At 42.4% G+C, this 288,358-nt stretch overlaps 1 protein-coding gene across 3 annotated transcripts; it reads left to right on the top strand.

The window, feature by feature from the left end:
- Nucleotides 1-45,753: 45,753 nt before the first annotated feature.
- On the top strand, nt 45,754-233,562 carry ATP10A (ATPase phospholipid transporting 10A (putative)). Of its 3 annotated transcripts, XM_087856734.1 has the most exons (22): nt 45,755-46,423; nt 126,284-126,488; nt 173,894-173,979; nt 185,977-186,083; nt 186,496-186,627; nt 187,727-187,857; nt 189,423-189,675; nt 194,310-194,527; nt 196,962-197,156; nt 199,623-200,211; nt 207,592-207,695; nt 207,789-207,915; nt 213,515-213,699; nt 218,943-219,029; nt 219,174-219,270; nt 221,827-221,903; nt 225,268-225,393; nt 229,133-229,333; nt 231,204-231,284; nt 231,363-231,467; nt 231,944-232,131; nt 232,271-233,562. In XM_087856734.1, exons 1-22 carry the CDS (start codon nt 45,960-45,962, stop codon nt 232,887-232,889), a joined length of 4,377 nt encoding a protein of 1,458 aa, XP_087712860.1. In that variant the 5' UTR covers nt 45,755-45,959; the 3' UTR covers nt 232,890-233,562. The 3 variants fall into 3 exon arrangements, with proteins under 3 accessions (XP_045651284.2, XP_087712860.1, XP_045651283.2); XM_045795328.2 differs by having other exon boundaries at nt 45,754-46,423; nt 218,943-219,270; nt 229,247-229,333; XM_045795327.2 differs by having other exon boundaries at nt 45,756-46,423; nt 218,943-219,270.
- The last annotated feature ends 54,796 nt before the right edge of the window (nt 233,563-288,358 follow it).

Raw genomic sequence — 288,358 nt, 5'->3', positions numbered from 1 at the left:
TCTGATTCTCTTAACAATTAAAACCAGGTTATATTAGGGGTGCCTTGCTGGCTCAGATAGTTAAGCTCTTGATTTTAGCTCAGGTCATGATCTCAGGCTCTAAGCTCAGTGGGGTGTCTGCTTCTCTCCGTCTCTCTCTCCCTCTCCCTCTGTCCCTACCCCCACTCTCCCATCCACTCTCTCTTTCTCAAATAAATAAATAAATCTTAAAAAAGAAAACAGGTTATATTACAACCAGATTGTGTTGTAGCAAAGCTATATTTAGCAAGTCTGATTTTAAATACAATGTGCTCTTCGTAGTCATGCTTCCATTATTGAGAGATGTTTTAAAAATTATATATACATATATGGCACGTATGTATGTATCAGGCACACGCACACACATAATCACCTACCTTTTTCTTTTGTTTTTAAAGACTTTATTGTTAGGGTGCCTGGCTGGCTCAGTCAGTGGAGCATGAGACTCTAAATCTTGGGGTTGTAAGTTTGAGTCCCACATTGAGTGTAGAGATTACTTAAAAATGAAGTCTTCAAAAAAAAGTTGTAAAGATTTTATTTTTAGCCATCTCTACACCCAACGTGGGGCTCAAACCTACAACCCTGAGATTAAGAGTTGCATGTTTTACTGACTAGGTCGGCCAGGCACCCCTATACCTACCTTTTTCTTTAAAAAAATGATTTTTAAAAGTTTTTGGCCTAGCGGCACCTAGGTAACTCAATTGGTTAAGCGTCCAACTCTTCATTTTGGCTCAGGTCATGAGCTTGGGTTGTAAGATCCAGCCCCGTGTTGGGCTCCATGCTGGGCGTGGAGCCTGCTTAAGATTCTCTCTCTGCCCCTCCCCACCTACCCCCTCTAAAAGGAAGGAAGAAAGAAAAAAAAAAGGAAGGAAGGAAGGAAGAGAAAGAAAGAAAGAAAAAAAGAGAGAAAGAAAGAAAGAAGAAAGAAAGAAAGAAAGAAAGAAAGAAAGAAAGAAAGAAAGAAAGAGAGAAAGAAAGAAAGAAAAAGAAAAAATGTTTTTGGCCTAAGGATCAATTGATTTTTCTGGCAGGAACATCTCAGTGTCATAATGGAGTTAGTGAGTGAATAAAATACACTTGGGTAAAGTCACTGAATATCTGCACTAGCATGCCAGCCTGTCATTCCTGGTCCCGGGGGAGAGCTGTGGCCTGCAGCCCAGAAGATGTGAGGGTGGGGCTGAGCAGAGCAGGGCCCAGCAGGAATGCTTCCAATGGGACAGGACCACACTGAAGGACAGTCAGTGGGTGCCATTCCTTGTGGTTATAAGGAAGACCATTGAGGCCAAGAGCTGGAATGGCTTGAAAAAGGGCTTGATGCCATGCTAACATTAAAACACCTGTCTCATCATCATGGTGTCACAAAGCTGTTCCTCAGAACACGCAGTACGACAGTCACCCTCACTCCTCGAGGCTGGCATCTCAGGCTCTCTGGTGGGAGGCACAGAGGCCCACTGAGGGGAGTCAGTGCAGGGAGCCCATGGGGAATGGCGGCAGGCCTGGGCTGCGTAGGTGCTCTGACAAAGGCTGTCTTCTTCACCAAATTCTAGCTAGGTTCATTCCTTGAGCCCTCTTCTCAACAAGGCCCCCAACCTTGACCTATAAAAGACCCGAAAAAACACTAACATGGTTTCTAACAGCTCAAGGCTATATCCCTAGATTGATCTTAGCTCCCCTGAAAGTGCCTACCTGAGAAAATTCAAGCAAAAGAATTGGCTGTTTGTTACAGGCAACATCTAAAGATAGGGCTCTGTCTCCCGGTCTCTGGGAAGGTAGGATCCTAACTGTTAAGTGCTAGTTAACAAACCCAGCCAGGTTTGATCCATACGGATCAATCCTCCTTCCCACTTCTTGTAATTTTTCACTTTCCTGACTCTACTGAAGCCCTAGCTCACCTCCTCCCTACTCCCTCATTCTCCTTTAAAAGGACCAGTCACCTCTGAGCAAATCGAAGTTGAGTTCAGATGCCACTGGACTCTTTTCCCTGTTGCAGTAGTATATTTGTGATTAAAATGTGTCCTTACACGTTAACCTGGGTCGGCCTTTGTTTACCTCTAACACTCGATTCAGGTGTGACAGTGTGTTCCCACCATAACCCCACCTGGTGACTCTGGGCCTGCTCCTTTCCACCTCTGAGGTTTCGGAGTAGCAAGTTTGTTCTACTTTGTTTTTATGAATTTCAGTCCCTCCTAACACACCATAGTCACTGTAGTCTGCATAGGTCAGCAACTGACCCTGTCTTGGAGGTCCACACTGCAGAGCCCACCTCATGGGTATACGGGAGTCCCTGGCCCCCAACAAATGGCCAAAGCATCCTAACCCCTTATTGGGTCTCCTTTAACTAACTTAGCCCTCATCATAAACCCCTGTTATTTGTACCTATTCTCTCCAGACATATAGAAGTGTCCTCAAATGGGTCTTACATGTCTGTTTACCCTTTCCTTAGCAACTGGGCTTAATGTTAAAATCAAGTGTTATTTTGCTTTCCGCAGTGACTGCCAGTCCCCATAGGCCCCTGCATCAGCCCCATGCTGGCTCTGGTGTCAGACACCCCTAGTTTCACCCCTGTTCAGAACCCAGGTCCCTATGAGACCAGTGGTGGGCACATTTGGAGACCCCCCCCCCCCAGACACCCAGGGTGCTCCAGTGACCCTTTGAGATAGAATAATCATGCACTAGAGTTTACCGAGCCCTTTCTAGGCACCAGCTCTGTGACTAGAGCTTTCCAAGAATCATCTCACTCAATCCCCTAACAGTTCCAGGGTGTGGAGCTATGCTTACCCACATTTTACAGGTAGTGAAAGAGTCTTACAGAGGTGAAGGTATTTCCTGAAGATCCCAGAACCCAGAATCAAGGAAGAACACTAGCACCTCTCTGGCTCCAGATCCAGGCACCACCCTACAGCACATTCCCAAGGAATTCCTCACTGAGGTGTTTCCCTCAGAAACCCACCCCTCTGCATATATGGCCACTGTAATTAATCAGCCACAGTGCCCAATTCCTCCCAGCTGAAGGAACCGACTCTTGATCCTAGCTTGATGCGCTGGAGTGTCTCACCTAGAGCTGCCTTCCATTGTGGTATAACAAACTACAGCCACTTACCTATTTATTATCTCACAATTCTGTTAGGTCAGGATTCTGGACATGGTTTAGCTGGGTATTCTGCTCAGGGTCTTACCAGGCTGAGATGAAAGTGTCAGCATGGACTGTAGTCTCATCTGGGGTTGGAGCTTCTCTTCCAAGCTCACTGGTTCTTGGCAGAATTCAGTTCCTCGTGGTTGTAAGACAGATCTGCATGTGCTTTCTGCTATCAGGCAGGGGTCACTCTCAGCTACGAGAGGCCACTCTCAGGTCTGGGCCACATGGCCCCTCCAATCAAAACATGGCGCCCTACTTCTTTACGACCAGCAGGAGGAGAATGTCTATTGGTGCTTCCTGTCTCTTTTATGGACTCCCCTGATTAGGTCATTCTCACACCCAGTAATCTCCCTTTTGATTAACTCAAAGTGAACTAAGGGTCTTGATTACATTTACAAAGCCCCTTTTTGCAATGCCAATGTAAGCTATCTCATTCACGGGTGCAGGGTGAAATCCTCTTATTTCCAGGTGTGGCCTCACTCAAAGGGAGGGGATTATGCAGAGCTCCTACACCAGGGGCCCAGATCTTGGGAACCATTTTAGAACCCTGCCCACCACATACCTCATTATTGGATTCTGCCAGCCTCTTGCCAGGCCAATGTTGACTCTGCAATCCTTCATCCCCTCTGAGGACTCTGAGAACAGTCACTTCACTCCCGTTTGAAAACAGGGACAACAAATTGTGTGTTCAGGTGTTGCAGGAATTCAGGAGGCTGTGTGGTCATCAAGTACCAACTGGTGACAGAGGAATGACCAAGGCTGCAAGTCAGAGAGATACACTCCACTAAGACCATAAGGGACAGATGCCTCTCCCTGTCCCACTTTTCCTGTCCCACCATTGGTGCATAGAAGGGAACCAGCGGCTAAGGCAGCCATCAGCCTTACCTCTGCCCCATTCAGAGATGTATGCAGCCTGGCATGAATCACTTGCCTGTGAGGGCTGATGTTTGTCCAAACAGATGAAGTCTTTGCTCAATACCTTGGCACCTACCACATGGATTCTCTTCCACATTCAACATCAAATAGTGGATGAATTCCAAATGCCTATCAAGCCACACACTAATTAGGGCAAAGAAAAGACGAATTTTCTGAGACAAAAGAGAGAGGAGGTACACTGGGCAATTCATGTCATAGATATGGAAATGCTGACCCTAGATGACAGAAATAACTATTAAATAAGATTTTACTCCTATCTTTTGTTGTTCAACAAAAATCCAGAAGAACTTGTGCCAAGTTTGATTCAATATACCTATTCAGAGCCTCCCTGGCTGCCACCAGGACAACATGCAAGTTTAATTCATCATTTCTTTTGGTGGCTGATATGGTAAAGAAAGAGGTTCCTGTGGTTCAGAAGGGCCTCCAGTGAAAAGTTGAAGTCTTTCTCTTTCTCTGAGGCCACACTCTACCAGGGTACCCTCTGGTCATGTTTTCTGGCTTCAGGTCTCCTGAGGGATTTCCCTGTCTTTTTGCTCTAATCCTGGGAGATTTCCTCAATTTCAGCTTCCAGATCTGCAACTTGGTATTCAGCCATTCCCAATTGATGATCCTACCTTCCCCTCTCACTTAAGAGTTCTTTATAATGTTTCAAAACCCCAAGAACACATTCAGGTTGTCCAAGTTTCCTTTTCATACCAGCCCATTGTCCTGTTAAAGCTATGTCTTCCTATAGCTTGTATGTACACATTCCACATGTGTGTGTATGTAACATGTATTTAATACATGTATATGTAGTAATGTGTACTTTATTTATTAATTTTATGTGTTAACATGTGTTATCTATGAATCAATATATAACATTTGTGTAATTATGTTATATATGTATATTATGTTCTATATACGCATATATACATATATGATATGTACACATAATATTTATACAATTACATATACACAATTAATATTTATATCCAACAAAGTATCCTCCTGCTCCCTGGATTCTCTCTCCCCTGGCATCAGTTTTTTCATATTGCTCTTCTGCTGTTGAAAGTTTTCCTCACATCTCGAGTTTTCCTTTGAAAGGAGGGCTGCTGCAAGGATTAGTACAGGTGGTGAGGAAGAGGGTGGGACTCGTGGGCAGTCAGGCCACCCGAAGGTCCTGGGGTGCACAGGCTGTTAGAGGCTTGTTCCTTCAGGGAGAGCTCTGCCCTTGCAGAGAGTTCCCACCCCGTCCAATCCAAGGCTTCAGCTGAGGGGCTTGCATGTTTTTGTTCGTGGACAAAGGGTAGAAAGTAATGGCCAATGCAGCCAGAGTCCCCGTGCAGCAATTACTGGATCTTGCCACTGCCCCTGTCCAAGTACTGACAGATGCACCCTTGTTTCTCCAGGGGATAACCCCTGCTGACCTTCAGACATCCAGATTACAATCGACCCAAACAATCAGACCTCATCTGAATTATAACTCTTAAGATTTCCTCAAAATTCATGGCGCTTTGATGGCCCCTTTCCTCTGTTCCTGTATTCATGTATTTTCTTGCTTTTCAAAAGAATATTTTCTGTCATTTCATTGGAACTCTTAGAGGAAGCAATAGAGGTGCTTGGTCCATATCCACCATTGCTATCATCATTGTGTCCTGCCTTGGACAAAATCATCTCCTGCCATCCACCACCATCTGTGCCCACCTTGCCTCCTGAGACCTGGGGCTTAGGGGTTGGCTGTGGACTGGACAGCCTCTTGTACTCAGTGTACAGGAAGGCCATGCTTTCCCCAGAGAAGCAGAACCCTGGGCCCACTTTCAGATATTCTGATCCAGTAGGTTAAGATGGAGCTCAGGATTTTAACAAGGGGACCTGGTAATTCGATCACAAGACTCTGACCACCCTCTGGAAACCATTCTGGAGCCAGGTAACTTAGGCTTGACCCTCCTGCACCATCTGCTGGCTGTGTGGCCTTGGGAAATTTAGTCCCACTCTCCCAGCTATAACAAGGAGAGTATACTGGTCCCTTCCTTATGGGTTTTACTGGATGACTGAATGGTAAGATGCAGCAGAGGACAGAGGACAGTGTGTAGGAAGCACTTGAGTGTCCAGGAAGTGTACCTAGTTCCCGCTCTATGTGTGTATGGTGGGTTTCAGCTGGTTACCCTGAGTTGGGGCCTCTCAAGCCATGGAGTTCAAATTGTATCATTTATGTGATATCTTCATGAGCCAGTGGTGTGTGGAAGACAGTCAATTTCATCATAGAGGGACTCCAGCTCAATGTTACTTGAATCTTTCTGAAAGCTTTTTCAGGTTGTCCTGACCCCTTCTTGGACAAGACTTGTAACCATCAATCCTTTCAGCAAGCAGATTGTCTACCTCTAACTTCTTTGGATAATTTGCAATTGCAAATCTACTACTCTGAGGAAAACCAACCAAGCATTTTAGAACTATGCCCAATTTAAAGTAAAGAGTTTTTTTTTTATCTCATTGGCTCGAGTGGATGCTACATTTGGTGTGCCTCACCCTTCACTCACATCTGTGTGTTTCTAAATGCCTTAGCAAGATGGTGTGCTCTGGAAGGTACGTAACTTCTACTCAGCATCACATAATTTTTGTTAAATACCTGTTCTTGGTAATAAGTACCTTCATCTTCTTTAAAGAAAAAATGAAATTCTACAGTTCTCTTAACACTCATCTACAGCTAGAGACATATTATGTTTATATATACCTTCATCTTGAGGTCAAGTTGGGTAATAATTTCAAAGGTTTTGAAGAAATCCCTGAGCTGGATACAAAATTGAGTCCATATAGAGAACAGAAATCTGAGACCAGAGCTCTAGCTGCTGCCAAAATAAATGATGGGATTTTATTCTACTTTGAAAAGATGAGAAGACATCAACTAGTGATAAATTAAGTGATTAAGATGAAATGGAAAAAAATCTCCCTCTCTGATCTAACACGAATGTCAGCAGTTGGAAAAGAAAGCTGATTTGGAATATCAGAGTAGGTGGGTCAGAGTTCATCTTGATAAATTTCAAAGAAAAAGAATGACCTTGATTTAAATTGTTGATGCCTAGCTCTTCAAAAGAGAATGGAGGTTGTTTCAAAATACACCCTTTTTTCTTTGATGTTGCCAGGAGCTGAAAGATGAAAATACATCATTAAAAATGGATGTCAATTCAAAGAATATCTACTCTGGAAAACATGATCTTATCAGAGAAATAAAAGGAGGGAGAGAGGGAGGGAAAAGGAAGCTCATTTTAAGGTGATTCTGAAAATCAAGATTTTTTCCTTTTGGCACAAATGTAAAATCATGGGATTATGGGAAAAAACAGAGTAGTATAGAACTCTTTGTTTCCAATTTATGTTTCCCTTTAGCGCATTTCATACTTCAATGAAATTTCAGGGAAAATCGAGCTTTGCTTTTCTCTTTTTCAAATCCTTTCAAATCCCCTGCCCCTGCCCTGAGCAAGTCCATACTGTGAATGAAACAAAGAAACACAAGGGCACCCTCTTCACACCAAAGAACCTAGGTCTGCCAGCACAACTCAGTCCCCTATCCGATACATGATGGTCACCAGGGGTTGGCTCTAGTTTTGCAGGTCGTGGGTTCCCTGCCAGCTTCCTCAACCTCTGAGTTTTCAGGCCCCATCAGCCCTAAGGTTGGGAGTGAGAGTGGGGGCAGCCCCCACAGGAGAGTTTTGGAGTAATCTGAATTTAGATACTGAAGGCTTTCCAAAACTCTTTTCTGATAGAAACTATTTTTTTTCAGTATTTCTCTTTATCATTCTTATATATACGCTTGTAGTTATCGATTTAGAGTGAAGCTTCCCAACTGTGTTATATTGTTTTCTACTCTTCACCACCACACATTGATTTCAGTCTCCCAGAGCTACTGGCTCTCCTATCTTAGGTTGTTCACTTGAGCTACTGGTGCAATGTTTATTACACACAATAACAATTACAGTAGGGGCACTTTTGTGACTCAATCAGTTAAGCATTTGGCTCTTGATTTTGGCTCAGGTCATGATCTCAGGGTCTTGAGATGGAGCCCCACGTCAGTCTCTGTGCTGGACATGGGGCCTGCTTAGGATTCCCTATCTCCCTCTCCCTTTGCCCCTCTCCTGCTGCTTGCCTTCTCTTGAAAAAAAATTTTTTTAATTAAAAAAATAACAATTACAACAATAATAATAATATTCCTTAAAATACAACAACGTAAAAATCAGTGTAATCCGTCACATCGATAGGTGAAAGATGAAAAATCACATGATCATATTAATAGATGCAGAAAAAGCATTCGACAAAGTCTACCCATTTATGATTAGTCTCTGTAAACTAGGTATAGAGAGAAACTTCCTCAATTGGATAAAGTACCTCTACAAGAACGCTATAACTAACATCATACTTAATGGTGAGAAGCTGGAAACCTTCCCACTAAGAACAGGAGCAAGGCAAGCTTACCCCTTCTCACCATGCTTTCAACATTGTACTGGAAGCCCTAGCGAAAGCAACGATACAAGAAGAGGAAATGAAAGATTAGGAAAGAATAAATAAAACTGTCTTTATTTGCAGATGACACGATTATCTACATGGAAATTCTGATAAAACTTCAAACAAAAATGAATTTATGAAAACATTTCTGCAACTAATAAATGATTACAGCAAGGTTCTAGGACACGAGGTTAACGTACACAATTCAATTGCTTTCTATATACTAGCAATGGAATTTGAAATAATAATACTGTTTTGTGATTATTTTGATTTGAATTCCTAATGCTTAAATCAAATTGAACTCTTCTTCTTTTTTTTCCCCTCTTTTTAATTGTGGAGTTTCATCTTTTAGTTTTCTTTAACTCTTCTCTGCCCCATTTTGTCTTCCAGTTCGAGCTCAGGGGAAGAAGTCACAGTGAGTAAGTGGATCTCTCCTCCATCCCCCATCCCACTCTCAGGGAGAGCAGCACATCAGTCAGCAGCAACCACACACAGTGCTCATTCAGTCATAGCTGTCCTGGGAAAGAGTTACGAGTAAGGCAATAATGTACCTACAGTTTTTAATGTATGCTTTTATGATCAATAAATACAAAATTTGAAGGTTAAATGCAATAAACACTTCTGGTTTGGAACACCATATTTTCTCCTAGGAGACCAAGGGACTAAAAAGGACTTTTGTTCCTTTAACTATATGGGAGTAAAAAAAAAAAAAAAAGAATTCTCTTTGGGAACAAAAGACCTTGAGACTTTTAAAGTATAAAAGATGACATTTCTTTTTTTTTTTTTTTTTTAAGATTCATTTCTTTCTTTCTTTGGTGTGGGGAGGAGCAGAGTGAGAGGAAGAGAGAATCTCAAGGACGGTCTCAGTCCTATGACCCTGAGATCACCACCTGAGCCGAAACCAAGAGCCAGACACTTAACCAACTGCGCCACTTGGGCACCCCTAACAGATGACATTTCTGTAAAAGAATGCCACCATTTATCATATTATAACAGAGAATTAGGATTTAATGTGGTAACAAAACTACTTTCTTTGCACCTGGATCAGCTCACAACTTCTGATAATATTAGGGCCCAATTCTCTAGAATTGGTACATTATTGTAAAGAACTCAAGTCAGATATAAATTTACTCGTCTAACTTTCTTTTAAAGAGGCCCAGACTAAGGTTTTCTACTTTGAGTATGTATCTTGTTGACTTTGATTATGGGGCTCAGAGGATCCTGAGTTGATGACATTTTTAATATTATATTTAACTGAAGGATTGCTTACTGTATCTGAAATTAACCACATCCAAATCTTAACTCTTCCCATCACATTAACCATGTCATTGATGTCTCCTCTCTGTCTCCGAATTTTAAAAAGGTTCATAATGACCGTAGGTGGGAACATTCCAACATCTCATATTCACCCATCTTCTGAGTCTAGCCTGCATTTCCAAACTCACTTGCTGCTATCGCATGATACCCTTGCTCCTTATTCTCCTATCTCAACCCCAGGATCATTTGTTCCAACATCAAGGATTCATAACCATTTCCTAAAAACACCACAAGCCCCTTGCCTTCTGGCCTTTACATACTTTGTTCCCCATCTAGGCATCTTTCCTCCCACACAGCCATTTACAGCTACTAAGTTCAATAATTCTTTAAGGCCAGTCATAGATGCCATCATCTTATCAAAGATTTCCAATTCCAAATGACTATCTTCTTCTGTTCCCCCCTTAGAACATGGGATTTTAGTCTAGCCTTCATCACATCCATTCATTCAGTTTAATTGAGCATTTCATTAGGCTTTGGCAGATTATCAGGCTCTAGCATATATGTTTGACAACTTTCTATTAAGTGGTCCCAGCCTTCTAGTAGCTTAGGGCTTTTCTTGATATTGTAGTACTTGTGTTTATTCTTCTTCATTAGATTGTAAGCTCACCAAGGACAGAAACTCTTCTACTTAGTTTAGTGGTGGGTTATTGACAAATGTTAAAGGAAGCCAATGCAACTACAAATCAGCTCATGACAGGAAGACGACTCTTGGCACCTATGGGGTCACAGATACCCTGCCTTCAGATAACAATCCAATGAAAGCAGCAATAAAAGAAGACCTAAATGTACAATTTGATTACAATGTTCATGTGGAAAGATAAACAAAAGTAGTCAGAAAAAACTTGGAAGAGGAGCGCCTGGGTGGCTCAGTTTGTTAAGCGTCCAACTCTTGATTTTGGATCAGGTCGTGATCTTAGGGTTGTGAGATCAAGTTCTTCTTTGTGTTCCATGCTGGGTGTGGAGGCTGCTTACCATTCTCTCTTTCCCTCTCTCTCTGTGCCTCCTCTGCTCCCTCTCTAAAAAAAATTAAAAATAAAAATAAATAAAACAAGAGCTGAAATAATCCTAGAAAAATTAAAACAATCAATCAATTGACCAATCAATCAAACCTTGGAAGAAAATAACAGGGGAGGGAACTATCCCTACCAGATAATAAAACATATTATAAACTTCCATTCATTAAAATAGTGTGGTGCTGGCAAATGAAAGAATAACAGGTCAGTGAAACAAATATGAAGTCCTGAAAAAGAACCACGTACATATGGAGATAGATTATATCATAAAGACGCCTTCTTAAATCAGCCAGGAAAGGGGTTCCCGGATGGCTCAGCTGGTTGGGCGTCTCCCTTTGGCTCGGGTCATGATCCTAGGGTCCCGGGATCAAGCCCTCCATCAGGGTCCCTGCTCAGTGGGGAGCCTGCTTCTCCCTCTCCCTCTGCCACTCTCTCAGTCTCCCTCTTTCTCTCTCAGATAAATAAATAAAATCTTTTTAAAAAATCAGCCAATAAAAAACAGAATTCTGAAATGAATGTTGGCACAACTGGATAGTTACCTAGAAAAAGTAAAATTGTATCCATAACGGCACTCCACACCAGAAAGTGTTATAAACATAATAGAAATGTAAATGTAGAATTTCGAAATTATCTAAGTTCTAGAAGAAAATAAGAGTAAACTTCTTTATCACCAGGGAAAAGAAAACCTCCCTTATTATGATTCAAACTTCAAAATTTAGAAGCATTGAAAGAAACAACCTTAAAGAAAATGAGGCAAGATACATTGAGAGTGAGTTTATAGCAAGAAAAACAGTGTAAATAGCCCTTAACCGTATGAAAAGATGATCTACCTCATTCAATATGAGGGAAATGCTGGGGGTGGGGGGGTGGGTAAAATGGGTGAAGGTGGTCAATAGGCATGAACTTCCAGTTACAAAATAAATAAATCCTGAAGATGTAATGTACAACATAGTGACTGTGGCCAATATTATACTGTATATTTGAAAGTTGCCAAGAGAGTAGATCTTAAAATTTCTCATCATTGGGGTGCCTGGGTGACTCAGTTCATTGAGGGTCCAACTCTTGATCTCGGCTTGGGTCTTGATCTCAGAGTCTTGATCTCAGGGTCGTGAGTTCAGGCCCCACATTGGGCTCTATGCTGGGTGTGGAGCCTACTTAAAAAGAAAAAGTTCTCATCACAAGAAAAATAAACCTATAACTATGCTTGGTAATGGATGTTAACTAGACATACTGTGGTGATCATTTCACAAGATATACAAATATCAAATCATTATATCATATACCTGAAACTAAAGTAAACTTTTATGTCAATTATATGTCAATTAAAAAAAAAAGAATTTGGGGGGCAACTGGGTGGCTCAGTCATTAAGTGTCTGCCTTTGGCTCAGGGCCTGATCCCAGAGTCCTGGGATCGAGCCCCACATTGGGCTCCTCCACTGGGAGACTGCTTCTTCCTCTCCCACTCCCCCTGCTTGTGTTCCCTCTCTTGCTGGATTTCTCTCTCTCTCTGTCAAATAAATAAATAAAATATTAAAAAAAAAAAGAATTTGGGAATGACTTTAACAAATTACAAATTCTAAGATACATGCTGTTAATAGGGTTTGAACTCTAGGTAGTTAAATTAAAATAACTAATGTAAATTTTATTTATATAGAAATAAATATTGATAGTCAAGTTCAATTTTTCACTTATATAACAGTTCCACTTATATAACAATTTGTAGTCCTCTACAAGAGATATCATGTTCAACATGTAAAAATGATTGATTTCAATGAATTTGGACAACTGAAAAATACAACTTTAAAATTATACTGAATACATAAACTTTCTTCAAAGAGATTTACTTTCAAATAGAGGGGGAAATGTTTTTGTAGGCTTTTCTGATTGTTCTGATTCTGACTTAAGTGGGAGTTGGTTCTAACAGGAGTGGCTAAGATTAGACATGCACACCACAGGTATCTTTATAAGACCAAAAGCAGACATCGTAATTGATCATGGACTATTTAATCCTATAAGCCTGGATTCAGCCACATAACTTTTTTCAAACCAGCACACAAGTCAATCCCAACAACTGATTCCTTAGTACCCGTTGCTATTCCTTGCCTTTGAAAAAACAATCTTCCTTTTTTTATTATCTTATTTTATTTAAATTCAAATAATTAACATAAAGTGTATCATTAGTTTCAGAGGTAGAGTTCAGTGATTCATCAGTTGCATATTACACCCAGGGCTCATTACATTATGTGTCCTCCGTTTTTTTAAATGAATTTATTACTTTTTTAAAGATTTTATTTATTTGATAGAGAGAGAGAGTGCACAAGTAGGGAGAGTGGCAGGCAAAGGGAGGAGCAGGCTCCCTGCCATGCAGGGAGCCCGAGGAGGGGCCCAATTCCAGGGTCCTGGGATCATGACCTGAGCGGAAGGCAGACACTTAACCTACTGAGCCACCCAGGTACCCCAAATCACCGGCCATCCTTAATGCCCATCACCAGTTACCCCATCCCCCCACCCTCAAAAACAACTTTTAAATAGGAGTGGAGGAAAACGTAAATGGTCACTATAACAATGCATAAGTCTTCATAATTCTGAACAATGGGAAAATAGAAGAAATACAAATTAAAACTAAACTGGGATACCATTTCTCACCTACTGGGTTGTCATAAGTACAAAAGGTTGACAGCAAATTGCTGGAGAGACAATGAGGGAGCAGGCATTCTCAAACACTGGGGGCGTTAATGTAACAGAGGGAAATTTGGCAATACGGAACAAAACTGCATATGTATTCACTCTTTGGCCCTACAATCACACTTCTAGGAATCTAGCTCAAAAATGCCCTTGCAAAAATGTAAAAAAGATGTAAGCTAAAGGGCATTCATTGCAGCAAAAGAACAGAAACAGTCCATGTGTCAAAATAGCAGGAAGCTGAATGCACTATATGTGCCATGAAATGGTAAATATGAAGGAGGATTCTGGGCAGTGGTTATGTTAGGGCTGTTGTGTTATTCCCTTCACTTTTGTGTTTGCTTAAACTATTTTTATCATAAAATGTTAACTACCCCTCCCTCCCCCTGGAAGATTGGCCCTGGAGGAATGTTGGTAATTTTTTTTTCTAATTTACTCCAAGGGTGTCTCATTAAAGCAAAGATCTGAGGGTGGTCTGTGCCTCTCCAGGAGCTTGCAACAGTTTTCTGTTCAGGAAATATCGAGTGTTTCTAAAGTTTGAAAGCCATTACTGTATCAGACCTATGCCTGGCTACTTTACAGAGAAATATTTTGTTGCCTTCGCAATTCTTTTCCACTCTTCAAATTTACGAGTCTGGCTGCCCTTCAGGCTTTCACTGGCTGCGTCAGTTTCAGTTGGTACTGTCCCTGTCTGCTGGCCTGTAACTGCAGTGAAATGTTGCTATAATTTGAGGCGTCTCTTGACTTTTCAATACCCACAGCCCCCGAAGTGTCTGTTTCTCTTCCCTAGGCAGCACTGTTCATGGGATGAGGACATTACAAAGTTCAACAGGATGTTAGATACCTTTTCACAGCCAAAACACACCACCCGCCCCACCCCGTACCTCCCCCCCCCACCTCAAACTAGAAAGCAACCTTGCAAATAAGTATTAAAATGAAATGAGATTGTGTTGATAAACAGAAAGTGCAAGGGAAATTAAGTGCTAATTAAATGGGAGGTATGTTATATAAAAATGCCAGCCACATAGTTTCACCATCCCAAAGGCGGACTTGGCTCACAGCTTGCTCCACCCAACTGGAACTAGTATGTATAAATATTTCCACTCTCACCTAAATATCTTCCGTTTATATTTCCTAATCCTTTATTTCCTTCCCCAACTCAAGAGAAATAAATCGAAAGTAGCAATTTTAACATTCTATAGGAATTTCTGATCTAACTCACTTTAAAAAAAAAATCTTTCAGCACCTTATGAATCTGCACACATTTCTCTGCACTGAAGATATGAGAAAGATTCTGGAGACATGATAAAATCTGTTTTATTCCACCCAAGATCAAAGCTCTTCCAATCAGTGTCCAGGACTGTGGGGTAAGCAGGTCACCTTGGTGGTCACCTGGTCCAACCTCCTGGCTGATCCGAACATCTTGGAGGTTGGCTGCCTGAGCCTCAGGTTTTCTACTGCATGCACACCACTTCTGCAGCTGTCTCTCAGGACAGAATCTGTTTTTATATGAAAGGGTCACTATGGGCATGGAGAGAGAAGGGCATGGGCAAGGAGGCAGCTTTGGAGTATATGACAGATACCTTTCTAGTCTTCCCTGCTGTAAGTTTCTCACACCTGTCCCATTTTTCCAGGCCCGCAGCTATCCTACCTTCCTTTCCTTTCACCTGGATAATTGTTTTCTGTCTTCACCCTCTCTGATGTATATTCTACCCTCAATACCTTCCCTTTAATCTACTTTCCACATTGTCACCAGAAGAGCTCTTTAAATGCAGCTTCAAAGTCAAAATCCCTCTGCTTTCAAAATTGTCTAAACACGAAATACCAATTTCCCCCATCAGCTGAGCAAAAGTAGATAGGTGGATAGCGTCTCATCTGTTTAGATGTGATAAAATCAGCTCACTCACTCCATGCGGTAGTACAGCATTTTGGAAAGACTGTGTCCATCTAAATTCAAATGCACTTTTCCTTTGAAGAATCCAGTTCTAGGAATCCAACCTTTATCAGTTCTTTACCCTGTGCATCAAGGTGCATGTGTGATATGTTTATGTCTCCCTGTTTGCAATAGGAAATTGTTAAAGATATCCAAATACTTATCAATATGTAAATGATCAAGCTTATTTTGGAAACACTTTGGAGAGCACACAGCAGACCTACCACAATAGTTAAGATAGATCTGTATGTCCTGCAGGGAAAGATAGCCCATATCACCTTCCCACTGTCACAAGTTAAGCAAAGATACGGGATAAGTCACATGACTCCCACTTCTCTAAGAAAAAACTATATCCTTATGGAGAAGGCCAGACTGTATGAAGTCTTTTCATTGGCACCAAGCACCAAATCATTAAGGTGCCTCCTCCTTTTATATAATAATGGTTTTCAAAACTATAAAATAGATATAAGACCAACAAAGTTCTGATTTTTCTCCTCACCCCAAAAGTCTCATTTTGTGCTGGTGCACTGACCATAACCTTAGCCTTTTTATTGTTAACTCACTTCAGAGATCGGGTGACATTTCTGTAGAGGATGGGTAAAGGGCTTATAACCATATGCTTTTGTGTGTGTGTGTAGTTTAGCTATATATACTTTTTCCGAGAGTGCCAGGTCTTACTAATATCTCAACCCTCCCCTCGACTCCCCACCTTGGTGTCATCACATCAGATTTCTCACCAGCCTCAGAAACGGTCTTCAGAGTACTGGCTGGGCTTCATCTCACCCTGTCGCCCCTCCCATCGTCTTTCTCCCTGCAGGCTCGTACCCTGACTCAGCTGACTCAGGGTTCCTTCCCATTCCAAAAGACCAGGAAGAGTCATGATTCTATCTTAGAAAATAAAAGTTATACACTAAGGCCAAAAAAAGAGAACAGATCTGGACCTATATCTATATCATCTATCTATACCTGTATTTATATAGATAGATAGATTGCCATTGCAATTCTGTATAGCTATATATAGCTATATAGATATTATATATTAAAGATTTTATTTGAAAGAGAGTGCACGTGCTTAAGTATGAGCCAGGGGGAGGGGCAGAGGGAGAGGGACAAGCAGACTCCCTGCTGAGCAGGGAGCCCGACATGGGGCTCTATCCCAAAACTATGGTGGACTCAGGTTCAAAATGACCAAACCCTGGAATTACCAAACAGGCACAATGGTTAGGTGGGAAATCAAAAGAGTGAATTCACAGGAGAATTCAGGTTATTAAAACCAGAAGTAGTAACCATTAGGAAGTGTCAGGTGCAAACTAGGAATTAGGTTATTTAAGAGAATCTGAGCAATGCATTAAAAAATGTACAAAAGCCAATTTCAGAGCATCAAAAGAAAGAAGTCCGCTGAGAAATCAATAGTGGGCGAAGCATGAAAACAGCCAGTACATTCAAGAACAACAGCGACTGGGGGAACCCGGCTGGCTCAGTTGGTGGAGCTTGTGATTCTTGATGTCGGGGTTGTGAGTTCAAGCCCCACGTTGTGTTTACAGATTACTTAAAAAAATAAAAATCTTAAAAGAATAAGAGCAACAGTCATTTGAAAAAAACGGCTGCAAGTGGTAAAAAATGAATATTAAGGCAACAAAACACAATTTTATAACTAGTAAGTTAACTAGTATATAATGAAAGTCCTGGGCTGGCAAGCTCTATGCAAGTTGGTGCCCTGGCATGTACACATATAACCTCCATACCCTTTCCCCTATAGCAGAAACACTTCCCCAAGCAAGGCATGAGCTCCAGAACTGGTGGCATGGAAGAGGATAATTGCACAAGACTTTGAGTGGGAGGGAAACAGAGACAGGGCCAGGGAGAAGAGGTGTGGGTGAATGTGACTGGAGGCATTGAACTTCCCATTTCACTGGGACACCAACCTTATTGCCCCATGTCTCTCTGTTCTACCCCACCATGTTCTCTGCCTTTCCTATGGGATGAAGAAGAGAAAACATGTATATCCTAACAAACACCTGCATGGTGAGATAATATGCTGATATTAACCTGGTGAGATAATAAGCTGATATTAACCAAGGTGTCTTTCCCTACGTCCCTCCTCCCATTTCAGCAGCAACCTGGAAATTCTTGTCTTACCGGCTAGGGAATGGCTAGAAGGGCTGCAGAGATCTAGCACTTGGGTTCTCAAAACAGACTTTTGAAACTTCGTGGCAAAGAAAAACAGCTGAGAGAGACCTCAGGGAAGCTCACGAGGAGAGTCATTCCTCTCTCTCACTCCCACCCAACTTGACAATGATGCCGGAGTCCAGTGGAAGAAAAGGAGGGCCCATGGGCACAGGGGCAGAGAGAAACTCTTTGCAGTCTTTCTCTCACTGGCTTCTTCCTACCATGGACTTTTTCTTTTTTATTCAGTCTTCTGTCACATCTGTGTTTGTTCTACTATTTTCAGTTCTATCTACTATACCCCAAGATCTCCGTTGCTCTTTTTTTCAAATTCATGTACTATTATTATTATTATTATTATTATTATCATTATCATTATTTTATGTGTGTATTGGCTCTCTGCTTCTTATTCCCCTTTCCCCACTGTCTCACTTATTCTTTCTTCAAATATTTATTAACAACATACTATGTGCCAGACATTGTTTTGGGCACTAGAGGCGTAGGAGCAATGCAAACATTTCATCCTCCTGTTTTCACAGACTGTATATCCAAATAGGTGAGGGGCAGCACAGAAAAGGCATACAATAAACAAAATCAGCATGTAGAGCACAATATCAGGTAGTGATGGGGGCTTTGAAGTAAATCAGGGAGAGGGACCAAAGAGGCCGAGGAAGATGGGATTTCACATATGAACAGGCAGGCAGCGATCTGGGAGAAGGGACGTCCAGACTAGGGGACCAGCATACCTGGGGGCTGAGGTGGGAGCAGACTCAGCAAGTTCAAGGAGGAATCAGGAGGTCAGTGTTGCCTATACAGGTGTGAGCAAGGGGAGAGGAACAGCATGGGGTCATAGAGACAACTGAAGGCAAGCATGCTGGGCTTTACTATGGAAGGGACTTTGTAAAGTCAACAGACGGTTTTGAACAGAAGAGCAACCTCATCTGATAACACACTTTTTAAAAGATCACCCAGGCTGCTATGTAAGAAATACACCAGAGTGGTGGAGTCGAAGCTGGAGGCAGGAGTCTATTGTAGTACTTTAAGGGAAAGATTGCAGCTTGGATGAAGACGGTAGCCATCAAGGTGGTTACACTGAGGAGAAATGAGTTAAGGTACGCTATGAGTGCAGACGTGTAGGATTTGTTTACATAGTGGATGTGAGCAGTTTCTTCCTCTCTCTGAGCTCTTACTTTTTTTTTTTTTTTTTTTTTTTTAATGTAGGCTCCACACCCAGCATGGAGACCAATGTGGAGCTTGAACTTGCAACTCTGAGATCAAGATCTGAGCTGAGATCCAAGTCTGATACTTAGTCGGTTAAGACTAAGCCACCCCGGCACCTCTGAGCCCTTACATCTGTTTCCCTTTCTGGAAGTTTCTCTTTTCTCCCTTTCTTCTTCTTCTTTTTTTTTTTTTTTTAACTTTTTGTAGTTTTTAAAAAAATTTTTAAAGTAGGCTCCACACCCAGCATGGGACTTGAACTCACCACCCCAAGATGAAGAGTCACATGCCCCACCAAGTGAGCCAGCCAGGAGCCTCTTTTCTTTTTAACTTTTGACACTAAAGATCTGAACTAAATGTATATTTATTAGTCTTTCTGGAAAAATCTTCATGTCTTAATTTAAATGTGTCTTTTGAATTTCAAGATTTTCTCCTTATCTTTTATTTTTAATAATTTTATTCTAATGGCTTAGTTCTGTTTTTCTTTTATTCATCCTGCCCAGAATTTTCTAAGACTCTTATAAACTCATGGAAGCTTATGTTATCTCCAAATTTGAGAAATGTTTGTCCATTATTTTTCTCAAACACTTTTCCTGCCCTGTCTTTCTCATTGCCTACCGAAGCTCCAATTATACATATGTTAGGTCACTGAACATTGATCCTACAGATCAATGACTCTGTACTCAATTTTTTCTTTTTTTTTTTTAATATTTTATTTATTAGAGAGAAAGAACACATGTGAGAGAGAAAGTATGAGGGGGGAGGGTCAGAGGGAGAAACAGACTCCCTGCTGAGCAGGGAACCCAACACAGGACTCGATCCTGGGACTCCGGGATCATGGCCTGAGACAAAGGCAGATGTTTAACTGGCTGGCACCTAGGCATCCCTCAGTTTTTTCAATAATTTTTTTTCTCTTTCTTTTTCAGATTGGTTAATTTATATTTACCTATCTCGGTGTGTACTGAATATACTCTGTTATCTTCAATCTATTGTTAAGCCCATCCAGTAAAATTTTCATTTCATACATTGTACTTCTCAGTTTTAGAATTTCCATTTGGTTCTTTTAATAGTTTTAAGTTTTCTGCTGATATCCCCTATTTTTTTAAATTCATCATGACCATATTTTTATTTGCATTTAAACATATGTACAATAGCTAATTTAATGTCCTTGTCTTCTCATTTTAAATCTAGATCATAAAGGTTTGTTTCTATTTTTTTATTTGGTTTTGATTTTGGTTTTTGCCAGTTATGTATCACATTTTTCTGTTTCATCTCACATTTTGCATGACATTGTGTATGTTGGGTTGTTAAAAGTTTTGTTTTGTTTTGTTTTGTTTTGTTTTTATCTTCCTTTAGGACTGTGTGTGTGTGTGTGTGTGTGTGTGTGTGTGTGTTTCTGATAGGCAGTTAATTCATTGGTGTTCAATTTGATCCACTTGAAACTTTCTAGACTTTGATATCATAGGTCTAGAGTAGCCCTTACTCTTGGACTGATGTAGTCTTTCCTTAAGGCATGGCCTTCCTGAGGCCACTTAAATGAATATTCAGGGTATCAGCACTGTGTCTTTGAAGACAGAAACTTCTGGTGAATGAGAATTCCTATATTCCCCAGCCCCTCCAGCACTGTGCAATCTCTGTAATTTCTGTTTAACTCAACAGCCAGATCTTGCAGAGTATTGACTTATACTTTCATAGCTTAATAGTTAACCAAAGACTTAAGTAGACACTATACAAATTTCTAAAACTCCTTTCTTGCACTATTCTTTGCTCTTTCTGATAGTCTACCACCCAAATCAGCTACTTAAACAACTCTGAACTTTAGGCAAGGCCCCTACCACTCAGTGAAGTTATGTGCTCTGTGTGGGCTCTACTTCCATCCACCTTCAGCAGCAGTTTGGAAAATACCCTCAGATAACAATTGAGACAATACTTGGTGTTCATCCTATGTTTTCCCCTTCGTTCAGGGGTCACAGTCCAATGTCTGAAAACAACTGCTTTATGTATTTTGTCCATATGTGTAGTTGATTATGATGGGAAGTCTTTTTGTATCAGTTACTCCATCATGGCTAGATGTAGAAATTGACAAGAGGCTTCTTCTTTCCTTTCTTTTTTTTTTCTTTAGTTAAAGTTTGTACTTCAATAATTTACAAACAGCATCACATATAGATTATACTTTACATAATTTTCTACAAACTTTAAAATAAGAAATAAATATTTAAATGAATGTAAAGTATGAAACAGAGTTTTGAAATAGCTTAATTTAAAAAAAAATATTTTGAGGAAATCAGAGTAACACAGCCCTTCTGCTGACTCTGCTTCAAACGCTACCTCCTACCATGTCAGCACATGATTCTCTGGTACTGGATTTAAAATGCATTTGCAAAATCAGATGAGAAATAGATGTGTACATGTAGTATAAGAAGAAATATGTTTGGTCATTATCTCTGGCTCCTGAAACAGAGTTCCTATAACCCTTGGAATTTCCTGTGTATTAGCAGTCTTTTGTCATTCATAGAGCCCCTCTTGAGCCCATTTGAGTTTATGCTAATGAGGTGACATAGGGTCATCAGGATGGGACTGGTCACTAGAAAATCTAAGTGATTGGAAGGTTGGAACTTTCAACCCCACCAAGAAACCCCTGGGAAGGGGAGGAGAAGCACTGCAGATTAAGCCCCATAGTAACTGTAGAATAGGGAGATTCAATAAGTTTTCACATTGGTGACCACATCCACATGTTGGGAGGGTGGTAAACTCCAGATCCACTGGAACAGAAGCTCCTCCACTTGGGACCCTTTCTTCTAGACCTCACCCTCTGTACCTCTTCATTTGATTATTCATGTGCATCCTTTATAATAGCTTTTATAGCGGTGCCTGGGTGGCCCAGTCGGTTGAATGCCCCTGCTCGGTTTCAGCTCAGGTCATGATCTCTCAGTTGTGGAATCAAACTCCCCATTAGGCTCTGTGATCAGTGAGGAGTCTGCTCCAGATTCTTTGTCCCTCTTCCTCACACACTTACTCATGTGCTCATGTTCTCCCCCTGCTCATGTGCTCTCTCTAAAATGAATAAATAAAATCTTTAAAAAATAGCTTTTATAATAAGCTGTAAACCTAAGTTGATATTTTTGTTAAAGAACAAAAATTCACCTGAGTAGGGGTGCCTCAGTAGTTTAATCGGTTTGTCATCTGACTCTTGATCTCAGCTTGGGTCTTGATGTCAGGGTTGTGAATTTCAGCCCCACATTGGGCTCCATACTGGTTGTGGAGCCTACTTGGAAAAAGAATAAAAAGTCAGCTGAGTAAATTGGAAGATTTAATTGGTTTTATTAACTGATTCTCAAATCAGGCAGCATCCCATCTGGCAAGTAGAGGGGAGCTCTGAGATATTGTACAAAATGGAGTGTTTTCATAGGAAGGAGGGCGAAGCAAGGAAATTATTAACAAAAGAAAAGAAAAGATTGTTTCAGGCAAGGTCATCCTCCCTCTAGGGGAAGGACAGAGGTTCTTACTAGGTGGATTACCTCACCTTCCTTTGAGGAATGGAGAGAGGGCTCCTGTGACAGATTACCTCAGTGGTGCTGACCAGAAAGTTCTTGACCAACCATTTAAAACCACATTTCAGTGAGAGATTGAAACTGCAATGAGGTTATATATTAAGCCCTAGTTTGGTGACTTCTAAGTGGCTCCATTTTGGGCCTGTGATTTTCTTTTTAACATAGCTGAGTTCTGTGAGTCACCCTCGCAAATTAATAGAACCCGAGGAAGAGGTTGTGAGAACCTCCATTTTGTAGCCAGTTGGTCAGAAGCACAGTTGACAATTGGCAACTGGACTTACAATTGGCTTCTGACGTAGGGGCAGTCATGTAACCAAACTCAAGGGGTTGAGGGCAAAAACAACAGTCCCTAGTTGAATTATATGCATTATTGCTTGTTCAGTCTCAGCACCGGGGCAGGTTTAGATTTCTGAGATGCCTGGAAAAGGCCTGCTATACATCAATTAAAATGGGCTTAGCACAAGCTTTTTCTTCAGGTCTGCCCTAACTCTAGTTAAGGCTACTGGTAGTTAAGGCAACCAATTTTCCTAGGTTTCTTGACAAAGCTTAGCTAGAGTTGTCTTTGAAGTTCTGTTACATCTTTCAAACTTTCTGGATGACTGTGTATTCTCCAGGCAGCATGTAGCTCCATTTTATTGCTAGAGCACGGGCCACACCAATGGTTATTTTAGAGGCAAATGCTGGTCCAATACCATTTTGTATTGCGTGGGGAAGACCAAACCTAGGATTCACCCCCTTCAGCAAACCCTTGACCACCTCATTTGCTTTTTCAGTTTTACAAGGAAAAGCTTCCATCCAGTGAAAATATCTATGAAAATTAGAAGTTAGTTATATCCTCCAGTGGCAGTCCGCATAACTACAAAATCTACCTGCCTATCTTTCCCATGTAAAGCTCCTCTAGCTTGTATAGCTTTGGCTAGGGGGAGAGCTAGTGGGGTTAATTTGTATATCTTTTTTTTTTTTTTTTAAACACAGTACATACATTTTTGTGCAGTTTCCTTTTGATGTCTGTTGGGATCTTTCTGAGTGGCCCACAGGCATGAAGATTGTGTAAATGGGGGCTGTTGTGGCAAACTTCTCTGAATTTTACCTTATCTGGTTTCAGATTGCAGGGCTTCAGGAAAAAAGGTGGGTCTAGTCTCAGTCAAAGAATGGGAGAAAATTGGAAACCTCAGTTTGGAGAGTCATAGCCAGATATTCAGTGAAACCAGAAAAATTCAAGATCCAGCCCAGTTTTATAGGCAAACAACGAACACTCAAATAACAATTAATCAGAACTAGAATCTAACATCCACAGAAGTGTGTTACTGAAATGTAATTTTTCTCTCTAAAACCACCCTCATTTCCACCAAAGATAGCCAAATTAAGACTACTTTGTTTGTAAAACAAATACAGTTTTAATGAACTTGGCCTAAATATTTAGTTAAGTGCAGCAAGGATAGTGATTGGTAATATAGGTTCTTTTAAATCTGCTTTGCTGGAACTTTTCAAAAGGAATTTCAGATTGAACACTTAACAGCTTCTCAAGGCTAAGAAAGCAAGCCAAATACTTGCCATCAGATTTGCCTGCTATACTGCAGATTTTGGTTACTTCCTCTCTTCTTGAGGTCCCCAAAGTATCTTGATGTTCTTGAGTATGTCAGGAAATGACTCCTTCTTTACTTGGTAAGGCTCCCAGGAACCTTGTAAGCAAGGTTCCAGGTCAATTTTTCCAAGGGGCTCATTGGCTCCACAAAGTCAACCTTAGTTCCTTAAAGCTGTCTGGTCATATCTGAGTCTATGCATGACTCTCTCAAATATGATATTCTAGTCAAAGCCTTAGTAATATGACCAATGTGTCCAATGGTATTCTGTTACAAGGACAATAGATTTTTATTGAACTTATGCAGATAACTATAATTGCCATGAAAGTAAGCATACTTATTGAGTTTCCAAATTCTGGAACAATCAGGTAGGGAGAAAAAGATAAATGTTTTATATTTGTTCACAAAGGAATATTTTACCACATTTTGTAAGTCATAGATAGCTTCAGAGAATAAGTCTCCTTAAATCTGGAAGAGCAGACATTAGAGAGCCAGCAATGTTTCAACCAGGAGTCAAAAAAATTATAATCATTCTCAGTTCACTCAGTCCCAATTACTAATGAGAGAGTGAGAGAGAGTGTGCACAAGCCAGGGGGAGGGGCAGAGGGAGAAGCAGACTCCCCACTGAGCAGGGACAGCTACACTGGCTTGATCCCAGGACCCCAAGATCATGACCTGAGCCAAAGGCAGATACTTAACCGACTGAGCCACCCAGGTGCCCCAAGAGTTGTGTTTCTCTTTGATAAGTAACTTTATGGAAACTGTGGGCTAGATTTTGAGCAAGGGTGATTTTCTAGTCTGTATTTTATTTTAATTATTTATTTTTAAAGATTTTATTCATTTATTTGTCAGAGAGAGAAAGAGAGCGTGCACAAGCAGAGGGAGCATCAGGCAGAGGGAGAAGCAGGCTTCCCACTGAGCAGGCAGCCCGATGCAGGACTTGATCCCAGGACCCGGGGATCATGACCTGAGCTGAAGGCAGATGCTCGACTGACTAAGCCACCCCGGCATTTTTCTTTTTCTTTCTTTCTTTCTTTCTTTCTTTCTTTCTTTCTTTCTTTCTTTCTTTCTTTCTTTCTTTCTTTTCTTTTCTTTCTTTTCTTTCTTTCTTCTTTCTTTCTTCTTTCTGTCTTCCTTTCTTTCTTTCTTCCTTCCTTTCTTTCTTTCCTTCTTCTTTCTTTCTCTTTCTTTCTTTCTTTCTTTCTTTCTTTCTTTCTTTCTTTCTTTCTTTCTTTCTTTCTTTCTCTTTCCTAGTCTGTATTTTAAAAGGTCTCTTTTTCCCTTCAGTCTTAGGAATGGGGAATGATCTAGATAAAAGTTCCCAGAGAGGTTGAAGGACTTTGAATTGTTTCTGAGACCATATTTCTAGTTTTTGCAATGATTTGTAAGATAAGGACAGTTGCTTTCAATCCCTCAAGGAATTGGGTTGCAATTTAAATGACATCATAAGTTGACCTACACATCTGATTACATTTTCTTCAATTTGCTTCAACCCCTCTGGGTATATGGCTCTAATCTGGACTTAAGAGAAAAGGTCTTAAAAGAAATTCCTATCAGATTCTGATTATCTGCTTCCAATCTGGCGAACTTTTGACAAAGAGTTATCATTGCCTTAGCATGGTGAGAATGATTTTGATTTTAACACCTCGCTCCCCCATTTCATTTCAAGGATATGAAGAAGGTAGAAGTACTTCAGGCATCAATATTATTGAGCTCAGTTTTGTCAGTATTTCAGAAAGTTTCTTATTAGTTTCTTGCATGGAGAGTATCCTGTCAATGTTTTTTTATACAAGCTTCCAAATACCAATCAAAATGTGTATCCCACTCAAATTTCTTTCTTGACTTGGGTGCACAAATACACTTGTATTAAATATAATGATTAGGTATTCCAAAGGATTCTCATTTGGGACAGTTGAGTGTTATAATCATCCTTAGTATAATCCTAATTTTTTTTTTTTAATCCCAGTAACCTGTACCTCGTGCATGCTTCTAGTGACCCAGGATGCTCTTGCTTCTTTCACTTGGGAATTTCTAAACTCCCCTTGAATGAGCATTTAATCCCTCAGAGCATTCCCCTAAGGGGGCCTCTTAAAAAAATAAATAAAAATAAACAAAAAACAACTTTCCTTCTGACTTGGATCTCTCTGTTAAGGATTTCTCCCCAGCTGCTAAGGTCTGTAATAAGGGTTAGTGGAGACACAGATTCAGCTATTCTTAGCCTACTGAAAATTATCTTCTCTAGCGAGTTGATAAATAAGCTCTTAAAAGCTCTAAAAACATACACTCAGGTTGTTCAGGTCTACCAATCTGACACCTCTCTTACAGATAAGTTTCAGAACATGAGATTTATCTTATCGAGGCCTTCAGTGATCAGGCATCTCTAATCAGCCTCCAGGACTCTCAATCCCTCACCCAGACCAGATAGCTGTGCAGACCCTGAACCTTCCCCCTCCCACCCATAGGGGCATAGCCTTAAAGCAGATCTGTGCCAATTAATTGCCAGTCACTTCTCCAAATGGCTCTCCCATTAAAATGTCCAGAGAAGCTACTGAACCCATTCAGTAGGTCAAGGTGCATGAACCTGACAAATCAGGCACCAAGAAGAATTCTCCTATGCCCTTCCCCACGGGTTCCCCAGCAACATAGATGAGTTCCCCATCCCCACCCCAGTCCCACCCCAGATGAGCTGCCACAGTTCACTATGTAGCCAGCTGGGAGTTAGGGGAACTCAAAGAGGTTAGGCAAGAGGTCCCATCTGGGTTGCCAAAATTTGTAACCAAACTCAAGGGGTTTGCTGCTTGGGTGCATTAAATAGAACACAACCCAACAAAATGTTGAAAGCAAAACACTTTTTATTACTTGTTACAAGTAAGGAGACAGGGAGATAGCTCTCAAAGCACAGTCCCTCCGTGGGATAAGTACAGGAAGCTTTTATTCAGTATATTAGGGGGCAGAGGGAGGGAGTTTGCATATACATTAAGGAACATATGCATATTCTGTTACTTACGCACTTTGGTTCAATCGTGCATGCCTAGCATGTCAACATGCTTGTGCATACTTTGATGTTAAAAAAAAGGCAGAAAACCCTGACCAAAGGCAGAGGAGATCTTAGTATTATTATGAGCTAAAAGAAACTTCAGGACAACTCAGGGGGCTTCTGTGCAGTCCTCAGCTCCAAACCAGCTAGAACTGACTCCAGCAAGGGGCTATCATGTAAAACACCTGGTTGGGCATCTCCTTAGGAGGAACTGCTGGTTCTACAATACAAAACACATTCTCTTCCTGCTTTTGTAATCATCTTCCCCCACTCTCCACTGCTCCACTGATAGCTTTCAGCCCTCAGATTTTACTACCTCTCTGTTGCATCCTAGCTAACAGCCACATGGGACTAAGCCCTTAACCTGTGGGATTTGATACTATCTCCAGGTAGTGCCCGAATTGAGTTAATTGCTTGATGGTGTTGGATTATCACACATCGGAGTAGTATTAATGAAATGAGCCACCCAATGTGATGTCAGAAATGGTTTAAAAGCAGTACATGCTTTTCTCCATTCTATACATATATTTTTGATTCCTTCAACCCCCTTGCCCCATTTCCATTTCCTTTGAAATATAACCTATGGCATTTCCCACAGCTATAATTCTGATACTAATAACACCAGTGAGATCTTCTAGAAATATGACCTGAATTGTATTCTTTCTTTCCTTCCTTCTTTCTTTCTTCTTTCTTTCTTTCTTTCTTTCTTTCTTTCTTTCTTTCTTTCTTTCTTTCTTTCTTTCTTTCTTTCTTCTTTCTTTCCTTTTTTTTTCCTTTTTTTAGAGAGAAAGCACACACAGCCTGTGCAAGCAAGGAGAGAGGCAGAGGGGGAAGGAGCGGGAGAGGGAGAGAAGATCTCCATCAGACTCACCACTGAGCACAGAGCCCAACCTAGGGCTCGATCTCAGGACCCTGAGATCATGACTCCTGAGCCAAAATCAAGAGGTGGACGCTAACAGACTGAGCCACCCAGGCACCCCATCCTGAATTTTATTTCAAAAAAAGTGACATTTCCACCAAGTCAGAAGACAATGACCACAGACAAAAGAAAAAGAAGACGAAATGTTCATTTTTCCACACACGTACCTGAATTATACACGAGGATGTGTGTATGTTGTTTTTAGTCAAAGTTGCTTCTGTTCTATGGAAAACATTTCCCTTTATTTATCTGTCCTTAATGAGGCAAGTTTTTGTTATATCTGGATTGTCTGCAGCAAGATGGAGAGAGCATTTAGGATTCAAATCCAGTCAGAGAGAAAAAGTGTAAATTTATGATTGGTAGCTGAAGTACAGAGGAGGTTGGTGGAATCACACTGCTGATCAAAATGTACAAGATACAGAACGACCATGCTGACATAACTTGAAGGACACCCTCTTTTGCTTGCCCCATCACCTTTGTCCTTCCTCACCTCACACCCTAAGTTCTACATGTTAAAGAACAAAAATCCAACAGAGTACATTTGAAAATCTAATTAGTTTTATTAAGTGATTCTTGAATAGAGAAGCATTCCATTTGGCAAGTAGAAGGGAGTTCTGAGGAGTTGCACAAAATGGAAGGTTTTTATAGGAATGAGGGTGAGTTGAGGAAGTTATTAGCAAAAGAAGGGATTGTCTCAGGCATGGTCACCTTCCCTTAAGGGGAAAAGAAGGGACCATATCATGGAGATTATCTCATTTTCTTTTGGGGGATGGAGAGGGCCCATGTGACAGATTAATCTCATTGGTGCCATCAGAAAATTTGGGCAAGTATTGCATGGTGCACTGGGTGTTATACACAAGTAATGAATCATGGAACTTTACATCAAAAACTGGGGATGTACTGTATGGTGACTAACATAATATAATAAAAAAAATATTATTATAAAAAAAAAAAAAAGAAAGAAAATTTCCTGACTAAAAAGAAGAAAATAGAAAAAAAAGAAAAGAAAATTTCCTGCCTGACTAGGTAAGACTACATTTCTGGGGGAGGTTGAAACTGCAATTAGGTTAGATATGAAGACCAGGTTTGGTGACTTGTCCTAAGTGATGCCATTTTTGGCCTGTGGTTTTCTTTGTAATATAGACATACTTAAGTTCTTCCAGAAGGCCTCTAAATACTTGGCTATTTTACCCTTTGCTTATAATTCCATGATTTCTACTGTGTCCCATTTTCCTTTTTGTTGGCAGACTCCTAGTCTCCTTTCAAGACCCTGTTCAAGAATGATGTCCAGTTTGAAGCCTTTCTCAACTACCTCTGTCCAGATAGCATTAACTTTTCTCTGACAGAACTCTGCAGAGGTTTCTATCACAGCAGTGGAATCATGTTGGGGCACTTACGTGTTTACGAGTGAAAGGAGGTACTATCTAGAGATGTTGACCTTGGAAACTTGTTTTGCCTGCTCTTCCAAGTTTGGAAATTCCTCTTGATCATTTGGGAGTAGAATAGATATAGGAGACATTAAATGAGGAAGAGTATATTTTTAGAGATTTGGGTTTTGTTTTTACTTCCAAAATATGCTTTTGAGAATCAAAAAGGAAGGTCTGAGGTGGTATATTATAGCAGAAATGGAAACAGTGAAGGAAGAGCAGAACAACTTTATGGCTGGAGGACTGTAGGAGGCTGCTTGGATAGGGGCCCAAGGGGCAAGACCTGACCTGGTAGGATGTTGTAGAGACACTGAAGCACTGCCTGGCTTCACCCTCCACAGGTCCTGGAAGGCAGTAGAAGCAGAGTTAGTGCATGCAGACAGACGACATTGCAGTCAGAAGCCTCAAACTATGCCCTGATGCTTTTCTCCTTGCTTTAATGTATAGGCTGGTCATCCACAGTTGCCATCAGGAATTTTCCAGCAGAGTTTTCTCCCCATGCCTTGTTACTATTTTGAGCCTGCTCAGAACTGTCCCGGTAGACATCCTTTTCTGTTCAATGACAGAGGGCACATCTGTGTTCTTCCAAAACAGAGGTAGGGTCCTTTACACCTAGAGGGGCAATGGTGGTGTGGAAGGGAAAACTTCAGCCTTGGCATGTAAATGTAACTGGACAGAGATAATAAACTGTCCTAATACATGTTTGTACCCACTGAACATGGGCTTCTGAGGGCAGAGAATAAGCCCTATTCTAGTGCTATTCAATTAGCATATCCACCACTGTTGTTGTCTGCGACAAGATGAGGAACTTGCATCAGAATGTAATGTCAATGTACTGCTTCCTTCACTGAGAATGTTTTCTCTAATAAGTAGAGCACCAACTGTCCACAGGCCACACTTTCAGAAACACTAACTATGCATCCTCATAATCTTGGTGGTTATTACAGTATGCAATGCATAGTAGGTGCTTAATCATTATTTATTCACTTTGTGAAACAGTTTTCTGCATGGATTGATTCATCTTTAAATCAATCATAAGAGGACCTAGGCCTTCTTGGAAAAGCTGTACTTCTTTCACCAGATAATCACTTTCCTATCTTAACAATTCCTTCATCAGTAAAGTGGTACACAATATATCTATTATATATTATCAATATATCTTTATCTACCTATCGATCAATCTATTATTTATTGTAAAAGATAATATACATTATTGAGCCAAACATAAATTTGGTTATTCTATAAGATAAAATTGGATGTTCTTGCTTCCTTGCTTACCATCTTCCTATAGCCTGGTCATAGCAAGTGTTTACTCGATAAATCATTAATTAATCTCTCAACATAGGGATTGCTATGAGTTGAATTGTGTTCCCCCAAACCATGTGTTGAAGTCCTAACCCCCAGGACCTCGGGGTGTGACCTTATTTGGAAATAGAGTTTATTGCAGATATAACTCATAAAGGGAAGTTGAGGTCATACTGGAGCAGGGTGGCCCTAATCCAATATAACTCATGTCCTGATAAAAGGGGAAATTTGGAGACAAACACACACAGGGAGAATGCCCTGTGAACATGAGGGCAGAGATCTATAAGTCAAGGAGTGCCAAACATTGCCAGCAAACCACCAGAAGCTAAGGAAGAGGCCAGGAACATATTCTCCCTCAGCGCCCTCAGATGGAACCAACCTTCCTGACATCTTGAGGTTGGATTCCAGCCTTTGAAATTATGAGACAATACATTTCTCTTGTTTAAGGCACCCAGTTTGTGGAACTTTGTGACGGCAGCCCTAGAAAATCAATACAGAGTTACGTTGCTAGATACTTTGTTCATATTCCATAAATGAGATATTACACATATTCTTACACATAGCATTTTCTCACTTCCTTTTTTCACTCATCAGTGTATGGATGTCTTTCTGTCCTTCTTCACACTTGATTCTACCTCATTTTTAAAAAATGGCTCCATAGTCTGCATCATGTGGACTTACCTTTTTTCTGTTAAAATGTTGTTTACCAAAAAAAAATATTGTTTACCTTTTACATGTTAATATGTTAGGCCTTAATAATAAAGAGGGATTAAATTATACAGTTGATCTTGTCCTTTATGGCTTCCGGTTTTTGTTCTTGTTTAGAAAAATCTTCCCAGGGGCGCCTGGGTAGCTCAGTCGTTAAGCGTCTGCCTTTGGCCCGGGGATGATCCCAGGGTCCTGGGATCGAGCCCCACATCAGGCTCCCTTCTCCACTGGGAGTCTGCTTCTTCCTCTCCCACTCCTCCTGCTTGTGTTCCCTCTCTTGCTGGCTGTCTCTCTCTCTGTCAAATAAATAAATAAAACTTAAAAAAAAAAAAAGAAAAGAAAAATCTCCCCACTCCAACATTATAAAGATAGCATACGTTTCTATTATATTTTTTCCTTTTTTAAAAAATCAAATAATTAATCCACCTAGAATTTATCTTATTTATTTTTTTGACAGAAGAGGAATAGTCTTTACTAGTTTTACAAAGACTTATGAACAGGACTCCTGGCTGGCTCAGTAGATGGAGCGTGTGACTCTTGATCTCTGTGTATTAAGTTTGAGCCCCATGTTGGGTAAAGCGATTACTTTAAAATAATAAAAAAACGGCAAGGGCTAGGAGGCTGGAAATCAGGAAGGGCTCCCCTGGGCGCCTAGGTGGCTCAGTAGGGTAAGCATTTGCCTTCTGCTCAGGTCATGGTCCTAGGCTCCCTGCTCAGCAAGGAGTCTGATTCTCCTGCTCCCTCTGCCCCTCCCCTCTGCTCATGCTCTCTCTCTCTCATTCAAATAAATAAAATTTCAAAAAAAAAAAAAAAAAGAAAAGAAAAAAGAAAATCTCTCCTAATGAGGCCCCAAATGAGCTGAATCTTAAAAGATGAATCTTGCCAAGGCAGCCATCAGGGATGCCTGTCCACCCAGCACAGGACAATCCACCTAGAATTTATTTTAGTTAATGGTGTGAGATCAGGATTTGAATTTTTTCCCTAAATACTCACTTTTTCCAATATGCTATACTGAAAAGTTCTTCCTTTCCTCTATTGATTTAAAACTCCACATTTATCACAGACCAAACTTCCATAAATACAGAAATTTGTTACTTTTGTCCTGGATATATAGTCCTTCATGAAAACCATCAGGAATAATAGCTTTAATTGACATACAGTAAGCTATATCCTTTTTTTTTTTTTAAGTGGAAATTATAGTGGGTTTTTTTTTTTTGCCTACCTTTTAAATAAGTCATTTGATAATTTAACATTCTATGTTACATATGTTAGCTATAAAGCATAATAATATACTTGAATAATAGTTATCTATTACTAAAAAACAAATTACCCAAACAACAGTCACTTAAAACAATAACAGTTATTTATTATCTCTCAGTTTCTGTAGTTGAGGAATTCAGGAGTAGCTTAGCTGGTGGTTCTGGCTTGGGGTCTTGCACAACCCCAAGGTACATTAGGATGTTGGCTGAGGCTACAAACATCTAAATGCTTGATTAGAGCTGGAGGAGTCACTTCCAGGATGGCTGGCAGTTGGCAGGAGATCTCAGCCACATGGATCTCATATAGGGCTGCTTGGGTGCCCTTCACCATGGTAGCTGGCTTTCCCTGGGACAAGTGATCCAAGAAGGGAGGCAGAAACCGCAATGTCTTATGACCACGACTTGGAGGTCACACACTGTCATTTCCTCGGTATCCCATTATTTATATGTATCATCTCTGTTCAGTGTGGGAGGGGACTACACAAGGACATTGATACCAGGAGATGGGGATCACTGGGGGCCACAACACAGAATACCCACAAACTCACCACCAAGACCAAGAAATTGTACACTACCCATAATTTGCATCTACCCATGTGTCCTTTCCTTACCACAGCCCCCAGCCTTCCTTTGGTATTTATCATTCCACCCTGTTTTTTATTTTAATGTCTGCATTTTCAAAAAAACTTTATTTTGAAATAATTGTAGATTCATATGCAATTGTGGGAAATAACACAGGGAGATCCAGTATACTCTTCACTAAGTTTTCTTCGATGCTAACACCTTACAGAGCTATAACACAGTATTACAAACAGAAAATTAGCATTAATATGATTTATTGACTTTATTCGAATGTCACCATGCACTCATGTTTTACATGCATTCATGTGTGTGAATCTGTGTGTGTGGATTTAGTTCTTTTTTAAAAAATATTTTGTTTTTAAGTAATCTACAACCAATGTGGGGCTTGAACTCACAACCTCAAGATCAAGAGTTGCATGCTCCACCAACTGTGCCCCATTGTGTATGGATTCAGTTCTATACAATTTTGTTGCATGTGTAGACTTAAGTGATCACCACTATAGTCAAGATACGGAATGCTTCCATCACAAGGACCCCTAGCAATACCTTTATATCTCCCTCCCAAGCCACAGTTGTTTTCCATCTCTATTAACTTGTCGTCTCAAAACTGGAATGGAATCATACAGTGTGTAACCTTTTGTGATTACTGTACATAGTCAAAGTTTGAACAAGTCGTTCCCTTTATGAACAAGCATAGCATCTACAAAGGAAATGTTCATGTGCAAGATTGCCTTGACATATTCTTAGGGATGGGCTGCTGAGATTTAAGGGCTTCGTTCAAATTTCAGATGGAATACCAAATTGCTAACCAAAGAGGCTGCATCCATTCATACATCCAATGCCAATGTTTATTTTATTTTTTGTTTTATTTTTGCTTATTTTATTTTATTTTTTTATTATATGTTAGTCACCATACAGGACTTCATTAGTTTTTGATATGGTGTTCCATGATTGATTGTGTGCATATAACACCCAGGGCTCATTGCAATACATGCCATCCTTAATACCCATCACCAGTTGCAATGTTTAAAAGTTCCTTCTAATCCACATCTTCAAAGGCCTTAAGTATTTGACTTCTTAATTTTTGTTGTCAATGTAGTGGGTTATTAATTTCCTATATCCAAAATGGCTTTTTAACTTACTTGTCTTCATTTATTCTTCAATTACTTATATTCAAGCTGTCAAGTTGAAAAAAAAAATAAATCCAGTTGGAATTAGTTTGGAAAATACACAAAATCCACAGATTAGTTTAAGAAGCAAGCCCCCTCAGAAAAATGGCATGTTTCTATATTTACTCAGAGATATCTTCCTTTACCACCTTCAGCAAAATGTTAAGTCGTGATCACATATTCCTCATCTGTGATATTGGGATGAAAATTCTCCCACCTCATGGGATGGCCAGGAAGATGAAGGTAATCACTCTAAAAAGAGAAGCACGTGCTAGCAGGCATTACATTCTCTACAAAGGTTAAATATTATTGCTTCTATTGTTGGTTTTTGTACGATTGTTGCATACATCTTAAACTGATATTTTTTGCTTTTCTTTAGGTATTTTATATAACTCTAAAAATGAGATCCTTCTGTTGATCCATTACATTTTCTAATTGGTTTTTGCTTATACATGAGAAACTTAGGATTGTACATCTTAATCTTATAGTTAGCTATATTATTAACAACTTTCCTAAATAAAAACCATGATGCTGTGGGGCACCTGGGTGGCTCAGTCAATTAAGTGTCGGCTCTTGGTTTTGGCTCAGGTCATGATCTCAGGGTCATGGAATTGAGCCCAGTGTTGGGCTCCGTGTTCAGCAAGGAGTCTGCTTGGGATTCTATCCCTCTTCCTCTCCCTCCTCCTCTGCCCTCCCTGCCCCTCTCCCTCCACCACTTGTGCACGCTCATGCACAGGTCTCTCTCTCAAATAAATAAAATCTTTAAAAAAAACCCATAATGTTGCAAACAGTGATAAATTGTGCCTTTTTCTTTCCTGGTATTTACACCTATAAATATTACTATATGGTAATAAACTATAAATAAACTATATGTGGTTCCTTTGCAATTCCACTTTCCAATTTTTAATAGGAGGCTTTGCTGCTTTGTGGAGCAAACTGAGAAGGTCTCTTATACTATATTATAAATAAAATGAAACGAACTGTTTTGAAGTTTCAACAGAATTTATCTGTCAAAAGTTCTCCACTGGGTGCTTTTGAAGAATGAATTTCTGAGGACCCTTTCAAGACCTCCTGCAGCTTAATGTATTAATCTATTCAAATGTTTTTTTCTTTTCTCTGAGTCACTTATATTAATATGTTAACTTATATTTTGCTAGTTATAGAAAGTATATTGCCACGGATAGTAAGGTAATATTTCTTCTTTCAGAAAACAAGCACGGATGGTTTTCTCTCTGGATGCTTGCTTGTCTACAAATGTATTTAAATTGCAGGATAGTTGGATATCAAGTTGACTAATAGACACTTATATTCAAACTATGCTTCTTGCAGAATGGTGCTGATGTCTTTCCATCACATAATGAAAGTAAATATTTATTTGTTGAGTACTTACAAGAGGCAGCCCTGTGTGTCACTGAAGGTGCGTGCCCTCGGTGAATGGCTAGACCCTGAGCCCTGCCCTGTGGAGCTGAGGTCTCCCAGTGCAGGAGAAGGCACAGCTCACAAATGAGGACATGGGACATCAGACATGGGAAATCAGAGAGAGCTGGTTGGGGACAGGATGGGCTGCATGGGAAGAGGAGTCTGGAGAGTCCTGTCCCAAATGCTGGACTCTGCTCTCTGGTGTCTTCCTCCTTCTGGGTCTTGGCCTTATTACCTTTGCTCTCTGTTAGTTCTCTGATGCTTCCAAATAGGTTTTTTGTTAATGTTTTGCCCATCTTTTCTACATGCCCTCTGAAGCCTTTGTCCAATTTACCTTGCCTACCAGTAGCATGGGCAGACGGGCAGGCGATTGTCTGGATCTACCCTCCAGATTTGTAGCCTCTTCCCTCCTATTTTCCTTTCTTCATCTTTATGGCCTGCATTCAGAAAGAATTCCCCAATTTATTCATCAAGACCACCAATTTTGCCCCTCCATTATGTTTTTTAAATTATGATAAAATACACACAATATAAAATTTATCATCTTAACCAATTTCGGGATGTACAGTTCAGTGATAGCAAGTACATTCACACTGTTGTGGACTGGGTTTTTTAAAAAATATGTAAACTGTGCTGTCTTTACTCTCAAGAATTCTTTACTCTTCCTCATTTGCTTCTTTTCCATGGTAATTTTATGGATGGGCTGGTCTTCTAGATCTAAGGATAATTACGACGCTTAGTAGTATTTTCCATGTTCTGTTAGATCTGTATTCTGAGAGAGGAAACATTCACCTCTGTGGAGTTTGCTTTCCTTCATGCTAGTAGTTCTTCTCAAATATAGCAATGACAGCAGCTAGTCAAATAGCCAGCATGAGGCCTGGAGTCGCACACTTATCTGGACACAGTGAATTATTGACCTTTTTATCTCCTCAAATGCCCCACAATGGCTTGTGCTCCCAGGCCTACCTTACTCACATTTTGGGCTTTCTTAGGAGATCTGTTTGGAACCCCCCAAACCACTTTTTTTTTAAATATTTTTTTATTATGTTAGTCACCATAGAGTACATCCCTGGTTTTTGATGTAAAGTTCGATGATTCATTAGTTGCATATAACACCCAGTGCACCATGCAATACGTGCCCTCCCCACCACCCATCACCAGCCTATTCCATTCCCCCAAACCCCTCCCCTCTGAAGCCCTCAGTTTCTCAGAGTCCATAGTCTCTCATTCTTCATTCCCCCTTCTGATTACCCCCCTTTCTTTATCCCTTTCTTCCCCTACCAATCTTCCTAGTTCTTATGTTCCATAGATGAGAGAAACCATATGATAATTGTTTCTCTGCTTGACTTATTTCACTTAGCATTATCTCCTCCAGTGCCATCCATGTTGCAGCAAATGTTGAGAAATCGTTCTGATAGCTGAGTAATATTCCATTGTATATATGGACCACAACTTCTTAATCCAGTCATCTGTTGAAGGGCATCTCGGTTCCTTCCACGATTTGGCTATTGTGGACAATGCTGCTATGAACATAGGGGTGCATATGGCCCTTCTCTTCACTATGTCTGTATCTTTGGGGTAAATACCCAGTAGTGCAATGGCTGGGTCATAGGGTAGCTCAATTTTTAACTTTTTAAGGGACCTCCACACTGTTTTCCAGAGTGGCTGTACCAACTTGCATTCCCACCAACAATGTAGGAGGGATCCCCTTTCTCCACATCCTCTCCAGCAATTGTTGTTTCTTGCCTTGTCAATTTTTGCCATTCTAACTGGCGTAAGGTGGTATCTTAGTGTGGTTTTGATTTGAATTTCCCTGATGGCTAATGATTTTGAACATTTTTTCATGTGTCTATTAGCCATTTGTATGTCTTCATTGGAAAAGTGTCTGTTCATATCTTCTGCCCATTTTATAATTTGTTTATTTGTTTCTTGTGTATTGAGTTTGAGAAGTTCTTTGTAGATCTTGGATACCAGTCTTTTATCTGTAGTGTCATTTGCAAATATATTCTCCCATTCCGTGGGCTGCCTCTTAGTTTTTTTGATTGTTTCCTTGGCTGTGCAGAAGCTTTTTATCTTGATGAAGTCCCATAAATTCATTTTATCTTTTGTTTCTCTTGCCTTTGGAGATGTGTCATGAAAAAGGTTGCTGTGGCCAATGTCGTAGAGGTTGCTGCCTATGTTCTCCTCTAGAATTTTGATGGATTCCTGTCTCACATCGAGGTCTTTCATCCATTTGGAGTTTATTTTTGTGTGTGGTGTGAGAGAGTGGTCAAGTTTCATTCTTTTGCATGTAGCTGTCCAATTTGATTGAAGAGACTTTTTTCCACCGGATATTTTTTCCTGCTTTATCAAAGATTAGTTGTCCAGAGAGCCGAGGGTCCATTTCTGGGTTCTCTATTCTGTTCCATTGGTCTATGTGTCTGTTTTTGTGCCAGTACCATGCTGTCTTTGTGATCACAGCTTTGTAGTACAGCTCAAAATCCAGCATCGTGATGCCCCCAGCTTTGTTTTTCCTTTTCAACAGTTTCTTGGCGATTCGGGGCCTTTTATGGTTCCACACAAATTTAAGGGCTGTTTGTTCCAGTTCTTTGAAAAATGTCATTGGTATTTTGATTGGGATAGCATTGAAAGTGTAGATTGCTCTGGGTAGCATGGACATTTTAACTATGTTAATTCTTCCGATCCATGAGCATGGAATATTTTTCCATCTTTTTGTGTCTTCTTCAATGTCTTTCAAGAGTGATTTGTAGTTTCTAGAATATAGGTCCTTTACGTCTCTGGTTAAGTTAATTCCAAGGTAACGTATGATTTTTGGTGCCATTGTAAATGGGATGGATTCCCTAATTTCTCTTTCTTCAGTCTCGTTATTCGTGTATAGGAATGCAAATGATTTCTGAGCATTGATTTTGTATCCTGCCACATTACTGAATTACTCTATAATTTCTAGTAGTTTTGGGGTGGAGTATTTTTGGTTTTCCATATACGGTATCATGTCATCTGTGAAGAGAGACAGTTCGACTTCTTCTTTGCCAATTTGGATACTTTTATCCCTTGTTGTTGTCTGATTGCTGTTGCAAGGACTTCTAGTACTATGTTGAATAATAATGGCGAGAGTGGGCATCCTTGTCGTGTTCCTGATCTTAAGGGAAAGGTTTCCCGCTTTTCCCCATTGAGAATCATATTTGCTGTAGGCTTTTCATAGATGGTTTTTATGAAATGGAGGAATGTACCCTCTATCCCTACACTCTGAAGTGTTTTAATCAGGAAAGGATGCCGTATTTTGTCAAAATGCTTTTTCTGCATCTATTGAGAGAATCATATGATTTTTGGTTTTTTTCTTGTTGATAAAATCTGTGACACTGATCGATTTGCGAATGTTGAACCACGCTTGCATCCCAGGGATGAATCCCACTTGGTCATGATGGATAATCCTTTTAATGTACTGTTGGATTCTATTAGCCAGGATCTTGTTGAGGATTTTGGCATCCATATTCATTAGGGAAATCGGTCTGTAATTCTCCTTTTTGATGGGGTCTTTGCCTGTTTTGGGGATCAAGGTAATATTGGCCTCATAGAATGACCAAACCACTTTTTTTAAAGTAGCATTGTTTACTTGATTATATAATGTATTTTCTTACATTTATTAGACTTTCTCACCAATTCACTTTTATCTGCTTTTTATCTCTGATATTCCTCATTATTATCTTCCGGAGAATATTCTTTTGTTTCTGAAGATACTTTCCCGTTTCCCAGCACTACTATATATTTCTTTTTTCAAGTATTATCATCTGTCTTTTTAATAGGAATTTTGTTTGAAGAAAAGGAGATCAATTGTGCTCAGGCAGGTACCCTAAAATAGAAATCTTTACTTAAGTCTCTGGACTTTGGCATTTCTGGGATATGAAACATTATCATGGATTCAGCTTGTTGGATCATTACCCAGGTAATATAACCTAATTTTTCCACAGCTCTATACTTTGGTAATTTAATTTAAATGAATGTTAAGTCCTTGTTAATTAATGGGCAACATCTGTGCCTAACTTTACACATTACAAATTTTAGAATCTCTTATGACTTTTTTCTTAAATTAGGGACACTCATGAGAGTAAATATTAAACCAATGCTGTCAGGTTAAAATGTTGTAGAATGTGATTTTTACTTATTCCATAGGCATTTATCAAGCAAGTATCACACCACCAAAGTAGTACATGAAAGCTGGAAGCTATCTTCATGACTGCTTCATCCGACTCCCTACATTTTTCAGTAACAAGGTATCATCCAGTCTCTTCTATTTACATTCTATCTGTAGTTACAATCTTCTCATCACACGGCTCTAAATCACATGTATCTTCTGACATGGCCCAGGTCTGTACCTCCAGTGCTGGCTTTTCCTGTCACTTGAGACTTCACTATCCCACTGCCTACTTGACATATGTTAGATGTCAAACAGGCACCTCAAGCTTAACATGGCATATGTTAGCTTTGTATTTTCTTCTCCAAACCTGTTCTTTGTGGGAGTAGGAAAAATTTTCCTTCTTCCGTCCCAGGTTCTTGGCTGACCTAATTAAATTCAGAGGAGAAAAATTTAATTTCTTACTTACAAGGGCCCCCTAAAAATATGAGACTCAAATAAATGCCCACAGCAGAAAGCTTTTGTACCTTTTAGACAAAGAAATGGTAAGAAATTGGAGAAGTGACAAGGTCTGTTTATATAGCCTTCTTGGTCTTAAATTCCCTCTCTGGTAATAAGGTCGCCTTCTACCCTTGTGGTGCAATGAGGATACCTTTCCCATCAGAGATTTGTTTCCTGCTTTTGGAGAGACAAAAGAGGGTCAGTGTTTACCTCTTCCACTCACTGGTTCTCAAGTCGTTTTATTTATTTTTTAAAAGATTTTATTTATTTATTTATTTGACAAAGAGTGCATGAGAGAGCACAAGCAGGAGAAGCAGCAGAGGGAGAGGGTGGGGAAGAAGCAGACTCCCCTGCTGAGCAGGTAGCCTGAAGTGGGGCTTGATCCCAGGACCCTGAGATCATGACCTGAGCCGAAGACAGACACTTAACTGACTGAGCCACCCAGAGCTCCAAGTCACTTTAATTCAAAATAATCCACTTGCCAAAGTGGCATATTTGGGAGCTGCAATATTCTACAGTCCTTCATCCCCAAGTCATTAATTAGACTCTTGAGTGTTACTCTTGATTCTCTTCTTTTCCTCATCTAAATATCCAACCTGTTGGCCTATCATGTTGGCTCTACCTGGAGTCAACTCTCTTTATCCACTTCCTGGAGCCTAAGCCACCTTCTCCTTTATTGCCTTGCCTGTTCCCACTGCGCTCCAAATCTATCTTCCACCTTTTATTATTATTATTTTTTATTTATTTATATTTTTTTAAAAAGATTTTTATTATTTATTTGACAGAGAGAGAGACAGCCAGCGAGAGAGGGAACACAAGCAGGGGGAGTGGGAGAGGAAGAAGCAGGCTCCCATCAGAGCAGGGAGCCCGATGCGGGGCTGGACCCCAGGACTCTGGGATCATGCCCTGAGCTGAAGGCAGACACCCAACGACTGAGACATCCAGGCGCCCCTATCTTCCACTTTTTAAAAGGGAAAATAAGATCCTCTTACCTTACGCCTCTGCTGGGGGCAGTCCACAGCTTCCCCTTGACTTGGAGCCAATTCAGAGGCCTATCCCATCCAAAGGCAGGCCTGGCCCTGCAAGCTGGCCCCTCTGCCTCCCTCCCACTCCTGGTCACACTCTCCTCCACCCAGACTCACTCTTTGACTCCCGACTGACATCTCCAGCTGGGCCTCCCAGCTGACCTTGGCTGTGTGCTCCCTGTCAGACCTCTGCTCCTGGGGCCTGGTGACCATCTCAGGCCTGACTTTCGCATTGTCTTCAGGCCTCAGCAACTCAAGTTATCCATTGCTTGGGCCCTTCTCAATTTTGTTCCTTCTTTCATACCTCACACCCAGTTCAACAGCAGATCATGCTTACTTTAATATGGCCATGTCGCACCCTGCACCATGACCACTCCCACAGGGACCACCAATCTTTCTTTCCAGGATTATTGCAATGGCCTCTTACTGTCTCCTTCCTAGTGACCCAGCTCCTCTGCATTCTATTCACACAGCAACTGCTGATCTTTGAAAACCTGAGTTCAGTCACATGACTCCTACGCTCAAAGCCCTCCAAGGCTTCCCTTCTCACTTAGCTAAAAGCCAAAATTCTTACTGTGATTCTTCAGGCCCTACATGAACCCACTCTGGGCTATATCTCTGCTTGCCTACTTGGCTCGAGACACCTGGACCATCTCTCTGGGCCTGGAACCCCACTTTCTCCTACACTTGCTTGTTCTTCCCCAAGACATTTCTCAATTTGTTTCCTTAACCTTTGCTGAGGGTTGCCCCGGGAGGTCCCCTCTAAAAGCCCTAGCTACAGTAATCCAGGCACACCCCTCCCTGCTGGGTTCCCTGTGCTCCTCCATTTTCTGTGTCCTTCTTGTTGGAATATCCTTCAGAGAACATAGCATTTCTGAGAGCAGGGACTTAGAGGTGTTCCGGGAGTGTCTTGTTTAGTTGCTGCAATGCTAAGGGATGCTGATTCCAACGTGTGTCTGTGGGGTTTTCCCACACACCACCAAGCAATTCTTTGACACCAGCTGGGTGTCCTATAATTCAACCCAATTCTGACACTACTTGGAGACAGTGTCAGATGTCACAGGTTAAGGGCTGTCCTGCAAGACTGCCCACAAAACACACACACACACACTTCAGACACTGGTCACAAGTTCAGGTTATCAACTGTGCTTCTGACCAGTTGGCTATAGACCAGATGTTCCAACAACCCTCTCCTTGGGTTTAACTAATTTGTTAGAGCAGCTCACAGAACTCAGAGAACTTACCAGATTACCAGTTTATTATAAATGATATAACTCAGGAATAGTCAGATGGAAGAGATCCATAGGGCGCATATGGGGAAAGGGCATGGAGCTTCCACACCCTGTCTTGGAGTGCCACTCTCTCTGAATCTCCAGTGTTCACAAACCTGGAAATTTTCCAAACCCCATCCTTTTGGTTTTTATGGAGGCTTCATTACATAGACACATTAAAACATTGGCCATTGGCAACTGATTCGGCCTCCAGCTCCTCTTCCCTCCCTGGAGGTCAGTGGAGTGGGGCTGAAAGTTCCAACTCTTTAATCACATGGTTGATTCCCCTGGCAACCAGCCCCCATCTAAAGTGCTTTCTAAAAGTCACCTCATAAACTCAGGTGTGGCTGAAAAGGATTTATTGTGAATATCAGGACAATTTTAGCACTCATCACTCAGTAAATTCCAAGGGTTTAGGAGCTCTATGCCACAAATGGGGACGGAGACCAAATATATATTTATTACTACAAATCACAATATCACAGTCTCGTCCTACTGGAATGTTAGATCCATGAGAATTATCTGTTGTCATCGACAATTCTTCTGAGTCAGTCCCCAGTGCCTAGAACAGTGCCAGGCACACAGTAGGTGAAGAATAAGTATTTACTGAAGGAGGACAATTAAAGTGACTTGCCCAGGGCCCAGCAGCAGGGCCTGGTCAGAGCTCAGTGGTCCAGACCACCAGCCCGGAGTTCATCCAAGCCTGGCCCTGGCCCAGGCGGTCGAGTCTGAGAGTGTAACTGGCAGAAGACATCCAAGCTTAAAACCCCAGCAGAGCAATCTAAGGGAGGTTTACATACCACTGCATATACATCAGAACAGAAGTAATTTCTCAAGGTTCAATGGATCATACAGTGTGGAAACCTCCTGGGAGGCCAGGTGAGTGAGGCCTTAGTGGAAATACTGAATTTGGATTGGTGAAGAGCAGGTGGGGAAAGATTCTAAGCTTAAGGAGCAGTGTGACTCATGGAATCTTGGAACCTTAAAGCGGAATGTAGATGGGAATGAACAAGGCCTGTTCTGAGAAGGGTAAGGAGACCTCTTGCCCTGGGGTTGGGCCAGGAGTAGGGAGGGGTGGAGTTAAATCAGTAAGTTGGTGCCAGTTCCCCGGAGGGCCTCAAGGGACCTCTGCCTGAGGAGTCAGCATTTGACCCTGTAAGCAACAGGGGACTCCGGTAAGCTCGAGGGTAAAGAGATGAAGTGAAGGTGTCCAGTAGGTCGAGGAACCATTTTAGCAACATGTGGACTCGTTGAAGCAAGGAGACTGGCAGGCAGTGAGACCCACCCAGAGGCTCTGGGGCCACACTGGGGATACCTCTAGGGATGGAGGCATCTATGGAAATGGAGGGAGCCAGTAGGCCCTGGGGCCTCACAGGGTTAGATGGTGGGGGAATAGGAGGGTCTGTGAGATCTTAGTCTTTGGAAACCAGGGAAGTTGTGGTCCTTCATTTGCTGTTAATACTCAATTTGGGAAGCCATTAGCTCATCATGATATCTGATTTCTTTCCCTGAAAACGCAGGTACTTTAGCCAAATCTTTCTCTGACCCAGGCCTCTACACATTAATATTCTACCCTTAGATATGGCGTGGGGGAGAGGCTTGATATATGGCATACAATATTTTCTTAGTATCTGTCACTCTACTTTCCTTATGCTGGATTCCAACAAATATTGTGGTCTGTGGCAAGGCTCCCTGTAGAGACGTGAAACCTTGGCCTGGCTGGATGGGGTGTGAGGCCCAGGGTACAGGAGGTGAGAGAGTGTCATGGGGGGAAGACCTAAGTGATTTGAGCAAAGCTAGGGAAGTGACTTGTAGCAGGCACAGAAGGGACAACCCAGTGCCAGCAGAGGCTGCTAAGGTGGTCTCTTGGGAGATGACAGAGTGTCCCAGTGCAAGAGGAGAAAGGAGGGGCTGGTCTGGAGGAGGCCAACAGCTCCCAGAATCAAGATAGGCCATATCCATAAGGGCTCTTCTCACCCAAATTCCCAGCCAGAGTCTCCTTGCCAAGAAATCTCTGCTTCTTATCTCTGTACTTCCGAAGCAAAAGGCCAAACTGTCACAGCTGTGGCTGGGGGAGAGTGTTACTGCAAAAGTGGGGACTCCCCAATACCTTCTGCCATATCCCGCATATTCTTCCACCCCCATGGTTCACATGCTCCCCTCTCTGATTCCCCACAAATACTGAGGGGAGCCCTTTGCCCCAAAAGACACTTCTGCAATTCTGGTCCTCTCCTCCTCTCCCAACAACCACTTTCAATTTCCTGTCACAGCTTCTCCGAGGCCCCCTCAGAACTGCAGCGCACAGGGATATTTTGGCTCTGAGGGTTTACCAGAGAGGAAAAGAAAAATACCTCAAACCAAAGCCTGCCCTTGCCCCTGCGAAATATTCCTCCTTTCAATTAAAAAAAAAAAAAAAAGCCTATTTAGGGAAGTAAGGAAAGGCAGCAAAGATCAGGGAAAGGGAAAAGTCTAGTTACCCAAGAAGTGAACCTGAAAGTAGGTGGAGGTTGAGCAGGGATGGGGAAGGTGTAGAGGCAACAGAATCCCAACTTCTCGGGCTCTCCCCAAAAGCAGACATCCTCGGTAAATGAGATCTAAAAATCGTAGCATTTGGTATGCCATGGCTCATTAGGATTTTGATTCTAGCTGATTCCGGGAGGAGGCTCCTAACCCGCCCAGGACCTGGGAAGCAGAGCTGGCCCAGGAAGAGCCTGACAGCTGCCAGGGGACTGCGGTGCCTTTTCTCTCACACTCTGCAGCTTCCTCTCTCCTACTGGTGGCAGGGCGCCTTTGTACAGTTCTAGGACTGACTTATGGATCTGGAAACGAAACTAAACTGCTCTAAAGTTTCCAGCTCCGGTCTTTCTGTTTCCCGCTATCCGCGGTATCCCAGTCTGGGCGCGGCACGGGGCGGGGCCAGGAGCTGCGGCGGCGGAAGCGGCCAGGCAGGCGGGAGTACAAGGGGGTTCTGTGCGGCGCGCGCCCCGCCCCGCCCCGCCTGCGCCCTGCCCAGACAGCGGACCAGCGGGCGGGGCGGGGCGGGCGCTGACCGCCGTCTCCTTGCGTCCCGCAGGCGGGGAGCCCGCGCCACCGCGCCCGGGCGGCCGGCGATGATCACCTAGGAGGCTGGCGCGGGCGGGCGCGAGCGGCGGAGGAGCCGGGCGCGGCGACACGCGGCCATGGAGCGGGAGCCGGCGGCGGCCGAGGAGCCCGGGTCCCCGGGTCGTCGTCGTCGGCGGCGGCGGCGGCGCGGAGACGGCAGGACGCGCGTGGTGCGCTCCAACCTGCTGCCGCCCCCGGGCGTCGAGGACCCAGCGGCCAGCGCGACCAAGGGTACGCGGCGGCGGCGGCGCGGGGGCGCCCAGCACCTGGCCGACAACCGGCTCAAGACCACCAAGTACACTCTTCTGTCCTTCCTGCCCAAGAACCTGTTCGAGCAGTTCCACCGCCTGGCCAATGTGTACTTTGTCTTCATCGCGCTGCTCAACTTCGTGCCGGCGGTGAACGCCTTCCAGCCCGGCCTGGCGCTGGCTCCCGTGCTCTTCATCCTGGCCGTCACGGCCTTCAAGGACCTGTGGGAGGACTACAGCCGCCACCGCTCGGACCACGAGATCAACCACCTGGGCTGCCTCGTCTTCAGCAGGTGAGCCGGGCGCTCCAGCCTGTGGAGCGCGGGGTCAGCTCAGGGCCACCGCGCTCAGGCGCTCCGGGAACCGGGCGGGGTGGCCCAGGAGCAGCTGGACGGGGGGCGAAGGGCCTGGCCTCTTTTGCGCTGGGGGACGCAGAAAGCAGGAAACCTAAATGCTGGGCGCGCGAGAGTACCTTGCCCGCGATTGGCACTCAGACGCCGCGTCCAAACCGGAATGATCCCAGGGCTGGAGTCCAGCAGTCTCTGGGCGTCCGCATCCTCACCGCTCCCGCCTTTTAAGTAAAAAGGAGGGAAATCCATGCCCTGCACTCTGGTTTGAAGTCCTAGTTTCAGTTTTCGGCCAGGCTCTCTAAATAACCTCTCGTCTTGGGACAACAGTGAAACTGCCACCAAGTTTTGGTGTAACCAGCACAGACATATGAAAAAGCAGGGGTAATAATAGCAGTGTCCATCCATTGATGTGAGCTGTAAGCAGGCCACCCAGCTGGGCACCATCCCATAGTTGACTGTTTAATGTTAACTTTCTAAAAATTAACCCCAGTTTCCAAATGGAAAGACTGAGGCTTTGAGGGGTTTTTGAGCTTTGCCCATGGTTGGTACCAGGAAATGTCACTACATTGGACACTTTCTCTCTCCCTGCGCCTCCCCAGAGTTTCGGACCCTCAGGCTGGGGGTGACTGCTGTCTCTTCTCCCTTTAGACTCCCCAACCCAAAAGAGCCACTGGGCTGCAGAGCAGTCTTGGAGCTGTGTCCAGTAGCTGAGCCCACCTCAAAGTACAACCCTTCAGGAAGACAGATGGGCTTGGTTTCCAGACAGAGCTCAGCCCATCTTTCTCTCCTGTTCACCTTGCTTGACTCCTGGTGTAGGGAGCTGATGTGGGCCTCTGAGTTAAGTCTTGTCAGGCTTCCATCATGTGAGAGGCTTCTAGGAAACCCCTTGTGCTCACAGGGGCAGATTGTCCCCCTAAAAGATGACAGTCATGGTTATTCCTACCTCTTAGGAAAACATAGATTCAGAGTATTATTTCTGACTGTCCTAGCAACACTGGTTGTGCTTCATACTTATTTTACAAATGGGTAAACTGAGGTTCAGAGTGGTTAAGTAACTTGCCCATGGCCACACAGCTGCTATGTAGTGGTATTGGAATTTGACCCAGGTCTTTTCAGTTCTACAGCTTTTCCAACATTCTGGTGCTTGAGTTTCTTAAATTTATATAAAACTCACTTGAGGAGCTTGTTAAAAATAACAACTCTCAGGCTCCATTGCCAGTGTTTCTGACCAAGCTCATCTGGGATTGAACCCAGGAATCTGAGTATTTAGTTAGCACAGAAGTGATGCTTATATAATGGCTCACACTTTGAGTAATGCTGCCCTCTTGCTCTCAAGGGATGCCCACTGGCCAGTCAGCAAGCATGATGTCGGTGGACAGGGCTGTGGGATTTCCTGGCTCCTGTTTGCAAAAAGCTGAGGCCAAGAAGGGAGGAGGCACCTATCTCACAAATGTCCTCTGTCCCTAGTGTGAGGACTCTGGGAAGCCGTGCCTCTGGCTTCTGTATGACGTAACTCCGGTGGGACTCTGGCAGGTTTAAGTCCACACACATACCACTTCCTGTTATTACTGAGCCAGTAGCTCCCGTAGCCTCCTTTTCAGAAATACTTGGGCCTCAGGAAATATAGTGTATTTTCAATTGACAAAGTGTTTTTAACCCATTAAGTCAATTGATCCTTAAAACAACCATCACCTCCAACATGCAGATGAGAAAATAGGGTGGGACCCAAAAGTAGTTCCCTTTACTCGACCTCAGAAGGCTTCACAGGATTTTGAAACATTCATCTTCCGCTTGGACCACACCTATCCATGTTCTCACCTTCTATCCTGACCAGACTGGGATTCTTAAATAATCAGTACAGCCCTAGGGGGCAGGTGCTCGGGATAGTGGTGCTTTCAGGAGACTTTCCTAAATATCTCCTAGCTCCCAAGTTGAATTCCTTGAATGCTTTCCTGGGAAAAGAAGGGGCCTTCTCCTTAGGAAGGCCCCAGGTGCTTATGTGTAGATATGAGAGGGGTGGTAGCTGTTTGTGGAGAGGACTGTCCAGTCATCCTTGCTCAGGAGCCAGGTAAAACTCTTTGAGGCCCAGAAAGTCTGAGATTGATGTTTTCAGGATTGAGCTGTGAGTGATGTGGATTTCTGACCCCCGCCCCCCGCCCCTCCTCTGAGAATGGTGAGTGACATATGCACCTGTTGCATTCCAGGCTGTGTGTAGCTGCCTTGAAACTCCTGTCCATCAACTCAAACCAATGCCCTGATTTGCTCCTCACCGTGCCAGGCTCTAGCCAGACCCTGGGATAGAAAAGGAGGAGGCTGGGTCTCACCTGGAGCTTACTGTGGGGACTGATTGTACTGTAGGATGTGTCCATGGGCAGGGGACCTGGTAGGGCTCCTAGCCTAGGGATGCAGGATACAGGTCAGGAGAGGCCTCCCAGAGGAGGGCATGAGTGAGGACCAGGGAGGATGTGACCAGACAGGGAGCAGATGCTACTGTTGAAGGAACATGGTGGTGGTGATAGGGCACAACAGGGTCACAGGGCAGCCTGAGACTGCAAGCAGGCCATAACCTGTTTGTGAGGACAAGGTGTCCAGGATCTCAGGGGACTGGCATCAGGACTGGCCAGAGAAACCCAGGAGAGGACTTATTTTATGTCTGGCCACTTTGTTGAGTGCCTTTGGTTACTACAGAGATGATGGGAAACATAGTTGTGAACAATCAAGGTCTGTTCCCTTCTGTGTCATTGTTCTGGTTGATACACAGAGGGGTATAAATGCAGTCAAAGCGTATGTAAATGCAGAGCGAGAGCAAACTTTAGTTGAGGAAGGCTTACCTGCTGACACTGTCTCTGGATGGTGGCTTCTCTTGGTCATCTCTGTGTTCTGACTGCAGCTAGAAGTGCACCAATCATTTACACCATTATTTATGTGGTGTTTCCCTCAGTAACATAGTCCTTGGGTCCCTTCTTTATGAGAATCCCCATCAGACTTGTTAGAAATGCAGCTTCCCAGCCCCCACCCCCCTGAACTGTTGAGCCTGTGGAGGTGGGAGAGCTGGCATCTACATCATAACTTTGTTTACATATGGAAGTTTGAGAAGCAGTCCTCTGCTTCCATGTCCTGAGCCCATTGTATCCTCTCACGGATTTCAGACTGTTGGTATTTAGGAAAATCCTCCTGAGCCATGCCCAGTGGGATGAGAGAGAGGTGGGTGATCCCAGGAGGTCAGGTCCAGTCTGTGGCCTCCCAGCTGGTGGGAACGGTCAGATTGAGCATCACTCAGCTGTGGACTAGTAGGTTGGGGTGGGTGTGGGAAGCCCTTCATGGTCACACAGACCTCCTTGGTACTGGCAAAGGCTGTCCAGAGAAGTCCTCTCCCTTGGGGCCACAAGTCCTCTCCCTTGGGGCCACAAGTCCTCTCCCTTGGGGCCAGCTGGGACAAGGCTGGTGTCACCAGGGGCTTGGACAGAGAGGGGAGCAAATGGTTGCAGGGTGCAAGGCTGGCAGGGCTGGAAGGGGAGAGGGGACAGGAATACAGAGTCAACTTGGAGATTGGTGATTCTGGTGGCAGGAAAGCAGAGAATAGTTAGCAGAGAAGGAGTTGATGAGGAAGTTGAAGAAGGAACATTCCTAGAAGGGGCTGTTGCCCAGGAGAGGCAAGGGGAAGAAGCAGGGACCCTGCATGGAAGAAAGCGCTCTCATCCTCCTCTGCAACCATTAAGAGCAGTGGGTAACACTTGTTACAATAAGCAAACCTCGGGGCGCCTGGGTGGCTCAGTCGGTTAAACAGCTGCTCTGAGGGTTAAGTGTCTGCCTTCGGCTCGGGTAATGGTCCCAGGGTCCTGGGATCGAGCCCTGCGCCTAGCTCCCTGCTCAGCGGGGAGCCTGCTTCTCCCTCTCCCTCTGCCACTCCCCCTGCTTGAGCTCTCTGATCTCTCTCTGTCAAATAAATAAATAATCTTAAAAAAAAAAAAAAAAAAAAAACAGAAAAAACCAAGCAGACCTCACCCCTGCCTCCTGTTCTCAGAGCAGGCCTTAGAAGGGCTCAGCTTGAGGTGGGGGTGCTGCACAAGGCCCCCTGCCTCGCCTGCACCCTCTTTCCTAACTTGTGAGGTGGGGTGTTGGCCCCAGGTCCACATACCCCTTCTTGTACTCTTGTCCTATGGCTCTCCTGCCCTCTGCCCCAAACCCTGCCTGGGTCAATGTGTAATTTTGTTTCCCTTTTGCCTCTATTCCCTTTGTAATGACTCAAATATAGTCTTACTGACATCTTCCAATGTCTGTCTCCCAGGTGGTGGAAACAGTAGCATTTCTGCATGAAATAACCCGAGGGGACTTTTCACAGAATCATTTGGGCTTTGTACTTGGATCTGAGTTCCATCCTCTTTTGGGAAAACAGGTAGTCAGGGGGTGCTCTAACGCTTATCTTGGAATTGCTCTAACTTTGTTCCCTTTCCTTTGATTCTCACTTCATTTCCCCAGCTCACAGGCATTATCTGTCCAACCGGCTTACCCTGGCCTTCATGATTTGTTTTTTCAGAAGAGCCTGAAATGACACCCAGTAAAGTTCTCCTTTTGTTTTCTGGTCATTTATCTTGCCTTTCCTCTCTTTCCTTCCCTTTCCTGGGGAGCTATGTCTCTTCCTTGTCAGCAGCAGAAACATCTTTTCCCTGGAAGCATAGCAACTTTGTCTTATTCAGAGTAAAATATTTGCAAAAGCAGACACCAGGACGAGATCCAGGAGACAGGAGCATGCCCAGATAATGCATGTCCTCTTTACGCAGGGATATCTCTCAGATACACTAGGCAGGGGGACACTTGAGGAATAATATTTGGATGTTGCCATTCACATGGTTTTTAGAAGTTATTTTTCTTTTGATACCTGTCATGTGTCACATGTGACTAGGCTCATGGTTGTCAAGTTGTAGAAAAAGAACCTTTCTTTTCCTAAAACCTTGGTTGCCCTCGGAAGGTAGGCATGGGGCAGGGTTTTTTTTGTTTGTTTTTTTGGGGGGGGTTTGCTTGTTGATAGGAGGCAAGTATTTTATATGTATAATTCCATCTTAACCTAACAACAGTCATATTTTCACATCTCCATTTTTCACAGGTGGGGAGACTGAGGCCATAATTCCATCTTGTCCTCCCAACAGTCTCATTACTTTTTACATCCCCATTTCTCAGGTGGGGGAGACAGGCGTCAAGACTTGATAGCTTGCCTAAGGTCTCCCTATTAGGAGGCAGCAGTACCATAGCTGGAGTCCACAGTCCTTCTGCTCTGACTCTACTTTTGTAGATATTTTTGTACTTGAGACCCCTCCCCCCAGAAGACAGGCCTCATTTAAAAAAAAAAAATTGAAAGTTGTATTCATCTCAAAGTACTTCCTAACTTCCCATATGATTTCTTCTTTGACCCATTAGATATTTAGGAAGGTCTTATTTAATTTCCACATATTTGTGCATTTCCCAAATTTCTTTCTGTTACATCTGTGTAAACTGTTAAATCTGTGTTACAGATTTCTAATTTCATGCTATTCACACATATAGAGAAGTGCACGTATAACATACCATCATGCAGTTTCAACAGTTAGCAGCTCATGGCCAGTGCTGTTTTATCCTACCCCTCCCTCTCCCATTTATTTTGAAGTGCACCCCAGATATTTCTTCTTTAATTATTTATCTTTCGAAAAGCAATGATTCCTTTTAAAACTAAACTGCATATCTGAAACTAATGATGTACTATGTGTTGGCTAACAATTTAATAAAAAAAATAAAAATAAACTGCAGTTTCATTATCATACCTAAATTTATACTAATTCCTTGATATTATGAAGTACCCAGTCTGTGTTCAGATTTTCATTTGTCTGGTAAATACTATATATATATTTTTCAATCTGTGTGTTTGAATCAGATCCAAATAAAGTCTCACTGTGGTTGGCTGATAGGTCTTTTAGGTCTCCTGTAATCTGTGGATATCCCCCTCTAAAACTCCATTTCTCTTTCTTATTTTCTCCTTGCAATTTGGAAGAAACTGAGTTATTTATACTGTAGGGCTTCCCGTGGTCTAAGTATAACTGATTACTTTCCTGCAGTATCTTCTTTTCTGCAGTAATTCCTGTTTAGTGGTAGATTGGTCTGGATACTTTATCAGAACTTCCTCAGGTACAGATTTGACTTTCTTTTCTTTTTGTTTTTTTTGGGGGGTTTTTTTTGGCCAAAACCACATTCATAGATGGTGTTCTGTACTTCCATCAAGAGGAACATAATTTTTTTTGTCCCTCTTTTTTCTGATGGATGTTAGCAGCCATAGGTGATCACTGCCTCCATCCATTAATTTGTTAGTGGATGCCAAATGTTGATGGTCTAATTCTTTAATTTATTATTGGGAATACTTTTATAAAAAGATCCTTCCCCTCATCTACTACCTAAGTTCCCAGTGGTACGACTCATAAGAAAAGAGAAATAAGTGTTTGATTTAGATCCCTGGCATCTTCTGATGGGAACCAATTGGCTTTCTAAAACTTTTAACCTTTTATTTTGAGATAATTTGTAGGAAAATTGCAAAAATAGTGCAGAATTCTTGTATATCCCTCACCTACCTTCTCCTAATTTTAACATTTTATTTAACTGTACTACAGTGGTTAAAACTAAGAAATTAACATTATCACAAAGCTATGTAATTCCATTTTTTTTCGAATCTAAACAGTTTTCCCTTAATGCATTGCTGTAGGTCAGTTATTTTGCATATCGATCCTGTATCCCCCCCACCTTGCTAACTCATTTATTAAGGCTAATACTTGCTTTGTGGATTCCTGAGAATTTTCTCTATACTATCATGTCTTGTTCTCGATCTGAGAGGGAAACATTCAGTCTTTCACCATGAAGTATGGTGCTAGCTTTGGCTTTTATATAAATGCCTTTATCAGGATGAGGAAGTTCCCTTCCGTTCCTACTTTGCTGAACTTTTTTTTTTTTTTTTTAAGATTTTATTTATTTATTTGAGAGAGATAGAGACAGCCAGCAAGAGAGGGAACACAAGCAGGGGGAGTGGAAGAGGAAGAATCAGGCTCATAGCGAAGGAGCCCGATGTGGGGCCCGATCCCATAACGCCAGGACCACGCCCTGAGCCGAAGGCAGACGCCCAACCGTTGTGCCACCCAGGCACCCCTTTTTTTTTCTTTTTTGATCAAGAAAGAGTGTTAGATTCTGTTAAATGCTTTTTCTTTATCTGTTGACATGATCATGTGGCTTTTGTCCTTTATTAAATTAATACAGTGTATTACATTGATTTTCATATGTTAAATCATTTTGCCTTCCTGGGATCAATCCTCTGTGGTCATGGCGTAGAATCCTTTTTATAATTTTCTGGGTTGAGTTTAGTAGAATTTGCTGAAGATTTTTGCCTTTGTTATTTATATGGGATATTGAGGGTGTGTGTGTGTATATCCTTGGTTTCGCTCTAAAGAAAACACTATACTGGCATCATAGAATGAGTTGGGGATGTTCCTACTCTTCTCAGTTTTGGAAGAATTGGTATTAATTCTTCATTAAATGGGAAAATTTAACATTGAGGAGAACTTTATGCTTTTCTTTGTGGGGAGTTTTAAAATCACTAGTTCAATCTCAGTACTTGTTATAGGTCCATTCACATGTTCTATTTCTTTTTGAGTCAGTTGTGGTACCTTTTTATCTTCCTAGGACATTGTCCACTCATCTAAATTACCTTGTTGGCGTGTAGTTGTTCATAATAATCCCTTATAATTCTTTTTTATTTTTGTAAGGATGATGGTAACATATCATCTTTTACTACTAATTTTAACAGTGTGAGCTTTTTTATTTGCTTGCTCATTCTATCTAAAGATTTTCCAATTCTGTTGATCTTGTCAAAGAACCAAGTTTTTTGTATTGTTGATTTTTCTCTATTGTTTTCCCATGCTCTATTTCATTTATTTCTGCTCTAATATTTATTATTTCCTTCCTTCTGTTTGGCTTAGGTTTAGTTTGATCTTCTTATAGTTACTCGAGGCAGAAGGTTAGGTTATTTTTTGGGATGTTTTTTCTTTGTTAATAAACGTACTGATAGCTATAAATTTCCCTGTAAAAACTACTTTAGTTGCATCTCATAAGATTGGATGTATTATATTTTCTTTCTTTCTTTTTTTTGGTCTCAAAATATTTTCCTGTTTTTCTGGTCATTTCTTCTTGACCCATTGGTTATTTAGTAATGTCTTAGTAATTTTCACATGTTTGTGAATTTTTCAAATTTCTTTCTTTTACTGATTTCTAATTTCATTTGATTGAGATACTTTGTGTGATATCAATCCTTTAAATTCATTGAGGCTTGTTTCGTGATCTAGCCTAGAAAATGTTCCATGTGTGCTTGAGCAAAATGTGTAGTCTGTTGTATGAAGTGTTCTATAGATACCTATTAGCTCTAGTTGATTTAAAATGTTATTTACATTTTCTATTTCCTTGTTGATCTTCTGCCTGTTGTTTTAGTCATTATTGAAATTAGGGTGTTTGAAGTCTCCCAACTTACTGAATCCTTTATTTCTCCATTTCTGTTAGCTTTTGATTCATGTGTTTTGGGGCTCTGTTAGATACATAGCTTTTTAACATTTTTATGTCTTGCTGATGAATTGACCTTATTATCATTATAAAATGCATTATTTGTCTCTACCAGTTCTTGTCTTAAAAATCTATTTTGTCTAAAATTAATATAGGTACTTCAGGTCTCTTGGTTACTGTTTCCATGGTATATTTTTTCTCATCCTTTTACTTTCAACCTATTTTTGTCTTTGAATCTAAAGTGTGTGTCTTGTAGATGGCGTATGGTTGAATTATGTATTTTAAAAAATTTATTCTGCCAACTTTTGCCTTTTGATTATAGTATTTTATTAACATTTAATGTAATTACTGATAAGATAGGGTTTATGTCTGTCGATTTGCTGTGTGTTTTCTGTATGTCTTACATGTTTCTGTTCCATAGACTTCCATGATTGCCTTCCTTAAATATTTTTCTAGTGTACTATTTTTTTTTTAAAGATTTTATTTATTTATTCGACAGAGAGAGAGACAGCCAGCGAGAGAGGGAACACAAGCAGGGGGCGTGGGAGAGGAAGAAGCAGGCTCATAGCGGAGGAGCCTGATGTGGGGCTCGATCCCATAACGCCAGGATCACGCCCTGAGCCGAAGGCAGACGCTTAACCGCTGTGCCACCCAGGCACCCCTCTAGTGTACCATTTTAATTACTTGTTGTTTCTTTTACTATTTTGATGTTCTTAGTTATTGTAATGGTGCTATAGAGATTACAAATAGTATCTTAATTTAAAATAATGTAGTTCACATTAATACTAACAGTTTCTATAGTGTATAGAAAATTTGTTCCGTATAATTCTATTTTCTCCCTCTCCTTTGTGCCTATAAATTTGCATCTTTACACATTATACATCCATCAACACAGATTTATAATTATTGCTATATGGAATTGTCTTTTAAATCCACATAGGAGAAGAAACAGTTTTGAAAAAATATACTTGTCTTTTTTGCCTCAACTGGTATATCACCTTCAGGAAGCTGCAGTGTTGAACAATTGCTGCTGATTCTTTTTTTTTTTTTTTTTATTTTAGAAAGAGAATGCGCTCCCCCACAGGAGTTGGGGGAGGGGCAGAGAGAGAGATAATCTCAAGCCAACGCCCTGCTGTGCACAGAGTTTAAGGCTGGGCTGGATCTCACAACCCTGAGATCATGACCTGAGCCAAAAGCAAGGGTTGGACACTTAACTAAGGGATCCACCCAGGGGCCCTGCCGCTGATTCAATGCATGCCCTGGGTATAGGGCTTTTCCCACAGAGCGAGGTCCAGATCAGCTCCTGATACAACATTGTTCTGGGTTTGGGACTTTCTGAGGAACTCTGAACTCAGCCTACGCTTTCTGGTGGCATCAAGTCAAGATGATTTTCGTAGGTACTGTGGAGCTAGGGAGAGGGCAGTGGGAATAGGTCAAGTTCAAAATTCCACAAATCCTACTATTGCAGTTTTTTTTTTTTTTTTAAAGATTTTATTTATTTATTTGACAGAGAGAGAGAGATAGCCAGCGAGAGAGGGAACACAGGTGGGGGGAGTAGGAGAGGAAGAAGCAGGCTCCCAGCGGAGGAGCTTGATGTGGGGCTCGATCCCAAGACTCTGGGATCAAGCCCTGAGCCAAAGGCAGATGCTTAACGACTGAGCCACCCAGGCGCCCCCTACTATTGCAGTTTTTCTTGCATAAACGCCCCTCAGCTTGTGGCAAGCCTTGTTAACACCCAGCTTCTGAAAAAGTTGGTTTGGAAATTTTGCCAGTGTTTGCTTTTATGTAAGAGGAAATTTATATGGAGGTCCTCATTTCACCATTCTGGTAGTCCCACCTCCTGGTCAGGTATTTTGTACAATTTCCCTCAGTTTGTGTTGGTGTACTGTTTCTCATGATTAGATTGAGACCTGGGTTTTTGGCAAGAATACCACCGAAGTGATGTCCTTCGCACTAGATGATATCAGGGTGTACATGATGCCTGTATATCTTATTATTGATGACACTAATTTTGATCTCTTGGTTAGGATGGTGTCTCTTGGGTTTCTACATTGTAAGTTTATTATTTTCCTGTTGTAAAAAATTAATATCTTGAGACTGTATAGGTATCTTATTTCTTCTCAAACTTTCACCCTCCAACATAAGCACCCACAGGCAGATCTTGGTGGTGTTCTAATGGTGATTATTTTTTACCCTCATTCCTTTTGTATTTATGGAGTAGAATTCTTGGAAGAGCCATTTTTTTCCTTCTTCATTGGTAATTTACTCATTTATTCCTGTCAGTGGAGATTTGTGGATATTTATTCTATTCTGTTGGTTGTAATTGAATGCTGTTGTAATTTCTGTTGTTGCTCACACAGTTCCAGCTTTGCTGACTGGGAGCTCTTTCAGTGTAGCCCTGTGTCCCTTTGACATGTCCTCAACCTTTCTTGTACTCTTCCCTGGCTCTAAGATGTTCCAGGCTTATCTTTTATTTTCTTTGCTCCAGTTCTGGAATTAGCTACTTATCCTAAGGGGTATTTAGCTTTTTAAAAATAATTATTATGGATTTCATGGATTTATTTACTAGGGAATTCATATGTTTAAATATAATCCATTGGTTTTTGGGTCTGTTGTGGTTATTCTTGTAGTTGATATCCTCTGGTCAATAGGAGCCAATCCACTTGGCTCCTGAGTGGGTTTTTTGTTTTTTTTTTAAAGATTTTATTTTATTTATTTGACAGAGAGAAAGACAGCCAGTGAGAGAGGGAACACAAGCAGGGGGAGTGGGAGAGGAAGATGCAGGCTCCCAGTGAAGGAGCCTGATGCAGGGCTTGATCCCAGGACTCTGGGATCACACCCTGAGCCGAAGGAAGAGGCTTAACAACTGAGCCACTCAAGCGCCCTGGCTCCTGAGTTTTTTGATATAACCCACAATTATTTTTTGTTTTTTGAGTTTTTTTTTTGGTCTGTATCCCCAGCTCATCTTAAATATTTCCTACCAACCAGAAGAGGCCTTCTTATTTTTTCCCCTGGTTTTATTGAAATATAATTGATATATAGCACCATGTCAATTTAAGGAGTACGGCACAATGACGACTTAAATATATCATGAAATGATTACCACAATAAGATTAGTTAACATCCATCATGTCATACAGATATAAAAAAAAAGGAAAAAAAAGAAAAAAGTTTTTTTCTTTGTGGTGAGAACTCTTAGTGACCTTACATATACACCACAGTATTGTTAGCTAAGTCACCACGTTGTACATTACGTCCCTACAACTTGTTTATAACTGGAACTTTGTACATTTTGACCACTTTCACCTATTTCCTCTATTCCCCCACCCCCTGCCTCTGCTCTCTGTATATATGATTCAGTTCTCTTTTGTTTTGTTTTGTTTAGATTCTACACAGAAGTGAGATCATAGAGTATTTGACTTTCCCTGTCTGACTTATTTCACTGAGCATACTGCCCTCTAGGTTTATTTATCGTGTCACAATGGCAGAATTTCCTTTTTTCTCATGGCTGAATAATATTCCCTTGTATATATACACCACCAGTTTTTTATCCATTTATTTGTCAGTGAACACTTAGGTGGTTTCCATGTCTTGGCTACTGTAAATAATGCTGCAGTGAACATGGGGGCACACATATCTCTTCCATATAGTGTTTTTGTTTCCTTCGGGTATATTCCCAAAAGTGGAATTGCTAGACCATATGGTAATCCTGTTTTTTTGAGGAACCTCCATACTGTTTTCCACAGTGGGTGCAGCAGTTTGAAATCCCACCAGTGATACACAAGGGCTCCCTTTTCTCTGCATCCTTGCCAATACTTGTTATTTCTTGTCTTTTGGGACTAACCATTCTGATTGGTGTGAGCTGATACCTCATTGTGTGTTTGTTTGTTTGTTTGTTTTGTAGTTTTTGATTTGTGTTTCCCTAATCATTTGTAATGTTGAACACCTCTACAGGTACCTGTTGACCATTTGATGTCTTCTTTCAAAAATGTGTTAAAATCCTTTGCCCATTTTTAATTGGATTAGAAGCCTTATTTTTTTTTTTAAAGATTTATTTATTTTAGAAAGAGAGAGCATGTACAGAGGGGTGGGGGAGTAGGCAGGGCTGGGTAGAGGTAGAAGAGGAGGGAGAGAATATCCAGCACACTCCCTGGTGAGCATGGAGCCTGACGTGGGGCTTGATCTCATGACCTTGAGATCATGACCTGAGCTGAAACCAAGAGGCAGACGCTGAACCAGCTGAGCCACACAGGCGCCCTGAAGCCTTGTTATTTTTAATCCAATTCTTCTGTAGCTTTCAGTGCCCCGTGAAGCCCAGTATCCTGCTTCGCTTTGCCGTGGTATAGCTAGATCCTCACCTGAGGGTCATTCTTTGTGATGTTCACAAACTCTGCAAGTTCCATCTTTCCTGGAAGGGGTCAGGTATCTCCTGTCTGGGGACAGTACTTCACCCAGGTGTACTTGCAAATATTTGGTTATCACAGTGACTGCTGGTCTTCCTGGCACTTGGTGTTCATCAGCCCAGCTGCCGAATGGTATGTGATGTACTTGCTTTGCTCTGGACAGCCCCACCCCGTAAGGAACTGCCCTGCCATCATTGAAAAGCATTTTTGGAAGACTTTGAAAGTACCCACTTATCTGTGTTTCTGGATTACTCGACTTGAGAAGATTGAGAAGAGCCTGTGTGACATTAGGGTCCTGCCCTTCACGAAAATGGGGTGGTCCAGCTACTTGTTGAATTCCTAATTCAGGGGAGCCCAGTGTACTTATTTGTACAAGTCTTATCCTTGCTATATTTAGTTCATTGCAAGAACTAACAGGAAGAAATGGAAAGGCTATTTTGATTTTGCTTTTTTAGAGTACTCTTAGCTTAGCTTTCCATGTTTGCTTGTTTTGCATTTTCCCGGACTACAGTTTGTGCTCATTCCCTGCATATACGGTCTGTGGTTATTTTTCCCCTGGGCATACTGTAGTTCGAAATACTTTGCCTACCAAACTATTTTCATTAGGTAATAACAAATTCGTTTGCCCATATTAAGCCAATCAGGGACAATTAAAACCCCTTCAATGAGGTTGAACCCTTGCCAACAGTTAGATGCTGGGCAGGCTGCATCTCTCTTCAGCCCAGTGCCCTCATCTAAATAGGAGGGAGGATTAAGTGAGATGATGCCCAAAAAGGTTGGAGCAATGCCAGGCAGGCAGGTCAGTGTTTGAAGAAGTTATCTGTAGCTTGTTATGATGATTATTGCTACTACTGTTATTTCTGTTATTGTTCAGATCTTTTAGTCAAAATTTTCTTAACATTGTTAATTACACTGAAGTAGATGTACTTCCAGCCAAAACAAAGAACCTTAAGTGTCATTTCACCTGTGTGTTTTTACCATGGGTAAATGGACAGTTTTTGAAAAACATTTTGAAATATTGAAATAATGGAACAGTGGACTCCCATTGCTAACTTCCTGGACCCCTGACAATCCAGGGATACCCTTGGTTGGCTTAAGTATCTTCTTAGAAATGCATTTCACTGGAAATGCACTGTGGGGAAATAGCAAAATTAAGGCATTATTTGCTTATTAGAGAGCAATGTGTGATGTATTTTGGTAATTATTTGGCAATAACCCTTTTTTAAAAAAATACATCAAATAAGTTTAATTCATTGATCTGTTTAATGGTGTCTTTGAAATTCCGTTATAACAATTTAAAAAACCTAAAGTAAAAAAACCTAAAGTAAGTCTTTGGTTTTCAAAAGGAAAACAAACCTAGAGCTGCCAGGACTTGCTTCCTCCAGAGATGGGCCCTGCAGGACTCCTCAGAAGAGTGCTTCCCAGGCATCAGGGTCCATGATCCCTGATCTTAGAACAGTCCAGACATTAGATCTGCGTGGGAATCTGCCTTGGTTCTTCTCCCCCAACAGGTTTGCCTCTTTCAGGAACTGTAGCACTTTCCTAGAAAGGCCCAGGGTGTGAAACAGACACCCTGGGTCTTAAAAAGCTGCCCCCTCCAAAGCTCTGGAGCCCCCCCCCCCCAAAATCCCACTTCTCCCACCTCTCTTCCTGTTCTTCTACTTCCCTCACCAGTGCTTTTCTGAATGGAACCTTCTGTCTCTGAAGGAATCCGGTAACAGAGGGGTTAATGAAATGGAAGGAAATCCAGCTGTCACCAAACAATTGAACTGAGCTCTTTGTTCTCACCCTCATACTACTCTTCTATCCCACCCTTTATTTTGGGGTACTTCTAATAGCAGTTTTTTAAACAAATCAAGTTCGGGAGGGTCTGTTTTTGGTTCCTATTTCCATCCTTCGTCATAATGTGAACTTGGGACTCTTGGTGGTATGTGTAGTGTGTCCGCTGTGGACGGAGAGGCGAGCGTGGCCGATGCTTAGTGGCACCCCATCTGTGCAGCAACAGCCTCATTCGGGTGGCAGTTCCAGCGCTCTAAAGGGGTGAGTGGGTGGAGGAGGGGCCCTGGGACTTACTGTGAGGGTGTGGCTGCATCCTTTTTTTGTGCATGGGCAGAGACACAGATGGGGCCTCTCCCCCAGCCCTCTGCCAAGTTGGATATCATTCTCATTTCAGTTACAAAATCCATCCACTCTCTCTATCTCGGTCATCGTCAATGTACAGTGGTTCAGGAAATCTATTGACTCAGAAAACTCAGAACAATCTGAGGCAAAAAGGCAGCGCAGGAAGTGAGTGTGTTATCGGGAGGGAGGCCGTGGTTCCTCTTGGGATGCCTTCAGCTTTTGTCTCTCAGAACAAGCAAGCCATTTTTAAACATAAATCCAAATGATATGTTTCAGAATGTCTCCTGTAGATGACAAATAAGGGCACACATGTTCCCCACAAACGTTTAGCAGTCTCAAGATACACATGGCATTTATTTATTTTCTGAAAAAGAGCACTTTTATTAAATTGCATAATACTAGCTATGTCTTGTTCCTCCTGGCTTTTTGGTAGAAGCCTAGGCAGTGCCATTCCATATTGTAATTGTTATCACCCTCATTCTTTTCTTTGTTCATTTTGCCAGGACAGACTTTAGTCAAATCAGATGTGTGCGACTTTTCCTGGCACTTCGCTGGCATTGTGACTTGCATTGTAACATTTTCCATTTACAATTTTTCTTTTTTTGGAAAGAAAATCGTTGCCTTTAAGTGGGATGGAAAGTTTGATTCATTGCGTTGAAATCTGGTTGCTGCGTTGCCTTCTGTAGCACCACGGTGAGTGCACTGTGGCTGGGACGCCGCCAGTGCAGAGGCCCGGCTGCTCCTTCAGACAGAGGTGAGAACCAGAGTTGGGTCCCAGTGCTGTGGCAGCAGCCCCACGGATAGGGACATCTTCATGGGTTCTGATCGGACTCACCACTGATCACCATAAACCTCCCTGCTTATGGTCTTAGTTTCTTTTTACCCTTTTGGTTTCATATCCTATTAATTTCTCTGTGATGTGTGTGGGGGATATAATGGGAATTCCTTCATCATAAGCCTGTGGGGCTGGGAGAAGGGTGTGTGGATGGGTGGAGGGAGCATCGTGTCTGTAATTCTTGGCTCTGTTCCCAAAAAGTGCATTCAGTAACATTTTAAATCAGTCAGTCGCTGCATTGTCAGTCCTGTGTTAACATTGTCATTTCATTGTCTGTATTTGAGGTTTTGACACCTGGGGCCTTGTTGACCCTGAGGTTACTGCCACTCCCAGGAACCAGCCATTTCCTAGAGACAGCAAAGGACTTGTCTGTGAGTGCCCCTTTCATATGTAAACCAAAGAATCCAGAGCCCACACACCAAACAGTTCCACTTCTTTATCAGGCTGTCACACTCAGGGTCACCATCCCCCTGCCCTAATCAGCCCAGGGCCAGGTGCCAGACTAGGAGGGGCAGCCCCTATGCCCCTGCTTACCCTACCCTGCCCATTCCTTCCAGTGGAAACCACAATAAAGGGTCTTGCCAGCATTTTCTCCTTGTTCCTTTTTTTTTTTTTTTAAGATTTTATTCATGTATTTGACACAGAGGGAGAGAGAGTGCACGCGCGCGCACAAGCAGGGGGAGCCGGAGAGGGAAAAGCAGGCTCCCCACTGAGCAGGGAGCCCGATGTGGGGCTTGATCCCAGGACCCTGAGATCATGACCTGAGCTGAAGGCAGATGCTTAACTGACTGAGCCACCCAGGCGCCCCCATTACCTTGGTTATTAATCGGATCACAAGTCCTTAATGTAGAAGAGAGGCCAGGGAGTTGCAGTGTGAAAGGGGCACAAGAGATCTCGCTGGCTTTGAAGATAGAAGAGGAGCCACAACCTGAGGAATGTGGATGGCCTGGAGAAGCTGGGAAGTCTAAACAACAGACTTTCTCCTGCATCCTCCAGAAGGAGCTCTGTCCTGCAGAAACCTCGGCTTTACCCCCGTGAGACCCATGTCCGACTCCTGATCTCCAGAACTATGCGATAATACATTTATGTCGTTGTAAGCCACTGAGTTGTAATTTGTTACGTCAGCCATAGGAAAAGAATACATTTGTGTTCTTGGAGTATATAACACATGCCAAGTGCTTGAACTACAGCTTTTGATGTGTTACTATTGATTTATATAATTTCAGTTAAAAACATCTGTAGCCATTTGAATTATCTGAGAATACATGAGGAGCCCACCTTGCTTCCTGGGATCATGAAGACATGATACGATGGAAAAGAGGTGTTTATTTTTTTTTTTCAGTTGAAATATTTATTGATAAAACATTACACATTTCTGTAGTACTATATGGTTTCAGAATTTTTATGAACTTGTATGGTGAATTTCCCGGCTGGCCCTGCAAGGTACTTGTAAATTCTTTGTTGACCCTCTAGGGAAATCATGGGCCAGAGAGAGGTCTCAGCTCAGGAGGCACAGAGCTGGGGAGCGGACAGGTGGCCCTTGGGCTCTGCGATCCCAGGTGATGCTAGCAGGGCGACTGGCCACCTGCTGACCGTGTGTTGCTGTTTATGAGCATCCTGGGCCATTTTCAACTTGGATGGATGTGTGTGTGGATGGGATCCAGCTATTAAATGTTTCAGGCTTTTGAGAAAGTGTCTAGAACCAGATAATTATCCTGATGACATGGCAGAACCCAGAATTTACCAAGGGTAAATGACAAAGAGACTGCATATATCCTTTTTAGAAAAATTTAAATGTTATAGACAGTCTTTTTAGTGTAGCTGGATCATATGAGTAATCTCCAAACTTTTTTGATCTCACACCTGTCAGTAAAAAACACCTGTGCATGTGCAATTAATGTGTATTTATTTATGTATAAGTCATAGGCATTCAGTGCATGATTGAATGAATAAATAAATAAATTGAGAAATAACCATTACAAATTAAAGTTGCGGTGTTTTTTGTATCCCAGTGGTGGTGTATTTTTTGTGTGTTGCATCCCTTCAGGGACTGAGGTCCTAGAACACCTTCACGTAGCTTTATGGTTGTGAAATCATCTCAGACCACTGATAGAACGTTGCGTATTTTTAGTCATGTATCAGTCCAGTTCATTGTCTTGATTTCCTTTTTATCTGGGGTTACTTATGATGTTTTAGAGAACTGTAGGCACCACTGATGCCCATCCTGTGCACATAGGGACGGGCCTTACTTGGTGCAGTGGGGCTGGTTCTGGTGAGCAGCCTGTGAGCTGCTGGGTGTGTGACTGCATCCACTTTCCCGACCTGCGTGGGTCACCGCTGGTACAGGTGGGGAGCCAGCACAGGCTTGTCCCTTCACACAGGGCAGCGAGCTGCGCCGCACAGCCCCACTGGCTACCTATCTTTGAGTGTGCTTTCTCATGTACCTTGAAATTTTAAAAAATTTTACCGTGGTAAAATATACATGACATTCGCCATTTTAACCACTTTTAAATGTACAACTCGGTGACATTAATTACATTCACATTGCTGTGTAACCATCACCACCATCTATGTCTAGAACTTTTTCATCGTCCCAAAGTGCAACTCTACCCATTGAACAGTAATTCCCAATTTCCCTTCCCTAGCCCTTGACAACCACTATTCTACTTTCTGTCTCCATGATTTTGACTCCTCTGGGTACCTCATATGAGTGGCGTTATTCATGCAGTATTTGTTCTTTTGTGGCTGGCTTATACACTTAGCATAATGGCTTCGAGTTTCATCCATGTTGTAGCATGGGTCAGAATTTCCTTCCTTTTTGAGGCTGAGTAATATTTAGGGATGTGTACATACCCCATTCTATTTACTCATTCATGTGATGATGGGCACTTGGGTTGTTTCCATCTTTTGATGTTGTGAATAATGCTGCTGTGAACATGGGTGTGCAAATACATGATTGACTATCTTATGGTTTACATTTATGGTAATGTTTTGCATGGATTTCATTTGCATTCCCTTTCCAGGGGATGTATCCAGGATGGCAGAGTAAGGGAAGGTTATTAAGGCAGGGTGAACTGCGTATGGGGTCATTTTCCTACTGTTAGCTTTTGTCTTGCTCTCATGGACTCTAAGAAGGTCACTTTAGCCCCTTAACTGGAGGTGACAGTGCCGACGGACAGGCCTCCAGGGGCTCCAGCCAGGGCCAGGTGTGTACCTAGCACACTTGTCCCCCCGACAGATGAGTACACATAGTCGCTTGGACGGGTTGCTATCAACAGTGACAATGTCAAGTGCTCCTCTGTGGTCTGTTGCCTAGATATTATATCACTCTTTATCTTTGAGTCTGACATTCCTTTTGAATCTAGAGGCAGCCCTACTTGCTGGCTGCATGGGCACTGCTGTGGGCTTGCAGCATAGTGTGGGGAGCAGTGCTGGGTGCTAGGGGCACGCTGGTGGAGGAGACAAGGCCTGGTTACTGCAGCTTCATCACCAAGGTGGCGTCTTATGCACACTTGGAGAGTGGGCCATGCTGACTTGTTGATTTTGAAGCCATGATTTGGTCTTTGTTGCTGTTCAGTCAACTGTTTTACCTCCATCTTCTTTTACGGTTATTCATAGTATGCGTCCTTTGTTCACACTGATCTTTGGCTGTCAGATTGAGAAGTTGCCCGCTAGTATATCTCATAGCTCAGGAGAACCGCTGGCGGAGGGGTGTGCGAGCCGAGGTTTTACTTGGTGAGTGTCTACCCATGGCATGCAAAGGTGCCATATTCTTCCTGCATTTGGGGGATTTCTCCTGGTCAGTTCAACCCATCAAAAGGCCCTTGTTCAGTGATCTGCCCCTTTTGGTCAAATCAGAGGCATGCAGTGATTGATTATGGGACAAACAGGGAGGTCAGCCTTATCTAAAATATGTCTGTGAAGCCAGGGACCTCATGTGTACCTACGGTGATCCCAGCAAGGCTCCCAGTCTTCCTGGCTCCAGCCCCATTCCATGTCTCATTTTACAGGTGGGGCTAAGCATGTCCCCATCAGGCAAGTCTGCGGGTCCACAGTGCTGGCTGCTTTGTGGCTGGGAGCTGAGCCAGGGTGTGTGGGGCAGGCAGGGGATTGTGGTGTGGGGGCAGGTGGGGCTTCACCCTGGCAGCTGTTTTTCTGTCTCACCCAGTTCTCACTGTGTGATCATAAAGCCCCCTCTGAAAGAGGCTGGTTTTAAACCCTCTTTTACTAATGAGTGAGGGCTTGCTCTACCTAAATTTTGAAAGCTTTCAGGAACACAGAAGTTGCTTTTAAAGGAAACAGTTTCACTTATTTATTTCCCTTTTGATTACCTGAGAACTTAATATATTATCTCTTTAAAAATAGGACACCGTAAAAATGAATATGTTAGGAACATGGTGATAGGTAGAAAAATATCTCTTAAACTTCATTACTCTAGACAGGATCCTTAGTTTAGGAAAACCTATAAACATTCCTTTTATTTGCCTCATAATTCACCTTGAGGTTGCACTTAGTTAACCCTCCCTTTTATGGAAGGTCCAACTGGCGTAGAGATAGGATGCAGAGTGAAACCCAAAACTTGTTTTCTCAAGGTCATTTCTACAGAATGGCGAATTCTCTCTTCTCTTTTTGAAAATGTTCGAATTGCAATGATATGACATACAACCAATTGGAAATAATACATGTTATCAAAGTATATGACAAAGACCTTTTTAATAAGGTGTGTGCTTTGTGGCCTGGAATCATTTGTTTCTGATATTTTAGCTCCTTCATGTTATTTGGTATGATAGTAAAGTAAGGCGTTATCTCCACTTGAGTTGTCTTGAACAAAGATTCTACTGTGGTGGGCGTTGTCACAGTTTTGTCAGGATGATACTATCGTTATAGACAGATACTCCAAAGCTGTACCTTGAGACCCTGGGAAGAGGAATTAGGTGAAAAGGAGCTCTTTCTGACAGTTGCCTGCTGAGTGTTCTTGAATTTAGAGTTTTGTACATCAACTGGAAAGAGCATCCAGAATAGGTTTTAGATTAGTGGGATCTGTGGCGGTAGCTGTGGGCATGGTGCGATTTACACAGGGAACTCATGCTGGGACTGTTATATTGGTGGTCACACATTTGTCTTTTATATTGGGGATGAATTCTCCTTGAATATCCTCAAAGGACCCTTTCTGTTCTTGATTCTTGGATGTACTCTGAATACATGGGAATCTGTGAGGTTACAGCTAAGGGGGGGATGTTGAAAGAAGCTGCATTCATTCATAGATGTCTAAAACACCTGCTGTGTGTGCGTGTGTGTGCATGTGTGTGTGTGTGTCTGTGCATGCGTGTGTGCACACAAAGCTGTGTTTTGTGTAATGTAATGTTGGATTCTAATGACAAAGCACTGTATAGAGAGGAATATCTCTTTTCTGCGCCAAATCTGAACACTGAGTTGGGAAAATTTGTCTTTGTGTCTATATACAGCCAAAGTTCAATCGGTTTCCTTTTTTTTTTCAATAAAAAAGATAATTTATTATGCTCTCTATCATTTAAATCACATCTCTGTCCACTTGCACTGAAGAGGGAGAATTTCCTTCCATTTCTAGTTTTCTGCTTTGAAATTTAACTTCTGCAGAGGTGTGCTCCCTGAAAGTCTCTGTATATGCTGATGTGGGTTTGGGCGGTGATAAAAGACTTTGGAATGCCACAGCCACATCCCAGACCAATCATAGTAGGAGCGTGGAGGATGGACCTGCTCCCGTATGGTTCATGTCAGCTCTCTGGCACCAGGGAGAAGGCACAGGGAGTGACTGTATTGGACAGGAATTTGCACAATTTAATTTTGTACCCTCCCTCTAACATTAAACTATGGACACCTCCTACAGCTATTGAGAATGCTAGCTTTTGAAATTCTGGATAATGGAGGGAGGTAATCTTAATATTTAATTAAAACTTTTTGATCATAGAGTCTGACGTTTCCAGTTAAAAGAGACCTTATGAAATTAGGGATGATGTTTGGTGACTGTGGCCTAAAATACTGTTGACATCAGTCATGAATGTAGATTATGTAAATTCTGTTCATCATATTCTGTGAAAATCATGTGACCCTCATAGAAATAGTTCAGAACGCACAAATTAATATAAATTGATGTTTTAATTTCTAGCAATTCCTTTAAACACAGTCAGTACGTTCCAGAACAGGGTGGTATAGATTCACTTCTCCCAGCCCCTTCACTGTAAATACAGTGAAATCCAGGAAATAATTCAACAGGCACAGTAACAGGACACTGGTAGTTGGAGAAGAAGGCAGATTGGCTAGGTACCTTAGAACCTGAGGAATGATAACATGGTGAATTCTCCAGATTTCCATTTTAATCTCCCATATATACCCAGAGTAGACATGGAGAGGTGTGTTACCAGAACTGCCAACAACTATGGACAAAAACAAAACAAAGCAAAATAAAAAAATGCTATGGCCAAAGGAGAAGGCCAACAGAGACTTGGTGGGAGCCCAGAGTCCTGTTCTACATGCTTGACGCCAGCAGGCACATCACAGAGCTCTGTGTCTTCCTGCTCTCTATCCAGTGGCAAAAGGAGACCCAGACCCAGGGGCTTCTGCCCACCACCCATACCACAGCAGAAGGTGGCCCAGGGAGGTGCCTTCCATTCCCTTACTAAAAACATTTATAGAAAGACCTACAGTTAACATCATACTTCATAGTTGAAAGTCTGATGCTTCCCCCTTAGGAATGAGAACAAGACAAGAATATCTGCTCTCATCACTCCTATGAGATATAGTACTAGAAGTTCTCATCACTCAAAAAGATAGAAAAAAGAATTAAAATGCATACAGCTTAGACAAACAACAACAACAAAAAACCAAAACCTCAATTTGCAGACATGATTGCCTATGAAAAAAATTCTTAAGGAATCTACCAGAGACACCCAAAAACCTCTTCTAGACCTAATACATTTGCTCATTAAGATTACAGGATACCTACAGATTCAATGAACTCCCTCTCAGAATTCCAGTGGCATTTTCACAGAGCTAGAACAATTCTAAAATTCTTATGGAACCACAAAAGACCCCAGATAGCTAAAATAATCTTTAAAATAACAAAGCTGGAGACCTCACACTTCCTGATTTCAAGCTGTATTACAAAGTTATAGTAATCAAAACAATATGGTATTGGAATAAAAACAGAAGCATAGATCAATGGAACAGAATTGAAAGTCCAGAAATAAACCCATGGATATATGGTCAGTTAATTTATGACAAAGGAGAACTCAGAAATAAGTCCACAGAGATATACCCAATTAATTTTTGACAAAGAAACAAAAGCAATTCAATGGAGGAAGTATAGCCCTTTAATAAATGCTGCAGGAGTAATTGGGAAAAAATGAAGGAAGGAAGGAAGGAAGGGAGGGAGGAAGGAAGGAACATAAACCTCATACCTCAAAAAAAAGTTAGAAGGGATCATAGATTTAAAGGTAGAACCATAAAACTTTTAAAAGACTTTTTGGGACTTAGTGCTAGGCAAAGAGTTCTTAGTCTTCACCCCAAGAACATGATCCATAAAAGGAAAAAAACCTGATGAACTGAACCTCATCAACATAAAAATTTATGCTTTGGGACAAATCTTATGGAGAAGAAGACAGATTACAAACAGGGAGACAATATTTGCAATTCACATATCCAACAAAGCACTTGTATCCAGAATATATAAAGAACTCTAAAAACTGAACATTAACAACAACAACAACGGAAAAATCCAATTTGAAAATGGACAAGCCCTAAGGAGACACGTCACTGAGGACAATATATATGGAGGGCAGTAAGCACATGAATAGATGTTCAGCATCCTTGGATAACAGAAATGCAAATTAAAACCACAGGAGATTTCACTGCACATCTACCATAGTAGCAAAAATAAAAATGGCGATAACACTAAAACATCAGAACATTCATACCATAGGATGCTATTCAGCAATAAAAAGGAGTGAGCTATTGATACATGAGACTTGAATGGGTCTCCAGGAAACTTTGCTGAGTGCAAAAAGCCAATCTCAAAAGGAAACTTATTGCTTGATCCCATATATGTAACATTTGTGAAATAACATAATTATGGAGATGGGGAACAGAGTAGTGGTTGCCAGGGGTTAGGAATAGGGGAGGGTGGGTGTGGCTACAAAGAAGGACTTAAATATGGGGTCTTATATTTGTGGTTATAAGAGGCTTTGTACATGGAAAATTACATAGGCGTACATACACAAACATGCTCAAGTGTGCTCAAAGCAGGTGAAATTGAAGACACTGTGGATTGTCCCAATATCAGTTTCCTGGTTTTGCTATTGTACTCTGGTTGTGCAGTATCTTAACATGGGGGAAGATGAGTAAGAGTGAACAGGACTTCCCTGTACATTTCTTTGCAACTTCCTGGGTATCTGTGATTGTTTCAAAATAAAAAGTTTAATAATAGTCATTTCATTATTAAGAATTATATTACGAAATATGAAAATGAGACACAGAAACTTACCATACCTAGTGACCAGACAATGGGAGCGGGAAACTGCCAGGACCACAGCCTCAGGAGGGAGCCCTGGTCCCTTGGGATGCTCTGCCCTTCGAATAAGAGTGGGAGAGAAGATATGCCTGCTACTTTTTCTAGGCAGAGGTAGCATCAGAGATTTACATCCTTTCCAGGAAAGATGAAGCACTTGGGTAACAACATCTCTTATGGGTATGGGCATAAGCATGTAAAATTTGTGAATAACTATAATTAAGGGCAAATAGAGGATTCTTACTATTATTTCAGACTTGACTTTAAGGAGATTTGGTTCCCTGGTTATAAGGGAATATTAGCTTATTAAATTAATGCCTGGAAATATCCACCAGTATTTTATTTTAATGTACTTTTATCTTATGGTTATGAGCAATTCAGATAATTGCAGTTAGAATGGATACACTCAGGCATACACCCTATTATTTATTATCCCATTCTCAATCCTAGGAGTGTTACAGCCCTTTGCCTTTTAAATCAGAACTGTAATTGTATGCTCACTGCCAATGTCTTCTAGAAGGAACAAGTACTAAGTGAAAGCACATTGTTACATCGTGGTTGATAGCTAAGTAAATATGCATTTTTAACACATTTACAAGAAACGGATACTATAGCGAAATACTACACTGCTGTGGGATGTTCCTAAAATAAACAAGCTTGCAGTCAGAGACATTCACTCCCATGAGACAAGACATAGTGAAAATGGGGCAGGTGTCTTGTACTCATGGAAAGGTGAGGAAGTTCTCAATGGGAAATGCTTCTGAAAACGCACTGATTGTTAACTGTAAAAAAAACACTCCTTGTAGAACTGAAATAGTATTGTGGAGTAATACCAACTCTCTCCCTGTTTGCTCAGGGGAAATAGGTTTTAAGGAAATGCCTCATGCAATATTATCAAGAACCATAACTCTCAATGAGATGCTTCCCATAAAAAGCAGCCAGGGACTCTGTTGCAGATTGAGTTTAAAGATACAGAAAATCCTTAAATTTGTATGGCACCAGAAAAGGCCCTTAATCGCCAAGGAACTGTTGAAGAGGAAAAACAAAGCTGGGGGCATCATGATGCCGGATTTCGAGCTATACTACAAAGCTGTGATCACAAAGACAGCATGATACTGGCACAAAAACAGACACATAGACCAATGGAACAGAATAGAGAACCCAGAAATGGACCCTCGGCTCTTTGGGCAACTAATCTTTGACAAAGCAGGAAAAAACATCCAGTGGAAAAAAGACAGTCTCTTCAATAAATGGTGCTGGGAAAATTGGACAGCTACATGCAAAAGAATGAAACTTGACCACTCTCTCACACCATACACAAAGATAAACTCCAAATGGATGAAAGACCTCGATGTGAGACAGGAATCCATCAAAATCCTAGAGGAGAACATAGGCAGCAACTTCTACGACATCGGCCACAGCAACCTTTTTCATGACATATCTCCAAAGGCAAGAGAAACAAAAGAAAAATTGAACATGTGGGACTTAAGATAAAAAGCTTCTGCACAGCCAAGGAAACAGTCAAAAAAACTAAGAGGCAGCCCACGGAATGGGAGAATATATTTGCAAATCGTACTACAGATAAAAGACTGGTATCCAAGATCTACAAGGAACTTCTCAAACTCAATACACAAGAAACAAATAAATCATAAAATGGGCAGAAGATATGAACAGACACTTTTCCAATGATGACATACAAATGGCTAACAGACATATGAAAAAATGTTCAAAATCATTAGTCATCAGGGAAATTCAAATCAAAACCACACTGAGATACCACCTTACGCCAGTTAGAATGGCAAAAATAGACAAGGCAAGAAACAACAATTGCTGGAGAGGATGTAGAGAAAGGGGATCCCTCCTACATTGTTGGTGGGAATGCAAGTTGGTACAGCCACTCTGGAAAACAGTGTGAAGATCCCTTAAAAAGTTAAAAATTGAGCTACCCTATGATCCAGCCATTGCACTACTGGGTGTTTACCCCAAAGATACAGATGTAGTGAAGAGAAGGGCCATATGCACCCCAATGCTTATAGCAGCATTGTCCACAATAGCTAAATCGTGGAAGGAGCTGAGATGCCCTTCAACAGATGACTGGATTAAGAAGTTGTGGTCCATATATACAATGGAATATTACTCAGCTATCAAAAAGAACGATTTCTCAACATTTGCTGCAACATGGATGGCACTGGAGGAGATAATGCTAAGTGAAATAAGTCAAACAGAGAAAGACAATTATCATATGGTTTCTTTCATCTATGGAACATAAGAACTAGGAAGATAGTAGGGGAAGAAAGGGATAAGGAAAGGGGGGTAATCAGAAGGGGGAATGAAGCATGAGAGACAATGGACTCTGAGAAACAAACTGAGGTCTTCAGAGGGGAGGGGGTGGGGGAATGGGATAGGCTGGTTATGGGTAGTAAGGAGGGCACGTATTGCATGGTGCACTGGGTGTTATGCGCAACTAATGAATCATTGAACTTTACATCAAAAACCAGGGATGTACTACTGTATGGTGACTAACATAATATAATAAAAAAATTAAAAAAAAATAAAGATACAGAAAATCCAAACTTGATCTGCATTTCAGTAACAACACCCTGTTGTTGGATTAACGATAGATTAGCTACTCTGGATCAGAGATTAAAGTGTAGCTTTGAATATGGGGCCAAGGTCTGAGGCTGCAGTTGCGATACTATATAATGCAGTCTAAGCTGGCAGAGGCCCTTTGGGCTTTCCCACTAACAGTGTGGCTGGGAAGGTGTTAGCAAGGGGTGGCATTGCTGAGAGTGTGCACGTGTCATCATCACTGGCTGCATAGCATGTTTCCTCACAGGCTTGTCTGGAACTGATAGTCCCCGTGCCTTCTTTCTGATCCCTGAGGGAAACTGAGGGTTGTGCAGGAGCTTAGCTTGCTTGGTGCCCAGTGCCTCTGTCTTATGCCTGCGTTCTGCAGGCAAATAACCTGAAATGAGATTAAGAGTGTATTTCAAAGTGTTAGTCCTCAAAGGTTCTTATTGCTGTGTGCTGGTTTCCCATGGAAAAAGTCAAAAGTATCACAGTTTCTGTTATGATGTCTGAAGCAGGTCAAACAAGAACCTGCTAAATGTCAGGGAAGCTGTACTTGGACAGGGTACACACTTCCTGGTAGGGCCTTCCCGTGTGACCAGCCACTGAGTGCTGGAGACATCTAGTGTAGAGCTTCATGGAAACACTGGGACAACTTCTACTAAAGCTATGGCTGGAACCCCCAGGAGCACTAGTTTTCAAAGTGTGGTCCCTGGACCAGCATCATTGCATTGCCTGGGAACTTGTTGGAGGTGCACACTCTATCGCCCTATCCCTGACCAGCTGAATCAGAGAGTCTGGAGTGGGCACCATAATCTGTTTGATGCTGTCACATGCTGAAGTTGGAGCATCCTGTCCCCGAACATTGTTGCTATCAGCTCTGTCCCTCCTGTCATCCTCCACACTGCCAATGAGCAGTGCCTGCCCCTCCCCCCCCAGCCAGGGTCTTCCTTCCAAGGGCATGGTCACCTCGTTTAGCCATGGTCCATGCCTGCCTTTTAACCAAGTCCCACCTGTGTGTTTCCCCTTCAGTTTGCCCAGTCTATCACGTGTCCTCGGCTATTTCCTTGGGATCCTCCTGCTAACTAGAATCAGGCAGGTGATTTTCACTGAATTTGCTGTTTGTGAATGTGCATGTTTTCTGGTTCATTATCCATTAGTGCCTATTTTGTTAAATAATAGATCTGAGAGCTTAAAGAATATTACAGTTTATGACTTCCTGCTTTGTTCTTCAAGTCAGTGTCATTATCTGCACATAGAAAGCCAAGTTCTGGATGCTTTGTGGATAAAGGTGAAACATTAGTCTTTGCCTTTAAGAAACTTACAGCCTAGGGAGAGGGACAGATATGCACACTGATGACGTTCCTAGACGTGTGGCTCTTTGCAAGTGACTTCTGCCCTCACTCTCCTGTCCTGTGAGTCAAGGATGACAATTTGCTGTGGGGGTAGTGCCCATGAGCCAATACCTGCAACAGTCTTAGGACAGTTCTAGCACGTTGTTAGCATCAATTAAATAGAGGAAAGACTTTCTGGAGAAGGTGGGGCGATAGGGGGCCTTGGGAATGTCTTAGTGTGTGAATAGGTAATTAAATAAATTAATTGAATTAATTAGGGATGTTAGTACTTGATTGCCTTGCTTCAGTGTTGGCTACGGCACTTTAGCTCACACCATGAACCTGAAATGCTTCTCACTTTGATGTCGACACTGCCACCTCTGTGGTCAGTGTTTCCCTGGCAACGCCACACTTATGGGGCACTCAAACAACCCTCAGAAAGGCAGTTAGAAAGGGAAGAGAATTAACAAAGAAAAAAGGGTACAGAGAAGGAAATGAAGGGTCTGGGAAAGGTGGAGCAGGAGGAGTATAAGGAACTGAAGGGGAGAGAAAGTGGCAATGGATCGGAGGGGAGAGTGGAATGCTCTTGTGCCCAGTGAGGAAGCTCCTGGGTCGTTTTCAGGCACTACAGACTGCCCTGACTCCTGGAGCCCGGAACGAAGCTGTAGACGCTGTTAAGTGGAAGTCTAGGTCCCTACACTCTGTCACAAGTAGGGGAGCTGCTTCTGAGGGATATTGTCTCTGTTGGGAATCCGGTGGGCCACGGATCGTGGTTTTTTGTTTTTTTTTTTAATCTTTGACTTCAAAGTGAAGAGAAATGTTTGGTAGCAGTACTATTTATTTATTTATTTATTTATTTATTTATTTATTTATTTATTTATTTATAAAGATTTTGTTTTATTCATTTGAGAGAGAGACACACAGATCATAAGCAGAGCGAGAGGCTGAGGCAGAGAGAGAAGCAGACTCCCCACTGAGCAGCGAGCCAGATGCGCAACTCCTTCCCAGGACCCTGAGATCATGACCTGAGCTGAAGGCAGACGCTTAACCGACTGAGCCATCCAGGTGCCCCCCACACGACTCTTTAAAACATAAAATTGGGTGTTATAATGAGAAAGCCAGGTTGAAATGCCTCTAGCCAACCCCCTTTGCTGCTATAGAGCTGGGTTTCACCGACTCCAGATTCCATAGAGATATCAGTACTGCATTTCAGTGCGGTCTTTTGGGGAGCATGGCTCACATGTGTGTATGCTTTGTGCTCTTTCAATTTATTTTATTTAGGCAGAAGGCTGTAGCTCTTGCCTGTTTGTTTTCTGCTTTACATGTAGTATATCAAAGTAGAGTGACTGATGGAAAGGAAATGTGTTTGATAAAAACCTGGAACCCATTCTAAATAGGACCCATGATCATAAAACAAAAAATGGAATCTGTCCATCAGCAACCAGGGATATGAAGATGCCCATTTGGAATTCCAGTGTTTCCAGTCTTCCTGATGTCTGTGGCTTGCACAGCACACTCTGTGTCATTGCCCTCCCAGAAAGGAGGCGGCCTTGTGTCAGCATGGAAAATAGTGTTTGGTTCTCCACCGTTATCATAGTGGTCTCCTGGGGCTGTCATAACAAATCACCACAAACTGGGTGGCTTAAGACAACGCAGATTTATTCTCTCTCGGTTCTGGGAGTCAGACGTCTGAAATCAAGCTGTCAGCAGGGCCCTGCTCCCTCTGACAGCTCAAGGGAGGACCCTTCCTTCCGTCTTCCAGCCTCTGGTGGTGGCTGGCAGTCCTTACGGTTCCTTGGCTTGTAGGCTCCAGTTTTTGTCTTCATTACAACATGGCCATCTTCCTTCTATGTGAGTCTCTTTCTTTTCTTATAGGGACACCAGTCGTTGGACTAGGGCCCACCCTATTCCAGCATGGCCTCGTTTTAAGTTGACTAATTACATCTGCAAAGACCCTATTTCCAAATAAGATCATGTTGTTTGGTTCCGGGTGGACATGACTTGGGAGACGCTATTCATCATAGTGTCATTGCCGTAGTCACTTAGTGACACTTGCAAGTCTCTGTAGAAAGGGTTTTTTTTTTTTTTTTAATTCTGTTTTGGCGGTGAGAAAGGAGGAGTTATTATTATGAGCAGAAGGTCGTATGGCTTTTTGGAGGTCCGTGACGATGTTTGTCTCCTGGATGTCTGGATCAGGCAGTGAGGTTGTACACACAGGAGCCTCTGTAAGTTCAGGGAGAGTGTCACAGTACCCCGTGCCCAGCACAATGCCCTGCATATCATATGAGCTCAGTTAGGGTTTGTGGATAAGTAGAAACTCAGGAATCATGGCACAGTAATCCATATGGTATTTAGAAAAGAATCCTTGAAGACAGTCTAATTGATTGCCACATATTTCAAGGATATTGCTAGGTCAGCTTTACTTTCACATCTCCACACACTGTTTATTTTTAGACAACTCCCAAATATGGTTCCATCCCCTATTAGGAATTGCCCACCCACAGCATTCCCCTGGAAAATGTTATCAAGAAGATTAACTGTGTCCATGAATAAATATGGCATTTTTTCTGAGGGAGCATAAACATGCAGAACCCATTACAGTTATAGTAATTGCTCAACAACGTGTAATTGCAGCACGGTACCTTGTATGGGAGGAGTCCACGGAGGCCCCGAGCCACACATGGCTTTGGAATGAGCTAGGCTTCCTTAGAAGGGAGAGGGCGTGGGCAGCAATTCCAGACGTCCAGACAAAGTAGAGGGGTGCTGGGCCAGGCCCAGGGTCTAGCCCGTCTGATGAGGGTAGGACAGGGTGTGGTGGGGAAGGTGGGTGGGTGGCCAGGAGTTTTGTTAGTTTTGTTTGCGTTCATTGCAGATTCGTCATTCACTCCAAATATAATTTTGGCTTTGAATGATGTAGATGGGCAGTCAGCTGAAGGAAAGTCTGGCAGGACCTGAAGCTGTGAACCAGAGAAGGATTGATGTCTCCCTCTGAGAGTACTGCTAGCTCAGCTCATTGTTTTTATGGTGCGTTTTGTAAGTCTGAGGAAATGAGTTCCTTAAATTTGAAATACTCATTCCCATAAGCTATTAGATATTGAAGCTCTCATCAGGTGACAAGTTTCCCAAAGCTGATTTTTTTTTAAGGGTCTGATAGTTAACATGAAAAGAGATAGTCTTGAAGTGTCATGTCTTCCTGGGACAGCTTGGGTGTGGGAATATGAGTCATAGTCTTAGAGTGCTGGACTGAAGATCCCAGACACATAGTGCGAGGAGGAGAGAGGTCATACAGAGCAAATAGTGCTTTGGTAAAGCAGACGTGTGGTGTCTGGGGACACCTTTTGAGCGAGGGGAAGATGAGGATGTGGACAAAGGGCCAGGAGCTGCCCTGTGCACTTTCTTTCCTGCAGTTAACCCCCTGCAATGCCTGTGTGGTGTGGTGGCCCCTCTTCACGCCTTGTTCTGTTTGTAGATCAGTCCGCAGATCCCACTGGTTTTCCCTGAGGACATTGCTGCCTCCCCTCTACTGTCTCTGACCTTGGGGGCCCAGCTGGCCTTTCTGCCTTTACTCTCACCAGCTCCTGCCTTTACCCTTGCGGTAGCACACACTGCATATGCTCCACTCAGCCACCACAGTGGTGCCTTAAAATATAAAGCAGATCACACACACCTCTACTCAGAAGCCCCCCTGCCCCACCTGCCCTACCCCACAGCCCTTTCCTAGGCCTGCAGGTCTTTGTACCTGGCTGGCTGCTACCTCCCTTCCTCATGTCCTCATCATCCCACCTTGCACCTGCCTTGCACCACACTGGCCTCCTGGCAGTGCCACGCCTCAGGGCCTTTCTGGAAACTTCCCCCAGTACTCCCTAGCTCCAGTGTCACGTCCGCAGTGAATCCTTCCCTGACCACCTTACCTTTGTCCTTATACTGGTCTGGTTATCTTGATAGCACTTACCACCATCTGTCCTTTTACCTCTTTGCCCTTTGGCCGTTTTGCAGTCCTGCCTCCTCATTATAATGTAAACTCCCCCGGGGGGGCAATAACGGTTCTTGTGTGACTGTACACTTGGCTCCTAGAGTAGAGTGATGCTTGTCTCCTAAATGATGCTCAAAATATATGTGTATATTTTAAAGGTTTATTCATTTATTTTGAGAGAGAGAGAGAGAGAGAGAGAGAGAGAGAATGTGCTTGTGTATGCACTCGCATGAGCAGGGGGAGGGGCAGAGGGAGAGAATCTTTCAAGCTGACCCCCAGCTGAGTGAGGAGCCCCATGGGAGTCTCCATCCCACAGCCCATGAGATCACAACCTGAGCAGAAACCAAGAGTCCAACACTCAACTGACTGAGCCACCCAGGCGCTCCAGTGTGTATGAGTATATTTTAAAGAAAAAGAACATCAACGTACTCAATATTCATTGACTCAGTTATGAAATACTTTGACTAAAAAATACACATACAGAGTACTCTATTTTAGCACATTTTAAAAAATGGAACTGATATTACCTCCTTAGTATAAGTTTTGGTGAAATCAGTGCAAAGCCTGATGGTAGTCATTGCTCATTGGGTGCTATCAGAGGTTATCATTGTCATTGTTGATATCACTACCACACATGAAGATGTGTGAACCAACACCCTTCCCTTACCCCAGACTTGTGTGACCAAGCTTTGTAAAACAGTTTTTTTTTTTTATGAAAAAGCATTCTTTTGATCAGTTTGTATTACTTTAAGAAAAAATGGGAAAGGAAGGAATACAACTGGCTTTCACTTCTCCCTCCTTACCATATTAATTCTTTTTTTAAAAAAGATTTTATTTATTTACTTATCTAATTTATTTATTAAAGATTTTATTTATTTGAGAGAGAGAGAGAGAGAGACAGACAGATAGTGAGAGAGAACACAAGCAGGGAGGAGAGGGAGAAACAGGCTCCCCACTGTGCTGGGAGCCCAACGTGGGACTCGATCCCAGGACCCTGGGATCATGACCTGAGCCAAGGCAGATGCTTAACTGACTGAGCCACCCGGGCACCCCAAAGGTTTTATTTATTTGGGAAAGTGAGAGAGAATGAGAGAAAGCATGAGCTGGTGGGTGGGGAGTTGGGGTTGGGGAGGGAGACGCAGGCTCCCCCCTGAGCAGGGAGCCCAATGTGGGGCTTGATTCCAGGACCCCAGGATCATGTCCTGAGTTGAAGGCAGATGCTTGACCGACTGAGCCACCCAGGATCCCCTACCATGTTGATTCTTATAAACATATTGGAAGTATGATGTTTACCACCCATCCTTTCTCCCAAACATTTATATCACTACATATGATGTTGAACATAGATTTACAAATAAAGTTACCAGATATCATCATCCATAACACCTGTGTTAGTGAACATTCCACTTCTACAAATATAATCTGGGGAAAGTAATCTTTAATGCAAAGATTAAAGTGCTGAAAGACAGCCAGTTTTTACGATAGCAAAAAAAGAACACAATTTAATGCTACCAAATTATCATAATAGTTAGATAATATGGTAAATTCATTTGTTGGAATACTGTGTATTTATTAAATTGCATTTAAAAATAGTTTTAATTAAATGGAAATGCTTACATTTGAAAAGAAACATAGAAATTATATTAAATATAGGATATTAAATTTCCCTCCAGGGACTGTTTTAGCTGCATCCCATAAATTTTGTTGTGTTGTGTTTTTGTTTGCATTTATCTCAAAGTATTTTCTAATTTCCCTTGTGATTTCCTCTTTGATCCATTGACTATTCAAGAGTGTATTGTTTTAAGGTCCACATGTTTATATATTTTCCAAGTTTGCTTCTGTTACTGAGTTCTAAGCTCCATTTCATTGTGGTTGGAGAACACACTTGGTATGATATCAGTCCTTTAAACTTATTCAGGCTTGTTTTATGGCCTAACATATTCCATGTGCCCTTGAGAAGAATGTGGTATTCTGTTGTTGGGCAACATGTTCTATAATTGTCTGGTAGATCTAGTTCATTTTCATTGTTCAAGTTTTCTATTTCCTTGTTGTTTTTCTGATGGTTGTATTCACTATCATAAGTGGATTATTGGAATATTCAAATACTGTTGAATTGTTTGTTTCATCTTTCATTTCTGTCAATTTTTGGTTTATGTGTTTTACAACTCTTGTTAGGTGCATTTATGTTTATAATTGTATGACTCCCTGATGGAGTGACCCATTTATCATCATAAATCATCCTTTGTTATCTCTCTAGCACCAATTTTATTTTAAATCTGTTTTTTTTTCTGATATTAGTATAGCCAATCCAGCTCTCTTTTGGTTACCATTTGCTTATTATATCTTCTCCCATTCTTTTACTTTCCACTTTTTTGTGTTTTTGAATCTCAAATGTGTATCTTATAGGTAGCATATAGATGGATCATGGTTTTTATTAAGACTCCGTTTTGTTGGGGGTGCCTGGGTGGCTCAGTTGGTTAAGCATTTGCCTTTGGCTCAGGTCATGGTCTCAGGGTTCTGGGATCGAGCCCTGCATTGGGCTTCTTTCTCAGCAGGGAGTCTGCTTCTCCCTCTCCCTCTGTGCACTCTCTCTCTCAAATAAATAAATAAAATCTTAAAAAAAAGAAAAAGACTCCATTTTGTCAGTCTCTGCCTTTTAGGGAGTTTGATCCATTTACATTTAATGTATTTACTGAGAACGCAGGATTTAAGTATGTCATTTTGTTATATTTTTTCATTGTGTCTTATGTATTTTTTCCTCTGTTCCTCCATCACTGCCTTATATTTTGTTAAATGGGTATTTCCTAGTGTACCATTTTTATCTCCTTGTCATTTCTTTTATATATATATATATATTTTTTTTAAATAATAATTTTTTTTATGTTATGTTACTCACCATACAGTACGTCCTTAGTTTTTGATGTAGTGTTCCATGATTCATTATTTGCATATAACACCCAGTGCTCTGTGATAATTTTCTTTCTCTGCTTGACTTATTTTGCTTAGCATAATCTCCTCTAGTCCCATCCATGTTGCTGCAAATGTTGGGGAACCGTTCTTTCTGATGGCTGAGTAATATTCCATTCTATAAATGGACCACATCTTCCTTATCCATTCGTCTGTTGAAGGGCATCTCGGCTCCTTCCACAACTTAGTTATTGTGGACAATGCTGCTATGAACATTGGGGTGCATATGGCCCTTCACTTCGCTACGTCTGTATCTTTGGGGTAAATACCCAGTAGTGCAATTGCTGGCTCATAGGGTAGCTTTACTTTTAACTGTTTAAGGGACCTCCACACTGTTTTCCAAAGTGGCTGTACCAACTTGCATTCCCACCAACAGTGTAAGAGGGATCCCCTTTCTCCACAACCTCTCCAACATTTGTTGTTTCTTGCCTTGTCCATTTTTGCCATTCTAACTGGTGTAAGGTGGTATCTCAATGTGGTTTTGATTTCAATTTCCCTGATGGCTAATGATGTTGAACATTGTTTCATGTATCTGTTAGCGATTTGTATGTCTTCATTGGAAAAGTGTCTGTTCATATCTTCTGCCCATTTTTTGATTTGATTATTTGTTTCTCATGTATTGAGTTTGAGAAGCTCTTTGTAGATCTTGGATACCAGTCTTTTATCTGTAGTGTCATTGCAAATATCTTCTCCCATTGCGTGGGCTGCCTCTTAGTTTTTTTGACTGTTTCCTTGGCTGTGCAGAAACTTTTGATCTTGATGAAGTCCCACAAGTTCATTTTTTCTTTTGTTTCTCTTGCCTTTGGAGATATGTCATGAAAGAAGTTGCTGTGGCCGATGTCATAGAGGTTGCTGCCTATGTTCTCCTCTATGATTTTGATGGATTCCTGTCTCACATTGAGGTCTTTCATCCATTTGGAGTCTATCTTTGTGTATGGTGTGAGAGGGTGGTCAAGTTTCATTCTTTTGCATGTAGCTGTCCAATTTTCCCAGCACCATTTATTGAAGAGACTGTCTTTTTTCCACTGGATGTTTTTTCCTGCTTTGTCAAAGATTAGTTGCCCAAAGAGCTGAGGGTCCATTTCTGGGTTCTCTATTCTGTTCCATTGGTCTGAGTGTCTGTTTTTGTGCCAGTACCATGCTGTCTTTGTGATCACGGCTTTGTAGTATAGCTTGAAATCCGGCATTGTGATGCCCCCAGTTTTGTGTTTCCTTTTCAACAATTCCTTGGCAATTCGGGGCCTTTTCTGGTTCCAAACAAATTTAAGGGCTGTTTGTTCCAGTTCTTTGAAAAATGTCATTGGTATTTTGATCCGGATGACGTTGAAAGCGTAGATTGCTCTGGATAGCATAGACATTTTAACTGTGTTTATTCTTCTGATCCATGAGCTTGGAATATTTTTCCATCTTTTTGTGTCTTCTTTAATGTCTTTCAAGTGTGATCTGTAGTTTCTAGAATATAGATCCTTTACCTCTCTGGTTAAGTTAATTCCGAGATATCGTATGATTTTTGGTGCTATTGTTAATGGAATGGATTCCCTAATTTCTCTTTCTTCAGTCTCATTGTTCGTGTATAGAAATGCAACTGATTTCTGAGCATTGATTTTGTATCCTGTCACATTACTGAATTGCCTTATAAGTTCTAGAAATTTGGGGGTGTGGATTCTTTTGGGTTTTCGATACAGAGTATCATGTCATCTGCGAAGAGAGACAGTTTGACTTCTTCTTTGCTGATTTGAATACCTTTATCCAGATTACGTACTTATGCCTTATATGCCCATCAACATAGATTTGTGTGTTTTTTTTTTTTTTTAAAGATTTTATTTATTTATTCGACAGAGATAGAGACAGCCAGCCAGAGAGGGAACACAAGCAGGGGGAGTGGGAGAGGAAGAAGCAGGCTCATAGCGGAGGAGCCTGATGTGGGACTCGATCCCATAACGCCGGGATCAGGCCCTGAGCCGAAGGCAGACGCTTAACCGCTGTGCCACCCAGGCGCCCCAGATTTGTGTGTTTTTTAAAAAATATTTTATTTATGCAAGAGAGAGCACGAGAGGGGGGTGGGGTAGAGGGAGGAGCAGGCTCCCTGCTGAGCAGAGAGCCCAATGGGGCTTGATCCCAGGACTCTGGGATCATGACCTGAGCCAAAGGCAGACGCTTAACTGACTGCCCCACAGGCACCCCCATCAACATAGATTTGTAAGTATTGCTTTATGCAGATGTCTTTTAAATCAAGGGGAAAAAGAGAAAACTACATTTATACTGTGTTTTATGTTTACTTAGTAGACACTTTTACTGGTACTCTTGTATTTCTTCATGTAGATTCAGGTTACTGTCTAGTGTGCTTTTATTTCAGCCTGAAGGATTCTGTTTAGTCATTCTTGTAAGGGAAGTCTGCAAGTGGGGATAAATTTTCCTACTTTTTATTTATTTGTGAATGTGAATTTCTCTTTTGTTTTTGAAGGATAGTTTCTGCTGGGTTGTTTTTGAAGGATAGTTTCTGCTGGGTATAGACTTAGTGGATGGCAGCCTTTCTTTCAGCACTTTGACTATGTTATTCAACTCCCTGTATGATTTCTGATGAGAAATCAGCTGTTAATACTTATTTAAGACAGCATATCTGATATAAGTTGCTTCTCTCTTGCTGCTCTCAGGATTCTATTTGTTACTAAAATTGAAGCATTGGGCTTTTGACAGTTTGACTATGATATGTGTTACGTTTTGACCTCTTGAGTTTATCTTGTAGTTCATTGAGTTTCTTATGTGTTCATCATTTTTCATCAAATTTAGGAGGTTTTCAGCCATTATTTATTCAAATGTACTTTCTTCCCCTTCTTCTCTCTCTTACTGAGACTTCCGTTTTGTATGTTTCCATACACTTGGTGTCCTACAGATTTCTAAGGCTCTGTTGATATTTATTCCTTTTTTTTTTCCTGTTCCTCATACTGAATTATCTCATTTGACCTATTTTCAAGTTTTCTGACATTTCTGTCTTCTCAGAAATCCGTTGAGCCCCCTCAGTTTTTCATTTCAGGTATAATACTTTTAAATTCCAGAATTTCTACTTGGTTCTTTTTAATAATTTCTATCTCTTTACTGATATTTTTTATTTGGTGAGACTTCGTTCTCATATTTTCTTTTTGTTCTTTAGACATGGTTTCTTTGAGTGCTTTGAACATATTTAAAATAGCTGATTTAAAGTCTTTGTCTTGTAAATCCAACATAGGAGCTTCCTTGGTGACAGTTTTGCTTGTGTATGGGCTGTACTTTCTTGTCTCTTTGCATGTCTCATAATTTTTGTTGTTGCTGTTGTTGAAAGTGACATTTCAGGAATATGATGACACTCCAGAAATCCGATTCTCTCTCCTGCCCAGAGTTTGTTGCTGTTTCCCTTTGTTGTTTGCTTAGTGACTTTTCTGAACAACTTCTCTACAATCTGTGTTCCTTGTTCTGTATGGCCAATGGAGATTACTTGATTACTAGCTTAGTGATCAGATGATTGAGCAGTCCCCCTAGTCTGTGCTGGTAGGCTCTGTATTCATGTTGTGGCGTGTCTTCAGCACTCAGCTGGACAATTTACCCTGTTTTAGCCTTCACTTTCTGCTTGTTCAGAACTCCACAGCCAGAAGTTAAGAGCTTAAGGTGTTCTTAGGTCTCTTCTGAGAATACAGATAACTCTGGGCATGTGCACATTCCTATGCATGCATCTAGCCTTTTAGATTCCCAGGAATATGTTGGAGTTTTTCAAAGCCATATATTGTCTCATTCTCCAAATTTTCCTTCTTTCTTTTCTTTTCTTTTCTTTTCTTTTCTTTTCTTTTCTTTTCTTTTCTTTCCTTTCCTTTCCTTTCCTTTCCTTTCCTTTCCTTTCCTTTCCTTTCTCTTCTCTTCTCTTCTCTTCTCTTCTCTTCTCTTCTCTTCTCTTCTCTTTCTTTTTTAAGCTTTTGGTCATTCTGTTGTTTGCCCCATCACTTACCATTGGAGGCAGCCTATATAATTGCCTTTAATTATTTTTGACAAACTCCTCCAAGAAAAAGGCTTTTTACACCGACTGAGCTCCAAAGCACAGCAAATGAAGACAAGTTTGTTAGTGGGATCTTCCAGGGAACAAATTGGTCAAATAATGACAATTTTGTGAGAATGGGGCTATGGAGGCACTCCTTTGTTTTGGTACCTCCGGTGGCTGCCAGGCTGTTGGTTTTCCTTGTAGTTATGGCTACTATGAAGCCAGAGTGAGGGGAATAGGAACCAGTAGAGAAAGTTAAAATGCAAAAAAAGCTCACTGCTCTTACTGAGTTTCAGCCATTTTTCTTTAATATTCCCAGATTATTTCTAGCCTTTGTTTAGTTTTCAGAGACCTGAAAAAGTTGATTTTGACAATTTTTGCCAGTGTTCTCATTGCTTATCTAGAGGAGAGAATTTACCTCTAACTTGCAGTAGAAAATGAAGCTTTCACTCCACCATTTGCATTGACAACCTAAACATAGGATGTTAAAAATATTTTCTTAAAATTTGTTAAAATGTAAAAAATATAAGAATATTAATAATGTAAGAAAGACTAATTAATTGTGATTTTTTTTTCAATTACTAAGTTAGCAAAATTATCTTTTCTGTCTGAAAGTAGGAAACGTTAACTATAAATTTTAGGTTCATGCACAAATAAGTTTGCCTTATAGCAAATAATTGGCAACTGGTGAGTGTGAGCAAACTATGACCCCTGTTTTTGTGAATACAATTACAATTGTAATTACAATTCTGCCGTACTGTTTGTTTACATATTGTCTATGGCTGGTTTGTGCTACAGTGGCAGAGTTGAGTTGATGCAAAAGAAAGCTTATGGCCTGCAACGTTTACTCACTCTTAGGCCCCTTAGAGAAAAAGTTTGCCAACCTCAGGAATCTAGTAAAGTTAAGTAGCTATAGTAGATTAAATTTTTTCTTTTCTTTTCTTTTTTTTGTTATAGTGATGAATTGGGAAAGGTGTGTATTTTCAAAATCCTAATGTCAAGTTTTCATTAGAATGAATTCATTAGAACATTTTGGTTGTGAGCAGTGTTATACTATGGAAATTTTTTGCTTGCCTTATATAAATTGAAGATTGATGATGTGGAATTAATACAAGTGATGTTTTTGTGCTCTGAATAAATTGTATAGTAACTACTTTGGAAAATCTTGTACACATAAACAATTTGGTCCAGCATTTAAAATACAATATTATGAATTTCTGACTATAAGAAGAAAGTATACCTGTTAAAAGCACTAACCCTACAGAAGCGTATCTGGAGAAAGCACTCAAACTTTTGGTGACCAGCTGTGTGAAATTGTGCAGGTAACTTTGCCTTGCTGGCTTCAGTTTTGTTCTCTATTAAGTGAGTATAATGCAATTCATCTGAAAATGCTTTGTGAAAATTAGGTTATGTATGTGAAAATTTCATGTAAATTAGAAGAGCTGAACAATCATCTATGTCATTATTATTACTAATACAGTTATTAATATATAATAGAGATGCAGAAGAGACTTTTTTTTCTTTTGCTAATGCATACCATTGAAGCTAGAATTTTTTTTAAGTTATTAAGCTCTCCATTAACATATTAGGCTTTTCCAAACTTAAATCACAATTTCTCTTTTACTCTTGAGGTTTCTAAATTTAAGAGTCTACTAGAACATGTAAAAAAAAAAAATGAGCCTTTTCAGTGGTGCCTGGGTGGTTCAGTTGGCTAATCATCTGTCTTTGGCTCAGGTCATGATCTCAGGGTCCTGAGAGCTAGCCCCACGTGGTGCTCTTTGCTCAGTGAGGGGCCTGCTTGTCCCTCTGCCCCTCGCCTGGCTCGTGCTCTCTCCCCCTCTCAAAAATGAGTTTCTTCTTTATTAACTTATGAAAGTTTGCACATTGCAGGGGCATCAGGGATTCCTTTTTAGATTAAATGGTTCATAACTTAATGAAGGTAGAATTTACAACCTTAGATGGAAAATCTAATGTAAGAAAGACATTATGTAGAAACCCAGATTTGTTTTTATTTTAGGTTAGAATTAGCAATTCAGTTTGGGTTAAACTTTGGTTTAAAGTTTATTCACTGTGAATTGGCAATACGCTGCCTTGTGTAAGGTATAAAAGGAGAGAGGAAATTATTACTTGTAAGATAATCTCCCCTACTGATATTATTTTCTTTTTCTTTTTTTTCTTTTTTTAAAGATTTTATTTATTTATTTATTTGACAGAAAGAGACAGCGAGAGAGGGAATACAAGCTGGGGGAGTGGGAGAGGGAGAAGCAGGCTTCCTGCCAAGCAGGGAACCCGATGCAGGGCTCGATCCCAGGACCCTGGGATCATGACCTGAGCCGAAGGTCGACACTTAACGGCTGAGCCACCCAGGCGCCCCCTGACATTATTTTCTAAGATGTATGTTCTGTGTGCGTGTGAGAGAGTGCATAAGTTGGTATGACTTTGGAGTGAAATAGACCTGAAACTTGGCTCCAGCTCTCATTAGAGGCTAATCAATTTGAGCATGATACTTAAAGCACATGTTCTTCTGTAAAATGGGACTATGACCTACCTTATAGCCTTATTGTGAGTTATGCAAAGGCATGTCAGGGCCTTGTGACATGCCTGGTCAGCAGGGATAGGAGGAAGAAACATAGCCAGATAAATAAAATTCACATGCTGTCCCCAAAATCACATAGCCAGGTTGAAATTGTAAGGTAATACTGAAATAAACATAAATTATTATGTACCATTATTGTATTTTGATAAGTACTACATAACAACTTAGCATCACACAATACATATTTTTTTTAAAGATTTTATTTATTTATTTGACAGAGAGAGACAGCCAGCGAGAGAGGGACCACAAGCAGGGGGAGTGGGAGAGGAAGAAGCAGGCTCCTAGCGGAGAAGCCTGATGTGAGGCTCGATCCCAGAACGCCGGGATCACGCCCTGAGCTGAAGGCAGACGCTTAACGACTGAGCCACCCAGGCGCTCCAGTCAATACATATTTTTAAATAACATTTATTATGATTGTAAAATGTATAAGTTAGCTACAGATCATTTGGAACATACAGAAAGAAAAAAAATAACAATCATGTGTAATCTTTACTGCCACTCAGAGATATTTTTAACATCCTGGTATGTCTGCAGTTTTATATCCCATGTTGGTCTCATCGTTATTATATTTCCTATGTCATGAACTATTCTGAAAATGTATGATTATTAAGGACTACAAAGTTTCTACTCTAAAGACTGTCACCATTTACTTGTTAATTTTTGAGCTGGTTGTACATCCTCGTGCACACTTTCTGTTGGTTATTACCTCTGGATATATTGCTCTGGGGCTCCTATGACTTGTGGGCAAACTCCTTTCTTCTTTTTCATTGTTTAAAGATTTATTTATTAGAGAGAGAGAATGAGGAGCAGAGTGAGAGGGAGAAAGAATCTCAAGCGGACTCCCTGCAGACATGGGGCTGGACCTCACGATCCTGAGATCATGACCTGAGCTGAAGTCAGGAGTCTGATGCTTAACCGACTGAGCCATCCCAGCACCCCCAAAGCCCTTTTCAGTATCAAATGCCACAATTGAAATGCTTGTCCATAGAGGCCTCCTGTTCAGGCTGTCCTGAAAGACAGGCAAAAATGGCATCTTCTTGCTTTTAATTTGTGTCTCTTTGACGGCTTGTAAGATTGCAAATTATTTCCTTAAGGTTACAAGCTATATGTATTTCTTGTTTTTAAATCACCTGTTTCTTTGCTAGTTAAAAAAAAAAAAAAGCAACACATGGTGTTTATTTTTCATTAAATTTATAGATACATCGGTATCCCATCATATAAATTAATTTTTATCTGGTGTATGTGTTGCGAGTATTTTCCCCACTTAATCATTACGTTCCATTTCTTTTAGGGTGAATTTTTTGACACATAAAGGTTGAAAACTTTCATGTAGTCAAACCTGTCAACCCATAACTTTTGTTATACCTTTTCAACCTAAAAAGTTCTTCCAAACCCTGAAATATGCAAATAGTCACCTATATTCATTTCTGTTTTTTATGATTTTATGTCTTAATTTCTCTCAAAGCTTTACACTTTGAGAGGGTAGAAGTATATTTTTCCCCTACATATAATAAATTTTTCCAAGAAAAATGCATTGAATTCTTTTTTCCTCACCAATTTAAAATCTTACTTTTATTATATTAATTTTTAAAATCGTCTTACTTCAGACCACTGATCTTACCTTGCACATTACATTGCACATTTATAAACATTTTAACGTGTCATGGTGAAAAATCTCTCCACGTCAATAGTTTTCTTGGGTATTTTCACCTATTTATTTTTCCATATAAATATTAGAAGTATTTTCAAACCACCCTCTATCCCCCCAAAAATGTTCCTTTGTAGTTTTTGTTGGGATTGCTATTGTATAAGGAGAATCAACATTGATAAGGTGTAGAATGTTTCCATTTAGGGCAGTGGTGGGTAGGTCTTTGTATTAATCAAGTTTCCTTTTAAGTCACTCAGAAAGCAGTGTTGTTTTGTCCATATAGATTCTGCACATTAATTTTTTTAAATTTATTTATTTATTTATTTTAGAGAGAGAGTCTTAAGCAGACTCTGTGCTGAACGTAGAGCCTGAGGTGGGGCTTGATCTCACGACCCTGAGATCACCACCTGAGCTGAAACCAAGAGTCAGATGCTTAACCAACTGCTCCACCCAGGTGCCCCTCTGCACATTAATTTTTAAATTTTTTTCTTTACATATTTAATTTTTGTGCTATTGTCAATGGATTGCCTTCCCTGGACAGGCTTCCTCCCCCAGATATTTGAACTAGTGTGCGTTAGTGCATAGCTATGTTACTTACAGTTTTTGATTGTGATCGTGGCAGTTTTATCCTATATATTTATCACCATAGTATGACCTATTCATTTAATGTCTTTTGTTTAAAAATATTAGCTTGGTATTAATTTGCTGTCTTTAAAAAATATTTTCTCTTATATTTGTCCTATATATTTTTCTCATTAGAAGGTACTTTTTGATTTCAATTTGCTTTAAGTGTTATCTCCTCTAAAGACCAAATACTTTGGGGCTCCTGGCTGGCTCAGTTGGTGGAGCATGTGACTCTTGGTCTCGAGGTCATGAGTGTGAGCCCCACATTGGGCATGGAGGCTACTTTAAAAATTTTTTTTTTAAAGAGCGGGGTGCTCAGTTAAGCGGCTGCCTCTTGGTTTCAGCTCAGGTCATGACCTCTCCGTCGTATGATAAAGCCCCGCATCAGGCTCCTCACACAGCTCAGAGTTTGCTTCAGATTCTCTCTCCCTCTGCCCCTGCTCTCTCTCTCTCAAATAAATAAATAAAATCTTTTTAAAAAAAAAGCAAATATTTTTCTTTTTATATGTTGTTTGCAGCAAAATAAAGTTACATTGGCAATGTAAAATTATCCCTACAGTTCATTTTAATGGGATTTAAGATCAAATAAATAATGGCTTAATTAATTGTATTTTTCTGTGTGGCTTTTTATATTTGTGACTTTATCTCACAGTTATTTTAAAAAATTGCATGAAAATTCAGTTTAACTAGAATATTGAAACTAGTTTCTTATGAAAAGCAAAAATGGGTATCTTTTGTATTCTACCAAGAAGAATGTGCATTTACGAGCCACATTGTGGTTTATCATCATCGTGGCATTTCATTACATTCAAATTCTTCAAATTCTTTAGGACTCTTCATTTTTGAGAGAGCCCGGTGTTGTCTTGTTTCCATTTTGGAGATAAGGAATCTGACCCTGAAAAAGGTTAAATAATGTGTACCCAGCTGGATCTGTATCTATTAAGAGTTGAAGTGATTGTTGAACCTTACGGTCACTTTTTACTAACAGCTACCAGTGTCCTCCCGCCTATAATGTGATTGGACAAGAAAGTTTGGAGAAAAGAGAGTGAACAGTTTATGTACATTTGGGCAGTTGTCCTCACTGAGGACATTATCTTATCAATCATTTTTAGACTCTTGTAAGATGAAGTATGTTTTGTGAAATTAAGTTCCCCAAGTGAATAAATAGTATTTTCATTTTAATCATCTTCTACTATGAAAATTGGAAATTAATCTATTAAACGGGTCTATTTAAATACTTTCCCATGGGATACAGACTGTTAAAAGAGGAAAAATGACATTGTAAATAGTCGATTACATAGACTAGTGAAATTGTAAAATTTGGGCAGAATTTTTTTTTCTTGCACATTATCAAATTCTAGGATAAGGACCTACCCTTTTGTAGCCCAAAGTATAAAGTACAACAGGAATTTTCACCCATTCTTTCAGCAGGCTTTTCTTTGTGAGCCTCTCATCTCCCTAATGAGGAGAGTAATATTTGAAACATGGAGATCTTGTATCTTTTCACTTTGCAGATAGGTCAAACCTCAGAAATTCATATGGATAAAACAAAACAAAAAAAAAACCCCATATTTTTTAATTTCTTACAGTATTATACTCTATCAAAACTGTAATACAGTGGCTGAGAGAGAGGGAGAGAGGTGTCCAAACTTTTAATGGTCAACAGTTATCTTTTAAAGTGACATTAAAGGCAGGCCGGTATTTTGGAAATATTAAACAAACTTATACTCTACAAAAAGTACACAGAATTCTATATTTCATAGGTTTTTACTATGCCTGTCACTTAACAGAAGTCTGCATTTTTAACTTACGTAAAACCAATCAAAATTGGTTGGCACAGTCAGAAAGGAAAAACTTTGAGTTCATTTGGTTTTCCATATTTTTACACTTTTGCTTTAAAAGCAACGCCACAAAAGCAATGAAGAATTTGTCATTTTATTCATCATAATTTTCATTGTTCTGCAAGTTCTGTTTATCAACTTCAAACTGTTTAATTTCTAAATTCTAAATATTACTGATACTAAAAATAATGTAATGGGAATAACAGACTTTTAGGAATAGTTTTAATTTCTCATAAGTTAATACTCTAGAACCCTACCATGGAAATTTCTGGTTAAAAACTAAGTAATTTTCCTCCATTTTAAAAAGCTCTTTCATAAGACATAATTTTCAGATTAATTCTCAGATTATCAGCCTGAAATTGGAAAGATAAAATTTCCTTACATTTGCCAGAGTTGGAAGGTAACAAACCACTCTAAACCATAAAGGTATCACCCTATTAAAGCAAAAATGTATCATTCTAAGCGAGGAAGCTAATTGCTTGGTAAGGTTAACATATCCTCTAAAATTGCTAATAAATAAACTCAGTCTTTTGTTTGAACATTTCCAGCATAATCTCATTTTCTTGGGGAAAGTTGCTTTTCATGTGTGAAGAAAATATAATCATTTTTAAAAAGCTTAATAAAATGTGTTTGCAGAATTCATTTCTGAATGTTTGGTTTTAGCCCATGTCCTGTAATAATCACTGAGAATTGGAAAAGGGAGCCCTAAGGTTCTTTGCCTTCTAAGATTCTGCAATTTGAAGAACATCTGTTATTAAATAGCAAAAGTGATACATTGAAGTTTTCTACCTTCCTGCTGCCTGGCCACTCCTGGTCTTGGAAGTGGGAAGCTGGTGGGAGCAGGGGAGGAAAGCTATCAGCGAGGGTGTGTGCACCCAGAGGAGCAGGCCACCCTGAGCAGGCACCCCCATGTACATGGTACCGTGCTGCTGCAGAAGTCAGCTCAGCCCCAAGAGATGCCCCTTGTTCCCATGGAGTTGCAGTGTTGGCTGGGTTTCACAATAAGCTAGACATGGAGATTTTTATAAATGGCTTTTTATAAGCCCCTTTTTTTCAGCTGAGGGCAGAGTTTATTGTGGACCACTGGTATGGGACTTCAGCACTCCCCATGGAACAGAATATCTATCCACTCTCTAGGTACTATTTTAGAAGGGTTCAAAATAGAACCTTGAGACAGAGAGCCACAGTTCCTACTTTATGCAATGAGAATGCATTTATAAAACGTACTTATAAAAAAAATTAGAAAACAGGCCCAGAGTGTGTGAGTGGCCAGGCTGTCGCCACAGTATTTTGGCTCTGTTACTTCCCTGTGCCCCTCCCTAGAATGCCACACAGATTTCTCCTGTTTTGGAATTTGAGGTTATGTTAATCATTTTGAGCACTGATCTTTTCAACTGATCAATAATCTCAACTAATTAGATTGATTGGGCGGGCATCTGTTTTGATTTTCGTTTTTTTGTTCTGATGGAGCATACCAGCATGGGTTTTATGGAATTTAACTTGAATGCCTAGTAGTTTTAATGTAAGCTTGGTAGAGGATGCAGGGGGTGGAGGGAGTTCAGTTGAATCAAGCCGATTTTAACAAACAGCAGGAAGTTCAATTGTAATACCTTTTTTCTTAAAAGGACCTTCTAGTCTCTTGAGAGAACCTTTGTCCATGCATATCTTCACAATCCAGATGGACATTTCATGTTAAGAAATATATATGCAAAAAGTGCAAATACTTGTGCATTTTTGGAAATGTAAAAGGTTTTTCTCTTTTTATATACAAAATGAGTTCTCAAACCATAAATAGTTCCAAGAGAAATCCAAAGTAGCCTCATTTAAATGTAAAAAGGCTCATTCATTTATCTTTAGAAGTAACTGACTCCCCATCTGCCTGGCTTTAGGACTGTGGAAACCTACAGGGATCACAAGGAAACATGTATTTTCCAGAGCAACTATGAAGCAACACAAGACAACAAGGCCCCAGTCAGCATGGATAGTGCTGAAGAAAAGGGCAAATGAGGATTTGGACTGCAGACCCCAAGGTGGGGATCTGCAGGCATCATCAGTGACACCAGGTCCCATCACTGTTTCTGGTGCCTTATGTGGCTTTCTTACATAGGCAGGATTTCCATCTGGCCGCCTCCTCCTTCTGCCTGAAGGGTTTCCATTTACTTTCCCATAGGACTGGTCTGCCTGGGATGAATTCTGTTCATTTTTCTGAGTCTGAAAAAGTTTTCGTTTCTCCTTTGTTTTCAAAATTTATTTTCCCTAGGTGTATAGATGCAGATGGACAGTTTTTTTCTTTCCGTTCTTTAAAGGTGTTGTTCCACTGTCCTTTTGCTTTATTATTTCCAACGAGAAGTTTATTGTTCTTTTCTTTGCTTTTGTATTCCTAATGCATCTTTTTTTTTCTGTTTTAATGGTCTGTCATTGACTTTAAGCAGTTTGAAGAGGATGAGCCTGGGTATCGTTTTTCTCTTGTTTCTTGTGCTTGGGGTTTATTGAGTGTTTTGAATCTGTGGCTGTATAGTTTTCATTAAATTTGGAAAATTTTTGGTCATTATTTCTTCACCCATTTTTCTCTGTTCCACCCCTCCCCCTCAATCTACTTACAGGTGCATTAAGTTAGTAGAAGTTGTCCCACAGCTTACTGAGGCTCTTCTCATTGTAACCCACATCTTTTTTTTTTTTTAAAGATTTATTTATTTGAGAGACAGTGAGCATACCTGTGGGGGGGAGGGGCAGAGGGAGAGGAAGAGGGAAAGAGAGAATCTCAAGCAGACTCCTCATTGAGCACTGAGCTCAATCCGAGGACCCTGAGATCATGACCTGAGCCAAAATCAAGAGTTGGAAGCTCAATCAACTGAGCCACCCAGGTGCCCCCTAACCCCCCATCTTTTTTTTTTTTTTTTAATCTATGTTTCATATTGGATAGTTTCTATTGTGTGTATTCAAGTTCCCTAATTTTTTTTTTCTTTTATGTTGTCTAGTCTGCCATTAATCCCATCCAATGGGTTCTTTATCTCAGACTTTGTAGTTTTCAACTCTGGAAGTTTGATTTGTGTCTTCGTTTTTTTTAATCTTTTGTGTAGCTTCTTGAACACATGGATTACAGTTATCACAACTATCTTAATTTCTTATTTATTTTATCTGTATCATTTCTGAATCTGTACTGATTGATTTGTATCCTTATTATTGGTTATATTTTCCAGTTTCTTTGCATGCCTAATAATTTTTTAGTACAGGTCGAGTGTTTTGAATTTCACCTTATAAATTTTGGGTCATTTTTGTGTTCCTATAAATGTTCTTTTTTTTTTTTTTTTAAATTGAAGAGTAATTGACATACAGTGTTGTATTACTTGCAGGTACACAGGAGGGTGAATATTTATGTATACTATGAAATGGTCACCACAATAAGTCTAATTACCACCTACACCATACGAAATTGTTATGTGAATATAGTCCCTCTGCTATACATTACATCCCATCTTATTTATTAAACTGGGTGATTGTACCTCTAAAAGCCTTTTATCTATTTTGCCCTTCCCTTTATCCCTCTCCTCTCTGGCAACCACCGCTTTGTTCTCAGTATCTATGAGTCTGTTTCTGTTTTCTTTCATGTTTGTTTTATTTTTTAGATTACACATGTAAGTGAAATCTTATGGTATTTTTCTTTCTCTGTTTAGCTTATTTCACTTAGCATAATGGCCTCTAGGTTCATCCATGTTCTTGCAAATGGAAAGATCTCATTTTTTATTTCTGAGTAATATTCCATAATATACATAAAATGGAATAATATTAGATGGAAATTCATCTATCAGTGGACATTTAGGTTTCCTTCACATCTTGGCTATTGTAATTAATGCTGCAGTGACAGTAGGGTACATACATCTTTTGGAATTAGTGTTTTTGTTTCTTTTTTTTTTTTTAAGATTTATTTATTTATTTTAGTGGGAAGAGGGGCAGAGGGAGAGAATGTCAAGCCAACTCTCCACTGAGCATGGAGCCTGACATGGGGCTTGACCTCACGACCCTGAGATTATGACTTGAGCTGAAACCAGGCATTGGACACTTAGCCAGCTGAGCCACCCAGGGCCCAGTGTTTTTGTTTTCTTCACATAAATACCTAGATCATATGGTAATTCTATATTTAACTTTTTAAGGAACCTCTGTACTGTTTTCCGTAGTGACTCCACCAATTTATATTCTTATTCTTACCAGCAGTGCATTCTCTTTTCTCTACATCCTTGCCAACACTTGTTATTTATCGTCTTTTTCATACTGGCCGTTCTGACAGATGTGAAGTGATACCTCATCGTGGGTTTTTCTTTTTTTAAGTTTTATTTATTTATGCAATCTCTACACTCAATATGAGGCTCTGAACTCACAACCCCGAGATCAAGAGTCACACACTCTTCTGATGGAGCCAGCCAGGTGCCCCTCTCATTGTGGTTTTAATTTCTGTTTACCTGATGATCAGAGATGCTGAGCATCTTTTCATACGTCTATTTGTGATTTGTCTGTCTTCTCTGGAAAAATGTCTGTTCAGATCCTCTCCCTATTTTTAAATTGGGTGTTTTTTTTTTGATATTGAGTTTTATGAATTCTTTATGTATTTTGGATGTTTATTCCTGTAAACGTTCTTGAGTTTTGTTCTCAGTGTCATAAAATTACTTAGAAACAGTTTGGTCTTGTAGAGCCTTACCTGTATGTAACCTTAGTGGGGCAGGATCAGAGCAGGCTTGTCTGTGGCTCATTTTCTCTCCACTACTGAGAATAATACCCATCAGATTACTCTACCTGGTGCCCTGTGAATTAAGAGATTTTCTACCCTGGCTGATGACAGCAAGGACTTTTCCTGGACCTCTGTGAGCTCCAGCCATCTTCCCTTTGTTTTTTTGTTTGTCTTTTTTTTCAGGTGGCTCTTTCCTGGCCTTGGATAGTTTCCTCACACGCAACACTGATCAAGTTTCAGGTGAAAACCCAAGGGGTACCCTATGCTGCCCTCCATTGTCCTCTCTCCCAGTTTCCCCATCCAGTGGGTTTTTTTTATCTCAGACTTTATAGTTTTCAACTCTGGACGTTTGATTTGGATCTTTATTTTTTTTTAATCTTTTCTGTAGCTTCTTGAATACATCGCTTACAGTTATCTCACTGGGCAGCTCTCTGGGAAGCTCTCCTCTGTCTGGCACTCTGCCCTGCGGACTGCAGCTGCCTTGGCTTCTCTGGACCCTCATCTCCATCCCATCTTCTTAGAGAGACCTTGTTCCCCATCCCCGTCTGCAGCCCGGCAACTTTCTCCAGACAATATTGTGGGGCAAGCGTGAGGCTCACCTTGTTTATTCCCCTCTCCTTTGGTCCCTGTGGTCCCATGTTGGAAAACCATTTTTTAAAAATGCATTTTGTTCCCGTTTCTTAACTTGTTCCACAGAGGAGGGTAAATCCTATACCTTTATTCCATCTTGGTCAGAAGTGGAAGTTTGTGGTCATTTTTGAAAATGGAATTATAGTTTGTCTTCTCTAAAAATCCAACTCAGAGATTAATAATGTGTTTTGCTGCCTTTCTATAGTCAGGAAAGAATAATAGTACAAGGTTTCAGAGTAGTGTATTCCCCTGTGTTCAAAGGAAAATAAAGACAGCCCAGTACCAAAAAAAAAAAAATAGCTTGTTTTAATTTAAAGCGGAACAAAATGAGTATTTTTTCCCCTGCGTTTAAGTCAGGTTGATCGTAGATAAATTAAAGGGCTTTGATATCATCAGCAAAGCATTCTTGCCAGCCCGGGAACAAATGCAAGTGTTCTTGGAAGAGGTTTGTGGGTGTGCTTTGGGCGTCCTTGTTATTTTCCCTCGCTTTGAATGAAAAAAGAAACTTATTTATTTTTGTAGTAATGTTTCCTCAAAGTGATTGTGTAGCAACGGGTAGAACATAACACGCTACATTACGAAGCAGAAACAAATAGAGCTTTGTACTCAGTACAGGGCATGATATCCAAACTACAAAAGTGTTGTTTAAGGCTGTAAGAAACTGAGCGAGGTTCCTGTTTCCTGACTTCTTATTTTTTGAGTGTGATTTATACCATGTTCTTCACCAGAGAGTTGTCAGAAACTAAGGAAACTTAAAAAAACAAAAACAAAAAAACACCCAAAAATCCAAAACTAAAACTCAGTCATTTTGGTTGTAACCCCTAGGCTTCAGTTTCTTAGCCTGTCAAGCAGGGACCAGAGCTGTCATCCTGGCGCTTAGCAATGTTCTTCCCCTCTTGTCTCCTGATTGTCTTTGGTCAATCTCAGAGGAGCCATGTGGGGAGAAACCTGGAACATGCGCTGAGTGAGAACCTCGTGTGCAGTTCCTGTGTGATGCTATGCCCTGCCAAGGGCTGTGGCTGTCTGCCCACTGGCAGCTTCAACCACATGCCTCAGTTTCCCCTGGCCTCCAGGACAGGTCTTGTAGAGTGGAGAGCAGTGGGCTGCATCTAGGCATGGACACAGTGGCTGGCGGGGACCAGCTGAAGTCCAGCCATACCGAGGAAGCTCCTGGAGTCCGGGCTGTGTCTGAGCTCAGCCCCCATGTATCAGAGAACCTGTGTGTGCTGTCTTTGTACTCCTGACACGTGTGGTGTTTCTGAGCCGCTGAGTCTTTTCCTTCCCACAATCTCACAAGTACTTTTTCATTACCTTTCTTGTGAATTTTTGGATTGCTTTTCCGTTTAGGCATGGTCTTGCCATACATACTTGAAAAATAGTGGAGATGACAGTATGCACTGTCTCCATCTGTTTAAAGTGGGAGCAGACCTTCGGGGTAGTTTCCACGAGGGGATATTGGGGGGCTTCTGGCATGCCCCACACTTTCTTCTCAGCCTTCCCTCCTTATCTCTTGTTGCTTTCTCTTAGTTTCTTCCTCTCCTTTCTTCTCCCAACCCTGCCTTATGTCTTAGTGGAATGTGTCACTCTCTTGGTGGTCAATAACTGGCCAGTCACCAAAATTTGCTTCTGGCCTTCTTCTTCCTTTTAATCACTCAACTCTAGTGTCTGTGAAGTGGCTGCAAGAACCACGGGCTGTGACATCCTGGCAGCTCCCATCTGGGTCCATGCACTGTTCTCTGATGCTGACTTTTCCCCAGTCTCCTGTAACCTACCCACACTGACCCATCTAGGACCCATTTTTGAAGGACCCCACTGCCTGGTAGCTGAAGGGTGTTAATGGTTGTAATTAATCCAGTAAAGTATAATTTGTGCTAAGGTGTTTGCAAGGTCATCTGTGACCCTTGCTGGATAATACAATTCCTCCACCTCATTAAAACACATTGGTTGTCATATAGCTAGAGGACTTCAGCTTACACTCAAATCAGGACATAATTACTTTTTCCTCTGCTTTTGTATGGTTATAGTCAGAGGGAGGCCATCATATGTCCTCTACTTAGCTTTTAAATATAATTTATAGTGTTTGGGTCTTTGTAGCACCTCAGTTTCCTGGCTTTGAAGGTGATTCACTGACCACCCAGTGGTTGACCACTGGAATCCCAGAACTGTTTGCTGGGACTGTTTGCTGTTTTCAGACGATGGCAGAAACATGGCTTGTTGATCTTGTGTCTGTTGCAGACAAGTATGAGGTAAAAGCCCTGTTGGACACATAATCTGAGTTCAGTTTGGCTATTATTTTCTTTGGCTATCTTTGATGATTTTTTAAAAAATGTTTTTTTCAGTAAAATCTATGCCCAACGTGGGGCTTGAACTCCTGACCCCAAGATCAAGAGTTGCAAGCTCTACTGACTGAGCCAGCCAGGTGCCCCTCATGGTGTATTTTTAACATTTGCAAAGCAGTCTGTGTGCTCAGAGCCCTGTTGGCATTGCTACACTTTGAAAACAGTTAAATACATAGATGTGCATTTCCTAGAACACATTCAGATTTAAAAGAACTGTAGGATGTGCAGGCAAGAGGGTTGGTCTGCACTTGAACTGCCTATGAGTGGTTGTGACTTCTAAGAGATGCGAGTGGGCATATCAGGCTCTAATTGTCCAGTCAGTAACTCACCGGAGTCTTCTGCCCCACTCTTGTTTTCCTGGCAACCCCACTGTTTCTGTAGCAGCTATCCTGTTAGGTGACCAAGGACAGCAAAATTAGGGAAACTCGAACTAGGCTCTTGGGCTTTCTGAGAACAGGTGTTATTAGAAGGTTTGTGGGAGATGAAGAGCTTGAGAATGGTTATCCTGCTCCGGCCTCCTCGTTGCTTACTCCCTATCACTGCCATGGATCATTGGGAGTTAGCCATCAGTGATGGGAGAGACTGCCAGCAAGCCTTAGTCTTTGGTTGATGACCCTGATTTTTAAGACTAGGCTCTAAAATACACTCCCAGTTTTTTCAGAGAAAAGTTCTTGTAATTGATTTCTTATGTTCAGATAGTTTATCACCCATATCCTAGATCTATGTGAAGTACTTAGAGTCTTTAGCTTGGTGACTCCAGGACAGGCCACTTCCCTGTTGGGTGACCAACACAGATCTAAATTCTCCAGCGGCAGCACTCCAAAGGTGGAACTGAGCATGAAGGCCGTGGGAAAGAGGGCTAAGTGTCTTTGGTCCCTTTCTTATTCTGTTTCGGGATTTTTAGTAGCAAGACCCATGCTTAAATCATAATGTGCTGCTGGAGACTAGATCACTGCAGTCATGGAAATGTCTTCCTGCCTTCCTAGCATATCCTGGGTGATGGGCACAGTTCTCAGGCATACTATACATCTGTGGTCCTATGAATGACTTGGAGGTCTTCCCAAGAATAAAAGGGAAGTGAATATAAATGAAACATAGAAGGCAGAAATTTAATTATGTGCTACATTGAAGATAGACTTTACAAAAAAAAACCCCACCATTCCTGTATAAAGTAAATGAGTCTTTTGTTTATTTTAGCTCTAGCAAATTTATGGTGAAGTGGATGGGTTTCCTAAATTAAGGTTTGATGCTCCATTTGATTTTTTTCTTTGTTTGATTTTGAAAGAAAATCCATTCCTTAAGGAAAATCAGAGTAAAATGCATGTCCTCCATTACTCTGCCAAGCAGTAATTGTCCCTGAAGGTTTGGGGAGTGAATGTCCTTGGTTCATGACTCACCTCTTTCCCCTCGCTCACTGCTAGACTCTGTTTGGGAAATATGAGAATTACAGGCTCCCTCCTATATCTTAGGAGGAGCTGTCCCCCATCATGACCTCTTTCAGGGTTTGCACCATCCTACACAGCTGGGCTTTTTCTGGTGGTAGTACCTTCTCTCCACTTCATAACATCCCATCCCTGGCCACCAGGGGTGCTCTTGCTCAGAATGCAGTTGGTCCCAATGCCCAGAAAGCTGCAGGGCCCAGGCTTCGGAGAATAAAATGGGGACTCTCTCATTTAGCCATCATGTATCTTCTCCCCACAATGGGGCCCCTCTTCTGTTAGGACCTTATTGGCTGCATCTGGCCTCTCTACACATCCCCATCTCGTGGTCAGTCAGTGAGCACATCACCTCCTCCTAACTACTTTGGTCTTTCCCAAAATCCAGGAAAGCTTGTTTAAATGTTAGCACTTGTGAATTTCCCCAACCTCTAATCGTAAACACAAACCCTACCTTATCCAAGAAACTTCTCTAGGTTTCTCCAAAGAACGGACAGTATTTGGCATAAAAATACCGTAGATATTGGCAAAAAATATTGGCAAAAAGAACACGAGCTGGGAATCAGTAGTTTACTTACACAAATGTTTTTCACCTGAGAAACAAGACACAAATGAGAGAATGTTTTAATGAGACTCGTTGAGCATTTGTGTTGAAATAATCCTTTTTGTTCATTTAACCGTTAATTTATGGCTAGCTACTTAATCCAAATGCCTGGCAAGACAGTAAAGCCATATTGAAACCTTAACAAAAAGCAAATGCAGTAGGAGAACAAATTTGAGAACTAGGAAGGATCCTTGAAATCCAGGGGTGACTCATGGCAATGTTATTTTCAAATTGCAAAATGAAGGGCCTTATTAATGCAGCACAGCATGAGAACAAAGAGTTAAATCAGGTGGTATGATCTATCAGCCTGCTGATATATTTGGTACATTTGAAAAGTAAATATATTTAACTTTAAATGTTATTTGATGACTGCTTATGGCTTTTTTTCTTACTAGTATGTTCTTCTGTGGTCTTCCTCAAAGAAATCAGTCAGATTTTACCTTCACCTCCACTATCACGACAGCTACAAAATTCATAACGAAGTCAGTTCAGAGTCCTGACTGGCACCAATTAATGCATTTTTCTTTTAAAAACATTTGATTAATTAGGATTTCATTTAAAACTGTCATCCCACGAAGAATGCTTGACTGTCACAAGAATTGTCAAGGCAGAGCATCTCTGGGACACCTGCTGTGACTGGGTGTGGGGATGGATGGCCTAGAGACCAGCTGGGGCCCTGTGCACGTGGCTGCAGGGGAGTGGGTGGGAAGGCACATGGTCAGGCTAGGGCATTACCTGGATTCCCATCCCAACTGCCTGGGGTGCAGGTACTCAGAGACGGGGCACGTGGTCACCTCAAGAATTCAGAGGTACTCAGTAGTAGAGAGAAGGCGGCAAGGGAGCCCATTCTTGAAAGATTCAAAGATTCTACTCAGTGAAGAAGTGATGGAGGATGTTTTTCTAGTCTCACACTCACTGTAGTCATTCTTTAAAAGTCCTGAGAACCTCTCAGCTCATCCCTTTCACTCTTTTGTTACTTACTAAAAAGCTACACTCTGAGCTGTGGTGGAGGCCCATCCGTTTGACGGAAACATGGGTGTGTTGAGGTGTAAGCCATGGTCAGAACTGTAATTTAGATGCAGTTGAGAAAAATATGTGCCCGCCCTTCAGTTATTCCTGGAGAAAGAATGAGTTATGGCTTGGGGAAAGGGAACATTTATGGTAGGGAGGAGGAAAAGAATGTGTTAGGGCAGCTGTTTTCTGTAGTCCATGGAATGAGTGAAAAATCATTTGTTCGATGCATGGCCAAGAGGACGTTTAGTCTTCCATATAGAAATAATCATGTTGAGCAGTTTTCATTGCTTCTTCTCAAAGCAGTAAGTTTACGGCCACTTGTAATAAGTAAGGTAAACTTCCTGGCAAAATTATTTGAAATAAATAGCATATGTGCCTTCCATCTTTGATTCTAAAATACCTTTTCCTCCGGTCTGTTTAGGAATTATGGGAATTACAGGTTTTATTTTTTGTCTTTTATTTTTAGTAAAGGTAGAAACTTATTTTCATGAAGCAAATTATGAAATGTTGGGCAATCCCTAGAGTTAGGTGAGTTTGGGGAAGGAAAATCGCCTAACCTTCATTTTTTACCTATGGATTTAACATTTCCTTGTGTTCTGCCCCTACAAGAGAAACATAACCCTTCAATCTGTGGTGCCAGGAAGGTGCTAGAGAGAAACATGACACACATTTGACTTTGACTTTTATCTGGACTCGGCTTGTATGTTAATGAATTATTTTCCTCATCAAAATCTATCAATAGCCAACTCATTACTGTTTCAACTCAGAGAGAGTACAGAAATGTGAAGGTGCTGTAGTGGGTGGGTGCATTTTTTGATAAATGCTACCACTGAAAAATTGATGATGATAAAGGATTTTTCTTTTTTTTTTTTTTTTTTTAATAAAGGTGGTATCTCTTTTCCTGGATCACGACCCTTAGGCACAGAATGAACTTAAAGCCACACAGGTGGCAGTGTAGTTCAAATCCCTTGTGAGGTCCTAGCTCCAAGGCCAGTGTGTGGCTGGGCATGGTAGATTGCATCTGCAGAGTGGGTCCAAGGGATTCAACCAGTCATCTAAAAACAAGCTTGGAAAGTGTCATTGAGTGGGGACCCTGCAGGCTCACATGGGCCCATGTGTGGATGTTGGGGCTGGCTTCTCTAAGAATATCCTTGTGGACCACCATTGATATACTGTTCTGGCAAGGCACCTTATATTTATTTTTTTAAGATTCATTTATTTATTCTGGAGTGGGGGAGAGAGAGAGCAAGTGTGAGCATGGGGAGGGACAGAGGGAGAGGGAGAGAATCTCAAGCAGACTCCCTCCTGACCCTGTGGCAGGTCTTGAACTCACAACCCTGAGATAATGGCCTGAGCTGAAATCAAAAGTTGGATGCTTAACCGACTGAGCCACGCAGGTGCTCCAGTGTGCCTTATTTCAAGAGAGTGTTTACTTTTCCTCCATTCTTGCCTCTCTGTTTTCCAAACAAAGAGCATCTACATACACAGGATATATTATAATTTAAGCAAATCTAAAAAGCCAACGCTTAAAATTCCTAACACTTCTGTAATGTTTTATACTTTTAGAAGAAGTTTCACATTTATTTATTCAGTTATTCAAGAACTATTTATTTGAATATTAAATATTCAACAAATACCTAATGTGTGCTATGAAAATTCTGATTTGATTCTCAAGGACAGTTCTGAGACGCAATTTGCTTTGCATCACTGGCCATATTTTACAGATGAAATGACTTCATGTTCGCATTCACAGAAGTTGGATGGTGTGTCCAGGCACACGTGCACAGCAGGTGGCAGAGATGAACTTGAACACTTGCTGCTTATTTTAGGTCTCATGCTCTTTCTGCTCTAATTTGATGCCTCTCTATTATTTATCCTTTATGTGTATATCTATGTGTACCAGCATGTGCATGTGTGCACGCACATAGCCCATACACATATACACACAGATACGTACGCACACACACGTCTTGGGGGCAGAGCATTGTGAAGACAGACCAGCAGCACGTGGGTGGTGTTAGAGATAACACGCATGTCTGCGTCTGGGAGGAGGGCTGCTGCTCTTATTCTATACTCTGAGAAACCAAGGCCTGTGGAAGTTTTGGAACTGCCTGGAGTGGTCAAAACTGAGTGAGCTTCAGTCCCGGGTTTTCTTTTTTTATTTTATTATTTTTATTTTTTTAAAGATTTTATTTATTTATTCAACAGGATAGAGACAGCCAGCTAGAGAGGGAACACAAGCAGGGGGAGTGGGAGAGGAAGAAGCAGGCTCATAGCGGAAGAGCCTGATGTGGGGCTCGATCCCATAACGCCGGGATCACGCCCTGAGCCGAAGGCAGACGCTTAACCGCTGTGCCACCCAGGCGCCCCCAGTCCCGGGTTTTCTGAATCCACTATTCAGTTCAATTCAGTTCACCTGCTGACATGTCCACTGTGAGCCGTCTTGCAAGTCCAAATGGGATGGTAACATGCTTTGGAGTTTTAAGAATGTATATCTTTATGGAACAAGTGCTGGAGACAAAAGCACTTGTGAATGGCGACTGGATTTAGTCTGCCTCAGGATAAAGCCAGCTACACTGGGACCAAACCGCGGTTCATACGGACTCACAAAGACAGAGAAATTCAGGCTGCTTATTTTGATTCTTGGAAGAACCCTTGGTAGTGGGTGAATTGCTCTAGAGACACAGTCCTTGTGGCCAAGAAGCAGAGGAAATGTGCAGATGCCCAGATGGCAAGAGGACATTGGCAGGCCCACTTTGCTTAACACCTGGTGTGTCCTTAGCAGCTAGTATGTGCCCTGTAGAACCAACAGACACTTGATAAATGAATGGATGAAAGAAAGCAGCCTAGGTGGTAGAGTGTAATTCAGGTGTCAGAGGAGACAACGTGGTAGACTGGGAGGGTGGGAGACTAGCATGGGCCACAGTGTCATTACCTACTTTCTTACTATCGATTTGCTTCCCTTTAGACCCCTGAGATTGCTATGTCTGGGAGGTCAGATGCAGATATATTCTTGAAACTTGGCTTTGCCTTATCAGGAATAATCCCACCTCCCAAAGTTCCCTTGGTCATGTGGGCACCAGGTGGAAACTGAGTTCCAGGTGAAATCCCTAAAATGGCACACCCCGCTGAATATTAGTCACACTCTCCTCATATGTACAATGCAGTTGTATGTACCAAATTTTGATTTATGATTTATTTCAGGCAAAATAATGGCCTCCCCAAATATGTCCATCATCTTATCCTCAGAACCTGTGAATATTTTAGGTTACATGGCAAAGTGGAATTAAAGTGGTTAACATCACATGGCCTTAAAATAAGGAGATTCTTTTGGATTTTCTAGGTGAGCCCAATGTAATCACAGAGGTCCATAAGTTAGAAGAAAGAATGAGAGAGAGAACCAGAAAGATGGCAACTCAGTAGGAAAGACTTGGCCTCCATTGTTGGCTTTGAAGATGGAAGAAGAGGCCATGAGCCAAGGAATGTGGGCGGCCTCTTAGAAACTGGAGGAGGCAAGGAAACAGATTCTCCCCTAGAATCTCCAGAAAGGGACACAGCCCTGCTGATACCTTGATTTTAGCTCAGTGGTCAGATTCTGACCTCCAGAACTATAAGATAGTACATTTGTATGGTTTTAAGCTACTGAGTTTGTGGCAATCTGTTATAGCGGCCATAGGACACAGGTTCATGATATTACTGGCTCAGGAGACTGTCCACATAGCCCTAGGTTGCAGTGAGAGAGGTTCTCAGGACTGAGAGAATCTGCCTTGACATTTATCAGTGTGTTCATCTCAGTTTTCAAAGAGGAAACCCCAACTCAATGTTTGTGATGTTAAGACAACACAGTCTGTACTGTGGGGATGGGCATACGCCAGTGTTTCCACCGTGTACTTTGCCCAATTTCTGTTCTGTTCTAAGAAGAAAAGTATCCAGACGGAGAGTTCCCAAATAACATCTTGGCCCAAAAGCAACATTTTACTGACTTAAAACAGGAAAATAATTTAAGAAGTCTCTCTGGTGAACAAAGATGGCTTTGTATGTGGTACTGAACCTAAGTAGGCCACATGCCCTCATCATGTGAAGTGCATGTTCCCTGTGTTGACATAAAAATGTAGATGAGATCCTTCCCTTTGGAAGACTGGGAGCCTTTGGCCTAGGGCATGTGGCTAGCTGCTTACCAGCCTGTATCAGTTACCAGTGTGATGAATCCCTAACATAGGAGATTTGCCGCTACAGTGGCTTTTGTGTTCTGGCAGACATCTTAGGGTTCAGAGATTGGTGTGAGGCATTCCCCAAGGTGGACTCTAATGCCCTTTCTGCTCATTGGTAGGAAAGGACAGCTGACCAGGTAAGCCTTGTTGCAGTGGTGTCAGGGCCGGGGTGCTTTATAGAGCTGGGATGTGTATTTTTTCTTAAAGCAAGCTATTCCAAGCCAGATGAAACAGTTTTACCAAAATGAGCAAATTGAGACCCAGATGTTTGCTGCCTGGGACATGAATAAGAATCAGCATTTCAAGGCTGAGTAGTTGCACCTTCCCCCAGAAACTTGCACCTGAGATGCATTCACAGCAGCCCCGAGTACAGAAGCGAGCTCAGTGCTGCCTTACCCACATTAACACACCCACTCCCCACCACCCACTATGCTGTCACAGTAACTGTCGTCCTCACTTTACAGATAGGGATACTGAGGCTCAGAGACATGACTGGCTATGCAGACTACAAATGCCACATCAGAGGCTTAGCTTGGGGGTCTGATTCGGCCCTGGACTCCTCTTCTCAGCTCACTTGCCTTGTGCTGTGTGCCCAGGTGCTGCTGAGGGGCACCCAGACACCCCCATCCACCATGCCTGGGCTCCTGCCTTGGGGGGCTGGGGAGCGGCTGGCCGAGTAGCCTCAAATCCCAGTGTGTACACGACAGCATGTGGGTGAGCGCACGTGGGATGAACCCCCTAATACAGCCCCATCTCCCTGGGGACGCTGTGCACTGTCATCCAAAGGGTTTTCTTTTCTTCAGGTTACTTACCCAAAAGGAAACACATTTTCCCTTCACCCGGAGTGACTCACCAGCCCCCTGTCCTGTGGCTGAAGCTCTAATCTGGTACAACATGAGAATAGTGCATCAGCTAGTTATTCGAACACCAAGAATATATTAAATGCAAGGATTTTACCTCTGTGAAAACATGGTCTCTGGTGGGGTTGAAATACTGGTAGTAAAACTGAAAATAAAACAAGTAAATGAGAAATAGATGCTTAGCACCATGACGGTGAGTATTGGTGTTTGAAATAAAGTGGATTTAGTTACAGGTCGGAAGCCTCAGGGCATGTTCCAGAGTGGGCTGCAGGGCAGGCCCTTCCACACTAAACTAGGCTCGGGTTGCCTTCCTGGGGGCTGCAGGTGGAGCCGCTTTATCTGGTTTGTCCATGTGCTGGTGGCATTTCTGAGGATGGGGATGGGGAAGGGGATGGCTGGCTAGAGGGCTCGGGCAGCTCCTGCAGAATCGGGTTTTGCTCCATGATCTGGAGAGAGTTCGTTTTTTTTTGTTCAGTGCTTATGTGTCATCCTGTCCACTTGAGCAGTAGAGGCTTGGGAGCTGTTTCACCCGATTAGAATCTGGCACTTTGCAAGAAGGAGAGAAGAATCAGAAAGAGCCTGGTTTTTCTCCTGCTGATTTGAATCTTCTTGTTGTTCTGTGCTGCCTTCTGATGTGTCCTTGGTCATTTGCTGGATGTCCATAGACAGGCGGTGGTAGCTGATCGTCACCCTTCTCCCATCAGGCACCTTCCAAGAGTCATTGTGATTTCACACGTACATTCTGTCATCCATGTGAAGGTGGGGGGCTTGGCCCCTTTGGCTGTAACAAATGACCTGCATGGACAATGCGTCCTGGGCTTCGGGGGTGCCTGTTGAAGCTGTCCTGGCAGCAGGGGCACAGCAGGCAGTGGGGGCTGGGCGGGCTCACCCTGGGGCACTGGCCTCAGAGATGGGAACCACCCTAGCTTTGAAGCCAGGCTCTTGAGTCACAAAACACAGGCTGCACTTGGCACCTCAAGAACACTTATTTGCCTCCAAGATACCTTGATTTAGTTGGCTGTGGAGTCCAGCTCTCCCAGGACTGTCATCACCAGAAGAGTGTCAGATGTCGAAGGTGCTAGGAGGTCATAACGACAAGTTGAAGGGGGAAGGCAGATGAGAGACATACGAGGTTCTTTCTTGGCCAGTTAACAAAGTCCATATCCCAGATTTGTTGCCTTGACAAACCTTGCAAGGGTAAAGTTTTGAAGAAGCCTAAGACCACATTTGTAATAGTCACAAAAGTCTTATACTGAGCTGTGTTTTCAGAAAACTTCTTACTATGGTGAGCATGGTCCCTCCGTGTGACAGCCTAATTCCATGTACTTCCCTGGAGGATGTGGAACCTTGGCCAAGGGTGGGATCAGGGTGGTGCCTCTGGCCTGTGCTGTGGTCTCTGTCCTCTGCCCCCAGGACAGCAGTCTCTTGTTAAGGTGTCCCTGGGCTCAGAGTAGAGCAGAGGCTCAGCCCTGGCCCCAGGGGAGGGGGAAGATGGGCAGCTGGGGGGCTGCTCTCTCTGGGGGCTGTCCCCACTGGAAGGGCCTGAAAACTTGCCCACCCTTTGGAAGGCATCCCATCTCCATCAGGAATGAGTCTGTGATTTAAAAGAAAAAAAAAAAAGTAGCACAAAATAGAGAAGTCAGAGATAGACTTGAGTTCAAGGGAGCAGAGTCCCTGGAAGGCATTCAGGGAAGACAGGGATGAGGGAGCAGGGAGCCACCATGTGCTGGCCTCAGGCACCCCTCCTTGCCCACAGAGTGGGGGAGGGGAGGAGAGGCGGGTAGGAAAGGGAGTGGAGGGACCTGGAGTCAGATCCTTTTGTCTTGCCACTGAGGAGTCCTATATACAAAGGTTTGTGCTTTCTGAATTCTTTTCTGGAAAAATAACATTTCCAACTTACTAAGGTTCCCAAAGCTTCTGAAAGAGGGAGAGGCAAGTTCAAATTATTGCTACTCCTGTTTTCTGCCCAGAGACATGTTGTTTTCCTGCAGTCCAGTTGGCCCATTCCAGGGGGATACCAGGCAGGTTGCAGGCAGAGAACACCTGTCCAGACCATTCCCAGGATATCTGCTTGCCATGGGGTTACCTGTTCATGGATCCATTACATCCCCCGGTGGAAAGATGCCACACTAGGAAGGAGGAAGACTGCTCTCTGCTGACTGTCGGCACTGAGTTTTTGTATCAACAGAGGCATCTCTTAAACCCCCTAGCCAGCATACTGCTGTGGGAGCTTCAGGTATCTGGGCATGGCTGTGTGTGCGTACTGGGTCATAACAGAACCACGGCAGTATGGATGAAAGATGTAAACTGGGGCTGGGCTCGTAGTCATTGGCTCTAAAACAAACTTTTCACAGGTCAGATTTTCCCAGTGGATTTCATGACACACGACTCCAGGGTTAAGGAATAAAATGTCTACAGAAATATTTTCAGGCAGTAATTTTAGTGCTGGTACCTATCTGGTACACTTCAGGAAAATACATACTACTAATAACAGAAGTGGTATGGATAGTAACACATTGCTGAAGCCAAAATCATAAGTCCAGTTCATTTGGATTCTTAAAGACATAAGCAGAAGTCCAAAAACATTAAAAAGATATTTTGTTCTTATTCACAAGTCCTTTCAATCCCAAATCGCTAGGGAGGATTGAGGAAAGAGTCTGTTATTCCTTCATCTTGGCAGACTGCAGCGAAGGCCCAAAGTCATCAGTATTTCCATGTTTAAAACTGGACCAGAGGTAAGAAGTTGGCGTAGGCCTTTCCCCGTTGGGGACCTGCGTGACAGTCATTCTGCCTCGTGGGGTGGGCTCAGCTATAGGACAGTGATTTGGTGCTGATGGGGAGGGAACCTCCTGGCTGATTCAGTTCCTCAGAGGAGCATGCTTCTTATCTTTGTATATTTGTGAGGTGACAGAAGGCACTTTGTATGTAACCAGGTGTATTCTGCTCAGTTTTCCAAAGAAAAGAAATATTTTGTTTTGTTTCTTTCTAAATTGAGTTGTCTTTTTTTTTTTTTTTTTTTTTTGAGGGAGAGAGAGAGAGCATGAGCGAGTGTGCTTGTGTGAGATGATGGGGTCGGGTGGGGTGGGGCGGGGCATGGAGAGTGAGGGGAGGGGCAGAGGAAGACAGAATCCCAAACAGGCTCCATGCCCAGCGTGGAGCCCAGTGTGGGGCTCGAGCTCACAACCCTGAGATCATGACCTGAGCCAAAGTAAAGGGTCAGATGCCTAACTGACTGAGTCACCCAGGAGCTCCTGTTTTGTTTTTTTCTGAATGAAGACTGGCAAAAACATGTACAGTTTGGCAATTCCTATTTCTCAGCATTTTTTCCCCTAATAATCTGAACTTGGAAAGCAAGGGTTACTTTAGTTTTGGAGTAGGTCTCCTGACTTCTACTTGTGAGCTTAGGGGCACTGACTTAACCCCCTCTGACCTTCCGTATCTTCATCCTTAAAATGGGAATGTCACCACCCAGGGGTACTACAGCAATGGCATGGAAATGGTGACTCTGCAGTGGCCACCGTGGGGTCTGGCTTGCATGGCACGCAGGTAACCGTCGGCACGGCCAGTCTCACCATATTTTTACCCGGGGAGGAAAACAAAGAGTTCACCATTCCTTCTGAATTCCAGCATTGTTGATCATTGTCAGAAAATTATTGGGTGAAATCAGTTTCCCCGGGTTACTGCTGTCATTACTGCTTTACTAGAGAACATTGAGATTTGGGTCTCAAGCTGTGAATACTAATGGTGTCTTATGTCACCATACAAACTGCATCAAAAGAAATTGTGTCCCCATAGCACACTTGGATCTGTATTTTAATATTCCTTCTATTCCAGGAGCTACGTCTCTAAGAAGAGCAGTATTTATTCTGAGGCCTGTTACTAACTATGCTTTGTAGCCTGTCATAAGCGAAGGGCATTTGTAATATGTTATGGAGAAATGTTATTGTACTGATTCTTTTAGAAAGTCTTAATGTAGAGAAGAGATTGCTTGCATGAGTCTAATTCTGCATCGTAGGGAGAAACCCAGGGTTGTGTTGGTCAGGGACTAATCTGGAGGTGAATGCCATTCAGTAAGACCTCCTCAGGAAGACTTCCGAGGGGTGCACTGAGAGACAATTCGGGCTGTCCTGACCCAGGCTGCCATGCCCATTGAGTAAGAAAGCTGCTCTGCTTCTCTGGTTTTTAGTACCTTTAGAATATCAAATGAGAGGGAGGGATCTTGTCATCAATGAAGCCTTTTCCCTCTTCAGATTCTGATTCAGAGGAAGCAGGGAACTCTGGGGAGATGGTGGCCTGCATACAAACACTTTCCCCCTCAGCCTCACACGCCTGAGCAGTCCTCTCCTTGCATCTGGAGCAGTCCTGAGTCCGTGGGTCCGTGGAGAGCACTGGTGCAGCCTCCCCACCACGGGCTGCAGGCACGGGAGAATACCATCAGAGAGCCCAGAGGTGGGTCCTGCAAAGCAGAACATCTTGCAAAATGCCTGGGCCTACAGAAATCTTTTGACCTTCAGTGGGGAAGGTGACTGTCAGTGCATGCAAGGGTAACCAGACACCCTGGTCCCTGGTATCTTTCTTGCTCCTGGGGCTGGAAGAGACTGCCAGGGAGGGCTGGGGGAAGACCTGGGGAGGTACTTCACCTTCCACGGGAGGGGACCTGCCATCATTTTAGAAAGCAGAGCAGAACCCAGGTGTGCTAACCAAGAATAGTAACCGCTCCTCCAAAGGGGCCTGGCCGCCAGGGAGAGGAAGATGGTTTGAACAAGAGAAATCCCGGGGAGGGGGGGCAGGGAGACTTGTGGCCATACGAAGAACTGCTCACAGTAGTTGAAGGCACTGAGCATACCGAAGAAGGGAAGTGGGGAAGATCAGCTAGTGAAAATAGGAACAAAAACTGTAAAATACCTCAGAATAAATGTAAAAAGAAAGGCTCAAACCCCTCCTGAAGAAAAGTGTAGTACCTTTCTGCAGGATGTCAGCAAGCACTAGGCGATGAAAAGCTTCCTGTGGCCCTGGGTGGGAGAGTGAGTGCTGTCATAATCCCAGCTCTCCCAAGAAGAATATGCCCGTGTGTGGTGGGATTCTGCCTAGAAGATTCTCTTGGAGTTGCATAAAATGGCCTTAAACGTGTATAATGCTCAGGATAACCAAGACATGTTTTAAAAGATGAAAGAAGGACTTTGTAGCGGTTAGCGGAACCAGGGCTGCAGCCTAAGGTGTACGTGACTCAGAGGCGCCCTGCAGAGTCAGGGCAGGAACCCATCCAGCAGTCACACCACGTGCTGAGCTGGCTGCCCCGGGGCTGCTTCCCCCAGAGGGGGGCGTCCAGTGCCAGAGCTGATCCGATACACTGTGCAATCAAACCAGTAGTACCACAGTGTGGACGTGAAAAATGACAGGCTGATTGCTTGAACATTGTAGACAAACCTCCAATAAATGATATTATATGTGAGAATTTTAGAATAGGTATTTAAGTTCCTTGGGAAAAGGATTATTTAATAAATAGTGTTTATATAATTGGGTTTGTGGAGGAAACAGCATTGGACCCTTTGGCTGTGCCTTATAAAAATGCGTATCAGTTGGTTCGAATATTGAAATATGAAGAGAACTCTGTACTCTCCCCCCTCCCCACCCCAGAAAACAAGGAAGCTACATGTACAGTCCAGGGGCACAGGAGACTTTCTTAGCCAGACCTAGAAAGGTCAGGCATATTTAACTAAATAAAAATTTTAACTGTTATATGACAAAATATACCACAAATAAACATTATAAAACCATAATTCTTTAGAGAAAAAAAAATATTTTCAAGGCAGAATACAGAAAGGAGGTTAATATTTTTAATATGAAAGTTCTCACAAATGAAGTCGTCAGGAAGGAAGCAAAAAATACAATAGGAAAAATGAGGGTAACATAGGCATTAATTCCCAGAAGAAGTCATTTGGCCTGAGAGTCAGGGAGATGCAGATAGAAAGGTAAAGTGTCTTGTCCTGCCTATCAAACTGGCAGGGAGGTTTTGAAGAGAGAAAGAAGCAGCTGTTGATTGAAGAAATAGGGGGCTGGTACTCTTAGACACCAGTGGAGAAATGTGAATTGTTGCAGCCTCTTAGGAAAAATTATTAAAAACACAGGACCTCTCCCAGCATTAGGGCATTGCCTGCAAGAATGTGGATCATATTTCTTCTACCCATTTTGTGAGACTATCATACCAACAAGTGAATTAATGTAGAAGAAATTACATTGACAACTCAAAGTTCCCCAAATTGTTTATTACATGGTTCAAATGGCAGTAATAGTATTATTATTGAGATGACAAATCTGATCCCCTGGTCTTGATGTCTATGGAGCTATTTTGAGAATGTCTCATGAAATTCAGAAAAGACTGCAGTAGAAATGATTTGTCAAGAAGAAAAGTTTTATGTTGAAACTCACCAGGGGGGTTGTAAGTGATTTTGTTTTAAGGTATCATTTTCCTGTCACAAACTAGTACATTTCCTGGGAAAAAATTGTTTCTTCTGGATAGGCAGTGTTGCATTGTAGCAAATAATTGTGTGGTCCCAGCATAGTACAGTGTAGGCTGAGAAACTGCATCTATCTCATCTTCATTCTAAAGGGGCCTGAGGTCCTTTGTTGTATGTGAGAGTTCTGCCAGTACAGCCTTCGGCGCTTTCTGACTTTATCTCAGAAGGGTCAGTATTTTCCTTCATCTTGACTCATTTGAGCAGTCTCCTCCATGCACACATGTGCTTTTACACATCTGGAGCATTTCTTACTGTACATGTAGCTGTTAGGAGACATCTAGAATAACAAGTATTTCAGAAACTCCATTTCATGCATATGGGTTAAACTACCGTACTTTTGGTAATTTTGCTATCACAAGATTCACTGCAGAAAAATCACTCCCAAGTATCTTCTCTCACTGCCTCTGACTTTTAGTATTAAATTCAGAAGCCATTAGCATGTCTCACCAGAGGAGCAGATGTTTCAATTTAGGGCTGAAAGAAGACGCATTCTGGATGTTGTGCAACATATTTGGGTCAAGTTCCTGCAGCAGATTTTGCCATTTCTGTTTCAGTGCTGAGTCCTCACGTATATGATTTTTAAAATATGTTGGTCCTGTAAATGTTTACTTAATAATCCATTTTCCAGAATGTTTGCCCCAGGTGCTTTGAAGCAGTGCTTCTCAACCTGGGATGATTTTGTTCCCCAGGAGGCATTTGGCAACGTCTGCAGCCATTTTTGGCTGTTACGGCTTGTGGGGAGGGACACGCTGATGGCCTTTCCTAGGTTGAGGCCAGGGATGCCGCAAAGCAAGATGACCAGCCCTCTCTGATAAGGACTTATCTGGCCCAAATATCATTTGTGCTGAGGTTGAGAACCCCTGCTTTAAAGCCACTGTCTCTCATTCTGGGCTCTCTACTTCTGCCTGTTGTGTAATGAGGGTTTATTAAATTTGGGTTAATTTTAGAGTCTCAATGGATCTTTTCAAAGTGCTGTGAGAATTTCCCCTGTCTCTGTCTCTCTTTCTCTGTGCTCTGCATGCACGCCTTCATTTGTTCACAATGTGAAAAATAAATTCCATGAAGGATTTTCTTATCCCCAAGGCATCAGCCCTTGGCTCTGACGGTTATTCCACGAGGTTCTTGGATCACTTGCCGTGAACCTCCCATTTAGGGCTTGCCTCGCTGCGTCCTGGTTTCTCCTTCATTCTGTTTGCTTAAAATATGTTGTGCAGCTCTCCCTTTCTTGGGCCACAGGAGTTCTAAAGCCTGCCCAGGCTGGGGAGGCCTCAGTCTAGTTGGTTGGCATGTTAGGTTCGTTCCGTGGTCTTCCCTTTTTCTTAAAAATGTGTTCTTTGGATCTTTCTAGATACTTAACCTTTGAACCTAGTTCAGTCCTGAACTATTTGAGAGGAGAAGATGATGCGTTCACCTATCTTGTCTGTAAGACGTGAAGCATCCAGAGAGTTCTACCAATTCTGTTTTTGTTGGTTTAGTAAATGAAACAGAGCTTTAGTTGCAACGTGCCTGTCTGCCCCGTGGAATGTTTTACCAACAGGATATGTGATAAAATGACAGGCCAGAATAAGTTGATGTTTGGAAAATAATTTTCTTTTTACAGGGATTAATTGCTCTGTGCCAATGAAATAGTATAGAATGGTGCTAAGCGTATACTCTTATTTCAATATGACTCTACCCATCGGGGTGCTCTATTTCACTTAACTCCTATGAATAATTATACATACCATCTTTCTAAGTTAAGAAAACAAAATAGCAGTTCTCGCTTTAAGTCCAAACCACAAATTAAATGTAAGGTGTAACTTGTTGTTCATTTGTAAAAGTATTTCTGATTTTATTAGTCAAAATCAAACACTTGCTTCACAAAATAATAGTGGGGAAAAATCATGTACAAAAAAAAAAAAATGGAAAGTGATACCAAAATAGACTGTGGCCTTACTCAATTGGGAGGTCCCTAGGGACAGTCTGATGCCCACCTGGAGAGTGGGAAGCCTGTGGGACCAGAATGAAGTCTGCTGGGGGTTAGGTGTGAACAGTTTCTATGGGAAGACAGGCCCCCATTTGTAGACCAGACACCTGAGGTGCTGAAGTTCAGGCCCCTGAGCCCCAAGGCCTCTTCTTCCCCTGTGCCTCTTAATAGAAGGTGAGTCATTAACTTGGCAGGAAATGCCTGTGCTGGGGCTTCTAACCCTCAGTGGGAGCACTGGCCAGATGGGAGGCATCATCATTCATTATTGATCATTCCAGGGCCAGCTGCTTAGAATTCTTTGTAAATATTCTGTGGGGGAGGGATTTCTCAAGAAAGGGTGGGGCAGCTTTGCACAGAAGTGACCTGTAAGATGCCTGCAGTTAGAAAATGAGCAGTTTGGTCCATAGCCTTGTCTCCAACAACGCCACGTGTACCTGACCCAAGGTGGAAGCACTTGTCAAAGCTACCGGGTCATTCCGAAGCCATGAGAAAAAACTGTTCTCTTGCGTCAGTGACAACCCACCATCTGCCCTTCAGTCCCAGAGGGGGAGTCCCCAGAGTCAGAGGCCTGAGGTGGGTGGTGTCCTTCAGGTTGCCAAAGCTCAGAGACTCTTGGCCACAGGTGGTCTCAGCAATGAGCTCATCTCTCAATCTGCCAACGCCCATTTAGGGCGCACTTCCCAGTTTATAGCAGAGACCACAATTTGGTGACTTCTAACCTTGGACATGGTTGCTCTGGTCATTTGCAAATAGGCAGGTGTTTAGGCAGATGGACTGAAATTTGTTATTCTGTGTCTGTGTCCAATACTGCATAGGCCTGGAACTGTCTGCCTTTCCACCCTTATTCAAACATAACAGTATTTTATTTTCAGACCTCATTGGTCTCTGGGCTGCATAATTTAGAAGGAAAAAATACAGCTTTTGGCTTGGAATTTTGCAAAGTTGTCACCAGACAACTCCTTTAGGAGTTTTAGTTGTTCCTCCTTTAAGCCAGTAGATCAGATGTGCTTTCAAAACCAGATGGCTGTGAGGGTTCATGGTCCCTGGAGTCAGACAGATTTGGTCCTTAGTCTGTCTTCCTCACTTATGACTTTGGGCAGGTTATTCCATCTCTATTTCTTTCTTTTTTTTTTCTTTTTTTTTTTAAAGATTTTATTTATTCGACAGAGATAGAGACAGCCAGCTAGAGAGGGAACACAAGCAGGGGGAGCGGGAGAGGAAGAAGCAGGCTTATAGCGGAGGAGCCTGATGTGGGGCTCGATCCCATAACGCTGGGATCACGCCCTGAGCCGAAGGCAGACGCTTTAACCGCTGTGCCACCCAGGCGCCCCTCCATCTCTATTTCTATGTCTGTAAATGGGAATATAATGTTAGGATTGGGTAAGGACTCACTGAAATAAAGGATATAAAATGCTTTGCACATTGCCTGGTTCATAACGAATGGTGTGGAGGGAAGCTGTCTTTATTGTTCTGTTGTTATTATTAAGATGATGTCTCAATACTGACAGGGTTTGGTGTCTAGACCTCCAGCTGAAAGACTTGTTCTCAGACTTGAAGTATTCATGAACCTTGTACAGGAGGTCCATTTCGAGACAACATCGCTTAGTCTTTCCAAAGACTGAACTCTCACTTGAGCTGGTCATGAAATGTGCTTCAGGGGTGAACAGGTCTAAAGGGAGACCAAGTACCAAGAATGTTTGAAAGGTGACCTTTGATCTTAATGGGTGTGCCATTTCAGGTGTGTGCCATAAAAGTTGCCCTTTCAAAAAACATAAATGAAAATATAGCAATGGAGGGCATGGCACTCTGGACTCGCCCCTGGCTACCCCTGGTGGTGGGCAGGCACAGTGGAACCTGGGCTCGCATTCATTGCCCCACCCTGCCTGCCCAGCTACCCCTGCTGGCTTCCCTACCTCATCACTTATCTGCCCTTCATGGTCCCCTAGTCCATGTTTAGCCCTCATCACTGTTCTCTGGTAATCTCAGTGATGGCATCCACAGTGGGGACTGGTCATCTCCATGCCATGAGCTCCAAATTCCTATCTTTATTTGCCTTTGTCTTCAAAGCTGTGGGGATCTCCTATAAGCCCAACCCACATACCCCCCCAGCACCTTGAAGAGAGATCACAATTGGACTCTGTTCCTTCCCACAATGGACCCACTCCTGGGTAAGGTCAGTAGCACCCACACTCCAGCCACTGGGGCTGGAGATGTGGATACAAACATGCCTATTTATTTATGTATGTATATATGTATTTAAATTCAATTAATTAACATATAGTGTATTATTAGTTTCAGAGGTAGGGTTTAGTGATTCATCAGTCTTATATAATACCCAGTGCTCATTACATTACGTGCCCTCCTTAATGTCTATAACCCAGTTACTCCATCCCCTCTCCTCCTCCCCTCCAGCAACCCTCAGTTCGTTTCCTATGATTAAGAGTCTCTTATGATTTGTCTCTCTCTTTGGTTTTGTCTTGTTTTATTTTTCCCTCCCTTCCTCTATGATCCTCTGTTTTGTTTCTTAAATTCCGCATATGAGTCAAATCATTGTCTTTCTCTTATTGACTTATTTTGCGTCTGACTTCAGCTCAGGTCATAATCTCAGGTTGTGGGATCAAGCCCCACCGCCAGCCCCACCTGTCCCACTACCAGCCCCATGGTGGGCTCCACGCTCATCAGGGAGTCTGATTGTCCCTCTGTCTGTCCCCCCAACTCGTGCTCTCTCTTTCTGTCTCTCAAATAAGTAAAATATTTTTTAAAAATTAAAAAAAGAAAAACAAAGATTCTTTTCATCCTTTAGGATCTAAATTCAGATGTTTCCTCTTCTAGGAATCAGTCCCCAGTTGCCGAATCAAAACAAGTGTTCTTCCTTTCAGCATTAAATTGTACTTAAAAACTATAGTGCTCAAACCTTAAAAAAAAAAAAATCCCAACCCTGCATCTCTTCTTTCTCTTCCTCTCTTTCTTACTCATCCCCATCCAAGATATTCCTTTGTTGATTGGTCTTATTAGAGAAGAGACACTTTTATTTATTTATTTATTTAAAGATTTTATTTATTTATTTGACAGAGATAGAGACAGCCAGTGAGAGAGGGAACACAAGCACGGGGAGTGGGAAACGAAGAAGCAGGCTCATAGCGGAAGAGCCTGATGTGGGGCTCGATCCCGGAACACCGGGATCACGCCCTGAGCTGAAGGCAGACTAAGCTTAACCGCTGTGCCACCCAGGTGCCCCGAGAAGAGACACTTTTAAAGGAGGGGAGAAAGCAAGGGAGGCAAGTGAGATTTGCCTCTGTTACCCTGTGTGCCCCCATTCCAGCATGCGAGTGGGGCGTGGGTGTGGTGAATGGTGGGAGGGCGGGAGTGGGGTTCCCATGTGTAGTTGTGAAAACAATTTGCCACTGATTTAAAGCTGACATTTTACAAGGAAAGTATGTAATAAAATATGGCCATAGAAAATGGTTAGATAATGTAAGGGTAAGAAAATCAAATGTGTATGCATGTTACAGGCATTTTGAACTTTTCATTCATCTCCTCAAATACCAAAAAATAGAAGAGGGAAGCATCTGCACCTGTAAGATGCCCTGGAAGCCGGCAGGTGGCAGCTCCAGGCACGTGGTGTGTGGTGTTCTGTGGGCAGTGTGGTCCTGCAGACACCTGCTGCTACCCTGTGTTGATTTCAGTGCTGTAGAACTTGAATGATTATGTTGTATTACACCTGAGGAGTAACTTGTGTGCGGAACTAGAAATGAGTGTGCCTCTTTCCGCAGCCCGGGAGGACCCTTAAAGACAGAACGAGTTCATTCATGAATTCAGAGACCAGGTTGGAGATCAGGGACAGTGACGATCCAATTATCGTTGTGACTGTCCTTGTACAAGGAGTGGCAGTGGGTCACCAGGGATGTGGACTGGTTGTGGCAACTTCAGAATCTGTTGTCACCTTAAAAAAAAAAAATGCTCCTTTACTGTTAGGGAAAATTATAGCCAATAACCTAAATGCAAATCTACTGGAAAGCAATGCGTTAAAGATGAAAGTATGACTCCCTCATTTTCTGCCAATGCCTTTTTTTTTTTTTTAACTTGATCTAAGTTTGTTTGGTTTTATGAAATAGATCCACCTTCACCACACTGGAGAGATTTATAAATACATTGCTGAAAACCCTGAGCCGTGGCAGAGACACCTTAAACACTGGAGGGGTCAGGCGTCAGTGATGCTCCAATGGGTGAAGATTCTGATGCCTTTCAAAAAATAAAACCTTAACAAGACATGTTAGAACAGTGTATCTTGAACCCTGTATTCATGAAGAAGAGCTATGTGAAAGTAACAGTGATCTCCGGGGAAAACATGCTTTCAACTACCCAAAGTAATTCCTGTAAATTCTGTAAGTCAGCTACCTCCTCTTGGGGAATTGTTTACTAAAGAAACTTAAAAACATAACTAGTACAAATAAATAGTTTAACTCAGCCTAAACATTTAATAACCAAACATGATGGATTAAGGGATCTTAACATTTTATTTACTGCTTGTCTTTAAATAAAATCGGTCACTCATGATTCCCATGTCTCCGTACCCTTTCACCCCCGCATTGTGTTGTTTTGAACAACAAAAAAAAAAGGCTCAGATGAGAACTGCAAAGCTCAGCATGACTAATTATAAAATGTCAGTAATAGATTTTCCCAGAAGAGGAAATCTATTAATCTCAGAAGGCTCACATTAGCCTTAGAACAGATTTTCAAAATCATCTATTCAACATTCTTACTGTTTAGCTGAGGAGACAGCAGGCCCCAAAGTGAGGTGGTTGGTGCAGAAAAAAAGAAAAACAAAAAAAACCAGTGCCAGGACTTTTTAAGAAAAGACTTATTTTTTCTATGGCTTCATATGCGGTTGTTTTAAATATAAGACATCTTTATCACTCCCCCCCCCCCGCCTTTTTTTTTTTTTTTTTGCCCGCATTTCAAAAGAATCACACTTTTTTCAGTCATGACCTTTGAAATCTTGGTTCAACACTCCGAGTTCAGACCTTTCAGGAATTATGAGCAGGGATTTGGAGCTAATTAGAAGAGACCGTTGTCATTCCTGTGGAGTAATCATGCACCATGTTTGTAATTATTTATAATATAGCCACTGTTTCAAGATTGCACATTTTCAGGGTTTCCCTACATTTTAAACATTTTATTTATTTATTTTATAGAGATAGTAAGAGCAAGCCAGCCAGAAGGGGGTGGGAGAGAGGGGCAGAAGGAGAGAGAGTCTCAAGCAGACTTCTTGCTGCGGACGGATCCTGATGAGGGGCTGGATCCTTCTAAGGACCTAGATTATGACCTGAGCCGAAATCAAGAGTCAGATGCTCAACCAGCTGAGCCGCCCAGGCACCCCAAGGGTTTCCCCACATTTTAATATGTTATTCATACCCTCTGATGGGCTTCCACTTTGTGGGCGTTTGGATTTTAACCAGTCTTCCTCTGCATTCTTTTCTGGTGAAGTGGTTTTTCCTTAAGCATGCAGATTATAAAACTGCCGGTAACTGCTGGAAGGATCTTTAGTTTGTTACACACTGCAGAAGACTGAGCTGCCAGGAAGGGGGAAGCGTCCAGCGCCTGCTTCTGTGCAGAAGATGGAAATGGTGTGTATTAATTTTTTATTGCTGTGCAACAAATCCCTGCAAACTCAGCAACTAAAAACAATGTTGCAACAACATGGATGGACCTAGAGGGTATTATGCTAAGAGAATAAGTCAGAGAAAGACAAATACTGTATGATCTCACTTATATGCGGAATCTAAAGAACAAAACAAATGAACAAACAAAACAAAACAGAAACAGATTCATAGTTACAGAGAATAAACTGCTGGTTACCAGAACCGGGTAGGGTTGAGTGGCGGCCAGAATCAGTGAAGGGGATTAAGACGTACAAACTTCCTGTTATAAAATAAATAGGTGATGGGGATGTAATGTACAGCATAGGGAATATAGTGAATAATAGTGTAATAACTTTCCATGGTGACAGATGGTAATTACACTTACTGTGGGGATCATTTTGTAATGTATAAAAATATTGAATCATCATGATGTACATCTGAAACTAATAGGATTTTGTTTGTCAAAAAAAGAATGCAGATGTATGAACTTAGTTTCTGGGTATCAGGAGTCCAGGTGTGGGTTGACTGGGTCCTCTGCACAAGGTCTCACCAGGCTACAGCTGAGGTGTTGGCTGGGGCTGTGGTCTTGTCTGAGGCTTGGGTCTTCTTCCAGGCTCTTTTAGGTTCTTGGTATAATTCAGCTCCAGTAGGTAGGACTGAGACCCCATGCTCTCAGCTCGCCATGTGGCCACTTCCAGCATCTGACTTCCTGTCTCTGGCCTTAGGCCAGATTTATGGGACTCTTGTGGCCCTGTCAGGCCCACTCAGCTGGTCTCTCTGTTGATTGGCTCATAGTCTACCGATTGGTCACCCTAGTTACATCAGCAGGAGTGATTTCCACGACATTCACAGCCCCTGCCTCACTCAGGGGGGTTGGCAGGGGTGTGTACACCAGGGCTGAGCTGGGGATCTTGGGCCCATCTCAGAATCCTACTGCCACATGGGGTGCCTGGCACCTGTCCTTAGGAGGACTATTGTGTGGGCAAACTAAATAGTACTTACTTCCTAATTGCTGTGAAGGAATCCGGAATATTGAGGACTTGGAGATTTCAAACCTTGACACTATAAAAAAATATAAGCTGTGTCTCAGGAGAGACCTAGCTTCCTGAAGGAGGCAGGCCTCTGCCTGGCTGGGGTTAGAGTTGGCAGGGAGGCCATGGGGCAGTGTGCACTCCTGAGATTTTTGCCATGGAGAGGAGGGTCAGATCCTGTCCACCCTGACCTGAGGAAATAGAAGGCAGTTGTAAATCGTTTACCTGCTGTGTATAAGCACCGAAGAAGAGTATTATTAGGAAAACAGTGTTACATAGCGTTGTGTCAGAGAGATTTATTTCTGTCTTCTCTGCAGTGTTTTCCTGTGCGCAGATGTGTGGGGGAGCGTGGGACACATGCCTGTGGATAAATCTCCTGGCGCAATGCCCTCCCCTACCTGCTTCCTCTGCAGCCTTTTTCTCTGTCCCTGTAGCCTGGGAGCCGGTCTTTCCAGCAGGAGTCATGGGAATTGCAGTTACTAGGTGTTTGTCTGCTCAGGCAGCCATAACAAAGCACCACAGACCAAGTGGCTTAAACCAGTTGATTGCCTCTCAGTTTTGGAGTCTGGAAGTCCAAGATCAAGGTGTTGCCAGGACTGGTTTCTCTTGAGGCCTTTCTCTTTGGCTTGCAGATGGTTGTCTTCTCTCTGTGACCACACATGGTCTTTCCTCTGTGTGCACAAGTCCCTGGTGTCTCTTCTTACAAGGACATGGGTCATACTGGATTAGCATCACACCCTGTGACCTCATTTCAACTTAAGACCCTATGTCCAGATACGGTTGCTTGGAAAAAATAAGTGTTATACCCTTCTTGTGAGAAGAAGGGCTACTCATATATAATGTATGTGTCATACGTAATATATATTATATATACATATATATGTGAATATATAATACATAATATAACATATGTAAAGTATATATAATACATTTAATATATGATATTGTATAATACAAATAAGGGAAAAGTAGGCAGGGACATTGCAGGTGTCAGTGTATGGTCCAGACTCAGCACGGGTGCTCCAGCTGGAAATCGTCGATGGGACTGTGGGGCTTTGATGGGGAATCTTTGGTCTGTTGAGGTGTCGAAGGGGTTCCACCATGCTACTCTTCTTTCACAAATGACTCCCAGGTTTGGGTTTTCAGGGACCCGGCCTGCTGCAGGAATTCCTGTGAGCTGCAGGGCCTTTGCACAGAAGCCAGCACTCTTTCAGGCATCTTGGAGCCACTCTGCTCCTGCTTCCTTTACTTCCTGTGGCTCACGTGGGTCTTCTCACCAGTTCTCAGTAGAGAACTCCTGACACGGTGCTTGCAGTCTGCAGGCACACTGGGGGCTGTAGGAATGCCATGGGGAAATCTCCTTCGAGGCTCAAGGCCTCCACTGAAGTAAGTTACTTTTTTAAAAACAGTGCTCCGATGAAGTGGGCGAGCTAATGCTTTGAGATTCCAAGGCAGAAGGAAACTGACTTTATGTTCAATGAGTTCTATAAATGGAATGTAGTTAAGATAAACTGAACACAGACAGTTCTGCTTCTCTCCTTGTCATCACCTTCCTGTGCCCGTCCCAGGGCAAGTCTGGGACCACCGGTCTCCTGGCAACTCCCGTCACAACAAAGCCTGTCCACCTCACTCTCCGAGTGCATGCTGCCCTCCTCAGTGACTAAATGGTGACTTCGCTTTTGGAAACTTTCTCCTGGAAGAGGATGGGCTCTTTCAGATTTCTCTGTACTTTCTGTGAGGACTCAACAAATGGTCATGATAAGGAAGAGAGATGAAGGATCTAAGGCTTGCAATGATCATAAAGTCAAGGTTTGACCTTTAGAAAAGGAAATGGGAACATTTTTAAATGTTGTTTCATATGTCACACATCAAGGCTATGTGTCCCCAGGCAAGAGGTCAGACTGGCCTTGAGCCACCAGGAGGCTCAGGTGATTGAGTGACAATTCTACGCCTTATCTCAGGGCTAGCTGGAGGCTGATGGGACCTTATCACAGCTGTTGAAGCAGTTTTGAAGAACACCTTGGCCTTGTAGGGAGTATTGCGTTGGCCCAGGAAGAATACCTTTGCTCACATTGGGGGCTTGATTATACAGCCCCCAAGCGTTGCTATCCCGTGGTTTGGTCTTGCCTTGCATTATTTTTGAGTACAGAACTGTACCTGATTTATCTTTGTTGGTCTTATGGTGGCCAAACTGTGCTTTGCACATAAGTGGTTTGGTGGATCTTGAATTAGAAGAACATGAAAACAGAGGCTTAAAATGGAAGAGGATACGTCTTTCTTCCCATCTGGGGCAGCTGATGGCTAGGAGCTCCTGGAAGTTTGCCATAGGTTCCCTCAAATCCTCAGTGTGGAATTAAATGTGTAAAACTCTCAATGCGTCTCCCAAAGTTCAGGAGTTATTTAGATGTGACTGACTTGGCCCACCTTAGGATCTGGACTTGATGCCTGAATTCAGATTCTCTGGGACCTCATGCAAGGAGAGGCATCACTACCTACTCCCAGAACGTTGTAGTCAAATGGAAACCTGTACCCAATAAACAGTTTCTCCCCATTTTCCTTCCTCCTAGTCACTGGCAACCACTAATCTACCTTCTACATCCATGGATTTGCCTGTTCTGAATATTTCATATAAATGGAGTCGTACTATATGTGGCCTTTATGAATATCCTTTTTTAAATAGTTTTTATTATGGAAATTTTTAACATACTGGAAAACAGAAATTTTGTTAAATGAGCTGCATGTGCCCATCACACAGATTCAGGTATGATCCACTTTCTGCCAGTCTTGTTAATGGCAGTTTCTTTACCAGGGAGGAAAAGCAGTATGTGAATCGATTCTGGAAAGAAATCCGAGTGGGAGATTTTGTGCGTCTCCGCTGCAATGAGATCATCCCTGCGGACATTCTGCTGCTGTCCTCCAGTGACCCTGATGGACTGTGCCACATCGAGACTGCCAATCTGGATGGAGAGACCAACCTGAAGCGAAGGCAGGTGGTCCGTGGCTTCTCAGAGCTCGTAAGTGACCTGATACTTCGAGGGAATCCTGGGCACCACATCCATACAGTACTTCCCATGCTGGCCTTCTGGGTGTCAGAGCACCTGCACCCCAACCCCTGCACCCCCTCCCACCTCCATCAGGCCAGGCAACTTTTCCTAGTTTCCTAGATGTGGAACTGAGGGTCTGAGAGGACCCCTGACCCACCTGAGCCCATGACCAGCCTATGGCTGTGGGGAACAGGACCCAGTTTTTATAACTCTGATTTCCACTGTACATTTCTGAGTTTCTCAAAACAGTATTTAAAATTACAAAGAATATTTATGACCAGCTGACTCTTGACATTTATCCAGTTGTTGTTCTAGTTTGCTAAATTTCAACACAGCAGAAGTAATGCCCTATTCTGAGAGTGTAGCTCTGGAATGTTTTCTCCTCAAGGGTGTTTCTGAGTTTGGCATCAGAGCTTCTGTATATGAATTCTGTTTTAGAGAGCCTCAGCCACAGCTCAAAGATGTACCGGTGATGCAGAGTGAGAAGTAGGAAGAGAAGTATGGGGTCTGACTGCCAGCACTCACCAACAGCCTTGTGGCCGGAAAATTCAAACCCTCTCAAGGGTTTCTAACCTGTTCACTGTCGTCCCTGCAGGTCTCTGTAGAGGATGTAGGGGTCAAACTCCAGGTGAAATGAAAGTAGCATGAGTTGTCAGGGACCAGAAGTATCTGGAAGGGAGATGGGCTAGCTTGAGCCCTGTTCTCCTAACACCTGCTCTGTCCTAGGCTGCCTGTCTCAATCATGCCTGGGAGTCTTGACATCAGCCTATACTGAAGGAGGCTTTAAGAAGTGCCCAAGGAAATGAGCTCCTGCATTTCAGAAAGGATGCCACTGGGGAGTCTCTTCCTCTGTCACATAATATGTGTCAGTTAATGTCATACATTGGGGATTTTCTTCCTCTGTCACTGAGACCTCTCCATGAGCTTCCAAAGGAGAATCAACCCTCAAATCAAGACCAGGCAAGCTTCTTTGGAGCAGTTGGCTTGTTTTATAGCTTATGGATCTCATCATGACCACTGTCCGTATTTTGGGTGGGGTGTTTATTGGACAGGATTTATTTGGGGCTGGCATCCTTGCCTCCCACTCATGAGTGAACATGTAATTCCCCCATGGTCGCTGTGACAACCAAAGGTACTTCCACATACTTTCACAAGGCCAGATAGAATTCCACAAGCTGGGGCTCCCCACCTTGCTCGGCTGGTGGGGACTTCTGAGCCTGACACTCCTCCAACCTACAGTGCACTTGGATGTCATTACCAGCGTCTGCCTCCACTTATTTCCACCACAAGTTCCTCCTTCACTCTTTTTAAAAAGTTGAGATATAATGGACTTAACAATATTATATAACTTTCAGGTGTACAACGTCAAGATTCAATATTTGTTTATATTGCGAAATGATCACCGCAGTAAGTCTAGTTAACATCCATCACCACACACCACTACAATTTTCTTTTCTTGTGATGAGAATTTTCAAGATTTACTCACTTAGCAACTTTCAAATATACAGTACAGTATTGTTAACTGTAGTCACTACTCGTTTACTTTTTTTTTTTTAAGCCTTCCTTTGTGCCAAGTATTTTTTTGTGAGCTGCCTCAAATCTTTCTTGGAATGACACAGAGCTGACATAAATATTAAAAATAGCAATTTTTAAAAATGGGGTACTGTCGTCATCCCAGATTAGGAGAGCTGGTGGAATTTAGGGGCCCCTTGAGGCCCAGTGCTGGAGGTTTCCGACTTCTGCATTGAGTGTGCTCCAGGGTTTGGCAATAAATGGGGGCTCCCTTTCTACTGCCACTCCCTGGTCCCCCAGGCCAGTGTGCCTATGTGTTCTCCTAAGGCTGGCCTCATTTCCAGGCTTTCTCCACCAGGCCTGCCCCAGTCTGCTAGACCAGAACCCAGAATTCCAGGGCACAGATCAGTGTGTGGACTAAGCCTGAAATCAGTATGGCCTGCTCAGTTCTTATCATCTGAGCACACACGGGGTTAGGAAGAGGCAGTGTCTGCACAGGCTAGAACGTTACCCTCCTGGCAGAGTGGCCGGCGTGCATGGAAGATGACTGTAACATGAGAGAATACATATGAATCTCTCGTGGATGAAAATGTGAAAACTGGAGAGCAGAGTGCCATGTTTGGGGTGGTAGTATGGGGAAAGCCTAGGTGTATCTCCTTGGTCAGCTCTCAAGAGTAACTTCCATGTTTCACATCTTCTAATTTTATTCAGTTGCTAAACCCGGTACTATCTAAAAATCTGCTCCACCTACTTTTCCCCCAAACAACAACTAGAACATTTCATAGCTTGGTAGTGCTTTATCTAAGTGAGGTGTTTTTAAGTTGGATGTTTATTCAAGGATGGCTACAGAGAGACACATCCTGTATCACCCTCCTTCGGGCCCCATGAATGCCTGAGGAAGTAAATGGAGTTGAGTCATAATTTAGTCAAAATAGCCAAAATTAACAACTAAAGCAATTCTGATTTAAAATAAAAATTTCTTTATCAGCACCCAAATTCTTCAGTATGCATGCACATCGTCCTATTACTGGAATATTTTTTCACTTTTTCTTTTCTTTTCCTTTTCTCTAAATGTCCCAAGATACTTTTCTGGTAGCTGAATTCCCATTCATACATTATTATTCTGAAATCTAAGCACTGCCCCAAGGAGAATAAAGATAGGAAGTTTCTGGCATTTAAAAACCTGACAATTGGAAAACGAATATAGCACACTGTGCTAATTATGCTGGAATTAAAATTAATTAATTAATATTAAATAAAAACTAAAAATGTTTAAAAATTAAAAAAAAAAAATTAAAAGCCTGACAATTCAAAAACCAGAGTTCTGACTATAGTGTTACAATGCCAAGAACATTTTCATTCTCAGTATTTAAGTGGGTTTTTCACAGAATGGAGTCAGCTAGTGTATCGCAGACGAGTGAAGAGCTGGGTCCTGTCAAATACCAAGTGCTATGTTGCCTTGTTGATGAATGGTCAGTTGGAAGTGGTGATCCCTAAGAAAACTTAAATCAGAAGCTATTTGCAAAACTTGAGGTGAAGAAATTTGACAGGGATTCTGTGTGTACGTCAGGGTCTGGTGAGGAGGCAGAAATTATACAGGATTCAGTCAGGGCAAGTTTAATGCAAGGAGTTCCAGTGGGGGATTGTGAAGTGAGAACGAAGACTTGCAAGAACACAGACCTAGCTGATAGAGTGGTCACTGGCCCTGGGGCCTAGATAGTGCCCAGAGAAGAGGCCCCTGAGGTTGAGTCTTTGTTCATGGCTGAGAGCACAGCCGTTACTCACACAATGGTAGAAAAGCTTCTTAGGGGCTATGCCAGCCAGAAGTCAGCCATCCACAGAAAAGTGCTGAGACAGGGAACTTGGGAGATGCCGGGGGCAGATGCTGGCCACTGGGCACTAGCTGGGTTCTAGGAATGCTGCCTTCTTCTTGTGGTTCTCACTGCTGCAATGGACAAAGGCTGAATGGTGGCTCTTAGGATAGCCAGCTCTGTAGAGCCCAGATCTGCACATGCAAAGGGACCAGGAGAAGGTACAGGGAGCCATAGCCCCTCTTGGGGTCAAGGCCCATACCCTCAGGGTCTCTGGTTACCCGGAGCTGAAATCCGAAGAAAGCATGTGGCAGACCTAGTTGTGAACATAAACACAGTGCAGGCTCCTTGCCTTGGAGACACCTGGAGGGCGCTGGGTAGTGGAGAAAAAATCCACACACCCTTCCACTGGAAGGCCAGCCCCTTCTCCTGCAGTGTCTCTCCAGTGCCCTCTACTGACAAGGCAAAAAAAAAGTAGCTCCATTTCCAGAAGTCATTCATGAAGAGCTTGTTTGCTTAGGGAAGGATGCTAAGAAAGGGGGAAGTGGGAGGCGCTGAGGCTGTCCAGGTCGAAAGTGGGGGACCCAGCCGGGGCGGTCCATGTGGCACCCACGGCGCAGACGGCACAGCTGGCACACAGAAGGCCTTCACCTACTTCGTAGTGCTCCCTGGCAAGGGAGTGAGCATGCTGACTGTCTTCCTGCAGTCACATCCTGGCGAGCACGAGAGACCCCAGTGCGTCACGTACCCCATCTCCGCAGCGGGTCCAGGCCCTTAACCTGGGGAGATGGTAATCATACTCTGTTCCATAACTCTCATGGGAATCCACCATCTCTCATGGGGAGGTGAATAAGGAGAAGCTGAATACTAAACTACCCAGTGGGGACCACAGAACTGGCTTGGAGCATGACTCCGCACATAGACCAGAAAAGTATATGGGACCTTAAGCTCACCTTCTTACTTCTATCAAATGAGGACCACTATACTGATCTTCCATCCCTTTGCTGATGGCAGGAGATGGCTTAAATAAATAACTTAGATTGGTCCGTGAAAAAAAAAGAAAAAAAAAAAGAGGGACTTGGTCCATGCGTTGCAGTGTCTAATGATTTAAGGTCATGGGACCAATACCTAGAGGACTCAGGCTTCTTTACCAGCAGACTCCCAGTACAGAACCTGTACAGGATTCATGGACTGGAAGCAGGAAGGCAGCATGCATGACCCGCCCAGACCCTTGAATCTGAGGATAAGGCCCTCAGACACTGAGCAGTGACCCCAGGACCTTGAACCACCTAGCCATCTGGCCTCTGACAAAGGAAACAGAAATAATGGGACTGCGAAATAAACATATCATTTAAAAGTGGGAGCCAAATTGGCGTTATCCCAGAAGTAGTAGAGAACCCCAGTGTTTCACATGAAGCTCTGAGGATAACAACCCGATTTTGTTCAGGCTCCCCTGGTGTGAGACCATATCATGCTTCTCACGTTTGTAGTAGCACAGACATTTTAAAAACAACTCTACATATTTTCGAATATAAATCGTATGAGGTAATGATTATCACACCCTTTTATAGATCAGAAACAAAATGTGAAGACAGGAGATTCTCCCAAGGCATCCCCTACCATGACTCCTGAATCAGGGTAGAGGCATCCTGGGCTCTGTCACCTTCTGAGTTGGCATGGATGGGGGGATTCTCCAGCATCCAGTCCTTCCCTTTTGCACTGGGCATCTGCTGTTCCTTCTCTCTCTCTCTCTCTCTCTCTCTCTCTCTCTCACACACACACACACACACACACACACACACACACTCATTCTGACCCACAGCCCTGCCCATGAGGCTGCATGCAATTAGCCTCTATACAGGTAGAAGTGTCTAGTTCATCTGTAACATTTGCACAGTGATTTCTGCAAAAATGGGATTTCCATAGGCTGATAATTTTATATAAAAATACTTTTAGAGACTCATTTTTGTGATTTTTCATTCTTTCAACAAATACTTACTGAGCACATACTATGCTTCAAATGCTTCAGATAGTTGCTTCTAGGCCATCTTTTTTTTTTTTTTTTTTTAAGATTTTATTTATTTGACAGAGACAGCCATCGAGAGAGGGAACACAAACAGGGGGAGCGGGAGAGGAAGAAGCAGGCTCCTAGCAGAGGAGCCTGATGTGGGGCTCGATCCCAGAACGCCGGGATCACGCCCTGAGCCGAAGGCAGACGCTTAACGACTGCGCCACCCAGGCGCCCTCTTCTAGGCCATCTATTGATCAAAAGAGGCAAACATCTTTCCTGTCATAATGTTTACATGACCTTTGTAAATAGTGATGTGCACTGAGGAATAAATGATAAAGCAGGAGCAGGGATGTGAAACGTCAGGGGGGTGTGGGAATTTTGGATGGGAATTGGGTGAGGCAGGGCAGGCCTCCCTGAAGACAGTGGGAGAGTCCAGACCTGAGATCTGGCTGCTGAACAAGCTATGTTAGCATCAGGGAGGAGCCTTCAGGGAATGACTTCTGTGTTGGTTAATTTACTGAGAAAAAAATGTTCTTCCAGTTTATCTCTTGGGTAGACCTATGGGATTATTGCCCTGGCTACACCCACAGAGCCATCTGCTTCAGGCTGTTTGGAGCGGTGATTATGAGGCTTTCAGGAAGAGCTGAAATCACATGCCTGGGATAGCTAGCTTTTCTCAGGTGTGTGTGGGTGTGTGCACGTGGGTATGTGCATGTGGGTGTGTGCACTGGCGTGTGCATGTTTGCCTGCTGCATGCTCCCTGTGAGGAAGAAGGATGAAGCTAGAATGGAAACTCTCCTAGGCTGGGGGAGTCTGAGAGCACTCGTCTAAAAGAGGTACAATGTCTAGACTTGCACTGATTCCAAGACAGGGATGTGGCTTTACCTCCATTAGGCACATAAATTTTTACTAAATTCCCAGCAACGTTCTTGGGTGCCAGGCACTCTTAGGCAGTGACAAAGCACAGAGTTTCCTTTATAAGGGAGAGTTAGGCCTCCCCTGAGTTACATGACAGAATTCAAGGAGCTTAGAGAAAATCATTTTATATTCCATATATGTAAGAGATAATATTATTATGCTGTTTATTGTTTCTATCTACACATGCTCTCAAAATCATCCAGCACAGGGGCGCCTGGGTGGCACAGCGGTTAAGCGTCTGCCTTCGGCTCAGGGCGTGATCCCGGCGTTCTGGGATCGAGCCCCACATCAGGCTCCTCCGCTATGAGCCTGCTTCTTCCTCTCCCACTCCCCCTGCCTGTGTTCCTTCTCTTGCTGGCTGTCTCTGTCTCTGTCGAATAAATAAATAAAAAATCTTAAAAAAAAAAAAAAAATCATCCAGCACAGGACGCCTAGAGGTGAATAAGGATTGTTCTCAAGATCTTACACCAAAGTTGCTTTTTCCTTAAGCTCTTCAGGTTGTTAGCCTTTAACTAAATTAGCTACATGCTCTGCTATGGAATGAAAGAGGAAACAATCTATCATCTAAGTGGAAAACAAAGACAGCTGTCTGGACGTGTTAATTGGAAAGGTCAGTATCAAGCCTTTACAAAAAGATTCATGGTTTTCTTTTACATATTGAAGTGTAGTCACTAAGCTCGTAATTTACACTGTGGGACATTTTCATTTCCAGACTTAACAATCAGATACGTTAGTTGAAGGATATGAAATATGTAACAGGAAAGCTTTTGAGAAAGAAAATTACTTTGAAAACACAACTGTATTTAGACTAAAATTTTAATTCTAGCAAGTGGATATTCAAAACAATTTGGTTAGATAGGTAATATAATTATCTGAGATATACCACTTTTTATAATATCAACTGTGTTTACTTCATGGGAAATATAAATTTGGTTGCATAATAAGATTTTTGTTTGTTTGTATCTAATCCTCATGGCTTTGCCACAGATTCTTTGCCTTGAACCTGTGGTCTAGCAAATCAGTGTGTGTAGAGATTAAAGCACTGTGATATTAATGAGAGTAGCTAAATGCCATGAAGTTGATAATAACTAGGCTCACCTGACATATTAATCCAAAAAGATCCTATTACATATGGAAACTTGAACATTCTTTGTGTACGTTTAACTTCACATTTTTGCGTGATTGGAAGTGTTCATTTTTTATTCCAGGAAAAAGAAAACCAAAGCATTATTAGGTTTTTGTTCCATTTATGGTGGTATGTGGTCTGAAATGCTATCTTTCTCTTTGATTATATTTTCACTGTAAAAAAAAAAAAAGAAATTTAATCAAATTCCAACCTTCCTAAATGTAGTGGAATTGCATCCACAATTACAAAGAGTTTGAGTTGTATGTGTGTGTGTGCGTGCTTGTGTTTCTGGTGTAGAAATTTCTTTACCTGTGGGAAGAGCTGACAATGTGAGATCAGGCCAATTGACCACTGAGTTCTTTGTAAGTGGGTATAGATGTGTATGCTTATGTGTGAGAGTGTGAGCATGTGTGTGTGCACACAGTGTGTCTGGACACGTGTGTGCACACATGAGAGCATGCAAATGGATGAGTGTGTTTGTGAGCACACACTTATGAGTGTGTGACTGTGCCGGGATGTGTATGTGTGTGCAGGTGTGCCTGTGTATATTCCAAATAAGAAAGCAAAATGAAGTAAAGGTCTTGACTTACCGCTTTTTGTTATCTTCAAGCAGAGGGTAAATATTCTTTCCTGGGCTAAGACTTGATGTTCCAGAAGCAGGTCGATCTGTAAAATCAACATTCCTGGAGAAACTGGAATTGTCAGCCTGGTTATTGAGCACCTACTGTGCACTGTGTGCATTAGGTGGGTGGTGTCTGGACAGTTCAGTCTTCACTCAGTGGACTGGGAACACTTTGCTCCTTGATGGGGTGCCTGTCCCTGGTGTCATATCCCTTCCACTTGTTTTGTGAGCACAGCCCCCAATGAGAGAAAAATGTCTGTTTCCACAACATGAAACCAGTCACCACACCCTGATTGCTACAGCATTTGAATTCTTTGAGTTATTCTAATTTTGTTTCTGAATTTGTCAGAGTCTATTTTCCCATTTCACCAAGAATTACTGGGGAAGTTATGTAATGCTTTCAATTTGCATGTGTTCTTCCTGTGAAAGGCAGTACTTTGGTTCTCATTTTGGTATTAGTGTTTCCTAGGATTTCTCCTCCTCATTAGTGAGACACACCATATATGCATACGTATACCCAGAGATGCCAGTATACACATTTGAACCCTCAAGATGATATTAACATAAGCCACACCTTACAAAAAACCTGTCTTAAGCAAGAATTATACTTCAGAAGACACCATTACCTACTTGCGTGTGGATGAAACCATATTTCCTAACATCTAAATTGGGTTTCTTTTTTTTTGTTTGTTTGTAATGAAATAAATTCAGGGCTTTCTCACCATTGCTAATGAATAATCCATGTTGTGAAAGGTGCCCAGTGATGTGACTTAACAGACCCCAATGAGAATTTTAACCAAGCTGAGATCAGACATAAAACAAACTTTTTTAGTTTGTTGGTTTTCACTGAAGTTGTTTCTGGTAGTATATCTGTCAGAGTGCCTTATGCTCCCCTCCCATTATAAAAAACGTGTCATTGCCAGTGATAAAGTCTTCCCCTCCAGTTCCAGAGAGCAAGCACTTAGGTACATCTGGGTGGGGTTTTATAAGTTAAGAATTGGGCCTGAGCTTAAAATCATTCTTTTCATATAACACACACACACTCGCACACACACACACGCACACCTCACACACATGTGTGCACACACACACACAACTTACCCAAACCAAAATGTCTACATGCGGTTCTTGTGTCTTTGAGAGAAAGGGAAGAAAACAGTTCTCACTCACCTGTAATGGCTCACTTTTCTGCAGTAGCACCTGCTGTAGTCCAAAAATGAGCCCTTTTGTTGGTTAAAAAAGGCCAACTTCAAAGCATATGGAGTTAGGTTTGTTTTGGATGTGACTTCAAATAGTTGGTTTGCTTATCCGGCCTTTATCAAGTGTTCTGGAGCCTTGACCATCAGGCAGGAAATTTTGTTGAGGGCAGACTTGTGAGGTTGACGTCTCCACCTTGGCCCAGTGAAGCTGGTGTTGGCCATGGAAATCCTTCTCTGGTATTCTGAGTGTTGCCCTTTCAAAGCTAACAGTGGGCAGAGAAAGGTGGTTCATGTAGGATTGGGCTTAGTTGCTGAAACTGAACTGTTCATCTCAAGCATTAAAGTCCAAAGGTGTGGGGTACTTGGATAGTAGCTTGCTCCTGTGTGTTCAGAGTGTTCCTGTGGGACACTGTAGTCTTTCTGACAGCCTGCTTGTAAGTATCTTGTTGACAAAAGATCCAGGGGCTGGCACCGCCTAGAACCTGGAATTGGTGGGAGCTTTGTGTCAGTGTTCAGAAAACTTGTAATCCTTGTGGTGAGAATAAGGAGATTCTCCAACCCCCCATACTCTGGGTAATGGTACCAGTTCATACGCATTCAGTGCCCACTGTGTGCCAGGCCCTCTTCTGAGTCTTCATATGACATTGCTTCTTCTAATTATCTTGATGACTCTGTGAGGGAGGTGCTGTTATTTTTGCAAATCAAAATTTTAATAACACTTGCCATTAGCAGTAGCTTTGGATGCTCCCAGAACATGGACTTGAGCACTTGTGACACTGGAGCGGCTGCATGGGTAGGTCAGTTTGAAAAGCTTTTTAAAGGCAATGGTTGGTCACCTCCGTGTGTTCGCTGACCTGCCCACATTGGGAGAATGGGATTACAAAGTCCCTGGTGTACTTAGATCATAGGAGGGATCTGCGTCTCCTCCAGTAAGGACACACAGGCCTGTGGTGGTGGCATATTGGTGGCACTCACCAAGAAGTGTCCCCTTGCTGCTGTGGTCAAGCCTGGGTGTGCCAGTTCCCTGAAATTGCAGGCCCCAAGACCCCCACAGCACGGGCCAGGTGCCAGCCACGCCGCCCTGGAGTGAGTGCTCAGGGACTCACTCTCCCAAGCCTCCACAAGGGATCCTCCTGGGGAGTGGGGAAGAAATGCAGGCTTATGTCAGGGCTGGAAGGAAGGAAGGGAGGAGGGTCCCACGTCAGCTTTGTGATGCTCCCACTCTCAAACCCCAGCTCTGAGGCCTCGGGGCCCAGTGCTGCCCAGTGGTTTCTGCTCATTTCAGTTTCCCTCTGCAGGAGTCAGTGAGTGTACACACCAGCTCTCTTGTCAGCATCGGGCTCTGCGGGCGACGGGAGTGCGGGGGGCGTTCCCAGCTGAAATCTCAGGCAGCGATGTCTCAAGGCCTCACTAGGGTAATTCTCAGTTTCTACACGGATCATGTTTTAAATGTGCGTGTATTCATTTGCTAAAGATGCCACAACGAAGTCCCACAGGCTGAGTGGCTTGAATAACCGAGATTTCTTGTCTCATAGTTCTGGAGGCTGGAAGTCCAAGATCAAGGTTATCATAGGGCTTGTCTCTTCAGAGGCTTCTCTCCTTGATTTATGGCCATCTTCTCCCTGTGTTCTCACAGGGTCTTCCTTCTGTGCCTGTGTTCTCATCTCTTCTTATCAGGACACCAGTGAGATTGGATTAGGACCCACCCTTAATGTTTTACCTTGGTTACCTCAAGACCCCATCTCTACGTTCTGAGGTGCTGGGAGTTAACAGTCTAACATAGGAATTTGGGGAGAGGACACAACTCAGTCCATCACAGTGCAGTGTCGGGGGAAAGCAGTGCCATTTCTTCAGGTACAGTTAGCCAGCTGATCACCTCAGATCAGCCCACTGCTGCATTCCACATCCCTTTTCTACTACCAAGAGGAAGGCGTTTTCTCCTGATGAACTTACTGCTAGAAACTTGAGCACTAGTATAGTAGTCCCCCAGTATCCCGGGGGATGCATTCTAAGACCCCCAGTAGATGCCTGAAACCACAGATAGTACAGAACCCTATGTATACTATGTTTTTTCCTATACATACATACCTGTGATAAAGTTTAATTTATATATTAGGCATAGTAGTAGATTAATAACTAATAATAAAGTTATTATATTATATATTATAACAATATGCTATAATAAAAGTTATGTGGGGGCGCCTGGGTGGCACAGCGATTGGGCGTCTGCCTTCGGCTCAGGACGTGATCCTGGCATTGTGGGATCGAGCCCCACATCAGGCTTCTCCGCTGGGAGCCTGCTTCTTCCTCTCCCACTCCCCCTGCTTGTGTTCCCTCTCTCGCTGGCCGTCTCTCTCTCTCTGTCTCATAAATAAATAAAATCTTTTAAAAAAACAAAAAGTTATGTGAATGTGGTTTGTCTCTCAAAATATCTTACTGTGGTCACCTGTCTTGTGATGATGTGAGATGATCAAAGGCCTATGAGACAAATGAGACAAAGCAAAGTGGATGAGGTGGGCACTGTGACGTAGTGTTAGGCTGCTATTAATCTTCTGACAATCCTTCCCAGGAGGATCATCTGCTTCCAGACAGCGTTGACTGTGGGTACCTGGAATTGGAAAGAGATCGGGGAGGACTGTGGTACAGTTGCCAAGGGCTGAGGCAGGAGGGCTTTCTCTGGCTGGCTGCAGCCTGCCAAGAAACTAAACATTAATATATGTGTATTAGATATTAAAAACTCCGTAACACTGGAACAAAAAGAACAAGAATTGTACTACTGGGAATATTTGGAAAATTTGGATAGAGTTGTTTTAAGTATTTGTGCACATGTGTGCATTTACGTGTGTGTGTGTGTGTCTGTAGGTCACTTAATAGTTCACGCCGTGCCAGGACACAAACACTCCCTCCTAAATAATTTGTCTTAGAAATAGTGAGGGACAAACCTTTCAACTCTTGACTAAAGTCTTTTACTTTTTTTTAAGATTGACTTATTTATTTTAGAGAGAGGGAGAGATTGCATGAGTAGGGGAGGGGCAGGGGATGGGGGAGAGAGAGAATCCCAAGTACACTCCGTGCTGAGGGCTGAGCCCAACTTGGGGCTTGATTTCACGACCCTGAGATCGTGCCCTGAGCCAAAACCAAGAGTCGGACGCTTAACCGACTGAGCCACGCCAGTGCTCTTTGACTAGAGTCTTTTGATTTTAGAGTTTCCTCTAAAACTTGTATGTGCTTATGATTCCATAGCCATGACATGATGGGAGTAGGACACACTTGCTTTTACTCTAAGCAGATGAAGCCATTTTTCCCCTTGTTATACCTTTCACAAAGAAGTCCGCAGTGACTGGCGTTGAGTTGCTGTGGAGCAGGTGGTCTGGGCACTCTTTCAGTTCACCACCTACCCCACGGCTCAGGAGGCCCCACGCGCCTGACCTTTCCCTTTCTCATGGCTGCTCCTTTCACTGTGTCCTGTAATGGTCTGGTCAATTCCCAGCCACCCCAGCCCAGCATCTGGAGTTACCACTGTCCTGACCCTGCCGCACTGAGTACAGACAACCAGTTCCGGGCCTGTAGATTCTACCAGACAATGCCTAGGAACCAGACTCAGGGGATGAGGGGCATTTGGGAGGCAGCCCCCCTCAGCCCCACCCTCACCAGGTGTCACCTCAGTCAGACACATGCAGGGCCCTTCCATGTATCTGTCCAGGTTGGCACATCAGATTTGCCTCAAATATATGACTTTGACAGGTTCCCCCCCCCTTGGGGCCACATGAAGGACATCTAATCTCCCCTCCACAAGTGAGTTCTTCAGATCTTTGAAAGCTGCCCGTTGGCTCACCTGTGGTCTCCACAGCTAACATTTGCCAGTACTTACTACTTAGCATGTTAGTTTGGTTGATCTAAACCCACCCTGGGAGGTGCACAGGACCCCCTGGGGGGATTTAGACATCCCTGAAGGCCTGGCCCACCAACACTCTGGCTCCCTTGGTGTTGGATGGGTAGACATTGGGGTGTTCCAAGCTCCCCATGTCTGTGGACCACTACCCTAAGACAAGTACAGTTGCTTCCCTAATTCACAAATAAGGTGACCCGGGTCCAAAACGGTAGGTGCGTAGCCTAAAATCCTGCAGCTACTCAGAGGAGGGGCCACTGCAAATAGGTATCCTGGCTGCAGAGCCCATTCTGGCACTGCCCCTCCTCCTGCCCCCTGGCTTGCTCCAGCTCATCGAGGGCACCATTGAGGGGTGCTTGCATCTATCCTTCACTCCCCACAACCAGTAGCCTGACTTGGCTCCTCCTCACACCTTCTCAAGGGCGCTGCACCGTGTCCATGTGGTGTTTCTCACCGCAGTCAGCCCCCCACTCTCTGCAGTGACTGGCAGAATCATCACGCGGATCACAGCGCTCTTCTGGGCACTCTCTGGCTCAGAGGCCTGCAGGGACTGTTGGCACTGTGGTAAAGTTAAGGAGAAGCTCCCAAGGCCAGAACAGACAGAAAGTAAATTGCTTACTGTCTAAAAATCTCACTGCAATGGGCTGTGTAGCAGAACAGCTTGGTCTAGAGAAACTGCTGATGTCAAGAAACAGGTCAGGGCAAAATGCGTGTGTATGTGTGTGTCTCTCTATGTCTCTGTAATATATGCATACACACATATATAGGTGCATATATGCACATAAATATAATAGATAGACACACACGTATATCGGTTTCACTTAAGATTTTGTGAGAGAGAGCGCATACACACAGAGGGAGAGGGAGACAGAGAAGCAGACTCTCCACTGAGCAGGGAGTCCGACGCGGAGCTCGATCCCAGGACCCTGGGATCATGACCCAGACCGAAGGCAGATGCTTAACCGACTGAGCCACCCAGGTGCCCCTGGGTAGATGACTTCTAGGGTGCATTCTGACTCCGTGCCTTTCCAGGCTGTGGTTTTATCCACGGCTTCAGTCCAGGAGGCTTTGCTGAGGTATGATGGGTGCTCTTGCGGTACAGACACTGAGCTCTGGGGTTCTGCGCCTGAGGGACCTGGCTTGGGCCCTGAGGGACCTCTCTTTACGCCTCCCAACTGGTAAGATGCAGGTGATGGGGGACCCTCCTGGGGCTTGCAGGTGAGATGACATCACCCACCTATGCCCCCGGCATGTACCTGGCTCACACTGCTGTCAGTGGATAGTAAGCATGGGATGGAGTTACTTTTCAGCAAGGGTGCAGCCCCGGGGGCCCTGCAGACCCTGTGTTGCCATGGCAGTGCTACATTTGGGCTGAATTAGTTTGACACCTTACCACCTTCAGAGATCTGGCCAAGATGTGCAGAGACAACTAAGCCTTCACTGTGTCTTCGCTTTCTGTCCTCCTTATGTGAGGAGCAGCCAGAGTGGAGGCAGGGAGGCAGTGTTGAGGATGGGGCCTTGTCCTTCAGAGGATGGTTGTATCCAGGTTGTGCAGATGAGGAAACAGGAAGTGCTGAAAGACTCATTCGTTGCTCACAGATGTATTAAGCACATGCGTGCCAGGCACTGTAATTAAAACAAAAAATCCCTTCTCTCAAGGAGGCTCTGGCTAAGTAATTTGATCTGTTGAGTGGAGCAGAGCTGGATTCATACTGAAGGCTGACGAAAGCAGCAAGGAAGGAATAGACCAAGCCTCCTAGGCTGCCCGTTACTTGCTAAGGGTGGAGGAAGATACCTGGCCATGTGGCACTTCAGTGCTTATGGATGCTGCCTGTCCCATTCCCTCCAAGAATTTCTAGAAGAAAAACCCATTAATAATACAGGCGAGCAGAACTGGGAAGTGCTAAATGCTAAAAATCTAAATGTTGTGCCCTCCAGTTAATGTGAAGAAGAAATAAATTTGTACATTCTTGGCCTGTAAAGTGATCTGCAGTTTCCAGCTTTCTCAGCTTCCCAGCTCTTCTCACCCCCTCATGCTGGCTGAGGGTACAAGGCCCTGCAAGGGCCTGACAAGAACGATGCTGGGGTTGGGGGTCTGAGACGGAGGAGTCTGGGCAAGCTTGGTCGCGTTTGAGGTTGGGGGCTGGCGGCAGAGGTGTATGGAGAGAAGGGTTTTGTCCTGAACTTGCTAGCTTGTCATCTAGAAGTCATATGACTTCTCTGGACATCAGTCTCAACATCTGCAAAATGGTAATAATGTCAGAGGTCCTTCTTTCCTGGCAGGCCCATGGTTAGTGAGGGTGGCCATTCTTATCACGAGCTCTTCTCCTGGTCCTGCTGCTATCCTTGAAGGGCTTCTGGAGGGAGGGTGGGAGCAGCACCTTTGGACCTAGTGACAGGGAGAAAGGTTCACCTCACTGTGCAGAAGAGCCTAATAATAAACACAATAGATCTGTCTCAAATGGGAGGCCTGCCTTGAGCTCCGTAAGTCCACAGAATAATGGAGAGGCTGGAGAGTTTATAAAGGGGCTAGTTTAGAATTGTCCAGAGTTCTGGGAATGAGGAGGCTGCATCATTGATCCCTTGCCCAGGGCTGTGGGAGTCCCTGCCTGTCTGTGCCCAAGAGCAGGGCAGCTTCAATACTGCAGTAAGAGTAAGCTCTCCACTGGCAGAGTGCCAGCCTCTGGGCTGTGGAATGCCAGGTCTGTAGCTTTAACCTGAGCCTCCCTGCTGTAAGAACATGGGAACAAGTACAGCAGGACCAACATTTTGGGGGGCTTCTAAGTGACTCAGCTACAGAGGCAGGGGCAGTGCTTCTAAATGAAAGTTCTGGTTTTTAGAGGGAATTCTTTTGTCACCTATTGCAGTTCTGGGCAGGTATTACACAGAGACAGGGAGGATATTGGCTTAATGTGCCCGCAGCTGTTAGATAGATCTACACCTGCATGCCAGGAGCCTGGACTGCAGTGCTGAGCTCAGCAGACACAGTGCCCCACAGTCCAGTGCCAACTTCATTAGAGGGTCCATGTGGCCACCAGGGCTCAGAGATGCTCCACGTCAAGCTGGAGGACTGTTGTAAAAGCCAAAGTTTCAAAGGGAAAATAATCTAGAAGCAAGCCTTAATTTATGTCCAGTGTTTGTCCTGTCTCCTCATACGTGGTTACCAAGCACACTGCAGAATTACCCTCTGCAACTGGCAGGAGCCCTTAGCTCTTGGCACCTTGAATCTGAGGGCAGAGCCTAGATGATTTGTAGTATCACAAGTGGTGGTCCGTGGTGATAAACCTTGTGTTTCAGGGGCATAAGTTAGAGGTGGGTTGAGATCACCAGGAAGGGAATGTGCTTGGTTCTGGAAACCCATACTGCACCATGGATCTTTGACTCTTTGCCCATAATCCCTTGTGTCCTTGCTCTAGAGATTGGTGGGTATAGCAGCAGCATTGCTCTCACCTGGGGCTGGTGAGAAATGCAGAGGTCCCAGGTACCACCCAGACCCACAGAGACAGGATCTGCATTTTGATAAGATCCCGGGGGATTCATATTTGAGTCCCTTCAAGTTTCAGAAGCCATGCAGCACAGAATTTATACCTGGGTGTAAATACTTCTTTTTCTGTAATTATTTCGTCTGTTTTCAGACACGAATGGGATAATAATCAGTCTTTATGTTCTTCTTTCCCTCTTGACAGAAGCTGGTATTTCCATAATTTCCTAATTAAGACACTTCTTTTTTTAAAAAGTCACAAGCCTAGATCACCTACAAAGGATGCGCCTTTGAAAACCTCTGGATAAAGTAGAATCAAGTGATATTCCTCATAGATGTAATTTCAGGGGTGCTTTATTTGCATTGCCGGTAAATTGATCCACATGGGAGGAGCCTGTTGTCTGGCTCTGTTCTGGGTACTTAATTACAAACAGTGCTTCCTGGGGTGAATCCTTTTACAGCTGGTGCTGTGTCCCAGTCTTCACTGAACTGGCGGCCTCTGTTCCCACCAGCTTTTCTTAATGAGAATCACGGTCAGCTGGCCTCCTAATGAAGCCCCCCCTGCCACGAAATGCTGTTCTGTGTCTGAACTGTTCTGCTCCATACTGTTGGTTCGTCTTTCGCAGTCTGCACCCACCCTGCCTCTGTGAAATTCTTTCAGTCCATACCTCCCAGAGTGGACACGCTTTTAGGAGACACTAGCATTTTGGATTATCATCCACAGCATGCCCCAGACCTCCTTTGCTTGATATCCTGGGTTTCCGTCCAGGTGTGAACTTGGGCAACCTTGGGAATTTCCCCTGTTCCTGGAGTCTGGCCTCTTTTCAGGTAACTGCCTGTTTTTTAAAATTCCAAATAACCACATCCTGTCCTCCAAGGCCTCCAGGAATCTTGCAACCCAAGATTAAAGTATATAACAAATATCCTTTGTTTTTAAAGTTTAAAAGGTAAGGGTAAGCTGCAGGTACACAGTACACCCATTGACTGACACTTTGTGTGTGTGTGTGTGTGTGTGTGTGTGTGTGTGTGTGTGTGTATAGATACATAAAGATACATGTGCAGTTTTCCCATGGGGAGATGTCTGCCCCCAGAGCCGTGATTTTTTTTTTTATTTATAATGATTTTTTATTATATTATGTTAGTTACCATACAGTACATCCCCGGTTTCCGATGTAAGGCTCGATGATTCATTAGTTGTGTATAACACCCAGTGCACCATGCAATACGTGCCCTCCTTACTAGCCATCACCGGCCTATCCCATTCCCCCACCCGCCTCCCCTCTGAGGCCCTCAGTTTGTTTCTCATAGTCCATAGTCTCTCATGCTTCATTCCCCCTTCTGATTACCCCCCTTTCTTTATCCCTTTCTTCCCCTACCGATCTTCCTAGTTCTTATGTTCCATAGATGAGAGAAATCATATGATAATTGTCTTTCTCTGCTTGACTTATTTCACTTAGCATTATCTCCTCCAGTGCCGTCCATGTTGCAGCAAATGTTGAGAACTCGTTCTTTCTGATAGCTGAGTAATATTCCATTGTACATATGGACCACAACTTCTTAATCCAGTCATCTGTTGAAGGGCATCTCGGCTCCTTCCACGATTTAGCTATTGTAGACATTGCTGCTATGAACATTGGGGTGCATATGGCCCTTCTCTTTACTATGTCTGTATCTTTGGGGTAAACACCCAGTAGTGCAATGGCTGGATCCTAGGGTAGCTCAATTTTTAACTTTTTAAGGGACCTCCACACTGTTTTCCAGAGTCAGAGCCATGATTTTTACCACGTAGGTCAGCTGAAACTCAGGAGGCAGTCTTTGGCAGAAATCACCAAGGGTGGGACCATTTACAGAAACTATGTTTCTGTAACCTCTGCCTGTTTCATACCAGTTGATATTAGGGCCTTGAGGCTATTTTGGGAAGAGACCTTACTTAGATCTCTTGGAGTATTCAGAAAGGGTAACAGACTCTAAAAGATTATTGGGTATTAGACTTCTCCAGAGAAACAACCAAGAGTTGTTAGATAGGTAGATCTCTATCTGTCTCTGTGTCAGTATCTATATGCCAATATCTATAATAAATCTGTCCGTACATGTCTATATCTAGATAGATGTAAACATTAAGATATCTATATTTATGGAGATCTGTATGTCTAGAGAGATTTGTTATAGAAACTGGCTCACGGAATTATGGAAGGTGAGAAGTCTCACGGTCTGCTGTCTGCAAGCTGGAGACCAGCAAAGCTCGTGCTGTAATTCAGTCTCAGACTGAAAGCCTGAGACCCAGAGGAGCCAATGATGTAAATCTCAGTCTGAGGGCAGAAGATGAGATAAGATATCCCAACTCAGTCCGTGAGGCAGGAAAAAAGAGCAAATTTCTCCTTCCTCCATCTTCTCTTCTATTCAGGTCCCCAGTGGATTGGATGATGCCCACCCATGTTGGGGAGGACCATGTACTTTACTGAGTCCTCAGACTCCAGTGCTAATCTCATCTGGAAACACCCTCACAGACACACCCAGAAACAGTGTTTAATCTGGGCACCACTCCTTGGCCAGTCAAGGTGACACATAAAATTAACCATCACATATGTTTACTTGGGATCTTGTGGGGTTTTCCTTGGAGAGAATGTGAAAAATAAAAAGTAGGGGAGGCTGCTCTGGAACTTTGGCTTAGGCCCTGACCATCATTCAAGCATGGACCATTCTGCTTCTGGCCCTGACGAATGGCTTCGTAGGAACAACGCTATCCTGGGCACTTCTGAAGAAGCAGACGAAGGGGAATGGAATGGACTTGTGGTGAACAGTTTCAGGCTGGGCAGAGAGACGGGAGACCAGCTGTGACAGGGCCATGGGACCTTGACCGTGTCACTCCTCTCACAGGCCCAGGATTGTTCTCTACCTGTAAACGGATGTTGTTGGATCTTAAGGTCCCAGAGACTCTTCCATCTCTGCTCTGTGACTGCCTTTTATGGAAAAGGGCAAGGACATGGCAGAGGGGTGGGGTAGTGAGATGGCAGCGCTAAACAGCTGTGCCCCTGTTGTCACAGTGTCCAGCCATAGTGCCCACTTGTGTGTGCTGCACGCCAGCCCCAGGTGGCAGCCGAGACACAGGGATATGAAATCTGCTTCTCAGAGGAGATGCATGGCAAGAAGCGCTGGACTCAGGCTGTCAGCTGAGGCCTGCTCTCATCTGCCTTGTGATGCTACAGGAGAGGTCCAGCTTTGTCAAGAATAGAACAGAGGAAGACAGACTTGGGTGGCGGAGACTTAAATTAGACGTGGGGCCAGATTCTCCTGCATTGTTAAGACAAGTATGTGTCCTAACCTTGTGTGGGAGAAGGCAGGGGGACAGAATTCCCTGCAGCAGATTATCAGTTTTGGGAGGACACTCCAGGCTCTGCTGCATTGTCAGCAAGCGGCTGTGAAATGAGGGATGTGCTCATTAGCAGGAGGAGGAGGGGCTTAGATGATATTTAGCACAGAGGGCCCTGGTGGCCAGAGGGTTTATGCTCCAGAGAATGATTGGACATTATCAGTTTGGGCACCTCCCTGGGCTGGGCCCTCCACAAGTGGCCCGTCTTCACTGCCACCCTTTATGGGGTCTTGTTAATCCTCACCCCATACAACAGGACCATCATCATCCCTACTTTACATGCGGGAATCAAAATCCCAGATGCAGCAGTTTGCTGGCAGGCACATGGGAGACCTGGAATTTCCATTTGGATTTGCCGGTGCCTTTTGTTCTCCCAGTGAGGTTATCAGTTCCCAAACTCATTGATGCACCCTAGTTGAAACCAGTGCCCAAGCACAGCTATCTTCCCTGCAATATATGCTTATTTATTATTAATTAAATTCCATGCATTAGGTTAAACCATGACTGCTGTTGTGAGTCAGATTACTACTAAACTCTTACCTTAGGCTCCTTATAAAATATTTTGTAGAAAAGAGACATTTCAGGATGAGACTAAAAATGAGTATCAACAGAAGTTCTGTTGTAACTTGCTTCTGCGTGGTTGATCTTGTCAGAGGCCAGCATGGGTGGAGTGGCTCTGTAGACATTGGAGTCCACTTGTCACAGGTGGATTATACATGTATAATCTACAACGTACAATGTATAATCCATAATGTACAAGGGGAATGATCAAAACTGCTTTTCCTCCTGGCAGAGATAGATACTTGTCACAGTGTGGTGGGAGCCTTAGAGACAAAGAGCCAGGGCACCTCTTTCTATGTCCCTTTTATTCCTTACTTTTCCACTGTTTTCATCTGGATGAACCAGGACGGTTGCCAAAGAGCATGTTAGAGTGACCCTGGCAGGGATTAGGTAAACTGCACCGCCATGGACTCTCTGTCCAGCAGGAGTATGTCCTGCGAGGACAGAACCACCGCTGCCCCAACTGCCCCCAGGAGGAAGTGCACCAAAGGCTGGAGAGGGAGCAGGGAGGCCGGGCTGTTTGGCCAGGAGGAGAGTTGCTGTCTCACTTCATATCATTGGATAACAAAGGGGATCCTTTTATTTGTTCGTATTTTTAAGCCTCATAAGGATTAGGGATTTGGTCAGGAGAATGAGCATTGCGAGACAGTTAAGCATGGGATTTGGAGCATCGTTCTAAGTCACTTTAAGCAACAGGGGCCACCACCGCTGACCTGCTTGGCAGCGCAAAGAGAGCAGGTGCTGACATAGCAGCACCAAAGGCAGAGGAGCAAGAGAAGCATGTGTGAGAGCAACACACACAGCACAGTGGCTCTCCCTGAGCAGGAGCCCCCTTCCTCCAGCCCCACCAAGCTAGACAATGACCCTGGGGGCACAAAGGAATGCCAGAAAGAGGATGGATGTCTCAGCGGGCTTAGACTTCTTGCTTAACTCTGCCTGGAACAAGTTATGTGCCTTCTGGGTTCCAGTTTCTTTATTTGTGCCAAGTGTATAAGAAAATACTTTCCTTGTAGTGCTGGTTTGGGCACAAATTAAGACATGGCTCCTGGCACATGGAGTAAAAGATAGTGCTGTATTTAGTTGCTAGGTTGGTCTGCAAAGGACCAGGTGTGCTGTAGATGTTCCCAGGTTTGGGGGTCAGAGTGGTTGTGAGAGGGAGCTGCTCAGAGCCTAGGGTGGTCAGAAGGTTTAGACAGGAAGGGCAGTGAGAGCGAATTGAAGCCAGTGATGGAGGTGCAGGGAGAAGAGTGCTTGAGAGGATACTGGAGAGCCAGCTCGTAGGAGGAAGTGAGTCTTGGGACCCAGTGAGAATGAGTTGCCACAAGCAGAAGCCTATCTGCTGTCATCTGGGATGAGTTGGGCTCACTAGTTGCTAATACCCAAGAGACAAACAAATAAACAGATGTTAAATTAATGATGTAGAATTAAAAGTATGCCAAGTCCCAATGAAAATAATTTATTTCAAGAATTGCATGTGCAAGCAACTTAGACTTCTAAAAGTAAAGCCCGTGCTGTGGGCAGGGTACTTTTGCTGGAGGAGGAACTAAGCACAGGTGGAGAAGCAATTATTTTCTTACAGAAATAAATTTCTGGGCAGGAAGCTGGTCCAAGATAGTGTTGTGGGAAGACCCTGAACTCACCCCCTCCCATGACACAGAGAAGCTATACCTGCATATAGAGCAGTTCCTCCTGAAGACGACCTGAGGCCTGACTGAACAGCTGTGGTGCACAACAACGATAGAGGGAACACAGAGCAGAGCCAGAGACACGGAGACACTGTGATAATAGGACCCCACTCCCAAGGCGCAGCTGCAGTAGGGAGGGATATTACCGAGGGGGCCCATACACAGACTTGGCTGCCTTGGGGCACAGTGAAAAAACGGTGTTTAAAGGGCAACAAGGAGGACACCTGGGTGGCTCAGTCGGTTAGGCATCTGCCTTCAGCTCAGGTCATGATCCCAGGGTCCTGGGATCGAGTCCCACATTGGGCTCCCTGCTCAGCAGGGAGTCTGCTCCTCCCTCTCCCTCTGCCCCTCCCCCAGCTTTTGCTCTCTCTTGCTCACTCTCTCAAATAAATAAATAATATTTAAAAAAATAAATAAATAAATAAAGGACAACTAGACTGTCAGTAAAGGAAATCTACTTACTAGGCCTAGAGCCTCTGCCAAATGGGCAGGAAACTGCTTGAACTTTCTCTGGGTTGAAGGTGCCAGTGAGAACCAATTTTTTATGTTCACTCTCCATCTGGATAAACCAATGGGCACAGGTTCCAGGGACTCTAGCCAGCCTGCTAGGGCCACCTCAGCATGCCCAGACTCCTAGGTTATACCAACTCCACCTATCTCCCTCAGGTGACCCCAGTACTGCACACCATGGGTATCCCTAGCCTGCACCCGCCTCAGCTCCAGCCATTGCTTCAAGGGGGCCCTGATACAGTGCTGAGCTTAGGGACCCCCATGGCCTGTGCCCAACCCAGCTATTCTGCTAAGAGGCAGTCCCGATATGGTGTGCCCTAGGAATGCCCCTCCTTCCGCAGCTGCTCCAACCTGCCAGGACAGCCCACTGTGGTGTGCTCCAGGACACCCCTGGCTTGTGCCCTCTCTAGCCTCACTGTCTTGCCATGCTGGCTCCTGTGTAGCATGCACTAAGACCGCCCCTTGGCCTGCATCTGATCCAGCCATCTCACCAAGGCAAACCCAGTATGGCCTGGGACCCTCTTGCCCTGCACCTGCGCCAGCTCCAGCTGGCCTGCCAAAGCTGCCAGACACTCCCAGTTTACACAGGGACTTTTGGTTACTAGTGTGGGGAGGAGTTGGGAGCAGATGGAATAGGTAAAGGGGATTAAGAGGTACACACTTCCAGTTATAAACAAATATGCCATACATAGCACTGGAAATAAGTCATATATAGCACTGGATGTCATTTATAGCACTGGAAATACAGTCAGTAATATTGTAATAAAGTGATCATTTCAGAATGTAAAAAAATATCAAATCACTGTGATGTACACCTGTAACTAATAAGATACTGTTTGTCAGTTATACTTCAATAAAAAAGTAAATGCAGGAGCAGAGATGGTCTTATGCCATCAGCAAAGTGTTAAGATTCAGCATATAAAAGAATCATGAGAGTAGGGTATTAACAATAAACATAATTTACAAAAGAGAAATCCATGGGGTTTTGGGTGGCTTCACTGAGACCAAGAAAATAAAGCGATGAATTTTATTGTTCTAGGTTAGAGACTCCCATCAATCCAAATGCAAATCAAAGAAAAAGATAGGCTTCCCAGGTCCCAAATTATTGTTGCAACTCGTTGTGCTTCAATAGGGGATTATTCTTTCCCTTTCTTGCTTCTTCCCAATATTGACAAACAGTATTTAAAAAGACAAATATCATATTCTAGATCCCACTTTGGTTAATCTGCACAGCAAACAGAACTTGTATTTTTTATTTGTGAATTTTAAAGAGTTCAATTTTTTGAAAGGGGATCCCTCCTACATTGTTGGTGGGAATGCAAGGCGGTACAGCCACTCTGGAAAACAGTGTGGAGGTCCCTTAAAAAGTTAAAAATTGGGCTACCCTATGACCCAGCCATTGCACTACTGGGTATTTACCCCAAAGAGACAGACGTAGTGAAGAGAAGGGCCATATGCACCCCAATGTTCATAGCAGCATTGTCCACAATAGCTAAATCATGGAAGGAGCCGAGATGCCCTTCAACAGATGACTGGATTAAGAAGTTGTGGTCCATATATACACTGGAATATTACTCAGCTATCAGAAAGAATGATTTCTCAACATTTGCTGCAACATGGACGGCACTGGAGGAGATAATGCTAAGTGAAATAAGCCAATCAGAGAAAGACAATTATCATATGATTTCTCTCATCTATGGAACATAAGAACTAGGAAGATCGGTAGGGGAAGAAAGGGATAAAGAAGGGGGGGTAATCAGAAGGGGGAATGAAGCATGAGAGACTATGGACTCTGAGAAACAAACTGAGGGCTTCAGAGGGGAGGAAGGTGGGGGAATGGGATAGACTGGTGATGGGTAGTAAGTAGGGCACGTATTGCATGGTGCACTGGGTGTTATACGCAACTAATGAATCATCGAACTTTACATCAGAAACCGGGGATGTACTGTATGGTGACTAACATAATATAGTGACTAACATAATATAATAAAAAAACATTAAAATAAATAAATAAATAAATACTTCAATTTTTTAATCTCAGTTTTTACCCAAATTGGAATTTTCATGTTAATAGCTTCTGACATCTCAGAGCTTAAAAATGGAGCCAGGTATCTAGTAAGAATTTGATCAACTGTAAGTCACTCATCGATTGTTGCCTCTTTCATTTTCGTTCTAGAGGGACAAGACTAATACCCTGTTTTTAAGTTGTGAAAGAAAGCATGATAATTAAAACTTAGTAAACAGAAAGAAAAAAAAAAGTCACCAGAAATTCCACCATCCAGCGCTCACTACTCTAAATATTTGGTAGTGTATCCTTCCTGATACTTCTCATGCCCTAATATATACATACATACATACATATATACATACATACATACATACATGTAATAATTTCTAAAAGCTGCCCTTTCTATTTAGGTGTTCTGGCATTACACATGCCATTTAAAATACTGCACCATGTCCCTGGATTTGAAAGAAACATTCATTAGAATTATCAAGAATTAATTGCATTTCCTATTTTTGCTTTTTTGCATAATTCTGGCACCATAACCATTTCTGAGTTTTACCTTAGTATTTGTATCCTAGGTTTGTTCGTTTATTGTAATGAATCAAGTATTGTTAATTTTTACCTCCAAATGTGTCTAAATCTACCCAGTCTTCTTCATCTCTGTAGCCACAGGCCTCCACTGGCACCTAGCTAGAACGCTTTTGTGTGAATCCCAGAGATTCACTCCTCTTGCACGATGGAGCCATGCAGAGCTCCTGGCCTGTCTTGGTGCCTTTGTGCTGGCCACTCCATATCAGTGACCTGATGGCTTCACCTGCATGGTCTTCTGTCTGGATCACCTAATCCTAATCAGTTTCTCTTTTAACAGTGATCACTCTTGACCTCATTTCACTTTCAATGAGTCCCCTCTTTCTCTGCTCTTCCTTAGTAATCGCATTAAAGGAGATGTTTTACTGGCATCTCAAACACAATCCATGTAATATCAAACTCCTTCTTTCCCCCCAAAAAAAGTATTTCATCACAGTTTTCCACGTTTCGGTTAATGGCCACTTCATCCTTTGGGTTATACCTGCCAAAAGCCCTGACTCCCCTCTTCTTCCTATTTTACACATGACTGTAAGCAAATCTTTTTTTCTACCCCCTGGACCAAGCCACCATTGACTTTTGCTTGGGTTACTGTATACCCTCCATACTAACTACCCTCCTTGCTTCTACCCTTCCTCCACCTTCCCTTAATCCAACCAGCCTTTGCTCCTTACCCACCCAGTCTCCTCTTCAAGCCTCCAATGGCTTCCTATCTCACTCAGAGTCAAAATCTATAATGGCTCACCAGCTCTATATCATCTTCCCCTATCATCTCTGACATAATCTCTTACTACTCTCTTCCTTGCTGACTTCTCACCAGTGCACATTGGCCTTCTTGCTCTTTCCCCTCTGTCTCAGAGGCTTTGTACTTGCTAATTCTGTCTGCAGTGCTCATTTCCCAGCTATCTGCATGGCTGACCCTCACCCCCTTTAGGTCTTTGCTTAAATGTTGTCTTCTCCATGATTATTTCTGTGACTTCCTCATGAAAAGCAGACTTTCCTCCTTTTCCTTGGCCAGGCTTTGCCTTACTGGCCATTTTCTGCCTTATTTTTTCCCCATAATAATTCTTCTCAAACAACATACCATATATTGTACTTAATTTTTTTATTGTCTGTCTTCTCCCACTCAAATATAAGCTCCATGAGAACAAGAATTTTTTTATATACTCTGTGTCTTTATTCTCAATGTTTAGAATAATGCCTGATAATTAGTAGGTGCTGAGTAAATATTTGTTGAATGAGAAAGGAAGGAAGGAAGGAACAAAGGAAGACAGGAAGGAAGTGGGAAAGTGTCTTTTCCTAAAGTGAAAATAGCCTTGGAGAAGTCACATGACAGCATAGGTCCTAAAAGGCAATTTATTAAGCAGTTGTGTTTAGCTTCTCTGTAAGACCCATTAAAAAAAAAATAAAAAGTTGAGGAAAATTAGTGTGAGAAAAAAAATCATTTGACTTTATGTGTGAGAGTTTATTTCTGGGCTTTCCATTCTGTTGGTCTATATGCCCATCTTTATGTGAGGACTACACTGTTTTGATTACTGTAGCTTTGTGGTAAGTTTTGAAATTAGGACATACAAGTCTTCCAACTTCTATATCATGAATTTGAGGAATGTCTTCCATTTGTGCAAAAAAGGCTGTTGTGATTTTGACAGAGCTTGAATTGTATCTGTAAATCACCTTGGGTGGTTCTGATGTCTTAACAATATTAAGTCTGTGAATTCATGAACAGAAGATGTCTTTACATTTATTTAGTTCATCTCTTTCAGCCATATTTTATAGTTTTCAGATACAAGTGTTTCACCTCCTTTGTTAAATTTATTACCAGATATTTTATCTTTCTAGATACTATTGTAAACAGAATAGCTTTATTAATTTCCTTTCCAGAACGTTTGTTTTTAATGGATTGAAACAGCTGGTTTTTGTGTGTTGATCGTGTACCCTGCAGCTTTGCTGAATTTATCAGCTATAGTATCTTTCTTCAGAATTCCTTGAGATTTTCTATATATAGGATCATATCAAAATCAGTTTCTTAGTAGATATATGGCTGATCAGGTTATCTGTTTTTTCTTCAGTAAGCATTGGTAGTTGTGTCTTCTAAGGAGCTTTTCTTTTTTCATCCAATTCGTTGAATTTATTGGCAGAGTTTGTTCATACTCAGTCCTAATATTGGTAATTAGAGCCTTCTTTCTCTCTCTTTCTTCTCTCTCTCTCTCTTTCGTTTGTCTGGCTAGAGGTTTATCAGTTTTATTGATGTTCTCAAAGAGAAGTCTTTGGATTTCCATGACTTTCTCTATTATTTTTCCGTTTTCTGTGTCATTGATTTCCAATTTGATCTTCATCACCTTGTTTTGCTCACTTTGAATTTAGTTTACTCCTTCTTTTCTAATTTCTTAAGGTTAAATCTGAGGTCATTGAGTTGGGACCATTCTTCATTTCTAATGCATGAATGTAGTGCTATAAATTTCCCCCTATGTTCTGCTTTAATGGAATCCTACATATTTGTGTTCTCATTTTCATTCAGTACAAGACACTTTCTGATTTCCTTTTTGAATTCTTTTTGACTCACAGGTTATTTAGAAGTGTGTTATTTTGTTTCCAAATATTTGGGCATTTTCCAGAGATCTTTGTTATTGATTTCTAACTTAATTCCATAGTGGTCAGAGAGCAGCAGATTTTGTATGACTTGAACTATGTTAAATTTATTCATACTCATTTTATTACCTAGAATATGGTCCCTCTTTATGTGCTCTTTTGAGAATAGTGTGAATTTTGCTCTTGTTGGGTAGAATGTTCTATAAATGTCAAGCAGGTCATTCTGGTTGATGGTATTGTTCAAGTCTTCTGTGTCCTTGCTAACTTTATGCCTATTTGTTCTATGAATTATTGAAAAGGGCTATTGAAACCTCTGAGTATAATTGTGGATTTGTCTATTTCTCTTTGCAGATCTATAAATTTTGCTTCAATTATTTTGAAGCTTCATTGTTTGGGGGTATTTTGACTCTTTTTTCACTATGAAATGACCTTCCTCATCCCTGGCAATATTCTTTGAGCTAAAATTCACTCTGTCTGCTCCAGCTCTTTTTTGAGTAGTTTTAACATGCCCACCTTTTATTTTTAACCTGTGTGACTTTGTTTTTGAAGTCCATTTTTTATAAGCAACATAGAGTTGGGTCTTCCCTTTTTTAAAATCCTTTTTTTATAATCTCTGCCTTTTAATTTGGATGTTTAAAGGTTTTGCATTTAATGTGATTACTGACATAGTTAAGTTTAAGTCTGTAATCTTGATATTTGCTTTCTCATCTTTGTTCTCTTTTTATTTTTCTTTTCGTTGTCTAATTAGCTACAACTCTTTGTTTTTTTATTTTTGTAGTTACTTCAGGGTTTATAGGATACATCTTTAGTCTATTTCAAGGGATATTATTCCGCTTCACATATAATAAAAGAACTTTGCTGTGGTATTCTTCCATTTCTTTTCTGGCAGCCTTGCAGCCTTTGTACTATTTTACATGTGTGTTAAATACCACGATACCTTGTTATTTTTTGTATATATATATATATGGTAAAGATTCATGTAATAAAAAAAAATCTTATATACTCACCCATGTAGTTAACATTTTCTGTGCTCCTCATTATTTTGTCTAGATTTCCAAATGATACCATTTTCTACTGCCCAAAGGACTTTTATTTCCTGGTAGTATGGTTCTATTGGTGATGATTTTTTTTTTCAGCTTTTGTGTATACGAAAACATCTTTATTTTGCTTTTTTTGAAATATATCTATATTGGATATAGATTCTAGGTTGACAATATCTTCTCTTTCAGTGCTTTGAAAATGTTGCTCACGCGTCTTTTTGCTTACATTATTTCCAATGAGAGGTCTGCTATCCTTATTTTTGTATCTTTGTATATAACACAGCTGCCCTTTTTTTTTTTTTAAGATTTATTTTTTTATTTTAGAGAGAGAGAAAGAAAGAGCAGGGGAAAGGGCAGAGAGAGAGAATCCAAAACAGACTGTGTGCTGAGCATGGAGCCCGACGTGGGGCTCGATCCCAGGACCCAAGATCATGACCTGAGCTGAAATCAAGAGGCAGAGACTTAACCAACTGAACCACTCAGGGGCCCCTATAACACAGCTGCTCTTAAGATTTTTTTTTAATTGTTGGTTTTGAGCAAATTGATTATGATGTGAAATTGTAATTTTCTTTGTTATTTTGGACCTTGGAATTCTTGGATCTGCAGGTTTATGGTTTTCATCAAGTTTAGAAACTTTTCAGCCGTTACTATTAAAGTTTTTTTTTTCTTTTTCATATCTTCTTCTTCCTCTGAGGACTCCAAGTACTTAAGTATTAAGATGCCTCTTGAAGTTGTCCCATACATCACTGATGTTCTTTTCTTTTTTGATTCTTCTTTCTCTTTGTATTTCGGTTTGAATGGTTTTCATTACTACCTTTCAAGTTCATTATCTCTTCAGGGCTCCTACGTGGTCAGTTAAATTTCTGATTCTTGGTTTCAGCTCAGGTCATGATTTCATGGGTTGTGAGATCGAGCCTCTTGCTGGCTTCATGCTCAGTGGGAAGTCTGCTTAAAGATGCTCTCCCTCTGCCCCTCCCCCCACTTGTGTGTATGCACATGTACTTTCTCTCTCCTTCTCTCTCAAATAAATAAATAAAACTTAAAAAAAGATTCAAGTTCACTATCTTTTCTTTTGCGATTTCTAATCTGGTATTCTCTCATCTGGTTTATTTTTCATCTCTGACATTGTGGTTTTTGTATCATATAGAAGTTCAGTTTAGGCCTTTTTTTTAACTTCCCGTCCCTACTTATGTTTTGATCATAGGAAATCTAGTTATGATTACTGTTTTAGTGTCTTTTCCTGCTAATTCTAACATCTGTGTCTCTTTTGAATCTGTTTCAACTGATTTGTTAATTTTTCTCATGACGGTTCTTATTTTCCTGCCAGATATTTGGATTTTACATTACGGGGTGCTGCCTCTTTTCCTTAGGTGTTATCGGAGCAGTCCTCATCTAGAGCTAATTATTCTCCATTCCTGAGTACTGTACCAGTGCCCGTGGATTATGATGTTTTCTAGTCTGCCTGCTGAGAACAGGCACTGTTGCAGGATGTGTGTGAGCCCAGAACACAGCTCCCTCCAGTCCTGAGATTGTTCTTTCCCATCTGTCGTAGCTCTTTCACATGCATGTTTCTGTCATCTTTACTGGATACTCGAGGGGGACCATCCACAGGTTCCCAGGGTTCTCTGTGCACTCCTGTCGTCTCAGGTACTCTCTACTGAAAACTCTAACTCTTCTTCTTGTACTATTGGGTCCACTTCCTCCACGGAAGAAATCAACCATCTGGGTTCCCATGCCCTCTGTCATGGCCTGTAGAATCTTTCAAAGTAATAATCTGGGGTGAACGTAGGGCTCACATCTTTTGTTTTCCCTCTCAGGTGTTACTGTCCAAATGTTCAGTGTCTTGAATGTGTTTGTTCTATATATTTTGTCTGTTTTGTGTTATTTCTGACTATAGATTAAGCCCAATCTCTGTTACTAAATCTTTACCAGTAGCTGTAGTCTTGAACTTTACGTTTTAAAATCTCCCTCTTTATGGAGGGTGCTTTTCCCATAAATATCATACTTGTCTTTCAATTCACTCAGTTATGCATGCTCAACCTCTTCTCCTGAACAAGGCACTTAGTTCTGCAAGGAGAATGCCCATCAGTGCTGGCCCTGCCTTCCCAGCATTGAGTCACAGGAGAGTGTTAAGACAAGTACATGGACTGCTTTCATCCAAGCAGGCGTTAGTAAGACTCTTAGCAGTTTGATGGAAGAGAACTCAGAAGTTAAGGATAGAAGAAACAATGTCCTATAGAAGATGACATTTAAGAGTCTTGAAGGATGACTCTTTGGTTGACTCTGTACTTTCATTAGTATAGAAAGACTTCCCATTTGAGTAGCACTTGGCAGAGATCATACTCACTATTTCTCTCAAGGAGATATATGGACATTGGAATACTTGGAAGAAACTCCCCTGGCAGTGGATACAGTTTGAATAAGGAGAGGGTATCAAGAAAGCCTTGAATGTGTTTAGAAAAGAGTGAGTTCTCCAGGTGGATTAGCATATAGATGGAAGGTGGCAGCAGGCAAAAATTCTGGAGAACAGGTCAGTTGGGGGCCATTTTGTCAAATCAATGAACGACAGGTAGAGACATTTATACCCCATTTCTTAGGGAGCAGGAGCCATTGAGGGAAGCATGGGACCAAAATGATAGAAGCCATGTGTTTTAAAATTAACTTAGAAGTAGGGTATGACAGAAATGAGGAATGCAAAACGAATAAAAGTGAGGAAACAGAAGTCTATTTCAAAGTCTATTTCTCTTCTTCTCTCTTCTTGAGCTTTCTTTTTGAACCCCTGTCGTTCATCTTATTGTCTTGAAACACACTGAGAAAAGGATTTGAGTGTAAGCCGTCAGTAGTTCTGAGTGGCAGCCACTACAATTTCTTTTTAAAAATTAAAATAAGACAATTTTTGGTCCTGAGGCCATAATTAATATACATGCTCACTCTCCTCTGCCACCTATTTCAGATTCCCTTCACCTCAGCCCACTTGTCTGCTGGTCTAGGTCTGCTTGGTGGGGTGACCCAGACTTTCGTTCCCAATGAGCTCTTGGTCACTGTGCCCTTGTTGGCAACGGTTGCCACAATTGCGCATTCATTGTCACCAGTTATGGCAGCACCAGGGATGGCCTAGCAAAGTCTAAATTTCAGACATGCTTCTCCCTGTCCCAGTGATATAGCCGCAGCCCTCTCTACTTGTGATCTTTAGGAACATTCTTTTCCTGTTGGTGCTCTGGGATGAGGAGCCTATGAGAGGTAGCAGCCATAGCTTTAGGTAATGCAATGGATTCCTGGTGGAAAATTTCACTCCACCTCCATTTCTTCCTCCAGGAACCAGGACTTTTCAGTCCACCATAGCCTAAAGGTGAAGGGACCAGAAACACTAATTCCCATGATGGTCCCTGGAATTGATAAGGAGAGAGGCCATTCTACTTCCACACCTTTTTAATTTCAATATATAGTGCTAGTCATCCAAAGAGGTTGAACTCAATAGCAGTGTGTGAGAGTTCACCTTGCACCAGTTCTTTATTAGTACTCAGTACATTTTTTTTTTATTGTAGTCATCTGATGGGTATGTAGAGGTATCTCATTGTGGTTTAATTTGTATTTTTATATTTACCAAGGATATTGAACACCTTTAAATTTTTATCTCACATAGATACTGTCTTTTATAACATCCCTATTCAAGTCCTCAAATTTTCAACTAGGTTAGTTGTCTTTTTGTAATTATTTCCTAGGAGTTCTTTATATACTGTCTTATCAAGGTCCTGTGCAAATATTTTCTTCCGTTGTGTGGCTTGCCTCTCCATTTTTATGGTGTCTTTTGATGAAGGTAAGTTTTTAATATTTCCATAAGACAATTTATTGGTCTTTTTCTTCATGACTAATTCTTCTGGAGGTCTATTTAATAAATTTTCCATTATTCTGGTATCATGAAGATATTCTACAATTCTCTAAACACTTTGTTGTTTTACCTTTCACAATTAGGGCCACAATCCACCTAGAATGTATTTTTGCAGATGAGATGTAGGATCAAGTTTCACTTCCTTTTCCCATATGGATGCCCAATTATCCCAAAATCATTTATTGAAAAGATATCCTTTTCGCAGAGTAATGCCACCTTATCATAAATCAGACGACCATATATATTCACAGCTCTGTTTGGAGGACTCCTATTCCATTCTACTTCTCTAACCTTACACCAGTACTACAGTTTTAACTACTCTGGCTTTCTGATTAAGTCTTAATATATGGTAGAGATCTTCCTCTCACTTTGTTCCTCTTTTTAAGAATATCTGCTATTCATGGGCATTTACCTTTCCATTTTTTGGACTGAACTTGTTCCCAACTCCAGTTCCCAAAGATGTTGGGATTTTTATTGTGATTACATTGTATATATACATAAATTGGAGAGAAAATAGTTGATAGTTAGAATTTGAGTCCTCTAATATATATATATCCCTTCATAATTGTATCTCCTTTAATCTCTCTTAATAATACTCTGTAATTTCAACATAAAGAACTTGCACATTCTTGTTAGATTTATTCCTATAAAATGAGTTTGTAAGCTTGTTACAAAAGTGTATATAAATACAATATGTATATGCATTTTCAAAGTAGTAAATGCAATAAATACACACACATATATGTATGTTTGCATATGCAATCTGTAGAACTACAGTGGATGATCTTGCATCCACAAATCTAAACCCACTTATTAATTCTAACAAGTTTTCTGAAGATTAGTTTAGATTTTCTACGCATATAATCATTTTGTTTGCAACTAATGATGGAATTATTTCTACATTTTCATTCTTTTTTTACCCAGTTGCAATGGCAAGGACCTCCAATTCAGTCTTAAATAGAAATGGTGATATCAGATATTCTGTCCCTGATACCAGTCTTTTTTTTTAGTGGGGGGAAGGCAGAGGGAGAGAGAATCTTAAGCAGGCTCCACACCCAGCATGGAGCCTGAGGTAGGGCTCGATCTCATGACCCTGAGATCATGACCTGAGCTGAAATCAAGTTGGATGCTTAACTGACTAAGCCACCCAGGCGCCACCCTGATACCAATCTTAAAGGGAAAAATTTGAACATTTTACCATTATATGCAATATTTCATTAGGCTGGAGCTGAGTACATTTTGCAGACTAAGGATGATCCCTTTTTTTTTCTTTTTTCTTCTCCCCTAGCAAGGAAGCATTATATGTACAGATGTTAAATTGTATCAAATGGGGCTTCAGTTGAAGTGATCAAATGATTTATTTTTTTCTTTGGGCTAATGTGGCCGATTACAATGATTTTTTTTTTAATACTATTATCAACTTTGAATTCTTGGACTCTATCCACTTTCCTACTGTATTATCTTTTAATATATAGGTTAGTTTGCTAATTTTTATTAAGAATATTTTCATAAGTAAGATAGGCTTATAATTTTATATAATTATATAATTTATAATATAATAATTTATATAATTATAATAATTTTTATAATGTGTCTTTAGGTTTTGGTATCAAGATCATATTGGCTTCATAAAATAGGTTGGAAAGCGTTCTCATCACTAGAGGAGTTTTATGAGTGTTATTTCTTCCTGATATATTTAGTAAAATTCATTGGTAAAACCATCTGAACTCAAAATTTTCTTTGTGGAAAGATTTAAATGATCTTTCAAATTATTTAATGTTAAATAACTATAATGTTTTTTTTTCTACTATAAATTTTAGTAATTTGTATTTTTCTATTAATCTGTCCTTTTCACTTAAATTTTCAAATTTATTGGCATAGTATTATTCATATAATACTTTTAACTTTTTAGTATAGGTAAGATCTGTAGTGATGTCCTCTTTTTTATTCCAGTTACTCATCATTTGTACTCATTTTTTTCAAGCTTTGCCTTTCTAGGGTGGGTTAGTTATTATGTTTGGATTTTTGGGGGGGATTTTTTTTCTATTCCTTCAACTTTTTTTAGATTTCATTTACTGTCTTCTAAGTTTTGAAATGGATGTCTACCTTGTTAAATTTATCTTTTAAAATTTTAATATATACAAATAGGCTCTTAATTTTCCTAAAAAAGCAATATCCTACAAATTTTGATACATATTATATTTAATATCATTTTCATAGAAATATGTCTCAATTTCTCTTGTCAGTTTTTTCTTTGACCATTGAGAATTGTATTCCATAATTCCAGAGTAAATGGTTTTTTAAAAGAATTTTCTTCTTATTTTTAATTTTGGTTAACTAAATTCTATATTATGTTTTTGAAGTTTGTTACTTGCTTTGTGGCTCAGAATATGATCAATATTTTTTAAATGTTGTGAGTGCCCTTGAAAAGACTATGTATCCTACCTATAGTTGTTGAGTGCAATTTTTATATATGTCCATTAGGGTAAATTTGTTAATAATAATGTTAAAATTTTCTGTCCCTTCTTGGTTTTCTTGACTATTTTTTTTACTATGATAGATATCGGTATCTATCAAATACCGAGAAAGGAATGTTAAAATTCCCTGATTAAGACTGTGGTTTTCTTTCTGTCCCTTATGTTTCTATTAATTTTTGCAAGCTATAATTTGAAGTTTATGTTATTAGAAGTATGTAAATTTAGAATTATTTTTATTTTCCTTTACTTATTTATTAATTTAAATTTTACTTAGTTAGCATACAGTGCAATATTGGTTTCTGGAGTAGAATTCAGTGATTCATCACTTATGTACAACACCCAGTGCTCATCACAAAAAGTGCCCTCCTTAATACCCTTCACCCATCTATCCCATCCCCTCTTTCCCTCCATTAGCCCTTAGTTTGTTCTCTATTGTTAAGAGTCTCTTATGGTTTATTTCCTTTGCTCCCTTTCTTCCCCTTCCCATATGTTCATCTGTTTTGTTTCTTAAATTCCACATATGAGTGAAATCATATGGTATTTGTCTTTCTCTGACTGACTTATTTCACTTTTGTACTTAGCATAATACACTCTAGCTCCATCCATGTCATTGCAAATGGCAAGATTTCACTCTTTTCGATGGCTGAGTATTATTCCATTGTGTGTGTGTGTGTGTGTGTGTGTGTGTGTGTGTGCGCGTGTATTCTTATTTATCCATTCATCAGTTGATGGAAATTTGGACTCTCTCCATTGTTTGGCTATTGTAGATAATGCTGCTGTAAACATAAAGGTGACATACCCCTTTGAATCTGTATGTTTGTATCCTTTGGGGAGATACCTAGTAGTGCAATTGCTGGGTTGTAAGGTAGCTCTATTTTTAATGTTTTGAGGAACCTCCACACTGTTTTCCAGAGTGGCTGCACTAGTTTACATTCCCATCAACAGTGTAAGAGAGTTCCTGTTTTTCCACATCCTCGCCAACCACTGTTGTTTCTTGTGTTAATTTTAGCTATTCTGACAGGTGTGAGGTGGTATCTCATCATGGTTTTGATTTGTATTTCCCTGATGATGAGTGATGTTGAACACCTTTCCTATGTCTGTTAGCCATATCGATGTCTTCTTTGGAAAAGTGTCTATTCATGTCTTTTGCCCATTTCTTAACTGGATTATTCATTTTTGGGGGTGTTAAATTTGGTACGTTCTTTATAGATTTTGGATACTAATCCTTTATCTATCTGATATGTTGTCTGTAAATATCTTCTCCCATTCTGTAGGGTGCCTTTTAGTTTTGTTGATTATTTCCTTTTCTGTGCAGAAGCTTTCTACCTTGATGAAGTCCCAATAGTTCATTTTGCTTTTGTTTCCCTTGCCTCTGGCAATGTATCTAAGAAGAAGTTGCTATGGCTGAGGTCAAAGAGGTTTCTGCCTGTGTTTTCCTCTAGGGTTTTGATGGTTTCCTGTCTCACATTTAGGCCTTTCATCCATTTTGAGTTTATTTTTGCATATGGTGTAAGAAAGTGGTCCAATTCCATGCTTTTGCATGTTTTCCCAACACTATTTGTTGAAGAAACTGTCTTTTTTCCACTGGATATTCTTTCCTGCTTTGTCAAAGATTGGTTGACCATAGAGTTGTGTGTCCAGTTATGGGTTTTTTATTCTGTCTCATTAATCTATGTGTCTATTTTTGTGTCAGTACCATACTGTCTTGATGATTACAGCTTTGTAATACAGCTTGAGATCCAGAATTGTGATGACTCCAGCTTTGTTTTTCTTTTTCAGTATCACTTTGGCTATTCAGGGTTTTTTGTGATACCATACAAATATTAGGATTATTTTTTCCAGCTCTGTGAAACATGCTGGTGGTGTTTTGATAGGGATTGCATTAAATGTGTAGATTGCTTTGGGTAGTATAGACATTTTAATGATGTTTTTTCTTCCAGTCCATGAGCATGGAATGTTTTTCCATTTCTTTGTGTCCTCTTCAGTTTCTTTCGTAAGTGTTCTATAGTTTTCAGAGGTACAGATCTACTTTTTTAGTTAGGTTTATTCATAGGTACCTTATTGTTTTTGGTGCAGTTGCAAATGGGATTTTTTTTTGGTGCAATTGCAAATGGGATCACTTCTTTGATTTCTTTTTCTGCTGCTTCATTATTGCTGTATAGAAATGCAACAGATTTCCGTATGTTGATCTTATATCCTCTGACTTTGCTGAATTCATGAATTGGTTCTGGCAATTTTTTGGTGGAATCATTCAGGTTTTCTACATAGAGTATCTTGTCGTCTGCAAATAGTGAAAGTTTGACTTCTTCCTTGCAAATTTGGATGCCTTTTATTTCTTTTTGTTGTCTGATTGCTGAGGCTGAGACTTCCAGTACAATGTTAAACAGTGGTGAGAGTGGACATCCCTGTCGTGTTCCTGACCGTGGAGGAAAGGCTCTCAGTTTTTCCCCATTGAGGATGATATTAGCTGTGGGTCTTTTGTATATGGCCTTTATGATGTTGATTTATTTTCCTAATGAATCAAACTTGTTGTTATTTCATATTGACCCTTTTTATATACAAAAATGCTTTTTGATTTAAAAGTACTTTGGCTAATATTAATACAGGTATACTAGCTTTCTTTTTGTTAATCTTTGTCAGATAAGCCCTTTTTGTCTTTTCACATTGTTCTCTGGTATCGGTATGTTTTTAGGTCTATTTCTTGTAAACATCATATTGTTGAGTTTTGTTTTTTTAATTCTGTCTGACAGTCATTTTATTGTTACTAAATGATTTTACTTGATTTACTTTTAATGTTAATATTGTTATATTTGAGTATGAAGCTTTTCTTCTTTCATTTTTGTTTGTTCTGCCTGATTTGTTTTCCTTTTTCTCTCCACATTTGCCTTCTTTTCTTTTATATTTTTTTGCGTTCTTTTAGATCAAGAGATTTATTATTCTTTCTTCACTCGGTTTGGCAGTTACACACTCCTTTACTGTCCTTGTAGTTATTATATTAGAGATTACAACATGCATCTTTGCCTTATCGGTATCTAATATGCATTGATTTATAATTATTTTCCTGGACAATGCAAGGACTTCTTTTTTAAACTTCTTTTTATTCCCTCCTAACCTAATACCCTCTTATAGTCATGTGTTATAATTATAGCTGTTTATGAACCCCCTAAGACATCATCATTATTTAATATAGTTAACAAGCCTTCTTTTTGGCCATTTTTGTTGCCCTTTATTCTTTTCTGCTTCTTTCCCTTTCATCGGGGCCATTTTTCCTTCTCTTTGGAGAAGTTTTTTGTTTTTAGTATTTAGTTCTGTTCTGCCAGAATCAAATGCTCTCAATTTCCTTTTAAGATTTTACTTTCTTTGGTTTTCATCATTTTCATGTCATGTGCCTAGGTATCTGTTTATCCTATTTCAGATTTTGGGATCTGTGGGTAGGTGCTTATTATTCAGATTTACTAAATTCTCAGCTATGACATCTTCAAATATTGCTCCAGCATAATTCTTTCTCTTCTTTATCTGGGGCTCCAGGAACATATATGCTAGCCCTTCCTCTCTGTCTTCTCTATCTCTTACCCCCTCTGCTGTGTTTCCTGCCTTTTGATCTCCCTGTGCTTTATTCTAAACATTTTTCTGACCTTTCTTCTAACTTACTAATTTTTTTCTTCAGGTTACCAAATCTGCTATTAAACCATTCATTGAACCTTCAGTGTGATTTCTTTTCATGTCTAATTTTTTGCTGTTTTGTTTTGTTTTCCTTTGTTATTGTTTTTGTTTTTGTTGTTGTTTTCAAATCTCTTAGGTTACATTTTAAGGTCTCTAGCTCTTCCAAAATGTCTTTAGCTTCCTGATCATGGCAAGCATGGTAACTTAAAGTCCCTGTGAGCCTATTCCTATTCTTGTTTCTGTTGGTTCTTTTTGGATGACGTCTTATCTCCTCTTGTGCCTGCTTATCTTTGAGTATGTGTATGAAATTGTACTTGGAAATTTGTTGTTGTTTTTTTAAGATCATTTGAGAGAGAGAGAGAGAGTGTGGGAGAGCACAAGTGGGGGTAGGGGGCAGAGGGAGAGAATAATTTTCAAACAGATTCCCCACTGAGCATAGAGCTCATGCAGGGCTCAATCCCATGATCCATGAGGTCATGACCTGAGCCAAAACCAAGAGTTGGATGCTTAACCGGCTGAGCCACCCAGGTGCTCCAGAAATTTGTTTTTTATAAATAATTTGAAGCCTAGTATTATTATTACTTTTTTCGTTAAGAAAGGACTTTACTTTGTTTTGTTCAGTATCTGGAGATTCTAGAAATCCAGAATTGCTTTAATCCAATTTTAGGGGTTGAGATAGTCTGGGTTTAAGCTGGGTGGCAGTTTCTACAAAGGCTCACTTTTCTAGTTCATTCTTTCTTTGTGGTTCTGTTCTTGGTCCACTAAAAAGACATAGCTGTTTATCAGGCCCTTCTGTTGGTGAGTTCAATGGGAGGCAGAATAATAACCCTTCAAAAATGGCAGTGTTTTAATTCCCTGAACCTGAGAATAGGTAATGTTACATGACAAAGGGAAATATAATTAAGGTGGTTAATTAGCTGTCCTTGAGGTAGATTATTCCTAATTATCCTGAATTATTGAGGTATTGTAAGTGAAAGAGGGAAGGAAGAGAAAGAGTACACAGTGATGCAATGTGAGAAAGACTTGGTTTCCCTGCTGCTAACTTTGAAAATGGATGGAAGCCATGAGGCAGGAATACGGGCAGGCTCTAGAAGCTGGAAAAAGCAAGGCAATGGATTCTCTCCTGGAGCCTTCGGGAGGGATGCAGCCCTGCTGACACTTTGTTTTTAGCCCAGTGAGACCTATTTCCAACCTTTGACCTCCAGAACTGTAGCATAACACATTTATGTCATTTTAAGCCACCAAGTTTATGGTGATTAGTTACGGCAGCAATAGGAAACTAATTCAGGTTCTAAACTCCAACATTGGTTCCTCTAGTTCTGCTCAATTTCTCAACTACCTCTTTCAGAAACTGTAGACTCCTGTGAGGGAAAAGAGGCCCCCAAGACCAGTCTCAACTCCCTGGACTTTTTGTCTTTACTAGATCTTGGTTTGACTATTCTTTACCTTCTGGTTAAGTCTCTGGTACCTTTGTTCAAGTGTTTCTAATATTTCCCCAGTGTTTCTTTTTGCCTAAACCTGCTGTTTGGTCCCAGTTACCTAGTCCTTAATGCTGGACAATCTTCCTTTTGAAGCTGAGGACTGAGCTAGTCTGGTTGTGGGTTAGCATTCACAGTCCTGCTGCCATTTTGGTCTCAGAGTCATTCCCTGGGATAATGCAAGAGCTTCTTTACTGGCCTCTTCTTTTTTAAGTCTTCCATCCTGATTTTATTCTAACACTAGCAGTCTGACTTTCTCCTACCACTGGGACCTGCCCTCAGAGGCCACTTCATTATAGATGTCTCTAGTTCTCTCTGTGCTGCCTGGTGAGAGGAGAGCACTTTATCTATAGTTAGGATATCTGTCTAGTGATCCCCAAAACTTGATGGGTCTATACCCACAGCCCTGTCTTTGCTCACTCCATCATGCCCAGCTGAGGGACAAAGAGGTTCGTCGCTGTGAGACAGACAGGCTGACTTGGAACCTGGCATTGCACACTAGCTCAGCAGCATTGCTGTAGACGTGTTTCATACAGTGGCACCTTATTAGATTAGGTGCAGATTCTTTTAAGAAGGCTATTTTAAAATACAGCCGTCATTTAGATTTTGAAGTTGGTTTTCTATAAAACAACTCCTGTTGCTTGCTGTCTAGATGCATAGCCTATCCTTAGATACTCTTAGCACATTTGATAAAAGAGAAAGTGGAGCTTTGCTGGCAATCACAGCCCATGAAGGCAGCACGAAGCATTTAGCTATGAGGGAAAGAAAGGCTTTAGATTTTGAGAATTTGGGCTCAAACCCAGCACTCTGGGCCTTTGAATTTTGACACCATCTAAACTAACGCTTAGAGGCTTTTTGAGTATGAAACAGCAAGGAGGCAAGGGAACAAAGGATGGAAAGGCAGGGAAAGGAGTGCTCCTCCATTTTCAAGTCCAAGTCAATGAGGACAAGGCTGGCTTTCTACTTTCAAACAAAGAGAGGTCCACCTGATCCTTGTACTTAGGACAGGAAAATTTGCAATCAGAAAAAGAAGGCAGCAAATTAGAAACCCCTTGATCAGTGTTTCTATGAGCTGTCAAAGGCTTTGAGCTTCCAGAAGCCTCCTGTAAGGCTGGCTGAGGCCCTCATGCCCCCCCATGGTCCTGGTTAGCTTTGTTTCCCTGGAGATGACAAGGGCATTAGGACGGAGTGTGGCCCTCACAGAAGCTGTCATGAGCTGAACTACCTACCATCCAGTGCTTTGTCATGGGCTGTAGCACCAACCTACTTAAGCACTTAGGACACGTTGGATAATAGTCACATCTATTGCAACTATAGACTAGTTATTTATATGTGTTTTGTGATTGTTTGTATCAGGGCATAAATTCCGAGTGTAACACTGAATCTTTGAAAGTGCTTAGAAAAAAGATTACTTCGATTTAAGTCTCCTTTTATGTTTGATGTCTCCTGCTCCCAGTACCAGAGTACCTAACAATTTCATTCAGGTTTTTATTTTTTGATTGATTGAGTACTGACTATGTGCCAGGGGACATGTTGGTGGACAAGACAGACTAGCTCTTTCCCATTTCAGGTTAATTATTTGAAAATATTGATTTGGCAATATAATCTTTGCAGTGAATAAGTAAATTTGGTCATTCATTTGTTCATTTGCTTGTGCAGTATTGGGCTGTCTACCCTCCTTTGAATTCCCACAGCACTGGAAAGTCATGTGGTAAATACAAATTGGATTAAAAATGCAAAACAAAAGTGTTAGAGTAATTATTACATTAATTTAGGTTAAAAAGCTTTGCCTAAGTTAATTCAGATATTATTCACCCTTTGTTAATAAATAAACAGCTAGTTTAGAGGCTGTGAAGAAATTGTTTTACATTGCTACTAAGTGAAATGCACTTGCACCAAAGAGGGACTGGGTTTCTGAAACACGGAGAAGCCCTACCAGCCCCCTTGACAGTACTGGTTGCCTCAGCATTGGGTGAGGGAACATCTGGCAGGAAGAGGTTCTAGACCCCAACAGCCCAGCATGGAGCTCTAGGTCTATCTGGAAGCTTGTGATATATGAGATGCTTGCAAAATAAGCACCCATCACCCTGGACCATGTGTGCACTAGGCTCTGTGCTGGTCTTGAGGGAATAAAGCTCCTGTTCTCAGGGAACCTGACGTCTGTCTGTGAAGCATGGATGAAGCCATGCCTTTGCCCTACCTAGGGCAAGGGGCTGTCAATTCTTGAAATGCAGGAAGCAGTTAGCCAGGTGGAGTAATGAGGCAGGGCAAAGGAAGCCATCAGAAAGGTCTGATCCTGACATCCCAAGTGGCAGGAATAGGAGGTGGGAGGGGCGACAGCCAACCCTGGGCAGAGCCTGGCTGCTACACTGGGATGTGAATTTCATCCTGTATGGCAGCAGCTAATACAGGGTAATCAGCCTTTGTAAAACTTTTTTGTGAAAATTTATTAATTTTATATATAGAGAGAGCTTGAGTGCATGCTAGTGGAGGGCAGGGGAGAGGGACAGAGAAAGGGAAAGAAGCAGATTCCCGCTTGCTTAGCAGGGAGCCCAACTTGGGGCTTGATCTCACAATGCTGAGATCATGACCTGAGCCGAAATTAAGAGTTGGAAGCTGAACCAACAGAGCCACCCATGTGCCCATGGTCATCAGCTTTTGAAGGCCAGTGTGGGGTGGTGATGTTGAGGCTGGAAGTAAGGGGGAAACCCTGAGTCCCTTGTGACCAGTTGCATCATGACAGGTGACACAAAGGACATTTTCAGGACAGGGTCCCAGGTGCAGAGTACAGAAGGAGCATGTGTGTTCTCTTTGTCTTGTCGCTGGTTGCTGGGCTCCTCTCACCAGGCTTCTCTGGGACCATGTCATCCAGAGACCAGGACAGACAGCCTCACTCTGAAATCTCTACATGGAGAGCTGGTGGGGTCTCTGAAGTATGTGCTTATCCTATTTTCAAAGCAGTGTGAGCTGGTTCACTTCAGTCTTCTTATGATAACAAATAATGGTGTCTACTTTAATGGACTGAAAACGTCCTTTTAGATATCGCTGCTTTTGTTTTAGGTTGGAGGACATGCCCTTTCACTTTTACTAAATAGTTATTATTTAACACAAATGTGAAATATAAGATTGGTAACAGACTCTTTCCTGTGAATCAAGCCTTCATTCAGTGAACAGTCTGGGTACTGCTCAATTAGACATCATGCCTCCCCCATGTGATTGAACAGGAGGCACGCACCTGCATAGATACCTGTTCTACCTGGAGGGGTTGCTGAACATGAGGGGTGATCAGCATTGGGCATCTGAAGGAGGAACCATCTGCTGGAGTGACTTGGCTCATTAGGCTCTTGGCTGCTGCAGTTTCTAACAAAAATGCAGGTTCAAGGGCAGAGCTCTCTCCTGTGTCACTGCCCTGCCTCTTCCTTTTCATGTAATAAGATCGAATCACTTTGTCCAAAGAAGCTGGAGAAATATTCCGAGTATAGCAGCAGAAAGTATTGCTAGTAAGATACTTGTTTAGACATGCCTGCTCTGCGGTGAGTGATGTCATCAGCAACGCTTGGCGCAAGGTGCTTGGTGTGCTGTGGTGGTGCTGGAGGGGGCCAGGGCCTCATTTTGAGGGCCTGCATGTGTGAGAGGTAATGATGCTTCTGCAGCAACTCCACGCTGTCACAGGCATGGGGGTGAACTGAAATCCCCTCTTCATTCTGTGGGTTGGTGGATTTATAGGGCTCCAGAGACCTCAGAGATCCAAGTCTAAAAGCTCTCTCTTGACTTGCTAACAGTCTCACATTTATTAAACTGAACTGACTAGGACTAAATCCCAAGTCTCCTCATTTTTTTTTTTTTTTACTCCATTTTTGGGTGAACTCTGCTAACTCCATCCACATCCACAGGCATTGCTGAAGATGGGAAGGGGTGGATATCTGCAATCAGACCAGGATATATTTAATTGGAAGCACGTTTTTAAAAACATTAAAACTTAGAGACATGTTTAAATATCTTTGAAATTTTCTGTAGAATTATACATTTTCCGGCCTATTAAACATAGTGTCATCTTCTGTTAAAGTGGGATAGTCTCAGTGTCAGCGGCTGAGCTGGATGTCTGAGAGGCCAATGAACTGCCATCAGTTAGTTACTTAAAGGCCTCTGGACCTTGGGCATGACCTTAGGCATGGTCCTTAATTACCCTAAATTAAAGGTAGCATGAAAACCAACCCTGCGGTGAATGGTGGTGAATAGCACTCAGCACAAGGCCTGACATTTAAAAGCTATCACAAAATCGTAATTGGTGACAGTGATGCAGTAGTGGTGCCTCAAGAATTCCTTACACGTGCATGGTGCTTTCTGTATTTGCATTGAAATCCCTGGTTTTCTGGACTATGTTCTACTTGATGAGTAACTCGTTTCTTCACAATCAATTCTCAATGAATGTTTACATATGCTTTTTAAAAAACTTTCTTTTTGTCACGGTAAAATATATATAGCACACAATTTACCATTTTAACCATTTTTAAGTGTACAGTGCTGTGGCATTAATTTTATTTACATTGTTGTGTAACCATTATTACCATCTGCCTCCAGAATTTTGTTCATCTTCCCCAAGAGGAAGTGCTTTTTTTTTTTTTTTTTTTGATGGAGTTAGCAAGCTCAGAATGGAAGGGTGGGTTGGGGTCCTTTAACTCTGTCCATGCTCCAGGAGGCAGGGTTGGTAAAAGTCTGACTGATGATGGTGACTAGAGCATGACCTTGAGACCAGTTTGGAATGAAGCAAATGGGTAGATAAATAAATATATCTCTTAAACGGGGCATTGTTATATTGTCAGTTTAGTTAGAAACAATCAATGTAAGTAGAATTTTTCCATCCAAAAGGTGTGCTCTGCATGTGAAACCTTTTCTAAACGAGAAACTCAAAGATGGTCTCTGTATTAGTTTGCTAAAGGGCTGCCGTAACAAAACACCACAGTCTAAGTGGCTTTAACAGAAATGCACTTTCTCACAGTTCTGGAAGCTGGAAGTTCAGACCAGTGTGTCCACAGGGTTGGCTTCTTCTGAGAAACCCCTCCTTGGCTTGTAGACGGTCATCTCTTCTTCTTTTTATGATTGTCCTTTGGTGTGTGTCTGCATCCACATTTCCTCTTATAAGGACAGCAGTCAAATTGTATTTTGACTCACCCTAATCATTTTAACTTAATCATCTCTTTAAAGATCCTGTCTCAGATATGGTCACATTATGAGGTTCTAGGGGTTAGAACGTCAACATGTGAATTCTGGGGTATGGGACGGGGGTGGTGGTGGTTGCACAATTCAATTCTAACAGTCTCTGAAGATCCCTCTGATTCTAAAAATCCTCAGGATTCTCCCCAACTCCAGATGAAGCATATAAAACCAGGCAACCTGTGCCCTGGACATGCGCATTCCCTAAGGCACATGGTTATTGATAGAACGTTACGAATGCAGCACTGGAGTCCAGAGACGGAATGTCCTACCATTTCTGAGCCATTCACATTACATTTTTTCTTAGAGAGAAAGAATAACAAACAGACAGAGTATTTTAAGTGCACCCTCCTTGTCTGCCAAGAATAATCCTGGTGTGCTGTGGAACTCAGTCCCTTCATGGCTATCCTGATGCTGCATCTGCACATGTCTGCCTTGGAAAAGGCAACCAACTGGCTTCAAGACTTCACTTGGCTTTAAATGAACACAAGGCAGCTTGAAACATAGCCTCACTCTAGAAATAGAGCCAGAGGCCATTCCAGTCCAAGGGGAGCAGGGCTGATGGCTAATTAAACTTCAAGAAGAGCCTTTTAAAATGGCATTTTAATTTCAGCTATTGAATTGAGCTACTATTATCCAGTGAGTTCTCTTTTTAATGTACACGATGCACTGGAAAACAGTAAGAACTGATGTTTGAGTAACTACCTCTATGGCTGCATTCTGTGCTGGAAACTGCGTTGTGGTGGTAGAGTAATAATCACCTGGGGTGGTGGTAACAATGTGCATGCCATTGCTATGATTTTTAACCACTTGCACATTTTGTGTGATGATTTACTTGTGCGAGCAAAGACAGTTCAGCTTTTCACCATGTTGTGACACTTGGTAGGGAAAAAAGAATGATAAGCCTGAGCAGTGAGAGCTGACTTTTTTTTTTTTAATCCATTGATGATGGTTATTCCCTGCATTCCTCTCCCGTATTTCTTCCTCCCCTCCTATTCCTATTCCTATTCCTATTCCTATTCCTATTCCTATTCCTATTCCTATTCCAAAGTCCTATTCCCTGCATTCCTCTCCCGTATTTCTTCCTCCCCTCCTCCTTCCCTCTCCCTTCCCTCTCTGGACTCCTGATCTGGTCATATGGTTGATGGCAGTGTTACATCTCTCAGTGGCAAGATTCTTAATGAGAGACTTTGTAGTGAGCTGCCATTTTTCATCAAGTAGAATAATAAAGAAATTGTTGGCTTACACATTGGTTATTTAAATGCATTTCATTAAATATCTGTGCAAAAATTTCAGTGCACATTGAGGAAATGTCATTTTATTTTAAGTTCCTATTTTCCAGATGGAATTTGCTTCTCTAATCTGTATAGGAAATTGGAAGGTGCTGGTCTGTTTCAAAAAATTCATTCATCCCTTTCAATCATTAGTGGCTTCCTTTACTGTTATCTCATATTCTCTTATTTTCATTAGAGCTATAATCCTTTCCAGCTCACTTACTCACCAGTACTGTTCTACTAATTGCTATTCATTCTGCAATGATCAATTATCACTCAGTATAAAAATGAGAACGCATGAGCTAAGTGTGTGTTCACATTGGCGCTCTGTAGAGGTTTCTGGGCAGACTCCTTCCATGAAACTGCCCTGCTCCACATGGATGTGAGACAGAAGAGCAAGTGCCTTTTAGAATGGAACGGTCTGAGCCCAGATTTCTCTAACGTATGCATGCTGTTGTTTTAGGTCTCTGAATTCAATCCTTTGACGTTCACCAGCATAATCGAGTGTGAGAAGCCAAACAACGACCTGACTAGGTTTCGTGGTTGCATGTGAGTATTGTACATATGTCTGAGCTTGCTCTTCTGTTTGAAATATATGCATATGTATGTATGTGTGTGTGTATATATATACACACACATAGTTCAAAAATATGCATTTAATATTCTTTGCCACATGTGTAGCCTTTTAGGAATGTTGCCCATATCTGAGCCTTCTTGGTTGCTTATGGGATTGGTTTATAAGATCCTGTCAGCAGTAGAAACTTGCCCACACTGTCTGTGATGAGTAATTACTGCTTTTCCTTCCTCTAGCTGTCCCTGGTAGGGTGAGGGGAAAAAGGGAAGCATGGTTTACTACACATGGCCCCATTAAATGGAAGCATGGGGGCCACCCAGGAGGAGCCTGGGTGGAAGCTCATTCATTCATTCACTTGGGTCCTCAGTCGCCGAGTATTTCTTGAGCCTCTGCTGCATGGCAGGCCCTGTTGAGGGCTCTGAGAGTAATGCAGTGAACTGAACAGTAAAAAAGAATCACTGCCATCATGTTTATTTCATTCTAGTCAGGGAAAAAGAGAGACAATAAACAAAAAAATAAGTACAGTATACATAACGTGTCAAATAGTTCAATCCCTTGCTACAAAACGGAAAGATGAAACAGGTGGATAAATGACACAGGACTGGTGTGTGTTGGTACTTGCTAAAGCTGGGCTGTGGGTACGTGAGAAATATATGCTGGTCTCTCTACTTGCATGTTCATTTGGAAATTTCAGTAATAATAATGTGTGTGTGTGTGTGTGTGTGTGTGTGTGTGTGTGTGTGTGTGTGTGTGTAGTCAGTTGGCTTGGGGAAAAAGAAAATGGAAAAGAAGAGGGAGTGTCAGCATGGAGTTGCTGAGTTGGGTGCCAGAGCTGTTGGGGGCAGCCTCACAGAGAATCAATGAGATGTGTGTGCAAGAACATGAAGGACTTTAGGTTTGACCTACCCTGACCCGCTGCTTGACCTCCTGGGGCCTTAGTCTGTTCTCCCAGGCTTAGTTCTCCTGTGTGGAGAATTTGGGGCCTTCTCTCTGCCAGGTTTCCTGCTTGAGGTGCGAGCTGACTTGTCTAACTGCCTTGTGGTCCAGGCACAGAGTGGCCCCCGCAGACATGTGGGGGTGAGACAGGGTGCTCTGCTTCTGGAAGTGGGCTCCATTTCCAAGACCGCTCAGTGTATGTGTGAATCTTCGGGTTCACTGGCACATCCAGCATTGTTGTGTGTGCCCCACACACAGACTTCCTGTCATGCTGCGGGGTGATCAATGAATGAAAAGTGTTAATAGTAAATGGTGAAATGTGTGTGCTGCCAAGAGAGGACCCAGTCAACCACTGAAATTGCTGATCCATGCCTGAAGATCAGAGCTTGGAAAATGTTGGGTCACCCCTTACAGGAATCAATTAAAAGAGGATAAAACTTGTTAAGAAAAATGTTAAAATGTAGTATGTAAAATTTAGAGGGAGAATACTCAACTACTCATATGTAACTTGTATGCTGTGGACTTTCCACCCTCCCCTGGCCCCCTGGCCCATCTTCTGTAGGCCCTCTGACCCATTGTCCCCCGGACTTCACACATGGCACCATTCTCAGCACCACCGTGAATCTCCAGGGCCACATCAGCTAAATGGAGCAGATGCTGGGTTTCCAAAGACCCTGAAATAACCATCTTGAAGGGTGGTGAAGGCATCCTCTAGGGAGAATATTCTATGCACATTCTTGCTCATAGGGTAATTTTGGGGGGCCAAATCTACCAAAGAAAAAGGATAGACATCCTTCACCAAAGACTGTGCTCCTCTCTTATGGTCTGTCTTCTCTTCTGTGCGGGTTCCTCCAAAGCCCCTGAAAGATGCAGTGCTCCTGTGCTCTGATGACTATTCTCACACTTTTGTTCCTGCTCTTGAGTTGGATTAATACTGAAAGGGATTCAGCCCTCAGCAGCTCTCGGTCCTGCTCTCCAGGAACTACCTTTGTCATAGGGATATTAAACAAGTCCAGCTTAGTGCTGAGGCTGGCAAGCTCTGGAACCCTCACTTTCTAGCTAGATAACCTTGGGCAATCTACTTAACTTTATTTATCTGTATAATGGGGAGGATCACAGGAGCCCTCTCAAGTCCTTGGGGCAAAATTTAATCAATTTAATACCAGAAAGCTTTCAGAAGGGTGCTTAATAAATATTTGCCACTATTATGGTCATTGCTGCTCTTGTTAATATTATTACTATTATAGATAATATGTAAAGCAGGGAGATAAAAGGATTAAGAGAAAGATATAAGTGAGAGCACAAATGTGTCCAGGGGCAGAGGTCCATTTGGAAAGGGAGGGTGATTTGTCTTCAGTGTGTGTATTAGGAGAAGCCATAGAAGGAAGGAATGGGGTTTTGAGATTTCCTGAATTTGAGGAGCTGGCAAGTGCCTCAGGTAGAGTGAATGTGGGCCAGCACTTCAGGGGAATAGGAGCTAAAGATACAGATGTGAGGACCCTCTGCCCAGAGGTCATATATGAAGTCAGGGAAGAGGCCTGGGAACATGGGACAGAGGGCTGGGGAAGAAAGGAAAGGAATAAAGACAGAACAACCCTACAGTCAGGAGCAAGCATCCTTGGGTGTGATAGGGGTGTGGTTCCAAGGGCAATGTGCTTCCACGGAGGCAGAGCAGGGACATTCAGGAGATCTGCATGCCACACTCCAGGGGCAGCCCAAGGAATGGGAAAGCCACACCATCGAAGTGTAGACCCAGAGGGGCAGAGTCCAGATTGTAGGAGATAGAAAAGGAATTATATTTTTCCACTGTTCTTTCTAGAAATGTGGCTTAAAAAGGAAGAACATACCAGAGTTGAAAGCCTCAAAGAAAGGGGAAGGACTCTTATTAGGAAAAGAGAAGATAACAAAAAGCCAGGCTGGTGGAGCTCTCCATGTGGGCAATGCTGACTTTCAGGTGGGGGAGTTGGTGATCAATGAGGGGCAGCATCCTCTGGTTCCTTGCTCACCCCCAGTGCCCGCCCCCCCTCCACGCCCAGCTCTCAGCTGACTCGGCATCCGCAGCCACTTCTTTCTTTGGAAGATGACTGCTTGAGTGGATGTCATTTTGCCCCACAGCCAGCCGGGCTTACTCAGCTTCTCCAACAGATGCCTCCAGCAAACGTTCCTATCGTAAGTGACCTCACTGGCCTGTCTCCCGAGAACGAAAGGCAGGAAGGGCAACACCCCGCTGCATGAATCTTTCCCTACTTTGCTCTCTAGTTTTGCCATGCTTTTTCCTTACTTTTTCCAACGAATTGTCCTGCACTGAGGCTCATCTCTGAGCCTGGTCCCAAGTCCTGCTGGTCTAGATGCTGCCAGTTCAGGCCAGTGCATGCCTAGACTGTTATTTAGTTGTGATTTACCATTTCCACCAAGCCAGGTATTTTGGATTGGCCACTGGAAGGCCAGGGTGCCGATGGGCCTCTCTCCCAGCAGGCCAACTCAGGCAGGGTCTCTGGAGGTGGGGCTCAGGGGACTGTGTGTTAAAGTTTCTCCCTCTGGTGCCTCTGTGGTGCAACAAGCATGAGCAGCCCTGCCCCCCAGCCAAGCTGAAGTGCTTCAAGAAGAGTGAGGGGAGAGGAGGGCAGATAAGTGGAGTATCGGGGGAGGGGCCTGTTCCTCCCCTGAGAGAAGGGAGGCCCCAGTTCCCATACTGGCCCTTATGCTCAGGGGTGGGGCTAACTTGGGTGGTAGATCTGCAGTTTAGGCCCAGGGAGCAGATCAGCAGCCAGTTCCCTGGTTTGCTGGTTTGCTGGTTTGCTGGATTTCGTTATCTGCTGAAGATGGCCTCCCTTCAGCCTTGACTCAGCTGCTGCCCTGTAACCTCACTCCAGTCCAGGGAGCCCAGGCCAAGCCCAGCCACCATTTATACCAACAATACCAGTTTCACTCATATTTGGGCCAGCCAATCTGAACTCAGAACTTTAGCCATTTGCACTTTGACCTAAGCTTGGGTTTATACCAAGAAGACCCAAGTCTGAATTCTGGCTTTGTCCACTCACTGGGCAAGTTATTCTGCATTTCTGAATGTGGCTTCCTCCTAATGCTGGAAATAACAGTGGCTGACATGAGAATGGAGGAAAAGATGAAGGGTGAAGGGTGAAGCATGAGGTGAATTTTTTTTTTTTTTTTACTGTTTTTATTAGTATACAGGTAAGGAAATACAGAAATTCTAGGATAGGCTTAAAATATTCCAACAAAAAGTAAGATCATGTATTTAGAAATTAAGAAAGAAAGAAATTCACTATGTGCAAAGCAACACTACAAATAATCCTTTAACCTCTGTGAAGGAAGGATGAGGTGAATTAGAACACGTCATGCAAGAGAGTGGTGTTGGCATGGTATGTGATACCCCTGGGATGAAATGGCTTCAATGGAACGTCTTTAGAGATAGAAAGTACATTAGTGATTGTCAGGGTTTGGGAGTGGAAGGGGAATGGGGAGTGACTGCCAATGGGCATGGGGTTTCTTTTTGGGGTGATGTATATGTTCTGAGATTAGCTGGTAGTGATAGCTGTGCAACTCTGTGAATATACAAAAAACGGAAACAAAAGGCTCAACCATACACTTTAAATGGGTAAATTTTATAAGCGAAATGTATCTCAAGCTGTTAACATTTTTTTAAAAAAGTGTTAGGAGCTTCATTATTCAAGTGCACCTTAATGCTCACTGTTGTTTAACACGATCCCACAGTTAAGCACAAACAAAATCCTGTTCTCCACCCCTGCGGGCACCCTCTCCCTGCCCCAAGGAATTGCCACCCAGAGACGCCCTGTGAATGGAGACCAGCTCAGTGGCTGAGTGCCCTAGCAGCTCAGGGCACCCTGCTCAGCTGTACTCAGCCAACTTCATGGCATATGGTGGGTGACCTTTGAAGCCACTAGTCAATCAAACATTTTCATTTGCCTTTAGGAATAAAGCAGAGAGGTTGGTTGGTTTGGTCTGGTGTAAAATTCCATTTCAAATTGTAAAGCCAGGTTCCATTTCTGATCCCAGAGTCTTCCACAGAGTAAGTCCTGAGCTCCCTCCCTGCATGTTGCAGAGCCTTATATGACCACATAGGGCTGGGAACCTGCCGTTGCAAACCTAGGCATGCTTGTTAGGATAGCCTCCCTGCCCTGCAGGTGATACCGTCCACCACCACTGTCACCCTGTAAGAAATAGCATCAGGACCTGTTACAAGAGAGCCCTCATGGCCCCTCACCCTCCAGCCCACTGTCTGGACAGAGCTACGTGTGGGCTTATGTCCAAGATGTACTTACTACCAACACCAGACATTGAAATGAACTATAATTGCACCAACTGGACTCATTAAAACTGGAAAATATTTATTTTACCTTGACACCTTTAACTGACATATTTACATCTCAGGAAAATCCATCATTGGCACAAAACAATTGGGTTATTTCTGCATTTACATTAGATAAACAAAAACCTGAGCAACTATTATCTTAAAATTCTGCCCAGAGTCTGGCTGTGGAAGGAATTCTCTATTACTTCTTTCTCCCTGCCTCTGAAACCCAGAGTTCCCTGGGGCAACAGATCTGGCACTCAGATTCACATAAGTAGAGGGGGGTCTTTTCACTAAGGTCATTTGAGGCAGGAGTGGGTGGGACCACAAGAGTTAGTAGCAGCTGTGCTGTCCCCACTGTGAGGTCCGGTGGTCCCAGGGCAGGTGTGGCCACCTGGACTCATGTCAAGCGGGTCACCTGAGGAGGGCTCATAGCCCTGGTCTAGGGACACACCCAACCCAATGCTCACTCCCCAGAAGGAGCCAGGGAATAAGCTCCTCGTCGTCTCTTGCCTGTGTTCACTCCCCTGTCCTTCTGACATAACCATTGGATGGACCCAACCTAAAGCTGAGGGCAAGGCAGCCTTCAGAATTTGCCAGTCACTGAGGTAGACATCAGGGGTGCTGAGCAGAATAATATTTGAAGAGCTCATATTTAGAAGTGGACACAAACAAAGAGGCATCAGAGAACACTGCAGAGTTTCCTGGCTGCATGGCCTGGGGCACTTAACCCAGAGAACCTTCCTGAAGGCTATAAGCCCAGGCTAGCAGGCCACGCTCCTCCAGGCTAACCATCTGCACTGGGATGAGAGGAAGCATGGGCAGGACATGCACTGTGAGGTGGCTGGAGCCCAAAGCTGGCATGGGAAGGGCCCACAAAGGTGCTGCAGAATCAGCTGGGCTGTGTGTCAAGCCTGAAGAAGTAAAGAGCTCACACAGGATGCACCCAGGAGATGTGCACACTGAAAGCTCTGGTGACTGTGTGAGAAATGGATAGGAGCAACCAAGGCTGGTGGCATCCAGGCCAGCAAGGGGTGTGTTGCAGGCTGTAAGCAGAGAAATCTTAGAAGCCTGAATTAGGGCGGTGATGCACAGAGGGAGGGAGAGGGAGGTGGATTCAAGAAATAACCAGGGAAGAGGGTAAAATTAAGGACTGACATTTGAGTGGGTATAAAAATGACGGAGGAGGGGTCAAGAAGGGCACCCAAGGATGCTGGTCAGGGTGACCAGGGTGAGGGTGGACCACTATCTGGGGTGGAGCAGAGAGGAGGGACCAGGTGCTGGAGGTGATGTGACCTGGGAAGAGAAAGAGCTGCTGGCTGCTGCCCAAGGTCCCCAAACTCTCACCTTACTGCCCGTGGCTCTGGGGACAATTGGGCAGCAGCAAGTACACCTTGCACCTCTGTGTTTGAACAGATGGATTGCTACCCTGTTGCTGGTCCCTGTCAGCACCTTCATATGCTCGGAGGAATGAGCCTTGATGTGCAAAACCCATTACCAAAAGCAAGTGCTGATAGGGAGACATGACATCTCCTAAGCAAGAGCAGCCAGGCAGAATGTTTATTAGCTGAACTCTGCCATCTCCTTAGGAGCCTGCACATGGCCCTTCCCAGTGCACAGGGCATTCTCACCCAACAGCTCTGTCATCACTCTTGTACTTTGGAGTAGTTTTGATTTAGAAGAGATTGGTTTGATGGGTCAGGAGGCCAGGAGACTTGAACTAGAGGAGCTCTTCTCAGAGGCTCAGATGAAATGTTAAAGGATGTGTCAGTTTGCTCAGGCTCGCCATAGATCAGGCAGCTTAAACAACAGAAAATTTATTATCCCACATTTCTGGAGGCTGGAAGTCTGAGGTCAAAGTGTCAGCAGGACTGCTTTCTCCTGAGGTCTTTCTCCTTAGCATGCAGATGGCCATCTTCTTCCTTTGTCTTCACATGGTCTTAACCTCTACACTTGTCTATCTCTGTGTCCAAATTTCTCTTTATAAGGACACCAGTCATGGGGTTAGAGCCCACCCGTATGACCTCATTTTGACTTAATTACCTTTTTAAAGACTCTGTGTCCGAATATGATCACATTCTCAGGTACTGGGGGTTAGGACTTCAGCAAATGAATTCCAGGGCAGAGAGCACACCTCAACCCATAACAGAGAGGTAGGTGTTGAGAACAACTTGATGGGGTGTGTCTTCCTGGAATCAGGCCTCATATCTGCTTGGCCCTGGGCCTGTTCTGCCCCCAGAGAGTACTTTTCCTCTCAGAAGTCCAAGGCAGGGCTTCAGCTTTTCCCTAATTCTTCAGCTGTCCTGCTGGAGCTTGACCTGCCTTGTTCCAGCTTACAGCTCCGGGACCATTCACTCAGAAAAGGCCATTCATGTCCATGCACTGCCTGTCCTTATGACAGCAGTCTTCATAGGCCTGTACACCTGCTAGTAACCAGCTCTAGTCTGGCATGGTCTGATTAGAAAGCACAGTATCGCTGAAGAATGTATGTTATGTCAAAGAAAGATCAGTATAAAATATTTTTGTTTCTATTGACTTCCTCTTTTATTCTGAATAAGAATGACAAAGTTTGACTGAAACTTTGTTTTTTACTATTGTCCCTCGGAAATAGTTTCCATGTTCAGCCAAGAGAACTGTGGCCACAGACATCCTCTCATTCCAGACGTGGGAATGGTGTTTTGTGTGTACCATCTTATGCACGCTGGTATCTTGATGCATTAGCCAACAATGAGATTTCCAGTCTTCAATCTTTCTTAAAGAAAAACCTGTCCTGGAATTGCCAAGGGGGGGGGGCATTGACACAGTGTTGTTTGAATACCCCCCCTGTGTTCCTTTGCATGCCTACTGCAGAAGAATTGATGTCGTAGCAGTTAAATAACAGGCTTGTGGAAAATACATACCCCTAGCATGAATTTTGGCTTTGTCTTTATGATTTAGCCTCTCTTCTTTACCAGCAAATATATTCATTTCCCTGGTTGTGAAGAACGTGGGTTGTGTCAGAGATTGAATGTTTGTCCTGCTCCTCATGACAGGGTCCAGATGTGGTAGGAAGTATTGTTTCCCCAGAAACCTTGTGTGCTTCCTCTGACCCTATACTCCCCAGACCAATTCTACTCTCCATGTCAGTGACACAGTGTTAGGGGTGGGAGGGAAAACACCTGCAGGTGTTCTTGGTGAGGTTTAAGAACCACAGAGGAGTTTGGGCTATGTGTGTGTGGGAGGGGTGGGGAGGCTGTCTACTGATGATGCGAGAAGGTGGCTTTTCTGAAGTTCACTTTGGTGGCACTGCCTGGTGTAGCTTAGGCTGGGGCCCTGCTCTAGTTCTGGAAGCCTCCAAGTCCTCCCCTTGTGTGTTCATCAGGCTCCAGGACCAGATCTGTTCCAGTGTGATCCTAGCATAGGGTGATTCTGGCCAGTATGGATGACGAGAACATCTTCAGTGGATCAAGAGGACAAGTTTGAAAACCAGTAGCTTAAACTTGGACTATCCCTCCAACTCAAAATAGCGAGGAAACCCAATTCATAAAATAGAATTTACATTTCAAATTTAATATATTAATATTTCTCATAACTTAATGACTTTTTATAAGAAGAACATAGAAAATGTTGTTGAAACCAATACCATTCCCTTTTCTAAATCTGTTGCATTTCTATACACCAATAATGAAGAAGCAGAAATAGAAATTAAGAAATCAATCCCATTTACAATTGCACCAAAAAGAATAAGGTAACTAGGAATAAACTTAACCAAAGAGATGAAAGACCTATACTCTGAAAACTACAAAACACTGATGAAAGAAATTGAAGAGGACACAAAGAAATGGAAGAGCATTCCATTTTCATGGATTGGAAGAACAAACATTGTAAAATGTCTGTATTACCCAAAGCAATCTACACATTTAATGCAATCCCTATCAAAATACCAACAGCAGTTTTTAAACAGAGCTAGAACAAACAGTCCTAAAATTTTGTGGGACACAAAAGATCCCAAATAACCAAAGCAATCTTGAAAAACAGAAGTAAACCTGGAGGCATCACAATTAAACACTTCAAGTTATATTACAAAGCTGTGGTGATCAAGATAGTGTGGTACTAGCACAAAAACAGACATAGGTCAGTGGAACAGAATAGAAAACCTAGAATTGGACCCACAACTCTATGGTCAACTAATCTTTGACAAAGCAAGAAAGAATATCCAATGGAAAAAAGACAGTTTCTTCAACAAATTGTGTGAAGAAAACTAGACAGCAACGTGCAGAAGAATGAAACTGGACCACTCTCTTACACCATACACAAAAATAAATTTGAAATGGATTAAAGACCTAAATGTCAGACAGGAAACCATTAAAATCCTAGAGGAGAACACAGGCAGTAACCTCTTTGGCATCAGCTGTAGCAACTTCTTACTAGATATGTCTCCCAAGGCAAGGGAAACAAAACCAAAAATGAACTATTGGGACTTCATCAAGATAAAAAGCTTCTGCACAGCAAAGGTAACAATCAACAAAACTAAAAGACAGCCTATGGAATGGGAGAAGATATTTGTGAATGACATATCTGATAAAGGGTTAATATCCAAAATCTCTGAAGAATTATCAAAATCAACACCCCAAAAACCAATAATCCAATTAAAAATTGGCCAGAAGACACAACTTGACATTTTTCCAAAGAAGACATGCAGATGGCTAACAAACACATGAAAATATGCTCAAATCACTCATCATCAGGGAAATGCAAATTAAAACTGCAATGAGATATCACCTCACACCTGTCAGAATGGCTAAAATTAACAACACAAGAAACAACAGGTGTTGGTGAGGATGTGGGGAAAGGAGAACCCTCTTACACTGTTGGTGGGAATGCAAACTATTGTAGCCACTCTTGAGAACAGTATGGAAGTTCCTCAAAAAGTTAAAAATAGAACTACCCTAGGATCCAACAATTGTACTACTAGGCATTTACTCAAAGAATACAAAAGTATTAAGTCAAAGAGATACATGGACCCAATGTTTATAGCAGCAGTATCTACAATTGTGGATGGAGCTAGAGTGTATTATGCTAAGTGAAATAAGTCAGTCAGAGGAAGACAAATACCATATGATTTGACTCATGCATGGAACTTAAGAAACAAAAAAATTAGCATGGGGGAAAAAAGAAAGAGACAGGCAAACCAAGAAATAGACTCTTAGCTATAGGAACAGACTGATGGTTACCAGAGAGGAGGTTGGAAAGGGAATGAGTTAAATAGGTGATGAGGATTAAGGAGTGCACTTGTGGTGAGCACCGGTGATGTATGGAAGTGCTGAATCACTATATTATACACCTGAAACTATTATTATGCTGTATGTTAACTGGAATTTAAATTAAAACTTAAAGAAAAAGAAAACTTTGTGTATTTGTGACAACACAAGGTACTGATGAGGAGCAGTGTTCTCTGTCATGAACAGGAAATGGACATGAGACCACGTAGCCAACTTCCCTGGCCAACTTCTACCTCAGTCTCACAGTTCCCAGGTCTGCCCTCTCTAGCTGTGGTCTGTCCCTATGATGAAAACAAGCCTGTGATGCTGACACCAATTCGTACATGTGGGTTTTTCCTACATATCAAGCAATTCTGTGACACCAGCTGGGTGTCCTGTAATTTAACTCAATTCTGATACTCCCTGGATACAGTGTCAGTTCCTAAGGTTAAGGCTCAGTCCCACAAGACTTCCTCACTTCAAGTGCCAACTACAAGTTCAGGCTGTCACCTGGCCTCCTGACTGATCTGCTGTAAATCAGAGGTTCCCACAATCCCCTTTTCAGGTTCAATTAATTTGCTAGAGCATCTCACAGAACTCAGGAAAGAATTTGCCTACTGTTTACCAGTTTATTATAAAACAATATGATAAGGATGTAGGGGATGAGCCAGATGGAAAAGATGCATGAGCAAGGAATGTGGGAAGGGGTGCAGAGCTTCTGTGCCCTCTCTGAGCATACCACTCTTCCAGCACCTCTGTGTGTTCACTACCCCAGAAGTTCTCTGAACCCCATATTATTGGGATTTTATGGAGGCTTCATCACATAGGCACGATCAATTTTTCACTTAATTTCCAGCCCCTCTGCACTCTCTAGAGAATGAAACATGAGGCTGAAAACCCTATGTTTCTAGTCATGGCTTCGTTTTTCTGGTGACTAAACCCCATCCAGGAGCCCACCCAGAGTGGCTTCATAAGAACGAAAGATACTCTCACCCAGGAAATTAAAAAGGATTTAGTATCCTAATGTCAGGAAAAACTGGGTTCAGAGATGCTCCTGGTGCTCTTATCACTTGGGAAATTACAAGAGTTTTAGGAGTCCCATGCTGGGAACTGGGGTCAAAGACTAAGCACTAGAACAAAAGATCCTGCTCGCACCCCTACGTACCAGGGATTTTAGGAGCCTGTGTCGGGAACTGGGGGCACAGACCTATCCATCTTACTACTTCAAAAGCCCATGGACAAAATAAACAAACATCAGGCTGTTGAGATACTTCTAGAAGCCCAGTTACTAGTGAGCACCAGCGCCCTCTCAGCTATTGTAGAGATCCACAGAAACAAGCCACCTACTCCTGGAGTTCCCTGTTCCCCTTCCCAGCGTCCAGGCCTTCCTTCCCCAAGGTAGTGCTCCTTGAGACACGGGGTACACATAAGCACCCACATGATGCATGCCACCTTTTCCTCGACAGCATACACGACAATGGGAAAAAGGCCGGGCTGTATAAAGAAAACCTGCTGCTGCGAGGATGTACCATCAGAAACACGGAAGCTGTTGTTGGCATTGTCATCTATGCAGGTAGGCATTGGCCGTGGCACATGCCGTCTGTGACACTGCTGGCTTGCCACTGGTGCTGTGTGTCCTTGAACGTTTCTCCTTGTTCTTTTTTTTCCTTTTCTTTTCTGATTATCATAGTAGCACATAGCCATCATAAAAATTTAGAGAACCCGGAAAACAGAAAGAAGCAAAATTTCTAATAGAATCTCAACCAAAACCGTTCCCTCTCAGCATTTTCGCTTATTTCTTTCCATTGTTTCTCCATGGTTGTTACGTATTTGGGATTCATCTCATACCCTGCATTTTTGACTGAGCTTATCCTGTAAGCATGATTGGATGGCAGCACTGTACTTCAGTCCATGCATTGGGGCGCACCGTCGCTCCGCTATTGGGCATCGATTTACCACGCTTCTCCTGCTCCCCGCCCGTACAGGACATGAAACCAAGGCTCTGCTGAACAACAGCGGGCCCCGTTACAAGCGCAGCCAGCTTGAGAGGCAGATGAACTGCGATGTGCTGTGGTGTGTCCTCCTCCTCGTTTGTATGTCTCTGTTTTCTGCGGTCGGTAAGTCTCCTTCATGGGTCACGAATAAGAGGGCACTGCTGGACAGCCTCCAGGTGAGCCCAGTGGGCTGCTGACGACTCATTCTGACCCAGCACTCTGAAGTTAAAACACGCATTTTTCATGCACTTAGACTCAAGGCCTGCTTGCATCAGCACAGGCCATGTTAGAGATGCCTAGATGAATGAGCTTGACAAACTAATGTTATTTTTCAACTTTCAATGTTAATTTGCAACTTCTTGGTTGGAAGAATGGCTTAATCACACCAGTAATAATGATTCCAGCAGAAGTATTAGTAATCTGGTGATAAACTGAGAATAACATAGCAGGAAAAGCACAAATGCTCTAATAAGAGCTCCATGAGAAAAGAAAAAAAAAAAAGTATTTGGGTCCTAAGAAGGGATTAGCAGTTAGATTGCACATGGGCTCTGGTGCTCTCCAGCCTTTGATGGCCTCCAGACCTAGCATGCTGCTGTGGGAATGCCTTGCAGGGAACTGTGTTGAGGCTCTGGGTAAATGATCTCCACCACATCCCCTGCCCAGCTACCATCATGAAGCAGATGGGTGTGACGTGGTCTTGGAGCTCACTGGTGAAAGACATAGGTGTATGGGACATGCAAAGGGCTTCTATTATCAGGTGTGGGACACAGTTGATAAAATAATGTGCACTGCCATTGGCATCTGATAGTCCATGACATGTGCAGTTTGAATCTGTAGCAAGGGTCGATAATGGGCAGTATCCAGGGCCTACCGACGAGACTGGTATTTTGTGAGGCACACACTGGGAAATTCTTTTTTGGGGATTTCCCATTAGTAGCTGCCAGCACATACCCAATTTCTGCCTCATGACCGGTGTGCTTTTCAGTGCCAACAATGGGAAATGCCTGATGTGAGGAAGAGTCCAAGAACCAGTGCCTTCCAGCAGTCTGATCGTGGGTGCCAACACTACCTGCCATGCGCTTTTGCTTTCTTACGTGGCAAGGCAGGCTAATGAGACCCAATGTGCCTGTGTCCATGGTCTTACAGTTTTGCTTTAATTTGCACTATCAGTGTCTTATTTTCCTATTGGATGAATGATGTTTCTTTTTGAACATTGCTGTAGGACACGGACTGTGGGTACGGCGGTATCAAGAGAAGAAATCATTATTTGATGTCCCTGAGTCTGACGGCAGCTCTTTATCCCCAGTCACAGCTGCAGTTTACTCGTTTTTGACAATGATAATAGTTCTGCAGGTAACAGTACTAAGTACCGTACGATAATTGCTTTACTTTTCTGGTAAGAACTTAGTCATCATACTCTGCTAAGAATGTCCTATAAATTCTGCATCTGGGTGGACCACAAATATACCTGCCTAATGTGCTGCTGCTTACTTTTCCACCTAATTTATCTATAGGGTCTTTTTTGGGTGCTTTTCAAGTTAACATTCTCCTTTGCTGTTCCTAAGATTCTTAGGCCTTGCAGGGTTGGTTTTTGGATCATTGTGTTTGGGTTTTTGTTTTGTTTTGTTTTTCCCGTTCAATTGCTTCTTTAAAAAAAACCCTAAATTTTATTTTGGGATAATTTTAAGATTTACAGACAAGTTGCAAAAAATAGTACAGAGAGTCCCCATATGTCCCTTACCCAGAGTCCCCTGTGTGAACATATTACATTATTATGGTACATGGTTGAAACCAACTTTGATACTTTGCCATGAACTAAATTCTAGATGTTATTTGGATTCTACTAGTCTTTGTGCTAATGTGCTTTGTCTGTTCCAGGATTCAACTCAGGATATCACATTGCATTTTGCAGTATTGGTTTTTATTATTTTTTATTACTATTACTGTTAGCATTATAGTTCACATGCCTTATGAACAACTCCCCAGCACTAACTGAGAATCTGAGAAGGGGCAGTGAGTGTCATCTTAGGAACACAAAGTGAAGGAGGACCTCTGCTTCAACTTTGCCTACAAGGAGAGCTGTCTTTATCACGTGTGTTTCATACAGCAGGAACTCTCCAAATTAGTCTTTTTTATGAATGCAGATTCCGTGCTAGCTCTGTAGTAGTAGTAGTACCTACAGTAGGTGTGGTACTGTCGTAGGTGTTGCATTCACATTAAGTTACCAGGAGAACCCAGTTAGTCTGTCTGGATATGGTATTCTGAGCCCATGAACATCAGTTCAATACTGTTATCCCCCCCCCAAATTAAACATTGACTTCATGAAGATTATTCTTAAATTGTCCAAGTATAACTGTGAATATTCTCCTCAAAGCCCTCTTCCCTTTGCTCTGTATTGTATAAGATCCCAGATATTGTCCTTCAACACAACCAGCCTCTGGAAAGACCGTCTCTTCCGAACTGTGGGGTTGTGTCCATGGGATGGGCAGCTCTTGTTGCTGGGAGAGCCTTGGGGGCCAAGTGCTGCTGTGGTGTGAGTGACTTTGCTTATGAGGACTCTGACTGTGCCATGTGTTTTTTTCTCTTTCTCTCTCCTCTTTCCTTTCCTAGCTTCTCTCAAGCACAACTTAGTAATACGAAAATGCTTGCTTCTATCCAAGCCATGGTTACCATTCCTCAGACATGATAGTGGATTTCCGCTCTGCAGTGACACCATAGGCTCTCCTAGTTTAAACTCTTTGCCAGTATCATAGTACTTTTCCAATACTGACTCTAAACCAACCTGGTTAAGCTCTTAAAGGTACAGTATAGTCCCTGCTTACTTGTGGTTGTAGTCATTTGTCATTTGAATAGTTTGGACTACTTCTGCAGCTCCCTCGTCCTCATAATTGTTCATGTGTATGCCTTATGTCTTCCAGGTTTTGATCCCAATTTCCTTGTATGTTTCCATTGAAATTGTTAAAGTATGCCAGGTGTACTTCATTAATCAGGATATAGAGTTGTATGATGAAGAAACGGACTCGCAGCTGCAGTGTCGAGCTCTGAACATCACGGAAGACTTAGGGCAGATACAGTATATCTTCTCAGATAAAACTGGCACTTTAACTGAGAATAAGATGGTTTTCCGAAGATGCACTGTGTCTGGCATAGAGTATTCCCATGATGCAAATGGTGAGTCTGGGGGTGGGGATTCCCAGTCTGGGCTAGACAGAGAACTATGTCAAAGCTGCATGCACACGTGACTATGCACATGTGCCTATGCGCACATACATGCACACACAAACACACACACATACACACATACAAGCTTCAGGGATTGCTGATTCTTTTTATGATATTCAATAAGTTTATTAAAAAATAATATTTTATAGGTTTCATGTTGGCTGTTTTCTACTTCTTTTTTTTTTTTAATGATTTTTTTATTATATTATGTCAGTCACCATACAGTACATCCCCGGTTTCTGATGTAAGGCTCAATGATTCATTAGTTGTGTATAACACCCAATGCACCATGCAATACGTGCCCTCCTTACTACCCATCACCAGCCTATCCCATTCCCCCACCCCCCTCCCCTCTGAGGTCCTCAGTTTGTTTCTCAGAGTCCATAGTCTCTCATGTTTCATTCCCCCTTCTGATTACCCCCCCTTTCATCTCTTTCTTCCCCTACCGATCATCCTAGTTCTTATGTTCCATAGATGAGAGAAATCATATGATAGTTGTCTTTCTCTGCTTGACTTATTTCACTTAGCATTATCTCCTCCAGTGCCGTCCATGTTGTAGCAAATGTTGAGAACTCGTTCTTTCTGATAGCTGAGTAATATTCCATTGTATATATGGACCACAACTTCTTAATCCAGTCATCTGTTGAAGGGCATCTCGGCTCCTTCCATGATTTAGCTATTGTGGACATTGCTGCTATGAGCATTGGGGTGCATATGGTCCTTCTCTTCACTACGTCTGTATCTTTGGAGTAAACACCCAGTAGTGCAATGGCTGGATCATAGGGTAGCTCAATTTTTAACTTTTTAAGGGACCTCCACACTGTTTTCCAGAGTGGCTGTACCACCTTGCATTCCCACCAACAATGTAGGAGGGATCCCCTTTCTCCACATCCTCTCCAACAATTGTTGTTTCTTGCCTTGTCTATTTTTGCCATTCTAACTGGCATAAGATGGTATCTCAGTGTGGTTTTGATTTGAATTTCAGACACATGAAAAAATGTTCAAAATCATTAGCCATCAGGGATTGCTGATTTTTGAGGGAATAAAATGTAGAAAGGCTATTAGAGCAACTCAGGAGACTGAAGCATGACAGCATTTATAGAAGCAAATATAGGAAGAATTCCATGTTGCTGAGAGCACCCTGTTCATGGCAGTATCTCTGTGGTGGGCATCTGCTTAAACACTCATTTTCTGCCAGACAAGAGAACCAAGAAGGGCATTCTTGAGGAACTCACTTCTGAGGCACCCAGTCTCTTTGCCACACTAAGAAATGAAGAGATGTGTTTGCTGTCACCTGTCAGTCTTCTTGTTATTAGCTGAAAGTCTCAGAGCGGCATTGGGCAATTCGTGCTGTATTCTTTCCTTAGAAAATGATGTTAGTGGAAGCTAGAAAGAAATATCACTCCCGTTTGAATTTTACAGGTGGTTACTCCTCCCCCCTCTCCTTTCCTTATCCTTTGCTGCCTCTGTCCTCCCTGAACGCATATGGGAGCTATCCACTTCATAAGCAGAGGGTAGGACTAGAACCATCCACACACCTGAGCCAGGAGAGGGCACCATGAGAAGGATCCCAGTGCCACAGTAGTGTTTGTGGAGCCATGGTACCTTTGAGAGGCACATCAGCTCTACAACCAGGATTCCCTCTCCTTCCTGTAACAGCATCTGAGAACGTGGAAAAAGTCTCACCACAGGAACAGAAGCAAATATAGAACAGGAATCAGTACATGAGTATCATTAGGAAGCTGTTCTTTAGCGGGATATGGCGGGAAAGATCTGTTAGAGGCATGGGATTTTTGTGAGTTTCATGAAACCAAGAATTATGATATCCACTAAGGCCCTTTATGTAAAATTAAAGTAATCATAGAAAAAAGAATACATAGAAACTTACCCACTACGTTTATTGCTTTATTTGCCACCCAAAATAAATGGTCACTGACTGTCCACCTGTCCCCCTCGCACTCTCCCCTTCCATAACACCTCAACCTTGTGCAGAAGGAGCTCATTTGCCTGAAAGCAGAGCTTAGCCTAATTGTAAAGGAGCCAGAGACCCAGGTCTGAAGTTGGGTCAGAAGCAGCCTTTGAAAGCTGGACCTGAATTAAGAAGTTGTGGTCCATATATACAATGGAATATTACTCAGCTATCAGAAAGAACGAGTTCTCAACATTTGCTACAACATGGACGGCACTGGAGGAGATAATGCTGAGTGAAATAAGCCAATCAGAGAAAGACAATTATCACATGATTTCTCTCATCTATGGAACATAAGAACTAGGGTGATCAGTAGGGGAAGAAAGGGATAAAGAAAGGGGGGGTAATCAGAAGGGGGAATGAAACATGAGAGACTATGGACTATGAGAAACAAACTGAGGGCCACAGAGGGGAGGGGGGTGGGGGAATGGGATAGGCCGGTGATGGGTAGTAAGGAGGGCACGTATTGCATGGTGCACTGGGTGTTATACACAACTAATGAATCATCGAGCCTTACATCGGAAACCGGGGATGTACTGTATGGGGACTAACATAATATAATAAAAAATCATTATTAAAAAAAAAAAAAAGAAAGAAAGCTGGACCTGAGGCTCCATGGGCAGAATCCCAGCTAAGATTACAGAAGAATTTTAACAGTTGTCAGATGCTTATCATGAAATCAAAGGATTGCATTGCCTCTAGAAGACACAGGAAAGCCTTTCTGGTGAAGACCAAAGCAAGCAGGCCTCTCTGCTGCATGTCTGAAAAGAAATGCTATGATCAGTCATTGACATGCACCTGGGGCCAAGAGCAACTTCAGCTGTTATCGCCCATGACCTGACCTCTCAGATCTCATTAGTAAAATGAATTCAGACGACTTTGGCTTTGTACAATGAGCCTGGTTCACATATATCGAGACAGTGGGTTTGGCCATCTCTGACCTCTTGTCCTGGTGAGACTGTGTGCCCAGAATGAAGCGTCACCTGCTTCTTGCCTCCATCTTCCCCAACGACACTGAGGGCATCGCTCAGGCCACTGCTGGTCAGAAACTGCTGCATCATTGTCGACCACAGTCACATCGGCAGTGGTCTGAGGAGTTGCTGCTTTTAGGCTAACATCCAACTGCTGCAGGAAGGTGGGACAGGCTGGTGTACCTTTCGACCTTGTACCTTGGTTGACACCAGGCTCTTACTGCACAAGCCCAGAAGCTTGACAGCACTGTGTCCAGGCTTTGTTCTTCCTTGCCATTCATTTACCACCAAACTAGGACTTCCATTAGCCAGGAGTGGGTGGGATGGGCAGGAGGAGATTTGCTTCTGGGATGAGGAACTCCCTGAGTGGGATCCTACTGTTGTCAGTTACTTGGTCTCGTGACCATGGGTGACTTACCTTTCCTTATCTCCGTTTTTCTCATCCCTACAGAAAAGTCTTACCAATGAAAGATGCTGGATGTAAGGCCTGGCTCACAGGACAGACTAATGCCACAGGCATACCCAGATTGGAGGGCCTTTCTTAGCCCCTCAGGCAGGCCACCTTGTGTTAAGATACACTGTGCTCACCCCCAGCACTGGACTTACCCTTGAAGTTTTTACTAATTGCTTGTTTTGAATGAGTCATCCTCATGAATAGTCTCCTTGCTTGTCCGTGATGAAACAAGCTGAACTAAATGGGCAAAGCCAGAAAAATGTGTTCAGAGCCATCTATTAGCAAGAAGCAGTGAGGATATACTTCAAGGGATTCACTGAGTGGCCATGTGGCCACAGAGACTTTTGCTGGGCAGTGCAGTGCCCCCTTGAGGGCTCAAGCATAGCAGTGCAGTCAAGGTCGTCTTCAGTGGACCTTGGCCTGCTGGGTCTGTATCCTTGTGGCATTTGTCCACCCTGTGTAGCCCACAAGGACTGTTAGCCTCCCTGTTGGGTAGAGCTTCATCCATACAGGGTAAATGCAAACAGTACCTACCACCTACCTGGCCCTGAACAAGGATTCCCATGGGAAAGCGCCATCAACACAGCCTGAGAACCATTATTTCTGTGTGATTACGGGGCAGATGTTCAACATGTGATCTGTCCTGACAACCCCAGTGAACCAGGTGTTCCCATGACCCCAGGATAAAGGGCAAAGCCTGGAACCAGGTTACTCTGTGGGCTAGGCCTTCACTGTCTGCCCTGTCTTTGTGCCTGTTGTCTGCTGCCCAAACCCCATTCATCACACCGAGGGTCCACTTGAATAGAGGGGCTGTATGTGAATCTAGCTCTGTCTACTCCTTATTTGTTAGTGGAGTGGGATGGCCACTGTACCAAAATGCACTGGACCTGAGCTTTGGCATCACCTTGACCTGGATGTCATCTCCACCCTCTTGAGTCCTATGTACTTATTAGCAAGTTCCTTAAGTTCTCTGTGTCTCAGTGTGCTCATCTGTGCAGTGGGGCTGAGAATGTCAACCTGATCAGGTTGACTGTAGGTCCAGATAAAATGAGAATGCCTCCATCTCTCAGTGGGAACTCTCATTAAATGTGGCCTTGCCTTTAAGAAAGCAAGGGTAGCGAGTGCTCTGAATCAGTTTCATTTTCCTGGCCTCACTGTGATGTGTCACCCCATGTCCCTCTGTCCACAGCCCAGCGTCTGGCCAGGTACCAGGAGGCAGACTCAGAAGAGGAAGAGGCAGTGCCCAGAGGGGGCTCTCTGCCCCAGCGTGGCAGCATTGGGAGCCACCAGAGCGTTCGCGTCATGCACAGGAGCCAGAGCACCAAGTCACATCGGCGCACAGGCAGCCGGGCCGAGGCCAAGCGGGCCAGCATGCTGTCCAAGCACACGGCCTTCAGCAGCCCTATGGTGAGTCCCACTCAGAGGACGGCAGCTGCCCGTGCTGGGGCGGCACCACCTTTCCTGGCCCTGCTACTTCCCTCCATTCCTCCAAAGTATCTGCATGTAGCGGTACAAATAAGCTGTTGCTGGGGGTTTAGCTCTGCTCAGTTATAAGAACTTTTGTGGCCAACGCCTTCTTCTGGCACCCGTGTTATCTTTTCTAAAACTCTGACATGGCCCCTTTGCCTTGGCCTCTAAGGATGGGGGATTCCCGGTGAACTACCCAGATGGGTGCTGGAGAGGAAGTCTGTCCTGCCAAATGAAATGAATAAAGCATCGGGCAAGATGACAACTGTGAAAAAGCAAAGCCAAGTGGGGGAAAAAAAAAAGTTTTAATTAGACGAGTGCAAATCCAATAAACTTCTTTCTCCCTTGCCTTGCCAGCTGCCCCAAACATTTATGGACCATTCTGGTCAGGCAGGGAAATTTCCAGAAGTGAGTGAGTGATGATCTCTAAAAAAATCCTTTCACTCTGAAATGTTTTAAGAGCAGGGAGGGAGAATCCATTTTGATCATTCTGTGGTGGCCTCATTCTCTTCTGTCCTTAGAAACCCATGTAGAGGCTGCCATGGCATCAGTGCCATACGGTCACTGATTGGTGGGTTTACACAGGGGCACCTGGAAGGAGGGCTCTCATGCTTGACAGGAGGGGGACTGTGTTGGAACAAGCTTTCCTGACATTGTCCAAGAGTATTTGAAATATTCAAACTTTCTGACCTAGGAATTTAGTGATTCAGCCAAAGTTTTCTGCGCATAGCAGTTTGTCAGTGAAAAAAAAAAAAATGTATTCAGTGATAGAAAAATGGCCAAATGAATCATAGTATGTCTGTTTTGAAGTTGTTAAAAGTATTTTCAAATGATGCTTAAAAGCCTGGAAAAGTTCAGATTGCAGTTGACCCTGGAACAACACAGGTCTGAACTGTGCAGGGCAACTTACATGAAGATTTTTAAAAATAATTACAGTACTGTATTTGCCTTATGATTTTCATAATAATATTTCCTTTTTTTAATTTGTTAAAGATTTATTTATTTATTTTGAGAGCGAGAGGGAGAGAGCAAGAGAAAGCACGAATGGGGAGGAGGGGCAGACGGAGAGGGAGAAGCATGCTCCCCACTGAGCAGGGAGCCCAACGTGAAACTCAATCCCAGGACCCTGGGATTATGACCTGAGCTGAAAGCAGACGCTTAACCAACCGAGCCACCCAGGTGCCCCTTTGTAATAATATTGTCTTTTCTCTAGCTTACATAATTGTAAGAATATAGTATATAATACACATAAAAAAGAAAATATATTATTAGCTGTTTATGTTATCAGTAAGGCTTCCAGTCCGTAGTAGGCTAATTTTAGGAATATCAAAAGTTATATAGACTTTTTGCCTGCACAGGGGTCGGCACCCCAATCCCTGCATTGTTCAAGGATCAACTGTGTATAGTGTTTTGGGGAAAATGGACACTGCCAATTTATAAACTTTTTAATTGAGATATAATTGACATATAACATTGTGTAAATTTAAGGTGGGGATGCAAATCAAAACTATAATGAAATATCACTTCACACCTCTTAGACTGGCTGTCATCAAAAAGCCAAGAGATAGGAAGTATTGGCAAGGATGTGGGGAAAAGGGAGCCCTCATGCCTGACGGTGGGAATGCAAACGGGTGCAGCCACTAGGGAAAACAGTATGGAGGTTCCCCAAAAACTTAAAAATAGAACTACCGTATGATCCAGCAATTCCACTCCTGGGTTTATATCAAAAGGAAATTGTGTAAAATATTTGATGATGTAAAATGTAAACGTATAGAAAAAAGACTGGAAGGAAACTCAGAAGTGTGTTTCAAAAAGTATGTTTTAGGGGCGCCTGGGTGGCTCAGTCGTTAAGCGTCTGCCTTCGGCTCAGGGCGTGATCCCTGCGTTCTGGGATCGAGCCCCACATCAGGCTCCTCCGCTGGGAGCCTGTTTCTTCCTCTCCCACTCCCCCTGCTTGTGTTCCCTCTCTCGCTGGCTGTCTCTATCTCTGTCAAATAAATAAATAAAATCTTTTTTTAAAAAAAAGTATGTTTTACTGTGAAGTGGTATGATACACATTTGCTAAATTTTCCCTTCTCTGTCTTTTTCAAATCTTTCTGAGTCAGATATGTTATAATAATATATATTCTTAGCTGTATTATTTTATAACGAGAACATGTGTGTTATATATAAGAACATGTGCATTTCATTTCATATGTAAGTCATATATTCTTATACCAATTATACATTATTCATCACTATAAAATGGCATATGGACATGAGTCAGATGAAGGTGTTTTTGTAGCTTATAATAAAATCAGCGTGCCTTAAACTGTCCACCACTAAGATGCTTTCACTGGGTTATACTCACCCCTCAGTCTCTGTTTTCTTCCAGGAGAAAGACATTACACCCGATCCGAAGCTGTTTGAGAAGGTGAGTGAATGTGACAGGTGCCTGGCCATCGCAAGGCACCAGGAACACCCACTGGCCCACCTCTCACCGGAGCTCTCTGACGTGTTCGACTTCTTCATCGCACTTACCATCTGCAACACAGTAGTGGTCACATCCCCGGATCAGCCGCGACAAAAGGCAAGTTTTGGGGTATCGCTGAGAAGCTGACGCCTTTGACCTGCAGCGTGGCCCCACTGTTCTCAGTCTAACCTTTCTAGCAGGACTGCTCAGCACTACCTCTCAGGTTGAAGGGGATGTAGCAGGGGGCTTTATGGAGGGCAAGCCAGCTCCTTGGTTCTGTGGTGCCATCCCCAGGCTATAGCGGACAGGTAAGGGGATTGGGGCCAAGTGGAGAGGAAAACCTTCCGAGCCCATGATGGGTGGGGCATATAACAGCCTGGCCTGGAGTGGGCAGGGGCAGGAATGAGGTGGCCCTGCACAATCTACACAGAGCTGCAGGGTTCCAGATTCTCACAAGAGAGTGGACAGGACAAGGCTCGGGGCCCAGACAGATCGCCTGGACTTGAATCCTGACTTTACCAACCAGCTGTATGGCTTCGGACAAGCCATTCCCCTTCTGTGCCTTAGACACATTATCTGAGACATGGGGGCAGTGGTGAGGGTTTAGAGGAAGGGCTCAGAGAAGGCCTCGGCACATAATAAATGTATTTGATGTTAAAAGGGCCTTTAACATTATCTTTCAAGGAGAAGTAGTCAAGAATCAATCAGAGATTACTTAAGATGGTGGGAACAAAGCAATACCCAAGTTGGTTTTTGCTTGGGATAATTATAAGATGCAGTCTGAAGAGAGTAAAGTTTCATGCGCAAACAGGTCCTAACCCCGGTGGTTCTTAGAAAGTCCTCTAGGTAGGCCGGGAGGTGTGTTGGGGGCATGCACCTAAGGAGGGATGTGCGTAATGCAGGTAGGCAACTTTAAATGGATAAAAATGAAGGCGCTCTAGGGCCGGATGCATATCATAGACCTGCCCCTCAACCCCCACTCTCCCAGACTCCTTTCCCTCTCCTGAGTCAACCCTTTTAGCAGGTTCCCCTGATGGAGCCGCTGGTGTGTGATATGGAATAAACAAAGGGTCTCTGCTCTCTTCACAGCAGCATAGCTGGCAGTAACACAACCCCCCGCCCCCATGCTCCTGCTCCTGCCACACTGGCCTACAGAAGCCCGAGGGGGCCTGATGGATCCAGAGTGAACAAGGTCCCACCACCCAGAGACCACAGGATTGCACCATCTGCCTTAGGCAAGGGCTGCTTCCTGGAGCAGTTTACCTCTTAGCTGCCTCAGCATCCTTCATCTGGCCTTTGGGTTCTTCCACCACCCTTTTTCAGTCCTTCTGGCACGCATCCCTCGAGAAGTGTCTGGTTTCTAGTTAGACCCATCTAAGACCCAGGCATTGTTGCAACTACTGATTAAGTGAGAGAGATCCCAGCGTAACTGAGGCATGTGGTGATGGTCACATATGCAGTGCATTCCACATAGGGAGCAGAATATTTATTCCCCCCACCCTCAGACTGCAGATGAATAGGTCTCTGGGTGCACTCCTCTTTCCACATATTAGTGAGTGCTATCTTCCAGGGTGTTTGGAGCCAGCAGGAGCTCCAGTGTGGCTGCTTGAATCTCCCCCCTTGAATATGTAGCACATTTAAAGTCTATAGGAACAAAGAAGCACCTTTATGAAAATTGGTCCCATGTGCCCTGCTTTACCAAATACCTGACTTTTCTGTAGGCTATTATGTAATTTACAACTTTAGTCACATGGGGAAAATTATGAAAATTTAAGGCTAACTATAATTCAGTGTTTGGTTGTCGCAACATTTGCTCTAAATCCATTTTCTAGCAGAAAGTTAAAATAGGTATATTATACTAACATTAGTGAACAGTACTCATTTAAATAAAGTATTGCTATTGCTCCATTGTTGAGTTTTTTGGAACTTTAGCAAATGTATATAACTGCCATTTTGTTATTTTCACTTCTTATTAGAAGATATGTGATTTATTGTGACTTTCAAAAAATGTGCTAAATGATTTGAATCCTGAATTTGTCCAAGCATTTAATTTGTTTAGAAAAGTTCTTTTGGGTTTGGGAATGTTATTTAAATTTTATATGGACATAATTCGAAGGACTGTATAAACTGGATTTTGTAAATGCTTCTTGTAATTGGGAGGGGGGAAGCTGGGTTTTGTGCCAGGCAATAGTGACAGGCATGCTCTTCTGAACCTTTTCTGCAAAGCAATGGGACATTGCAGTGTGGGGACAGCTAGCAGAGGAGATAGTCCCAAAGCCTGCAGGTACCACTAGCCACATACTTCCTGGGTCAGTCCAGGGCCTCTGTGTTGCTACCTAGTGATCACATTCTAAAAAAAATGTATATTGCTAATTTTTGTTTAAGCGAAATGGAAGAGGCCAAAGAATGGTCTCAAGGAAGAAATGCTGGCTGTAGTTGCAGTTTCTAGCATATGCCCCAAAATCTGGGAAATGGGAACTCTGTGCTCTGAGCCCCCATTAGGGAAGTGGGGGAGTGCCCACGGCAATTTGAGTAAGGCCTCTTGGATATACCTCCTACGTCTTCTAACTGCTTCTCTTGCAGGTGAGGGTGAGATTTGAGGTGAAGTCCCCTGTGAAGACGATAGAAGACTTCCTACGGAGGTTCTCACCCAGCCGCCTTACCTCAGGCTGCAGCAGCATCGGGAGCCTGACCACCAACAAAACTGCCCACAAGTCAGGGTCCAACTTTCTGTCCACCCTATCCAATGACAGCACACTGTTCAAGCTAGAGGAGAGGCTAGGCCAGCCAGCCCCGGCCATCGCCAGCAATGGCTACAGCAGCGGGGCGGCCAGCTGGGCCCCGGGGCACACTGCCCCGGAGCAGAAGCTGGAGCTGGAGCAGGAGCAGGAACGGGAGCTGCGCTATGAGGCAGAGAGCCCCGACGAGGCCGCGCTTGTGTATGCCGCACGGGCCTACAACTGCGCACTGGTGGACCGGCTGCACGACCAGGTGTCTGTGGAGCTGCCCCACCTAGGCAGGCTCACCTTTGAGCTCCTGCACACACTGGGCTTTGACTCCATCCGCAAGAGGATGTCAGTGGTGATCCGGCATCCTCTCACCGATGAGATCAATGTCTACACCAAAGGAGCCGACTCAGTGGTCATGGACCTCTTGCTGCCCTGCTCCTCAGGTATCCAGCTCCCCTCCACTGGGCGGTACCCCCAGCCCCAGGTGGAAGTCCCAAGAAATTAGCCCCTTCCCTCAGTCCCTCAGTCCCTTCCCATGGGTAAAGTGATTTTCATTAAGCCTTTTCTAAAGCAATGCCCATCAGAGAGTTGTCTCTCTGGATCACTCTTTCCTCCTTCAAGGGGTTTGGACCAGAATGCACTGGAGGGTGGGGGATGGAGGGCTTCAGTGCCTGAACTCATCTCACAACAGTGGGGTTGGGGGTCACTCGGGGTGAGGCCTAGCATCATTTTAAATCTGGACAATGAAGGTTAAGAACTTTTAAACTAGAAGTTCCAGAAGGTTCCTTCCTTCTCTGTGATTGCCTGGACCAGGACAGCTGTGAAGCCAGGTCGTGGCTTGTAGCCCATTTTTGGAGCCACCTCAGACCACAGTGAGGGCCTCGGTAGTGGAGGCTGCTGGGCATCTGTCCTACCTTTGGGCCAGGCAGCGCCATCTTAGTCTCTTTTGTGTACTAGAGTTCCATATAACTTCTGTGTTAAAAAAGAGGAATTTGAAAACCACTGGTGTTAGTGGAACTTTATCCAGCAGAAGGGCTTGCTTGAACCTCCTTCTAGACACAAAAGCTTCTGGGTCTTGAGAGGGGAATGGCCTAGGTCTCCATTAGTAAACCTGGTCACCCCTCCTCTCTGCTTGGAGAATGAAGGCATGCGCATCTGACCTCCAGGGGAGAGAGGTGGGATGGAGGTGAGGATGCTGCTGGCAGACAGAGGGGTACATGCTGTGGCTCTGCTGCCTGACCTCCACAGTCTCCCTGTCTGCTGTGTCCTGGAAACATCTCTAGGTACAACCTGTTGTGAAACCCTGTCCACTGGGTATGGCCTTTCCAGACCTCTGGGATAGAGCTGGAGAATACCTTACTTCCCATAGTCCTTTCGCCATAATCTCAGTGCCTGAAAACAGGACTCCTAGCTCCCAAGTGCAGCACCACTCCATTGTGGGAAAGTGTACTGGAGGATCTCTGCAGACAAAATCCTTTTCCCCTGGCATTTAAGTTTGCCTCCCAGTTTGTAAACATGTCTCTGAAAACAGTTTGGTTAGCTTTTCATGGCTATAACCTACCAGAGGGCAGGATTTGCCTTTCCACCCCAGGGGTTCTGTGCTACAGTGGACATAGAATCCAATTCATAGGCTGATTTTGCATTCCAAGAGTCTTCTTCATTCTTCTATTGCATAGGTTGCCTTTTAGTTTTGTTGATTGTTTCCTTTGCTGTGCAGAAGCTTTTTATTTTGATATACTCCCAATAGGTTTTTTTTTTTTTTTGCTAATGTTTCCCTTGCCTCAGGAGACCTATCTAGAAAAATGTTGCTATGGCAGAGAAATTACTGCCTGTGTTCTCTTCTAGGATTTTTATTGTTTCAGGTCTCACATTTAAGTCTTTAATCCATTTTGAGTTTATTTGTGTGTATGGTATAAGATTATGGTCCAGTTTCATCCTTCTGCATGTGGCTGTCCAATTTTCCAACCATTTATTGGCGGAAAAAAAGACACTGGAAGAAAACACAAACATGTGGAAGCTAAACAACTTGATACTAATCAACCAGAGGGTCAATAAAGCCATCAAAGAAGAAATCAGAAAGTACATGGAAACAAATGAAAATGAAAATACAGTGGTCCAAAACCTATGGGATGCAGCAAAGATGACCATAAGAGGGAAATATATAGCAATACAGACCTGCCTCAAAAAACAAGAAGCTCCAATAAACCATCTAACCTTATACCTAAAGGAACTAGTAAAAGCAGAAGAAACAAAGACCAAGAGAAGTAGAAGGAAGGAAATAATAAAGATCACAGCAAAAATAAATGACATAGAGACTAAAAAAAAAAAAAAAAAAAAACAGTAGAAAAAAATCATTAAAACCAAGAGCTGGTTCTTTGAACAAGATAAACAAAATTGATAAACCCTTAGCCAGGCTCATGAAGAGAGAAAAAAAGGACCCAAATAAATAAAACCAAACCTAAGAAAGGAGAAGTAACAACTGACACCACAGAAATACAAAGGATTATGGAGAATACTATAAAAAAATTATATGCCAACACATTGGGCAACCTAGAAGAAATAGATAAATTTGTAGCAACATAGAATCTTTTTAAACTGAAGAAGAAATAGGAAGATTTTCTATAGAAAAAAGAAATAGAAAATCTGAACAGACAAATTAATAGTAGCAAAATTGACCTGGTAATCAAAAAACTACCAAAAAATAAAAATCTGGGACCATATGGATTCATAGGTGAATTCTGCCTAACATTGAAAGAAGAGTTAATACCTATTCTCCTCAAACTATTCTAAAAAAGAGAAGAGGAAGGAAAGCTTCCAAATACATTTTATAAGCCTTCTTTATTCTGAAATTTGATTTTGCATCCAGGCAAAAGAAAAACAGATATGGCAATTATCTGAGCAGATTTAATTCTACTGTGAAAAGAAAAATCATCTTTGTCCTATTCCACAGCCTTTCATTGAAGACAGTTTAATGGTCCACTGCACCTCAGGCTTTACCACATACAGCGGGTCATGTATAAGGTAAAAGGCCTGCAGTAGCACTAGCGAACAAGGGTAGGACAGGGTGGTAGGTAGGACCCACCATACAGAGAGGGCCAGGGACCCTCCTGAGCTGTGCAGGGGACATAAGAGCGACCAAGAAGGCTGTAGTGGTCCCCACACTTGTACTTTGTGGGCATATCACTCTTTTAAATGAGGAAAAAGTCTTAAATTTCTAGACGCAGTGCAAACAAAACAACTCCTACCACTCATGTCAACTTCAAGGTGGGGGCGGGGTTGCAGGGAGACTGTGTGCAGGCTGGAGAGCCTCGTAGCCCTCTCCCCCTAATCCTGCAGACCCAGTGTAGCTTTGCTGTTGTGCTCACCTCCTGTGCTCCTGTGCGTGTACTGCAGGACTCTGGGAGGAAATTACTACCCATATCTATGTGAGAAGAAGCAAAGCCTTCCATCCGTTCCACCATGAAAGAGACACATAAAAGAATGACACTGCTATCGTTACACATTGCCCAAACTGTGACATGAAAGGGGCAAATTAAAAATAAACAGTGTATGTAGCTCTCCATCTTACTCTAGGATTTTCCAAGCAGTGTGCAGGTCAGATAGGTTGATCCGGAAGAGCTACATGTAGACATCCAGCAGCTTAAGATTCAGGAGGTTCTGAGACCCCATTGGATTCCCAAGAGAGGAGCTGTCACCTTGGGGGGTCACCTTGAAGTTATCCACTGGTGACACCCTGGCATTATGTATTAATCACTCACCCCTTACTTTGTGGGTTGATGGGTGTGGAGAGGAGCAGACATGCAGAGAGAGTACTTCCCCGTGCTCCAGAAGCAGAGCGTTAGAGCCGAGCTGCTGGACCTGTGTGCTGGTGAGGAAGTGAGGTAGGCACACAGTATTATCCTCTAGATTACGTCAGATCTTTAAGGTCTTTCTTCAAAGAGATCTAATACTTTTACCAAAAAAAGGCATGAGGAGGCTATGCTGATGGTGGATGTGACTGTGTTAGAGTGTGTCCTGTTCTCAGGACACGATCATGCCCTGGAAGTTGTGTGGGATCAGGTAGAAAGCAGGGACTCCACCCCACTCCGGTACCTACAGACCTCTGTTCAAATCCCAGGTCTGCATTTACAGGCTAGAATGACCCTGGATAAGTCTCTTACTTTCTTTGCCTCTGTTTCCCATCTGCACAAAGGAAATCAGGATGCTGACCTCCCAGGAATCCCCTGTCCAAGCCCCTAGCACAGGGTCCGGTCTGATACAAGTATAGAGTATAAGCGGAGGTCCCTTTCCCTTCTCTCTGGTTCCTTCCCCTTAAGATTCACTTGCTCGAGGTTTGGTCCAATTGCCACTTGGTGTGGTGTTAAGACACAGACACCCAGACTGCTGCACCCTCTCCGAGAGTGAGGATGGAGAGGAGCCCACCACCTAGCACGGGGCTCACACATTGCTGCTATTCAGTAAATCAGTAAATGCATGCAAGATCAAAGGAGGGAATTCACCTTATTTTACCATCTTTCTAAGATGAAACTCCCTATAAGAGAAATAAATTTGACTGAAGCATAGAAGAAATGGAAATATCACTTTGAGCGTTTTAAAACTACATGTTAAAACCATGAGTAGGAGTGGACATTTTCCTCTGAGGTCCTCTTCACAGGGTCCTGAGCACTGCCAGCCATGCTCTGGTAGGGACCCTGCTGCACTGTCCTTCTTCACTGCCCAGCCAGAGCGGAGTAGGGCTCCTTTCAGTCCTGCTGCAGCTTGAGGTCAGACACATGGGAGTCATCTTACAGACTGACAGGAGCTGTTACTGTCTGACACTGAGTGTGCCCCCTAATGCCTCCTCACCCAGTCCCTGGATGTGGCTGCAGGGACCTTCTCCAAGGGCCACTCAGGCCACCACCACCTTCCACTTCTGCCCGTGATGTTACTCATTACCCAAGTAGCTGTGTTGCAGACACAATTCTTCCTACTACCATAGATAGAAAAGACGCACAGGATCTGGGCTGCCTGTAGAATATCAGAAAGAAGAGGCTGGTACTGTGTGAGTATCACTTAAAATGCAATGTGAATGTTAGGTTGCCTGTAGTCTGAGATGAGTGCAGGAGAGCCAGGCTGACAACTTAACTCTGCGGGTCCACAGGTTTTCTTTCTAGGACAATGCCCAATACACTCTTCTTAGGCTCCCCCAGCTCCTCGGTGCCTGTCTGCTTTGAGCTTGAGTTCTTTCTACCATCCTGGCCCCTCCCTCAGAATGTGGACATATCGCAGCATTCACAAAGAGCCAATCCTACAAACCCTGACATTGGCTCTTCCCAGTGCCTGTGCAGTCACTGGTGCAGTGGGAATCTACAAGGGAGAGGTCAAGTAAGAATCTGGAGCAAGGTCTTACCTCAAGTGGCAGAGGAGGTGTGTCTGCAAGTCTGGGGGAGTGAGGGGATGAGGCAAGGCAGTCGCTGCTTCTCTCTCTGAAGGGCTGGGTGGGCTCTGTCCCAGCTCTGCTGTGGGTGGCCCCGTACAGAAACAGCTCCACGTGGCTGCCTGTGGGATCGCACGCTCATCCAGGGCACCCATGTGCCGAACTGCCCAGCCTGCCTCCTCTAGCTCCATCAGTTCTGTTTTGACCATGAGCTCAGTCTCAGCCCCTGCACGCTGCTCCTTTGCTGGAGTGCAGTCTCCCATGCTCCTCTCTGGAGAACCAAAGTACTTTATTATTATTATTCTCATTCCAGAGGCCCTCAGATAGACATGTCTTTGCTCAAATAATAGTCGGCATCTGAATTATTGTCGTATCCCCTTCTGAGAGTTGCTGTCACAGTATCAGGAATGAAAGAAAGGTAGTCAAAATGAAGATGTCATCTTTTGAGTGTCATCTTTTCAGGAAATTTAAATTCCTAAAGCAAAGCCATGTAGGGCAGTGTTTCCCCTCTTTTTTTTCATTATTGCTCCCTTCAGAAGCCTTTTTAGACATTTTTAAATTATCTCCCCATGACATTTTAATGCCACAGATATGTGTATTTGTTTATGTACTGTGTATATATATATATATCTATATATATATATATATATATATATATATATATATCTGTGCCTTATGCTATGCCTAATATGTTTTAAATATAGAATTAAAATTATTTCTGGGCTTTTTTTTTTTTTTTTTGCCCTGGAACCAGTGTTTTAGATCCTTGGGGGTGCTATCTTCTCCATGGAGAACACATGTCTAAGAGGTGAAAGTGTTTCTCCCAGGTCCAGTTTGTCCAGGGCCTGATACAGGTAGTGGACAGCCTGTCCCAGACCAGGGGCCTCGCTACTGGTAGGTAGAGTTGCCAGATTTAGCAAATAAAATAAATTGAATGCCTGGTTAAATTTGAATTTTAGATAAAAAACATAATATTTTTAGTAAAAGTATGTCTTATGTGATATTTGCACATCTTATATTCTATCTGGTAATACTACTGGTGTTCTGGGGATAGAAACCGCCCTTTTTATTAAACTACAATTTTTCACAAACTGGAAGAGTATGTACCTTCGTTTACATCCACCTCCTGGGCCAAAGGATACCAGATCATTCCTAATAAAGCTTTGTTTAGGGACGCCTGGCTGGCTCAGTCGGTTAAGCATCTGCCTTCAGCTCAGGTCATGATCCCAGGGTTCTGGGATCGAGTTCCGCATCGGGCTCCCTGCTCAGTGGGGAGCCTGCTTCTCCCTCTGCCTGCTGCTCCCCCTGCTTGTGCTCTCTCACACAAATAAATAAATAATATCTCTAATAAAGCTTTGTTTATCTGAGCTTCTCATTTCAACAAAGGTCATTAGTGACAGTCAAAACTATGTTGTGGTTCTTTTTTAAATAATAGCTTTTACTTTAAATTTTATCTGAAAAGTGTATATACTGTTTACAAGTGATGAAATAGACCTGGGATGAATCTAGTGGTATGGAGGCTTCATGCATGTCTCTTATTAGGGGTTGTTGGAGTAAATCACAGGGGAAGGATGCTCTTGTGACATTCCTGCTTAATGCATTGCAACAAAATGCAATTCCAAATGCAGCAAGCTAGAGCATGGCAGAAGGGTGAGGACTCCTTATTTCTCACTGGCCCTGAAACACAATTATCATATACTTCCGTCATGCACAAACCAAAGTGCGTTATGCCTTTCCACTCATAATTGGCGACGCACGGAAATGGTAGACTTAGGAAATTGTGTGTCACCTTGTCATGGATGCCACAGTTGGGTGAGGCTCCAAGTCAGCACTTCTGAAGTTTGCTAATAAGCAGTAAGTCTGCTCAGCTGTGTCTACAGGAAACAGAAAAGGGTGGGTGTTTAGAGAAGTCTTACTAGTGGACTTAGCTTTTTCTTTTTAATTCTGGTAAAAAAAAACAAAAACAAAAAACAAAAACCACCTAACCTACAATTTACCATCTCAATAAATGTATAGTTCCGTAGTGTTAAGTGGTCTCACATGGCTGTGCAACAATGCTCAGAACTTTATCTTGCAGAACAAACTCTTTACCCATTGGACAGTTCCTCCCGTTTCCTCGCCCCCAGCCCCTGGCAACCACTATTCTGCTTTCTGTGTCTGTGAGTGTGACCACATTCAGACCTTAAAAACATGGCTGTTCTCCTGGGAAGCTAGCCTGGAAGCTGGGTGAGAAGAGCTTCCGGGCTGGAACCTCTGGGGTGGTACTGGCCTCTCTTCTGGGTAAGCTATATATGTAGAGTTGTTTCAACACCACGCAGAGCTGCCTGAGGTTTGTCGAGTGGTCCCCGAGCCGCCAGACTCTGTTGTTCTTACTTATCTGTGTGTTTCTGCTTCCGCTCCAACCTAGATGACGCCCGAGGAAGGCATCAGAAGAAAATCCGAAGCAAGACTCAGAATTACCTCAACCTGTATGCCGTGGAAGGCCTGCGCACCTTGTGTATTGCCAAGAGGGTGAGTGGGTGCCAGCTCCACAAGCATGCGTGCTGGCCACTGCCCCCACGGTGCTCAGTGCCTGCGTGGCACTCACCAGTGTGTCTCACATAGGTTCTGAGTGAAGAAGAGTATGCCTGTTGGTTGCAAAGCCACTTAGAAGCAGAATCCTCCCTGGACAACCGCGAGGAGCTTCTCTTCCAGTCTGCCATTCGCCTGGAAACAAATTTGCATCTGTTGGGTAATTATGCACACGAGCACATGTTGCACAGAGCACTGTGGAATTTGCAGAGACGGTCCTGGATGGGGTGTCACCATGTCACCATGGCTCTAGGCATTGGCAGCTCTGCACATGCCAGGCTTGGTTAAGGAGTTGCCTGGCCTGATGCTAGCACGGACCCCAGGCCCAGCCGTCCTTGACTGAACGTTCCCACCATGGCACCATTTTATTCCATGTGCTGTCCCACCAGGCACCCAGTGACAACACATGACTTGCCACCCCTTAAGCCCTGCTTTCCCACCAAACGTAGAGATGAGGAATGAGGCTTCTCAGCAACTGATGTTTGAAAGGACTCCCTCCCCCTCCTGCTCCTAAAACAAAAAGAAACTGTTGGACTCCAGAAATGGCTGTGCTTTACATCTTATGAATGTTTCATAGATTCCATTTGGATGAAGAGAAAACGAGCTCATTTTTACTAAAATGTGCTCATATTTGCTACTGTGTTTCTATTAGTATTTATAAAAATATTTTAATATTTAAAATACTTAATATTAAGTGTGTATTAAATTAGCTGAGTCTTTGTATATGTGCTCTCTGTGGCCACACCAGGAACTGATTGTGACCATGCTGTATACACACACCCCCCATCCTGTGGTTCTGAGAGTCAGGTGCATACGTGGGACACAGAGAAACCGGAGTTCATCCCTCTTCATTTAATACAGAAAGGCTGTATTCATTTGGTCTTGTTCCCTGGATAAAGGGGTTGGGCTACTTATATATCTATATATGCAAATCTAATATAATAATTAATATATTTAATAGCATAACACTTTATATAATATTCTTTTTTTTAGATTTTATTTATTTATTTGACACAGAGATAGAGAGCACAATCAAGGGGAGAGGGAGAAGCAGGCTCCCCGCTGAGCAAGGAGCACGATGCGGGGCTCGATCCCAGGGTCCTGAGATCATGACCTGAGCCAAACGCAGACGCTTAACCAACCGAGCCACCCAGGCGCCCCTATATAACATTCTTTTTTGCCTATAGCGTCTTATAGGAGGCCGTGCACTGCTCAAGAAAGTCCCCAGATCCAGATGCCCAGAGACATCATGAGCAGTATCCCTGGGGGCTGATTAAATGAAACACTTGGAAGACAGCTGTGCTTTTTCTAGCCTGCCACGTTTTGATTTACTGGGACTGTTCACATCTAGAACACGCTTCTCCAGAAGACACTGTTGATCAGACCCGTGGGATAGCCAGGGGTTCCTGCTGGTCCTTCTGGCCCATGGGCAGGTTGTGCCTATCTCACTTCTCTGTCCTTTCACTGTGGGGCACGCTCCCTGGAGAGCTCTGACTCTTGAATGGAGTAAAAGTTGCCTCCCCAGTCCCTTCTTTCATGGACACTGGTCCCACCCAGGGGAGCAAGGCAGACGGAATCTCTTCCCTTTTCCAGAGGGTGAGACCTTAACTGTTTGAGGATTTGGCTGTGAGTCCCCATGCTGTCCACCTATCTTTTTAGGCACCCCTACCTTTCCTTCTTTCAGAGTCTAGGAGCCTTGACTTGGTTGTCTGTCTAATCCTGGCTGTCACTTACTGGCCATGAGACACTGGGCAAGTGACTCAGTCTTTTTGGCAACCCAGTCTCCTTGTCTGCTGGGTAATAATCCTGCGAGGATGAACAGAGGGGGTGCCCATTGAAGCACTGAGTGAGGTCCTGCCACAGGGTCCGGTACTCAGCAGCATGTGGTGATGAGTCTTAGGTTACTGCCTCCACATCTGTTACAGCCTGGCTGGCCTCTTCAGTACAGATTCCCTCTGGTGGTTGGGCATCTGTCACCTCCCTTGGCCCCCGTGCTGTATCTCTGTTAACATGCCTGAATTTTTGACAGCCCTAGAACACCCTAAATTCATACTGAACTTGAGATCAACTCACCTTCCTAGATCTTTTTCAGGGGGATTGCTTTCTAGCTTGGATTCTGTAACTTTTGCTTGGGCAACTATGTAAGCATCTAAAAGTAAGGTTTTCTACTTATCCTGTTCCATTTTTTTTTCTGTTGGGGCTGGGATAGTAGAGTTTTTCAGAATCTTGCTTCAGCCACATCCTGCTGTCGTCCTGAGTGGTTGTTTATCTCCAGGGGAGTGTTAGATGGCTCTGAGATGAGTCAGTGAAGGAGCTACTGGAGGGCGCACAGTGGGCACTGTCAGTGTGCTGGAGTCTGCTCATGCCTGTTGGTGAGAGCCTTTTCACGCATTTTCAGAAATTTTGCAATCACCGTTTGCTGTTTTGCGTAAACTTTTAGGAATTTTGCATAGCTTTTTGATACTGTTGGTAGCTTGACATCAGCCAAGGTGAGTGTATTTGCACCACAGAAATGGGAAAATGCAGCAAATCAGCTTCCCTCCTGCGAGCTGGTTGTTAAACACTTAGCATCTCCTGCAACCTGGGATATTTATGGTTCAGATGATGAAGCCTGAGCTGGAGAATAGGAGAGCCACCGCCACAGTGTTCACCACAGCTTTATCCACGGTGCCTGTGATTCATTTTAAGAAATGTAAAGTAAGCTGTTTATGTTTTTAATAAGCCCAAACCCAAATACTCCTTCTAAATCTTTTCATTTAGGTTCCTATATTAAATAACATCAGAGAACTACGAAGGAAGGGTCACCATTTATACTGTGTTCTTGAAATTTTCTTTTCCATAATGTTCTGGCCAAGAGCCTAAATTCAAAGGACAACATTCTGTTCCCTTTCCCCAGCATTCCTGTTTTTTTTTTTTTTTTTCCCAGATGTGATCTGAAATTCCACTCCCATGAAAAGCCACCTGACATTTAATCACAGTGAAGCATGGTGGCACAAGCTTGAACCCTACTACCTACCCTGTTATAACGCTCCAAATGCCAGATCCTCCCAAGGCTCAGGCTGTAGAGAGGTGGCATTTACTCTAAGTTGAACAGATTCCAATGCTAATTAGCTACCTTAAGGAGCTGAGGAAAGACCACTGTGCTTCCAGATAATTTTTAAAGGACTGTTTCCTGAGATTTACTCTTTATCCCCAGCCGTATTTCATGCTGAGATAGATATACTTTACATAATTCTCTTTCTGAGTTCAGTAATATTCTGTGTGTGAGTCAAAGCTGCTTATGGACGATAGGATCAGTCCAGCAACCCAATCAGGGCTTTGGCCAGTTAGCTCCTGAAATGAAGATGCTTTATTTTCAAGGTGTTAGGTTTTCCCCGAAGGACTGAAATGTATCTGTGAGTCCTTCCCTGCTTTCTTTCTTGGAGGACATTTATCAAGGAGCTCTGGCTGAGCAGCCAATATACAAAGGTAGGGAGTTACAAGTCCCTGCTGTAGTAAGTTGCCATCTAGTGAAGGGTGGGTAACTGGTTGAATTACACACAAAGCTCTGTTCCGTAGTGGAAGTTCTCCTAGAGCGGCCGTACAGGTCAGAGGTTTGGAGCGTGAGACATACTGTGCGTGGAATGCTGTAGCCCTTCCCTTGCTAACTAATCTCACCTTTGCTTCCCACATCTACATGGTGGGGATAACACTCACATGTTAAGGATGCTGCAGAAATTTTTGCCTGGCAATTAGTAATTCATCAAGGTTAGCCATCATTATGATTATTCCATAACCATGTTATTATTAAGTATGAACAAGATATTTTTTAAAAAGAGAGAGAGAGCACATGCGGAAGGAGGGGTAGAGGGAGAGAGAAACTCTAACCAGACTCGTACGGAGCACAGGGCCCCGACACGGGGCTTGATCTCACGACCCTGAGATCATGACCTGAACTAAAACCAAGAGTTGGACACTTAACTGACTGTGCCACCCAGCTGCCCCTGAACAAGATATTTTGAATACACGGAGGCAGACATGCTCATCCCTCCCTCTTTCCCTAGATAGCAGGGAACATATCACAGCAGAAGTGATACTTAGGGTCCCTTGGTGGATGTCAACTCTGTCAGATGGTAAAAATAAGGAGCCAGAGCCAGAGCACACACTGTCTCCCCATGCTAGAGCCAGGGGTCTGGAGGAGGGGAGAAAGGCCAAGACCAGATGGCCTTCCACTATGTGGGTTGTCAAGAATATGCTCACAATGAACATGGAGGATAACATGGTTTTATTCCTAAGCAGACTTTGAGACCCACATCCCTGCCTCGTCCTTCTCATGGGGACTCCGTGATTCAGAGCTGAGGGCAGCTTGGGTGCAATAACTCCTCCTCCTTTCTGGGCCCTTCCCAAGTTCCCACTTAACCTTCTGGTGCATTCAAATAAAAGGTAGGCCAGGGTCCACCACACTGCACAGCGTGCATGAGAAGGAAGAGAGAAGACTGCCACTTACCCCTGAGGGGGCTTCTGGAGAGCTGGTGATGCTCCTGTTACCTGAGCTCAGGGTTAAACAGGTGTCTGATTTGTGAACGTGCGTTTTAGGATATATTTAAGAAATCATGGTTTTTGTACATGTATTCTACCTTGACTCCACCCTCCCTGCACCTGCCAACTCATCTGTTCTAGGACAAGAAAGGGAAGTGGTGTCTATCTTAATCATTTCAGGCTGTCATAGCAAAATACCACAGACTGGACAGCTTTAACAGCAGACATTGATTTCTCACAGTTATGAAGGCCGGAAGTCCCATATGAAAGTGCCGGCCAATTTGATTCCTTAAAAGGCCCTCTTCTTGGCTTGCAGATGGCTGTCTTCCTTCTGTATCCTTGATGGTGGAGGGAGATCATCTCTCTTGTGTTCCTTATTATAAGGGCACTAACCTCATTCACGAGTATTCCACCTTCCCTCCTAATGCCATCACAGTGAGGATTAGGGCTTCAACCTATGAATTACGGGGGCAGGGAAACACCTTCAGCCCACAGCAGCCTCTCAGCACAGGGAACAGTGTGACATAAAAGAGAAAGGCAGGGCCAATGAGGTGTCCTCAGTCAATTCTGTACTTCTAGAGGGAAGATAGAGAGCATCTCATTAAGTGGACAATAGGAAAAAAACCAAGGCTGACCTGGAGAGCTCCTTTGTGCACTGGGTACAAAATTTGTCCCAATATACAGAAGCCTGCATAGGGAAACCCACTGCTTATTGATTATGTTTGTGGAAAAAGTACATTCTGGATAATGTGGCTTTTAAGAAATAGTGTGCTTGTGTGGTCTGTTTAGATAGCTTACAGTACGCATTGCTGAGAGCAAATATTATGGATGTTATTTGGAAGCTTTGTATGGGATGGATAATTTTTAAAACTTTTTCATCCTTCAGAATATGGCCATTCCCGCCATCTCCCCACAAGCTTTGTTTCCAAGTTATCTGTTATGTTAAAAATTAGCCGCATGTTAGAAAGCATTGGAAGTGCTTTGTTGTGAGTACAGAGAATTATGTTCAGTGCTTCACAGTTATTCTGACTCATTCTTGACTGTGTCAATGAGGGAGCTGCTGAAAGTGTTCACCAGTGTCCAGAAATGATGAATCATCATCCACATGAGACAGGCATCAAGCAGGTTGCAGTCTATGGGGTCAAGCCAGCATCTTTGGTATGTTGGCAATGGCATTCGTGCCCCATCAGGGTCTGAGGGCATGTGTGGAGGGGCTCACCTACACTTGCACATTTGACCAGGTGCCACTGGGATTGAAGACCGCCTGCAGGATGGAGTCCCAGAAACCATTGCTAAATTGCGTCAAGCAGGCCTGCAGATTTGGGTTCTCACTGGTGACAAACAAGAAACAGCCATTAATATTGCATATGCCTGCAAACTGCTGGACCATGATGAGGAAGTCATCACCCTGAATGCTGAATCTCAGGTATGTAGGTTTCCAGGAGGCCATGCTCTGCCTGGGCCAGCTTCCTACCCACCTAACCCCCACAGCAACAGGAATGCCTTCCATTTCTTTGCCTTCTACCTGTGTGTTTGTACCTGTGTTGGGTTTCTGGCACTTACATGTTCTTGCCATTGCCTAGGAAGATGTGGGATTTGATGGGATTTCTTAATTAAATCTCTGGACTTTATTAATGCAAAGTTCAGCCTGCTTTCTCCTGACCTATTCATGTCAACAATACTGGAGAATTGTTTCATGAGGTCACGCAAATCAGCGAACCAGTCCATTCAGCACTGATGTACTCAGGATGGGATGGTTGTCTTGGGTTGCCCCACTGGGCACTTAGAGTTTTCATCCAGTCACATTTATCTATTTAAATTTCTAGGTATGTAGGGAGTATCTGCTTCTCATAAACCCGGCCTGGACTCTGATTCCTTGAGTGAGCCCCCATTTGAAACATCTTTTTGAACTGTATGATGAGGTCTGATTCATCAACTTCATCTGTTATGGATTATCATTTAGCTCTTACATTTAAGATGCACCTAGCCACAAAGAGTTCTCCTATATATTCTTCAAAAAGTTTTGTGGTTTATTGTTGCACCTTTAGACACAGTCCATCTCGTGTGGAATTTTGTATAGGGTTCAGGTCAAACTTCATTCTTCTGTACGTAGCTGACTAACCCAGCACCATTTGTTGAAAAGTCCTTTTTTCCACAAAACTCTCTTTACACCTTTGTTGAAAATCAGTTGGTCATGTTTTTTAGGGTCTATTTCTAGACATTCTGTCTGTTGCACTGACCTGTGCTTCTGTCCCTTCACCAGTATCATGCTGCCCTATGGGGTTTTTTTAGAAGTCTTAATATTGGTAGTTTTTTTGTTTTGTTTTGTTTTTGTTTTTGTTTTTTCTGATTATTCTCTGTTTTCAGTTCCTCCATTCCCTTTTCTGCCTTCCTTTGGATTACGTAAGCATTTTTTTACTATCCATTTTCATGTGTCTCTTGACAACATCACTTTACTTGGGTTGTTAAGCTTCTTCTTCTTTTTTTTTTTTTTTAGAGATTACAATATGCATACTTAAGTCATCACTGTCTACTTATGATTAGTATTTTGCTATTTCGAGTGGAATGAAGAAGTCTCATCACTCCCTGTGTCCCTTTACCCCCTTACGTTGTAGATGTCTTCTATATGAAAGCTACAGAGATTGAAATCCTCATCAGATATTAATTTTTGCTTTCAATCAAAAAGCGTATTTTAAACAAGTCAAAAGGAAAAGAATAGCCCAGCTTATTTATGTAAATATCGACAGTTTCTGTCACACTTCTTTCATCCGCAATGTTACAAGTGTCCTTGTGGCATTTTTTTTCCCTCTTGTCTGAAGAACTTCCTTCAGCAATTCCTTTAGAGTGGGTCTACTGGCGACAGATTCTCTTACTTTTCTTTATCAGAGAATGCCTTTCTTTCACCGTGGTTTCTAGGTGAAATCAAAAGTCCTCCAAATCATTGTTACCCTATAGCTAATGCATCATTTTTATCTGGATGTTTTGATTTTTTGACTTTTTTTTTTTTTTTTTTTTTTGCCTTTAGTTTAAGCAGTTTGATTATGGTGTGTTTGGGCCCAGATTTTAGATTGATACTCTGGGATTTGCTGAACTGCTTGAATCTGTGGGGTTATGTCTTTCACTAAATTTGGCAAGTTTTAGCCATTATTTATTTCTTCAGACGCTTTTTCTGCACTGCAGTTGCTCCTCTTCTGGAAGACTGATGACGTGAACATCAGGTCTTCTGGTTTGCCTCAAGGCTCTCTGAGGGTTTCTTCATTTTTTCATTTTTTTTTCCCCTCTTGTTCAAATTGGTTAACTTCTATTGCTCTTTGAGTTCACTGACTTTTTCTTTTGTTATCTCTACTCTGCTATTGGGCTCATTTACTGAGTTTAAAAAACTCACTATATATAATTGCACCTTAAGACACATTCCATCTCGTGTGGAATTTTGTATAGGGTTCAGATCAAACTATATATATATATATATATGTGTGTGTGTGTGTGTGTGTATATATATATATATATATATATGAAACTTTATATATACGATGGTTTTAAATTTACAGAAAAATTGCAAAGATAGTATTGAGAGTTTCCATATAATCTACACCCAAATTTTCCTGTTATTAACATCTTTACAGTAATCAATGAACCAATATTGACATATTACTTACTAAAATCTATACTCTAGTGCCTGGGTGGCCCAGTAGGTTAAGCATCCAACTCTTTTTTTTTTTTTTTAAAGATTTTATTTATTTATTTGACAGAGATAGAGACAGCCAGTGAGAGAGGGAACACAAGCAGGGGGAGTGGGAGAGGAAGAAGCAGGCTCATAGCAGAGGAGCCTGATGTGGGGCTCGATCCCATAACGCCGGGATCACGCCCTGAGCCGAAGGCAGACGCTTAACCGCTGTGCCACCCAGGCGCCCCTAAGCATCCAACTCTTGATTTTGGCTCAGGTCTTCATCTCAGGGTTGTGGGATCGAGCCCCACATTGGGCTCTGTGCTGGGCGTGAAGCCTGCTTGAGATTCTCTCTCTCCCTCTGCCCCTCCCCCACCTCTAAATAATAATAAAGGAAAGAAAATCTATACTATATTCAGATTGTCTTAATTTTTACTAATGTCCTTTTTGTGTTCTAGGATCTCATACAGAATCTCACATTACATTTAATTGTCATGTTTCCTTGGGCTCTTATTGGCTGTAACAGTTTCTTAAACTTTCTGTTTTTGATGACTTGACATTACTGGTCAGTTATTTTGAAGAATACCGTTATTATGGGGATTTGTCTGATGTTTTTCTCATGACTAGAATAAAGTTGTGAGTTGGGGGAAGAACTCCATAGACCTAAAGTACCATTTTCATCATTTTATCACATCATATTAAGGGTACATTCGATCAACATGACTTATCACTGTTGATTTTATGTTTGTCAGCTTTCTCTACTGTAAGCCAGTTATTTTAACCCCTTTCCATATTGACTTTTTGGAAGGAACTGACTATGCACAGTTTACACTCAGAGTGTAGAGATCTTTTCCCCCTCCTTGAACACAGAGTATCTACATAAATTATTTAGAATCCAGTGAGCTTCTTATTTTGGTTAAGGTGTTTTTTTGGTTCTAAAATTTCTGTTGGATCCTCTTTGTATCTTGTTTTTTTCCTGAGACTTTTTTTCTATTCATTTCTAGAATGTCCACTCTTATTGGAGCATTTTTATAATAGCTGTTTCAGAGTCTTTCTCAAATAGTTCTGGTATCTGTGTCATCTTCACTTTGGCTTCTGTTAACTGTCTTTTTTCACATGCATTGAGAATTTCCTGCTTCTTTGTACGCTGATGAATTTTGGATTGTATTGTGGGCATTTTGAATGACACTGGTTATTTTAAAATTCTGTAGAGAATGTGGATATATTTTAGGCAGGTAATCAGCCCTCTTAGATTCAGGCTGCAAGCTCTGAACAGCCTCTGGATGGTGGTTTCAATGTCAATTTTGTGTAGCCTTTGCCAAGCTACTAGAATCTGTCTCACATTTTTGCCACCCCTTAATAAAAGTTGGGAACTTGGGTGGCAGTCTGTCCCAAGTTCAGTTCTCAAAAGTCTTTGTTATGCCATTTAGGATTATGTCTATGTGTACATGGCTTGTGGGTGAGTTCAGGAATTAATAAACCATGCTATGGGGTCAGCTGGCCAAGTTCTTCCGTCTTCACAATTTTTTCCAGTACTTACTGGTTGTCTGGGACTCCCCTTTCCAGTCCTCTGGCCAGAAAGCTGGGGCTTGAGTTCCCTTGCTGTACTTTGTACTTCTGCACCAACACCTCCATCCAAAGCCAAGTGGTGGTAGGACAGAGAGAAAAAGGCAGCAGTTATCTTGCCACCACAGGACCACAGCTTCTCTGATACAGTCTTCAGCAGCAGATGGTCCTACTGCCAGCATAACAAAATTGCCTGGGGCTGGGTTCAAGAGAATAAGAAAAAGATAAATAAAAATGGAAGTTCCTTTATCTTCTCTGAGCATTGGGAGTTCTCTTTTCCACTCCTCTAGCCAGAACGGGAGGGCTTCTCCTGGAGCTCTCTCTGTCCCTGCCTTGGCACCCACTTGCAGGTTCTATGATGCTTGTGTACAGACCAGGTGCTACCAGAAGGAAAATGGAAAACTCACCCACCTGTCTAGTATACTTAGAATGCTGGTCTTCCTCCTCATTGCAACAGCTACTATTTATTTTCAAAGTCCTCAAACAGTTGCGCTATGAATTCTATTTGGCTGCCATAGTTGCATTCAGTGGGGGAGCCAGGTGGATGTGGTCTCTCCATTTTACCTTAGCAGTGCTTGGTGCTAGCATGAGGGAGCTCATGGTGTTTGTAGAATCCTCTTCCAGTCCTGCCTCAGTTACTACCACTCCCAACCCCACCCTGGAAGCAAATCTCTCCCTCTTCATATCCTGTAACGCTTTTGCACATCCTAGTCTGTGACTTACTGTGATCGTGTGTATGTTCAGCTCCTGCCATTTGTTCAAGGGCCAATAGCTGTGTCTTCTCAGTCTTCCTTTTTCTTGTCTCACTTTTCTAAATACAAAAGGTCCTCAATAAGCACTTACGGAACACAACTGGATTTCCAGGGTGCATTGCAGGAAATTGGTTGCTTACCCAGTGGGCTCACTGTCCACAGAGGGCTAAGAATTACTTGCCTTCCCTGGAATGTGTTTATTCTTGGAAATAGTCATCTCTCTTATGTCCCCTGATCTCTCAGCCTCCCCAATAAGTTTTCCTATTCTTTCTGGGATTCAGGTACAGTTTTGGAAGGGCATTGCCAATAAAAGCCTCAATAATTTTGCTTTTTAAAACATTTATTTCCCTGGTCAACTGGAGAGCTTAGGGAAACACTGATAATTACACTTCTTTAGAGGATAATAACCAGCCAGCAGTCTCGCCACAGTATAGTCAGTCCTTCCAAAGTGAAGATGTTCTAGTCCAACCTCCACACAGTGTAATGGGCAATGAAGTGGAATCTTATTGAAACCCTAGACAAGCTCATTCTCTTCAATGTGGAAAGTCATCATCCTCAACTAACTTCCCTTCTGGACAGAGCCTGCAACCTGGTGCCCTTGAGATTATCAGACTGTCAGTGTGAAGGAAGGTAACCTAATCTGTGATGCAGCTGAGTGAACTGAGCTTCCTCTCATGTCCATTTCAGGAGGCCTGTGCAGCCCTGCTAGACCAGTGCCTACACTACGTGCAGTCCAGGAGCCCCTGCAGTGCCCCTGAGAAGACCACAGGCAACGTGAGCGTGGGGTTCTCCCCTCTCTGCCCGCCCTCCACATCCACCACCTCTGGCCCCAGCCCAAGCCTCGTGATCGACGGAAGAAGTCTGGCCTATGCCCTTGAGAAAAACCTAGAGGACAAATTTCTCTTTCTCGCTAAGCAGTGTCGGTCAGTCCTTTGCTGTCGCTCAACGCCTCTGCAGAAGAGTATGGTGGTGAAACTGGTCAGAAGCAAGCTCAAGGCCATGACTCTGGCCATAGGCAAGTATCCAGGCCAGCCAAGCAGGGCCCTACATAAATGAGTAGCTCCCATCTTATGCAGCTGCTTCCTCTGGATGCATCCAGGACTTTCCACCCCTTCCATGCTATACTGTAAGATGGGAAAACACTCCCGTGCTCTTTTTTCTATTTATAAAATCACACCCAATGTAAGAAAATCAGCAGCCTGTTCGAAATATAAAACATGGACTTGAAAACCATAAAATATGGTACAACATTTATAGCTATATATATAGCTGTATATGGTAATACAGTGGCGCTTTAGGAAGATAGAACTTACACTGTTTCTTGGGAGACAGGAGACTAGAGATCTGCTGTCCCAGGTAGCCTCTGCCACAGCAGAGCCCTGCACGCTAAGCATTATCTCAGAACACCATTAAAAGAAGGCCCTTTTCAGGTGCTTCTGGTCACCATGAGCCAACTGGAATGCAAGACTCCATAATACCACAAGAACCCAGAGACTTAATGGTTATCAGAATCCCCATTGCCTCTAATCCTTTGGACTTTACTGATTGTTCCAAGACAAGCATGTAATTAAATGAATCCATCATAAGCCTATGAGTAGTTGCTAAATCTTACAGCATTTCCTTAAGGACTGTGCATCTAATGGTGGTTTTTCCTTGCAGACTTCTGGCCTGGAGAGCCTTCTAGGGTCCTCTCCAGTGCTACCCAGTCCTCACCTACCTCCTCCCAGGGCATCATCCCCACCCGCTCTGGTTGGGGTCCAATCTCCAGCCAGGTTCAGGGTCTCAGCAGCACCATCTGCTGCAGAGGACTGAGAAAGACTGCAGGTAGCCCAGGGAAAGGGGTGTGATCCCCTTGACCCCCAGATATCAAAGTTTGATCTCCCTGAATATAGAATCCATACCTAGGTGAGCTTTTATTCTGAAAGAAAGGATCCTAACCAGTCAACAGTATTTTCTGCAAAAAGGTCTATACCAGCCTCACCTTGTTGATGTGGGACACTTCCTTAGGAGAGAGTTGAGGCTGGTAGAGCCTGGGTGTGAGGTGGGATGGCCTTAGTGTGGGTGTCATGGAGACAGCCCTGTACATCTTGAGGGCTGTGGTAACCACTAAGGGGACTGAGATGAGCATAGATGTGAACACATGTTTAGCTATGACTCCCTGGTCCAGGCTATAGGAAGGCCTCAGAGGTGGGACTCTTCCAGGAGAGGCTGTCTCAGTCCCACCTTTGCCCTCATGTGTCTGGAGTGGCCTTCAGAGCTCCCTTAGCAAGTGATGTAGGTTGGTGCTGAGGAGTGTGCAGGCTGGGTGCAGGCTTCTCTGAGTTCCTCTCCGTGGTGGCATGAGGCCCATGACCCTGGTAAGGCTGGTGTAACATATGAATGAATAAACCATATTTTCACAGCCTGGTCAGTGCCTGGTCAGCCATGAAATCACTGGTGTTTGGTATTCATTTAAAAAAAAAAAGGAAGATAAGTCTTAGTTGGTTAAAAAGAAAAGAAAAAAACAAAATAGAATCTCAAAAGGGAAAGGGAAAGTAATGACCCAGCAGAACTTTAGCTCATTTCTTTGACCATGAGTGAAAGCATTGATGGCACCTAGTCCCAGGTGTCCAGTGGTTAATAATGTAGAGAACATGGTTGCCTGCCGTATCTCACTTTGGTTAGGACATTCTGAGAAAAGCTGCAGAGATTGTTAATGACTTCACAGAATTTCAATTTCACAAATATTGACTGATCACTCATGTTGGGACCAGTGCAGAAAAAGAACAGAAAAATCATAGGACAGAGACATCCTGTAGCCATGTTATGAATCACTCTGATTTGTATATCTGCACTTTTTGCATATTTGAAACTTGGGAGGTACTCTGTGATTTGGGACCGTCTGCTGCCCTATTCCTGAGTGACAGTGACAAGCAAGTCTCTGCTAGCTTTTCCCTGAAGGTGATGAGATGTCTGACCTATGTCCTATGTTCCTAACCATTTTCTATCAGCAGCTTGACTGAATAAATAGAAGTTCTTCTTTATCACATCTTTAGAGGGCCCAAAGGTAAGCACAATAGCTAATAAGCTAGCTAGTAATCAGTGTACGAAAAGAGCTCTACAGTTTGCTGGGCAGAATTTGAGCTCCTTTGTTCAGTTTAGAAAGCCGTTCGTGTGAGCATGAATTAGAATAGCCTTTACTGTTATGCTCTGCATGTGATAAAGGCTAGAGCTCGGGGAGTAATGACGATGATGATGATGGCATCTTTATTGTGCCAGGCACCGTGTTAAGGGCTCTCTCCACGGGTATATGAGCCAGTGATGTAGAGTGAATGCTAAACGAAATGGTAACCATGCCGGCCTGCTTTCTGAAACAACTCTTGATGTGACTGGGAGTTCCAAACCTCACGCCATGTTTGTTCTGACTGCTTAACTCAATTTTCCCAGAGCAGGCTCTGTACTTCCTCTTCCTCACTCATCCCATGACCCTTTCACAGGACTCAGCCCAGTAGGGACCCCGTGAAGATCCATCAAGCCGTTTGATTCTGTGCATCTCAACTCAAACGATTCTTCCTGCCTGTGCTGTTTCTAGGAGATGGAGCCAATGATGTCAGCATGATCCAGGTGGCAGATGTGGGTGTGGGAATCTCGGGCCAGGAGGGCATGCAGGTAAAGACCGACCAGGGCTATCCAAGTGGCCCACTGTTGTACCTTGCCATGGGCTTTGTCCAACAAAACTAAAGGGTTGGCCTTCAATGTAATGTGATGCTCCCCTCCGCTAAGCCAGTAGCAGAAGATAAGGTAGAGGTGGCTAGTTCTTCATGTTAATGAAGCAGTAAATAGCTTTGCCTAGGTCTATAAGTATATTTTTATGAAATAAGTGGAACAAAGTGAGGCAAGGTGAGTCATCACCTTCACTCTGGCTATTTATGGCTCATCCTTGGAGGAAGGCATGTTTTACTGTTCCATTTGAAAAAATGACTCTGCTGTAGGACTGTTGGAACCTGGTATCACTATAAAAATGGAATCTTGACTCACATGGAAATTTATCTCTGCCTTTTTCGTTTGTCATTATGTTGGTTCTTAACATGTGATTCAGATGGTGAACAACTGAGTTCATTAAAACTAATTTTCTTCTGGATGTAGGTAGTACCACAACAATTTTCAACATTTGATTAACTTTGAATCATGACATTTTTTCACTTGGTGGAGACCTTAGAGAACAACGTATCCAGTTTCCTTCTTCTAAAAATCCAGATGTTGGTCACCATTTAGTCACTGATGCAATCAGTATTTATTCAGTGAACACTTGTATGTGCCAGGCCTGTGCAGAACTCATTAATTTTCTTACCTGACATTAAAATAACAATAAGTTGGAAAGTCCCGAGCTAGAAACACAGTAGTTCCTCTTGGCCCATCCTCAGCATGTACCTTACTCTCCTCCTGCCCTCATTTGACCCGAGTCACTGTATTACATAACTTGTGTGGTTTTAATTCTTCCATGAATCAGAAAATGCAGCCCAGTGTTGGACTCATCCCTGCCGTTTAATGCCATGTGCATGGGGAGTGAATGGATGAACAAAATTCTTGGTTCATTCTGATGTTTTCACCATCATTTCCACTGCAGCTGTTTCCTATAGTGAAAAGCTGACCAGGGCAGTTCCTGTAAATAGCATATGCAGAGAAATGCACCAAGTAAATACATTTTGTTTGAAAGACTCTCAGGTTTGTGGATGGGGAGGGGGCTGAGCTACCACACTGCTCACTTCCTCAAGGCAAGGGCCAGTGCAAATATATACTTAAAGCCATGCGAGAAATGATGGGAACAGACAAATGATAGGGCGTATCCTGAGATGAAGCTTTGGGTGAGCATAACTTCTACGTAAGATGTTGTTGGATGCTTCTGCATTTATTTAAAGCTACACTTCTTATTGAGGATACATTGTGTAAGGTGATGGTAAGCCTGATACCTTTTCTTTTTTTTTTTTTTTTTTTTTTTAGATTTTTTATTTATTTGACAGAGATAGAGACAGCCAGTGAGAGAGGGAACACAAGCAGGGGGAGTGGGAGAGGAAGAAGCAGGCTCATAGCGGAGGAGCCTAATGTGGGGCTCGATCCCAGAACGCAGGGATCACGCCCTGAGCCGAAGGCAGACGCTTAACTGCTGTGCCACCCAGGCGCCCTCTAATACCTTTTCTTACTGCTCCAAGTGCTCAGGTTCCCAGGGAATATTGTCCCTGCTTACATTTTAGTCAGTCCAATAAGCAAAGGTGAGCCGTTTGGAAGATGGACTCTGTGGGATGCTGTGGTAACACGGACACTAGGGATCTGAGCAGAGTCACCAAGAATGAGTGAGGGTATTTGGAGCTCCCCATCTTAGCCAAGTGTGAAGCTTATCCCAGTTTGGCCAAGGAGATCCTGCATCTCTGAGAATCTTGGTCTTCATGGGATCATCTGGTCCACCGTTGTTTATTGATCACCAGATGGGACCAAGCACTGAGTGGGAACTCAGGGTACACGGTGATCACAACAGCTATCCTGGCTGTCATGGAATGTCCAGAGAAGTTGGGAAGACAGATACATATTTTAAATGTACACAGATAGTCACACTTGTAATAAATGCTGTCAAAGAGAAACACTGGTTTTGGTGTTGAGTGTTTCGCAGGAAGGTCTAACCTAGCTGGGAGCATTCTGGAAGGCTACCTTGACAGAGGGACAAAGAGTGGATTCAGGGCCTAAATTTGGAGGTGGGAAGGAGTGGCAGAAGGCTGGAGAGGAGTACACAAAGCCTTTAGACCCCGGTGTTGACAGGAAGAAGTATAGAAACAGTATTTGCTTTGAAATCTTTAACTTTTGGTTTAGAAAGCAGGCATTTGAAGGCTTCACGCTTTTCTGTGATGTATAATGACATTATTCTATTTCACTTAAGGGACCACATCAAGTGTGATCTAACTCCTTTCAAGGAGTTATTTGACTAGAGGGAAATCAATTGAATTTTAAAAGCAGACTTACATTTTTGTGTAGAACAATCCTCCAAAAATAACCAGAAATCTTTTCCTCACATTTTCTTGGACTTTTTTTCCAAATAGAGAAATTCATTATATGGTGGGTTCTAAGTTATTCTGGGTACAAAACGTGTCATTTTGATGGCATTTGTCTGGCCCACTTAGTTTAATTGTGTAGAACATGATACTGAGTGAAGTGAGGGGACACTTGCACCCCTGGTCATCTTTCCATGGAGGAAACCAGCTGTTCCCACTCCCTTCTGGGTGGCAACACCTGTTGCCCTTTTGTAGCTTCCTGGGACTGGGTTATGTGAAGGCCAGCAGAGCCATGGGCTTGGCCTAGCTTATCACCTGTGGCTGCTATGGAGAAGGACCCAAAACACACCTCCCAAAATGGCCAACGGCCTGTCTGATTCATACAAAAAGGACAGCTTCAGTTTGTCTTTGGGTTGAGACCCCAATATGAATAAAACATCAGAGGGTGGAGGATAGTAGAGAAACTGTACATCTCTGAGTTTTTGTTTTTGTTTTTTGCTTGTTAAAGAAAGCATGGGAAAACAATGGGACACCTGAGTGGTTCAGTCAGTTAAGCCTCTGCCTTCGGCTCAGGTCATGATCCCAGGGTCCTGGGATCAAGCCCAGCCATCAGACTCCCCGCTCAGTGGTGAGCTTGCTTCTCCCTCTCCTCCCCTCTTGCTATCTCTGTCTCTCTCAAATACATAAATAAAATCTTTAAAAAAAAAAAAAAAAGCATGGGAAAACAAAAGCTTTTAAAAATCAATTACATATATTCAGAATCTTTAATGAGTTCTATAAAATGATACCCCTAAACTAGAATACTTGTTGCAATTGATTTTTTTTTAATTGAAGGAGATAATAAGGAAAATGAGGATAAAGTAAGCCCTGGCCAGTCACACGCACATTGTGTTTGAAACTGGATTTCTCCGTGCCTTGTATTTGGGGGAGATAAGACAGACCTTAGATGGAGTAAGGTGTCACCAATAACAAGGTCTTCTTTCCCTTTCAAGGCAGTGATGGCCAGTGACTTTGCAGTGCCAAGATTCCGATACCTCGAAAGACTCTTAATTGTTCACGGACATTGGTGCTATTCCCGACTTGCCAACATGGTGCTGTACTTCTTCTACAAAAATACAGTAGGTATTTGACACTTTTGGTTTCTAGAGTTTTTGAGTCAAAAAGCCTGAGCTGAGATTTATCAGACCATCCCCTGAATGTGGCCATCTGGCCATCCCAGTGCTTCCTGTTGGTTCCATCCTCCTTGGCCTTTGTGAATTTACCCTGGGCCTAGCCTGGCCTTGCCCACTATAGGCTCAGAAGTCTAGCTCACAGGCACATGAAGGTAGCTGCCCCTCTAAGGGAGAAAGTTGTGAAAACAGATAGATCAAACAAGAATGTCCACTTAGTGCTTTAAAATAAGCAGTGGGGGAATCATGAGTTACAGTGGTCTGTACAGGGTCACACAGCTAGTGAGTGAGTAGTCAAGGCTGCATTTAACCCCAGCTCATCGGACTCCTAACTCTTAACCACTCTGTTAATGTGTTTCCTAGGAGCAGACTGCTGAGGTATCCATAGACAGGAATCCTCTAATCAGCGTACTCTCTAGAGCAGACGGGAAAATCCAGTGATAAGCAGGAGTGCAGTGGCAGTGCTGGAATCAAAATGAGAACACTTAGTCATGCTGTGATCCCAATACTGAATGGCCTCTGTGGAAACGTACTCACACTGGGCCAGGTGTGTGAGTCCCCTGGTCAGGACACAGCTGTAGGGCCTGAGGAACAGGGCCACCCGCAGGGCCTTGCCACACTTTCTCCTGTGCTGATAGGGCAGACGTTCCCCCTTCTGACCAGCTCGGTCTATAACTGACCCTCAGTCAGATCACACCCAGGCCTGGCTGGCTAATTACAGTTCTCTCTCTCTCCAGAGACTCTCATCAGGGCTCTGCTCCATTTCATATTGATCTTAATGTTTAACTCTTAGTTCCTTTATTATTAAGTCTTTGGCAGACAGGTGTCCTTCTCCATAGCCCTCCAGGATGGATGCCATGGCCATTTTAGAACCCTGCTTTACTTGTAGGAAAGGGATAGACATTCTGCTAAGAAGTTGCTGATTTGCTACTTGTTGCTCTTGTCTCTAAAAGCTTGTGGCTGAATGTACAAACAAGGAGACAATAAATAAACTCTTGGGGTAAGTGATCTTTCAGGGTAATTCCACAAATCTGCCACGTTGGATGCCTCAATTCCAGTGTCAAGATCATCCTATACTCTTCTAAAAAAGAACAAAATACAATAAATTAAAAGAGATATATATTCATTATATATATATATATATATGATTGTTTTTCTAATTCCATTAAAAAAAATCTCCATGCTAACTCTGAACTGCCATCAGTGTACCTCTTGTTCATGTTCTTGTTTGTTCTGGAGATTTAGACCTAACTATTTTTCCTAACCCTCTTACCCCCCTTACCCTCACCCATTTTTCAAAATGTCTTCTAGCAAATGAATACAGATACTCAGGACCAATCATGGCATGTCTAATTTGATCAGTTGCGTCCTGGAAATTAATTCTGATTAATTCTAATTAAATTAATTAATTCTAATTAAATCCCAGGTTCTGCCTGGGATTCTGTCCAAAGACGTCTGTACCATGCTGCCCCTGGCCTTGGCCAATTACTCCCTTCTTTCTCCCATCCACCTGGCATTGCATCCCCAGAGCTAAGGCCCCCATGCATATACTTGTAAGCCTAGAGGTTCCCAGTTCCCAAAGAGGTGGATGGGTGCTTGAGTACAGATGAGTGCGGCTGGGCAGATGGAACCCCAGCTCTGTTTCTGTCATTAATTTCTGTGCAATCTTGAGCAAGTTATTTGCTTTCTAGGGATTTTGTTTCCTTTATTTGAAAACAAAGCATGAGAGTTGAGTTCTACTCTCCATAATTCCTCATGAAAATTTCTTAGACTGGGAGGAGGGAATTCAGCATTTCAGTTGCAGATGAGTGCCAGAGTGGCCATCTGAATGGGCACAGCCTCCTGCCTGTCATGATGAATCTGTCCTCGTGAAGTGGATGGGAGGGAGAAGGAGATGTCTGTCTTTATTCCATATAAGAGGCAGGACCTCTGTTAACAAGCACTGATTATTACCCTGCCTCCCAAAGTGAGAAATTCATTAGTTTTAGGAGTAAGTTGGTCTTCCTTTCCAATAAAACAGAGAAGAAAAGTTTCCATGGCAACAGTAGTTTGGGAAGAAGGCTTTTTGGTACTATAAGAAAAAAAAAATGTCAATTATCTAAGTACTTTTCCTCCTCTTTCTCTTGACTCCTGTTGTTCACTCATGACTCATTAGGCTGAGCCTGTGGGGGTGGGTGAGAGAAAGTCAGCCGTGGGAGTGAGAAGGGAAGAAAGTCAATGAAAAACCCAAGTTTGTCAGTTTGCAGTTTGGAAGGGAAAAGTTGCATTAAGTCATAGATTGAAACAAGATTTGGAGGATATGTGTCATTTTTTTCCTGATCTTCAGACCAAGCCATTTTCAGGTCCAGAAACCAAAGCTCAGAGAAGGTAAGTGACTGAGTCAAGGTCAGAAAGATAGATAGTGGCAGCTCTAGAACCAAAACCCAGGCCATTACCTGTGGTCCCCTGCAGAGAATGCCAAGACCCCCAAGTGGTTTGAACAGGACGGCTTTATTACTTATACAATCACCGTAGTCAAGTCATTTAACATCTTGGACCTGAGTTTCCTTCTCTCTGAGTGGCGTAAGCACACTGGCCTGGCTTGAGCCTCAGAGGAAATAGCTGTACTGCTAATTGAAACAACAATAGATCATAAGTAGCTATTGTGTACAAGGAGACCTCGTGAGTACTTTAAATGCACAAGTTCGTTAATCCTCACAACAATCCATAGCTAAGTACCATTGGGGGGTACCCATGTCATGGACAAGGACACTGAGGCAGAAAGGGGTTAAATGATCTGTGCCAAATTATACAGCTAATAGGTGCAAATGCTTTGCCATTGCTAAATTGCCATGCCCCCATGTAAATGCACTCAAGCCACTGATGTTCAGTGATCAAGTAATAGGGGGAAGAGATCCACCCAACCCCTCCTACTGAGCATGGGCTTGAAGAGACTATTCAACCTCCCTGATCCTCACTTTCCTGTTCAGCAAAGCAGGGGTAGCTATAAGAACCAGTGATAATACCTATACCTCACCTGTCAGCAGAGTGCCTGGTGGATATCTGGGCTTGGTCAAGGCAGCAATGTTGGTATCATCATCAACTTTGTTGCCATGCTTGTGTGTGTCCTCCCTGCCATGGGAGTCAAGAATTGCCCACTGTTCCTCATCAGAAAGAGTACGTATCTAAAGAGAGAGGCAGGATCTGGGATGTAGACCAGGTAGGTTTGGTTTAGGATCACAGAGGACAGCTACTAGGGAAGAAGATGTGTGAGCAACCCTAGACCCTGCTGAACCTTTATGGGGAATTCCTGTACTTAACCGGACCTCATCTCCTCAGCTGCCTGTGGGAACAAAGAAAGAGTTTGTCCTGTGAAGTTAAGGGACTGTCAGGAAGAGCCTAGCCAGCACTTTCGTAAGTGCTCAATAAATGCTGTTCCATCCAATCTGCACTTCTTGCTGGCTGGTACCAGCATCATCTGTCCATGGGCAGTCCTTGGGAATTCTCATCTCCCATTGCCAGTCCTTCATGCTCAAGGAAATGAGGAGGGAGAGAGAGGGCAACAAGATTGGGCTGCCTTTGGAGGAAATTTCTGCCTATAAATTCGATCTGTATGGTCAAATTCTACAAAACCCTTAGATCCCTCGGGTGTGAATCAGCAAGGACAGCTAAGAATTGTCTGTCCCCGTTCTTCTTTTCTTGATTTCAGATGTTCGTGGGCCTCCTGTTTTGGTTCCAGTTTTACTGTGGCTTCTCTGCGTCTGCCATGATTGACCAGTGGTATCTGATCTTCTTTAATCTGCTCTTCTCATCACTTCCCCAGCTCGTGACTGGGGTGCTGGACAAGGACGTGCCAGCTGACGTGCTGCTGACTGAACCACAGCTCTACAAGAGTGGCCAGAACATGGAGGTGAGGCTCCCCTCCTGCCCCCACCTCCCATTTCTTGGCTCTCCCACCATCCACATTCACCTTAACAGAAAGTGCAAGTCTCTATACTTCCCTGTAAATGGACACCCTGGGAAAAATTGTTAAAATTTTGGAAAATGCCCAGTGGGAGGTAAAAAATGAATTCTGTGTACTTGATTGTGCTGTGTATTAAGTAGAGTGAGCTTATTGTTTGGAGTGATGGTATCCTGGTATATGCATATGTCCAAACCCATCAAGATGAATACATTAAATGTGTGCAGTTTTTGTGTATCAATTTACCTCAATAAAAAAAGAGGGAGATTAATAGAAAAGGTATAATGACATGAAAAGTCTCCACACCAATAGTCTCCAGGAGCCCAAGGAAAGTCCACTTGGAATCAGTCAGGGTCACATGGATTGCTGCCTCCTGAGCAGGGATTTTTCTAAAACAATCCCCTGAAAATGTGATTTATTTTGAATGGGAATTAAGCAGGAGATAAACCCATGGGGAAACCATTGAGAGAATAAGTGAATACAAACAGATATAAATACATGTTTACATCAACACACCACATAGATTGACATGCTAATTACCAGCTATTCCTACCAGCATTTAAAGTTGGCCCTCTAAGTGCTTCTCTTTGCTAGTTGTAATTATTGTATGTGTGCAAAGGGAATGGAGCTCCCTATCTCTTACAACAGTCTCTGATTTAGAATGAGTTTACTTTTGAGTTGACTTCCCCTGGTCACCTTCATTGACACTGGGTTCCCTCAGAGGTAGGCAGCAGGAGTGGGGCTGTGGGGTGGGAGTAACTCAGGGTCATGCAGATGAGGATGGCCTCTGCTTGTTACCTGTCACTGGAGGAATGCCTGTACTCAGCTTGGCCTCCTGTCCTTGGCCAGGGTCTGGGACTGGCCAAGGGAACCAGACATAAGGAGTTTGTCCTGTGGAGCTAGGGGACTGAAGGAGGAGCCTAGCCAGCACTTTCTTAAATGCTCAGTAAATGCTCATTCAGTCCGATCTACATTTCCTGCAGGCCAGTACCAGCCCCAGCTGCTTAGGAGCTCTGAGCCAAATACAAATTTGGTTACCCAGTAAATGAAGCCTTGATCAGTCCATATCAAGGTCATTTTTGCCCTCAGTGTACAGCTTTTTTATTTTAACATTAAACACTTCCATGATCTAATTTTAAAAGGTTCACTTTTAAGAAACATTCTAGGGGACCCACCAACAAAGGGCAGCAACACTCTGACAAAGTAGGAGTGGAAGAACTCAAATTGGAGCAGGATGTCTACAACTTGAGGTGTTATGCCTACTGTCAGAAAATACTCCTTCAGGGGCACCTGGGTGGCCCAGTCAGTTAAGCGTCAAACTCGTGATTTTGGCTTAGGTCATGATCTCAGGGTGGTGAGACAAGCCCCACGTTGGGCTCCAACCTCAGTGGGGAGTCTGCTTGAGATTCTCTTGCTCTGCCCCTCCCCCTGCTCGCTCTCTCTCTCTCTCTCTTTCAAATAAATACATCTTTAAAAAAAAAAAAATGCTCCCTCATAGGATTTAGGAAGTGGTTTTATCTGTCTTCTGTTGACCTAGAGCTAGAGTAGCTGGTCTTATGGACAGATGCTCTGAATGATTGACCCAGCGATGATGCCTCTGCAGATGTTCCTGTAGTGTTTTTTCCCCAGCCCTCTGGGACCTCAACTCGCCAAAGTCCTGAATTAGCAAGTTGCCCTGGGATGCTTATCTTGTGCATTGATGGCCCTGTAGCTATTGGAAGACATCATTCGAAGAGATGCTTACTTCCCTATAATTTCTGTGCTTGTTTTTGTTTTTGTTTTTGTTTTTGTTTTTGTTTTTGTTTTTGTTTTGTCGCAGGAGTACCGGCCACGCACGTTCTGGTTCAATATGGCTGATGCTGCCTTCCAGAGCCTAGTTTGCTTTTTCATTCCTTACCTGGTAAGTTGGCACCTGGCACAGTCTTTCTCAGCAGCTTCATCCAGCAACCCACAGACACAGGACACTACTGTCTTTCAGGCCTACTATGACTCAGACACAGATGTGTTTACCTGGGGAACCCCCATCACGGCCATCGCGCTGTTCACCTTCCTTCTGCACCTGGGTATTGAAACCAAGACCTGGGTAAGAGCTGTGGGCATGATCCCTCGGGGTACTGATGCTGTGGGCCCCACACTCCCATGCAGATTCCATGACATCTAGAAGATTTCTGAGCAGACAGGTGACTGCAAAGCCAGCTTCACTGTGGAGAAGGGAAACAAATACATGGGCCCGCCACATGTATTGGAGGCCCTGATGTGGGAACTGCTGCATCCTGACTGGTGATCTTCACCTGGGCAGATCTTTGCTCCCTCCTGCCTGTTCTGCTCTCCTCCTCCACCCCACAACCCCCTTTCCCTCTCTCTTTCCTTCCTATTCCTGACTTCATCTCCCTGACTGTGTCCAGGCTGGTCTACAGATGCCAGCAGCTTCATCAAGCCCTCCCAGCTGCCTATACCACAGACCCGTGTTTTCACTAAGCCCTTAGAACAGCTACCCACTGATGGATGACCAGTACATTTCACTGAAATAAATGCCCTGTCTTTCTCTTTCCCCCTTAGACCTGGCTCAACTGGATAGCTTGCGGCTTCAGTATCCTTTTGTTTTTCACTGTGGCTTTGATTTACAATGCTTCTTGTGCAACATGTTATCCTCCATCCAACCCTTATTGGACTATGCAGACATTACTGGGCGACCCCGTGTTTTACTTGACTTGTCTCATAGCACCTGTCGCTGCACTACTTCCCAGGTGGGTATCAGGGACAGTGTCCCTCAAGTCCTAAAGAAGCTCTGAGAGAGTTCTTGCACCTGTGTTTTTGTAGTGTGAAAGTCTCAGAAGACTCAAAGGCACCACCCACAGATGACTGTTTCTTCTATGCTCTTTCCAGATTGTTTTTCAAAGCCGTGCAGGGGAGTCTCTTCCCCACCCAACTTCAACTGGGGCGCCAGCTGGCCAAGAGGTCCCCCAAGAAACTCATTGCTCCCAAAGAGACCTTTGCTCAGGGACATCTCCCAGGAGAACCCAGAACTCAGTCATCAGAACAGAAAAGCATCAGTACTTCTGGACCCTTCTCCCAGGACTGCACCTCACAGGCATCTTGGCACATACAGCGACCAGCCTGCTCCCCAGAGGCTAGTGGGGAGCCCAACGTGGTGGACATGAATGTGCCTTTAAGGGAGGATATTCTACTGGAGGGACTGAGCAGTCAGGCCCCAGGGTCCTCCATGTCAAGGGAGGCTATCCTGGAAAGGTGTCCTGGGGACTCCAAGATGAAACCCACCAGTACCAGCAGAGCAACCCCCCTGTCGTCCATTTTCAACCTGCCCAACTTCAGCTCCCTCAACTGGATTTCCTCCCTCTCATTGGTCAGTGGGCTGGGAAGTGTCTTACAGTTCTCTCGAAGTAGTTTACAGATGGACAAGCAGGACAGCGAGTTCTTGCCCAGTCCACCTCAGCCAGACCAGGATCTATGTGGCTTAAGCGGGCAGACCACTGACTACTTCTAGGAACATCTTCCAGAGACTGCGGTGGATGGCAGTAGCAGTGAAAACCTAGAAATGGCCTCTTTTTTTTTTTTTTTGTAACTTAGATGTTAATATTATTTATGTTTATTATTTGCACAGAAGAGTTCTAGTGAGATGTATTTTATGTTTCCAAGGCTAACACAGGAAATGAAAGGTACCAAAAAAGAAAGTTTATTTTTTAAAAGTTCTAAGTAGAATATATTGAAAAGAAAAATAAGAGCTTTAACGTATATAAAAGTTTAAAGAACAGTAACACTTGAAAAGTGTGTTTAGATTTATTTTTTCATCTCATTTTATAAGAAAATGCAATATGATTAATTTTCTTCAACAGGCACTACCTTGGCTTTCCCCCATGTGAAACGTGTGTATGAGCTCAGTGAATCTCAGATGGTTGTGGACAACAGTGAGGGGAGATGACAGGGCAAGCATGCAACTTCTCTGTCCTTGTCTCCTGTTTCCCCACCCTGCCTCCACCAGCCTGGGAGAGCTTGGCTCTGCTTCACCCAGAAAAGGGAAAGAGAGAATGCATGCATGGAGTTCATCCCAATGTTGAAATCTATACAGGCATTCTGTAAAGATCGCCTTGTAGGTATTACAGTCCCTATGTAGGGTCTTGCCTATCAAAATCATAACAAGCAATAAACAACCTTCACTTTGCAAGGAGAATGTGTCCTGTTGCCACCATTGTGTGAAGTTATTAATATGTGACCTAACAGCATGTTCTGAGTACCACGGGGAACTTCTTCATGACAAGTCCTCTTAAACACCATGAAGGATACAGCTGGGTCCCACGAAAGCTGCATACTGTAACGCTATGACACTAGGTTAAAGCACAGCTCTATACACCAGGCGACCAGCCCCACAAGACCCTTCCTGCCAAGAGGCTAGGCTTTTTAAGTGTGTATCTTTAGACATTTGTCTTATGAGTCATTTCTGTTCCTCTAAACAGAGGGAAAAGGAGGGAAAAATTCTGAAATATCCAAGGCAATTAATTATATAGCATTTCCTCTGAAGAGAACTTTCTTTGCACTTAAAAAAATTTATTTAAATTCAACTTAGTTAACATAGTGTATTATTAGATTCAGGGGTAGAATTTAGTGATTCATCAGTTGCATAACACCCAATGCTCATTACACCAAGTGCCTTCCTTAATGCCCATCACCCAACTACCCCATCCCCAAACCCACCACCCCTTCAGCAACCCTCAGTTTGTTTCCTATAGTTAAGAGTCTCTTATGGTTTGTTTCCCTCGTTTTAATCTTATTTTTCCTTCCCTTCCCCTATGTTCATCTGTTTTGTTTCTTAAATTCCACATATGAGTGAAATCATATGGTATTTGTCTTTCTCTAACTTATTTTACCTAGCATACTACCCTCTAGTTCCATTCATGTAATTGCAAATGGCAAGATTTTATTCGTTTTGATGGCTGAGTAATATTCCATTGTGTGTGTGTGTGTGTGTGTGTGTGTATACACCACATCTTCTTTATCCATTCATCTGTCAATGGACATCTGGTCTCTGTCCATATTTTGGATATTGTGGACATTGGGATGCATGCACCCCATCAAATCACTATTTTTGTACCTTTTGGATAAATACCCAGCAGTGCAATTGTTGGGTTCTAGGGTAGTTTTATTTTTAACTTTTTGAGGAACCTCCATACTGTTTTCCAGAGTGGCTGCACCAGTTTGCATTCCCACCAACAGTGTAAAAGGGTTCCCCTTTCTCCACATCCTCACCAACATCTGAGTTGTTAATTTTAGCCATTCTGACTGGTGTGAGATGATATCTCATTGTGGTTTTGATTTGGATTTCCCTGATGAGAAGTGATGTTGAGCATTTTTCATGTGTCTGTTGGCCGTTGGTATGTTTTCTTTGGAGAGATGTCTGTGCATGTCTTCTGTCCACTGACTGGATTTTTTTGTTTTTTTGGGTGTTGAGTTTGATAAATTCTTTATAGATTTTGGATACTGGCCCATTATCTGATATGTCATTTGTGAATATCTTTTCCCATTCCATAGGTTGACTTTTGGTTTTGTTGACTGTTTCCTTTGCTGTGCAAAAGCCTTTAATCCTGATGAAACCCCAATACTTCATTTTTGCTTTTATTTCCCTTGCCTTTGGAGACATGTGTAGCAAGAAGTTGCTGTGGCTGAGGTCGAAGAAGTTGCTGCCTATGTTTTCCTCTAGGATTTTGATGGATTCCTGTCTCATGTTCAGGTCTTTCATCCACTTTGAGTTTATTTTTGTGCGTGGTGTAAAAAAGGTGGTCCAGTTTCATTCTTCTGAATGTGACTGTCCAGTTTTTCCAACACCATTTGTTGAAGAGACTGTCTTTGTTCAATTGGCTATTCTTGCCTGCTTTGTCAAAGATTAGTTGACCATACAGTTGAGAATCCATTTCTGAGCTCTCTATTCTGTTCCATTGATATATGTGTCTGTTTTTCTGCCAGTACCATACTGTCTTGATGACTATAGCTTTGTAATACAGCTTGAAGTCCAGAATTGTGATGCCTCCAACGTTGTTTTTCTATTTCAACATTACATTGTCTATTTGGGGTCTTTTATGGTTCCATGCAAATTTTAGGATTGTTTGTTCTAGTTCTCTGAAAAATGCTGGTGGTATTTTGATAGAGATTGCATTAGATGTATAGATTCCTTTGGGTAGCATGGATATTTTAACAGTATTTGTTCTCCCAATCCATGAGCATGGAATGTTCTTCCATTTCTTTGTGTCCTCTTCAATTTCTTTCATAAGTGTTCTATAGTTTTCAGAGTACAGATCCGTCACCTCTTTGGTTGGGTTTATTCCTAGGTATCCTATGGTTTTTGGTCCAATTATAAATGGGATCGATTCCTTGATTTCTCTTTCTGATGCTTCATTGTTAGTGTATTGAAATGCAACTGACTTCCGTGCATTGATTTTATATCCTGAAACTTTGCTGAGTCTTTGTATCAAATCTAGCAATTTTTTGATGGAGTCTTTTGGGTTTTCTACATTGCATATCATCATGTCATCAGTGAAGAGTGAAAGTTCAACTTCTTTGCCAATTTTATTTCTTTTTGTTGGGTGATTGTTGAGGCTAGGTCTTCCAGTACAATGTTTAATAACAATGGTGAGAGTAGACATCCCTGTCTTGTTCTTGACTGTAACAAAAAAGCTCTCAGTTTTTCCTTGTATTAGCTTTGTGTCTTTTGTATATGGATTTTATGATGTTGAGGTATGTTTCCTCTATCCCTACATGGTGGAGGGTTTTTATCAAGAAAGGATGCTGTATTCTGTCAAATGCTTTTTCTGCATCTATTGATAGGATCATATGGTTCTTGTCCTTTCTTTTATTAATGTGATGTAACACATTGATTGATTTGTGGATGTTGAACCACCCCCGCAGCCCAGGAATAAATCCCACTTTGTACTGGTGAATAATCCTTTTAATGTACTGTTGGATCCTGTGAGCTAGTATCTTGGTGAGAATTTTTGCATCCATGTTCATCAGGGATATTGGCCTGTAATTCTCATATTTAGTGGGGTCTCTGTCTGGTTTGGGATCAACGTGATGCTGGCCTCATAGAATGAGTTTGGAAATTTTCCTTCCATTTCTATTTTTTGGAACATTTTCAGAAGAATGGGTATTAATTCTTCTTTAAATGTTTGGTAGAATTCCCCTGGGAAGCCATCAGCCCTGGACTTTTGTTTGTTGGGAGATTTTTGATTACTGATTCAATTTCTTTGCTAGTTATGGGTCTGTTCAAACTTCTAATTTCTTCCTGTTACAGTTTTGGTAGTTCATATGTTTCTAGGAATTTAACTATTTCAAGATTGCCTAATTTGTTGGCATATAATTTTTCATAATACTGTCTACAATTAATTGTTTGCATTTCTGTGGTATTTGTTGTGATCTCTCCTCTTTCATTCATGATTTTATTTACTTGAGTCCTTTCTCTTTTCTTTTTCATTAGTCTGGTTAGGGGCTTAGAAATCTTATTAATTCTTTTGAAGAACCACCTCCTAGTTTTGTTGATCTGTTCTACCGTTTGTTTGTTTGTTGTTTCTGTATTATTGATTTCTGCTCTAATCTTTATTTCTCTACTCCTGCTGGACTTAGGCTTTGTTTGCTCTTCTTTTTCCAGCTCCTTTAAGTGTAAGCTTAGATGGGATATTTGAGACTTTTCTTGCTTCTTAGGGTAGACCTGTATTGCCGTATACTTCCCTCTTATGACTGCCTTTGCTGTATCTCAAAGGTTTTGGGCTGTCATGTTATCATTTTCATTTGCTTCCCTGTATTTTTGTAATTCTTCAATTTCCTGGTTTAACCATTCATTCTTTAGTAGGATATTGTTTAACCTCCATGTATTTGTGATCTTTTCAAATTTTTTCTTGTCGTGGACTTCAAGTTTCACAGCAGCGTGGTCAGAAAAGATGCATGGCAGGAGCTCAATCTTTTTGTACTTCCTGAGGGCTGATTTGTGACCCAGTATGTGATCTTTTCAGGAGAATGTTCCATGTGCACTTGAAAAGAATGTGTATTCTGCCGCTTTAGGATGAAATGTTCTGAATATATCTGTTAAGTCCGTCTGGTTCAGCGTGTCATTCAAAGCCATTGTTTCCTTGTTGATTTTCTGCTTAGATGATCTGTCCATTGCTGTGAGTGAGGTGTTAAAGTCCCCTACTATTATTGCATTATTACCAATGAGTTTCCTTATGTTTGTTATTAATTGATGTATATATTTGGGTGTTCCCAAGTTAGGGGCATAAATATTTACAATTGTTAGAACATCTTGTTGGACAGACCCTTTTATTATGATATAGCACACTTCTTCATCTCTTATTAGAGTCTTTGGTTTAAAATCTAGTTTGTCTGTACAAGGATGGCTCCTCTGGCTTTCTTTTGATGTCTACTAACGTGATAGATGGTTCTCTATCCCCTCACTCTCAGCTGGAGATGTCTTTAGGTCTAAACTGAGTCTCTTGTGAGCAGCATATTGATGATGGGTCTTGTTTTGTTTTGTTTTTATCCATTCTGATGCCCTGTCTTTTGATTGGAGCATTTAGTCCATTGACATTCAGAGTAATTATTGATAGATATTAATTTAATGCCATTTTATTCCCTGTAATGTCACTGTTTGTGGAGAGTTTCTCTGTTTCTTTCTAATCATTGTTGCTTTTGGTCTTTCTTTCTCACTCAAAGGGTCCCCTTTAATATTTCTTGCAGGGCCGGTTTAATGGTCATGAACTCCTTTAGTTTTGTTTGTCATGGAACCTCTTATCTCTCCTTCTATTCTGATGACATCCTTGCTGGATAAAGTATTCTTGGCTGCATATTTTTTCCCATTTAGCATGTTGAATATATCATGCCAGTCCTTTTTGGCCTTCCAAGTCTCTGGAAGGTCTGCTGCCATCCTTACATTTCTACACTTGTAAGTTAAAGACCTCCTGTCCTGAGCTGCTTTCAGGATTTTCTCTTTATCTTTGAAATTTGCAATCTTCACTATTACAGGTTGAGGTGTTGACTTATTTTTATTGATTTTGAAGGGGGTTCTCTGTGCTTCCTGGACTTGAATGCCTGTTTTCTTCCCCAGATTAGAGAAGTTCTCAGCTATAATTTGTTCAAATAAACCTTCTGCCCCTCTCTCCCACTCCTCATTATCTGGAACCTCTATTATCTGGATTTAATTTTGCTTTATGGAATTACTGAATTCCCTTAATCTTCGTGATCTAGCAGTTTTCTTTCCCTCTCCTTTTCTGCTTCCTTATTTTCCATCATTTTATCTTCTGTATCACTGATTTGTGCTTCTGCCTCATTCATCCTCGTTTCTATGGCCTCCACTTGGGACTGCATCTCAGTAATTTAATTCCCTGTCAGTGAGTACGACCTCCTGTTCTTTCTTTTGGGGTGAATCTCTCCATCTTGTCATTTTGTCCAGAAAAGAAAGTAGAAAGAAGGAAGGGGAAAAACAACAAAGACAACAATAACAATAACAACAACAGGGGAAAAAAACAAAAAACTAGATCCTGGGAGTGCTTTGTTCTGCTTGTTAAGAGACACTAGATCCCAAAATAAGAAAGAAAATATATTTTTTTCGTGAAGATAAAATAAAAGGAAAGGAAAAAAATTAAAATTACAAAGTTTAAAATAAATACTAAAAAAGTTTAAAAATTGAAAAAATAAGAAAATAACTGAAAAAATAATACTAAAAGACTAAAGAATAAAAATACAAAGAATGGTATATACTGTTTTCCCCAAGAGCTGAAGCTTTGCAGCCCTCTATGATCAGTGAACGTGGTGTGAGTGAGTTGTTTTTATTGGTCTTATAGGGGCGGGGCCTGTTGTGCCGGTTCTCAGGTGGACTTGCCCTAGTGCAAATGCACCTCTTTTGCAGGAGCAGGGTTCTGTGTAAGTGGCTCCAGACTCCACTAGGTGGCGCTGTTTTGCTCCCTGAAGGCTCTCAGAGCTTATGGGCAGGATGAATATGGCTGTGCCCCCCTCACAGAGCTGAGAATTCAAGTCCCCACTCTTCAGTGAGCCAAGTATTTTACCTCAGTGTTTTATCTCAGATTCAAAACTCCAAATTTTATGGACTCCTGCAGTGTGGACCCATGTTGTTCCTCCCGGGAGTGGGTGGAGGGTCTTCCTACATTTCTGTCTTTTGCTGGACCCCTCCCAGGAGAGCAGTCAATCATGCAGAGGTTTGCAGTTTATGGCAAACCAGAGCAGAAAGCCAGCACCTAGACTCCCTGATCTCAGCCAGCTTCCCTGCTCCTATGCCTGGGAATTCTGCTGCACTCAGGCTCGACCCGTTCTTCTTGTGACCCTGGGATCCTAAGACCATGCTGTTACACCTGGGATTCCACCCTCTTCACCACCTGAATGCCTTAAGCCAGGCACACCCGTCTTCCCCACACTGTACCAGACTTTAAAAGTTCTGATTTTGCCCTCCGCTGATTATAATACTTTGCAATAACCTCCTTAAGCAGGTTCCCTCCCCTTCGCCATATCCTCAGCAATATCACACTGGAGTCAAGTCTCCCCACCTCCTACCTTCCAAACAGTGGTTGCTTTTCTACTTCTAGACTTGCAGCATTTGTTTTTTCAGATCTCTGATTTCTCAGGTGTACAGAATGATTTGATAACTATCTAGTTGTATTCCAGGTACAAGAAAAACTTAAAGTCCTCCTACTCCTTCACCATCTTAACTGCTCCACCCTCTGTTTGCACATTGTCAACAGCTGTGAGTCAGTGGCTCTGCTCAGCCTTGGGATGTGAAGTGAGCAGCATGTGCTCCCTGCTTAGGGGTCTTGTGGCTGCTTGTCTCCAAGAAGAGCAAGGTACTGAGGGTGGAGGATCTCAGGAGAAGCACTTCCTAGGCACAGCACACCAGGAAGAATGGCTGGTTATCCAGTGTGTGGGGGGGTCTTTGAACAAGACAGAAGATGTACCTCATCTGGTTAGAAAGGGAAGGCAGGACTCACTTCTACAAAGCCAGAGACAGGGTGGGCTTTGGGCCCATTGAACTCAGCATCTCAGACCTGGGCCTTTACCCCCTTCTCCCTAAGCGCTCTGGGGTCAGTTTTGTCCTAAGGCTGGTTTTGTTCTTTGTGATACATGGCCAGAGCCAGGTCCCACAGTCCAGAGGAGAGGGCATTGCTCTCTACCCAGAAACAGAGTTCTGGGTTCTTTCACCTCAAGGAGCACAGGTTGCAGTTGCTGGCAAATTGAGGGGAATATCCTGACTAGAGCTTCTGGCTAGAACTGGAAGGTTCCCTCCAACTACCTGAGTTGCATGAGTGGATTCTCAGGAATATCTGGGCCCTGTTAGAGCAGGGAGAAAGAAGGAGGATTGGAAGGGGCTTCAGCAGCCAGCGGTGACCAGAACCGGAGGTGATGCTGTCTCAACTCTCTCCCTGCATGCCTAAGGCTGCTTTATCTCTTTTTGGAACAACATGTACAAAAAGAACTTACTTGGGAAGATACACAGCACTGCTCTCCTGGGTTAATGTAATGCTTGTTAGCACAAAGTACAAGAAAAACTATATGCATACTTCCCTGAGTATCATAGTTCAGCATGCTCCAACTTCCAGATTTTCTTGCATTCACTGACCCTCTTTCCAAAGGCTTCTCTCCTCCCTAGATACGTCCTCTTGGAAAATGGTATGATCGAGGAATTGGCTTTAGGAATATGCATACCAAAGCCATTTCAGAGAAATAAACATCATAAAGGGCACTGTCAACTACTCTGTAGGATGACAAATATTCATAGAAGCCTACAATACTAGTCTATCACAAGCAAGTAAGTGTGATCTCAAAATGAACATGGTACAGAGATGAACTTGATGATTATCTTTAAAAAACACTGAGTAGGATTTGAGTTAAAATGGCAGTGCAGTAGGGGGACCCTATGCTTGCCTTGTCCCTCAAGCACAGCTACATAAATATCAAATCATTCGGAACACACAAAAAATTGATCTGAAGACTGAGAGAACAAACTGCAGAACTAGAGGGAGAAAAGAGGCCATATAGTGGAAACTAAGAGGTGCGGAGATATGATTCAGGGGAGAAAAGAATCTCAGCTGCTACAGAGGGGAGGAAGCCTTCATATCGGCGGGGGGGGGGGGGGGGGGGGGGCGTGGAGAGAAAGAGAAAAAACAGGATTACACCAGAAAAATCCTCAAAATCATTGACTGGGAAAACTATAGCAACTGATAATGGTGAGTTTTTACAAGCAATGAAACTTAAAGTCTGAAGTTCTAAAAGTCTGCACCATCCCCGGTAAAGCCTGATGGGCATAGGGCTTCTGTTGGGAAGAGGGACAGGGGCCTGGGAACAGACAGCATGGTCTGAGGATCCCCTGGGTTGCAATGGGAGAGATAGTCCCCCTTCTTGGAGTGCATTTGGGAGAAGGTGGCACTGCTTCTCAGGGGACAAAAGAGCTGGCAGGTGTCAATATGTTGCTCCATTCCTTAGCATAGGAAGAGAGATACCTGCCAACGGCAGCAAACCTTGGTGCTGGCTTTTTGCTGTGTTTCAACATGAACTCCAAGCCCCTGCACAATGTGCAATTGCTTTTCTGGGACAAACTGACACCAGTGACAGCATGGTGATACCCTTCCCCAGAGGATCAGTGCAGGTCCACACTACACTTGGTTCCTAAAATTTGGGGTTTTGAAACCCAGCCCCGCGTGCCTGAGTTAAAATAGAGGAACAATGAACTGCTGGGTGGGCAAACAGCTTGGACACAGACATGGTGAAGGCAGGGATCTGACAGAAATCTGGGACATGATACAGGGTTATTCACTCTTCTGTGAGGGTTTTCTAAACAGTGGCAATCACAAACTCCCCACTCTGGGGACAAGAGAGTGGGGTGAGGCCATTTTCCCTTGCCCATCAGCACCGACAGACTTCAGTGAACAACACAGTACCCCTAGTGGGGGCTGGAGCCATTTAACCAAGACCTTCCCCGCTGCACCCACTTTACTAGAGCAAATCTGCCTGAGACACAGTGCAGCAGGCCCCACCCCCAGAAGACCAGCACAAACCACTAACATGCACCAACTCTACTTGATCATAGAATGCAGCAAATCTTCAGTTCCAGTGGAAATAGATTTGGCCTTATTTTAAAAAGCAGATCAAAGCATACCTAGTTAAAACACCACATGCTAGACAAGATCCAAACACTCACCACTGCAGGTAAGGAGAATCTGCAGAGGACTGACCCGAGGGAAAGAGCAGCCAACATATAAGAGCAGAGTGCACACTCTGAAACACTTCCTGAAGCACCAGGCCCTGATTAGTATAGATTCTCTTCTTAATATAGCCATTACTCTTAGAAACAGAAAATATAACAGGCTTTTCTAACACACACACACACACATAAAACTGACCTAGACAAATTGCCAAGACAGAGGAATTCACCCCAAAAGAAAGAACATGAAAAGGTCATGGCCAGGAATCTAATCAAAACAGATATAGGTAATACACCTGAACTAGAATTAAAACAACAATCATAAAAATACTAGCTGGGCTTGAGAAAAGCATAGAAGACAGTAGAGAGTCCCTGACTGCAGAGATGAAGGAACTAAAAACTAGTCAAGCCAAAATAAAAAGTGCTATGACTGAGATACAAAACTAACTGCAGGTAATGACCACGAGCATAGAAGAAGCAGAGGAATGAATAAGTGATATAGGAGATAAAATTATGGAAGCTAATGAATCAAACAGAAGAGGGAAAGAAGAGTATTGGATCACAGACGTAGATTTAGGGAATTTAGCAACTCCATAAAGCATAACAATACTCATATAACAGGAGTCCCAGAAAAAGATCACAGGGAAAAGGGGGCAGAAAGTAATTTGAGCAAATTATAGCTGAAAACATCCCTAATCTAGGGAATGAAACAGACATCCAAATCCAGGAGGCAAGAGAACTCCCTTCAAAACCAAAAAAAGCTGGCCAACAACACATATTCTAGTAACATTTGCAACATGTTACTAACATGTCTCTAACAAAATAGAGAGATAAGGAAAGAATCCTGAAAGCAGCAAGGGAAGATAAGTCCCTAACCTATAAGGGAAGAAAAAGCAGGTTTGCAGCAGATCTCTATACAGAATCCTGGCAGGGAAAGAAATGGCATGATATATTCAACATGCTAAATGGGAAAAAATATGCAGCCAAGAATACTTTATCCAGCAAGGATGTCATCAGAATAGAAGGAGAGATAAAGAGGTTCCATGACAAACAAAACTAAAGGAGTTCATGACCATTAAACCGGCCCTGCAAGAAATATTAAAGGGGACCCTTTGAGTGAGAAAGAAAGACCAAAAGCAACAATGATTAGAAAGAAACAGAGAAACTCTCCACAAACAGTGACATTACAGGGAATAAAATGGCATTAAATTAATATCTATCAATAATTACTCTGAATGTCAATGGACTAAATGCTCCAATCAAAAGACAGGGCATCAGAATGGATAAAAACAAAACAAAACAAGACCCATCATCAATATGCTGCTCACAAGAGACTCAGTTTAGACCTAAAGACATCTCCAGCTGAGAGTGAGGGGATAGAGAACCATCTATCACGTTAGTAGACATCAAAAGAAAGCCAGAGGAGCCATCCTTGTACAGACAAACTAGATTTTAAACCAAAGACTCTAATAAGAGATGAAGAAGTGTGCTATATCATAATAAAAGGGTCTGTCCAACAAGATGTTCTACAATTGTAAATATTTATGCCCCTAACTTGGGAACACCCAAATATATACATCAATTAATAACAAACATAAGGAAACTCATTGATAATAATGCAATAATAGTAGGGGACTTTAACACCTCACTCACAGCAATGGACAGATCATCTAAGCAGAAAATCAACAAGGAAACAATGGCTTTGAATGACACGCTGAACCAGACGGACTTAACAGATATATTCAGAACATTTCATCCTAAAGCGGCAGAATGCACATTCTTTTCAAGTGCACATGGAACATTCTCCTGAAAAGATCACATACTGGGTCACAAATCAGCCCTCAGGAAGTACAAAAAGATTGAGCTCCTGCCATGCATCTTTTCTGACCACGCTGCTGTGAAACTTGAAGTCCACGACAAGAAAAAATTTGAAAAGATCACAAATACATGGAGGTTAAACAATATCCTACTAAAGAATAAATGGTTAAACCAGGAAATTAGGGGCGCCTGGGTGGCTCAGTCAGTTAAACGTCTGCCTTCAGCTCAGGTCATGATTCTGGGGTCCTGGGATAAGGTCCCACTTCAGGCTCACTGCTCATTGGGGAGTCTGCTTCTCCCTCTCCCTCTGTCCCTCCCTCTGCTAGTGCTCTCTCTCTCTGTCACTCCCATTCTCAAATAAATAAATAAATAAAATATTTTAAAAAATAATAAACCAGGAAATTAAAGAAGAATTTAAAAAAAACATGGAAGCAAATGAAAATGATAACATGACAGTTGAAAACCTTTGGGATGCAGCAAATGCAGTCCTAAGAGGGAAGTATACTGCAATACAGGCCTACCTCAAGAAGCAAGAAAAGTGTCAACTATATAATCTAAACTTACACCTAAAAGAGATAGAAAAGGAAAACAAATAAATTGTAAAGTTAGCAGGCTAGGACATAATAAAGATTAGAGCAGAAATCAATGATATAGAAACAAATACACAAACAAAAAACCCCTATAGAACAGATCAACGTAACTAGAAGCTGGTTCTTTGAAGGAATTAGCAAAATTAATAAATCACTAGCCAGACTTATGAAAAAGAAAAGAGAAAGGACCCAAATAAATAAAATCATGAATGAAGTAGGAAAGAAATTAACAAACATCACAGAAATATAATTATAAGAAAATATTATGAAAAATTATATGCCAACAAATTAAACAATCTGAAAGAAATGGACGAATTCCTAGAAACATACAAACTACTGACTGTAACAGGAAGAAATTGAAAGTTTCAACAGACCCATAACCAAAAAAGAAATTGAATCAGTAATCAAAAATCTCCCAAGAAACAAAAGTTCAGGGCCAGATGACTTCCCAGGGGAAGTCTAACAAATATTTAAAGAAGAGTAATTACCTATTCTTTTAAAAATATTCTAAAAAAAAAATGGAGATGGAAGGAAAACTTCCAAAGTCATTCTGTGAGGCCAACATCACCTTGATTCCAAAACCAGACAAAAACCCCACTAAAAAGGAGAATTACAGGCCGATATCCCTGATGAACCTGGATGCAAAAATTCTCACCAAAATGCTAGCTAATGATTGGATGCAACAGTACATTAAAAGAATGATTCACCATGGTCAAGTGGGATTTTTCTGGGCTGTAGGGGTGCTTCAATGTTTGCAAATCAATCGACATGATACATCACATTAACAAAAGAAAGGACAAGAACCATATGATCCTTTCAATAGTTGCAGAAAAAGCATTTGAAAAATACAGCATCCATTCTTGATAAAAACCCTCAAGAAAGTAGGGATAGAAGGAACATACCTCAACATCATAAAGGCCATATACCAAACACACACAGCTAATATCATCCTCGATGGGGAAAAACTAAGAGCTTTTTCTCTATAGTCAGAAACAAGACAGGGACGTCCACTCTCCCCATTGTTATTCAACATAGTACTGGAAGACCTAGCCTCTCCAAACAGAAAACAAATAAAAGACATCCAAATTGGCAAGGAAAAAGTCAAAAACTCATTACTTGCAGATGACATTATACTCTATGTAGAAAAACCAAAACACTCCATCAAAAAATTGCTAGAACTAATACATGAATTCAGCAAAGTGGCATTGATATAACATCATTGTACATTATTGTAAGATTCTGTACATTGATATAACATCAATGTACAGAAATCTGTGGCATTTCTAAACACTAATAATAAAGCAGCAGAAAAAGAAATCAAGGAATCGATCCCATTTACAATTACACCAAAAATCAAAAGCTACCTAGGAATAAACCTAAGCAAAGAGGTAAAGGATCTGTCCCCTCAAACTATAGAAACTATAGAAACTTATGAAAACTATAGAACACTTATGAAAGAAATTAAAGAAGACATAAAGAAATGGAAAAACATTCCATGCTCATGGAGTGGAAGAACAAGTATTATTAAAATGTCTATGCTACCCTGGGTGCCTGGGTAGCGCAGTCGTTAAGCGTCTGCCTTCGGCTCAGGGTGTGATCCCGGCGTTCCAGGATCAAGTCCCACATCAGGCTCCTCCACTGGGAGCCTGCTTCTTCCTCTCCCACTCCCCTGCTGTGTTCTCTCTCTCGCTGGCTGTCTCTCTGTCGCATAAATAAATAAAATCTTTAAAAAAAAATGTCTATGCTACCCAATACAATCTACACATTCAATGCAATCCTTATCAAAATACCACCAGCATTTTTCAGAGAGCTAGAACAAACAATCCTAAAATTTGCATAGAACCACAAAAGACCCCAAATAGCTAAAGCAATCTTGAAAAGGAAAACCAAAGCTGGAAGCATCACAATTCTGGACTTCAAGCTGTATTACAAAACTATAGTCATCAAGACATATGCTACTGGCAAGAAAACAGACAGATTGATCAATGCAACAGAATAGAAAACTCAGAAATGGCCCCACAACTCTGTGGTCAATTAATCTTTGACAAAGCAGGAAAGAATGGAAAAGAGTCTCTTCAAGAAATAGTGCCAGGAAAACCAGACAGCCACGTGCAGAAGAACGAAACTGGATCACTTTTTTACACCATACACAAAGATAAACTCAAAATGGATGAAATACCTGAATTTTGTTTTAAAGGGTTTATTTATTTGAGAGAGAGTGAGTGAGAGAGAGCAGAAGCCAGGAGGAAAGACGGGAGAAGTAGACTTCCCACTGAGCAGGGAGCCCAATGCGGGGCTTGATCCCAGAACCCTGGGATCATGACCCAAGCTGAAGGCAGACGCCCAAATGACTGAGCCACCCAGGCACCCCAAAAGACCTAAATTTGAGACAGGAAACCATCAAAATCCTAGAAGAGAACACAGACAGCAACCTCTTTGACCTCAGACATAGCAACATCTTATTAGACATGTCTCTGGAGGTAAGGGAATCAAAAGCAAAAATGAACTATTGGGATTTCATCAATATAAAAAGCTTCTGCACAGTGAAGAAAACAATTAACAAAACCAAAAGTCAACTTATAGAATGGGAGAAGATACTTGCAAATGACATATCCAAAATCTATAAAGAACTTATCAAACTCAACACCCGAAATATAAATAATCTAGTTAAGAAATGGGCAGAACAGACATTTTTCCAAAGACATACACATGGCTAACAGAAACATGAAAAGATGCTCAACATCATTCATCATCAGGGAAATACAAATCAAAACAATGAGATACCGCCTCACACTAGTCAGAATGGCTAAAATTAACAACACAGGAAGCAACAGATGTTGGTGACAATGCAGAGAAAAGGGAACCCTCTTGCACTGTTGGTGGGAATGTAAGCTGGTGAAGCCACTCTGGAAAAAAAAACACTATGGAGTGGTTTTATCAAAATAATGAGATACCGCCTCACACTAGTCAGCTAGTCAGACTGGCTAAAATTAACAACATAGGAAACAACAGATGTTGGTGACAATGTAGAGAAAAGGGAACCCTCTTGCACTGTTGGTGGGAATGTAAGCTGGTGAAGCCACTCTGGAAAAAAACCACCATGGAAGTTCCTCAAAAAGTTAAAAATAGAACTACCCTAGGACCCAGCAATTGCATTAGTAGGTATTTACCCAAAGGATACAACAATACTAATATGAAGGGGCATATGCACCCTGATGTTTAAAACAATATTATCAACAATAGCCAACTTATGGAAAGAGTCCAAATGTCTATCGACTGATTAATGGACAAATAAGATGTGGTATATATATATTCAACATGGAATATACACAATGGAATATTTCAGCCATCAAAAAGAATGAAATCTTGCCATTTGCAATGATGTGGATGGAGCTAGAGTGTGTTTTGCTAAGTGAAATGAGTCAGTCCAAGATAGACAAATAGCATATAATTTCACTCATATGTGGAATTTAAGAAACAAAACAGTTGAACACGGGAAAGGGAAAAAAAGAGAGGGAAGCAAACCATAATAAGAGACTCAAAGCTAGAGAGCACAAACTGAGAGTTGCTGGAGGGGAGGTGAGCAGGGGGTAGGCTAAATGGGTGATGGGTATTAAGGAGGGCACTTGTTGTGATGAGCACTGGGTGTTATATGTAAGTGATGAATCACTAAATTCTACTTCTGAAACCAATATTACATGGTGTGTTAATTAAATAGAATTTAAATAATAACTTAAAAAAAGAAAAAGCAATGGGTAGTGTATGTTACCCAAATCCTAATCACCAATGTAAAATAATTAAGAAAGCTGGGTTTCTAGGGTTACCACTGCTTCTAGTGACAAAATGGCAGGACTAATTATTTGACTTTATACAGAATGCCTAGTTCAAACCACCAATCAGTTTTAAGTTTTTGGAGCCTAGATCTTGTGTCCTCTTCACCTTGTATCCCCAGCACTAGCATAGAACTTAGCTCTTAGAATGTGTTCAGTAAATGTTTGATGGATCCAAGAATAAATGTTAATAGTGAAACACTAAAGGCATTCTAGTTAAAATCAGAGATAAAGAAAGTTGCTTGTTATAACCCATTATTATTTAATATTTTCTGGAATTTCTGGTTAATGCAATAAGATGTGAATTTTAGAAAAGAATCAATATTGGAATTTGAAACCAAATTATCATTACTTCCAAATTCTGTGTTTATATGCCTAAAAAATCCAAATGAATTAATTAAAAGGCTCTCAGAGCTAATAAGAGGAAACAATAAGTTGACTATAAGGAAAACAAACTGTGTAGCTTTCTTATAAAGCATAATGGCAGAAGGAAAAGATCTAATCACCAATACAACAGGAACACTAACAAAAATTCAAATGCCAAAGAATAATCTCCGTAAGTTATAAAGACAATTTACCAGAGTTTTGGAAGACATTAATCAAAGTCTTCACTACAAAGTCCTGCCTCATTTCTGGCTTAGAAAACTAAGTATTGTTTTGTCTATCAGTTTTAAGTGGGAATGCCATCCCCCTGGTTAGATTTTCTCAAAAAGCCCCTGCTTTGGAACTGACTATTGAGGTCCCAGGGACTAAGTGGGGTCATAGTCGTGGCCTCTCATGCTCCATGGGAATATTGGTGTGTGAGTAGGATTCTGACACAAATTCTATGTGTGGGTTTTTACTCACCACCAAGCAATTCTCAGACACCAGCTGAGTGTCCTACAATTCAAACTCAATTCTGACACTATCTACTGGGAGATTATCTATCTAGAGATTAAGGGCTCAGATTTAAGCCCTGTAAGACTGCCCTTCACTTCAGATGCCAATAACAAGCCCAGGCTATTGCCTGTGCTTCTGGCTTACTGGCTATAAATCAGAGGTTCCCAAAACCCCTCCTTGGGTTCAATTACTTTGCTAGAGCAGCTCACACAATTCAGAAAACTAATTTACTCACTAGGTTACCAGTTTGTTATAAAAGCATATAATTCAAGAAGAGCCAGAAGGAGGAGTTGTGTAGGGTAAGGTATGGGGAAAGGGATGCAGAGCTTGCATGCCCTCTCCAGGCACATCACACTCCCAGCACCTCCATAGGTTCACCAATTCAGCATCTCTCTGAACCACTCCTTTTGTGTTTTTATGGAAGCTTCCTTACATAGGCACAATTGATTACATCATTGACCTTTAGTGATTGAGCTCAATCTCAATCCCATCTGACCTCCTCACAGGTCAAGGTGGTGGGTGGGTTGGGGAGGGTAGGGGAACTAAAAGTTCCAACCTTCTAGTCATATAGTTGGCTTCACTGGCAACTAGTCCCCATTCTTAGGTGCTTTAGAAAAGCCACCTCATTACCATAAACTCAGAAGTGGTTTAAAGGGTCTTCTTGAACATCAAGACAACTTTATCGCTCTCATCCCAGGAAATTCCAAGGCTTTTAGGAGCTCTGTGTAGGAATGGAAACAAAGATCAAATATATTTATATTTATTAAAAGTCACAATATCATGGTGAGCCTAAGGGAAGTTTGTAGGAGCAGCATCCTAGAAAGTCCATGTTGATAGATTCAGGTACTAATATAGAACAAATCTAAAATGGGCAAATGAGAAGCCAACAGAGTTGGGGAAGGAGCTGTGTAGGGCATGACTCACAGGGACAATGGGAAGCAGAAGCTGGGGGAAGATCCCAGCACCTGCCCCAAGTGTCCACAGGGCCACCCTCTCCAGAGGTACAAACCCTGGCACATATTATACTCTAAATACATATTTGCTGAACCAAAACAAAGCCCTGTCATGCAACATATGCAATGTTTTGGGGGTAATGGGTAAGTTGTGCTATTAAAACCATACTAAAAGATACTCTAACTTAATTTGACACGTTTGGCATGTCTATTGGATCCATTGGACCTTTTGGATTCGTATGTCCATTTCCATTTGTTTTTGGATCCTGATCATTGAAAAACAGCATGATGTACGGTGGAAACTAGAGTGTTCCAAAATTAGAATTTTGATCTTGGCTGAGCCACAGAGTAACTGTGAACCCACAAGTGTTACCTCCTCTTTGGAATCCTTTTTCTAGTTGAAACAAAGTCCAAGTAAATAGTTAATAAAGTCCTTTTCATTCTAGAATTCTACTTTCTAAGGATAGGACACCAGGTTAAAAAAAAAAAAGGTAAAGCAATTTGAGCTGCTGTCATAGATAATGTGATGTGCAGACAAGATACTCCAGGTCCTCTTAGGATAGCAGCACTTACTTCCCAGCTCTTGGCAGTGTTGGTTCCAGCAACTCTCTGCTAAGTACCTCTTTGGAAATGCCCTCAGCTAAAGAGACTACCTTCTCAGGCTCACATTTTCTCCCTGGTTTCAACCCACATCTTGGTTGATGTGGATGTACCAAGGTCTAAGCAGCTTTAAAGAGCTAACCCAGCTCCAAAGCTCGCTGTGGGACCAGCCAAAGCCTTTTACAATTTCATCACACTTCACACATTCCCTCTTCCCAGTCCTGCTTCCTTCATAGTCGCACACTCAGAGAGCATTTCCTAAGAGACCTGTTACTCACTAATCTCAGTCTCAGAGGATACTGAACTGAAACAGCTTCCAAATTAGGAAGGAATTTTCATGTAAAGAGGCTACTTAAGCCATTCTTAAATAAACATCAAAATATTTATATGAAATCACAACTAAAGTGGAAGAGTTTAATATAAAATCTTATTTTAAGAAACAGCTGCATTTAAAGAATAGTATGCTTCTGTATCATAATTGTCCCCTATTGTCTTGAATTTATTGTCTACAAGTAGAACTAAGCTTCTCTTAGTAACTTTTTTAGAGATTTATTTATTTATTCATTTCAGAGAGAGAGAGTGTGTGTGCATTCATGCATGTGTACAAGTAGGGGGAGGAATAGAGGGAGAGAATCTTCAAGCAGACTCCCTGCTGAAAGCAAAGCCTGACATGGGGCTCAATCTCAAGACTCTTGAGATCACAACTTGGGCTGAAACCAAGAGCAGGACATTCAACTGACTGAACCACCCTGGCACCCTTTCTCTTAGTAATTTTTTTAAAAGCAGACAAGCAATTTGGTCTGGCCAATCCCCCAATGGCCACATTGTGTCTTCTGGGCTTGCAGCACTCCATCATCACTGACCTGTATCTGCCAATGTCACCTCTCCTGGATGCCTTTCCTGAGGTCTCGGCCAGAAGTGCTCTCTCCCCTCTTTCACTGTCAGAGACCCAGAGTCTCACGTTCTTTATGATCTGTATCAGTTTTGTCCCTGGGCTCCAACATTCCCATAAATGCCCAGATCTCCTTTCCTAGATTATTAGCTCCTTTGGGATAGCATCTGCAATTTTTCAGAGTGACTTGTTCCATAATTACCATTTCTATCCCAAATTAGTTGAGCTGTCTGTGGCATGCATCATGAAAAGAATAAGGTCATGCTTCCTGATTTTACTTTGTAAACTCTATTTGATCATCTGATGTGTTCTAACTCTCATTACAAGAGCTTGCTGTCTCTACATTGGAGATGGGAGTTCCTACTTTTATGCTCACTTCATATTGAACTTCCTTGGCACAATGACAATATTTACCTAACTAGAAATCAGGATTCCCCACTTTGGCAGTCCCTAGAACAATACAATACTTGAAATGGGAATTATATAGAAAATCATTAAAAGGAAATGAAAATAAAACAATTATATTACAAAGAATTTTAGCTTTAAAAACAGTAGACAATAAATTCTAAAAATTATTTGATTCATACCTCTCTCTATACAAAGGTAGGAAGAAAAGATGGAACAAAGAACAGATAAACAATTAGAAAACAAATAATAAGATTATAGACTTCAACCAACCATATCAATATTACATAAAAGGGCAAACAATGAATCATGGAAGGGGATGGAGTTAAGACGGCGGAAGAGTAGGGGCCCCTTTTTCAGCCAGTCCCCTGAGTCGACTTGGATAGGTACCAGACCAGCCTGAACATCCACAGAATCAGCCTGAGATGCAGGAAGATGCATCTGGATCTCAACAAATGAACATCTCCAGCGCTGAGTATTGAGGTACAAAGCAGGGAGCCGTGAAACGGTGCACAGATATCGAAGATAAACGGAAGGGGGAGGGAGCTGCCGTGTTCGGGCGCCAGGAAGTGGTAGCCACTTGCACGGGGGAGCAGGCGGACTCATGGACCGGCTCCCCCGAGAGAGCAGACTGAGACCATGAGCCGGAGAACGCACGCCACCAGACTGAAAACCGGAGCACTGGTGTGCTCACTGGAACCAGACTGAGACCGGGAGTCCGGGGCACGAGGGGGCAGCTGGCAACTGGCGGCTGGCAGTGTTAGAAACACAAAGGACAGACACTTGCTGGCCCTGGAAGTGAGGGCTGGGACGCAGGTTGTGGGGTGCACATCCTGGGACGCTGCAGGGTTGAGCAGCACCAACAGAAACAGAGTTAAAGTGGCCAGAACATCAGTGGAGAATGGTCAGTGATCCCTCTGTTCTGAGACAGAGGCTGAGATTCGGTCACTGCTGCTCTGACTCTCAGAAGAGGCACAGCAAACTGCCAGGGAAAGCCACCAGAGAACAAAAGCCTGGAAGGACTGGCTCACAGTGTGCCCATCCCCATGCCTCCTAGCAGGGGACACGGAGACTCTACCCAAACAGGGTTGCCTGAGTATCGGCACAGCAGGCCCCTCCCCCAGAAGGCAGGCTGAAAAATCAAGAAGCCCACATCCCTAAGACCCCTATAAAACAAGGGCGCATGGCCCGGGTCCGGTCAATAATTTGGGCTCTGGACAACCTCACAACCTCTCCTCATCAGAATGACGAGAAGGAGAAATCCCCCACAGCAAAGAAAAGACAATGAGTCTGTTGCCTCTGCCACAGAACTAATGGATATGGATATAACCAAATTATCAGAAATGGAATTCAGAGTAACAATGGTCAAGATGATGTGTAGACTTGAAAAAAGTATTAACGAAAATGTTAATGAGAATATAGAATCTCTAAGGGCAGAAATGAGAGCGAATCTGGCAGAAATTAAAAATTGTATGAGCCAAATGCAGTCAAAACTAGAGGCTCTGAAGGCCAGGGTGAATGAGGCAGAAGAATATATCAGCAAATTGGAGGATGGGTCAGTAGAAGAAAAAACTAAAATAGAATCTGGACTCAAAAGAATCCACGCTCAGGAATGTAGGTTACGGGAGATGACTGACTCAATGAAACATTCCAATGTCAGAATCATCGGCATCCCTGAGGGGGTGGAGAAAAAGAGAGGTCTAGAAGAGATATTTGAACAAATTGTAGCTGAAAACTTCCCTAATCTAGCAAGGGAAACAAACATTCATGTCCAAGAAGCAGAGAGGACCCCTCCCAAGCTCAACCATGACAAACCTATGCCACGTCACATCATAGTGCAATTTGCAAATATTAGATCCAAGGATACAGTATTGAAAGCGGCCAGGGCAAAGAAATTTCTCATGTACCAAGGCAAAGGTATCAGAATTATGTCAGACCCGTCTACACAGACCTAGAATGAGAAAAAGGGTTGGGGGGGGGCATTTTAAAGCTCTTTCAGAAAAAAACATGCAGCCAAGGATCCTTTATCCAGGAAGGCTGTCATTCACAATTGATGGAGGAATAAAGACCTTCCAGAATTGCCAGTCATTGACCAATTTTGTAACCACAAAACCAGCCCTACAGGAGATATTAAGGGGGGTTCTATAAAAGTAAAAAAGACCCAAGAGTGATACAGAACAGAAGGTCACAATCTATAAAAAAAAAAGACTTTACTGGCAACATGGCATCATTAAAATCATATCTCTCAATAATCAGTCTCAATTTAAATGGCCTAAATGCCCCCATAAATGCCACAGGGTTGCAGATTGGATAAAAAGACATGACCCATCCATTTGCTGTCTACAAGAGACTCATTTTGAACCTAAAGATACATTCAGACTGAAAGTAAAGGGATGAAATACCATCTTTCACACCAATGGACCTCAAAAGAAAGCTGGGGTAGCCATTCTCGTATCAGACAGATTGGATTTTAAATTAAAGACTATAGTTAGAGACACAGAAGGGCACTATATCATTCTTAAAGGATGTATCCAACAAGTGGATATGACAATTATAAATATATATGCCCCCAACAGGGGAGCAGCAAGATACACAAGCCAACTCTTAACCACAATAAAGAGACATATAGATAAAAATACACTAATAGTAGGAGACTTCAACACTCTACTATCAGCAATAGACAGAGCACCTAAGCAAGAAATCAGCAAAGAAACAAGAGCTTTGAATGCCATACTCGATGAGTTGGACCTCAGAGACATATATAGAACACTACACCCCAGAACCAAAGAATATTCATTCTATTCTAATGCCCATGGAACATTCTCAAGAATAGACCATGTTCTGGGTCACAAAACAGGTCTCAACCGATACCAAAAGACTAAAATTATTCCCTGCATATTCTCAGACCACAACGCTCTGAAATTGGAACTCAAACACAAGGAAAAATTTGGAAGAAACTCAAACACTTGGAGACTAAAAACCATCCTGCTCAGGAATGACTCGATAAACCAGGAAATCAAAAATCAATTTAAACAATTTATGGAGACCAAGGAGAATGAAAACACAACGGTCCAAAACCTATGGGATACTGCAAAGGCAGTCCTAAGGGGGAAATACATAGCCATCCAAGCCTCACTCAAAAGAATAGAAAAATCTAAAAGGCAGTTTTTTATTTCTCACCTCAAGAAGCTGGAACAGCAACAGAGGGACAGGCCTAATCCACGCACGAGGAAGCAATTGACCAAGATTAGAGCAGAAATCAATGAATTAGAAACCAGGAGTACAGTAGAGCAGATCAACAGAACTAGAAGCTGGTTCTTTGAGAGAATCAATAAAATTGACAGACTGCTGGCAAGGCTTATCCAAAAGAAAAGAGAAAGGACCCAAATTAATAAAATTATGAATGAAAAAGGAGAGGTCACAACCAACACCAGTGAAATTGGAAGGATTATTAGAAACTTTTATCAACAGCTATATGCCAATAAATTAAGCAATCTGGAAGAGATGGTGGCCTTCCTGGAAACCTATAAACTACCAAGATTGAAACAGGAAGAAATTGATTTCTTAAACAGGCCAGTTAATTATGAAGAAATTGAGTCAGTGATAAACAACCTTCCAAATAACAAAACTCCAGGCCCGCGTGGTTTTCCTGGGGAATTCTACCAAACTTTCAAAGAAGAAATATTACCTACTCTCCTAAAGCTATTTCAAAAAATAGAAACAGAAGGAAAGTTACCAAACTCATTCTATGAGGCCAATATTACCTTGATCCCCACACCAGGCAAAGACCCCATCAAAAAGGAGAATTACAGACCGATTTCCCTAATGAATATGGACACCAAAATCCTCAACAAGATCCTGGCTAATAGAATCCAACAGTACATTAAAAGGATTATCCATCATGACCAATTGGGATTCATCCCTGGGATGCAAGCGTGGTTCAACATTCGCAAAGCGATCAGCGTGATACATCCTATCAACAAGAAAAGACTCAGGAACCATATGATCCTCTCAATTGATGCAGAAAAAGCATTTGACAAAATACAGCATCCTTTCCTGATTAAAACCCTTCAGAGTGTAGGGATAGAGGGTACATTCCTCCATCTCATAAAAACCATCTATGAAAAGCCTACAGCAAATATCATTCTCAATGGGGAAAAGCTGGAAGCCTTACCCTTAAGATCAGGAACACGACAAGGATGCCCACTCTCGCCACTATTATTCAACATACTACTAGAAGTCCTTGCAACAGCAATCAGACAACAAAAAGGGATAAAAGGTATCCAAATCGGCAAAGAAGAAGTCAAATTGTCTCGCTTAGCAGATGACATGATACTCTATATGGAAAACCCAAAAGAATCCACTCCCAAACTATTAGAAGTTATAGAGCAATTCAGTAATGTGGCGGGATACATAATCAATGCTCAGAAATCAGTTGGATTTCTATACACGAATAATGAGACTGAAGAAAGAGAAATTAGGGAATCCATCCCATTTATAATAGCACCAAAAACCATACGTTACCTTGGAATTAACTTAACCAGAGATGTAAAGGATCTATATTCTAGAAACTATAAATCACTCTTGAAAGACATTGAGGAAGATACAAAAAGATGGAAAAATATTCCATGCTCATGGATCGGAAGAATTAACATAGTTAAAATGTCCATGCTACCCAGAGCAATCTACACTTTCAATGCTATCCCGATCAAAATACCAATGACATTTTTCAACAAACTGGAACAAATAGTCCTTAAATGTGTATGGAACCAGAAAAGGCCCCGAATCTCCAAGGAACTGTTGAAAAGGAAAAACAAAGCTGGGGGCATCACAATGCCGGATTTTGAGCTGTACTACAAAGCTGTGATCACAAAGACAGCATGGTACTGGCACAAAAACAGACACATAGACCAATGGAACAGAATAGAGAACCCAGAAATGGACCCTCGGCTCTTTGGGCAACTAATATTTGATAAAGCAGGAAAAAACATCCAGTGGAAAAAAGACAGTCTCTTCAATCAATGGTGCTGGGAAAATTGGACAGCTACATGCGAAAGAATGAAACTTGACCACTCTCTCACACCATACACAAAGATAAACTCCAAATGGATGAAAGACCTCGATGTGAGACAGGAATCCATCAAAATCCTAGAGGAGAACATAGGCAGCAACCTCTACAACATCGACCAAAGCAACCTTTTTCATGACACATCTCCAAAGGCAAGAGAAACAAAAGATAAAATGAACTTGTGGGACTTCATCAAGATAAAAAGCTTCTGCACAGCCAAGGAAACAGTCAAAAAAACTAAGAGGTAGCCCACGGAATGGGAGAATATATTTGCAAATGATGCTACAGATAAAAGACTGGTATCCAAGATCTACAAAGAACTTCTCAAACTCAATACATGAGAAACAAATAAACAAATCATAAAATGGGCAGGAGATATGAACAGACACTTTTCCAATGAAGACATACAAATGGCTAACAGACACATGAAAAAATGTTCAAAATCATTAGTCATCAGGGAAATTCAAATCAAAACCACACTAAGATACCACCCTACACCAGTTAGAATGGCAAAAATTGACAAGGCAAGAAACAACAATTGCTGGAGAGGATGTGGAGAAAGGGGATCCCTCCTACATTGTTGGTGGGAATGCAAGTTGGTACAGCCACTCTGGAAAACAGTGTGGAGTTTCCTTAAAAAGTTAAAAATTGAGCTACCCTATGACCCAGCCATTGGTTTTAGAGATTTTTGACTCTGCATCTTGCCTTTCAAATCTAAATGACAAAAAATTAATACATGACACATGAAACACTAATTGCTGGCTCAAGGAAATAATCCTCACTCAGAGAAATGCAAAAATATTTTGGGCAGTATGGGCTGATCCATTACACTTTGGGATGAAGTCGTGAATTTTAAGGAGACCTGTGCAGGGACACAGAAGCTTAATAAAATAGGAGAGGATTATGGTTGGTATTACTCTAATTTGAGCTTATCAGTCATTTATGTAAACAGATGTCCATATTTGGTGTGTGCAGCCAAAAAAAGTAGGAGAAGAAAGGGATAAAGAAGGGGGGGTAATCAGAAGGGGGAATGAAGCATGAGAGACTATGGACTCTGAGGAAAAAACTGAGGGCTTCAGAGGGGAGGGGGGTGGGGGAATGGGATAGGCTGGTGATGGGTAGTAAGGAGGGCACGTATTGCATGGTGCACTTGGTGTTATACGCAACTAATGAATCATCGAACTTTACATCAAAAACCAGGGATGTACTGTATGGTGACTAACATAATATAAAAAAAAATATTATTATAATAAAAAAAAGAGATGTTTTACCAGCTTCTTTCTCTTCCTCAATTCCATGTTGTACATGAGCTGAGGGCCTGTGACTCCTGGGCTTTTGGTTGTAAGTGGCTATAGTGTCTTCTCTCTGGAAAATGATCTGGAATCCTGACGCCATGTCAGGGATGGCATCTGGCCATGGTGTATAATAGCTCTGCACCCCAGCAATCCTGAGGGGACAACTGAGTGAGGCTACTATTTTCCCTCCAGTCTTGCTGGTGGGTCAGGGTGCCATGAGGCTCGTGCCCACATGCACTAACTCTGCAGCTTGGACAGAGAGTATCCCAGGCTGAGGATATGTACGAAGGCTTCTCATCATGTTCTTTTTATCCGTTTAAGAGTGACCATCTGGGGCATGTGAACTCCCTTCTGGTGTCTCACTTTCCAGGCCAAAAAAAAAAAAAAAACCCAAAACAAACAAAAAAGTAATAAACGGTGCTGCTGGAACTGCAAAATATCCATCAACTGAATGCTCAAGATGCCTATGTGGGCCATCACACCCATGCCATACAGGTGACTTCAGGATGGCTCCCGTTAGTTGAAGCAGGGCTGAGGATCCCAACAGAAAGGGTGCATTTCATATAAGGACACATGGAGACGTATTGCCTCCCACCTCCCTTCTTTAAATACGAGGAAAAGAGATTTCAATATTTTAAGCACTTACTATTCTTGAGACTTTTAAATGTAGCAACCTCAAAAATGAGCCAAGACAAGGGAGGGTATGCCAGGCCTTCTTTGTTGATAGTCACAAAGGGCAAAGCAGGTTCTTGAAAATCCACTTGCAAGTCCCACCTTGTTCTAGAGCCTCATCTGCCCACCAGGAAGGCATGGTCAGTCTCCAGATGCAGAGTTCAGTGAGTGCCTGTTTCTGAAAGTCTGGTGTCTACTGAGATCTGGAGAGACATCCGAGTTGTTTGAAACCAAAGAGCACATCAAGTGCCAAAGGAGGGCAATTCTGATAGGAATGTTTTTCTTGTTGTTTAGCTGTGACCCATTGGTGTTCTTAGGAGTGGAAGTCTGGGAAGACAGACACTCAGGAAGCTCTACCGCTTCTCCATTCTTGTTTGTAATTTTACGTGAGGAGTTCCTGTTAAAATGTGTAGAGGGATTGGCCCCCTACCACTGCCCAGCATGATTGCAGGACCTGTCTCACTCAGAGGAGCAGGCTGTCCCTCTGCAACCCATCCTCCATGAATTGGGATTACGGGGTCCTTTTTGTGGCTGACTGCTGTGACAGATAGCTTACTCAAAACACCTGCAGGTCCTGGGTGTGGGCCTTGTGTTCTGCTAATGGCAGCTGTCTTTGTGGACCCTCCTTTTGTCCTCTCCACCCCATGGGTATTATTGGGATGTAACCGAGCATATGTTCCTGTACCTGTGTGTCAAGGGTTATACCCATAGATTAGCTCTTAAACCTGTTATCTCTCTGCGCAAAACATCTAGTGGTATCTTGTCCTGTCCCAGAGACCCCTTCTCCTCCCTAAAAAGCATGGTTTCCCTTATTCTCGATCTACACTTCAAAACAACCTATGAGAGTTCTTTTCATCGTTTTAGTAATCACTCATATTAAAATTTTATAATGTCAATAGTCAAGGCATGCTCAACATCACTAATGCAAATCAAAATCACTTAATATTCATCAAGAAAGCTATTATCAACAACAACCACAAAACCAGAAAGCAAGTGTTGGTGAAGATGTGGAGAAATTGGAATCTTTGTGCACTGCTGGTGGGAATGTAAAATGGTGCAGCTGCCGTGGGAAACAGTATAAAGATTCCTCAAAAAAACTAAACATAGAATTATTGTATGGTCCAGTAATTCCACATCTCAGTATATACCCCAAAGGGTTGAAAACAAGGACTCAAACAGATATTTGCATACCCATGTTCATAGTAACATTACTCACAATAGTCAAAAGGTGGAAGCAAGCCAGTGTCCATCGACAGATGAATGGGTATACAAAATATGGTATGTACATACAATGGAATGTTATCAACCATAAAAAGGAAGAAAATTCTGACATATGCTACAACATAGATAAACTTTGATAACATTAAGCTAAGTGAAGTAAGCCAGGCACAAAAGGACAAATACTGTATGATTCTACTTATATGAGGCCTCTGGAGCTGTCAAATTCATAGAAACAGAAAGTAGAATGTGGTTGCCAGGGGCTGAGAGAAGGGGAGAAGGGATAGTTATAATTTAATGGATGGAGAGTTTAAGTTCAGGAAAATGAAAAAGTTCTGTGGGTGGATGGTGGTGATGGCTGCACAGTAATGTACTTAAGGCCACTCAACTGTACACTTAAAGATGTAAGTTTTAAGCTATGTGCATTTTACCACAATAAAAAATAAGTTCAAAAATTTTAAGCACAGTCAAGAGCACCTTGGGAAATACGATTTTAGATTAAAACATTTCGAAGCATGATATTCTGACACAGAGTTCAGAAAGACTGCGCTGGCCTGCTCTCCTGCTGGCTCAGCAGCTGGGCCTGCCTTATCCCCCTTCACTGTTGGAAGGTCTGAGAGTTTATCTGTTTATAAAGAAACATGACAGCAAACGTGTCTACTCTGAGTCAGAAGCTCTAAATAACTTGTTGGATCCAGGTGGCTGTGAATTGCTACGATAAGCTGGGGTGTATGTAGCCCACAGAAGCAGGAAACACATTGGTCATGGGAATCCAGGTGGAGCCATCCTCCTCTTCTCAGCTCCCACCTCCTCTCAGAGGAAACAAGGGTCAGCCCACTGAGAGGCTGTGAGGAGATCTGCTTGGGGGACCACATGTGCCTGCAGTCCTGGCAGAGTGCTCTGCCCACCTTCAGGGCAGCTCCCATGGGGCATGCAGCCTCTGCAAGGGGTCACCTCAAGAGGCCTTCCCAGAACCCCAACCAGACATCCTCTGTCTGCCACACACACACACCTTTATTTCTTTTGTAGCAATCATCAGCTTATGACATTATTTTGCCTACTTTTAACAGGTTTGCTGTGTATCTCCCCCTTCTCAGCCCTTCCCACCAAGGGAGGAAGTTTCATTTTCCAATATCCCATACAGAAAAGAAAGATTGAGGGTGGTTGGGCAAAGTGAGGGGGAGAGGAAGCAGGGGAAGGGACAGATAGAGACGGGAAGGGACAGAAGTGAGAGACAGAAATTACCTGATAGATGAGACAGTATTTTTCATAGTTAATTGAAGACAATTTTTATAATTGACAATGTCATTTTTATCCTTGTATATGTAACATCAGCTCCATCTCACACCAGGAAGCACAGATACGTTCCTCCAGTTTTTACCTTTACTTTAGAAATAAATGCACAAATTGCATCACCTCCCTGATGTTGAAAACTCCAGCTTTTCTAAATGTAAGAAATTCGATTGAACATTGATAAGGAGACGCAATAAAAGTATGTTCCATACTTGCAAATGATGCAATTTTATTGCTGGAGATAACATGTGTGTGTGTGTGTGTGTGTGTGTGTGTGTGTGTGTGTGTGTGTGTGTGTGTGTTTAACGAAGGGTAATATTACATTCCACTGTATGAAAAAGGAATGTGATTCTTGGCTACACCTAAAAATGCAGCTGCATAGTTATTCCTTAAAAAAGCACCCACGTGACACATTCTAAGACATATGACCCTTCTGCTAGAGGCTCCTGTGTATACACGTTTAGGAGAGGGGTCCTGACAGCCTTGAACCTTGGGAGATGCCTCCTTGGACAGCCTGGCGTTCCTCACTTACACACTCTGGATTGCATCAGTGGGCACTGAAGTGAAAACAAAAACAAAACCAAAAAAACCCCAGGCATTCAATGTTTTTCAGTGTGCAGATTAGAATAAACCAAAACTTCTGGTGGCTGCAATTTCCTCTGTGCTGTGCACAGAGCCCTCCTAAGGCTACTTAGGACCCAGAATGAAAAGTCGTGCCTTCCTGAGTGTGAGGCTGCACTATTTTCAGCTTGAATTTCTCATGTGGATCGGCCACGTGCATCTGCTGCTGTTCTATGCAGGAAAGCAATCAGGATAACCTGCTCCTTCTCTCTGGTGGTTTCCCTCATGACTTCCCTCAGCTCTGAAAAGGATTCCCAACCCTGGCCAGGACCAGGAATCAAACACAGATACCCCAAACATGGGGCTACAGAGAGATCTGTTTATTTTTTGTGGGGACGGCAGAGGGGGGAGGAGCAGAGGAAGAGGGAGAAAGACAGTCTTAAGCAGGCTCCGCACCCAGTGCAGAGCCCAACTTAGGGCTTGATCTCACGGCCCTGAGATCGTGGCCTGAGTCTAAATCAAGAGTCAGACGCTCAAATGAGCAGCCCAGGTGCCCCAGAGAAATCCCTAAATGAGGATGTAGTCCTTAACAAAATTGTCCCATATTTTCCCGAATATACAAATGATGCTACAGATACTAAAATCACCTTTTACAGAAGCGTGTCTATGGCTTCTTAACTTATTAAATGTAGCAGATTATTAAGCATATTCCAGGAAAGTGATGCAGAGGGGTGCTCTAGGGAAGAAGATACATATAAGCAATCCCTGAGAAACCGTTTTTATCTCTCTCCCACCCCAACACACACACACACACACACACACACACACACACACACACACACACAGTAAGTGCTCTATAGTGTAGCTTTAATTAAGTTATTTTAAATGGAGGTGGTATTAATTTGGTTCTCTCGAAACAGACACGAAGTTTGTGAGGCAATCTGATTCTTATAGTTAGGTGTAAGTGAGAGCAGCATGCTGTATTCCCAGATCCAAATGTATTTTACATTCATTTTTTTTTTCATCTCTATCTACGTCGTTAAGCATTGAATCAGCCAACTGGATTGGGCAGGTGATAGGGATCCAGGTCCTTCCACTAGCACATTAGGTTAGTCCCTTAATGTGGTGTCAGTGCATTTCCAAACTAAATGAGGTAGTATCTGTTCATATTCTCATAATGAATCAGATCTCCATCTAAGTGATTTCTGCAGACAGACACCCTGACCCCTCACAAAAGCCTGTGAGGTATATTTTTTTTGCCCATTTTTCAGATGGGGAAAATTGAGGCCCAACGAGGATAATTATTGTGTTCAGGTTGCACAGCAGTAAATGGTAGAGCTGAAATTTGAGCCCAGGCAGGCTAGCATGTGAGCCTTAACCCATGGTGTCTGGGTTGAAGACAAAAAAGTTCAATAAACATTATCTTCCACATATAAGTAAAAAAAATTAATTTTACTTGTACAGAGACATACCAGTTGCCATTTTCAGTTGTGGATAAAGTAAATTAAAGTAGCTTTGGCACTTTAAATGTAATTCTGCTGGGGCATACATTACTTCTAAGTCAAGTTTCATGTGACACCTACTGTTTAATTCAATTCCCTCATCCATTCATTCACTCATTCAACAAATGTCCATTGAACACCACAGATGTGTCAGATTGGAGGCTCCACTGTCAGCACATGGCTTCCTTGTTGAACCCTGTCCCAGAAAAGTTTACAGTGTTACCCCAAGTGTCAAGGAATCAGGGTAGGAATGTGACTGATGACAGATGTCTCACCCATGTCACCAAGAATTTTGAAGGAGCCAGACTGGGGAAGTTTAGATGGGCCAGGAAGAGGCGGTCTGAGGGACAGGGGGTGTTCAGCCAGAGTAGGGGCACATGTGGACCGAGGCATTGGGTGAAGACATTTCCTAGCTTTGACCCAAAAACAACGAAATAGGAAGGGGTGTGGAAGTTAGAATTGGACCTGGGGACAGTGGATTGCCACAGGATTCTAGACACCCCCATATATAGCTGAATGCAGGACATATGCCACTATAGCACAGATGTGTTTAGCAAATGGGGTTGATTTTTTCAGAGTAATCTTGTCTTTCTTTCCATCTACTCTCCTACCAACTGGGTAGCAGGAGCCAATTAACTTGTATCTTGTGCCATCAAAGTAGTCCTTTAGGGGGCTGCTCAGTCCTTACAGGTGCTTGTTCCTCAGTCTCACTGCCACCTCTAAGATGATTCTGGCTCTGGGAGACGGGTCTCTCAGGGGTGGTGGGCCTTCTCAGACCCACCTGGCTGGTGCATTGTGACTCTTGTGCTTTCATGAGCTGATGAAGTCAGGGCTCTCAACCTGTGCCCTGGCTCTCTGTGCTTGGACAGAGCTTGGCAGCCTGTCAGCAGGTGTCCTGCATGGTGGTCAGACTGCATGGTGGTCCTGGCCTCAGGGGCACATGGGGGCTGCCGTCAGGCCCATGCCTATTGGGGGTGATGGGAGTGCTGCAGTGCTCGGACTCCAACCTCTTTATGCCATGGGTCTCCTTGGCCACCTGGTGAAGACCACAGACCTCCCAGACTCATGTTTCTAAGCTTGTAGAAAGAAGTGCATTAATGTCAAAGTAAGCCAATTATACTGAAATAGCAAGATAAGGTTTTTTTTTTAATTAGCTCTATGTGAGATAATAGAAACTATATATGCAGTTGATCTTTGAATAACATGGGTTTGAATTGTGTGGGTGAACTTATACATGGACTTTTGACAATGTAGTACTGTAAGGGTATTTTCTCTTCCTTGGTCCCAGGCCTGGTGGGAGGCTGCTCTGAGGGCTCGGGAGCCTGGCTGAGGTGAGTCCTTCCACACTGAGAGGCAGGCTGCTGTCCAGCACAGAGGGCAGTATCCCTGGGCCTGGGTTGCCCTCCTGCTGCTCCTCTATGTTATGAAATGTTATTCTAAAATACCATGTGAAGCATCAGGGGACAAACAATGTGGTGTCCACACCTTACACAAAGTAAAAGTGTTAGGTGAACATTTTCAATAAAGCTGGAAAAAAGTAAAGGAGAGGAAAACCATGACACACATTACTATTACAATGTGGTATGCTCACTCTATCTTCTGATTTCACATTAGTCTTAGCTCTGTTCCTCAGCTGATGGCATCTCCAAGGTCAGGCTTCCAAGGCAGGTGGAAATGGCCATTTCACCACACGTGAGGCATTTCCAACCCTCTCCCTCCCCCAGTACTGCCTCTAGAGCTGTTATTTGCAGCTTGAGGTCACAGGTGCCAAAAGGTGGGAACAACCTAATGTCCATCAACAGATGAATGGATACACAAAATGTGGTATACATATACAATCTATATGATGGTTAATATTGTGTCAGCTTGACTGGGCTAAAGGATGCCAGAATAGCTTGGAAAACACTACTTCTGGCTGTGTCTGTGAGAGTGTTTCTGGAAGAGATTAGCATTTGAATCAAGACTGAGTAAAAAGATATACCCTTACCAGGGCTGGTGGGCATCATACAATCCATTGAGGGCCTGAATAGAACAAAGAGATAAAAGAAGGGTGAATTCTCTCTATTCTTGAGCTGGGACATTCATCTTCTCCTACCCTGGGACATCAGAGCACCTGGTTTTGGGGGCCTTTGGACTTGGCCAGAATTTCCTTGTTCTTCAGCTGCAGACAGCAGGTTGTGGGACTTCTCAGCCTCCATAGCTGCATGAGCTAATTCCTATAATAAATCTCCTCTTACATATTTCTATATGTATCCTACTGGTTCTGTTTCTCTGGAAAACCCTGACTAGTAGAATGCAATATTTTTCAGCCTTGAAAAGGAAGGAAATTCTGACCCTTGTTGCAACATGGATGAAACTTGGAGACATTACGTACGTTAAGTGAAATTAGGCAGTCACAAAGGACAAACTGTGTATGATTCCACTTATATGAGGTCCTTGGAGTGGTCAGATTCATAGAGAAGGATTCATAGAGTAGGATGGTGGTGGCCAGGGGCTGGGGGAAAGGGTATGGGGGGTGGTTAGTGTTTAATGGGGACAGTTTCTGTTCGGAATGATGACAAAGTTCTGAAGATGGATGGTGTTGGTAGCACAAGAATGTACATTTTTTTAATGCCACCAAACTGTGCACTTAAAAATACATAAAATGGTAAATTTTATGTTATATGTATTTTAGCACTATAAAAATATATAGAAGAAGAAAAAAAAAACCAATGCGTAAGTCATCAGAGTGATTACAAACCTTGAAAAGCTACTGAGGGAGCATGTGAAAACCTTTTCCCAACCCCTTCCCAGAACTGAGAGCTGTCAAATTCCACCCTGGAAGTGACAGTGTCTATGTCTCCCCCCACTCCTGAGGTATGTTTTGCCTTCAAGTACCAATCTTTGTATTTACAAGGAATGCATGTTAGTGGATTAAAAAGCCAGAGTACTAAAAACATGAGATTTAACAAGGCAGTCCTCAGCACCTCCCTCCCTACTCCAGGTTGGATTTCATGAAGGTGACCACTTTTAGCATTGTATCTTCCAAATTTCAAGGAAAAATGCTTACATGGCTATCTATTTATTCTTTTAAGCGTTATCCATCGGTTGTCTGGTATGAAAATAGTACTTAGCGTTTACAGACCCTTTGCCTTCCCTCTCCCATTCTTCCAATCTATTGCCATTTTTGTTACATCACTTTTCATTGTTTACATTCCTATTTTAAACACCAAGGCCAATATGCTACTGAGCTAATTACGTTTCTTCTTTTATATATGTTTTTTAAAAAATTTTCTTGAAATTAATAATTTCTTCTTTTTTCCTTTATCTCATTTTCTATAGCTGTATCCCAAATTCATCCTGTCTTATCCTACAACACAGTATCTTACATCTCTCAATGCTATTTCCACACAAACACAAAGGGGATTTATCAGTTCATTGGTGTGCTGGTGCCAGCTCCTACCAGCTGGGGAGAGCTAATTGTTAAATATTCAGAAATTCTGTAAGTGGTTTGTTAATGTGTTGAGAGCTTGACAACAGCGTAATGGAATATTTTATGTTATAGAAATTAGTAAACGTCAGGAGTCAGGGCCTGTTGTTTTGTTTTAAACAGAGTCTGTTTCCCCACATACCGTGCTATCCGTTTCATTTTGTTCCCTAGAGTCAAACCTTCCAGAGCATCTGCAGTCACAGGCTGCAAGGCTGCCCTCCTAGCCTTCCTTTCCTGACTGCCCTGGAGGGCTTCCCTTTTGCTCCCTCCTGCATTGTTCTCCTTATGCTGGGTCAGGTGTCTTATTTTTTGCTTTTGAGGTGGATTCTTCCACTAGGTTTCCTAGCAAAGATATACAGAGGATTTTAAATTGTTTAAATCTTCACATGCTTTTATTCTCACACATAATTAATAGTTGGAACATGAAATTCAAGGTTCGAAATATTTTTTCCTTGAAATTTTGAAGGCCCTGTCCCCACTGCTTTCCAGCTTTTGATGTTGCTGTTTAGAAGTTTGAGGATATCCTTGGTAAGAGTCTATTGATTCTTATTTTATTGAAATTCTTCTCCATTTTCTCAATTCCTTCTTTACTAGTCAGGTATTTTACTTTGTGCATTTATACCCTGGTTTTCTTCTTTTTTCTCTCCTATTTTCACCTTCGTCTTCTTAAACCTGTAAATAATTCCTAGGATATTTATTGACTTTACCTATTTATTGAATTTTTATTTGTTATTATACTTCTTATTTCTAAAAGCACTTTCTTGTTCTTGATTCTTACTTTTTGTGATATCCTGTTATTTTTTCACAGATGGACTATGTCTTTGAGTATATTATGCTTTTCTCTGTTCTGAGCTCTAGCTTTCATGTTAGAGACTTTCTCAATGTTGGATGATTCTTCGTACTCATTTAGAAGTAAAAGATTCGTATCAAGGTTCCTCTTAAGCTGGGGACTCCATTATTTCAGTGGGGGCTCCCAAATTGGAGAATCTAGAGTTCTTTAGTTAGGACTATCACGTTTCTACAGAAAAGAAGGGTCCAGTCTGTAACTGGGGTGGTGCATGTGGATGGAGCTATTTGAGGTAACAGGATCAAGGTTTTCTTCATCTGCCATGGGCATTTCCATTTACTTGCCCTAGTTTTACACCCGTTCCTTGACCCTCCCTCACTCCCAGAGTCCACAGCCTCCTGGATCCATTGTTGAGGGACAGAGAGAATGCACATTCTGTAGTCTTCGCACCCCTCCCAGTCTTCTGAGGCTCCTGACATCCCAGCCACTCAGGGCCCTGCTGGGATACTCAACTCATTGCATTTCTCAGTGGCCGGCCCCTCTTGCTTCTGGCTTCTGGCTATCTTCTTTTCCTCTGAACATTCTTTTTTTTTTTAATGTTTTTTTTATTATATTATGTTAGTCACCATACAGTACATCCCCGGTTTCCAATGTAAAGTTCGATGATTCATTAGTTGCATATAACACCCAGTGCACCATGCTATATGTGCCCTCCTTACTACCCATCACCAGTCTATCACATTCCCCCACCCCCCTCCCCTCTGAGGCCCCCAGTTTGTTTCTCATAGTCCATAGTCTCTCATGCTTCATTCATTAATCACTCTGATTAGCCACTAAACTTTCCCCTTTTCTCCTTGTCCTTATGGGTCTATACATTTTTTATTTCTCTACTATAATTTGACTGGGGTTCAAGAGGGGGCTGAGATAAACACCTGCCATCTTTAAATAGAAGTGAAGGGCAACACTCTCGGGCCCCCCTCCCTCCTTGGGAGCTTTGTACTATCACTTTCCTATCGCTCAATAAACCTTGCTTTGCTGCCCACACACAAAAATAAATAAATAAATATAAATAAATGAATAAATAAATAATAAATAAATAAATAGAATTGGATTTATTCCTCACTTTTTCCTGCCTTTTTGTCTTCCATTCTGTCCCTGATAGGTGTGCCTCTACTCCTTTGCAATTAAAATCCATTTTCCTGGACTCATACCCATCCTGTGTCTACTACCTTAATTTTTTTTCTCTTCTTATGTTCGATTTCTCTTTATTGACTCCTTGTCTTCTGCCTGTAAATGTGCTCTTCCCCTCTCTCCATTTACAAAAGTGGTGGATCCCCCTCAAGCACTTATTGCCTTTCTTTCTTTTTTTTAAGATTTTTTTTTTTTGAGCGTGAGCATGAGCACAAGCCAGGGGAGAGGCAGAGGGAGAGAGAAAGGGAGAAGCAGACCCTCTGCTGAGTAGAGAGCCTGATCCAGGCTCAATTCCAGGCCCCTGGGATCATGACCTGAGCTGAAGGCAGATGCTTAACCTACTGAGCCATCCAGGTGTACCTCTTTCTCTTTTTATGTGCAAAAAACATTAAAGAAATTCATGTAAACAGACCTGCAACACAGGAGATTTAATATTGTTTGCTCAGTTAATCCTAAAGAGCAAGCAGGTGGACTAAAAGTGTTGGTATGGTTTTCCAGTATGCCCTATATAATCTCTTAGTTGACATATTACAACGAATGTTCATTCAAATACCAGAATTTAGGCCATTGCTCACTGTAGTGTACTGAAAGTGTCTATGAGCATTGTAATGATAGTGCATATTTTATGAGTATGTTATGACCCTAGAGGATTCCCTAAAAACATTGTAGCAATGCCTAAAAAAGCACATTTTACTTTTTTGACAATTTGCTCTCTAATTTTTATTATTACACTTCTCTAGAAATCATTCCTTATATCACATTTTTGTGGTGATTCATTTTTTCCTTCATGTGATTTAAAAAAAAAAAAGATGAATGGAATGATTCTTCTGAAACGGATCTGGTAACTACCATTACTAAAGTCACTTAAAAATTCACACTTCCAATATGAAGTGTAGTAAAATCTTGTCATTTATGTTCAAGTATTTTTTAAAGAAATAGGAAATAAATTATGTTCTTGTGGTACAAAGCATGTGAGTGGCGAGAGAGAGAATATTAACATACTCGAGAAAATATGTATAGTTTGCAAAGAAATTACCAAATCATAATACAAACTTCAAAACATAAAGCTTGATAAGATACTACTGTTTGTGGGGGCGCCTGGGTGGCGCAGTGGTTAAAGCATCTGCCTTCGGCTCAGGGCGTGATCCCAGTGTTCTGGGTTCAAGCCCCACGTCAGGCTCCTCCACTATGAGCCTGCTTCTTCCTCTCCCACTCCCCCTGCTTGTGTTCCCTTTCTCACTGGCTGTCTCTCTCTGTCAAGTAAATAAATAAAATCTTAAAAAAAAAAAATACTACTGTTTGTGGAGACTATGAGGAAGGAGTCAAATGCCCCAGAGGGATCAAGATTTTTTTAAAGAATGAGAAACTCTACTGTGAAGCTTGACTTTGAAAGTTTCCCTAGGACAGATCAGATGGATAAACTAAGGTTAAGCTGTGCCCCATTTCACTCTTATCCTAATTCTGAAATATGAGTTCATCAGAATTACTTCTCTAGTCCTAATAAAGGGACTTTTCTTGGCCTGTGTCTAAGTGTTAGCATCAAAACGGTAGAACATTATGACCCAAAGTGTGGTGTGTGAACTAGCAGCACCAGGGAGCGAGGTATAAATGCAGAATCGCAGGCCCTTCCTTTAGCTTACTGAATCAAAATGTGCATTTCCACAAAATCCCCAGGTGCTGTGTGTGCACTGTAAAGGAGTAGCTCACAACCCTGGTTGAACACCAGAATCACCAGAAACGTACACCACAAAACCAAACGAAAACCAAAATATAAACAAACGACAACCAACAGCACAAAAACAAAGAAAAAACTAATGTTCAAGGTCCCCCAGAACAATCAATTAAACTACAATTTAATCAGTCTGGGAGTGGGATCCAGCCATCCAGATATTTTAAAGTTCTGCCAGGTAATTCTGATGGGCAAAAGTGTTGTGAGCATCTGTTCATGACCTGCTAGGTACAAAACTCAGCAACATTTCTCTACTCCCAATGGATTCCTGCACCTGAATCATAGTCTAAGATTAGAATCCCCTTACTGGGGGCGCCTGGGTGGCTCAGTCGTTAAGTGTCTGCCTTCGGCTCAGGGCGTGGTCCTGGCGTTATGGGATCGGGCCCCACATCAGGCTCCTCTGCTAGAAGCCTGCTTCTTCCTCTCCCACTCCCCCTGCTTGTGTTCCCTCTCTCGCTGGCTGTCTCTCTCTCTGTCAAATGAATAAATAAAATCTTTAAAAAAAAAAATCCCCTTAATGTACAGACGGCCCAGACACACTTACTGCCTGTCAGAACTTCAAATACTAGCTTTATTAAGGCTTCCCTTTGCCCTACTTTTCTTGTATGTCAGAACCTATTATTTTGTATTCCTGAAATTAACTGCTGTCCTGAAATACAATCTTATATTTCCAGACAATGCGTATACCATAGACTTTCTCTCACAATCTGTAAACAATGGAAAGGAAGAATTCCAGGCTCTGGCTCTTCCCAGACCCTTCTCATCCTTGTCTTTCAGTAACTAGCTCAAACATTTATTCCATGGTCTGCACAATGACCATGTACTTTGTACTTCTTTTCCTCTGTGTTTTTGTTTTTTATACTGTTATGTTAAATTGCTGCATATAGGTTATTAATGAATTGCATACTGTCATTTGCTTTATTTGACTTAATCACTTTATTAATCAGTACAACAGAAGTCCATTTATTGATGGTACTGGTTTGGAATTCAAGGCCTAATCATGAGAATTGATAATCTTCCCCTGATCATCAATGAATTAACTACTTCATACTACTTTTTTCATTATGGTAAGTGTACTCTTTTTAAATTTTTTTAAAATTTAAATTCAATTAGCCAACATATAGTACACCATTCGTTTCATATGTAGAGTTCAATAATTCATCAGTTGCATGTAACACCCAGTGCTCATCACATCATGTGCCCTCCTTAATGCCCATCACCCAGTTACCCCATCCCCACACCCATCTCCCCTCCAGCAACCCTCAGTTTGTTTCCTATAGTAAAGAGTCTCTCATGGTTTGTCTCCCTCTCTAATTTCTTCCCATTCAGTTCCCCTCCCTTCTCCTATGATCCTCGGTGCTGTTTCTTATATTCCACATGTGAATGAAACCATATGATAATTGCCTTCCTCTGATTGACTTCTTTTGCTCAGCATAATACACTCGAGTTCTATCCATGTCAATGTAAATGGTAAGATTTCATCCTTTCTGAAAGCTGAGTAATATTCCAGTGTGTGTGTGTGTGTGTGTGTGTGTGTGTGTGTGTGTGTGTATCACATCTTTTTTACCCATTTCTCTGTCAATGGACATCTGGGCTCTTTCCATAGTTTGGGATAAGTATACTCTTTAATCCCCATCACCTATTTCACCCATCCCCCCACCCACCTCCCCTCTGGTAACCATTTTCTTTCACCATACACAAAAATAAACTTAAAATGCATTAAAGATCTAAATGCAAGACCAGAAATCACAAAAATCTTTGAAGAAAACACAGGCAGTAATTTTTCTGACATCAGCCATAGCAACATTTTTCTAGTTATGTCTCCTGAGGCCAGGCAAATAAAAGCAAAAATAAACTTTTGGGACTATACCAAAATAAAAAGTTTCTGCACAGCAAAGGAAATAATCAATAAAAGTAAAAGGCAACTTATGGAATGGGAGAAGATATTTGCAAATGCCATATCCAATAAAGGATTAGTCTCCAAAATATATAAACAACTCAACGCCCAAAAAACAAACAATCTGATTAAAAAATGGGCAGAAGTCATGAGGAGACATTTTTTCAAAGAAGACATCCAGATGGTGAACAGACACATGAAAAGATGCTCAGGATGCCTGGGTGACTCAGTCAGTTATGTGTCTAACTCTTGATTTCGGCTCAGGTCATAATCTCAGGGTTGTGAGATCGAGCCCCATGTTGGGCTCTGCCCTGGGCATGGAGCCTAGTTAAGATTCTCTCTCTCCCTTTCTCTCTGCCTCTCCTCCCTCCATCTCTGAAAAAAAAAAAAAGATGCTCAACACCTCTCATCATCAGGGAAATACAAATCAAAAGCACAATGAAATGTCACCTCACAAGTGTCAGAAATGACTAAAACACCCCACAAGAAACAGCAAGTGTTGGCAAGGATGTGGAGAAAAAGGAACACTCCTACACTGTTGTTAGGAATGCAAACTGTGTGCAGCCATTGTGGAAAACAGTATGGCAGTTCCTCAAAAAATTAAAAATAAAACTACCCTATGATTCAGTAATCACACTACTGGATATTTACCCAATTCAAAAACACTAATTCAAAGGGATACATGCACTTCTATGTTTATTGCAGCATTATTTACCATAGCTAAACTATGGAAGCAGCCCAAATGTTCATAGATAGATAGATGAATGGATAAAGAAGATGTGGGATAAGCGTGTGTGTGTGTGTGTGTGTGTGTGTACACACACACATATTATTCAGCCATGAAAAAAGAATAAAATCTTGCCATTTGCAACACCCTGGTCAGAACTAGAGACCAGAATGCTAAGTGAAAAAATTCAGTAAGAGAAAGGCAAATGCCGTATGATCTCATTTATATGTAGAATTTAAGAAACAAAGCAAATGAGCAAGAAAAAAAAAGAGAGAGAGAGACAAACCAAAGAACAAACTCTTAACTATAGAGAACAAAATGATGGTTGCCTCTTTCTCTTCATTACATTAAATTTCTAAAATTTTCCTATTAGACACTACATTTGCAAAGATGAATGCAACACACACCCTACTTATGGCCCAGCACAGGAGCCAGAGGAAAGGTAAATGGACCACTAAGGAACTACATAAGGTAATGGTTCCAGAGCAGTGTGAAAGTTCATGGTGCAGATGATGTATGCAGGACCCCAGAAGAAACTAGCTGAGGGAAAGGGGGTGGAAGTGGCTTGGAAAGAAGAACATTAAGGAAAATTTTTGGGAGCGTTTCTCCTTGAGCTGATTTTGGAGGATAAGAGAACAAAGGCATTTCTGAGTAGAGAAAAGAATTTATACAAAGTTCTTTGAAGAATCTTTGAAATTTGACAATGTCTGACCCCATCTCCACACTGAAATTGCTCTCATGAATATCCCCAATAATTTCTAATCGTCCAAATGGCTGTCTCCTTTTCAGGTTCAACTTACCTGACTACCCAGCATTTGCCAGGGTTGGCTGAACCCTACTTCTTAGAAGCCTTGTTCCCCTCAGCATCCTGGCAAGTCCCTATCCTGACCTCCCATTGTGTCTCCCCTCTCTGCCAGCTTCCTTCCTGAGTTTTCTCTCATTCTATACCCTCCCTCTGGGGCTTCTCATATACTGACAACACTTTGGAACCCTTGTAAGGTAGGTAACTCTCACCCTGTTGCTTGATCTGGACATGATGTCTGGAGGGACATGATGTCCTGGATGCCCCTAGACATTTTAAACCCAAAATTTTCCAGATTGTGCTCCTCTACTCCAAAACTGCTCTGCTCTGCTGTACTGTTGATCTTAGTCATGAAATCAACCACTTCAATTCCCACCTTAAACTCCACACTATCCTGGAGTCCTCTCTCTCTCTTACCTCACAGAGCAAGTTATTTACCAAAGTTCATTAATTTTACCTTAGAAATGCTTCTCAAATTCATATCACTTCTCCACTTCTGCTTAACACCACAATTGATGCAGTAGTTTCTTCCCCTGTCTGCAGTCACCAAGACCTTCTCCACAGCACCGCCAGAATTGTCTTTCTGAAACCCAAAATGCCTTGTGTCTCTCTGCTTAAAAGAGGCATTCCATAGCTCAGAGTCCAAACTTCTAATTGTAGCCAACAAGCCTCTTCATAATTTCACCCTCACTGGTTTTGAGTCATCTCTGCTACATCAAACATATATAAAGGGTCAGTAAACTTCAGGATTTCTCCTCCTGACTATATAGTGGCACTGCATAACCCCATTCCTTTGAAGATAGGTATGACCATGTGACTGCTTTGGATAATGAAATGTGAGTAAAAGGGACATGAGTCACCTATGCAAAGAAGGCTTTAAGAACAGTATGTGAGTCATCATGTTCTCCCCAGGGATGGTGACCACAATGCTAGGGATTAGGGTTGTGTCATCCTGAGACCATGAGAGAGACATCATGCAGCAGAACCTGCTATCAGTAAAAATGGACATTAGCATAAGTAATATATAAACCTTGTTGTTTTTAGACTTGCAATCTTAGCATTGTTTGTTACTTGGCATAGCCCAGCCTGTCTGACAATGTCAAAGAAACACCAGAGCTGGACAGAAATTAAAGGAGTAAAAGTAGGTTTTACTCAGGAATAATTGCAATAGGGGAAATGGGACCTCATTATAGACAGGCTCAATTTCAAATACAACATGGGTAAGTGGGCACCTATAGCCAAGGAACTTGGCAGGAGTCATTGTGTAGAAGTTCCTAAGAGGAAACATCATGGGTAAGAGGAGATTCTGGCCAAACTGACCTCACAGGTTTCTTACTGAAGACAGACCAGAGTGATCAGACATCACCTGGGGGATAGCAGGGGATGAGGAATTTGATCAGATATTGAGGATGATCAGATATCAGATATTGAGGGCATAAGATTACAGCTAACCTGACTTGGCTCAATTCATACGAAAATTGGGCTCTTACAGACATGCCAAGGATGGGGCCTCATTGAAAGAGAGCCCAAAGTTGCCTGACTCGAGTTTGGTTGAAAGAATCTTTGTCAGTAAATCATTCACATCTCTCACTCTTGTTCCCGCTGTCTGGAATTCATGTTAGTCTCATCCTCTTCTCTAGCAAAGTGCCTTTCATCCCTAACATCTCACCTCCCCTTGAGGTTCCTGTGGAAAGTTAGGGCTTCCCTCATGCTCCCATGAGCTCCCATAAGCTCCTTGTGCACACCTATGGTACTTTTTCTTTTTGTGTTGTATTGTTTTCAATTGTATGAAGTATTTCCTGACAGTGGCCTCTTCTCAGATGTAATTTCCCCAAGATCAATGTCTTTTCACCATCAGCACACAAAGAACTTGCCAAGTTCACAAAGACTCCCTAGTAAGCACCATCTTAAAGGCTCTTTTCAAAAGTTTTTATTCCATCTGATTTTGCTGATCAACAACTAAATTACTTCCAGAAATCAACAATCTAAGACTCCATCAAGTAGATTGTTTCTACTTTTAAACAAATTCAAAATATAAAAATCTAGGTTTATATAACAGATCTATTGGGGGGAGAAAACATGAGGTACATACAATTTTCTTCACCATAAGTCCATTCTAGAAGCTTTCAAGGCTATTGTGACACACCAGCCTGACAGGTCTAAGAGGGAATGGAATATATTCTATTCCTTTTTATTTCCCAGAAGCTGTCACAGTGCCCAAGGTAGAGCAGTTAGGCAGATGACATTTTCTGAATTGAATTTAATGACTAGGAAAAGAAATTCCTATGAAAGTTAAAGATAACTCCTTCTTCCTTTATCCTCCTAACTGTTCTGCCTTGTACAAAGTCTTTTTCACTCTTCAACTTTTAGAACCAAATCCAGGTATAGCACCATCTATTTGTTTTATTAAAATGGTGTGCTGAATGCCTCTGGAAGCTACAATTAAAGAAAGACAGAGGAGGGAGAAGAAAGTAAGTGAGAAGAGGAAGAGAAGATGATGCTGACAAAGACCACACAGTAGAAAACTGAGGGAAAACTGCAAAAAGTACTGTCTAGTACTAACTAAAGCTATATTGCTCTGAGCTCCAAATCTGTGGGTCATATTACTTAGTTACCACAACCCTACACCAGTGCTTAGAGGTGAGAGCTGCTATTCCACTGTGTGGTGAGGAAGGGGATGATCAGAAGGCAGTACCCAGGGCAGCTGAGGCTCAGAGTGGGAGCCAGAGCAGCCTGACTTCAGAGCTTGTGCTCCATCTGCTTTAATGCTTCCTCTGCTCCTGGGAGCTGAGCTGTAATTGCTGCGTTCTGGCTTCTAACTGGAAGTCTAATTCTGGGTTGAAGAAGCCACTGTGAATTTTCCCCCAGGGTGAAAATCAGCTCACCCACCTGGCTTGGTTTGGACAGCTGAAGAAAAGGTTGGTGGAATGCCCTTTCTTAAACATCCTCGCCTGTGGCAGCCTTCCCTAACCAAACTACTGAGGGTCTTGCCCCCTTGCCTCGCTGCTGGTTCTGGAGCAGAGTCTCAAGTCCTGTTGCTGTCCATGGAATCAGGGAGGAGCTAAATTGTCACCCCCAACTTCTATTTTTACTAAGATACAATTTTCATACAATGAAATACAGATTTTAAATGCATAGTTCATCATTTTTTGCATCTCATTTTTATAATTACATATTATGTATATTTTTAATATACCATGTAACCACTCTAATCAAGACAGAGAACATTTTCATCAGCACAAAAGATTCTGGCTTGTCCATTTCAATTCCACTCTGCACCCATATTACTCTGATTTCTGTTACTGTAGATTAGTTTCATCTGTTCTTGAACTCTGGAACTATGTACTATTTAATGTCTGGCTTTTCTTTTCTATTCATCTATTGAAGGACACCTTAGCTCCTTCCACAGTTTGGCTATTGTGGATATTGCTGCTATGAACATTGGGTACAACAACATAATTATTCCATGTTGTTAATGTGTATCAATAATTCTGTTTTTACCACTGATTTGTATTCCATTGCATGACTGTGTCACAATGTGTTTATTGATTTTCTCCCACTGATAAACATTTAGGATTTTTCCAGTTTAGGGCTATTATAGAATAACATTGTAAATATTGAAGTCTCTGACTGTGAATGTATATTTTTATTTCTTTTGAATCAATACCTGGAAGTGAAACTGCTGAGTCATAGGGTGGGTGTATAACTTTTTAAGAAAGAGCTGAACTATTTTCCAAAGTGGTTGCACCATTTCACACACCTACCAGCGATATGTTTTCAGGATGCTCCAAACCCTCATCAACTTTTAGAGATATCAGTCTTTTCAATTTTAGCCATTCTAGTGGGTGTGAAGTGATATTTCATTGTGGTTCCATTGACATTTTACTGATAAAGTGATATTGATAACTTATTTATATGTTCATTGGTTGTTTAGTCTCTTTTGTATACTGTTTATTCAAGTCTTTCAATTTCCAAAAAAAGAAATTAGGTTCTTTGTCTTTATTGAGTTGTAAAAATTATATATTCTCGATATAAGTTCTTTGCCAAATATATGTATTGTAAATATTTTATCTCTGTATGTGTCTTGTCTTTTTATTTTAAGAAATTTTTCTTTTGATGAGCATCATTTAAAAATTTTTGATAAACTTGTATTTATCATTTTTTTTCTTTCATGGTTAGTACTTTTTGTGTGCTGGCCAAGATTTATTTGCCTACCCCAGGTTACAAATAGTCCTCTAGCTTACTTCCAGAAGCATTTTAATTTTGGCTTTTTTGTTTAGGTCTATGATCCATCTTGAATCAAATTTTGCATAAGACATAAGGTAGAGCTTTTACCCCAAGGATTTGAGTGGGCATGGATGATATTATCAATGCCTCAGCCCAGTTAAATTTCTGGTAATTTTCACATTGAAATGGAGTGCCATTTAACTCATCTTTCCTGGCTTACTAAACTCAGTTGGCACTTGCTGTTTCTCAGAATCTTAGATGAGGTCTGTATTCATGACATACTGGCATTTACAGCAAGACAGACATCATAGGCACCCACATTTACCACAGAATCATTGACTTAACACAAAGAGCATTAGGATTATATACCCAAGTGCCTTGATTTTACAGAGGAAAAAGTGAAGTTCAAAGAGGTTAAGTGCCTTGCCTGAAGTCACATGGCTTTGCAAATAATAGAATCAGGTCTAGACACAGACTTTGGACTCCTGGTTTCCTTTTTCTGAGAGGGGTGGAAAAAAAAAGAAAACAGAGAGAAAGAGACCAAAAGAAGAAAAATCCTATAAGGCTACACCATATATGATGAATGGCTGGAAAACTGGTGGGTCAAAAAGTCTCAAAAAGTATATATAAAATGAAAATACCTGAAACGGTCCCTCAGGACACTGATCCCATATGGCTACAGAAATCCACTAGCAAAGTCTGAGCAGTCCTGTTTCTTAACCTCTGAAATTTATATTCTGAGGGCTTACAACATCTGTCACCTGTAAAGTTCTCTAAAGTGTACATACCATAACCAATGTTTTGGGTTATGTATTGCCCATTGCTCCACAGAGCCCTATTCAAGAGCAATCTTGGACATTTCAGAGGCATATTATGAAGAAGTCCACCCTCTGAAAGATTGAGTAGTGTCAAAGACGAAGGGAAACTCTTCTTCAAGAGCTGTCCTTATTTGGGAGTCTACGTGTGCCTGAATCTATTTCCTGAGAATGCCAGGTGTGAGCTAGAAAAGCATGTGTTGATGACAGATGCATTGCCACTGACATGGACAATGGTGACCTTGAGTCTGTCTATGGGTATATACACATACTGCATGTTGATGCTTCAGCATGGTGCTTATAAAACAAAATCACATGGGAAGACTTGATGGCAGAACACAGAACAAAGGGCTTAAGTGATCACCCCTCAAAGTTTTGAATCCCTAAGCTCATTCATCACGATCTCCTGATATACCAACGTGTCAAGTTTTGGTAATTCTTAGGCAGTTCTCAGACTGCTGCAGCAGGCCCAGGGCTGCTACTCACAATGACATGCACAGTGCTGGGTCCTCCTGTAGACAAGAGCCTGCTCCACACCCTTTGTGCTGAGCCTGGGCAGTGGGACCACAGAGCTCTTATGGGTGTCTTTCCTGAAGGTGTATGGTGACCACTGGCTTTTTAGGACCTCACCCAGGTCAGAGCCGAGGGTGTGTGAGCTGAGGTACCCCTGCTGCTACTTCTGCTGCTACTGACAGCTGGGCAGAAATAAATGCTCATCTTCAAGGTAAGTGCCACCCTAAGTAATTTGACTTCCGCATACAAAAGAGTGTTATGACATATATATGTTATTTATGGCGTCTATGAGATATATATTATACACATATGCTATAGTCGGAAATATTGAAATTCCAACCTCCAGTGTGATATTGGGAGGCAGGACTTTTGGAAAGTGATGAGATCACAAGGATGGAGCCTTCTTGAATGGGGTTAGTGTTCTCATCAAAGAGACCTCACAGAGCTCCCTTGCCTCTTCTACCATGTGAGGAACACAGTGAAAATTTGGTACTCTGCAGCTGGAAGAGGGTTTTCACCAGAACTTGACCATTTTGGCACCCTGATCTCAGACTTCCAGCCTCCAAAATTGTGAGAAATAAATTTCTGTTGTTTGTAAGCCACCCCGTCTGTGGCATTTTGTTATAAAATTCCAAATGGACTAAGACAATACATATATTGTTATATACATGGTTTTAAAAAAATAATGATGAAATAAACTGCTTTGTCCCCATAATTCATGCTTAAGACAGAGAACATCACTGATACCATTGACCCCTGGACCAAGTGTCCTCCTCTGACTGTCCCCACCCTCACCCCCAACAAATATTCTGAAATTGGTTACTTGTTCCCTTGGCTTTCTTTGTAGCCATGCTCAACATGTGTATATTCCCAGACAATGTAATATTCAGTTTTGCCCATTTTTGAACTCTGTATAAACCAGATCAAATCGTGCACCCTTCTGCAGCCATTTCTTTCCACCTGATGTTGTTGGTGAGATTATTCTGTGCTCATGTGTACAGATGTGGTTTGTCTATTTTCACCTCCGTGCAGTGTCCCTTATGTGAATGCACCTCGTTGCATCTACCCATTCTACTGCTGTTGGGCTTTTGGGTCTTGGCAATTAGGGGCTATGGGTGACAGTGCTGTTGTGAGCATTTGAGTACATCTATCCTGGGTCACAAATACAGGCATTTCTCAAAGTTATATGTAGCGTTGGCATTTGCTAGGAAGCAGTGTGTGTGCATCTTTAAACATTCTAGTTGTTATGGACTGAATTGTGCCCCACCCCATCCATATTTTGAAGCCCTAACCCCTAATGGGATCATACTTGGAGGTGGGGCCTTTGGATACAATTAGGTGGAACCGTCATGAATGGGATTAGCCTCCTTAAAAATAGACCTTACAAAAAGCTTACTCTTTTTCTGCTCCATCACCCCATTGACATGTGAGGACACAGCAAGAAGGCAGCTATCTTCAATTCAGGAAAAGAGTCCTTACCAGTAACCTACCATGCTGGCACCTTGATTTGGACTTTCAGCCTCCGAAACTGTGAGAAAATAAATGTCTTGTTAAAACCACTCCAGGTATGGTATTTTGTTATGATAGCCCAAGGAGACTAAAACATTGGGTCATACCATATTATCTTCCATTTTATACATATATTAGAAGAATACTTAATATTTTAAAAGATATTATTTATTTATTTGAGAGAAAGAGCAAGAGGGAGAGAGAATCTGAAGCTGACTCTGTGCTCAGTGCAGAGCCCAATGTGGGGCCTCAGTCCCAAGACCACAATATCATGACCTGAGCTGACACCAAGATTTGGATGCTTAACCAACTGAGCCACCCAGGTGCCCCTAAAATATTTTGTTTTTTAGAAAAAAATAGCTACTTTGGTAGAGTTCCCATATCCCATCTTGATTGGCAATTGCTCTGGTCCGGGAGGGGCTTTCTTCTCTTATTTGATCCCCTCTCTTGCTGGCTTCCCTCAATGGTCAGGTTTCTTTATTTGTGTTTTCATTTCATGGTTTCCCCATGATGAGACCTGGAGGATACACCACCTGGCTTACTGTCAACACAGCCTCCAGGGAAGTGCAATAAAGCCCTGCTTCCTTATGGCTAACATGTACTGTATTCAACTCAGGGGCTCTAGCACAGATAACTTTATGATTTCAATAAAAGCAGTAATCCTTGTCCCTAGAAAAATAGACAAATTCACACAACTTTCACTTAATTTTGGAAGGTTCATAACCTCCCAACCCCATTCCAAGTGAATAAGTTGAATTAAGCCTGGAGAAGAACCCCTTGTCAACATTTAGCCCTGACTAAAACAGGGGCAACATTTCAAAACAAATGATGAATGCATACATGTTTATGTACTTTTTAAACATCACATTTTTAACAGAAAAGAAATGATGGCAAGAGAAGACACAAGGGAGCAGTATATTTCAATAGCAGAGCAATCTTTGAGGCATATTGATTTATTCCATAAAAAGTTACTTCTTAGCTCCATGAACCAGGCACTGTGCCTGGATACAAAGTTGGCTATGACTGATGCTGCAGTAGAAGCATGTGTGTCTTTAAGTTAGGAGGACAACCAAGAAGGAGCTCCTGGAGGTTCTATCACATTGTCTGACAGTAGGAAAGTCTCCCCTCAGCCAGAGGAAAGGTATCAAGAATGGTGAAGTATCTGAGAGTTTACCCTCTTTGCAAGCTAATTAGTTAGGCTGCCACTCTTCATGGAAACTGGAAGAAGACACAAGGCTTCTAGGTCAGAGACATGTGAGGACACAGCAAGAAGGCAGCCATTTGCAATCCAGGAACAGAGTTCTTCATTACTTCATTACTCATAGTGTCTGTTCCCCTTGCACACAAAGTTCCATGGGAGTGATGCAGAGATGGGCCCAGAAGGATGCTGTACACACAAATTCGGTCTGTGTCATAGCTGAGGAGCCCTGAGCTCAGGAACCCCTCCAATCCTACCAGGTGGTTGCTAACAGACTTGTTCAAATTATAACAATACCCTTATAATCTTGGTCAGGAAACAAATCTACTCTCTGCCACAGAGGGAGACACTATCTCTATCTCCCAAAGCTGTTTGCTATACAAACATCTTTGGAAAGATAGTCCAGAACAGAAGGTGATATAAGATTTTCATAAATATATGAAAAAATTGTCTCCTATGCAAAGGGGATAACATTATTATTCCCACATGATAAGGGAACTAGGGTACAGAGAGGTTCAGTTCTGATACAGAAACACACATTGATGGGCCTTGGACTTGAAGCCAGTTCATGAACCTCCAAATCCAGAGTCTGCCCAGTGTACCTGGTAGCCTGGGATGGTTTGGAGCTGGGTGAGAATTTACCCAGGAGAAGAAGGGGTGGTGGGGAGAGAAGGCAGAGGCAGACAGAACATGTATCAGGAAGCATGAGGTGTGTCAGGGTGGTGAGCTGCAGCCTGGGTGGGGACAGGGATGCTGAGCTGCAGGGGAATGGGGTAGTGGAGGCAGGTAGGAAGCCAGGCCAGCGCAGTACATGAAGGGCTTGTGGGCCAGGCCACAGTGACTGGACTTGATCTCCTATACAAGGAGAAGCCAGAGAAGGCTGTTCAATACACAACCCTTCACAAATAAGCATTCCAAGAAAGCCATGTGGGTCTTACTGTGTCATGGGAAAGTGAAAATGAAAAATAAGAGAGGGAAATACCAGGTCAATTTAAAAACGAATATTAGAGATCACTTTTGAGATATAGGTGAAGAGACACATATCTTATTCTGCATCTCTAGTATACAGGGATGGAAGAATCTGAGAAAAACTCCTAGAAACTAGAAGAAACTTTAGAAGCTAGATAGAATTCCAGAGGGAAGAAGGAACCCATTTGACATCAATTTTCTGCTGCAGATGATGGGCGCAACTTCTCCTGAGCACTCAAAGTTGGTGAATTAAAGTGTTAAATAAACAAGTAAATCCCTATTAAAGGTTATGGAAATTGGGGACAGTGGAATCCACATTTTTTTTTCTAGTGTGGGAAGCACATAGAAAATTTCACAGGAATAAAACCTATAACAGCAATAGGTTGAGACCCACTCTTAGATGCTGGCTCAGAGGTTCTCATCACCTTCTTTTTCTCTCTCTCTTGCTCAGGACCACCCAGCCCTCGACTTCAAGGAGTGCCCATGCAGACTTGGAGGGCTGGGTGACAGACATGCCAGTTATGGGAAGTTGAGTCCCTGTGGGGTGACACTTCACCAATGGGAACTGTAGAGTGATGGAGTTCAGTATAGTTCTCCAAAAGCATGCTCTACAGTGTGGGTCCATCTTACAATCCTTTGGGAGAAGGTCCACAGGCCAAACAAAGGAGGCTGCTAAGAAGAGTGTTTTCATGGAAAAGCATGGACATCACATGGCATCTTCTTTTGCCTTACCATCCATTTTCCTCATCCTCACTGCCCTGGACTTGAATTTCCCATTTAATCATAGAACTTTGATCCTGTTTCCAGCTCTACTTTCTCTAGGATTTACATTAGTATAGGAAGGAAAAAACAGGGATGGATAAACACCTCCTCTGTATTTCTACTTGGCCTGGTGAAGATGAACATGTGAATCAAGAATAGGCCACTACTCCCAGCTCTGGTTTTTTGTTGGTTGGGCCTTGCCTCCCCTCTGGTCCTGAACAACCTCCCCCTTTCTCCTACACAGGTATCCTTGGAAGTCTGGGACTCTGTCGTCTCTCATTCTCCCTTTGCCAACCATCCATAGGAAACATCTTCACTTGAGTCATGGATCCTTTGGTGTGAATATTACCAAACATGTGATCTCTCACAGTCACATTTCATTGAAAACCTCATGCTGATGGTAGACTGTGAAGTTGGTTGGTAGACGACATCATCTGGGAAGAGATGCAGAGATATGTTTTAGGACATGGACTCCTTTCCTGAGAGTACTGCAGAAAGAATAAGTCCTTTGTCTGAGTCCTTGCTTTGCTTCTTGCAAGAGGTGTGATTTTGTACAAGTTACTTAACACAGATGTCATTATTCTCATCTGCAAATCTACAAAAGTAATAAATACAATTATACCTGTTCAAGGGGATTATTGTAAGTATTAAATGAAATCTTGTGGTGATGAAGCTCTTTGTGCATTGTACAATTGCTATCTATCCATTCATCTATCTACCTACCTATCAATCTATCTATCCCTCTTTCTTCTTATGTGTGTGTGTGTTTGTGTGTGTGTGTGTGTGTGCGTACATCCATCCATCCATCCATTCATCTATCCATCCATTCATCTAACCATACATCCAATCATCCCCTCTCTATCTCTCTACTCACTCATCTAATTAGGGCTCTATCCCCCATCAGGGAGATATCAGACTCCAGACTCTGGTGTGACATATCAGTTATCTAAGAGCATAAACCTGCCACCCACAGTCAGAGGAATTACTAAAAGTAAAAATAATATGATTAATAAACTGTTTTGCAGGTATCAAGGAAAAAGCTGCCCTCATATTTATCAGAACGTGAATGTGTTTAGTTGCTCTGGGGATTTTGTTGTATTGCCGAAGCACCACTTTTCAGGGTTTCTGTTTGCCCACAAATCCAGTTTATTGTGCTTCCTCCAGGGGCCCCTAGGGCAAAATAGCACTGCTGTTGACTGTGGTTGAAGAGTTCACTCTGGGCTGTGGCAGGAGTAGGAAGTATAGGTATATAGGCTAGAGCAATGATTCTGTACCCAAGATTGAATTCCTGAGAACCACTTGGAATGAGGCCTTATGAACATTTTTTTAAAGCTTATTACACCCACAGGCACTTAAAAAAATCACTAGCTATCATAACTTTTCTTTAATACTTCCAGAATATATACTAAAAAAATAAATCCTTAAAGAGAAGGACTTATTTAGGGAAAAAGGTGGTTAATCATTAACTGTCCCAATCCATGCCAACACGGACATTGCTTGGGGACCTGGAAATCCTGAGGCCCTGCTCTCCTTGTTCTTTCTCTGTGCACACCTCCCACTCAGGTATGTAGTACGAGCAGCTCTTTTGCCCACACCTGGCTCCAGCAGGGCTCTGTGCTGCTTCTAGGAGGCAGCTATTTCTCATTTCTCCTCTTGGAGGAAGGAGAGTGGTTCTTTCCATAGCCCAGCTTTTGCCTTGTCCTAGCTGCTGATCTGTTTTGTAGGATTCCAGTGTCCTGAGAAGTGCTCTGTATAAAGTGCTTCCACACCAGGTAAGGTCAGAAGCTGCCCTGGAAACTAGGGATCTCAATTCTGATTGCCCATTACAGTCACCTGGGAGCCTAAAACACCTGCCTTCCCAGGTGCCTTGCAGAACTTAAGTGGGTGGAACCCTGTGAGTTTGAGAATCCCTGTCCTAATTCAGTACTCCCCAAGTCTTTGCTCTCAACAAACCCTGATTTCTGTGAATGAGATTAAAATGCCTTCCAGGAAAATGGGGTCATATTATTTATTTTTTCAAATTAGTCAGAAAAAAACTAAAGTTAGTGGATAGAATTTTCTCAAATTAAAAATTTCTCCCATACATTTTCTTGAAATTTTGGCATCAAGTACTACTTATGTGAATTAAAATATAGCCAAATGTATTATGTCTGATTTAGCACACATTATATTTTATTATTATTACTTTTTAAAAGATTTTATTTATTTATTTGAGAGAGACAGAAAGCAAGAAAGAGCCCACGGGGTGGGGCAAAGAGAGAGGGAGAAGCATATTCCCTGCTGAGCAGGGAGTCTAGTGAGAGGCAAGGCTCAATCCTAGGGCCCTGGGATCATGACCTGAGCCAAAGGCAGACACTTAACCGACTGAACCACACAGGCCCTCCTGTGTTTTATTATTTTATATGAAATATAAAAATACTTCATGATGTTAGGACAGAACCACACATGCTCTGCCTGCTGAGCACATTAGAAACCATGACAATGCTGACATTTGTACCTAGGACCATTTTTCCAGAGTAGTAGGGTTTTCCAGAGAAACAGAACCAATAGGATAGAGGAAGCATGAGAGAGAGAGAGAGTAGAGAGAAGGAGGGAGGGAGGGACTTATTTTAAGGAACTGGCTCACATGATTGTGGATGTTGGCAAGTCCAAAATCTGTAGGATTGGACCCAGGTAAGAGTTGACATTGCAGCTCAGGTCCAAAGGCAGTTTGGAGGCAGAATCCCCTCTGCCTTAAGGAGTTCAGTCTTTTTTCCCTTAAGGCCTTCAACTGATGGGATAAAGCCACATTGAGAATGGTAATCTGCACTATTCAAAATCTATTAATTTAAATGCTAATCTCATTTAAAAAACAAACAAAAACCTTGTCGGCAACATCAAGACTGACATTTGACCAAATAGTTGGACTCTGTGGCCCAGCCAAGTTGAAACATAAAATTAATCACCACAGATGGGATATGAACAGTTAAGAAATAGTCCATCTCTTACATGACACCCTGAGCAGCTGCCTTTGAGGATGGAGAGTGTCAATACAGACATTTATTGAGCCCTAATTTGACTCCTTGCCTCCTGGTCTGCACTGACCAGAGGGTCTCACTCCCTCTGAAATGAACCCCACTCATGCTTCCACAGGACTTTGCTGAGGCCATTCCTTATCTTTCATGCTTTTTCACCCAATCTCTACTTTCAAGCCCAAATTCATTCTTAAATTTTTTCCATTGAATTCCTGTAGTTTTATTGCCTCAATCATGTAATCTGTCACTCAGTTGAACACTGTCTGGCATAAATTAACTGCTTCCTAAGTTAAGACAACGGAAAACTTTTTGAGAATGCTATTTGCTATTCACTATGCACCTGGCTTTTGTCCAGTGAAGGAGTTAATAAGCAGGTGATATTATTTATTGAACATTTTTCATGGTGCTGGAGCATACGCAGCAAGGAAAAAAAAAGAAAAGCCAAAAACTAAGAATGGGTGAAGGACCCACCAATAGCATATTGGCACACACACTAACTTGAACTGTTGAGTAGTTTTCCTGACTTAATACTTGCTGTGGAAGAGTAGACTTGGCTTTGAGTGAAGTTTCCCTTGGATGGATGCA

The sequence above is a fragment of the Ursus americanus genome, chromosome 28 (assembly GCF_024610735.1).
Source record: "Ursus americanus isolate L20-20 chromosome 28, mUrsAme1.1.p, whole genome shotgun sequence".
Classification (NCBI taxonomy): Eukaryota; Metazoa; Chordata; class Mammalia; order Carnivora; family Ursidae; genus Ursus; species Ursus americanus.
This window is presented reverse-complemented; position numbering and strand designations above follow the sequence as displayed.

Bases quoted from the DNA above. Each gene is read 5' to 3' on its own strand.
- ATP10A (XM_045795327.2), top strand. From the start codon at position 45,960: ATGGAGCGGGAGCCGGCGGCGGCCGAGGAGCCCGGGTCCCCGGGTCGT. The intron at 197,157-199,622 runs GCAAGTTTTGGG...CTTCTCTTGCAG, and splicing joins CGGATCAGCCGCGACAAAAG to GTGAGGGTGAGATTTGAGGT. The intron at 232,132-232,270 runs GTGGGTATCAGG...TGCTCTTTCCAG, and splicing joins GTCGCTGCACTACTTCCCAG to ATTGTTTTTCAAAGCCGTGC.